Source organism: Podarcis filfolensis (assembly GCF_964270895.1).
Source record: "Podarcis filfolensis genome assembly, chromosome: 12".
Classification (NCBI taxonomy): Eukaryota; Metazoa; Chordata; class Lepidosauria; order Squamata; family Lacertidae; genus Podarcis; species Podarcis filfolensis.
The window spans coordinates 29,853,700-30,142,057 of NC_139614.1; the positions used below are offsets into that span (position 1 = coordinate 29,853,700).

The following is a 288,358-nucleotide window of genomic DNA, read 5'->3' on the forward strand; positions in this document are numbered from 1 at the left end:
GATGTTTTGAGAACAGCGCAACATTATCAAAACAATATTTCATTCTCTGCAGTGGAATCAGGTTGGCAAGAATGTGTTTTAAGTCCTGGCCAACCTGAGATCAGGGAGCCTGTGCATTGATGGTTGTTTCAGCTTCTACAGTGCCACAAAGAAATCTGGTATTCCACCAGTGTCAGGCGCCCTGCCTCAACAGCTGTTCTTCACAGTTCAAGATTTGTCCTGTTTCTTGATGTATGCTTTTAAAGATACATTGCTCCAGCAAAATAAAGCACATTGGAGCTGTTTTGGTGCCCAACTGGCGGCTTTGTTCTATAATCAGCTGATACCCATGTACACTTACAATTGTTAAGTAGGTGGTTTGGATGATGTTAGCCAGTGCCTGCATCTCCATCCCTTCTAGTGATGAAGACTGGAACTAGAGAAGCTCACTCCAGCCGATACCGCCATTTTGGTAGGCACCAGTTCATTACTGCCTGAGCTGTCTGGTGACACAAAAGAGCCAACATTCCTGGTTCACAATCTCCAGCTAGAAAGGGAGTATATCAGCCTTTGAAATAGTCTTATCTGAAACCTTGACCAATTCACTATTCCTTCATGTGAAACAAGCATGTCTAACAATAGAGCAAGTGTGATGATCTCCAACTGCAAGGCTTTTTAGATTCTCTTATTTGGTGATCATCCCCTTCCCTTATGCAGACAAGAATATCCCGAACTAAGCAGCATCTAGCTCAATTCTGAGCATAGGAACTGAGCTGAAAATAGGGAGCAATTTGCCATATTTGTTATGGAACCACATCTTGAGACCAATCAGTGCTGCCTGAATATTCTGCACTCCCTGTTCCACAGTGCATTAGTGAGTCAAGATGTCATCTAGGTAATGCTACAGAAACATTCACTGCAACCTCGCAAGTGCCACCATGGTTACTAAACCTTAGTGTACACCCTAGTCCTGATGCAAGTTCTATCAAGAACACTAATGATTACGAGAGCTGTACCCACATCTCAAGTCAACTGGGCACATGGAGATACGTAGAAATGCTTCTGCACAGAAAGTTGGATGCCAGGAAACCCTGCAGAGAGCCAGTCTCCTGGCCTGCACAAGAAGGTTAATGTGAAGAACTGAAAATGGCCTCTGAAGGATAACAGGCTATGTATCATTACTCTGCAAAATAAAATTCTGGAGGAGAGCTTAGGCAGTTGCTTTCTGTTGTTTGCAGTCTCTTCTGGAGGTGTAAACACATAGCCAAAGAAAATGCAACACAGAAGCATAATTGGAGTTTAATGTAGGTGGGGTGAGTATTCTTCCCCTTTCTCTTCAAACAAAAGCATTTCCTCTGGCATGGAAATATATTTCCTGAATTACTTTTTCTATTGATATTCTATTGATATTCTTCCTTCGTGAGTTGTTGATGCTTAAAAAATAAAAAGAATCAAATTTAGAATTCCAGTATTATGTTGGTCACTGGAAATGTGTTCAAAAGCATTATTATAGAGGTCATGTTTCCTCCTGTATACTAGAATTCAGGGTCATTCAGTAAAGCTGAATGTTGGAAGATTCAGGAAAGACAAGAGAACATACTTCTTCACAAAGGACCTAGTTAACTGGTTTGCTCCCACACGATGTACTGATGACTGCCAAGATGACCGCCATTCATGGCAGCTAAGGCTAAGTTGTAATTCCACTGTGAGTCAATTTCTGGGAACTACAGGCGAGGAGAGGGCACTTGCACTCAGGCTGGTTGGCACCATGAGAGCAAGATGGGTGAAACCCAACCAAGACATACTCCAAATCAGATACATGGAATCCATGTATACATTTAAGATAATCTTGGTTAACTCAAGTCCATATATTTCAATGGGACTGATCAGAGTATGACTTAGGTCACATCCACACCATTTAAAGCACCATTATACCACTTTAAACAGTCATAACTTCCTCCCAGGGAATAATGGGAACTGAAGGGTGCCAATCGGCTGGAGCTGATGGAAATGACACAGCTGGTTTACACAAAGACAAAAACAGATTGTAGCTTACCTTGTCTGAGGTTTGCTTGGCTCCATCCCTTGCCATCTTCTGTGGTTTGGTGAAGATTGTTTCTGGTGCCTTGCTAGGCAGATGTTTTCTGTGATAAAACTTTTACCACAGCTCATTTCTTTGACATTGGGACAAAGTCCGTTCTTTACTTAGAGTGTTACTTTAATTGCTGTAAGCTGCCATGAGGTATGCATAGGTGTTAAATTCTCAAATAAAGAGATTGCTCTCTTGGATGAGCCAAGCTTAACTGCTTAACTGAGCTGCTCAGTTTCCAGGCCAAATTTTTTTGGAGGGGGGGGGATTTTGATGGGACACTGGGACAGATGATGGGATAAGTGGCCATAGTGTGCTGCAAGCTTTTCATTCTGCCCTCTCACCATTGTCTCCCTGCAACGATTTTCCCTCTTCTATCACTTTCAAGAGCCAGTTCAGGGTGAAGTTTCAAATCACTCGATTTATTATTTATGCTCTGTTCAGAGCGGCTCAACATGGGCATACACTAAACAAAGGGGTATATTTTTTAAAAAGCACACAGGTTAAAACAACCATTTAAAAAATGAGAGCAGTCACCCAAAAGGCAACGAAAGGCAACACTAAAAATGAGGATTTTGGTTTTTTAAAAAAAATAATTTATGGTGAAAGGAGTTCTAAAGGCAAGGCTGACAGGGTGTTTATTTCAGTACAGTACAGTGGTGCTTCAGGTTACATACGCTTCAGGTTAAAGACTCCTCTAACCTAGAAATAGTGCTTCAGGTTAAGAACTTTGCTTCAGGATGAGAACAGAAATCGTGCTCCAGCGGCGCGGCAGCAGCAAGAGGCCCCATTAGCTAAAGTGGTGCTTCAGGTTAAGAACAGTTTCAGGTTAAGTACAGACCTCCAGAACAAATTAAAGTACTTAACCTGAGGTACCACTGTATTCCAAAGGCATGAGACCACCACTAAGAAATCTTACGATCTTATTTAACGGGTCTTATGATCACTATTTAATGGGTAGAGAGCATCTCCAAAGTTGATATTAAAACTTGGACTGGCCACTATGGAACAATTCTTAATGATGTCCGATGCCAGTGCTTCATAACCCTTTTTCTCTATGTTTCTCTACGGACCACTTGAAAATTGCCAAGAGTCTTGCCAAAACACCTAATGGTTTTTCTGCTGGTTGTGCTAGATGCTGTATGATTTTATTTTTACAGACACAGCACAGGCCACCTGAATAAAGCTTTGGAAACACCATCCTAGACTATTTAAAGCAGGGAAGGGGGAACCTCAGGCCTGGGTTAAATGTGGGCCCCCAGCAGCCCTGTTTATCTGGCCCTCTAGACTCTCCCCAAGCCAAACCCCTCAGTAGCCCTGCTCCACACCTGGAACGTTTCTTCCTGGATGGAATGTGTTCTTGAACTCCGATAATGCCTTTTGCTTGTCTGCATGGGGAACACACACACACACACACACACACACACACACACACACAGTAGCCTAATGCACAAAGGTAAAATTCCATAGAACCATAGTTGGAAGGGATCAGAGGATCAACTAGTCCAACCCCCTGCAATGCAGGAATCTCAACTAGACCAACACATGACAGATGGCCACCCAATCTGCTTAGAAACCTCCAATGATGGAGTCCACCACCTTCCGAGGGAGCTCATTCCACTGGCAAACAGCTCTTACCATCAAGGAACATGGGTTGCTCCACCCACTTTCGCCACTGGCTCCACCCACTACTGGCATGCAGCCCCCATGGGCGCATGCGACTCATGGGCTGAAAGAAGTTCCCCGTGCCCGATTTAGTTTCAAAAGGCGAAACCAGCACCTTAAACTACATAGAGACAGGCAGCCAACTAAGTTGAGAAAGACAGATGATACATGCTGATCAGAGCACACAACAAGTCAAGCCTGGCTGCTGTAATTTGGATTCCTTAGGAAGGAATTCTCCCCTATGGGTGCACAGAGTGCTCTTGGGCTGACTACCGCAAGGGAGGTCTCACATTGAAAGCTCACAACTGTCCTTTCCTGCCTTCTGTTCCTCCACGTTCAGTCCTACCCTATCTTAAGGCCCCCTTTGGGGAAGGGATAGTAGGTTTCTGCCCTCTTCACTTTCCAGATGTGAAGGTGATGGTCCTTCCCTAATAATTTATTTTTTTCTTCAGCTTCTCTAGGATCCTTAAGTTGGGGTGGGGAATTGTTTGTGGCCAGCCTTCTGTCAAACCAAAGTTCTGCCTGGCTAGGCAAGTCCTACTCTGCTACCAGAAGAGGACCTTTCCTATTAAAACAAGCCTGAAAGCTGAGAAGATTGGCTACATCTATAGCTTGAGAGAATGCAAACTTCACCTGCCTTATTTGGTACTGTTCCTCTGACATCATTGCTCTCAGGTGCATGCAGGGAAGATGGGAGGTCACACACCATTGTGTTAACTAGGTTGCAGGCCTTTCCCCACCCCTTCTTATTTATTGCAGTCGCATTCACAAGTTCAACCCCACAGCTGTTGAGATGGAACAGGTAATGCAAAGCAAGCAAACTATAATGAGATACAAGTTGCACCCAGAATTGCACCAAAGAGCAAAATACAATGCAGACACAGCCATGGATTAATCAAAAGGATTATATTGCCATTGCAGCATGTTACTGGAATATTTATAAATATAGTAGGCAAGTTAGAGAACTATCCACTTCAAACGCAAACTAAAATGCACTCATAGTAGGAACACAAGTACAAGAAAATGTTACTGATTTGTTTTCTCAAATTTATGGTGTTTGGGTCACTAAGTGAAGTGTTGTGTTCAAATGAGCCAATACTAAAAGCTTACTGGAAAACATGTCACAATGTTAAGCAGTTTTAAAGGGTGCTGAAGCGCATGATGACACTTTCCCACGTATATAAAAGCTGTTGCACTGGGGAAAATGTGCTTTGCTGAAAAATGATAACCAAACTAGGTTATGTTCTGTAGCTTCTCCTAAACAGTAGAGGTTTTTGGAATCTTTAATATGTTAGAAGACATTTGGAATAGTCCATTTTGATATGCTATTCCAGTCCTGAGACTGAAGAGAACAAGTTGCGAAAAAACAGTGAACCAGTTCCGTGCTATTTGTTAAAGTCATGAGAAATGAAATCTACATCATCATAACAAGATGAATGGCCTATGAAGAAGGGAATGTTTTCTAAATTATTTAGTCAGGTTGGCACTAACCTTATTCCACTATGTACAGTGGAATGCAGTTTTTGCGCCATGTTACAGTGGAAATAAATGATTAAGCGTGCAACATAGCAATAGTTCAGCTACAAAAAGCTACCGTTTCAATTCAATGATTGATTAATATTGGACTTTACATCCACCTTTTCTGCAGAGATATGCAAGCAGAGAATCCCACCTCTCAACTAGTTTCCCTTCTTCCTGCTGCAGTTTCCTTATGGAAAGGGCAGTTCTAATACAGGGCAGCAGTTTTTGTGATCCCTCAATCCTTCGGTTCTGGAAAAGCTCAAGACTACAGCTGGTGCTTTTTCTGAATGTTCAGCTTCTAGACAGCTTTCAAAAGACAGACAACACACTACATTTTACAGGTTGTAGGGTGTTTTTTTCTAATAATTTTATTTAAATAAGACACAGGGACGTCTATACTGAAAAAATACAAAACAAAAGCCACACATTTCCTTGTGTAAAGCAATATTGTGTGGTAATTCAAATACTGTTCAGCACAGTGGCTAGAAATAACAGTACAACTATGTACAAAACTCTTGAAACAATATTTGACAAATTTCTACAGCTGAATGTAGGATATATTGGAGATCAACAACTGCTGGGAAATTTACATAGCAAAGCATTAGGTTTTAAACACATTTGATTCAGAACCTTCCAATATGCCAAGGGCAAATGTGTGTGACAATTAATATTTAGTTTCTCGTGAGAAAACATAACAAGTAATATCACTGTAAATATTGTTCACCAGAGTTCATTCTTGATCTAAAAAGTCACCTGATAGTTTCTCATAAAACCCTATAACATCAAGAACCGTGACAATGTATTTATATTTGGAAAAAAGAGAGAGGGTGAGAAAGTAGATGTACTGTCATATTCAACTTTAATGTAAAACTTCAAAGAACACACATTTAAGTCACAAGAAACTGGATGCTTTTTCCCTTACCCTTTATTAACATACAAACTATATAGTGCTTCCACCAAGGCCTGAGATTAGCAAGATTAAAGATGCCTGTTGCTGTATTAAAAAAAAATACTGTGAAAACAAAAGACAAACAGATCTTTTAAGCTTTCCACTCTCCGCCTGCTCCTACAGTCACACAGCGACTGAAAAAGAGGCTGTCGGTCAAACTTCCTAACAGGTTATTACCAAACTCTTTGGTGATGATAGGAAGGAAACTGGGCTTCATCTTGCAACAACATACATGTGCTGTATATTTCATTGCTTTTCTTAGGTACTTTTCACTGAGGCCTTTTTTATTATTTCCCAAATTTCTTCCACAAAAGAAGTAGCGGAGAGAGTATAAATGCTGCAGCAGCAGCAGCAGCTGCAGTCTTAATCTTTTCAGTTCCTGAAGAGGGGCAAGTAGGCTTTCTTAGGAACAGGCTTGCATAAAGGTACTTCCACTGAACTGAAAGCACAGAGCTAAGAATATTGAGTGGGTCTCTTGCCTTTGGGGTCCCTCTTTGTATTGCAGGTTCATTCTCTCTGAAAGCAGCACTCGCACAGTTCCAGGGCTACTGTAATGTAACACTACTGGAGGCTTCTAAGCTATGCAGCATCTGGAAAGACAAGAGACTGCACTGCCTGCCCACCTTCAAACTGCAATAAATTTACCTGCTAATGGGCCTAAACCAGTGGGTACTAAGAAAGGCTTCGATTAGATACATGACTTAAAAACTATTGCTTCTTTCTTTCTTTTTCTTTCTCTTTTTTTCTTTTTGTTTTTTTTCTACAAAACCTCATAGCCGCTTTAAGAGATTTTTTTTTTTAAAGTTCAGATGCAAAATACCCACTGTACAAATAAAACAAAGTTCACCGATCATTGCTTGTCAAAAACCCGAGATAATTATTTTTTTTTTGCAACCAGCATGTGAATGGAACATTTCCTCCAAAAGAGAAACTAAACATTAATTAAGACTCCTAAAATGGTAACAGTAGCATTTCACGTCCTTATAACTTGCCAATGCAAACGCGTGAGGAAATTCCCACCCACCCCCTCTGAAACCTGGGGGGAGGGGGGAATGAATTTGCTGAAATTAAATGAAAACATTCTTGCCTTAGAGCCTCTCTCACACACACGTCATGGAATGTTTCTTATGTGCAGCCTAAAACTGAACACTTTATTCACAACAGCTTAACAGTCATTAACTGTGCAAACACCTGAAACTTTAAAATGCCACAATTTACACGCTGAAACGATGGCAAATGCAACAGTTTAGTTTTTTGTTTTACTTGTAACCACATGACAATGTGATGCAGCACACCATAGATTTGCTGGTTCTCCTCATGTTCACCCATGTCCAGGGTTCATATCCCCCTAGATCTGAATGCACTTTTTCCAAGAAAGTGGAATGTAATGAGGAAATATTAATGCATAAAATAAGGAAAGGCAGAAGAGTGATGATCCCTCTTTAGCTTTTTAGCTGTAAAATATTTTATATCCCAATATGATATACATTCCAAGTTACCTGAGTTTAGACTTCGAGAGAAGTACCTGAAGCTAGGCCATATAGGGTGGGGACACTGTGCAACTGTTGTGGCCATAATTTTTTTTTTTTTTTTGCATTGTATGTATTACAGAAGTTCAAAACATAAATACCTGGATAAATTGTAAACATAATCCTGAAGTACAGTATTTTCCATAGAATACAACACAGCAAGACATTTTCTATTTAGACAGGCAACCTTTGTTTGATATAGAGCTTATTTATACTGTAGAATTTGAAACAGAACACAGGACAAAGTACTAATCTGGTCAAACATTCTATGAAATGCATAGTCTCCACTTAAAATGCTTAATGATACACAGATTCTGCAAGCATTCTGCTCCCCCCCCCTGCAAACTCACACACAAACACAAAAATGCTGAATGCATTTTTGTCCCTGCCAAGAACAGTGCTGAAATGCAGAAAGATGCTGATAAGTAGCTTTGTTTTGTTCCAGAAAAGTGCCACTCATGCAGTTGAGTTTTAGACCGTCCCTCTGCCTTTGCTCATCTAGATTATCACGTAATTTTGAGGAGAGGAGTGTTCTTCGGACTGCAGTTCTTGCAAAAGCTGTGGTGGCTGCTGCTGGGATGGCTGTTGTACTAAAACCTCTGTAGGGTCCATTGTGCTGGTGTCGTCAGACAGAGAGGAGAAAGAGACCCGAGATGAAAGCTGCTCAACAGTCAGAGTACTCAAAGCTGTGCTTTGACCAGAGTTTGGAGAGCTTTTGAGCATCAGGTCAGAAGCAGGTAGTAAAGGGCCCAGAAGTTTTACAGGACAGAAAGCTGATCCGGTTGGGATGAAATTAACCTTGTTTTTGTCAGGACATGAAAAGAGAGGGGCTGAGACAGGCTGACGAGTCCTAAAACAAAGGGGTTGAAAAAGAAATTAAAGTTACATACTTGAACATTTGCAGATAACTTAGCATGGGTTGGCAGTTTTGTATGTTGCTAGAATGTGAGTGACAAGAAATGGGATTATTTGACAAATGGGCAAACATCTTCCATATTGGTAGTCAGCTGACTGATCCACAGCAATACACAATATACATGCAAAAAGCAACCAGAGAGGTAAGACTTTTCCACAATTCCCTTCCCTAAAGGATTCAGATGCACAAACCATATCAGAAATCCATCAATGTGCCGTTTATCAATAGAAAACTCACTGTAGCAAACACACATGAAATGATAGCACAATGTCCTTTTTTCTTTATCTCTATTTTGTCCAGCAAAACGTCTACATTCACTTTAGAATCCTCTATTAATGATCCGGAAGCATTTTTTACCAGCATCTGGCTTCAGCTATTTTCCCAAGCAATATGTCTATGCCGTCCTAGTCTAAATTAGTCTCATGCTATTTCCTTGTACAGCAAAACAGGAGGAAAAACTAGCCAAACTTTAAGATATTCCTGCATGTATGTACTTACATACTGTGTTCTCTCCCCCACTCCCCAAAATACATAGCTCAATTAAAAGAACCAAAACTCAAATGCTACCAAAATAATTCTGGTCACGGCTGTTATTCACAGCTTCAAAGGCTAAAAAAATAAAGCTGAACTGGTATCATTATAAAGACAGCTTTACTCATGCTGGAAAATACTTTTTAGAACGCTGAAGAAACCATAGCTCTGCTTGCATTTCCTCCTCAGTTGTGCTTTTATACATCTGGGTCATGTGGTCAAGAACAAATAGGTTGCATTCCCGCCCCCGCCCCCCCCCCCCGCAAGCTGACAGGAACACTTCAACTTCTTGCCTGTGCAAAATTGGCAAGAGTGGTTTGCTCCTGAAAGAAGAAGGGGAGAAAACCCTCATCAGCTGGAGTAGTTTATTCATCTGCAGTTGAAAAGGTCCAGTAAAAAGGTTTCCTGCATTTGCAGATCCAGCTGATATAAAAGGCATTACTTACGACATTTCCTCAAAGACCTTCACTCGCTCACATCCCTCTGGGGGCTCTCGTTTGAACATGTAGCTGTTGTTGGGTTTAGGAGAGGAGGCATACTTGGGCAACGGTGAGCTACTCCCACTGTCTGAAAATTTAAAGCAGTTGTATTACTAGGGATTGAGAGTGCTTTTTAATTAAATTTGATTTCCAAACACGATGGCTTTTGCACAACTTCACTGCTAATGCCAGTTTGTTTCAAGTCACAAAGCTTCTTTTATTGCAGGCTATATCCAACACTCTGGTAGAGCACATTTCTCCTGAATAAAAGCTTTAGAGGAGCAGTAATCTACCATACAGCAGCACATAATGGGAGGATATTTTTATCCAGAATGTTACAGACTGAATAAAGCAGAGCTGTAATCCTGGAAACAAATAAGTTCTTTATTATGCATTTCAAAAATGTAAATGATCAGGGCAACATGTACAGCATATGCAAAGAAGGGCAAGTGGTTAATGATAACGTAAAGTTCCGTTGTGTCTTGTCAAAGCATAAACACAATAATTGGAAAGTGCTCGTAAGCAGCTTTTGAAATATGAAGCCATTAGAAATATTGTCCACAGTAATGTCACCCACAGAAAAGACCAAAAAGGAAACAAAACCAAGGGCATATATAATGCAGATGCTGATCTTCAATCTGCTGTGTATGTGAGCTTTGGAACACAGGAAAGGGCTATTCATTCTCTGCATCCCTGCTTTTCATGGCTGACACATTGGTACAGCTGTTCCTGGTAACCCTTCTTTCACCTTGGAATACCATTTATCACAACAGCAGAAACCTACAAAGAGCTCGGGCGCCATTCTACCTCCTAAAATTCACCACTGGACTTACCGTATTTTTTGCTCTATAAGACTCACTTTTTCCCTCCTAAAAAGTAAGGGGAAATGTGTGTGCGTCTTATGGAGCGAATGCAGCTATCCCAGAAGCCAGAACAGCAAGAGGGATTGCTGCTTTCGCTGTGCAGCGATCCCTCTTGCTGTTCTGGCTTCTGAGATTCAGAATATTTTTTTCTTGTTTTCCTCCTCCAAAAACTAGGTGCGTCTTGTGGTCTGGTGCGTCTTATAGAGTGAAAAATACGGTACATGAGACACATGAGACAAGCTGGACAGCACCCCTACATTCCTAGCTGTCCTGCATATGTTTCTTCTTCAGACAATGGCCTAAAACATTTACACTTTTTAAGATCAAAAGGCTGAAACAGGCACCTCTCAGAGACTTTTTACTTTTTTCCGTATCTTGTGGTTTTAAGTCCTGAACTCACCAAAAGCTCAAATTTGTTCATACACTGTAGTAATGGAACAGGGCTTTTTTATTATTTAAAAAAAGGAGTTGCGAAGGAGTAGGCAACAGTTAGCCTACCATAATATATAAATCATTATAAAGCTGAGAACTCATGATTTAATATTTAAAACACATTGTCATCCCCTCTTTAAGCCAACAAAGCTCTCAGAGAGGCTTGCAAGAACCCACAGTTAAGACAATCCCTGCTTACAATCTAAAGAAACACACAAGGCAAGCGGGGGGGTTACAGTTCTTATGACTAGTTGTAAACCGCTTTGAGGGTGTTTCTTTTTTCCTACAGATAAGCGATATATAAATTTTCTTCAGTAAACAATAGTTGGGATGGGGACTTTCCAGGTATCCTGATGGAATGGCGGCTGCTAGGTGAGAAAGGGCCGTAGAGATTGATCTCTTTCTCATCCTAGGATACATGGCCACGTAAACAACATCAACACTATCTAGGGGAATACAGTACTGCATTCTCTCTATGGAACTATGAGTAAGTATTCCAAAACAAGTAGGAGTGTGAGGAACTGCCAACAACAACTTTCTAAAGTTCCCTGAAAGCTAGTAGTAAAAGCCATAAAAGGATAAATACAAGTTCTAACTGTTGCTGTTGTTTTTTGAAAAGTTGAGTGTCATTTCTCTTGCTGTTTTCCTTTCCCCCCTTAAATGTCTTCCTCTGTGGTTTCAAAATCAAAGTTTGCTCTGAGTAGACCCACAAAAATATCAGAACTGGATGGTTCACTGGAATTTGCTGGTAATAACTTTTTGCCTATACAGCTCAATTAAATCATTCTAACATAATCCAGTGACCAATTACACTGGGTAAAGACTATGAAATGTCTACGGGCTCATTTCTATATCCTTCAGTTCCCTAACCATATATAGCACACAAACGTCCCTCCTTTCTTCCCTGTGTGTATTCAACCCTGTATGTTCCCTGAGCCCTCCCCCCTAAGTATTCAAAATTTAATTTTTCACATAAAGCTAGTCCTAAAAAACTAACCCTGGAGGAACCACAGAGTAGTGAGCAATGTCTTCAGTAACTTGAGAGGAGCTGTGCTCAACAGATGGCTAACAAACAGTGTCAAAGGCTGGTTGTTTTTTAATTTTTACTTATCAGAAGTGAAATTTAATTTAAAAATTCAGAAAGTAAAAGCTGAAAACCAGTATCTTTCTTTGTGGAGAAAGGTCTCAAAACTGAACCCTCCAGCTGTAAATAGCACATGGGGTCACCAAACTGAATTCTAATCACTGGCACCCTGTGGAGCTGGCACTTCTAATGCAATAAAACTCCTTCTAATCACATGGCGGGCCGGGCCCTTCCTCACCTCCCCTTCTCCACACACACAACAGGTGCCATTAACATTTTCTCCACCCCCTGCTGTGCAAGATCACTCTCCCATCCCAAAGCAGACCATGGGTTCCCTTTGCAGACTTTATGTTCATTTTCTTTTGAAAATTTCAACCTATTTAAGCAGCTCTTTATAGAAATGTAAAGTAAACAGCTGATCTGATCCAAAGAGCGGCAGTGGAGCCTGTGGTCAAAGCGCAGACTTAGACAGAAAAGAAAAGATGCTTTAGAAATGTAAAGCAGGTCTGTGTCTGGCCAGCAGGTTAGCTCTCCCCATGCTTGATCAATTATTAACTTCCATTTTTTATTCAGAAACACAGTCAGGTCCAGCTTAAAGCTGATTTACGACTGAAAAGTATAATGGAAATTTAGCTGGAGAAGAAAACAAGCCCTATGACAGGGAACAACAGAGGACGGAACCTTTGGGCATTATTTTAAATGCCTTTTTAGCATAAGACATTCAAACTTGAAATGGTCTCCTTCCAAAACACTGATACAGTACATTAATCAACTGCTTAGGTTGAACCATCACAGAAGAGCCCTAAAATAAGAGGTGGCAGATGGCTTGAACAGAAATTAAACCGCCAAAGGTGGGATTCACATCAGAAGTTTGGGAACTTCAACTCTAGAATGCGAAGTGGGGAAAATATTCAACAATAAAAGGAATTGCCAGCTCTGTTATGCAAACAAGTTGTGAACTACCACTAAATGTGGTACCAAAGATGCTTTTCCAGTACAGTAGGACAGGATCAAATTATAATCACTAACAATGATTAGTCTGGCTTTCTTCCTAATAAAAAAGTATTTTAAAACATGCATTTCTGATAATCAATATTATGTGATTGTGTAGTCCAATACACATTTCTGTAGCTTCCTAACAGACAGTACAATACCAACCTAGATCAATCTACTTTAGTAATTTCCCCATGTTTCTATAAAGTTGCTAATTCTGCATATGTGGTACAAATACCTATGACTGAATAAACTAACTTGGCAACTGTTTTCCACAACTGAAAGATTGCCAGTGTTGGTAGCCTGATAGAATAGGTTAGGTAGGAAAGGTGTAGCAATTGACATCCTCCCACCACCTTAATTAAAACCGAGCCAGTGATTTTCAACAGTTAAAACAAAGCAGAAAGTACAGTTGGCCATACTTCTTTAACTATTGTTCAGAGATTTAAGAACACTTCATCCAGAAATCTTCCTGGAGCTAGTGCATACTGTCTGGGTTGATATCAACAAACTTTCTTTTCTGAAAAAATATATTATGTGTTTAAGTTAACTGGAAAATGTAGTGTTCTGCAGTACCTTGTCTACATTTAGCAATATCACAATGCATTGGGGGGAAATCACACATGGTCTAGCATACAAACCAAAGTGATTATTTTATTCAATGCTCCATTATTTTTCTGTACTTAATTAAGCACACAACACAGTTGATGGGGCAAATGTACTTTTTAAGGGACCACTGAACTAGTGAGCAATCTGCACAGCCTTTTATCAAACTGTGCCTTGTTCCAGAGGTGCCTGCTAACAGGTATCTGTGAAAATAAGTATCAGATTCATCCTAAAGTAGCATGCACAGCAATTAAAGTTGTAACCACATCAGAGACTGGCTAACCCAAAAATACAGATCCCCAGGGATCTAAACTGGGAGCAGTGCAAATCATCTGGAGTGAGAGGTGAGGAAGTAGGTAGCTCAGTCAGTGGGCAATAACCAATTATTCAAGGTGGGGGGAACAAAAGAAGGGTGCCGAAAGCTCAAAAATGAACTCTCCAAACTGGCTGATTGGGCATAAAAATGGTGAATGGAGTTGAATGTTAGTGTAAAATGAAGCACATCCGGACAAAACATCCTAATTTCACATACATCCTGATGCAGTTTGAGCTGATGGTGACTAGCCAGGAAAAAGATCTTGAGTTCATGGTGTATTTTAATTTTAATTTTTTATTATTATTACACGATTCTGGTCACCACACTTCAGAAAGGATATTGGAGAGAGAGGGAAAGGGTAACCAAAATTGTCAAGAGTCAGTTCTATACGAGGAAATGTTACGGCTTTTCCGTCATCAGGACAAAGAGAAGTACTTTTTCACCTAACACAATTGAACCATGGAATTTGCTACTGCATGTTGTGGAGATAGCCACCAATATGCAGCTTTAAAAGGGGATGAGACAAATGCATGGAGGGTAAGGTGATGGCCACTAGTTATGATGACTATATGCTACCTCCAAGAACAGAAACACCATGCCTCTGAATACCAGTTGCTATGGAACAAACAGGGGTGTGCTATTGTGTTAATGTGGTGTTTATGGGCTACCCATAGGTATCTGGTAGGCTGCTGTGGGAAATAGCAGACTGGACTAGACAGGCTTCTGTTCTGATCCAGCACTGCTCTTCATATGTTCTTAAAACTGTTCTTAAAACTGTTGATGCAATCAGCCATTATCAGATAACCCAAGATAATGATAATTGTGGCAGCTCTGCCTACCGAAAAGAGAGTTTTGTGAATCCTTCAAGACTTCTCTCTCTCTCTCTTTTAGGAAGAGGAGATGTGAATGCTACTTTTCAGGCATTCTGCTCTAGTGCATTCCCAAAGCTGGATCTGTGCAGGTGTAGATACCATGAAGAACCGTGACCTTCAATCGAATGCACTTATCACATCAACTCCAAAAGAACTCTTATCTGTGTTCACCATTTCAGACGTCATTAAGAGAAGCCCTCTCTGTAAAACCAAGTGCTGACATTGCTGAAAAATATCTTAATGGCTACAGGCAAAATGCACAGACATGGACTTAAAGTTCTGCAGAATATTATCCCCCCCCCCCAAACTAACAAATGTTAATCATTCAACAAGCATTTGAATGAGGTCTGTGAGCATGAAACTAAGGAAACCTGGAATTTTCTAGAGGTGATTTAGCCTAGTACCTCTGGGTTTGGTGAGCTGAATACTTGAGTTTTAGCTATATAAAAGGCAACATCGAATTTGGAAAAAGGGCTGGGGTATGTAAGATCTGTGGTGGCAAAGCGCTAATATAGTGGTAGCCAGCTTGGTGCCCTCCACATTTCTTTTTATTACAATTGCCATCATCCCTGATCATTGGCCATGCTGGCTGAGGCTGATGGGAGCTGTAGTCAAAACACAGAGAGGATATCTCGTTGGCTAACCCAATTTCTAGTATGTGAAAGTGACAACAACGGACTTTTGTTTGTTTCCTTTGAATACCAGTTGAAAGGATGGTTGACCATCCAAAAATTTACTGGTTGTTAGTGTCTAGACTGGGTGCTTAGATGTAGATAGCTTATACATTATAGACTGTTTATCTATTGCCTGGCGTGCTCTGGTCCATGGGGTCACGAAGAGTCGGACACGACTAAACGACTAAACAACAACAACAACAATCTATTGGTTTGTTTTTTATCTGTCCTTGTTTTATTGTATGAGTATTTGTGAATGTCTGGTAGTTTTACATTATTTTATTGCACCTAGCATTGATTGTTCATGATGAAGGGTGGGATAGAATATTTTTTTTTTAAATTAAAATTCAAAGTGAGATCATGATCTTTACTTAGTTTACCATGAAGCATATATACAAAAGGCAGGCCAGGTTATAAATCTCTCCTCCAGAAGTTTTTGGACTTCAATTCCCATCAGCTCCAACTAACAGTCAATGGTCATGGATAATGGGAATTGTAGTCCCAAGATCTGGAGGACACCTTGTGTAAGTCACAATCCCAAGGCCTTTTTTTGGTTTTTTGGCATTTCAAGAATGTCTTGCCTTTTTGTGGAAAAATATTCTGTGTCTGGCTTCAACTGAGTAAAGAAACTAGACCCAAGACAGCAAAATCACATGTTGGGGTTGAGGAAGTGTCCATGCATTGTAATCCTCATGAAAGAGAGAAAATGGCAAGGCTACAAATGGGAAAGAAAGTTAAAAGAAAGAAAAACATGAGGCATGTGAGGAAATGCTTTAATTGTAAATGATGTGCACGAATATGAAAAAATAAAGGCAGGATGTGGCCAGAAAACAGAAACTAGCATGGAAGATGGAAAAAAAAGAGGAAAGAGCTGGAGCACTCTAAAAATAATTGGGAAAAAGATGGAAAATACAAGGCGTTTTTTGTTTTTTTACAATACTTAAATGGAGAACTCCCCTTCTGCTGTTTTTAAAATCTGTATACCGGGAGACTTCATTATTTTATTCTTAATTTAAAACAGCTCACATTGACCAGGAGGCCTACAACTAGTGTTAAAAACATGCACATATTCAATCCTACAACCTACATTCATTCCACAAACCAAGCAAAATAATGATCCCAAGGCATGGTCTGAAAGCACATGGTACATCAACTTTGCTGAGACTAAGCAGCCAGAAGCCTGGTCAGTGTGCAGATGGAAAACCAGCTGGAAATGTCCCACGTGTCCTTCAGCTCCATGGAGGAAAAGGGGTATATAAGATAAACAGATACATGTATTTGCAAATTGTGCATAATCTGTTCTACTCCTGATAGTTATAAAGTGAACCAAGCAGCTTTGCAGAAAACTGAAACCACACCCCACTCCTTGTGGTTTCTGCACTGTCACCAAGCATTGGCCATACACTTCTAAGCTTCTGTTTGCAGCTATTAAGGGCTAAAACTGTAGATCTAAAGAAAAGGAGACCGAAAACCAAGAATCTAATCATGCTGAATTCTGGGTTCACCACCAACGCTTATGCTTGAGTAGAACTGCAAAATTCAAAAAACCATTGACTTTGCCAAAAACTGAGAACACTGCCAGACTTTTAAGACTGCAAAATCCTATATTCACTTTTCTAGGAATCAATTCCTATTGGACTCAGCGGGGCTTACTTTGAGTAGACATGCATAGGATTACTCTGTTAAATACATACAGTGAAACATGACCAGCATTGATTTCATTCCCACAAGTCATTCTGTTGCCATAGTATTTTGTACACTAGACTCAAATAATATTATTGTCTTCCTAACTTACCCCTTTAAATGACCAATAAAAGTGATAACGCAACCACAAACTCTGGGTTCACTTATTTCACCAATAATTCACACACTACTTTATAAAATATTCACTTCATGCTTTTCCTTAACTTTTCATACTATAGCTTTCATAAAGAGTTAAGCTCATTTGCTGTGTCCTTCTGACATTTATGGAAGATGTTTGTGAAACTGCACAAACAAAAGGGAAAACAAATGTAAACAAGCAAAAACAATTATGAGCAGTCTTCAGTCCACACCAACAGGACAAAATAAAATGAAATCAAAAATCTGATTTAAGCACAATGACAGTACAGCAGAACAAAAGCAAGCCATGAACCAATTATTCAAATAGACTCTCACCTTTGTCACGGTCATACAGCATGTCTTCTGTGGAGCAAGGACTCCCGTCCTGAGACTCAGGAGGACAAAAAGGAGAAATGCAGGGGGAATGGCTGCTGCAGCTGCTGCTGCGTTCTTGCACAGAAGGTGTTTGTGTATCGATGCTACGCGTGCTGCTGCTACGATAGTGAGCAGGTAAGGGAGCTCGTCGGCCATCAGGAATATCCAAGGGCTGCAGCGAAAACAACATTCTTAAAAGGCACAGTGAAAACTCCTGCCCCAGAGTGAAGTCTGGGACCTGGAGGGCACTTTGACCTGTGCTAATTTCTTTCAAGCCAGAAATGACCTTGGGAGAGGGAGGGAAGTCAGCTTCTTACAAAAGGAGGCAAGTGACACAATGGCATGCTGTTCATCAACTCATTTAGTGCAAGAGACTGCATGAAAATTCTAGTCACTTGAACGTGCAGCTATATCCTTAAATAAACATCAAGGCTAGATACACTTCAGCCATTAGGCTGATATTTATGCTTACTAAACAAATGGTTTGGCATTATTTAATAGTAACTATATTAAAGGGACGCGGGTGGCGCTGTGGTGTAAACCACAGAGCCTAGGGCTTGCCGATCAGAAGGTCAGCGGTTCGAATCCCTGTTGCTCAGTCCTTGCTCCTGCCAACCTAGCAGTTCGAAAGCACGTCAAAGTGCAGGTAGATAAATAGGAACGTGACTGGACTTAATGGCCAGGGGTCCCTTTACCGTTTTATATTAAAGGAAACAAGAACAAGACATTTTGCAATTACAAAAGAGACAGGAAATGTCACACAGCTTAGGACTATCCCTATTACAATTAAAGACAATTAAAATCCCACACCCCAAACAACATCAAAAGAGGAAAAAACCCCATAAACACTAATTTTAAAGCACAGTCCCCTGGGATCTTGTCATGAAGGGCAGGCAACAGTAATTTAAGGGGTCAACTCAGATTTCATTTTTTCCATGAACTAGTTTCTCTTTTCTTAAGGAGAGTTTATTATTGCTTTCAGGGTAGAAAGTGTTGAAAGAAAGCAGTGAAGCTCTTCCATGTTTTCTACAAAACAGTTATGCAGTCTTTTTTTCCTTATAACTTACATTTTCACTGGGAATCTTTCTAAAAAGAAATATCAAACTTTATGATGGTCTCACCATAGACATGTCATTCATTAGAAGTGAATTACTGACAGCCTATTCATACCACTGTTCATCTCATCAGCCTTGATTAACATAGCAAGTAATTCTTTCAAACACAGTAAATAAGTTGTTAAAAAAGAAGTACACAGATTAAATTGTGATTTGCAAAGTTAGAGGCATCACACTTCAAAGAAATTACTGACAAAAGAGAAGAGTGATGCAAAAATACTGACGCTGCCTTAAGATCACAGCAATTTTTGCTTTCCTGGAAAGCTGTAATGAAGAAAATTCTAATACACTGATATGCACTCCCTTTGAGAGAAACACAAAAGGCTTAAGTTCCAGAAAGTAAGATTTAGCTTAGGTAATGCCTTCTTGTTCAACATCCTGTAAGTGTTTGAGAAATTACTCTAGCGTTACAGAACACTATTTTCACTTCATTTTTTTATCTGGGCTTTCCAATTCTTCAAGGCATTTTATTTTCGGCTGATTTAGAAACAAAGACTGAAGTTTTTCCACTAAGTACTTTTCCCTCAAAAGCTTTTAAATGGCATCAACAAATGTATAAAAATAGCTCTGTCTTGCTGTCAAATAAGCAATGTTTCAAGAAGGCTTTCCATTTGTAACACTTAAAGCCTGATCCTCTGATTGCATATGAACTGCAGCAGCAGACATGCCAGAAGGGTGGTAGCAACATGCCACCCCAAACCATTTGCTTCAGGGGGCTTTCCGATCTAATGGTTATAAAAGGTGCTTTGAGAACCATGCGCCTCCCCTATGAGAGGTCTGGAGGGTAGAAACACAAGAACAGGCCTTTTCTGCAGTGGCTCCCTGCTTATGGAACGCTCTCCCCAGGGAGGTTTGCCTGGCACCTTCATTATACACCTGTAGGTGCCAGGCGAAAAAGTTCCTCTTCAACGAGGCCTTTGGCTTATTAACAGTCTATGTCCTTTTAAATGTGTTTGGGGCGGGGGGAGGTCAATGGTTTGGTTTGTTGTTGTTTTTGTTATGTATTTTGTATCTTATCTTACATTTTTATGCTGTGAAGCACCCTGTGATCTACTGATGAAGGGCGGTGTACAAATTTAATAAATAATAATAATTATTTTTTTAAAAAAACATAAAGGAGCTGCAGCAGCTCTCTCATTTTCATTTCCTCCATCAGCACCAGCTGGCACCAGTGTGCTGTACCAGGGAAAGTTTCATACATCCCAGAGGTAGTGTTGATGTCTTCTGCCAAGCTGGTAACTGACACAAAGCCAAGCCACCTATGAGGGCATGCTAGAAGAAAAGGTCTGAGTTAACTAATGTTATGATTTGCTGTGTTTGTGTCTCCATCAAACATTTATATATTTGTACATATATGCCTATCTTTGTCTCAATCATAATGGGTAACAAAAGCAACAGAACCAAAATTTTAAAAACTGTAAGCCTACGAAACCAACTACCTTGCAGTTCTGTGGCTTGCTGTCCTACTTAAAATATAAGTTACTTCATAACCTCCTTTCAATTTAGGGTAACAAAATCCCAGAAACTTATATAAAAGCACCTGTGCCGTTCAGCATTTTCTGCAAGACTTTTCTGCATTCTGCTGGATGCTTACTAATGGAATAACAATTATGCCTGTGAAGAGAGCATACTGTGATGTCAGCAATAGCTAATGATCTCTCAGTAACTCTCATGAGAGCATGGGACACGAAGCTTTGAGCTTATTAAAGCCTATGACCTAAAATGAGGCATGAATTGCTGTTATTGGGCAGATCAAATTATACTAAGTGCCAATTATTCAGCAGGCATATTTTCAAGTGTCTAAAAAGCACATTATGCAATGTAGTAGTTGATGAAGAAATATAATGCAATATAGTACATGTAAGCCCTGTCTTGGCAGTAGCCTTCATCCAACACAGAATTTTTTTGCATATATGGAGTACTGAATATATTGACGTATGAACTCTCGCCTACCCCCCCTCCACACACCTGTAAATGTGCATACTTTTCTAAAATATAGTTTCTCCAGTTGTGACTTCTCTGCTGTAATTCTGCAGATAACAAAAGAAATATTGGATCTAGTTGTAACTTTGGAAAGGGGATTCTTTTCAGCTCAGTATTGCGTCTCATCAGAAGCCCTGGCAAAAATTCAGCAAATCACTTAAAACTTTGAGGAGTCCTAATGAAATCAACATAGTTCCTCCTCATTGTACTGCTTGATCAGAGCAGAAGGGCTCATGAGCTCAGAGATCTAAACCTTGAACAGCCAGCAATAAATTGTTAAGAGGACAAGTATGTCCATTTTATTGTTCACTTTAATTTTGGGAGGTATTATTGCCACAGTGACAATGACACTGTAATATAAATTGTGGGGAAATGGTGTAAAAAGCAGTATTTAGGAGATTTCAGCCTAGTTAAATTGTAACCACTCTGAGTGTTTTAAGATCAGTTATTGCACTGTTTTATTCAAATCACTAACCTCTAAAAATACCGATCACACAAGATGCCTGGATTACTTTACCACCACCATCATCGTAGTTAAATGCAGTAGTATATATATTTAGTGTGTTTTTGCCACCTTACACTACCAGGTTCTTTGTAAAACTGAAACTAACTATATTAGTTGCTTATATGAATACATGCAAAGTATTTATGCTCTCAGAGATTAGTTCAGTCATTTTGCACAGATTCACACCTTTCTACATTCAATTTCTATATTATGCAGCTTAAAGTAACCATGCTTAGCATCAGCTTACCTTGGACATTTCTTCCTTTCCACTGTTCTCTTTGATGAACACCTTTTCTAGTTCTGGACTTATTCCTTCTACATTGCACGGCACACGCGAAACAGCTGATTTTGGCACTGAAATGTTTGAGAGCGGCATAGGGACTGATCTCGATACAGAAGCCTTTAAAGACAAAAGATATGTCAAATTTAGCTTTAAACTTATGGCAGGAGAATTTATGATGTGAAAGTTTGAGCTGTGCACTCATCTGAAGGTAGAGAAATATTAAACCGAAGAGCTATGCATCTTAGATTTCTGATGAAAAGGAAGAAAAGATTACGTCCCTACTCTTATAGAGCTCTACATGCTCAGTACTAGGCTTATCAAAGTGATCAGTGTACTGGATCAAGAAAAAGGACATAATACTTGCAAGGAACACTGTGACATCCATGACATCAGAAAGCCAAACACATTAAACAAATCCAGCGGTATATGCTAACAGCCAAATGTGCAGCCACCGCACCAAAGGTATGGGAGTGTATGGTAGTAATGGGTATTTTTCACCCCACATCCGAAAGGGCTGAATAAATACAGACCTCTAGCGAGTTACATGGTACTTATCAGGAGTCTTCGTTAGAGCAGAGGTTCTCAAACTGTGGTTCACTGATTACTGGTGGTCTGTGAGCTCCATTCAGGTGGTCTGCAGAATGGTTGTGCACCAGTCAAGACTATCTGTACTTGACCCTGCAGTTAATTACTACCCCCCGCCTCCAGACAATGGAAAATAAGGGCATTTTGACCAGCACCAGATTACTGAACTGGTTAACAAGGCCCTAGGGCCTGTGCTGAAGAGAAATACTGAAGTGGACTGTTGAGGACCACCCCCCCAGCAATTTTCAAGTGGTCCATGGGGAAGGGGGATGTTTGGGAACCACTGCACAGGGTTTATATCCTGTTCTAAAAATGATTGCAGATAAATGTGAATAATGAGTACTGAAAAAGGGTACAACTGGTTAAAAATATTGCTGAATCTTTGTTAATGCTGTATATAGTCATTTGGTGCGCAAACACTTTTTAAATCCTTAAAACGAGAGTTTCTAGCAAGGTGGCTGTGACTAATAAGATGGTTCAAGTATCCTGCTTCAGTGGGAATAAAATGACAAAGATAAACAGGACCTCCTTGGTCAGCAGGACTGAATAACCAGGTGATGATATATTAGCATTTTTGAAACATCACAAGTCCACAGGAGGACAGCAAGGTCAAATAACTGTGACTATAAATAATATAAATGGTTGTTGCTGCTGAGAAAATGGCACTCCTTGTCTGCCTTTAGTGAGTAATTTGGATGTCAGGAATCAAACCTAACCCTTGTTTCTGGTCAACTCAATGCTGCGAATTTATTATTTTTAAACAGGAGATTTCTCCCCAACTTTTCCAGGCTTGTTAAAGTACCTGTCACTAATTTTTCCTGCATGAATTAAAACTGGTATAAAATCGTCCTTATAATTCATAACTATGGAATCCATTTTAAACTGTAGACAGAAATTCAAAAGTGGAAAAGGGTGATCACTTTTAATTCTGAAGGCTGCCTGAACAAGCTCAGTTGTCTGCTTACCTGAGTCTGATTGATTGCTATATGGTTGCCATGGAGAGGCGACTGACGTTCTTTTTCTTTATTGTGACGACTACTCTGTTTACTGCGCTGGAGCTGCTGTCTCAATTTGGCAATCTAGCAGGAAGAGGAGACAAAATCAAATAAAAGAAGGCGTGTAACTGACAATGCGCACATCTTGAGTCTAGCTGAAAGGGGGAGGAAAGGCACCTGCCACACAAATAAGACTAACTACAAAACTACAATATCACACTTCAGAGATAAACATGGGTTACGATTACTGCTTCTTGCATAGAATTTAGTTGTCCTGATATGAATGCTCTCTTCCAAATATTAACCATTAGCTTAACATGAAGAGTTGCTTTCTATGATTGTTCTGAGAAGATAAAGAGGTATATTTGAGAATCACAACCATATCTAAATGTTCATAAAAACATAATGTTGTAATTCACACATCTGCCTTGGAAAGAAGATACACTAATTCTGACCTGTTTACAGAGCTCTGAACATGCCTTCTAAGACAGAATGGTGTACTGTACTTACAACAGTGGATTTTAATAGAGTCTATGATGAACTCCCAAATACAACTGAGGGATGTCCTCCAATGCAAAAGCCTAATAATGATGGGATTGATTAGAATGCAACCTTTCTCAGAAAAAAACTGCTGGCTGCTGCTCTTTTGCATATGTAAATTAAAATAGGTTTCTAAAGTTACTCTTAAAACAAACAGCCAGGTGGCAATGTTAGCTAACCAGAAAAAATCAGCTAGGCTTTGATGCCACAAAAAGGCATCGTATATTAAAAAAAAAAAATAAACTGCACATTTTATTTCGCCATGTAAAGAATGTGTGATATTATATTTAGGAAGATCTTGCTCCTATAAGCAATAATCACACTTTTAGCATCTTTTGAATATATTTTCAGTTTGAACCTTAAACCCATCAAGAATGTTAGCATTGTTCCCAGTGCATAGGTGTTTAACACCACCCTATTCTTGCTCTTCACTGTGTTAATTTTGTTCGTTTTACTCCTCTTAACATATTTTAGCAGAGACTTGCGGGGGAGGGGGGTCCAACTGAGCAAGCTGGAATACTTGCACTGAAGAGGCATTTACTTAGTGCTGCATTGGATACAAGCAACAATATCTACAATAATATGCAGTATGCCATTTCTATGGTGTCAACTGAGCATATAAGAATTACTGGTACAGACAGTATATGATTATTTCAATTTTAACATATAATACCCAAATGTATTAATTGGCTTTCATGTTAATTGTGGCCAAATAATGACAAGACTATGTGAGTCACGGATACTAAGTTATATTTCAAACATCACTGCAGGGACATTTTTGAATCTGGGACAGATTTGATCCTTATCACGCATCTATCTACCTTTGGAACAACGCACACAATAATGTAAAACAGTGCAGTACAGCTTTATGTCAATATTATCAGAGAGTACTCTACTGACTTCCCAATGCATTCTGTCCATTCACGCACATTAAAGAAACTCTTAAATCGGGAGTTTGTAAAAGGGAGAAGAACATGAATGTGCTACCATGGACAAACTACATCCAGTGAACCTGTGAGACTTAAGGGCCTCCTGTTTGTCAAACTGTTATAAACACTTACTTCTTTTAGTTGATCAGCGCTCCCCCATGAAGCTGAACGCTGATGCGATCTCTTTTCTAATACCTCTTCTGCCCAACAGCTAGGTGTCTAAACGAACGAAAACCAACAAGTATGATATGGCACCATTACTTGTTCTTGTTTTAATCTTATAATGTTAGAACACCATTTAACAGTTATATTGCATATATGTATATTTCACATATGTATCTTCTTAGAGCAGGGTCGCCAATGTGGCACCCATGAGCGCAATGGTGCCCTTGAGGTCTGCCCCTGGCACACCCAAAGCCTCTGAGCTCTGCCCCCCCCCCACTGCCCCCTTCAACATCAGGTGGTGAGGGTGATTAGCTTTTTCTACCCTGAACAGTAGACAGAGCTGAAGAAGGAAGCTAGAAGAGTAATGCTCTTTCCCACATCCTCTTTCTAGTCTATGTGCTTTTTAAGGCTCAGATTAATGCTACTGGATCCGGGTTTTGCTCAGATCCCTAGGAAAAGTGAAGTCCGTGTACATGCACTTGTACATGTTTTTCTCACTCTAGGAGGTGGGGGTGAGAAGTGACCAGAGTGGGTGGTGCCTCACAATCCTTGCTCAAAAATCCAAATGTGCTTATAGGGGTAAAGATTGGGGACCTCTGCCTTAGATCAGCCCTAAAATAGGATTAATATCCTTTATTACTGATGGATGCTGTTACTGGGGGAGAAGGGGTTTAGTTTGCCGAAGTGAGTTTGTGGCAGAGGTAACATTTGAACCAGAAGACTTCCTGGTTCACAGCTCAGACAACTGGTCATTTCTAGGCACAATACCTCTCTACAAAAAAACATGCAAGAGAATTTCCTTCATATGTTGCTAATAACATTTTCACCACAGAGCACTGTTTTAGATAAATGCACATTTCATTACTGCATACTGAAGTCACAAATGCATGCTTAGAACATGAACTAAATTAAAAACTTATAAACAGCAATAACACAGACCATGTAATTTTGGCAACTTGCAAGCTGTGCTCCTGCCACATCCCCCACTTTCTTTACACTGCATCTGCTATATTGAAAATGTGGCTTGCAAAGGCAAGTTGAACCACATGAACAGAAGCAGATGTGAAAAGCTTCAAAACAAAGGAAGCACTTGTTTAGAAGTGCACAAGTGAAGTGCTTTAGTGCAACTGCAAAATACAGATTCCCAGACAAATAAAGAAAATAAATATTTAGCTCAAGAAAAAGGACAAGGAGTAGATATTGAAGTAAAACTTGCCAAAATGTCAGCCTGTGGGAATGAGAAGTCAGGTTTGCAGTTTTGACTTAGAAAATGGAGAACTGGAAGTAAGATATCTTATTCAGAACTATCCCTAAAGCAAAACCTATTCACTCAGTACCACTCATCAGATTACATTGAGCTTTTTGATATCAAACTAACACCTGATTATCTATACTGTAATACTATGGGTTACACCACTTGTCATTTGTGTTAAATGGTAAATGGGTAATATATTTAAAATTTTAATCATGCAGAAGAATTGGAGACATTTCTAAAGACACATATAAGAGATTCTAACATTTCAGTGGCTTCACAGACCCAACAATGGACTAACATGTTCATCTGCAGGCACAATAATTCATTTCGCAGCAGAGTGGCTTCTCTCACCCTTACTTGTATTTAATATTCAGAAAGTGCTTGGAAATTTTTGACTATGCACAGAGCAAGCTTGTAATAAAATACTTGCCCTGATTGAAAATGGGGCATAAAAGTTGCCTCCGGGCAAGGTTCTTATCACCTTCTCTGAGCTTCCTCTTCTCTTCTGACAGATGCACATTCACAGACCTCAGCTGTGATTGTGGTGCATATGAGAGAGACTCCACCCAGACTGGCAGTAGTAGAAGGAAACACAGCAACAGCATGGCCACTGCAGTATCTGGCTTCCTTCAGACAGTGAAAGAAACACCAAGACAAAGGCAGCTCAGCCCAGAGGCAGCCATAACAATGCTATTGCCCCAGCTGGCAAAACACGCAATATGTTGCATGAGCTTGCTTACTCACTCTCCTGTTAAAGGGAGTTCACATTCCACAGCACTATCTGACCTTTTTAGCTGGTGATGATAGGGACTGAACATGCAAAGGACGTGCTTTTTCAATGAGCTATAGTGTCTTCCCATTTAAGTGTCAGAAGCTGAAAAGTACTGCCAATAAAGCCCCTTAAAATCAACCATGTCAAAAGGACCATGACCCAAAATTGCTTTAACAAGCAGGTGGAAAATTTGAATTTTCAGATTTAGGAATGCCATAGCTCAAGTTGCTGGCTGGCTTTTCAACGAACATAGCGATTAACTAGAAAAAAAATTGCATCAACTCATTTGATTTTAGCAAATTATGATTGTAAAATTGAAATTTGAGAGCTTTGAAGATCTCCGTCCCCACCTCAAGTACTACCTCAGTCTTCTACTCATTTGCCATATAAATAACTCCAAATTCTATTTTCTCAACACCTATTATGAGGAGGAAAAATGCTACCCACATACTTTACTTTTAAAGCTACATATGAAAGAAACATGCAACTATTAAAATGAGGACCAGCAGCTCTTTTGGTACAGTGTACAGCCCCCCCCCCCTATTTCATGACTGTTCACTGGGCTTCTCTGGTTTTCAAAGCACTAACTGTGCACCTTTAAAAGGCAGCACAACTGCCAGAAAGGCCTTCTATGCCATCCCTTTCATCAGTGTGGACTTTTGTTCAAGACGCAACCTGTACTATGGGCACAGATCTGTTCCATGACTCCAACCTTCTAGCCCCGTACTTTTTACACAGTCCAGAAAACAGTGGAATGTAGCTGATGATTGTGCATAAGCCCACACAAGAGAAAATGAAAAAGTTGTCAAGTGTTTCATGGATAGCAACTTGTGCACAGCAGATTGCAGGTACATGCACATAACCCTGCAACTGTATATTTAGGAGCAACTAGGACTTCAGCCCTTCTCCATGTGAAAGTCTACCCTGCACTAAGCCACGGTTTTGTTGCATGCGAAAAGCAAGTATTTTTTTTCAAAATATTAATAGCTAATTTATGCATGATGTCCTTTTATCTTCTACTACAATTTCTCGTGTTCTCCTTCACTATGCACGATAATTGAGTGCTAGTCATGAAATGTAGCTTTTTAAACATTCTCTCTTATAAAATAAGGTGCAAGTGAGCTGAAAACTATTTTTTTTATCCACTTTTTTTTGTTAAGAACCAAAATAACAATTATTATAATTTAAGATGCTGGTTCTGCAATATATTCATATTGACTGCTACCTGATACACGTGTCAAGGCTACAGAATTTTGAAGATTTCGATCTCCAAAGTAGTAAAAAATCTGCAACTGTAGATGAATTGCAACATTCTTTAAAATGCTGAAACTTGTACATACGGACAAACTTAAAAAGCCCATGTCTTTACTTGCACCACTTGGAGAGAAACTGTACACATGGAAGGTTTGAATGACATGTTATGAAGATGCATGATGAAACCACGCTGCTGAAGCTAAGCAGGCCTGGATCTGGAAAGTGCCTGGATGGAAGGCTGCCTGGGAATCCCAGATGCACCACCCCAAGTTTCATGATAGAGGAAACGGACAATATAAACAGTACTGAATAAATGTCCACATTCCATTTTCTTAGAAGCTACTTCAGTCACTCACCTGTGGAGTACTAAATGTTGCCTCTAGGTGAATAATGAAGATTGAAAAGTTTTGGCCACTCAAAAGGGAGATGGCTTTCCCAACACATTCATAATGCTATTTGTGTCATAAAGTATTAAAACACAGATAGGACATCAGATGGAACAGTATTTTTTTGAGGGCTAATTATCTCTTGCAAGGCTATTTGCCAGTCGGACTTCCAAAGGTGATACATGCATGTTGTCACGCCGTACAACCTGATCAGCAGTACAGCCAAAATCTGTACTCAATAAGCATTTGTGGATTTGCTCTTTTCTAATGTTTTTAATTTAATTGGCTGACTTTTTTTTTTACTTTATGAACTCTTATTTGATTTTATATTGTTTTATTGCTTATGATTATTATAAAGGTAAATGGACCCCTGACCATTAGGTCGAGTCGTGACAGACTCTGGGGTTGCGGTGCTCATCTCGCTTTATTGGCTGAGGGAGCTTCCGGGTCATGTGGCCAGCATGACTAAGCCGCTTCTGGCGAACCAGAGCAGCGCATGGAAACCGTTTACCTTCTCGCCGGAGTGGTACCTATCTATCTACTTGCACTTTGATGTGCTTTCAAACTGCTAGGTTGGCAGGAGATGATTATTATAGGGATTAGTTATCTATTGTGATTTTATTGTTATGCACTGTACATTTACGGTATGTAACAATAGGATATTAAGTATAATAAATAAACAGTCTCATTAAGAAATTGATGTCACTTAGCAGTATAGACTTCTAATATACTTGGGCAATATGCAGTCAATGAAAATGTACCTAAAAAGCACTTTTTAAAGTAGTAAAACACTCAAAAAGCAAAAAAAAAAAAAAAATACACCTAAAATGCATCTAAAATACCAACTTATTTATTTTGGCATATGTTTTATTATGACAGCAATAAAAAGTTTAAGTATTATATTTCCCCAATCCTTCTCCAAGCAGTTAGTGGTAAGATATAATTACATCCAAAACTCAACATGAAGCATGAAATCTCACTTGCATACAACTTTTGGAAACAAATGTTCTTTCCCCTGAAAGTGACTCTGTAGGCAATATTTTTAGTACACCTTAATTAAAATTTGTGACAACCTTCAGGCACTAGATAAGATCACGCTGCAAGTCATATCTGGGTTGCAGGTTACCATCTGGATATAAAGTCTGAAGAATGAAAAGCACTTTATTTGCTTTCAAAATAAGAAATCGCTAAGAGGTGCCAAATTCTACACTTTGGATTTGGTCATTTGAGAACAAAATGATTTAACTGCTTTGAAAACAGACAATTTTGAACTGCAGTTTAATTTTTCTAAGTCTTGTGAGCCTATTTTGTCCATTAAAACAGATTAAATACCACAGCAGTTAGTTTTAATTTGGTCTCCATCATGTTATTTTAGTGTTGTAGTACTAAAGTGATGTCCATAATCGTGGTAAAACATCAGATCAGTTTTATGTCCTTGTTCAAAGGTTTATCAAACAGTAACTTGCATAGTTCACTCAACTCAGGCCAAATATATGATATTCTGTCTATTTTTAACACAGGATTAGCTGGGACTGGCCATTAATTAGGTGGTTGGAAGGCACAAGAACAATCATGATCATTTTGAAGTGGATGGGTTTCTTACATACAGAATTATGATCTTGAGATAAACTGATTTTGGTCTAATATAGTTTATCCATCCCTAACAAAAGTGTTGAGAAGCGGCTGGGCCCAATACATTTTACCACCAGAAATGAAGGACAAGACAGGCAGGGGAAGAATATACAGAAATCAACTGAACTAGCCATTTAATCTCACTTAAACACTGATGAGAGGACAGTGTCCTCAACTGCCCTTAAGGGCAGCAGGCTAGTAAACTGTGTTACACACAGTTGTTTTCCAACAGAGGAATATACCTGGGGGGCTGCCACTCTGTGCCCCACACGGACTAGCATGTGGCCCCTGAGGCGGCAGCCAATACTCTTTTGCTTACTGCTAGGATAGTTCCTGGTTGAGAATCCAAAATTGAGAATCCAATTTTTAGAGAATCTAAAAATTGTGAATCACCAACAGAACACAAGAGCCCATGAAGATTTTTGTGTGTAATTTAAAAAGAAAGTGCTGAGACTAAGACCTTAAGGGGTACCATGCCCAGTATTTTTTAAAAATGAAAATTATTCAGCTACATAGGAAGCTGCCCATGGATGGGTGCTGTTCCTGATGCTGCCTTTTATTAATGGTTTGAGATCTGTGACTACTGGTTTTGTTTTAAAAGCCACCTTAAGAGGATTTTATTTTGTTTTTACCTTTCAAGCAATTTGCAAACTTTTTAAGAATAAAAATTAATAAAAACCAGGTCAGACCGTTTGCCCATCTATCCCAGAATTGTATACTCTGATTCACAGCAGCCCTCTGTAACAGATGTATGCAGCTAATGTGACACTTACCAGATGTTGCTGGACTACAATTCCCATCATCCCCAACCACTGGACATGCTTGCTGGGGGTGATTGCATTGTGAGTCCAACAATGTCTGGAGGGCACCATGCTCTAGCTCTAGGATACAGGTAGCCAATGTAGTGGTCTCATGATATGGACCAACTCCCATTAGCCTCAGCCAACACAGCCAATGTTCAATGATGAGAGCTACAGCCCAACATCATCTGGAAGGCGCCACATTGGTCATTCCTGCTCTAGGGACTCTGACAAAGGTTTTTCTATCCCTTTCTACTCAATCCTTTTAACTAGAGACGTCAATAGACTAAACCTAGAACTTTTTGCATTCAGAGCATGTGTCCCACTGCTTGGGTTATGGCCTTCCTCCATACTCTGAACTGACACTCAGAACTGAACCAGCTCACCATGTTTTTCAGTAGTAATGTAGTAATTATAACCCAGATATACTTTTAAACTAAGCTAACCAGTAGTTAAAGGAAAACATGATTTCACCCCAAGTAGGTAATAATTGATTGTATTCCTCTTACATAATAGTGCCTAAAACCATACATCCAGCAAGTCTAACCATTCCATTACTGCTGAATGGCTCTCAGTATTTCCAATACTCCCAGCTACTATTATGTCAATCAATAGCCAGATCTTGATGTAGAGTCAGACCAATGCATTAATAAGGACAGCGTGAAAGACTCCAACAAAATGAAAAATGGGTCAAAGTGACCATGTTCCCTAAAGCTCCAAGTTAAATCAATAGAATTTGAGGTAATCAACTGTACATGTTGAGGTCTTGCTAGGCCATTTAACAGACAGAGAACGACAGTACCTCCAGTTTGCAAAACAGATACAATGCAATTACAATATTAGAATTACTATGACAATTCACCAGTGACAGAACTGAAGTTGAAAATTTAAATCTCAACTCCAAAAGTCCTTTCACATCTTTCTTCAAATCTGTTCTATGCAATCCAAAGGAGGGCATCTGTTCCACTGATTAATTTGGAATAATCATAGAGATAAAAAAATTATTCACCTTCTACAAACTAACAGTACTGTTCACCTGGAGTATCACACTCAGCAAGGTATTTTTATTATTATCATTCATTCATTGTGTGGTACCCAATGCACTCTTTCTGTAAGCGCAAGATATAAGTTTACACAGTTCAGGTTCCCCACCCCATGTGCACCCTCCCCAAGTCAGCTTTGAAGAGTTGAGGCAACTACCAAAACTGATTTAGGGGGCGGGGCACCTGAGTGTGGGAGAGGAAGTTCCACTGCACAGCTAAATGTCCTTGCACTGATGGAGCAATTGAGTTGAATACCACTCACTATTTTTATACTCCACCTTTCCTCCAATCAGGAGCACATAGCAGCTAACACTAAAAATTAAACCATACAGTGATAAAATAATCAAAACCATAAAATATCAATATAAAACAGCAAAATCTGCAGCAAGGGGACCACACCTAATCATCTGAATGACTGGACAAATAAAAATATATTCAGTGACAATTTCTACTCTAATGGCAGATTGAACACCCCCTGGAAGGGAGTTTCAAAGCTTGGGTGTCTCATTATCCTAGTTAGCATGCTAAAGCTGCAGTTATTTAACCACCAGGTGCTGCCAAATATATGTGTTTAATATGGGGATTCAAGAACAACTCAACACCAGATTAGAAGATCAGGCTGCCTTTAACTTTCCTGTATTTAAGGGGAAATTCCAGCTTTCCAGCAAGGTATTAAGCAGGGTGGTAAAAAGGGCTTAGCAACTTCCCATCTTAGCTAAGATATCATAACCCTGTACTCTGTTTTTCCCATTCATAACACACAGGAAAAGTACAGAAGAATCATATACACTGCTACAGGGTATGGAAAGCTGACTACAGATCTGAGGGAAGAGAAAAAGGCATTATCTTAATTGCTTTATATTCAAAAGAACCTTAAAGCAAAGTACAAGACAGAATAAAATAGCATTATACTGTCAAAAATCAACAGGGACCAGGCCAAGAAAATCCTTCTGGGAAGGCATGTTGGAATAAAAACGCCATTAAAAGGCACTGAAATGCCAAGATAGCCAGTGCCTGTCTGATATCCACTGGAAGGGAATTCCTACAACAGTGGAACGACTCCATTATCAATAATAATAATAATAATAATAATAATAATAATAATAATAATAATAATAATAATAATTTATACCCCACCCTTCTGGTTGGGTTTCCCCCAGTTGTTTGTCACCATGCGGCAGACCTCAGAGGCATGAGGCACTGCAAGAAGTGCATACCCCATGGCTGTACTAGTATGTAGGAAGGTAAGACACTCTCTCAGGTACTCTGATCCCAAGTTCTTTTGAAGACCAATATGAAAACCTTAAATCTGACCCAGTAGCATGTTGGCAGTCAGTGCAGATCCCTGTGCAGAGTAGGTGTTACATGCTGCTGATCGTGTCAGGAGCTCGTCCTACACTCAAGTAGGACCCTGGCAGAGACACATGCCCGACTGGCATGTTCCCTCCTTCCTGGTCGATCATTCAGGAACTTCAAAGCTTTCTTCTGCCTGAACATCACAGCGACCGATGCCAACAGACACTGGCACATTTAGGGATCCGCAGAGTCTTCGCACCTTGCGTGACAGACCTCGGCAACTCAGCATTTTGGCTAATCTACATTATTTACATATAAACACACGTGGAGCACTGCAACATGGCTTCCTCTCTCTCTAGCATCAGACAGCAAAGAGAAAAAGAACAAAGGACAATAGTCCCACTTCACGGAACACAGTAACAGAAACATCCTGTCTCCATCACTTCTCACTCTGTGGAGTCAAAACATATACCGTCATGTGAAAGACAACAATCCCATGACTGTAATCACGGAGCAGGAACAGTTAGTAGTGTAGATGCACTACATAAATAAATAAATAAATAAATAATACAATAATCAAGTCTAAACATTATCGATTCATGAACAACTGTAGCCCTAGCTGGAAAAAGGCACTCTTGGCTACTGATAACATCTGGGCCTCTAGTGACAAGGATGGATCCAGGAGTACTCTCAGATTACAGAGCTCCTCCTTCTAAATGCGTGCAACTCTATCTAGATCAGGAAACTAACCTGAACATGGGAACTTCTCACCTATGGTGCCTCCATCTTGTCAAATTGATAACCAGCAGCTGTTCTTTTCCCTGGGACTTACTTGGTCCAGGGGTTTGTTTTCAATTAAACACTTCAGTTCAAAGTCACACTAAAAGAGCCAGCCTGTCCAGATATTAGACTCAACATCTGAAGCAAGGAAGAGTCAATGCTAGGGAACAAAGCTCATTTTCTGAAAGAGCAGGCTGAAACACCTATCTCATCCCAGTGCCGATTTCTAGAGGTACTGCAAGCCCATAAAAAGCAGAATAAGAAGAAAAAAGAAAAGAAAATTCAAACTGGAACAGGAGACAGGAAATGTACAGGTGGGCCTCTAGAATGGATGCACATTAGTGACAGCTGATTTTTGGACTTTCACATTTCCATAGTATTTGAAAAGAAGACTAAATATAAGGTTCTGAATCCCTCCTGTATACCTAACCTACTCGTGCTTCAAATTTAAAAAGCTTCATTAATAAAGCTGTCCTGCTCCAAGCAAGAAGACCCCATGGCCATAAGGCAAACCTGAAATTATTTCAGAAGCCACAACCCCTCGCAAATAACATGCAGATGGTATTCTGTATATCAGAGCTCACCAGTGATGTATAAGCTAAATAGGCCAAATGCCCTAGCTTTTCTGTAGTAGAAGGAAAATACCATCTTGCACATGGCTGCTCAGAACCTTATGACCTTTCCAAATGGACCCTAAAATAAAAGACAGATCCCTGCCTTGAGGAATTCCCAACCTAAGCCTGGACTGTTGGGTAATAAGGAAAAGAGAAGTTGAACATGGCAGGGGTGCGTGAAGTGGAGGCAAGAGTGAACTAGAGAGATGTTTCTATTAGGGAATATTACAATATGAAGGAGAGTATGTTCCCTCGGCTTCTGTTTTGCTTCTTCTCTTACCTATCCTCAACCAACTCATCCACGGTGTTTTTAGGTACTAGAACTGCTATGTATTTCACATATTATTTGGAATGAATGACACACAACAGTTAAGTAAATAGCAATGATTGGCTTCTCAAACATACCTGAGTGGATTTATCCTTCATGCATGAAGGATAGTGTATGTGGGGATCTCGTGGCCACTGTCCTGTGAGGTAAGGTCCCGTTATTGTGTCCAAAGAAGAGGTACGTCTTATGGTGCTAGAAGTTCTAATTTGCTGGGCTTTTGGCCTGTCCACTGAAACAGAAACATGTTATATGCAACAGTTAATATGGTGTTTTTAGCTATTCACATCTGTTTTTAGTGTGGCAACTTGCACAAAAGGCCTTTTAAAACTGAAAATATTTGCCTTAAGTACAAAAAAACCCTCTCAACAGTTGAGGTACATGTGATCAATGCCAAGTATTCTGTAACTAGAGGGAATATGCACAACTGTTACAACCAGACTACACTGAAGGTAAACTCAGGAAAGAGTATTTGTAAGATTTTCTCTCACTTATTCTTCCATCTTTCAATCCCACCATATATAAATTCAAGGCTTGATATTCTGCATTTTGAAAACTTATGGCAAAAAAAAAAAAAAACCTTATGGGGAATACACTGGAAGGCCACACCTTTAAGACTAATATTTTTTATGATACATTTGTAATAGGTAAGGCTGAAAACCTAATTTCACCTTCTTAGAAGTTAAGCCCCACTGAATAGGACATGGTTAGGGTTGCACTGTAAGAGTTTATTTCATTGTATGTGCAGACACAGAGTGCTAGACAAAGCGTTATTATATTAAGAAAATACAATTAGAGCTGTGGAAGCTACACTATTCCAGTTAGATCACTTCTCATTGTTTTACCTTGCATTTTCTTAACAGATTCTGAGCCTCATGTGACAATGACGACTTGAATGTAACATCCGATTATGGGGACAATGTATCCCATGAAGTCCCATCTCCATGTCCTGAACTATGTACTATCAAATAGCAGGAAGGGAGGGGGAAGCTAGATCATTTGGAGAACCTGCAACTTTCTACCTCCAAAGTTATGAATAATTCATTTCTATACTGCAAATTCATAAAAAGATACCCACGTGGTATACAGAATCTCAATTAAAACCAAAACATCAGTAAAAATCAACATATATAAAAGAATCTGAAATACAAAAATAGATGTTCTAATGAGATAACGAAAACAATAAATTATTTCTCTAACACTTGCTAAAATAACAAAGTCTTTAAGCTGGCACTTGGAGCTCATTACAGACAACGCCAACTTGATTTCATTAGGTACAGAATTCCTTAACTCACACATAATGCACAATTTCTTGCTGAGGACAGTCTAGCACTGCCAGGCACCGTCAGACATGCCTCTGTGGCAAATTACAAAGATCAGGCAGGGGAGTAAGGAATAAGGCCATATTTTAAACACAACGTCCAAGATTGCTTAGAGCTGTATATAATAATGGGATACTAAAAATAACTTGGTAGCATAGTGACTGCCAGTGCAGCTCCCACATAGATGCAAGGTAGCATGCCCAGTAACAACCCGGCTGCAGAATTCTGTCAGCTACTGCTTCCAAACCTGCTCCAAGGGCAGCCCCACATAGAGTGTATTATAGTAGTCTGTCCTCAGTTATCAGTGCTTGAACCACCATAACCAAGCTATCCTGATTCAGGAACAGTCACAGCTAATGCATATGCTGAAGCTGGTGGAAGGCATTCCTAGTTACTGAGGCAACCTGAGTCTCAAGGGACAAAGCTGGGTCCAGGAATACCTCCAGACTGCATGCCTGCTCAGATGGAGTGCAAGAACAGGCAAATGGTCTATATCTCAGACACAGAAACCACTCATCAGCCATGTTTCCACCTGGCCAGGATTTCAACTCAATTTACTGGCCCTCATCTAGCCCACCACAGCATTCAGGTACCAGTCCATGCTTTGCACAACCTCACCTGACTCAGACATTATAGAGAAACACAAGATGGTTGTTATTGGCATATAGGTGACACCCGGCTCCCAACCTCTTAACAACTATGCCCAACAGCTTCGTATGTTTAATAGCATCAGGGATAATATAGCGCCCTGTGGCACCCTATTAAACAAGTGCCAGAGAGCCGAAAGGCACTCCCCTAATTCTATCCTTCATAACCAACCTTGTAGGTAAGACTGGAACCACTGTAAAACAACGGCCCTCAATATCCTTTCCTTGGAGGCAGTCCAGAAGGACACCTAGTTGATGCCATCAGAAGCTGCTGAGAGATCAAGAAATAGTAATAGGGTTGCACTCCTCTGTCCCAAGAAAGGGAATCCACTAGGAAATCCAAAGTCAAACTCAGTTCTGTTCCAAAACTGGGCCTAGATAATCAGTCTCTTCCAAGAGACTGCACTTGCGCCAACACCTTCTCTCAACTCCTTTGCCCTAAAGAGGGTATTTGTGACTACATGATAATCATTAAAAGCCAATGGGTCCAGCGTGGGTTTCTTTAGAAGAGGACACTTTCAGCCAGGCAAATAAACTGCACCCAACCACTCATACCTCCTCTACTAGCTTTTATGAACCAAGGTAGAAAGAATCAATACGGTGATTTCAATGATTTTTTTTTCAAAATGAAAGAGCATGATAACCTTTCCTAAGTATTTTTTAAATGTCAAATACACTACAGGATTTCTAAACTCGAGCTTCAAAAGTATTAATGTTAGCAATGGTAGCATTGTTACTAGATTACTAAATAAGGTATTTAAGCTACACTATTATGATTCAATGTTGGTAAAAGTGCTTTCAGAAGTTACAGAATATACAGCCACTTTACTGTATTTGGTTCAAATCGTTAGTGTGAAACATATTGCTCCTGCAATGAAGTTGCAAGTCTTTTAGACAAGCAATCAAAATACCTCCTGCTTGTCTCTTGCCACAGATTCCTTCATTTTCTGCATCAAGTGAAAACTGATGAATGTTTAAAGACAATACAAACAAATATGAATGTTATTTGAATGGCCACTGGAAAGAAAGGCTTTTCAAAGGGGGCAACAAAACTGCAAAAGTCAAACTGTTTCCCCATTTCCCCTTAGGTGCCAGTTAATACCTATTCTGCTGTCATGCTTTCAAGTGTCTTCTGTAATGCTATTATGAAGCTAAAACAAAAGTTCAAAATAAGAAGCTATGGTTCTTTTGGACATAAATTCCAGTAACATTACTATTTTTGAATATATATTCTTTACTGATATGGAACAGGACATAAAATAAATACGGTTCAATATAAACAATTTCCTGTTTTTTTATAATTTTATGTTGTATGCTGCTTTAGATTTTTAATATAAAGTGGCACATAAATAAAAAGCAAAGTTTACTGCCCTAGACTGCACATCACAGAAAGGCAAACTATAGTTTGAGCCCCTCGATAAGACAGATATGCCATGATGAGTAAAATATGAGCTTTCAAGGGAGAAAAGAAGCAAAGCACACCTCCCTTTTCCACTAGTCTTTTCCCTCCCTCTACTCTGCACCCCTTATTAGTGTGCATGCACACACAATGTCCTTTAGTGCCATATAATACAGCCAGCAAAGGTTTCAGGAGGCTTGGAGGCTGCTCCTGAAATCTCCCTTGTGAACTCTGTTCTAGGATAGCTGAAACCTGAACAGCAGTGCTCTTTTTAAGAAGTCATGGATACGCTGCACCATTTTGTTGCAGATCTCCAGCTGTGATATATGTAACATCCAAATGTATTACTGCTCCTTCATTTACATTCTGGCAGGATTTATTTCCCAAGCTCAAAAAGACAAGTTTCTTCAAACGTCTACATATAATTTTAAGTCCAAAAAATAAAACCTTCCTTTGTATACTACAACGTTGGATTTTCTTTTTAAAATTCTTCCTTCTCCTCCACCCCCCCACAATATTTCCCCAAAGGGCAAGAACAAATACATGTTCGAGATCTTTAGATGCAGTAGCTTGCAGTTTTATCTCTAACACTATTTTCAACTGATTTCCATTTAATTTTTTTGTACTTTTTTGTATGTTTATGTACTAAGCTATAAGTGATATTTACAGAACATTGTCATGTTTGCTACTGACTCTTGAAACCAGAATTCCCATATACAGCTAAAGTACTGAACACATAAGTTTTCCAGACTTTACTGGGGTCATGTAGCTGGCACTCTTGCCTTTTTTTAAAAAAAGAGCAAACAAAACTAGGAAAGATTTCGACTACTGAGCAACTATTGGTGAAGATAAGATTACATGACCCCATGACTGCTAATGAATGCTTGGATTACAGCCCAAACCAGATCATATTCAAGAACATTACACTTTTTGTAGAATACACAATTAAGCTCAACTTTTATTTAATGTATTTTCTCTCTGGAGCTAAAATAGACTTCAGTACCTTAATAGCTTAAAACCACTCATTTGAACTTAAAAAAGAAAAGTAAGCTTCATCTCAGTTATAGGAAGAACTTAGTAAACTGTACTAGTCTGGGTTCCTGACAGTATTTTACAGTTGTACACAGATATGTAACAACTTGAAAGTTTTAAACTTCAAAAATCCAAGTTAAATTATTTGCAAAACTTCAAAAATCCAAGTTAAATTATTTGCAAAACTGTCATTTTAAGAAGATGGAAAGTATTTTGTACACTCTGCTAAGCAACTACATATCATTGTTACTTATGAAATAATTTTTTTATATAGATGTTTATCTAGATAAATTACAAATAAAGATTTAAGCTGCTGCACCCTAAGTAGCAATCCCACATTTTATTTTATTTTGCACACTGGCAAATCAGAATACCAGTTGAAGGCCTTCAATGAATTAAAGGGATGGAATAAGCAACTGGGAAATTCCACCACAACAGCAACAGCACAAGATTTCTAAACTCTGATACTTTATGGTAGCTTCTTGGTCACTGAAGCGGAACCTCAGCTGTTTAGCAATTGTCCTGAGGAGGGGGAAGTGAACAGAAAACTGCCTTGAGAACTCTGATACAAGGAAATAGTAATAACTGAACTTAAACTGCTAATCTATCCCTATCTATCTAGCTATATAGCATAGATAGAATGTTTGCATCTCCCTGCCTTAACATATAGAGTCTGGGTGTGGGAAGGTTTAGCCTCAAGGGTAGGAACCTCATGGCACACTGAATAATTGGAGAGAAATCCCTTAAGCTATGGGTAGGCAAACTAAGGCCTGAGGGCCAGATCTGGCCCAATCGCCTTCTAAATCTGGCCCACGGACAGTCAGGGAATCAGCGTTTTTTTACATGTGTAGAATGTGTCCTTTCATTTAAAATTGGCTCCCAGTACGTTTCCGAGCACAATTCAAAGTGTTGGTGCTGACCTTTAAAGCCCTAAACGGCCTCGGTCCAGTATACCTAAAGGAGCGTCTCCACCCCCATCATTCTGCCCGGACGCTGAGGTCCAGCGCCGAGGGCCTTCTGGCGGTTCCCTCATTGCGAGAAGCAAAGCTACAGGGAACCAGGCAGAGGGCCTTCTCGGTAGTGGCGCCCGCCCTGTGGAACGCCCTTCCAGCAGATGTCAAAGCGATAAACAACTACCTGACATTCAGAAGACATCTTAAGGCAGCCCGGTTCAGGGAAGTTTTTAACGTGTGATATTTTACTGTATTTTTGGTTTCTATGGAAGCCGCCCAGAGTGGCTGGGGAGGCCCAGCCAGATGGGCGGGGTATAAATAATAAATTATTATTATTTTATTATTATATTATTATTATTAAAATGCATCTCTGGGTTATTTTGGGGGCCTGCCTGGTGTTTTTACATGAGTAGAATGTGTGCTCTATTTAAAAATGCATCTCTGGGTTATTTGTGGGGCATAGGAATTCATTCACTTTTTCTCTCTTCAAAATATAGTCCCGCCCCCCACAAGGTCTGAGGGACAGTGGACCGGCCCCCTGCTGAAAAAGTTTGCTGACACTTGCAGTGCTCTGGGTGGAGTGAGGCAGGGTGGAGAGGAGAGAGAAGAGGACACAAATTATGAGAGCTTAAGCTTTTTGGTCTGAGTATGTCCCAATTTCTCATCTCCTTGATGCTTCTTGTATTCAACACCTCCTAGAGAACATTGAATATGCTCAGCATGCTTTGTGTCCTCTTTAGGGTTTTTAGTTTATTATTCTAATTCAGACATATGCTTTTAAAAGTTTTTATCCAAGATACTTTTAGCATAAAGGTAAAAAAGGTAAAGGACCTCTGGACAGTTACGTCCAGTCAAATTTGACTATGAGGTGTGGCGCTAATCTCTGCTTTCATACACACCCAATAACATGACCAAAATAATTCAGAAAGTTGCTCTACATAAAGAAGATGCAGCTTAAATGAACGATGACAACTCTAACAATTTACTAAGATGTTGAAAAGGACATCTTTTAGCCACAGATAAAATGCTTATTTGTATAAGCATTTATGCGACATGTGGAGTGCTCATTTGCATACATCAACATGTTGTCTATCTGATGTCAGAACAGGCACAAATTCTACATATAAAGGCGTTGACATGAAGCATGTAACATATGCTGGTGGACGCATGGAATTTTCACAAAGTACTTTACTCATAGCCACCATAATGTCTGTTTTGGTTCCACGCTTTCACAGAAGCCAGGATTCTGAGAGCTACAATCTGCTAAGCAACTACATACCATTGTTACTTACGAAATACAAACAATGTCATTCAGAAAGAAGATGATAAACGAGCACATTATCCACAACAACAGTAGTGAAAACACAATAATAAAATGTCTTCCTAAATAAGGTTTTTCAATATCTGTCTAAAACAGGAAGCTTGTTGAACTTTTGAGAAAGCGTCCTGTATTTGCAGTGCCACCAGCAAGAAGGTCCTGATTCTGGTATCTAATTTCCACCAAAGATGAGCCAGAGAGCAAATGTTTTGGGGGGACATGCGTACGGTTGGGCCAGAAGCAACCTGTTTCACAACAAACCATTCTGAACATGTGAGATCTTATTCTTGATATTAGTTTAATGCACCATCACAATGCAGTCATAAAAAGTTAGCTTTTCAGGTAAGTGTCCAGGGCATCACCAAGGGGAGTTCTTGAGAGTAGTGAGATCTCATATATGACATTTTTCTACACACTATGGAAGAAAAACACAACTTTGTATGTGATGGTGCAAGGCACAAGTTCACTGAGCATGCCAACAGGAGCACCTGATGCATTAGTACTCTTATTTGAAACAACTGTATGTGTATAACCAGTAAATAAATCAAATCAAACATGAAAGCCATGAACTTGAGCTATGTTTTCACAATGATTTATGACATAGGTCAACTGCCCTTCACCTTTAAGAAAACAGGTCTAGTTAACTTTATCTTGTATTTATGCCAATGTAGCCCAAGATAATTTATTCTCAGCAGTAGGGGGAGGAAGGAGCAAGCTCTAGGCCTCAGAATATATTCAAAGGCTACTTGAACTTGTTAACAAAAGCATTTAAAGATTAAATTCATTGTCCATAACCCTTTAGGGGCTTGTAAGGAAACATCTGCATCCATTTTAAATTACAGACAATAGCCACGTCTCATCCAAATAATTTGCCAGAGATTATACATTTTAAATTGTACTCTCTATGCTTAATTTATCGTATTTTTATCTTGATTTGGTAAACGGAAACCTTCAGGAGTAAATTTAGAAGTCATGCATTCACAGAAGGACAGCTTAAATTTTTTTTTAACAAGTGAATTCACATTTATATTAGTTTAAAAAGGGCCGGATTAGAATGTAAAATGTGGATTATGTAATTGAAATGCATTAGTTTTATTACAAAGCAGCAAGCATTTCTCCCAAATAAAACACTATGACTGTTTTATTTGGTTAGCTAATATTTTAACACAGTGGCATTCAAGTAACCAAATGCTGTTCAGTCACCACTATTTTCCAGTACAACTTTTTGCACTGGGTTAATTCACATATGTATTATTCATTTTTTGTATAACCATGGCACTCAGTAAAACAAATGCTTGCTTATTTACCGTATTTATAAACCACTCTTCATGCAAATATATCCCAGGATGGTTGTAAGACATCTGTTTTTATCTTCAAAAATGCAACAAGGAAACAGTTTTTTTAAATGTAATAGAAAGGGAAAAAACTGCAAAACGTCAGTTTTAGTAAAACATCAGATGCTGTAGTACTCCAAATAAATATGCACAAAACCCAAAGCATGCAATGACTATTACGTTTTAAAATGTACGTTGCTGAAGATTATAAATATGTAGAAAGAAAGAAAATGCATTTTTGTAGAAAAACAACAACCCTGTTCTACAAATTTCAGCTCTAAAGATTGGCCTGGCTTGATTCTATTTTAAACCAGAATTAATGTTTTGGTTTTTTAAAACCAACATTTTAGATCATCCTTAAGCTGCAAAAGGGGGAAGGATGATGGAAGGGGAAAAAACCCAGAGGAAGCTGTTTTCATTCATGCAGTAGTGATGTCAGCGTCTGCAGTGGCAGCTGCCTGACCTGTACAAGCTTCCAACCCAGAGCACATTTGCAGATTTCTTTTAAGAACCTCTGGCAGCTCCATTTTTACTTAAAGAACTTAAATCAGAGCAATGTCCTTTAAACATCTACACTGTAAGAAAGTGAAAGACATACCTATGTATACAAATATATATATATATATATATATATATATATATATATATATATATATATATATCCTAGAATGGCTCCAGTACAAACTGAATAATGCAACTCATTTGCAAAGCCAGAGCCATGCATTGCAGTATAAACACTAATGCAAAGAGAAAACAAGATACATTTATGTGTGACTTAAAACATTCTAAAGTATGGTATCTATGAAACATATTTATTATTCTTTCATGCTCTTTGAAAATTGTTAAAATAAATAACTGAATAATTAGAGTAATTAATGATTGAAGCTAAATTGATTTATTCTGCTACAAAGGAGTTTTCACAAAGCAACCGAGTTCTCTGAAGTTATTCCATAATGCAGGTTGCCATGCTAACTATACTACATGGGCCAGAGTCACAAGAACTGGTGAAACTAGTCCACGGGGCAGATTCTGCAGGCTAAGAATTTGAAAGTAAAACTAAATATTTTATTTATTAGCTTGCAGAATTAAATAAGGCTTGTTCTGCTATATAAGATGAGTGATGCCATAGACCCTAAAAGGCAACAAAATCTAGTGGAACTTTAACGGCTAAGAAACTGATTATGGCATAAATCTTTTGTGGACTACTGCCTGCTACATCAGATACAAATGTGGGTTATGGTCCATAAAAGCTTACGTCATAGTAAAGTTAGATGCCTCAATAGCTTGGTTGGTTTGTTTGTTTTTTGCCGCAACAGGCTAACATAGCTGTCCTTCTAGAAATTATAAAATGAATGAATTCAAATATTCAGTACGTGGGCACATATTTTCATTTGTTCGGGATTTACTGGAGGGTGCCTGCTTTGAAATGCCAGCTCAACTAATGAGGATTTCCTTATGGTACATGCAGGTTAACAGTTCACTGCGGTCAATGCATAGTTATATATTGTATTCTCACAACTCTATTAAACAGTGGATGCTGCTATGATGGCTTAAGGCAGGCTCAAACAAGTTTAATGAAGTCATTCAGTTATAATTTAAGAGGACTGAATCATTGAAAGTAAGGCAGCAACATAATTCATCTATTAAAAGAGACTGTATTATTTTAAAATACTTTGATAAAAGAATGATCAGCTTTTTAGTATTTGTTCACAAACACAACACATTTAAATGCAGATTCAAACATGCAGTATTTGTTAGCAGTTTTCCGTTTTGTTTTATTTTAGCAAGCAAACAGAAATGTTTGAGTTAGCTTAATTAGAATTGTATGCACTTGTCTTGTCCCCATAAAAGGAGAAAGCTTACATTTTCTAGACAAAATAACATGGATTAAATTCCATTTTTACAAAATACTTGGTTTAGAAACACTAATTCCATAAGGGTTTCCATAAGAATGAATCAAGATCATAGGCCTGTTGCATAACTTACATGTAATTTGAAATGCGAGGGGGGAAATTAAATTTCATCTAGATGTAAATGTTTTTAAGGCTGATATAATACAAGCAACATTTTGGAGGAGTGAATTTAGTACAATCCAAATAACCATAACTGCACAACTAAGTGCAAGGATTCATGGCAATAATGCATCCAACTTGCTGCATTCAATACTATATCAAGAGGGGTATCTAATTTGCTTCTGAAACAAAACACAGTCTTGGCATGATTAAAGATGTGCTTAAAGATACAGGTTACCCAATAGCTATAGAAGGATAAGCAGTATATTTCATATGATTCATTCAACTGCTTAAGGGGAGTGGACAGAGCCACCTTTTAAAGAAACTTTTTCAAATATGTTTGGAGGGAATTTTTCCTAGTACATTATATTCTTTAACAAGAATACCACAGAATGTGCATTCTACTTGCCTCCAGGGTTCAACAAGGTTTAATTTTAGCTCTACAAAGGGTTGCATTTAAGGGAGAGGGGTTTTCGAAAGCTTTGTAAGTAGATTTGTGCATCTTATATCTTGGAAATATTGCAGGAGCGGCATGGGTGTTGTATTCTATTTAGAACCTGCAGTTTTGCTAGCATGTGCTTGTTTAGGTCAGGTGTTTTTAATACCTTCCTGGTAAAAGGGTACAGGAATACTTTTACAAACACTGCCGTTTTGCAAATCTTATGGTCTTGGTAGAAAATGCTAATATCTTTGTGCTTCGGCTTCCCTGAAGGCAGACATCTCAGAACTTACGCTTCAATAACCTATTGAAGTATTTAAATGTAAGTTGGCCAATATGGAACCATCAGACATTAGCCCAGCCTTTAGGCACTAAACCAGATGAAAATTTCCATACAAGGCATGGATACAGCATGCTGCAACGCAAGCGTTGAAAAACACTCTTCTAACCCCTTTAAAAAAAGGTGGATAAAATATACTTCATTAAACTGAGAATTCTGCTTCAGCGCACAAGCCAGTCCAAGCATTCTATTCACACACATAAAACGCACCAGCTTACTTTCTAGTTTAGTAGCTCTGCATTAATAGAGCTTGGGAGTTCCACTCTCTCCTTTAAGGATATGCAACAAGGCTCACTTTACCAATAGATAAAGGATTGAAGCGAGAATTTTATAGCACTTCAGCAGCCTAAACCGCAAGGAGTATAGCAGAGTAGATGCAGGGTGTTAAAAGGGGTCACTAACCAAGACTGCTCCGTTTCAAGCTCGAGACCTTGAGTCTAAACATTTAGGGTGGTGTGGTGTTGGGTGTTTGTGTTTTTTTTAAGGGCTGAGTCACTTCGCCTTCTTTAGGGCTGGCGATCGTATTCACACTTACCTGGGCATGAGGCCCCCACCGAAAAGACGGGAAGATACTTCCGAGCAAACCCTTGACAGAAATGCGCTGCTAGATCGGGGAGGTGGTGCCATAATCCGAAACATGAACCGCGGGGTCGAGTTTGTTATTTTTTAGAGGGGTGGCTCAAGGAGGGTCTTCTCCACAGTGCTGCGTGGGGAGTTTTGAGGTGGAAAATGGGGTTTTTTGGGGGTGGCGGGGAGAGACGGATTCCAAGTGAGAGCCCCACAGGTGCCCTTACCTCTGTAGATGGGCGAACTGGGGCTCCTCCTCTCAGGTGAGATGCTTCTCCGCCTGCCGCTGCTGCTGTCGGGCGAGCGCCTCTGCCTCACCTTCACCCTCCCGGGCTCCGCCGCGCCGCCTGCTCCTGGCGGGGAGGCGGCAGCCGCGAGAGACAACGGAGGGGTCGAGCTGGGCGGGGGCGGGCTGCTGCCGCCGTTGTTGCCGCCGCCTCCTCCTCCTGCTGCTCCGCGAGGCCCCCCGGGGCCGGTGTTGCTCCCCACCGAGGCTGAGGCGGCGGGAGAGCGAGTGGGGCTGTGCTGGTTGCCCCTGAGGAGCTGGTAAGGGACGGTGGCGCGGATAGGCTGGAGCAGCCGGCTAGTCCCCGAGCTGCCACCGGGGGCGCCGCTACCGCCGCTTCCTCCTCCTGCTGCTGCTGCTGCTGCTCCGGCCCCGCTACTACCGACTGAGGAGGCTCCGGCGCCGCCGCTGGTGGGGGACCCGGCGGCCCCGCGGCGCATCCTCTGCGCGGGCGGGTGGTGAGGAGGGGTCTGCGAGGAGGAGCTGGACATGGCGGCGGCTCCGAGGGCCACAGGAACGAGGCGGGGTTTTCCTCCCCCCCTCGAGGCTCTTTCCCCTTGGAAGGAAAAAAAGGGGGGATGGGAAGGCGACCGGGGATCCCGAGTGAGGCAAGTTCTACCGCCCAGCTGTGGCCATGGCTGCCCTCGTCGGCAGCTCGGCTCCTCGCGGCTCACATTGTCCACACGGCGCCGGCCGCTGAGGAGGCACAGCTGGGGTGGTGTGGTGGGAGCGGGGGTTGCTTAAGGCTCGCGCTCCTACCTAGCCGCGAGTTTCGGGGGTCGGGGGGGGGGGGAGGCGGCGCTACCGCACCTGCAGCCAGCCAGCCCTGCCAACCTACCCTCCTGCTCCGCCGCCCTCCCTCCGAATGGCACTCCGCAGGCTCCGCCGCCCCGTCTGTGGCGGGCGAGGGGCGTCAGGCCTCGCGCCCATTGGGCGCCCTGCCTCCGTTAGCTCGAGCCGGATTGGACGCGGCCCGGGAACGGGCGGCGCGTCTGCCCAATCGCCGGCCTCTGCTTTACCTGGAGGAGGGGAAGGGCAAGAAAAAGGAAGGGGTTGGTAGTTTGGAGCCGCTTTGTGCGGAGGAGGGAGGTTTGTAGGTGGTGGGGGGCGGGGAGGGGGGAGTCCGAGGTGGGAAAGTGGAAGTTATCCTTTTGGGATGGGTGGCCCTCTGTTCAAAGACCAAGCCGATATTACAGGGAACACGTGACAATGGATTGCTCTGATACCTGTTTGGGCTTCGCTTTTTCTCTCTCTTTGATTTGCATCCGCTTTCATTCGGAACTGGCAGATTGCAAGCAGATACCAGTGCCAATCCCAGGCAGCGTGATCTTTAGGAAAATGTGTATATAACTTTTCAAAGAGGGGCACATACTCGACCTGAGTACAGGAGGTGCCTCAGTCATGAACACAATTTCTCTTAATTTATATCAACCCATCACTGATGCTTAAAATTGGAGCAGTCCAGATGTTTAGTACTCTATCCAACACTCTGAATTGACCCATTGAAATTAATGGACGTGACTCATTTAGCCTTGTTAATTTCAATCTGTCTCATCCCAAGTAGAAATTAGCTGGATTCAACGTTTAAACTAGAAAACTGTGCAGCATAATAGCCAGAGGATTAAAAGGACTGGTCTTTCTTGTAAATAGTATATCCCAGTTTGCCTAACTTAGAAGCCCACCACCCAACTCACCCAGACTCTCACTATAGGATATTTATTAAAGATTAGATCTTCATTCTAAACATAGTTGCAAAAACGTTTTTAAAAAGTTTAGTCTAAAAAGATACAGCCAGGTTTTAAAAAAACAAAAATTAATATATCTATATGCAGTGCTTTTTTCTAAAAAAATGTTTAGGGGTACTCTCATTTTCCTACTCATATTGAAATACTGCCCCTCAATGAGGCCAAACTTAGATTCACAAAATGTTTAGGGGTATACGTAGCCCTGCGTAGCCCCAGAATAAAGCACTGCCTATTTGTAAAAACTTTGTATGGCAGCATGTACGACGCTGCCATATTTTAAGTAAGGCCATTGGTCCATCTAGCTCAGCAGTGACAAACATGGACTGGCAGTGGTTCTCTGCAGTTTCAGAGAGGAGTCTTTCTGAGCCCTATCTGGAGAAGCTGGAGGTAGAACCTGGGACCTTTTGCATGCAAGGCATCTGCCCTGTCACTAGGCTGCCGTCCTTTCCCATCATCAGACAGCTGCCAAGAGCTCTGACATTACACAGATGCCTGTCCCAGGGTCCACTTAAATTCACTCCCCAACACACAAGCACTCTGATCAGCATCAGGTATGCCTTATAATTTCCCATGATGCCCTACAGCAGCACTATGCTGGGTACATTGTGAAAGATTTATATTGCTCTCCTAGTCCCCTAGCATGACCAGAGAGAGCACTGCTGCTGCTAGGTAAGCCCACAAGGCTTAGATGTAGGAGGGTCCCGCCTAAGGGCCCTTTGTTGAGAGTTTTTATACGGAGGCCCATTCAATCATGCAATTCCCTCATGTTGCAGGTACAGATTTATATTTATTTTTCTTCTTTTTACCCATTTAAGAAAGATCTTAACCACTTCATCTGCTCATCTGGCCAATAGGGAGCTAGCTGTCAGTCCACCCTTTTTGCTGTGCCTGAGCCCTACAAGTTAGGAAAAGGCACAGAAGAAAGAATTGACTGATTCTATCCCATGTAAAACGAGGCATGCTCAAGGGCTTATGAAACAAGAGCAGATGGATTCTCAGGAAGGGGAGCTTTCTGTCTAAATTTTAGATACTTAAGTGCCTTACCTTATAGCTGAGTTTCTGGACTTCTTCTGATCATACTTCCCCAGCCCAAGCCCCACCAAATCGCATTAGCTAAGAGAAGGACTAACTTCCCCCATCAACTTCTCACTGGTCAGCAGCTGGTTATATTGCCCCAGCTGTATTGCTTTTCACAACTACTGCTAATGGTGGGGATGTCTTGGCAGGACCCCTGGAGAACAAGTTCTGTATTAGTAGAAAACCTGAAGGTGACATAGGCACAGGGCACACTGTGACATAGGGACAAATTGCTTTATGGTTGCAAGAGCTTTCATAGCCTTCTTTATCAGATGCTAGGGTACCATGGCATTCTTTGTCTAAAGGTTGTCTATTATTCTAGAAAACCACAGTCTCATGAAATGAATGGATGTTCCCTTATCTTCACAATTCACACCTCCATAGAACATTGTGGTATTTCTTATTTCGGACACAACAAAACGTCTTTCATTTGTATTTTTTCTGGCAACCCTGTTTCTACCTGCTGCTTTACCTCTATGGAAATGGTTCTTCTCTTTATCCTAACTCTTAACTTTTAAATGCTTAGTTATAAGCCGGAAGACATTAGAATAAATCATGCTGAACTGCAAAATTTAGGAACTCTGAATCAACATTTAAGGGTAGCAGAATGAGATTTCATAACTGAGACATGAACGGTTTGGAAAGAAACCAAGATTTTATTGCAGACTTAACAGTGCAATCCACTGCATGTTTATTCAGAAGTAGGCCTACTGTGTTCAATGGGACTTACTCCTGGGTTAAGTGTGCATAGCAATCTTCCCTCTTGTGGAACCAACTGGTAAAATGCACGGTTTTAACCCCACCCACCCCACCCCCCACAACACTCAGTCTGGTTTCCATACTTCCATTTGGGTTGCTAATTTTGTTCAGAAGTCAGATTACCTCTGATAGAGAACTAATCAAACGTGAATAATGGAATTGATTTGATAGTGCAGGTAAAAGGGCTGTTGTCAAAAATATACAAAACATTATTAAAATTGAAGGATCTTGCAAAAATATCACGAAAATGCAGCAGATTAAACTGGTATGATATGTATCCTGCGTGTACACCAGAAATTTAGAAGCCTTATCCTACAAAGATGCCATTGGCATCAGTATGTTTAAGCACACCAAAAAGCACTGCATTCTTGGTGGTAATATCAATACTGTAGCATATAGCTCAATCTAAAAAGTCATAGCTTAGCTGAGATCCTTTGATGGGGGAGGAACCCATTGATCTGAAACACTGTTAAATACAGGCAGGAAGTTTACTTGTTGGCAACTGCAAGCAAGTGTGTGAGGAGAGGAAAATAGAAAGTTCATTTCATTTAACATTTAATTAGTATTTTTATTTCATTGGAGTGGGGTAAGAAAATCCTACATGATCCCCATTTCTGATCGTTCCACCTTTATATGGAGCCAAAAATCCAAGGCTTTCACAGCATAGCTCGCAAACCACTTTAGGAGTATTCAAAATTGCTAAAAATTCAAAATGACAGGTGGTATAGAAGCGGAAGTGATAATGACTGTTGACTGTGTGTTGCATACATTCCTCTTTACAGATTTAGTATAATCACTAATTAGCTATAATAGTTTATAATTGCATCAACAGAATGTAATGGATCTGTGTTATATAATTAATCCTACCCTTAAGGTAAGTTGTTTATATGATGCGTGCTGTTTTTCCACAAATGTTTCTCCTTCACTGACTTGTGTTCTTGTTCAGTATCTGGCCACCCAGTGCAACGGGCAAGGATATTAAGAGATTGAGTGATATATCTGATCTCTTGTTGCATAACGTGAGTTGTGTTTGCAAAGGTTATGTCCCCATATCATATCCAATAACAACAAGAAGACCAATATGTAAAAAATGAGTATTGTTTCATGGATAAAGTACTAAGCTTAGACATAGAAGACCAGTGTCTTTTAATTCAAGGCCCACTGAGCAGCCTTGTCTACAGAACTGCCATTCAGGTATATTTCCTCATCTGTAAAAAAGAAAAGAAAAAAGGAATAATTACTTATATTACAAAATTGTTGCAAAGCTGATGATTCCAAGGCATTTACTGCCTTTGAATTAGTGTTAAAACTTTTTTTTTGGTTTTGTTTAAATAGGCTTTTAAAAGCTTGACTTTACCAACTAGTCTTCATTGCTCTGCTTTTGATATTTTATTGCTGCTTAAAAAAACCAAAACCTGTCTCTGCCTCCTGATCTGCCATTGTTCTTTGCATGCAAAACATCCCAGGTTCAATCCCTAGCATTCTCAAGCAGGGCTAGAAGAAAACTCTGCCTGAAATGCTGGCGATCCACTGCCAGTCATTCCAGAATACAATGGTCTCACTCATTATAAGGCAGCTTCCTATGCTCCTATAGTTTTGTGATTTCTAGTTTTACTGTGTGTTATGTTGTTTGCAGGGAGTTGCCTGGAACTTGTATGAGGAAAGCCAGTGTATCACTATTATGAATAAAACAAAATAAAATACAGTGGTACCTTGGGTTACATACGCTTCAGGTTACAGACTCCGCTAATCCAGAAATATTACCTCGGGTTAAGAACTTTGCTTCAGGATGAGAACAGAAATTGTGCTCCAGTGGTGCGGCACAGCAGCAGCAGGAGGCCCCATTAGCTAAAGTGGTGCTTCAGGTTAAGAACAGTTTCAGGTTAAGAATGGACCTCCGGAACGAATTAAGTACTTAACCCGAGGTACCACTGTAATTAAATAATAACTAGTGAAGACCCATGACACACTGCAGAAGGAACGAAGATAAGGCAGGAAGAGGAACCTAACAGCGAAAGAAAACACACTAGCTGATGACACTGTTGTCCAAGCGGAAAGTCACTATGGGTACCAGCATGTATATGACAGATAAATCAAGAGGTGCCTAACTAACACTATAAGTGAGAATGATCCATGTTGCATCTTCATCTATCAATAACATTTTGCAGGTGGTGATGGGGTCGGCTTCAGTATGTTAAAATTTGGATTTCAGTATGTGACACAGGCTGCAATCCTTACACGGGAGCAAACTCCATTGAACACAGCGGGGTGTAGCTCAAAGTAAACACGTATAGGATCGAGCTTTAACACTAGCTCCCCACTATCCCCATAAAACCCTCCACATAAAGCTTTATAATATTTAATAAACTTAATTATTAGGAACACAGAGAGCTCAGAATGGAACAGAAACATTCTGTCTGGCTTTGAAAATTCAGAACTTGCCAAAGGTAAATCATAAGAGATCTGACAAAGGAAGCTGTGGTAGGACAAGGAATTTCCAAAATGAAAAACAAACAGACTGTCATTTTCTTTTATGCAAGGAAGGGAGACAGGTTTGCAAAAATGACTGGATGCACCTTCCTAAGGGTGGGATTTTCTGCTTGTGAGAAGATCTGGATGTCAGCAGTAAGATTAATTATTTGGCTCTAACTGCAAATATGATTATTTATATCATAGAATCACAGCAGAACAAAGCTTTTCAACTTGCCCCATCTTTTAAAATGATGGTGGAGTGATTAGTCATTAGGAAATCTTCTGAGCTATATGAGCAGTGGCATGATGCTGACTTAAGTGTTCCCCAGCATTTGTGTGGGAGCTGATTAATATGGAGGCAGCTATCAAAAAGTTGTGGGTTGGGGCGTTCTTTCATCTTACTTATACGTATGTTTAGAGGAAGGCTAGAAGACAATTTCTTATAAGAATAAATGTGAGAGTTAGTCCAGAGTTCAAAGCTTTTGCTGAAAGTATGCAAGTTTAATTCCGGTGAGATGTTCATTTGTCTTCAGCTGATGCATCAGCTCTCTGTTTCTACTCTATTTATTGTGAGAAACAAAATGTCACTATGACAAAACACCTGTCAATAGAAATTTTACAGGAAAGTCATTAACATGTTACCCAGTTTTAATTTATCTAGTTTACGTTGCTATTAACGAGTCCTACAGCCATCCTGTGCATTTTCCACTTGTATATCCTATTAACAAACAAGACAAGCTGCTTATGTTGCTATATAGCAATCTAGCCATTTTGCCTCTTTGCTAATAGCATGCAAAAGTCAAGAACATTGCACCCAACACCACTGGCGTACAGCCTCTGGAAGCTAACTAAATAAAGTTAGCTCCCTCTGCATCCCACATTGGTTTTTTTCTCACAGACATTCCCTGAATGATGGGAAAGCTTATAACCCTTGGCTGAAGTACTCTTTATAATAGACTTCTTCTTCATGACCAGACTGTGATCCTCAGCATTTGATCAAGGCAATTACCTGATATGGCCAGTGATGTGATTTGGAGGGTGTTATCCATGTTCCAATAATATTTCCCTTAAACTACTGTTACCTTTTTTTGACAGTCTCTCTTTTAGGAATGTCAGCAGCAGCAATAGTATAGCTTGCCAAGTCCAAGTGGGGACTAAGAGCTCTCTAGGTCATAAAAGTGGAATCTGAAGGTGACCCTCAAAGAGAAATAAATAGTTCTTTCAACACTATGGTGCCCCCACGTGTGTGCCTCATGCATGCATAGAAACATAAGAGAAGCCACGCTGGAGAAGACTTAGCAGTCTATTCTAAACCAATGACTTGTTCTTCATAATGGCCCACCAAATGCCTCTGGAAAGCTCATTAGGACATGAAGGGAATACCCCTGTTCTGTTTGCTGTTGCTGAAACTAGTGGTTGCATTGTGACTGGCAAGCACTGATAGAACAGTTTTCCTCTGTGAATCCACAGTTCAGAATCTCCAGAAGTGGTTGGACTACAGCTGCCATCATCCCTAGCCTTCTTAGTCAGTGGTCAAGGATGATGGGAAAATATCTGGGGGTCCAATAACACTGGCCTAATCCTGCTTTAAGATAATGGCCTTCACCACACCTTGTGGCAGTGGATTCCATAAATTAATTATGCACAATGTAAAGTTCTTTGCCTGTCTTATAAAGGTAAAGGACCCCTGACAGTTAAGTCCAGTCGTGACCGACTCTGGGGTTGCGGCGCTCATCTCGCTTTATTGGCCGAGGGAGCCGGCGTACAGCTTCCGGGTCATGTGGCCAGCATGACTAAGCCGCTTCTGGCGAACCAGAGCAGCGCACAGAAACGCCGTTTACTTTCCTGCTGGAGTGGTACCTATTTATCTACTTGCACTTTGACGTGCTTTCGAACTGCTAGGTTGGCAGGAGCTGGGACTGAGCAACGGAAGCTCACCCCGTCGTGGGGATTCAAACTGCCGACCTTCCAATCGGCAAGCCCTAGGCTCTGTGGTTTAGACCACAGCGCCACCCACGTCCCTTTTGCCTGTCTTATATCTCTTGCCAATTTATTTAATTGTATGATCCCAAGTTACTGGGAATTATATGGGGGACCTTCTATTGATCTCCACAACTTGCTTAGTATTGTCACCCTCTATCACTTCTCCCCTTTGTCATACAAAAAGAAAACCACCCTTCCAAACATTCTAGAACCATTTCCCATGGTGATTTTGGCTTGACAATAGATCTATGCCGGTTTCCAAGACCTCCAGCAGATGAGGCTTATATCTCACTACCTCCCGTTTGGCTGAAAGTACCTGTTTCCATGAGAAACATTATAAGGCTGACCTTCTCCAGCCTATTTACATCATAAGAGGTTCTTTTGTTGCTAACCCCACGGATGTCAAGAGCGTCACTCTTGTGCATAACAGCTTCTGTTACTTGGTAACATTTCCAAATATCATAGGGGAGAGTCAAAATGACATAAGACTGAAATTCAACAGCATTTAAACAAACAAAAAAAGCTACATAAGGGAATTCAAAATACGGAACAGGTTGTTGTATTGCACTTGTCATCAAACCACCCACTTCCTTTTCATAACCACTCTACACACCTGTGCGTATAGAAATAACTGTGAGAAAGGGCATCTTTCTTTTTCTTCAGGTGTTGTTGCACTCAACATTTCAATTTATTTGTCAAAGCTGTGCAGAAAACAGGTTCTTTATTCTTTTTTTAAAAAAGTGGCATGGGTATTGTACAAACACTCCCAGGAAGGAAGATGCTTATAATGTTCACATCATGGGGCTTTCGATGGCAGAAGCAACTGTGTGCATTTAATGCAGCAATTAGTAACTCACATAGAATTAGTAACTCAAATAGAAGGGGAAGAAATGGAGGCAGTGAGAGAATTTACTTTCTTGGGCTCCATGATCACTGCAGATGGTGACAGCAGTCACAAAATTAAAAGACGCCTGCTCCTTGGGAGAAAGGCGATGGCAAACCTGGACAGCACCTTAAAAAGCAGAGACATCACCTTGCCAACAAAGGTCCGTATAGTTAAAGCCATGGTTTTCCCAGTAGTGATGTATGGAAGTGAGAGCTGGACCATAAAGAAGGCTGATCGCCGAAGAATTGATGCTTTTGAATTATGGTGCTGGAGGAGACTCTTGAGAGTCCCATGGACTGCAAGAAGATGAAACGTATCCATTCTTAAGGAAATCAGCCCTGAGTGCTCACTGGAAGGACAGATTGTGAAGCTGAGGCTCCAATACTTTGGCCACCTCATGAGAAGAGAAGACTCCCTGGAAAAGACCCTGATGTTGGGAAAGATGGAGGGCACAAGAAGAAGGGGACGACAGAGGACGAGAAGGTTGGACAGTGTTCTCGAAGCTACAAACATGAGTCTGACCAAACTGCGGGAGGCAGTGGAGGACAGAAGTGCCTGGTGTGCTCTGGTCTATGGGGTCACGAAGAGTCAGACACGACTAAACGACTAAACAACAACAAAAGCAACTCACAAAGAAAATGAGAAAATAATATAATACAGTATACTCCTCTCGCGAACTGCTCTTCCAGTTTTCTTTTTTGCAAAGATTACAAAGTGAAACATGAATGGGTTTTTTCACCCACTACTACCACCTTGCTCTGCCGAGCTGTTTCACATACTTAATCGTGGCATTTAACTTCCAACAGCCCAAGCCAGCATAGCCACAGGTCAGGGAGGAGGGGAGCTGTGGTTCAGCATAATCGGGAGAGCACCACATTGGCTACCCCTGCAACCAGTGGCGGAGCTTCATGTGCCTGCAGGGGTGGGGCACCCAGCACAGGTGGGGGGGGGCAGCCGCGATGGCACCCTGGGGATCACGCTGCCGGGGGGGGGCGCCCTCCCCGCACTCCTCTTCCTCCGCCAGTGCCTGCAACATGTTGACACTCTCAGGCTCACAATTATTTGCATTCCTGTGTAGAGGAAGTACATGCAGGTCTATTGACATGCAATTGCTGCAAAGTGCCACAGTTATATATAATTGAAGCCACCTTGACTGATGTCTGCAAGTTCACACTTACTTGGAGTAAATAGGGTAGGAATCAGAAATATGATTCCTCCCTCTGTGTGTATAGTCAGAAAGCTTCACAACTTGTCCTAACAACCAGGCTCTGCAGTCATGGCATACGATCCCCACCATGTTTGCCATTATTATTGTGAAGTTGGCAATAGAGACGCAGGGCTCGTTGTCACAAGCTGAAACCGCACTCCCTGTCACTGAGTTGTGTTTGCATTTTCCTGTCTGCAGGCCTAGGGGAATGCAGGATATGTGGACATGCAAATTAAAATCACACTTAAGAGTGTTCTGACTATCACAGGGGACCCTGGGGAGACCCTGCCTCCCAAGTATGCATATAAATAAACAGCCCAACTCTCAATAAAAGCTCAAACAGGATTCATCTGAATTACAAGGCCACTTGAACAGAAAGGGCAAAAAAAATATTTATTTATTTTTAGAGTAGAAGCACAAGTACTCGCGGAGTAAGTGAACTGTTTCAGGTTCCGTTTTTGGACTACTTCTGTTGCTCTAATCAAACAGAATTATATAAAGAGCCTAGTAGACTGCAAAGTTCCCGGGATACATCAGAGAGCCTCCTAAAATAGAACAGTACTAACAGGATTAGATTGCCACTTCTCAGTAGTATTTGCTCTTCTAGACCCAGGGGAAACGAATCAGTTGATCTTAACAAGTAGATTTGTCTATCTCTACATCAAATTAATATATGTCATCCCCTCAGAGTTTGCTTCACCTTCTCTAGAGCCCTCAAAGTGAGGCTCTTGCAGCTAAATTTGGTGAGGAACTATTAGAACTACACTGAGGAGACTTGTTCTGAGGTAGTGAACCAGGTTAAGGAATCTTGGCACTTCTTTCAACTGCATCCTTTGTAAGAAAAGGCATTATGGAATCTTCCTTCCAAATCACTTCCTCGTTGTGATCTCAGTTAATAGATCCATGTCACTTCTCTCATGTGCAACACACTGAGGCACATCAGTTCCTTGCAACATCATTTGGACTAAGGCCTAGTGTAATCGGGAATCAGAATTTAAAGAGTTTGATTGATTACATTACATGGATTAACACTACAATGAATTGGCAAATACATAAGTAATATTTAAAGGTGAATTTATATTGCCAACATGAAATTTAGCTAATGGCTGTTAGCCACTGCCAAACCCATCTTCCTTCAATATGTTTAATTTAATAAATTCCTGCAGGCCAATGCACATACTTAACCTGCAACTGTTCTTTGAGCACCCTTTGTGCAATCACACATGGATAGTACACATCTGCCAACTGGAGTTTTCAAGTTATGCATGTTGGCAAGCTCTTTATTGTCTATTTATAGATTTTAAAAATTGCGGCCACATTTTAATTGTACGTACCCCACTATAATAAAGTGTCATTTGCTACTGAACAGTAGGTTATGTTAGAAGCATCTTCTTCAAGGAACTGAAGGGTTAAGACTGGTAGCCCTTCCCATTTTGTCAGTCCTAGAGACAACATGTTGCTCTCTAAGTGTTTGGGACTACAACTCCCATAAGCCCCAGGCAGCATGGCTAATATTCAAGAATGGAAGAGTTTTGGCTCCCAACATCTGAAGGACACCACAATGGCTATCTCTATTCTAAGAATAAATTTCTAGCTGCCCAAGCATAATAGTGCAGCTGCATAAAGTACATAAGGGGAACATGTGCATCAGATGTGATCATAACAAGAGCTGTGCCAGAGGTCTATCTAATACAGGATTCAGTCTTCACAGTGGCAAACCAGATGCCTAATGAAAAAGGCCACAAGCAGGACATTGAGCAAACAGTACTCTCCCACTCGTATCTCCAGGAACTGATGCACAGAAGCATACTGTAATTCAGCCATCATGATTTACAGCTGCTCATAGTCGAATCCTCCATGAATTTGCCTTTTAAAACCATCCAAGTTGGCCATCACTACATCTTGTGGCAGCAGACTGAAGTTCAACTATGCAAAGTCTGAAGAAGTTCTTTTGTCTGCCCTGAATTTTCCCACGCTCGGCTTCATTGGATGACCCCAAGTTCTAATATTATGAGAAAAGGAGGAAAACTTACCGTATTTTTCGCTCGATAACACGCACCTGACCATAACACGCACATCGTTTTTAGAGGAGGAAAACAAGGGAAAAAACATTCTGAATGAAACAGTGGATGTATCATTTTTGTGCTTCATGCTGTGGCCACAGACATGTGATCTGATGGTGAATTTGGGGTGACCCAATGCAAAAATCCTGAGAATCCCTGTGGATCCATGCTTTGTAACCACGTTTTTGCACCATTGCAGCCCCAGGCAACAGTGGGTGTGTGATTTTGGGGGGGGGCAGGCTGTAGCCATGGACATGCTATGTGCTCTGATGGTGAATTTGGGGTGACCCAATGCAAAGATCCTGAGGATCCATGTTTTGTAACCACGTTTTTGCACCATTGCAGCCCCAGGCAACAGTGGGTGCGTGATTTTGGGGGGGGGGGCAGGCTGTAGCCATGGACATGCTATGTGATCTGATGGTGAATTTGGGGTGACCCAATGCAAAGATCCTGAGGATCCATGTGGATCCATGCTTTTTAACCACATTTTTGCACCATTGCAGCCCCAGGCAACAGTGCGTGTGTGATTTTTGGGGGGCAGGCTGTAGCCATGGACATGCTATGTGATCTGATGGTGAATTTGGGGTGACCCAATGCAAAGATCCTGAGGATCCATGTGGATCCATGCTTTTTAACCACATTTTAAGTGGGGAAGGAAGGAAAAATACAGAATGGACAAGGAGCACGAGAGGGGTGTGCAGAGAAGCAGCTGGCTAAGAATGCAGGAGAGGGGTATAACGGGAGGGAGGAAAGGAAGGCAAAAGTTTTCCCTCACCTACCCACCCAAGCCAGCCAGCTCTCTCTCTCTCTCTCTCTCTCTCTCTCTCTCTCTCCCTCCTGCATGTTTTCAGCAGCACCGGAGCACAGAGACGACACTCTGCTTGCCTGGAGGGGAGGGGCTTTCCCTGCTCTTTCTTCCGTTTGAGCAAACACAGCAAGGAAACAGAGGAGGGTGGGCAGTAAGACCCTGAGGCAGAATGCAGGAAAGCAGCCACTTCCTCTTTTCAGGTTTCCCTTCTCCGAGACGCGCGATTTGATTTTTGCCTGATTTTTTTTGCCATTTGGCTCCAGGGACCACACATTCGCTCAATAACACGCACAGACATTTCCCCTTCCTTTTTAGGAGAAAAAATCTGCGTGTTATAGAGGGAAAAATACGGTACTTTCCTCCACAGTATGCATGATGTCATACACGTCTATCATGTTGCGTCCCCTTTGCTTGCCTACAGTCCTTAGATGATTTCCATCTTTTGACCCTCTGCTTCTTGTATGTTCTTCTACACAAATCTTAAAATAATGGAAGAGCAGATGCAAGCCAATATTATGTCATGATACAGATGCGGAAAATTTAAACGCCCTTCTTTGAGGGCTACTTTGTAAAAACAGAACAAAACACCCTTAAATCTTAAAAAATACTTGATGGTGGTCAAACAGGACAATTACTTGATCCAGTTTGCAGTGATGCTGTTATTTACATGACGTTCATTGGCCTTAGTCATGGTATTTAAGGAGCAGCAGACACTGGCCTTGAAATGAGTTATGTCTCTTGCTTGGAACAAGATCCTTGACCATTACATAAAACATCCTCCTTTTTTTTGATGCACTTCAATGAGCTCAGTGTTCTTTGTTGCAATAATGCATAATCAATACCGCCCACTTTAAAAGTCAGAAATTCCAGAGAACGGCAGTTAAAATAAATTATTTTTGACTGGAAATGTTAATTTAAACTCACGGGAAACAGTTCTACACATGTAGAATCCTGCCATCCAGTCTTCTGAATCTAGTGCTTCTTTTCTCTGGTGTTGAAACAATAGCTAAGGTGGCTATTAAGCACTTTGAACACAGATAGTGCTGTGGAACTGTAATTTAGGTTCTTAAAGTGTTTTTGAGAGATTTGAAATGAACGAACATTTGGATCCGGAAACTATAATTGCTGCACCTATGATTTATATTAAAAAAGGGGTAAAGGTAAAGGGACCCCTGACCATTAGGTCCAGTCGTGACCGACTCTGGGGTTGCGGCGCTCATCTTGCTTTATTGGCCGAGGGAGCCGGCGTACAGCTTCCGGGTCATGTGGCCAGCATGACTAAGCCGCTTCTGGCGAACCAGAGCAGCACACGGAAACGCCGTTTACCTTCCCGCCAGAGTGGTACCTATTTATCTACTTGCACTTTGACGTGCTTTCGAACTGCTAGGTTGGCAGGAGCAGGGACTGAGCAATGGGAGCTTACCCCATCGCGGGGATTCGAACCCCTGACCTTCTGATTGGCAAGTCCTAGGCTCTGTGGTTTAACCCACAGCGCCACCCACGTCCCCTAAAAAAGGGGTAGGATACCGTTTTTCAGCTGTATGGCCACATTGCCTTATGGGCAAAACTCTAGGGGCTACAAGCCAGTGGTGGGTGGGGACATATGCAAAACAGTGGGTGGGCCCAGAAGCAAAACTGGGTGGAGCAACGGATGTGACTCTTATCTGTGCACAGTAGGCTACATTCCAGCCATGCAAAGGACAATGGTATCTAGCTACCCACAACTCCATCCTCCTTTAGGGCAGGCAGTAAGTGCTATTTCAGTTCAAGGACACAAAGCAGCCAGGAAAATCACTCAAGGTGGATGGATGCATTAGCTGGCACACTAAAGCCTAGAAGGTTCTAAAGTTCTATTTCCTTTTATAGTATTTCTCTCCCTCGAACACTTCATTTTGCCTTCACAGTTTGGAATTAGGCATTAACTAGGTACAATAAAATAGATTACCTACTGACTTAACCACATGAGGCAATTTACACATTCCTTTAAATCAGATGTCAGAAAACTCTCTGCAGAGGGCTGGAACCTAAGCTCTGGTCCACCTGACGCAGAACAAGTGAGAACAGACACACTTTCATTAACAAAGGTGTGACACACTTAAAATTGCTGTACAAATAGCACTTGTGGTATCCAGGCAGCAGAGGACAAAGGAAAACGCAGAAACAGTTTGATCTGCCTATGAAACTCACATACGTCTGCAGTTTTAGACCAGGACTGGGGCTCGAATTCACTGGGTGGCCTTAAGCAAGTCTACCTAGGTAACGAAAAATAAAAAATAAATGGGGCATGGGGAGGGAATAAAGTATGGCTCTCTGAAGATCTTGGAGAAAGGGGTAAGGTAAAAATGCTATACATTTGTGGTTCTCAAATTTGTCCTTTTTTTTGTGGATCATTTGAACACTGCTTGGGGGTGGGACCATTTGATGGGCCACTCAAACTTCTTCCATTCTTCCATTCTTGGGCAAGGTGATTGAGCGAGCGGTTGCCGAACAACTCCAGGCACACCTGGAAGAAGCGGACCATTTGGATCCCTTTCAGTCAGGATTCAGGCCTCATCATGGGACTGAAACTGCCTTGGTCGCACTGGTTGATGATCTCCGGCGGGCTAGGGACAAAGGTGAGAGCTGTTTCCTAGTTCTGCTGGATCTCTCAGCGACGTTTGATACCATCGACCATAACATCCTTCTGGACCGTCTTGAGGGGCTGGGAGCACTGTCATACAGTAGTTCCGCTCCTTCCTCCTGGGCCGTGTTCAGAAAGTGGTGGTGGGGGATGAGTGTTCAGACCCCTGGGCTCTCACTTGTGGGGTGCCTCAGGGTTCTGTCCTCTCCCCCATGCTTTTCAACATTTACATGCAGCCGCTGGGAGAGATCATCAGGAGGTTTGGGCTGGGTGTTCATCAGTATGCGGATGATACCCAGCTCTACCTCTCTTTTAAATCAGAACCAGTGAAGGCGGTGAAAGTCCTGTGTGAGTGTCTGGAGGCGGTTGGAGGATGGATGGCGGCTAACAGATTGAGGTTGAATCCTGACAAGACAGAAGTACTGTTCTGGGGGGACAGGAGGCGGGCAGGTGTGGAGGATTCCCTGGTCCTGAATGGGGTAACTGTGCCCCTGAAGGACCAGGTGCGCAGCCTGGGAGTCATTTTGGACTCACAGCTGTCCATGGAGGCACAGGTCAAATCTGTGTCCAGGGCAGCTGTTTACCAGCTCCATCTGGTACATAGGCTGAGACCCTATCTGCCTGCGGACTGTCTCGCCAGAGTGGTGCATGCTCTGGTTATCTCCTGCTTGGACTACTGCAATGCACTCTACGTGGGGCTACCTTTGAAGGTGACTCGGAAACTACAACTAATCCAGAATGCGGCAGCTAGACTGGTGACTGGGGGCGGCGGCCGAGACCATATAACACTGGTCTTGAAAGAACTACATTGGCTCCCAGTACGTTTCCGAGCACAATTCAAAGTGTTGGTGCTGACCTTTAAAGCCCTAAACGGCCTCGGTCCAGTATACCTGAAGGAGCGTCTCCACCCCCATCATTCTGCCCGGACGCTGAGGTCCAGCGCCGAGGGCCTTCTGGCGGTTCCCTCATTGCGAGAAGCAAAGCTACAGGGAACCAGGCAGAGGGCCTTCTCGGTAGTGGCGCCCGCCCTGTGGAACGCCCTTCCAGCAGATGTCAAAGCGATAAACAACTACCTGACGTTCAGAAGACATCTTAAGGCAGCCCAGTTCAGGGAAGTTTTTAACGTGTGATATTTTACTGTATTTTTGGTTTCTATGGAAGCCGCCCAGAGTGGTTGGGGAGGCCCAGCCAGATGGGTGGGGTATAAATAAATTATTATTATTATTATTATTATTATTATTATTATTATTATTATTATTTTAAAAAAATCTATAGCAACTAATTCAAAATTTTAATAACCTTAGCATTTGCTTTCTCACGTGGTGGATGTGCTGATTTGGGGAGCCAAGTTCTGCAAAGCTGATCATTCTTGCCAGGATAAATAAATAAATAAATAAAACAGAGGGCCAAGTACAGATATGCTTAAGTATTCCACAGCCTTTCCGTGGATGACAGTTCAAGAACCTCTGTTGTAAATCAAAGTTCAGAAGGAGCACAGTGCTGTGACGAGCAGAAACATCTCTCCCTTGACCTTGACAACCTTAGGATTTATAAAGTGCATTTAAGTGTTCACAGAATTTCACGTACCTCGTTCTATTATCATTACAACAACCATGTGAGGTGGGCCAGTGTTATAATCCCAGTAAAGATACTGCAGGTCAGAAGCTGAGACTGAAAAACAGAGCCTGGAGGTCATAATATTTCCCTCGAAATACTGTCCAAAGTTCTTTGCATCCTACCTGCAGGTTTTGTAAGAAGCGACTTTCTTCCAAAGGCTGCCAGAATAAACCTTGCGAGCCAAGGCAGATCCACACCATCCAGTACACCCAAGAAACATTTCAAAAGAAAGAATTCTGCAATTTCCCCCTCACAGTGGTACAATTTCCAACACCTTTAACAAACCACAGTTCCTGGGATTCTTTGGGGGAAGTCATGCGCTTTCATTGTGCGCCAGATGAGCTGTAAATATATAGTGTGGATCTGTCCAGAGTGTGGTGTGGTGGTTACCTGTTGGACCAGAGAAACCCAGGTTCAAATTTTGCCACAAAGCTTCAATCAGACCCTGCCACGTAGCCCTTGGACTGGGAAGTTGGGGCACTCCAGGGACTACAATTCCCATCTTTTCTAACCACTGGCCATGGTAGCTAGGGCTGATGGGAGTTGGAGTCCAACAACATCTCAGGAAGCACAGAGATTTCCCATCCTTGATTTAGACTTCTCTCACAGGGTAGTAATAATGATAAAATACCCCCCTGTAAAAAAATGTGATAATCAAAGACAGTTCCACCACTTCCAATGTTTCAAGTTGGGCTGTTAACCATTAATTCATCAATCTTTGGCTGAATAAAATCCTCTCTGTTCTTTAGCAACCATTTAAATATACCAAGAAGCCCGCAGGGCATTCTACACCTAAAATACTCCCATTCTTTTATGATGTCTTTGAATGCCGGACACAAACGTTTTACTGAACCGCAGAGAACACACGTTCCCAAGGGCATTGTGAGAGCACTCACCTGCTTGAATGGCGCCTTTCTCCTCGCTGCTGGAGATCTGGGCAGGGCAGGCAAGCCTGTTCCGTCAGTGAAAGCCCAAGGGAACAGATCCCACACAACATTCCATCCCCTGGTTTCATACCTTGCCATTTTACTGGCATGTTTGGTCCAGCCGGAATAATTACTGGGTTAACAGGCACCATAATGAAACCCAGCCTAACAACCTGCATTAGATCAGTAGTCTTGGAAGTAGACTTTGAGTTGGTCCAAACCTCCATCTCTTATCTTTCTTCTGTTCCCACCCCCTCCGTTCCTCACTCTCCTGTTTCCCACCTTCTTTTTCTCCTTGCCTTTGAAAACAAACCAAGAGATAACTCAGAAATTATGTCACAGCAGAGCACCTCATATCAGTTTCTTGACCAAGATACAGTAAGGATCTTGACCTTGCTTGGAAAATAAACGACTAAAACATTGTACAGGATCTGAGTGAATTTGATGAATGAGAATGGGTTCAATCCTAACCATACCTGCTAGAGAGTAAGTCCCATTGTACTGCATGATGTGTAAGGACATGAGCTGCAAATCACAAATAGATGCCCCTTACATGTGAAATGCAAGTAAAAATATTGTGGAATCAAAAGGTGTTCTGTAGGAACACATATTTAATCAAAGGAAAATAGTGAGATGGAATATCCAAGGAAATAAAAAAAAGCAAAAACACCTCCTGCTATTCCATTAACTGCCTGCTTTTGCTCAGTTAATGGAATATTTTAATCAAATATGTGAAGGTAGAAAAAGATTTAAAATTCAGCCTCATCTTAATTTTGTAGAGATTTTTTTATGGAAAAATCTCAGCTCTAATAACGTTGTATTGATTGTGCTGTATAAAACATATTCAGCATCTGTACTTAAAACGGAAAAACAGGATTTCAAGAGAACAATATATTCATCTCACATTAAAATATAGATGATTGCAAGATATTTAAATATTCCCCTTTTAACCTCTGAGCAAGACTGTTGTTCTGCTTGCTTCATTTTCCTTTCAATCTTCTGGTGCTTGGGAGAATATTTTCTAATATCATTGTTGCAAAGCTTGTAATCATATGCATAAAAGCAAAGTCAGGCACTTCCCAGTTAAATATTATAATACTAAATTAACTTGGTGAGCAGCAGGACAGTCTTAACTTTCAGGAGGTTTAAATACAGTTGTCAAGATTTTAGGCCTAGTTATATGGCTGTATCTGACATCAGGTTTTGGCAAAAGATACACAAATTCTTCTGCAAATTCATGGTGCATTAAAAATCCAGCATTTTTCTTCTGATGGCATATTTTATATCTGCAATACAGCTCTGTTGGAAAGTACCAAGCTCCACAATTTAATCAAGATTAAAAACCAACAACAAAAAAAGAGCTTAATATTTTCTAAAAATGACTAAGGAGATAAAATAAAATAAGGTAACCAAACAAAGAACTGGAGCAGAGTTTAACAAAAGGCTTCCATACGAAGTTTTAGAAACAGACTATCCGTAACAAGTAGTATGATGGATGGAAGGAATGAACTGATAATGTCAAATCCATCTCACAGATCTTTGAGAAAGAGGAATTAACATTGCTGCACCAGACTATCATTAGAATAAACAACTTCCTGTATGAACCAGGTGGCCAAATTGCTATGATTTGGTGTGGGGCAATTGTAAGGGGGAAAACCCTGTCTTCTTTGAGCTGCACACTTCTTAAAAGTGGAATTCCCTCACACTCTTGCTCATCCTACTTTTGACTTCTCCGTCCTTCAGTTTATTTATTTCTTGAATCTGGGGGACAACTAGGCAGGAAAGGAGGGGGACACATAGCTTTCAGCAAAGACAGATTTGATGTTACACCATTCAGGCATCTTTTTAAAGTTCAATTTTGGCTTATGTATACAATCAAATACATGGAATAATTTACAGGAAAACTATTATGAAAGAAATCCACAAATGTTCTCTGGTGAGATTTTTTCCACATGTTTTTGCTGTTTGCATGTAAATAGCTTTTTAATGTCCTATGAGTTGTGTGTATGTGGTGAGTGACTTAGGAAGACAGGCTTCTAAATGGGATCTTTGATCTCAAGCATTTATTTTATCTCTGTAACAAATAAAACTAAACGGAGTTGGTGGCTAAACCAAGTCCTCTTTTTCATCTGTACTGCAGCTGCTGCCTACATCTAGGATGATATCTGAGCCTCTCTCTCTTAGCTACCGCCCACATCTCCAGATGCTGTAATAAGCTGTGAATACCAGGCCTTTTAGCTCTTCTTGAAATTAAATGTTCACATGACGGAAACCTTCACAGCCATTTTCTTTTGTGCTATGCATAATCTTTCTTTTCTGTAAAACTAAGCCCACCATGTAAGTGGCCATCATAAATACTGGGAATAGAAAACCTAGCCGTCCATCTGCTTCAGTATATTATTTAGAAGGGCAAACAGTATCTTACTATGAGAGAATTCCTTAAATTAACAGTGCAAATAGGGATTACACTATAGGACGCTTCATTATGTTCAGAAGTAATGGGAGACATTGAAACTGGATGGGAAACTGTGGTTTCCTGCTACATGAGCAAGCTGCATCGAGCCTCAGATTCTCTCACTCTCTACTCCTCTTTTGTGTTCAAGAGATTGGAGACAACCATATTTCATTATTATATTACATTTCTAACCCACCACTCCTCCTCCATGTTGTATCCTCATGCTGGGTAGTGATGGGCCCAAGTGAGCTTCATGGATGAGTGGGGATTTGAACCCTAGTCTCTGAGGTCCTGGTCCAACACCCTACACCCTATTGACAACACCATGCCCTCCCAATGTGGGATTCCCTATAAAGCCCCGGACATTGGTCAAGAATTATGGGAGTTGTAGTCCAACAACTGGAGGGTCACAATCCCAATTTTTGGTTTAAACAAACCACAGTTATTTGCACATTACAGGGAGCTATGGCTTCTTTGAAGTGGCAGTGCTTAATCTTCTCTGACACACAAAAGAGAAGGAAGCACAGAATCCCAAGGTTTGTTCTCAGAATGGGAACTAGTTTCTTGTTATGGCTGAACCATCCCAATAAGTCACAGCATTCATTTGCTAGATACATCTACAACAAAGTGTTATGGAATTTTATTTGTTTTTAGTAATAATGAGAAGGTTAACTTGTAAGGGGAATGTTGCAGCCTGAGGCTGCACATCTAAGCATAAATACTTGGAAGTGAGTTACAACTGAAATCTATTGTTCTTAATTCATTCAAGTCATAATAAGCCTGGAATGCAGGGCTGTCAAATACTGTTTTATCTCTAGAGCAGGGAAGCCGGAAAGTCTCCAAATCTACCCAAGGAGATGACCCAATGGCTTGGTCGAAAAGCCTGCAGTATGTTTTGAACAGCTTGCTTTTTGGTTTTCAGAGACTCATTAATTATTTATTTAGTTTTATGGAACAGCAGCACAATCCTATGAGAAGCATTGTTGGGAAATAAGCAGCTAAAATGGGTGGCACAACTCCTGGCCCAGCAGCAAGAAGTGAGTTGTCACCGTATGACTATGACAGTTTGGTGGCCAGAGACTTTTTAGTACCAAATGGACATGGCAAGACCACTAGAAGTAGTTTTAAATCCAAATGACCTCACCCCATAGGCTCACCAAGTTTCAAAGGCATGAGCAGCCAGAAAACAAACCAAGCCTTGGAGAAACAAGCCATGGTGTGTATTTTTGTGGGGACAACTTCTGATTCACTCATGGTTTGCTATGTATGAACTGGTCAGAAACTAGGATTTTCCCATTCATCTGGGAGTTTCCTGTAGTCATCTGGAAACATATAACAGCTCTCTTACAAGTCTGCTTCCAGACACTTCAGTCAGTACTGGCTCAACACAGAAATTGCTCTTATTCTCCTGGGCACCTTCAAGTGGTTTCCATTACAATTCCAAGATACCCAGTTAACACTGTTTACAGAATGGAGACAAAGCACTGCAGCACTTATTCAAACACAATTCTGTTGCTATATACTCTATCATGCTAACCTAGGATAGCGCATCTGCATCGGAATGTGTCTTGGCATGGCTCAATTACAGTTGTGGGTAATAATTGCCACCACCATAGCAGCCACATTTGCACTCAACTGCTCTAGAATGCAAAACTGAGTGGAATTAAAGAGCGTTAATGGTGGAACCTAGAGAGGCCAACTCACTCAAGTAACACTCTGTGACAGGGATGGGAATCCCTTTTCAGCCAGAGGGTGGCACTTCCTCAAGGACAACCTTCCAGAGACCAGTAGTGGCCAGTAGTGGCTGTGACAACAAGCAAAAGGAGGTGTAGCCAGAGGCAGGTGCAGCAACAGACGTGAGATACATTTTAGCTGTGCAAAGACCAGAGGTTTCTACGCACCCACAGCTCTCAGTCTAAGTAAGAAAGAGGTATTATCACTGTTCAGGTGCCAGGCAACAGCACTCAAGGAGGACACAGAGCAAGGCCAAAGAGGGCATGGCTTGGGGAGAGTCCCATGGACCAGACAGAGAAGTCTGGAAGTCTGGATTTGGCTTCCAGGCTTGAAGTTCCCCACCCTTGTTCTATGACATTAGGCCACCAGAGCGGCAGTGATATTGGTATAACTAATCTTTTATGCCTGTGCGTGTTTATGCATGTGGCCAAACCAATTCTACTCTCAGGGCAGCCAGTTTGTTTGCTGCCATAGCTATAGGCTCCGTTTCTGTAGGATGAAGTGTAATTCCACCCAGCCTCACTGGCTGCAAGAGCTGGGTATTGGGTTACAACCATATTGCGTTGGAAACAAACAGTAACAGAGGTGAGATAATCCAAAAGATCCCCCTCCACAAAAGAAAAGGTTATTATGTCATCACATACACTTTTTAAAAAACTTTTTATAGACTTTACTTTTATAGAATGTTTTAGATTTAAACAGAAAATGGGTCAAAACAACTGCATGCATATAAAATCATTCCAGAGAACAAACAATGGCTCTGCTTTGCACATGACCTTCGGGAGAGCCATAGTTCAGTGGAAGTTTAGTGACAGAAGCTCCCAGTTCCCAGAATCTCTTGATCCAGGATCTCAGGAAGTTGGGCTTCCAAGCCCTTGGAATACATGACCTTGCTACAATCTGTATTGTGTCTACCCACTTCTGAAGTTTAGTGATTATTTTGAAAAGTTCCACCTTGAACCGAAAAGTCAGATACACCTGATGAAAGAGTTGAACCATCTTTTAATTCACAATAAAAGCACTGCATGGAAGAGTACAAAGAATTTGAACACACATGTGTTTTACACAGGAATTTTCAGATCTCAGGTGAAACGAAACTCTCTCCAACTGTGTCAAGATCACGAGATATTCTCCACCTTGAGTATTGGGTCCTAAGAACAAAGACGTGTTGAGCATCCCCATAATTTTTAATCAAGTGCAGGCCTGTCAAGGAGTTTACCAGCTCTTCCAAGACGTAGAGCCTTTTGAAGACTCATTTATAGCCTGGCGAATATAATTATTTCCATTTTTGCCAACTTGTGATTGAACATTTCTCTCCCTTGCCATCCCATACTTCCTGCCCTAAACCCTTCTACTCACAGTGACAGATCCCTAGGGACAAATCTAGTTTTAGCCCTCAGATGCATGCAGATAGAAGAACACATAAAAGAATGATCAGACATGAGATATTGCCAAAGAATGTTTTCTGAGATACACATTTTACCTTCATGGATGTTTTCTGCTCTTTATTATGGTTCTTTGAAGCTTTCTTAGATGCTTTCTTTGCAGTTATTCATAGAGTATAGCTGAATTATATGGTCCCTTTACCTTTGCTGTAGTCACTAATTTACAAAAGGTGACAGGCAGACCACATAAACACACAATACACTAAGAAAGCTCCTAAGCTCAACCGAAATCAGTAGAAGCCACACAAGAGAATGATGTAGCTTGAAACTGCACGTTCCATGTTCCATTTCTCATGTAAACATTCAGACTGATTTCCATCTCCTTCACTTATAAGGTTCCATTGGCTTCTGTGTTGCCAACAGACTGACCATCAAACACTCTGTAGTCTATCAAATAGATGTATCCTTATTTGCACATAGTTAATATGTGGTAAACCATAGTTAATATGCCTATCATGCCTGCTTTGTTCCTCTCTGTTAACATGCAGAAAATGCAAAGTGAGATCCTTGGTTTAGTGCTGTGCCCAAATCAGGCACAATGGTTTGTTTTGGTGAAACAAACCATTATCACTAAGCTATGAACAATCCTTTCTGCAGATTGTGGTTTGTATGGAAAATCATAATCGACCATTTCATAGGTTTATCTTGAGCTATGAATAGCTTATTTCTTGTGTTAAGATTATGTTTTAAAATCCTTTCCAAAAATCTATAAGAAGATTCTTTTTCAAGGGAAATAAAGTGATTTGTAATGTTTATGTCAGAGCAAGGGCATCACCTATTGCCAAAATAAAATAAGAGACAGTCGTACCTTGGTTTTCGAACAGAATACGTTCCAGAAGTCTGTTCGACTTCCTAAATGTGAAACAATAGCGGAAGCCACATCGAATGCTCAGCTTCCAAAAAAAGTTCAAAAACCAGAACACTCACTTTCGGGTTTTGATCGTTTGGGAGCCGAAACGTATGCGTACCAAGGCGTTTGACAACCAAGGTATGACTGTACTCACCATAGTGTCATTTAGCTGAGATTTACCAATCTCACAGGCTCCTCTAAACAAATGTAAATGTAGAAATAATTTACATTGCAGAGGAATTGTCAGTTGCAGAATAGCTGCCCCAAAGCCCCTCCCACTTGTCACTCTGCTACAGAACACCTCCAATATGTCACAACACTCCAGTACCCAATTGTTAATAATTGGAACTCATTAGCCCAATAAAGATCTGCTGCAGGGACAGTTTAATAGTATAGGTTTATTTCATTTTATTAATACCTGCCCCAACAAAGAAATACACTCCAGTGTAGCTCACAACAAGCAACACAATAAAAAAAGACAATCAAAATATTAACACAAATACCTTCATTGTAACACTTTTGTGTGTTTTAAATGGAGCCCCAATAAAAATATATACTGTGAAACTTACTTCGATGTAAATTATTACAGGAATCATAAAATAATCATACAATAAAAAAGAAATGCTGAATATAAAAGTATGTCCTGCTGCCTGCCTTTTATTTAATGCAAAGCATTTTGAAATACTAGCTTATGTTTTGTACTGGACGTTACATCTATTTTTAAGTATATTTTAGATTATACTGCAAAGTGGTTTTTAACAGAGTAAAACGGGACAACAGTAGTGGCAATATTGCTTTTGGACTAGTCAAAATATAATGGCTAATGTAAAATAAAGAACAAAAACGAACAGTACAACATACAACCTAGATGATCAGGGATTGAGACCCCCTTGCCATCAAATTTGCAAGAGACATAAATTCTAACAGCCTCATTTAAACTGTTTATTCCTTCCTCTAGAAATAATTATTCATATCCTAGAATATGATCACAATCTAGTTCTTCTGCTGATATGCATGCAACATCATACAGAATTTAGTGCAAATTAGATTTTCTAAGCTATCACTCAAGTTAATTAATAGAAAGTCATCTCTCATTTACCATTAAATAAATCTCTAATTCATTAAAAACAATGTCTGGTCCCTTCTGTGACATCTGATTAAACACGGCCACAGAACTGAACATGCAAGGACACTATTTTCCAGTTTCAAAAGGAGTATCACATTTAATTAGCTTTTATTGCACACATACAAATATACGGCACACCTAGATCTGTCAAACTTTATAACATAGTTTTCTCAAGAAAAAAACACATAGACACTAAGGAAACATTTAACATTTGTTAGTGTAACACAGACGCAAAGCAGTGGATCCAGAATAAGTTCCCCTAACATAAATGGAACCTAAGGCATGACTAGCATCCCAGTGATTTTGATGGGAATTAAGTGTATCTAATGTAATCTAGAAGATGCATCCCACAGAGGAACTTTCCCCAGCCTGATAACCTCCAGACAGCATGGCTGAAAGTCAGGGCTGATAGGAATCATAGTCAAAACCACCTGGGTGGTACTAGGTTGGGGAAGGCAGTCACAGAATATTAATTTTAAAAATGTGTATCATGTTTTTAAATAACCATGTTGCACATTCCTTTTGAAATACTTGCTTTTGGCACAGAACAAATGTATCCTCTTCCACTCAATCCCTGGTAAAAAGAAAATAAATGAACCTTGCACACAATAATTATTCATATACACTACAATAGTGAGCACAGGGAAGTTCAGCTAAACTTTAGTAGGAATAAGACCTGTGAACTGAATATGTGGGTCAGAGGATACCTCATATAGTTAAACGTGTAACTATTTGATCTTTTCCAATACTCCAACCCATCAATTTTACATTTGACCCATATAAATTATAGGATCAGTGGTAAACTTTTGTGTGTGTGTGTGTGTGTATGCATAAACACATACCCAGATTTCACTCTCTAGTGGGTACAGAGGTTTGCAATGGAAAAGCTGATCAAGATATAAACCAGAAACATATGTGCTGATGAAAACAAGCAGCAAATGAAAAACTGCTGAGTCCCAAGGAAATATAGTATGAAAACCCCCAAAACTACACCAGCAGCCCATTCTGAGCTGTGGATGCAGACAATTCTGTATTTCATAAAAGGGGTAAAATAGAATCTGGCACTGTTCAACGTTTCTACAAAGTTGTGCCTAATGTTAGAGAACTTAAAGGCTGTTCTCCCAAAATGAGCCAGTTTATTCACTATCATGTACTTCTTACCCGTTTATTAAATCAAAGTGCTCTTGTAATATGCAATGTCTTCCTTTGAAAAGGCAAGCCCTGAACTAATGTCAACACCTAGATAGCTTATCTGGAATTAAAAGGAACTCTGCTCAAGGAGTTCAAGCTGAAGATTATAATGGAATTGCCAGGTTTGGCACAGGTACTTTCAAACTCTGTAAGGGACATCACAGTGGATGGAAAATGTCAATGCTTAACCAGACAATGACTCAGATTGTGTCACAAAGTAGTTGAGCTACGTAGCACACAACGCCTCGGTATTTTACATCAAGTGATCAAGGTACATTTGATTCAACAACTACGATTCGCACAGCACAGAATTTTCAAGCGTAAAATCGTACCAAAATCTTGTTAGGTTGTCATTGACATCATAGGAGAGCAACGGTCTGGCAAAGTCATTGCATGCGTCTTGCGCTGCCAGGACATGTGGTGCAAGCGTGAAAGGTACATCACTGAGAAGTTCCAGCATAGAAGGTTGGCTTTCCACGTTCTGATTTTTCTCTGTCCCCATCTCAGGCAACTTTGGTTGATTCTCTGAATTTGTCTAAGGAAACAGAAGAGAGAAAAAGAGAGAAAATGGATATTATGAATGCTGCACTTGTTCACAGTGGCCTTCTTGCGCGGCGTCGTTGTGAACTGGCTTGAATAAAATTGAAACAGTCAATTCATGCCATGATGTGGCCCCAAGCGAAGCCAAAGCCGTAATCGCAGGTGACAAACGAAGTGCCTCCTGTGAATTTTGTGCTCTGGGAAGACAGGGAACATTTGTGTGCGAGGATGGTAACACAGTGTCTACTTCGGCACTGCTGTTAAATGAACATCTCTCTTTAAAAACGCAGCTGCACAAAGCCATTACTTTAACCAGATAGTGATCTAAAGAGACAAGCGTTATTCTAGAGGTTCCAGTATTCATTTACATGACTCAATCCTGTATCAGCAACTCTTAAATCAGATTACAGGGGCCTTTCCACACAAGCAGCTTACTAGACTATAAATGTGTGTGTTTGTTTCTCTTTGGTGTACGTTGCCTACACGCAAGATTGTCCTGCGTTTCTCAAGAGCAAAAAACATTAACATTTTGCAGCTGGATAATCTGATGCTTTCCCCAGACAGTGCATTTATTGCTATTGTGATTAATAAGCAGGGGGAAAGTGGCCTGAAGGAGGAAAGGTCACAAGGCCTCTGTTGTTAGTAGTTTTCCCTGAACAATAAGAGCAACTGTGCATGCTGGATCAGAGCACCGGTCTACTTTCCCCTGTAAGAGAAAACATGCTGTCAGGCATGATGTCCTTGTTTAACGGCATAAGAGAGAAATAAAATCCCTAGAGTCTTGTTTTGTTTGCTAAAACTACACCCCAGGGAACACCTGCTTGCAGCTTAATTGTTGCACAAATGTAGGACTTCAAATAATGACCCATATTAATATAGCATGTGAGGGGAAATATGTTTAAAGTTAACTGCACTCATTTGAAAAAAAAGCTGGAGAAAGGAAGGTAACTTCATATGTTGTCCTGTCCCATTCATTCCTTTTCCTTACAAGTGGAATGAAATGGATTTGGAAGAAATGCCATGCTGACAACAATAGAAGTTATTCTTTTATACAGCAGCGCTGCAAGCAGTAATGAATGATTTACAAAAATGCTGTTCTGAATCTTTAGCAGACAAAAGAGAGGTTAAGCTCTTGTTTTCAAATGGCTAAACACCCTAATTATGACAATTTGCAATGTATTGTTTCATTCCATCTTGCTTTTACAGGCACCCTGCTTCTCCTCTTCTGGTGTTGGGTTCCACACCTAGTTCATTTGACTAAACAAGGATTAACATTTCAGTGTTGTGGGCAATGTATTCAAGAACCACAGCTAATATCTCTGAAAGCCATGGCGTTTGAGAAACCCAACTCTTTTATAAAAGCAGGAAATGAACTTACCAGAAAATTCTATGGTTACCAAGTTAAGGCACTGTGCTCTTACATCTCAGACAGAAGAAAATGCAAGCTAAACTTAAGTAGGGGAAAACATCTGCTTCTATGTGCATCTTCTCAATCCATTAGGTTTTCTGAGGGGCCTTGTTTGGTAGACCACCACTATCAGGCTGGCCATGTCTGTGAAAAGGGTAGCAGGGCCGAATCTTTTCCCCTTAATCACTCAGTAGCATCATGAAAGCATCAAAGACTGTGTTTCATAAACGCTATGGAGCAGTATTTAAATGTATCAATGTGCTGGGTTTTATGAATTTATAACCATTTTAATGTCATTTTACTGTGCTTAGTTGTATTTTGTAGTGAATGAGGCCCATCCTAGGACCATCCACTATGGAGAGACATAAATAAACACTCTACCCTACACATATGCAATCTAGCCTGAATGTGATGTAAAATGCATTAACTATAAGATTCAGAAGCCTGAAATTGCCATGACCTAGAATTGTATATACACCTCCACTACCAATTCTGCATTGTAAGGCACTCATTTTTTCCATATCTCAATTTCCTTCTGTTTTGCTTTCGAATTTGGTCCTTTTCTGACATCTTTTTAAATCATCCTATTAAAGGAAAAGTGCTTCTCTCCTTTTTAGTAACAAATCCCTCTTCATTCTCTCAACTGCATTGCTGCAATATGAGGAAATGGTAAGGCAACAGCAACAACCCAGTTGCGTGAACTTCTTTTCCTCCTTGCAAGAGTTTGCTTTATAAAACCATCAAGAAGCAAAGCTCATTGGAAAGTAGGAGAGGGGGGAGGGTCTCAAAACCCATTGACCTGCTTCCTTGGTTTTCAAACATCAGATGGCTCTAATTAACTGTTTCCGCTTCAGTCTGTGCAAACCTTGCACATTCTAGGAAGAAGCATATTGCTTTTCCCCATCTCTTAATAAGCACATGAGCTGTCATGTGCAATCAAAAGTACATCACCAAATATATCTTCTTCCCATATTATGCTATGTTTTCCCTATGAGAGTAACCTGCAGAAACCATGCCATGAAATAAAACAGTATAGCAGAAAAATGGCTCTTAAGAGATGGGCAATAAAAATTTCAGGAGTTCTGTAGTTGAAAATTTAACAGCTTCAAATGATAAATAAACAACAAACAAACAAATAATAAGAGAGATATGGAGACTTTGTGAAGTTAATGATACTTCTATTTGGTCTTTTAGTTTATCTCTCTTCAGATTACATCATTCTATTTAAATTTGAACAGTTATGAATGCTCAATCAAATATATTCTAAAAGAAATATTGTGTAGGAAGTTCCATATAAATAAAGGATTTTAGGTATACAATTCCATTAAAAAGTATATTTTTAATGCATATTGCATGGTAAACATGTGTGGATTCTTATGTAGGGCAAAGAAGCTGTGTTAACTGCCCCAACGAGATTTAAAACCATGGGTTGTATCCAATCACGCTCCTCCAAAGATAGAAGGCTCTTTGAGCTAGCAGATTTTTCTGTGAATAGAAAGGGGGGTGATTTCCACAAGTTCTCCTTCTTTCCTGAAGCCCACACCACCCCAGCTGTCAGGAGCAGACTGTGGGGTGGTGGAAGCAAGAGGGGACTACGGAAGGAAGAGGGGAACAAGCAAAAATCATTTCCCCTCTTTCCCCTCAGGGAAGTCTCTGCCAGATCAGGGAGCCTTCTGTGAATAAAGGGACACAACTGGATGCATGTATCATTTAGAAACTACTACCTAGCACACTGTTTCATGTATTTAACTCTCAAAGAAGTTAACAAGTCTGAAAAGGTTATGTGGATAACCTTAGGGGACTTCATGCTGGCATTGGGATGGGCCAAAGGCAAAAATGAGTGGAGCAATTAATGTCATTACACACACACACACACCTCCCTGTGCCATCCAGGTAAGCAAAAAGCATTTTGACAGCTCAAGCACACATGCCAGCCAGGCAAAACCATTCAAAGAGGGTTGCCGAGCAAGAAAAGTTTGGGAGTGGCCTAGGAAAAGTCCCAAGGGCCTGATATGAGTGTCCTGGAAGCCACATTTTGCTCCCAGCCTGAGGTTCCCCATCCTAGAGATATCTAGGAAGCTTGGATCTTTCTGGAGAGTTCTGCACCCATTGCAGCTGTCTGAAAGCCACTGCTATCTTTCTAGAAAAAGAGGTTCCAGAACTCACCATGGACGCCTCCCTTGTTCTCTTATAATGGCAATGGCACCCACCTGGGAGGTGCTGGAACTCAGTTCCGGTGAGTTCCAGTTGAAAAAAGAAGCCCTGCTGCAAACCCTACTCCTCCAAATACGTCATAAAGATCCAGGTAAACTGCAATCTACAATGAACTCTACCAATGTTTAAAGAAGAAACAAGAACAACAAAGCACTTAAGCAGGCTTCCAAATCCTGGCCAATTAAGTTTGCCACGGGGGTACTGAATTACACACATTAAAAAAAACAATGGACAAAATGTGTTATAACTGGATAGTTTAAAACCAGATTTCTTTTTAAACAAAGTGTGGCACCTACACATCAGTACTAGGCTGACTAAAAAGGTATTGTTTTGTATATAAGATCTTATCAAGTTAGGTTAACCTTTACTTCTCAACCATAGCAATTAACTAAGCTTTTCCATGCCTAGCTTCGGACAAACAACATTGGTGACAAGAGCAAGGGCGGTATCTGTCAATCCCAAGATGTTATGCCAACTCTAACAGTACTAAGTATGGAAGCATGGGACAGCACCTTATCAATCCTGTTAACTTGCCAAGCTGGTTTCAACACGCATATCACAACAAAACAGTGCTGCACAAAGTGAAGGTTATAAAAATGGCTTAAGCTTCCATGCTTGTCTCTTTCCAGCACATACAGTAATTTACAGCAGTGTGTTTGGAGGATTTGTTATTCTACCTTAGACATGCTGATTCTGCATAACATTCACCTTTACCCAGCTTGTCCCATTGCAAAGTGTGGGGCATTCAAAACATATTCTTCAACAGTTGGCTACACAAAATGCTGTCAGGTATACCATCATCACAATTTCCAAGTAAAGTGGACTGTCAATTCAAATAATTTTGAAGAGCGTCTTTAACATTTTACATTAGAAATTCAGGGACCATATATAGGCTGCAATGACAGCTGACGGTAAACATTTATTTACAAAAACAGGTGCTTTTCTTGTTCAGCAATGTTCACCCATTATCTAAATGCTGTATGTTCACAATTCAAAGAGATGTTCACAATTCAAAGAGATGAGTAATAGTACAATATCCTACAATGGAAAGCTTGAGCTTGCAGACAGAACTTCAGTGGCAAATGTTAATAACACAGGACACATCAGCCAAGACTCCATTATTTCTGAGTTTTAACAAATTATATTTGGAAAGGGCAGTCAGCAGAACAAAGCAGCTACAGCAGAGGGTTTAGATCATGGGTGGGCAAACTAAGGCCCAGGGGCCGGATCTGGCCCAATCGCCTTCTAAATCCGGCCCACGGATGGTCTGGGAATCAGCGTGTTTTTACATGAGGAGAATGTGTGCTTTTATTTAAAACACATCTCTGGGTTATTTGTGGGGCATAGGAATTCGTTCATTCCCCCCCCCCCCAAAAATATAGTCCAGCCCCCCACAAGGTCTGAGGAACAGTGGAGCAGCCCCCTGCTGAAAAAGTTTGCTGGCCCCTGGTTTAGATGGAAAACCCAGGTTCAAATCCTTTCCAGTCAATGAAGCCCACTGGAACAGGGCTGGTGCGGTGGGTGACTGTACTCTGAACTAGACTGCCGTGAATGTTCCCCAAACTCATGAATCCTGCAATCAGTTTCAAGAGCTGAAGGCAGACCTTGATCAGCAGCTAGGAAATATAACTTTGCTGACAAAGCCAGGGCAAAAGGAGTATCTCTCCCTAGCCAATCAGGAAGTCGCATAATGTCAGCCAATCACGGAGGGAAATAATGCACTGTGCCATAACACACACAATCCTGGCCCTAGCCTCAATAGTCCTTAGTATAAATCTCTGTTCATCTAACATACCCTGGTCTGGTTCACATGTCACAATAAGCTGCATGATGGCTTACAATGAGCAAGCATGTTGGTACCTTCCTTGTCTCCTGAGAGTAAATGAACCAGAGCACTGATTTAGTATCACATGCAAACCAACGCTTATGGTTTCTTTCTATCCAAGCAAACCAGGAGAGGAAGCCAAATCAGCACGCTTTGCTCAATCATGGTAAGCCATAGTTCAGCTTACCATTATGCACAAACCAAGTCACACACATGTCTTCAGCTGAAATCACAGAGAGATTTCAGAGCTTGCTAGAATGACCTTGCTCCCCCCCCCCCATGCAGTGAATGTATGAGGTTAATGTGAACAAGGTTAGCAGCATGCATGGATCTACTTGGGTTAAGTACAGCATCTTGTTTCCACGGCAGCCAACCAGATTGTCCTTGGAAGCCTACAATAGCCTCATCCTATTGTCGAACCCAGAAGTAGCCACTGACAGCCTGAACCACTTGCAGTCATTGATAGGCTTGTCCTACTTCTGGGTGGATAAAGATGACCACTTTACCATATATTCTACCACACACCTGCCTCTTACTGACTGACTAACAAGGAGGAGCAATTTTTATAGCTGTTCCTTTTTGAAAGAAGAGAAGGAACAGTTAAAAATAAAATGTGGATGTCCTTGAGAAGATTTAATTTGAATTGAGATGAATCATGAGAATGGCTGTTCTTTTGGGAATTATGAAGTACAGTCAGCATCCTGTGGGGATGTACAAGGTGTTCCTATAGAGTATAGAGGGACATCAGTGCCAGGCTGAGGGAGAAATTCTGCACTGGTCTGTAGTAGTTTTCCTTTATTTTCTCAAATCAGACACAAAGGCTGCAAATCCTAAATTGCCTGAGAAATTTCAGGCTAAATACATGAGTATTCTTCAGAACAACTCATTAAACAGCTGAGGTGAGAAGCCACTACTATGAAAAGGTACTGGTTTTTGGCTGTTCCTCATTTTCAGATTTTGCACAAATGTCTTAACAGGGTTTGTAAAATGAAGCTTATAGGAACATGACACTAAAGAACATACTTGAGGGTGGTCATGAAACCTCTCTCTAAGTTATCTCAAGACAAAAGCATATATAAGAACTCATCTACATCTATTGTACAACTCTGAATTGCCCTTCTAATCTCTTTTAAAGAGTTCTGGTAGAGACTTCCTGCATTTTTATATAAACAGGATCCTCTTCAGTAGCAATTTCTCTGAATTGTAGCAAAGAACAGCTCATTCAGCTTTGGCATGACTTCTGCTCCCAAACTATCACTGCTCAGTTCTATTTAGGAACTGGAAAAATCAAACTGAAGCTATCATCCTGTTACCAAATATTTGCAAGGTGTGTTGCAAAAATGGAAAGACATTGTGATGATAGAAATACAAAGTGCTGGAGGAAGAGTGCATGCTCAATAATTCCTTTGCATCAGCTTAATTATTACGAGAAAGGGCAAAAGAGCAAGCATCAGGGATTGATTATAAATGATAGCAACTTTTTCTGCACTCTCTGGATCTTTTAACATTGCTGTACTACAGCTGTTGCCAAGATTCCTTTCAGCTCTGCTCGACCTCATGAACCAATCATCCAGTTCAAAGATGCAGAAGGCTTTCCATTCTCCTCTGTCTGCCTTGACCAGCCTGGTGCATCTTTCTGAAGAGCTTAGTATGCAGGACATATACATGTGTGTATGTAATTCTTCTGTGCTGTGCCACAACACAGACACACCAAAGTCTGGTACTGATCACAGAATCCAACATCTTGAGAATCTCAGCTTTCAATATTTTAAAAGCAAATTTGCAGGACTTACAACTGTGAAGTTAGCCTTCAAAGTGCATGGGCAACCGTTGAAACCCCAGAGGGAGTTCAGCAGGATTTCTAATGGGCTGAGCTCTTTCTACAAGTAGAAGATAATGCAAAATTTGCACACAGGCAAATTTGCTAAAGTTGCATGATTTATGTAACTTTCTTTCTGCCTTAGCACACATTTTGTTGGTGGGAGTGTGTTAAAAAAATATCTGCATGTTTCCAGTCCCAACCCACTGCCTCTTCAGAAACAAGCTGACATCAAACCTTTGGCTCTTTGTGTCAAACCGAGTATGCAAGTGTACTCTGAGATGCACACACTACAAGTTGAGCCACACCTTCTGGTTTCCCCAAATAGCTTTGGACCAAAGCCAGCTCCCAAGCAGAGGAGATGTGAAGCTTGTGTCTTTCATATGAACTATAAAGCACAAACAAGGGTCAATAAAAGACAGCATTTGCCCACTTGCCTATAATGATCACTGGTTCCTTTTGAACAGTAAACCTGAAACTACAAGACTAAAGCCAAGTGTCTGTTTTGAAGATCAAATAGCAAGACAATAAACTGACCACTTGTTAATTTCTTTGCTGGTATAGTACTGGGTAACATATTTGATGACCCAGCCAATGCTAGAATTGTCTCTCACACTGGGGGAAAAGGAAGACAATACTCCCATTCAAAGAGATGCTTTACTGCACAAGTTATATATTTTGAAGATTACCAGCGTAAAGTGGTTGCTGTTAGATTGCAGTTTTCTAGCTGCTGAAGTTTATCCAGGCCCATCTAAATGAAAAAGAAAGCAAGTATGATGTTGACTTTTGGAAAGCAGGGATTAAGTAGACCCTGGAAGATTTATTTTGACCACTAGAAGTATAAGTCACCCAATAAAGCAGGAGAAGAATACAGTGAAGAATCAGGGCAATGAAAAATAAGGTTGGAGGGCAAATATGTGAATTCACAAAACAATATTTGGATGCTTTTTTATAAATAACTGACAGGAAGCACCAATACATTTGGCATCTGTTGAAGAAAAGCACATCTGGCCATCAGTGCAAAATGCAATGTCAAAGAAGCAAGCATAAGTTACTTTTACAAGGTGACAGTAGACAAATACAAACCACAGCAGTTATTTCTACAACTACCTTCTTTGTTTCTTGCACCAGTCTATTCCCCAGGGCACTCAAACACAGATGTTTGATAAGCTTTATAAATCCTAATTCATGATCATGCCATCTGTCAGAATCAGATGAGGTTTTATTTATTGTTACAGGTATTGCATACTATGCTGTTGGTTGCTGCGAAACAAAACAAAGCAACAACAATTCTCTTAATTTTCTTAATGAGTCAAAGAAAGAATTAAAGGGGGATAGGTGAAATGATAGCTGTGGACTCTGGCACTGCAACTCAGTATTCATTCTTAAGGGCAGAACTCTGTATTTTGAAAATAAGATTGGAGCAACCAAAAGACATTTAGACAAGGACTATGATAGCAAAGAACAAATGGAGGAAATGGCAAGACTATGAGGACTGCACATAGGTGAGCAGTAAATGAAGCAGGAGGGGGTGGGGAGTCAAGAGTATCAGCCAGAGATTCAAGGCCAAACAATTCAGTCAAGTAGCGTTTGGAAAATCATCAACATAAATTATTGTTAATGAAAATTCCTATGGTAGTTTTCCATGCACAAAGTCATTGACAATCTTTACAGCAATTATGTGAAACAAAGTTAAACTATAATCCAGCAAGTTGACCAAGGCAACCCAGCAAACCTGATGACTGACTGGGGCTTGGAACTTGAGTCTCCCAGTCCTAAAAACCACCTTGGCATACAATCACCCTAATGCAGTACATTTGTCAACCTACAATAACCATATTAGTGATCATAAAGAGTTGACAGTCTCATGATTTAAGAGCAAAGATCAGCATTAGGAGAACAGATGGATTTCTCATTCCTCTCCCATCATCTTCAAAGGTTAATTTCAAAAGAGGCTAATGTTAAAAGGAAATAAACTATGTATATTGCCTCTGCAGACAGGAATGTTTTCCTTTTTTAACCTGAGCCTTTTTTGCAATATAATTTAATTAAAATTATTTTTTTGTTAAGCAAGGAGAATGGATCCAAATGACAAAGGCCATCATCTCTAATAAGCCATACAACTCTGACAGTGAGCTAATTGTAGAATTGTATAGTTTCTTGTTTAACCTTCTTGCCACTCTCCTCTAGGAAGTCTTAGTTCTGGTTCAGCAAACTGCTTTCAGCAGCACATTACTGAAAAGTCAACTTTGCTCCATTACTGGAAATTACAACTCAGAAGACCTTGCCCACTGTCACCCCTTTTAGATGAGCAATACCAGCACCATGGATGCCCCCAAACCCAGGAAAATTACTGTGACCAAGGTTTCACTGCTCATAAATGTCAGCACTGCCTAAAAGCAGCAGAACAGAGTTGAAGTCCAAGGCGGAATTTGAAACACTTGTGTTCAAGGAAGGCATATACAAAAAGAGAACATTTCTTGGGGATACACAATATATTTAATACAATTGTGATTACATAAGATAGGTTCCTTCATATGAAGCAAACCTTCATATATTTATTATTGGGGGGAAAGTTGGAAGTGTTTGCTGCATATCCTTGTGCAATGTTTTCCAAAGAACTTTTTGACATGCAAATACATGAAATATGACTCACTAGTAGCTATGCCCTTCTTGTTTATTCATAACCACACAAGCATTTCTGTCTCCATTTCAATGCATAGCTTAGAACACAAACATCTATCAACTTTACAGTTTGTTCTTTGTAATGCACAGGCATGGAAATAAAGGTTCAAACATCAGTCAATGTCTGCAAACTTCCCAGGAAAAGTGATCTATTTGTTTCATTTTATTCAGCCTGTTTAGAAGCTTGCCTATACACAGCAACTAGAGATGTGAAGACTTAGAAAACATAAAAATGGGGGAGAGCTGTAAAAAAAAAATTGTTTCCCCCTCCATGACATTACATCTCTAACAGCAACCCATAAAATGATAGAAATAAACAATAAAAGTGGTATCAATAAATGTTTTAAGTTGACAAAAACAGATAGTTTGATCTTAAATATTTCTATGTGAACACCAATTACATCTTCCTAGGATTTCTGTGAGGCAATGCATGTTAAAATTACTGCTTCGTGGCACCATTTTGCATTTTTCTCCTTGCAAATTTTCCTCACATTTTTTTCTGTCCTTGTAAGGCAGGTGTGGGGAATCTTCGGTCCTCCAGTTATTGGTGAGCTACAACTCCCATCATCCCTGGCCATTGGTCATGTTTGCTGGGGCTCATGGAAGCTGTAGTTCAAAAACACGCTGCAGAGCCAAAGCATGAAAGCAGTCAATTACTTGCTCCTGGAATCCTACCATTCTGCCTCTACTATAAGGCTTGAAGCATCTTCAAAACAAGCCACACAGACAATCAGGATTCTTAGGATAAGAAAAATGCTACCCAAAGCAGTTTTGGTATATACATAGTGTGATTGCACAATAAAGACTACACACAGTCTTCAGACATAGCCTTATTCTTTTGGTCCCTTGAGAACAAATTCAGGGATCTACCATATTCAAACATGAAAAAGTGATGTGCATGACCAGTCGCAGTATTATATTTTTCACCGATTCACTTCCCTGCGAATAATCTCAAAAGCACTAGCAAAGAGGGCAAATGATATACCAAAAGCTGTTTTCAGAAAGGACTGCAGTGATCAACTAGACTTCCCTCATTCATTGCTGCATTTCATATTTCAATATTTTCCCCTAAGCTCCCCAAATCAAAAATAAATTGGTAGCAGGTAACAAGGTGGCGACAGCTGTCACTCCTTGTGCCATTTAAATAGGTACAGTGGGGGGAAAACAGCGGCAAGAGTATGGGTAGCAGCAGTCTTGTGATGGGGTTCACAGACAGATCAGCTTTTTTGCCTGTAGTTCCTGCTATCCCCAATCACCTATAATTCACTTGAGGCATTTGTCTTTCTCACTTTTACTATGCTTGAAAACATATTTTATACAAAGAATCATTCTTCCATGCTTCTAATGCCAATGAGGTTCCTGAATTCTTCTCATCAGCAATGAAATATTTGTTCCTTCTAATTTTCCTAGTTTGTTTAATTTGTCCGAGTACACAGTATTGTGTTAGCATTGGCATTTCCCAAAATAACTTTCAGAAATGAACAGCTTTTCTGACTCCATCTTAATTTGAAAACTATTTCACAGTTTTTTCTCTTGTTTTTTTTCTTACTACCTAATGGTACTTTACTGAAAATTAAGGCCATTATCTTTTGTCTACTATTTTCAGTACCATTCTTTTCTTAGAAACATGATGTCAAACATTTCTTTATCACTTTCTCCCTAGGTACCTATTCTGTCCATGTTCCCTAATTCCTCCCTACCGTGCAAACTAGGTCTAAAATAAGGACTCCTTATTACTCGGCGAACCTTATGTAAGCAATTAATCTTTTGTAAAAACTTTCTGAAGTGTGATGGACAACACAGTTTGCCATATTTTTGGAACACTTCCTTAGGGTACATCTTATGTAGGTAATTATTTATTTTGTTTTTTATTTATTTTTCAGAGGGAACTGCAACAAAATGTTGCAGTGTACATCACTCCCTGCTTGGAATTCCAGATTCCCTTTAAATCCCCTCCCCCAAGGTTTCCCTGGCAACAGTCATTAGGCATTTCATGCCCACTGGGCATGCTCAGTTCTTTCTAACTGATGAGTTTTTTTGCTCCATTTGGGTTTCCCCACTTCATTTTTGAGGGGGGCGGGTTGGATGGGGGGTTGTATAAACTCATGTCCAATTAAATTCTCCATGGGTGTCCATGGGCAGCTCTTTCTTTCTTCCATCTCTGGGGACATTTGCAAATAGTTTCTCAGGGTGAAACAGGAAGTGACCTAGCCAAACAATGAGATGGTCCTTTCTACAAAACACACACACATATGGTCTGAAAGCACAGGAGCCCATCACCTTGCTGATTTTAATTTAATTTTTATAATGAAATGTTTTTAGAATGTTGCACTATTTTATTGTTGTTAGCCACCCTGAGCCTGGCTTCGGCTGGGGAGGGTGGGATATAAATAATAATTATTATTAATATTATTATTGAAGCTATGCAGGTCTAGGTCTGACCAGTACTCTTCCATCTCTCTCACCGGCCTTTCAATTTTCCCTGTCCGCCCCCCGTGGTAAGATCCTGGCCCCTGGTAAATGCAGCAGCAGCCGGTGCCACCAAATTATTATGGGGCTGTTTCCACCTCTCCCAGCCATAGGTAATTTCTGCTATAAATTTCTGATATCTCTCATAAGTATCTATAATGAGGTTTTGGTTACAAAAGCATGGGAAGATTTGAATCAGTATTAGTATATAGATGACTTGTTTGTTTATTTAAACCATTCATCTCCCATCCATGAGTGTTTCTACTCTGGGGATAGCTTACATTATTAAATCAACAAAGTAAGAAATTTAAAGACACAGGGTTGTATCCAATGAAGTCATTCTATTATGCAAGTTGTTTTAGTTTTAAGTTGCTTTAACAATGGGTTGCCTCCAACCCAAAACAATTTAAATGGTAAATATAAACATAGAACACATTTCAGCATATATTAAACACAAATCATTTTTTAAAAAAACTTAAAAGACATCAGAGCAGGTGTCAGAAAAGCCTATCTGGAGAGAGTTTTGGAAGCATAGTAGGTTCTGTTGTTGTTTAGTCGTTTAGTCGTGTCCGACTCTTCGTGACCCCATGGACCAGAGCACGCCAGGCACTTCTGTCTTCCACTGCCTCCCGCAGTTTGGTCAAATTCATGCTGGTAGCTTCGAGAACGCTGTCCAACCTTCTCGTCCTCTGTCATCCCCTTCTCCTTGTGCCCTCCATCTTTCCCAACATCAGGGTCTTTTCCAGGGAGTCTTCTCTTCTCATGAGGTGGCCAAAGTATTGGCGCCTCAGCTTCACAATCTGTCCTTCCAGTGAGCACTCAGGGCTGATTTCCTTAAGAATGGATAGGTTTGTTCTTCTTGCAGTCCATGGGACTCTCAAGATTCTCCTCCAGCACCATAATTCAAAAGCATCAATTCTTCGGCGATCAGCCTTCTTTATGGTCCAGCTCTCACTTCCATACATCACCACTGGGAAAGCCACAGCTTTTACTATATGGACCTTTGTCAGCAAGGTGATGTCTCTACTTTTTAAGATGCTGTCTAGGTTTGTCATTGCTTTTCTCCCAAGAAGCAGGCGTCTTTTAATTTCGTGGCTGCTGTCACCATCTGCAGTGATCATGGAGACCAAGAAAGTAAAATCTCTCACTGCCTCCATTTCTTCCCCTTCTATTTTGTCTTCGTTTTTTTGATGTTGAGCTTCAGACCATATTTTGCGCTCTCCTCTTTCACCCTCAATAAAAGGTTCTTTAATTCCTCCTCACTTTCTGCCATCAAGGTTATGTGTGACCAAAACCTGCTACCTAGAGACAAATTTCACTATACCATAAGCCTTAGCTGCTACAGTAGCGTTTCATCTGTGCTATAAATGTATTTATAAATGTGTGTCACCTGAATCTTTATATTCTAATATTTTTCATTGACTATGTCATTATACTTAGCCAAAAGAGACAATATAGTAGCCACAATACAAATAAAGACATATATTATGTTTACAGATATGAACGGGAATTAAAGGATATACAGTCATACCTCTTGTTACGTTTGCTTCAGGTTAAATCTTTTCAGGTTGCATCCCGCGGCGACTTGAAAGTACCGGAAGGGGTTACTTCCGGGTTTCGCCGCTCGCGCATGTGCAGACGCTCAAAATGACGTCACGCGCATGCGCAGAAGCGGCGAATCGCGACCCGCAGGTTGCATTCTGCTCATGTTGCGAATGGGGCTCCAGAACGGATCCCGTTTGCCACCAGAGGTACAACTTAGTCATATTCAGAGCAGACCCACTGAGAAGAAAAAACAGCCACACCAATGATTTAAGGAACTTAAATCTATGGATTTCAATGAGTTTATTATGAATGGAACTAACACTGGATACCACCCAATATGTGCAACCACAATTTTCTTTCATATTTTTACTACAGCAATTAGTAATGAAGAAACAAGCCATTTTCAAAGTCACTAGCAGCTTGCCTCTTTGGCAGCGAGTGCTACTGCAATGAACTAAAAAGTAAAGTGTTTGCAACACACACAGTTCCTTTTTCTGAGCTCATTAGTTATATTAATTAGCACTACAAATCTGAATAACATAACTTTTTACTGAACCAGGTCTATTATAGGGATACATTGATTATAAGCAATGGACATCATATGTCCATAAAAGTAGATTAGCAACAGTTAGGAAGCAAAGAAAGAACCACCTCTAAATAATCCAATGGTATGCTCCACTATCCTGCAAAATGACTTACAGTTTTGGCCAGTGAAACTGTTTTGACACCAGAAAATCTAGTCATTACCAGTACTACTCATGCATATTTGTGTCCCTCCCACGAACACACACTCTCATATAAATGCTAGTTTAAAAGGGTTGTCTCCAACTAAGTATACCCAGAGTAGACCTACTAAAATGAATGAAGCTAAGCATGTCATGCCCATTGGATGACTAAGTAAGTTGTGCTCAGTTAATCTACTCTGAGTAGCACTAACATTGGCTACAACATTAAGTATTTAAATAAAGCAATTATCTAAAAATTAAACCAAGTATACTGGCTTGCATATAGCAGTTGTAGCATTTTTTCTTTTACACATTAATTTTCAATGCTTTGTGTACTTTAAATCTTCTAGAAGTCTTTTATGTTTGAGCCTGGTAAGGCTATGTTTCCAGTTTATTCTCATCAGCAGTAAATGTTTAACAGATCACTGTAAGTAAGGGAAGAAGGCCGGCAAGATGAAGTAGGGGGGCATATACCATGTAACTTCATCCACCTAACAGAAAGCGATGATGTCAAGTCATGACGTGGGCTGGACTACAGAAACATAGGAACCTCCTCCCTTTCATAATAAAGTCCTGCCTCACTCCACAATTTTGACAGAGCTATGGTTGGGCTGCATCCCGAGTGTGGCCAGATTTGCAACTTGTGCCAGATGCTTTTGCTGCTCATAGAAAAAGTCAGCCTCCTCTGCATGCCTTACAGTGCTTAAGAAAAAAGAATTACGTTTTTGAAATCTTATCTAAATACAGAAAACCACAGCTGATGTTTAGTAACTCCTGCTATCCCCAACCATATCCTTTTTTCAGACAGAGTTAAAAGAGGGATTTCTGACCTGTGTAGTCTGGTCACCCTCAAGTCCTGAAGACTCATTGCTTTCTTCATTCACTGTATTGCCTAGAAGACACAATGCAAGAGATTTGTGTTATTGGTCCCTTTCATGACTGCAACATCACTTACAATGTAAAAGTTTGCAAATTGCTTCCCCACCAAAACCCAGCCCAAATCAAGACATCTAACACTGAAATTAACAGGCAGTAAAATGTTCAAGAAACAGCTGAAAAAATGAGACGTGTTCCATGTGCTTCAGCAAACTTCTTATTCCGCAAAATGTTTCTCACAAATAGTTTCCTCATCACAAACTACTTCCCTCTCTTCTTATTGGAAACATTTTCAAAATTGGTTATAAAATACAAACTTGTTTATAAAAACATAGGTATTGTTCAACAAAAGGGCACATCATGTCACACTGCATTTCAGTAGAGAGCTGTCGTGTTTGCAAATTTTAACATCAAAGATGTTTTGCATTATAATGAAGATACTTCTGATGCACTGAGAAATTCACTGAAAAGGAGAGATCAAGCATTTTGAAATTTCCTGGTCTACTATGTTGAACCACGTTTACGTAATTATTAGTAGAGGTAGCAAAGTTGTGGCCGACTGAGACCTCTGAATGGGTTCCTATTTCCTTCCTACTGTGAAATCTCATTTGTACTGTTTCGTTTGTGATCTTGCTATGCTGCCAAACTAGATATCCTTCACAACAACTTCTAAAATTAGGGCTCACACAAAGCTAGAAGAAAGAGACACCACAACGATAACCAGCAACTGTTTTTGAATGCAGTTATCATTACTTTCAACCTTCTCATGCTGCCTGAAAAAAATGTAGGGTTGAATGCTTGTTAATACAGAATGCAGGTGTTAATACACACCTCTTGGGACACTGAAAACACGAAGCCCAAGCTCATTGTGATGATGGCCTTACCTGTTGTACATATACTTGAGGACACACAATGTGGTTAAGATGACACCATCCTTGTAGCTTCAAGTGGAACAGAGGGCTAGCACACAGTCTATCTTTGATTCTGACAAAAGCTGCTTTTGGTGTGATAAAAGCAAGCCAGATGAACATCTGCAGGAGACTGTACTAAACAGGGTGTTCTGAAAAACTGTGTCACCATGAGCCTCCTGAAGGGCAACAGAAACATTTGTTTTCCTGACAAGAGCAGCGAATGCAGGCTATTCTATTGGCCACTTCTTTGGAAGCAAGGCTAGCCAATTAAAGGAAAAGAGTAGGTGCAAAGACATAAAAGCCCACCAGAGGCGGCCACAGGGAAACCAAAAGCTCAAAAATGTTGCAACTATTTGTCTAATGACCACTCCCCGACCCAAAGTAACATCTCATGATTAGAGATAACCACCCACCCAGAGTCTTCTCCAGACTTGGAGCTGTATTGTTATATGTACATGGCAGATTTAGCAAAATATTAAAATTCAAGATATGCATGAAGCTTAACAGAGTCAGAATGCTTAGTACCAGCAGGTTCAGGCCTATTTTCTCTCCTTCCTCGCCTGCCCCTAAGTTATCATGTTGTTCTGCAACATATGCTTGGGAGAGCACTCCAGGCTTTATGTGGAAAACAGGCAAGTCTCATAAAATAACACAAAAGTACTACATTATCAAGCTGTTTCAAAATCTAGCCATTTGCTCTGTGCAATCCACACACAAGGTTATTTTGACATCAAAACTCCCAAGGAACTCTACATCTAGAGATCTACCCAACAGTCTCTCCCCAAACTGAAGACAAAAGTCTGGAGCCCAGTGGAATCAAACTAGGGCATGTTTCTCATTAGAATTCCATGTTTCAGTAGGTGAGAAGAGCACAGACACATTGGTCCAAAGCGTTCCATTAAAAAGTACAAATGACATTTTTGCTAATGGACCCATATCCTCAAATGGATCAAAGCAAAACAAAAATAAAATAACATTGATCTTCCAGTTCCATTCCAAAAGCCCTGAAAGTCCTATCTACTGATATAGTGCTATGAGTTAAGAACAGATGGAAGTGAAGGTAAAAGCATTTTAAATATTTCAGATTGTGGTGGCAACCAATCTAAGTATATTTTTAAAGCTGAGTTTGCACCTGGCACCACTGACAAAAAAAATTGAACATGTGGAACAGGCAGCATGATGGCAGCCCAAGGCAGTCCAACAGTTGTGCATATACAAAGAATGCGAAGTTAAGGCCCTGGGCAAGAAGAGGAGACACTCGAGTCAAAAACATTTGTGTTCCAAATCTGAGAGTCAAAAGATACTGCTCCTCATGCAAAAGTGTTCACTTGCAAAGAACAATTTTGGAGGGCAGCTTGTCATGTAAAACAAAAGTTTTTATTTTTAGCCTGATGAAAGCTAAGCTTAGAAAGATGCCAGACTCCTCCTGCACACACATAAAAGAGAGAGAGAACCTGAACTGTCAATTTACACATGCTTTCTGATATTTGCCAAGTTATTATTCTACAGTACTGGGCAACCTTAATTTCATTACTGAATCCTGTAAAACATAAGAGCCCCAAGTCCAAACAAATTGCAGATACAAAGACCCAGGGGCTTGAGGAAAAACTGTCAAGTGCAGGCTCCTTTCATGCCCTTCAAACCCATGTGCTGAGTGGCGACAGCCCAGTTACATAGTTGTTTCCTGCGGGGGAAGCACCTGCAGGGCTGTGCTTTCTTCTGGTATGAAAGCACCCGTTTTGCATCAGTTGTAAGACTCACTCCGGGCCGTTAGAGAGCAGGGGAGCTTGTGTAAGCTTCCATCCCTAATGGGAAGTGGGGAGGAACTGGGGTGCAAGCGTGCTTGTGTGTGTGTAAAGCGGGGCATCAAAAAGCGCTGCACCCAGCACTTCCCATTTCCTATCAGTCCCTTTCACCTCCTTCCTTCCTGTTATCTCTTTCCCCTTTCCTTCCTTGCCTGGCAACTTTCCATACTACAACCTTGCTCTCTTTAACCAACTCCTGCTCTTGCAGGTGCTTGTGGGCAGCTGCTGCTGATAGCTGAAAGGCAACAGTGTGGCCGGGAGACAGACTGAGGCCCACCTGAAAGCCATTCCCAGCCCACAGCTTGATAATTCATACCGGTTTCTGCAACTCCAGTTGTAAAGACTTCCGAGCACCTGGAAGAAGCAGGTTTTCTGAAGCAGTGGTTCCCAAACTTTTTCGAGCCACTGCCCCCTTAGTTCCATAATCTCATCTCCAGTGTCCCCTAGAATTGCAGTTTGCACAATCCACTAAAGAAGACAGTAACACAGTAAAATTCAAAACATAAATGATTGATTGCACATTTAGTTTAATTCAACAAAATTGATAAACTTGATCCAGTGATACCAGCTTTACAAAACTTGATAGTGATTTGCACCTGCCTACCTCTTAGCGCCTCCCCTAGGTAATCCCACTGCCCCCCCATGGTGCCCATTTTGGGAACCCACTGTCTAGCAATACATAAACAAATTGAGAAAAGCGTATCTTTCTCAGATCTTTTTATGCTATTGCATAGGCATCAATTATTTTGCCATAAGACTTCAAACCAATATATTCTGATCTACATATCCAGCCTTTCAAGTTCTGGTTGAGCTTAAAAAGAAGTGTTAAAACCTCCATTCTTCCGCAGAGAATACTTAGCAGCACCCTTTTTTTGAAAACAAACAAACAAGGTTTTCATTCTGCCATCTGAATTTGGTTTAGCAACATTAAGGTTGGGCAACATTAAGGGACTACTTCACTTCTCAGAAGTTCCATATTATTATTATTATTTTAATTTTGCTTTCATGTACATGTTGAATTATGCTGCAGCTGCCTCACTACTGACCACTTCTGTCCTGAAAAACTGTAGCAGAGGGCTGTGAAGGTCTTGATTAAAAAGCAAAATGTTAATGTGAGACAGGACAAACCGGGTGCAGCTGCTCCATTTCACTGAACAAGCACCTCTTCTCCATTCAGCTGTGAAGAATGGCACCGACTGTAAATTGTTCTCTACTGATAGGTTCCACAGGAAACGCAAAACTACACTACTTTCAACTTTTCAAAGCCATTGATATTTTAAAAGAGGGTCCTCAATATACAGGGGATCGGGGTGTGTGTGTGTGTGCTATGCTTTGTTGGTCTTCAGCCTTCAGTTTTGATCTTAAAATTTCCCCCTCTGCATGCAAAGCCACATCCACACAGAGAGCAACAGTTTGTGATAATTTTCCAGATGTGTTAGACAGGCAGAATCATTCTAATTTCAAGCAGAAAATACCCTTCACCGGTTTAAGTCAAGAGACAGACTAGATGCACACCACAAGATTTGTCTTTCCCGAAACGCAACAGGCGAAACCCCCAACTTTAAATAATTTAACCATATGTAATCCTGCTGACTGCTATAGTGCAACTCAATCATAAGTCATCACTGGATTATCCTTAAAAGAGACGATATCCACACCCACTGTAATCATCTGATAAGATTAGATCCACCTTTTCTGGACATTTGTGCAGGTGGAATTGTGGCATTTGTGATCATGTACACATTTGTGATCACATAAACAGAATTATTTCAAGGGCAGGAAGGGATAATAAGTTAAAAGAGGGCCCTGTTTTGCTTGGGCTGGCAAAAGGGAGGGGCTGTAGCTTGGTGGTGGAGTATCTGCTTTGCATGCATAAGATCCCATGTTCAATTCCCTGCATCTTCAGGTAGAGCTGGGCAATATCCTTTTCTACTGCTGCCAGTCAGCTAGATTGTCCAATGGCCTGCATATAAAGCAGCTTCCTATATTCCTATGCTGGTCCATCTTTGAACTGTGGACATACATTCTATGCTGGTAAATTTATCTGGTTTCTGACATTTCACTGACACTGAGCACACTGCATTTTTTATGCTTGCTGATATCACAAGACTCCAGCGATACTTGTAGTTTTTGTTCAGGGCACATTTGGGAAAGGCAGAGGAAGCCCAGGTCAGGACAACACAAGCTTTGCTGTGGATCTGTGAAGCCGTGAGGCTATCCAGAATATGTTTACATTACTGGTGAGGGTGGAGCGGAAAAAACAGAAGGAAATCTACTGCAGGGTTCAAGATTATTGTTACATAGTTGAGAGCAAGATAGTTCCTCACTGTATCATTGTTTTTTATTGTTGATGTTTAAGTGTGTTTTTAATATTTTGTTCCGAGCTGCCAAGAGTGGCTGGGGCAATCCGGTCAGATGGGCAGCTTATAAATAATAAAATTATTAATATTCTCATCAATAACCACTATACTGGGGGGAAAGTTTCCTTAAAACTCCCCCCATCCCCCAATAACAAATGAGATCAGCATTCTGTCTCCCTCTTCACTTATGAAATACTTATTCAGTGATCCATTTGAGTGTTCTTAATCTGCAGCAGCAGATTGGCCACCTCATGAGAAGAGAAGACTCCCTGGAAAAGACCCTGATGTTGGGAAAGATTGAGGGCACAAGGAGAAGGGGACGACAGAGGACGAGATGGTTGGACAGTGTTCTCGAAGCTACAAACATGAGTCTGACCAAACTGCGGGAGACAGTGGAAGACAGAAGTGCCTGGCGTGCTCTGGTCCATGGGGTCACAAAGAGTCGGACACGATTAAACGACTAAACAACAACAACAACAATCTGCAGCAGCAGATTGTTCAAGGTCACCTACCTTTTGCTTTATGGAGGAGAGAAAATCCTGCCCCTATACCAGATCACAATCTCAATTTTGTGCATTCCAGAAATACTTAGCAGAGAGAGAACGTGTCATGCACAGCATTACCAAGACCCATTGGGGTGGAGTGGTAGAAGGAGACAAACATTAACAAACCAATGTTAACGTATTGCTTTTTTTCCTACTATGGACCTTTTTTTGGTGTTGGTGGGGGGTTTCCCACATTGCTTATCTACTTCAGCCTCCCTTTATCATCACTTCTTTAGCTCTTAATCATGCTCAGCAACAATGCCAGTCCCCTTGCCAGACACATTGACTGTGATTCAAAGAGCTACATTAGGCATGCCCGAGGGCTCAGAGGAGACCGGTATAATTTTGCAGGACTTTTTATCTCTTTGAAGAGCTGACCGCCATGCTATATCAGAAATGGCTTTTTAGAATAGCACTTGAGTTTCAGAAGTGGTTTGCCCCATGGCGTGGGGTGATGCACTGTCTCAGAAAATGCCCAAAGACCCCCTGGAGATACAGAACTGGGGATGCCCTTCTTCGGATCCCAGGCATTATGTACGGAAAAGAACAGATTACTAGCCCATTCTTTCCAGGGTTCTGTAATTTCAAAGAGGTAAAAAATCAAGTAAAACCCCTAAGAATTTTAGGTTAACTTTGAGGTTTGCAAGTACTTAGTTTTGGGTTCTATCCTAGTTTTATCCCTGCACATTGATCCAGTAGAGGCTTACAGCACTGAAACTGGGAGAGAGGTGGGTTTTCGCAATTCACCTTCCAAATCTGCATTAGAGGGCTGGGGGGCATTCTAAATAGCTTGGGAATTCATGCAGGAGGACAAATGGCTGAAAATCATCCCTGTTCCAGTTGCACCAACAGAAGCCTCTACTGAACCAGAGAGCTTCCATCAACAGAAGGACCTTTTGTATACAGCTGGGATAGCCAACGTGGGGCCCTCCACATGTTGTTGGACCCCTTACCATTAGAAATGTTGGCTGGGGCTGGTAGGTGTTGTAGTCCAACAACATCTGGAAGGCAGAGCGTTGGCTAGAGACTAAGAATCATGCTTGATCTCATGGCACTATCTTGACAAATATCAGCAAAGAAAAATGAATCATCTGGCTGTCAGATGCATCAGCAAGAAAAAACACACACCAGAATTGGGAAGCAAATGTGGCTTGTTTGCTATGATCTTGAAAGCCAACCAGAATTTGGAATGGTGCGTTTTCCATTCAGGTGGAGTTCAGGCTTCTACACTCAAAGGGAGTGGGGTATGGAAAGAGATGGGAGATGTTTTTATGTTGTATTTTTATGTTGTGAACTGCCCTGAGATCTGCAGATAAAGGGTGGTAGAAAAATAAAATAAAATAAAATAAAAATAAATATTCAGCTCACACCCGGCAGATCCAGCTATTTGCATAGAGACCAAAGTGGTTTACAAGTGCTGGGAACCCTAACTGACCACAGTTCAATAATGTTGCTTATTTGAGATATACACCAAAACATTGAGAAATTCTTAACAAAGCCCTTTAGACTTTCAGTTGACACAGTCAGCAGAGATGCAAGGTCATGTCACATAAGGTCTTAGCATGTAGGTCATATGCATGATGAAGCAAGAACAGAGCTTTGGACTTGCATGCCCTTTCTCTACACATACAGAGCTTACAATGGGAACAAAAATCCATGAAGCTCAGTGCTTACAAACCTGGACATCACACATGCAATGCACCCTACCATTGTTGTGTGAGTTGGCCTACCCGTGCAGGAATTTCCAATTGTGGCTCCCACTTCACATGCAAGTTTTTCTATTTGGTGAGTGAAGACATGCAACCTTAGCATTTTTCCTGGATGTAACTGCACTTCTTACGCGCTAGAACCACATGTGAAACCAGCACTTAAAATAGTTAAGTATAAATATAAACCGACAAATGGCTGAAATCCATAAACAGCCCAAGGACTTGTGCTCACCCAGTGGCCTTTTAATTTTTACTTCTCGAGTGGCAGATCCCATTCAACAGTCATAAACTGCTTTTGCAGCACTGAGAACCCACTGTTCAAAAATAAATAAATTAAAAGTCCAAAGTGCCCTTGCATATGAGCATGGGTGGCCTTCCTTTGGATCCTGGCCTAAATAAACACAAGATGTCAATGATACATGTACACGGCTCATGGAAACAGTACACAGCAGTTCTGACGTCTTCACAAGGCCATTGCTCCATTTTCTTTTTCACCAAGCCTTGAACTCTTTCCTGAGTACTTAACAAAACTAAAAACAACAACAACAACTTACTGAAAGCCATTTTGGGTGGAGAAACGAGGTTTGTATGTGTGGTTATTTCAACTGATATTACCAGTCTCTTCATTTCAAGGACTGATACGAAGCTTTAAACAAAGCAAAAGCAAACCAACTTCAGAGGAACTAGTAAATGGCAGACATGCCAACATCTAATACAGAAGTCACCAACCTTTTTGAACCAGTGGGCATATTTCAAATCTTAAGAGTGCTGTGGGTTCTAGTCACAAAATGGCCACTATGGCATATCACAAAGTTAGACAGCCCAGTCATGGTGAAGCTTTTCACATAATTGTATTTCCATGCTAGAAAAGGATGGACCTGTTGAATGTCTGCCTACCATACAGCTGTTGAAGACACACAAAATGCCAACCCTAAACCAAAGCCTAAGCTGCTCCATTAAACACAAACAGCACTTTCTTTCTGGGATGGCTAGAGCCTTTTTAAAACAAGCTCAGAGTTGGGGGCTCCTGCCCTGGGGAACCAATGAAGTTTTTCATAGGCATCATGGAGCCTGCTGGGTTGCCTCCAATATACAGTGGTACCTCGGGTTAAGAACTTAATTCATTCTGGAGGTCCATTCTTAACCTGAAACTGTTCTTAACCTGAGACACCACTTTAGCTAATGGGGCCTCTCGCTGCCGCTGCGTGGTTTCTGTTCTCATCTTGAAGCAAAGTTCTTAAGCCGAGGTACTATTTCTGGGTTAGCGGAGTCTGTAACCTGAAGCATCTGTAACCCGAGGTACCACTGTAATATATATTGTCTCATGCATTGCTTCAGTATAAGATGCAAAAGTACCTCCTGCATTTTGTTGAACAATACTGTGCTGTTTCCCCATCGTCAAAAATTTACAGTTACTGTACAGAACAAATTGCACCTCTACTGTCCTTTTAATTATCTAATTATGCAGCGCTTCTGTTTTAACTTAACCTTTCACACAATGTTTCCCATTCTTTTGTATTTCATGGCAGCCCAATTGAATGAACAAGCATTTGTGTCTAATATTATTTTGCCCTATAGAACAGATCCAACTGCCCTGTTTCCAAGCGAATTATTTATATAACCAACACATGTACAAGATTAAATATAGAGGACTTCTGTTGAAAAGCATTTGGAAACACCAATTATTCCAATATGCAATAGTCAGGACTCTGCTGATATTCCTTCTGCACTGGCTCCCATTTTGCTTTTGAGCTCAGTTCAAAATGTTGGTTATTACTTCTAAAGTCATAAATGCCTTAGGACTAAGTCGCTTGATGTATCTTCTACGATCCTGCCTGCCCACTGATCTATGACGGTATCGTCTGAACTGTTGTTCCTTGTCTCATCACCATCAGAATTGGTGAAAGGGTCTTCTCAGTTGTGGCTTCGAGGCTTTGAAAGCCCGGCACTGAGAGATCAAATCGGCCTTTAAATACCAGATCAAAAGATTTCTGTTTCGGTAGAACCGGCTGCCTCTTAAATTCTGCTGCTACTTATTTGTTCTGATACTGGAATATCTGTGCTGTTCTTAAGTTTCTTGTAGAATGCCTTGCCATCTCGCTGTTGTTACCTACCCTGCGGGTCTCATTCTTGAGCTCGAAAAGGAGGGTTTAAATATTTTAATAATAAATTAAAGAAGGCTTCAGGGATCAACTGTAGGGTGGCATGTAAAACTGGTATTTTTGGAATATATATCTTAAAACTGGTATTTAAAGCATATCGCAATTCACTTGCAGGTTTTTGTTTTTCTGAAAAATATGTAAGATAGATCAAATTACACCAAGCTACTGAGGTGAAGTCCCTTGGGTTTTTTAATTTTAATTCTATCAATATTTAATTGTTTTTTAATTATTGTTTCTTCTGTGTTTTTAGCGATTCTTGTTTTTCTCTATAAGCCGCCGAGTCCCATCAGGGAAAAAGGTGGGGTATAAATAAATATATAACAATAATAATAATTTAAAAGAAATGAGCAACAAATCTGTAGGCCTGCAAATCAAATGGTTGCTTTCTTTCCTCACCTGCCCTTTGAATCAGCTTAACTTGACAACTGTTCATCAAGACTTCTGTCCACAAGTAAAACAGGAATCTAGGAAAGGTTTATATGCTTGCTTCCTCGGGAACTAGATAACCACCAACCAATTCCAAAGGCCAAATATTATAGAAGGGAGGGTCTCTCCCCCCCCCCCACAAAATCCACATCCAACACTCTTCTCTTGCTGAACCTGATGTCTTAAAAGAGTTGGCAGTAAAGTGCTGCAGTCAGATTAATGCTGTGATCACAAGCCAAATCCATAGAACATCATGTGATAAACCGAAAAACAATCTAGAATCCTAGATGAAAGTGCTCAGCCTTCAGTCAGATGCACTATATACTGATCTTTCCAACCTTATGATTGTATTCATGATTTGAGGGAACAGTAAATAAAATCCTCAATATGGAAAGTATTCCTGATACACTATTTATGTTTTGTTATCTATAAGAGTAATGAGGTAGGCCAGAAGTCATTTGCTAGCACATAGTCAATAAACAAAGGATTTTTCTTTTTTGAGTTTTCCCACAAAGTGGTTTTCAACATCAACTTCAGCAGTCTTGGATCCTTCCCAATATATACTTGCCCTTCACAAATCCTGAAGCAGTCTACGGCCAGTAGTCTTTCACTCTGCTAAAAAACTGAACTGTACAGGTCAAACACCAACACTGTGCAAGCCTGGACAAGAACAAACTAGTGACTTGGGACTGCAGATGGTTAGAATCCAATTCTGTACCTGACAATGCAGTATTTGGCCAAGGTCATAACTCTTGAAGTTACTGTACACTAGCAAAGCAATGCTTACAATGCTAATCCAGGAAGTCTTCAACATTGCTAGTTGCTGCTAGACAGGGATCCAAAACCAGGTGTCTGTGTAGATTGCAGTGACCCCAATGGCTTGAACTTATAGACCTCAGTGCTGTTATTATTAACCTGTGTGAAACCAAGGCTCAGTTGCTATTTAGCAGTGGGGGGAAAGACTGAACTGTCAGAATAGCTTTAAGTTTTGGTGACTTTCAAACAGAAGGTGAGTGCGACCCTCTTAAAATTCAAGGAAATTGGCCAACGTATAGAGACCTATTAACAGAGGCGGGAAAAGGGTTAAAGTTGAAAGAATATGAGGAAGACCTTTTTACAAAGTTGGCTGCATCATAGACAACTAAATGAACAGTTTAAGGAAGACAATAAGAAAGGTTTCAGTTACACAGTTTCAAACTTTCAAAAGAAGTAATTGAGAATGATACGAAATTACTTTTAAAAATGTACAATCTGCTGCTGTATGGGGAAACATTGAATGAAATGGTAAAGTCAGCACAAATAAAATGGGCACAGCATGTAGGTCACAATATACAATATTGTGAAGACTGGGAAAAGATGTGGAAGGTGAATTTAAAATTTACAGATTGTATTTTACTGAAAGAGAATTATATGAAAATGATGTATAGATGGTATATTACACCAAAGAAAGTGGCCAAAATGTATAAAAAGGGATCAAAAACTTGTTGGAAATGTAAAGAAAAAGATGGTACATTTTATCATATGTGGTGGGAATGCAAAAAGGTTAGAAATTATTGGGAAATGATATATAATGAATTGAAAAAAAAAGTTTAAAAAAACTTTCGTTAAAAAACCAGAAGCATTCCTCCTAGGAATTTTAGATCAAAATATAAAAAAGGAAAATTGGAAATTATTTATGTACGCAACAACAGCGGCAAGAATTACATTAGCATAAGCTTGGAAGACAGAAGAAATACCAACGAAAGAACAATGGCAAGGGAAACTTATGGAATATGCAGAACTGGCAAAACTAACAGATAACTACATGAAAAAGACAACAAAGACTTTAAAAGAGAATGGGAACCATTTACAATATATATGAAGAGACAATATAATGAACTGGAATCATTGGCAGGGTCTGAGTAAATAATCACAATTGTATATAATAAAAAAATAAGATTATATGTATTGGGGAAATTTTGGGAAAAAATATGCAGGGTGAACAATATGGAAATAAAACAAAATGGGAGTGTGAGGGAAGTCCAGGGGAGGGGGAAGGAAAATATGGAAAACTGTTAGAGAAATATTGTTAAGAGGATGTATATACAGAAAAACCAATAAATATTTAAAATAAATAAATAAAATATAATTCATCTCCTCCTGGTAGTGCTTGTTTCATGAGGGCATTTGGAGAGTCAGGCTGAATTTGAAAAATGGAAGGTTCTATTTCAATATTGGTGAATCCTACATGATTTTATTGCATTATCACAGTAGCACTTTCATAACAGAAAGTCGAGTAATCATTTTTCCAATTACAGTAGTAGGTGTGTCTTCATATTCTATGCCTCAAGACTCTGAAACAGAGAACAAAAAAACCCCTCATCTTATTTTGAAAAACATTAATACAAAGCTGTCTATTTCTTTAACCATGCCATGTTTCTTTAACCATACCATGCACAAGCTGCATACTGGTGCACACAGCTTAAGCTCTCCTCCTTTGATCATCCCTAACTTAAATAACAAAACAAACCACAGAGCAGTTGGCTGAGTGTTAGATCTAAACCAGCACCCATAGTTGGCTTCTCCCAAACAAACCATGATCAGTAAGCCAAGATCAGAGTTAAGCCAGAACTGAGGCATTTGCAGCACAGTTTAAACGCCAATTCTCCATCTAAATCAACTACAGCACGATTATCAACAGAGTTCAAATAGTCAACCTTTGACCAGGGCCCACAGATTTTGAGTGGCCTTGGTAGGCAACTCAAATGCATAGTCATCAGGACTATTATCTGGTGTCCTGCTGAACTCCAGAGCCTCTGAAGCTCCTGCCCAATTCCAATCTCAGAAGAACTCTTCAGAGGGCAAGACAGCCTGAGCCTCCTGAACTTGAAACTAAGAAGAGGCCACTTCTTTGTTTTTCTCTCCTGTCTCCATCAGTCCCTCTTTGTGGCTGTCGTGGCAGCTATCACTTCCTTCCTCTTCTCACCCCCCAACCAGAAGCAAGCTTCTTCCTCGCCTCTGAAACTTCTGAATTCTAGGAAGCACTCGGCGCTTGGCCTGCCTCTGCTGTCCATCCTGGACTAAACATGTACAGTGCAAGGTTGCACTGCTGCCAGGCAGCATCAGCTCTCCACCAAGAGCTCTCCTTAGCACAGATGTGCAGAGAAACAGGAAGAAGGAGGCGTGCATACTTAGCAATGGTTGGTGCCGAGAAGGGAAGGACTGCTCAGTGTACATCCAGCTAAGTAAGTGGATGGCGACTTGTCACATTTTCCAGAGTGGGTAAGGTGTTGTTGACAGGACTATGTGCAACAAGTAGATTAGTTGACTCCTGTCTTTTTGCATGCATGCATGCACGTGCATACACACACGCACACGTTTGCTTATCCCAAGCCACAATGTGTCAAAACAGGAAGGGGCACTTTGCTCAAAGGGCCCCAACCTCAAAGCCTCAGATAATTTGGAGTCCTATTACTAAGTTTTGCATTAGCCCATCAAAACACACTTTAAGCACCTGTAACTGTGTTGGACCAAAGAGTGGTGCAGGTTTACAAGCACAACTGGATTTATGTACCACCAGCAACTTAAAAACCTTTGTGTTCTCGACAACCAGAATAGGAACACTTTGCAAATGACTACAACAACATTATCAACCAAATGTGCCAGATGTTCTTTCATAAAGGCTACACCCACTGTTTTTACAGAATTGTAAACTATATGATAAGCTGGACCCATGGACGAAACAGCCAGGGGACAGGCAATTGTGCTTCTGAATGGCGATGCCAACATTCAGATATGGTAATATACAAAGTCCAGAGAAAGCTGTACTTAGCATATTCAACTCTTAAGAAACACACCTGCTTATACTACAAAGCATTATGAAGGTCCATTGTTTGGTAACCTAATTCTGTTAATCTGCATAGGAGATGTTGATTGAGCTCATTCAACCAAAACTCAACTGTACTCTTAAGTTAGCCAACTCTCTCTGTTTCTTTTATAGTATTAATAAAGCATGAAGCTGATAGTTACTCATGTTGTTGCCTTCAGTTATTTTCCTCTTGTAAAAATATGCAAATTCACTCCTTTGTGTTTTGGGGCTCTCGTGTGACCCTTCAGACTGTACTAATCAGCTCTAGGGGTTTTGGTCCCATTATTTCAAATTTGCTCTCTGGCTGAAAACATCATTCCATTTATGCTTTACATTAAACTTCAGACATACAGATTCTTTAAATAAAACAAAAAACCATAGTAGGAGAAAGAGCTAGCTTGGCAATTAATGCTGTATTCAATTTACTTGAGAAGTGCATGAAGCAAGATGCCACCTAATGATGCAAAAGCAATACTGCACTTTGTTTTTGTGTAAAACCAGAACCCAAGAGGATTAGCTTGACTCCACACTGAATGAAGGGGTAGCAATTATCTCCTTATGCGACTAGAAATCAGTGACACTGGAGAGGGTTGTTTTTCAGGTCTCCCTCATCTTCCTTGCCCAGTGAACTCAAACTACAGTAATCAGACGCATGGAGCTTTTAACCCTGTTATTCACAGAACAGGCAAGAGCAAGATAGCCAAAGAAACTCACACTTCAAAATATAGCTGTTATTATAAAGAAGTGACAATCGGTAGACAAAAAGTCCCAATCGACTTTTGCATAGAGCAGTTGATTAAGGTGGGATGCTTATTAAAAATCTCTCCCCCCCCCAGCAATTTTGCAACAAATGCATACTGAGCAGAAACCTGTTGAACAGCATTTGAAATGCTACAAGGAATGAATGCAAGGTTGCTAGAAAGACAAATCAATAAGAATTACCAATAAATAAAACAGTATACACCAGAGGCAACCAACATGATGCCCTCCAATTGTTGTGGACTACAATTCCCATCAACCTCAGTCAACTTGGCCAATGCTCAGGGATGGTGGGAGTCGTAGTTTTCAACACCTAGCAGGCGATACCCCCTTGGCTACCGCTTGTTTACATAATTCCTACCACTTAGAAAGCCACAACCATCTCTAAAAGCCATTCTAACCCCATATGTTCTATACTGCTTACCAATACTTTGAGGACAACATACTTGATCCCAGTTTATTACATCTTTACACAGCGATCCTTTAAGCCCAGCTAACAGTGCTTATAGTGGACTCAGGCCATGGTCTTAAGGCATATGATACTGTAACCTTGCGAAATCTAATCCAAGTCTTGATGTGATCAGAAGCAGGGAACCCTCTGTGTTGTTGCCTTGAGTGCCATAAGGAAATAAAGGCAGAATATCAATCAATCAATAACCAGAATTCTTCTCAACTAGAGTTTGCTAACTAACCTCAAATCCTGGTAAGCAGGAAACACTGATGGACACCAGTGCAATCATTAAGCCTGGGTATTTTATTATTATTTGTTATTATTATTTTTAAGATTTCCTAACGACTCTTCATCATAAAGTTCCAGGGCTGGTTACAACAACAAAACATACAACTATAAAAACAAATAAAACCATTACAATGATAACACACATAAAACCGTTCCAAATGGAAAAGGGCAGTCAGGGCAGAGCCATTGCAAGTATTTCATACACAAAACAGCAGCAGCAGCAGCAGTTACCTATGTGGGGCAGCTGTTATTATGTTGAGAGTACGAACAGGGAGACCCAGGTTCAAATTCCTTCTTAGTCCCAAAGCTCAATGGGTGACCTTGGTCCAGCCTCAGCCTTACCTTCCTCACCTGCACACAGGGTTGTTTTGCAAATAAAGTCTAAGTTGGGAGCAAATTTATGTATGCTGCTCTGAGTACTTTGCAGGAAGGACAAAATGATTATTATTACTAATTATTAATATTGTTGTTATTTCTTCATTTTTGAATCACCACCTACATGAGCATCAAGGTGATTTAGAAACATATAATAAAAGCAGCTAAAAGTAATAATAATGAAGCTTGTTGATGCCAGGAGGGCACATCTCTCCTGAATATACATATGATCTTGATATGGTGCCAATTATATAGCATAGGAAAAGTTTTATGGAACTATGGCAAGCAATTTTAGAAGAAGGAACACAATGATAATACACTTGTATAGAATAGTGGTTATTCCTTCTTGCACTAGTCATCCAAGGAAACAGCATTTTTACACGCAGTTGCTTCATATTAACATGACTCTAATGCCAAGAAACTTAATGGAGGCTCTCTACCACAGCCTTCAACTCTCACCTAAGAAAGGGCTGAAGAGGGTCCTTCTTCACTGCCATGCATTTTGGGTGAGATGGCCAGGAGAATGCACTTCCAACTTCCATAAAAGCATTTTTAAAATTCTTAGTTTAAAAAGCTGCCATGGCAAACCATGACAGGAATGCAGGCATTCTACTGGCCCCCTCACTCAAAATGCCTGGCTCTAAAAAAGGACCCTCTCAGCCATTTCTCTAAGCAAAGTAAGACAGTGAGGAGGAAGTAAAGGCAGTGGCAGAAGATCTTTGCCTCACCGAATGTACAATAATGAGGTTGGGGGGAAGGTCCCCAGGACAGGGGCAGTGCCTCTGTACCCACCACCTGAGGCAATGGTCTCAATCTGTTTCATTATTGGGCCAGCCCAAGCCACCAACATGGACAATTTCAGTTGTGACTCTCTCTCTTTTGGTATTTTGTGTTTTTAATTCTTACTTGTAAACCACCCAGAGGACTTTTGTCATTAGGTGGCATATAGATATTGGAAATAAATAAATAGTGTCACAAAGACGACCCCTGATTCTTCCAGTTTATATGAAATTAAATATTATATTTGGGACACCTCAGGAAAACAAAAGGAGAGAAAGATGGGCTCAAGTCAATCTTGTTTGAAGCTTCATTCAATCAGAAAACCCAGTACGTTCAAAATACTATTGCAAACGTTCAGCAAGCAAAGTTGAACGCAGGCAACCAATGAAGAACAGCAAGCGTTTCATGCACTTAATTTCATTTAACTATATGGGAAGCAATACTGTTTTCCTCCTTTCTCAGCAAGCTAATACAGTGGTACCTCGCAAGACGAATGCCTCGGAAGACGAAAAACTCGCAAGACAAAATAGTTTTTCATTTTTTGAGTTGCTTCGCAAGACGATTTTCCCTATGGGCTTGCTTCGCAAGACAAGAACGTCTTGCGAGTTTGTTTCCTTTTTTTAAAAAACCGCTTGAAGAGGTGCAGTTGCGACTGACTGTGCTCTGCAAGACGAAAAACATCGCAAGACGAAAAGACTCGTGGAACGAATTAATTTCGTCTTGCGAGGCACCACTGTAGATCTGAAAAGTTTCTTCTCCAAGACCATAAACTATTCTGCACACCACCCAGCAGGGTACACATGAGCATATACCCTTGAGCACACATGCTCTGGTACTAAGCAACTCCTACTGAAAAACAACATGCAGCAAGAAATATTACTACTTAATTCCCCCAGGCAAATGATTGGAATAAATTCCACTCGCGCACTCTCAAGAACAAAATATCCACAGAGAATTTGGGGCATGCATGATGCAGCGCACAAACCCTCATGGGAAAGAATTCTTAGAACTTCTTAAGTTACTAGCTGACAAGTCTCACATCTAGGATATTTATGAAGAAGGTTGTCATTCCCCCAGAGAGATAATGTAATGCACAAACTAAGAGGCAGAAACAACAGAGGAGCTGTTATCCACCCAGGAATGGAAAGACTCACTATCCTGTATCGGTCCCCAATTGCTCCTGATTCTCCTGTGTCCATGACTCAGTTGTCATTCAGGGCTATTGATTAATCATTTCTATGTCACAAAATCTTTATCGAACTCGGTGTACATTTCCCCATGCACACTATATTTAGGCCTCAAAATAGGATCAAGTAAGCTGAGGAACGCCACAGAAAGACAATAGTCTCATCACAGTAATCCCCCTATGCAAACAGAGGCTCTGCAAGAATATTATGTCACTCTATTTCTCTTAAGGAGTCAACATTACTGGGATTACACATCCTCCCCCTGACCAGCTGCCCTCCAGGTGTTTTGGACTCCAATTCCCATCACCACCAGCCAAAATGGCCAATGGTTGAAGATGATGAGAGCTGAAGACCAAAAGATATGGAAGGCACCAAGCTGAAGGAGGCTGCTAACATAACTAGGTCACTCACTGAATGCTGCCTCAGAATAAAGGTCACACCCACTCCATACATTTAAAGCACATGATTTTCCCTGAAGAATCTTTAAAACTCTAGTTTATCCCTCCCAGAGCTATGATACCCAATACAGTGGTGCCCCGCAAGACGAATGCCTCGCAAAACGAAAAACGCGCAAGACGAAAGGGTTTTTCGGTTTTTGCGTCACTTCGCTAGACGATTTTCCCTATGGGCTTGCTTTGCAAGATGAAACGTCTTGCGAGTTCTTGCGAGTTTGTTTCCTTTGTTCATTTCCTTGTTTTCTTAAAGCCGCTAAGCCGTTAATAGCCGCTAAGCCGTTAATAGCCATTAATAGCCGCTAAGCCGCTAATAGCCGTGCTTCGCAAGACGAAAAAACCGCAAGACGAAGAGACTCGCGGAACGGATTAATTTCGTCTTGCGAGGCACCACTGTACTCTTCGCATACTACATTTCCCAGAATTCTTTGGGGAAAGCCATGTGCTTTAAATGCCACAGCATTCTAAATGTGTTTTGATGAATATTAACTATTGTTTTTAAGCTAGTTTGTTCACATTTTATAATGGTATTTTTAAATGTTGTAAGCCACTTTGAATCCCAGCTTGGGAGAAAGGTGAAATAGAAAAAGAAAATAAATGCATTCCATGGTGTAGGTGCGATCAAAGACATCTTAAAAAGTGAATATTTTAAAACCAGCGATTGTACCTTACCCTTAAAAACATTTAAATTTTTAAACTGTTACAACCACAGGAAATAGACCTACGACTAAGCTCTTTGTTACTTGTGAGCAGGGAGGGTGGTGCCAAAAATGATGCAAAGGGCCTAAGAGAAATAATGGCAAGGCAGAAACAACATCTATGCTAAGTCTACAGTTTATATTTTCAGTTCATACATGGCCACTCGGGGGGGGGGGGCATGGTTCAAGATTAACTTCTTTGAAATTTCTTAGTGAACTGAATGCACTTTAAATATAAAATGGTAACAACCTGTGAAATACCCAGAAAATTTTGTTCAAAATATATGATTTTTTAATAAACTCTTAGAAACACTTACCGAGAAAAACAAATCCATCTGCTTCTTTTTCTGTCACCAATACCTTCTTGGTATCTTGGTTTTTTCGGAAGAAGTTGAACATCTTTTTGAAATACAAGTCTAGAAACAAAAAGGTGAGAAATGGGTCAAGTGATGCTAAAAAAAAACTTACACAATTCTGGCATCATTAAAATAAACATTATGAAATGCTCTTAACATCAAGTTCTAAGATTAGAGACTTGAACTGGGGGAGGATCCTGCAGGAACAAACAGAGAACACCAGAGAGATACAAGTCAGTTGTTCATTATTGCTCAGTTCAAGAAATATGAGTTTATGTACACCCAAGCAGCGTTGGCTGTGTCTCAACCTCTGACACCTGGAAAAATAACTCAAGCACTGGAAAAGTTAGTCAAGATAATATTATATTTTCCACCATAAAAGTATTTTAATCAGCACACCACCTGATTATGTGAAGAGCATTTTTACTGTCAAGCAAAATAATTATGTGTGTTACAGAGAAATCAATACTGTGTGATTCCCCAGAGTCAGGACCAGCAGGGCATAACTGACTTTCCATGCTAAACCTAAGGTTGTCTGTGGGGTGGGGTATGGAAGCAAGCAGCAGCAGCAGCAATGACTGCGCTCTTCTCTTTTTGTGTTATGCCACCCACCCCATGGCAGGCATTTTGTGGCTGGGGCCTACAGCACCCTCTCGAAAAAGGTTGGCAACCCCTGATTTAACAGGATGACATATTCTAAACTAAGTTAAGTCATGAAATGACCTGTTTTAATTATTTGTTTATTTAAAATCTATCCCACATTATTATAATTATTAAAATTTCAGTACTGCCCTTCATCCAAGGACCTGAGGATGTTTTACAATATAAAGACACAAAAATAGCATAGTAAGAAACAAAACAATACAGTGGTACCTCGGGTTAAGTACTTAATTCGTTCTGGAGGTCCGTTCTTAATCTGAAACTGTTCTTAACCTGAAGCACCACTTTAGCTAATGGGGCCTCCCGCTGCTGCCGCACCACCGGAGCACGATTTCTGTTCTCATCCTGAAGCAAAGTTCTTAACCCGAGGTATTATTTCTGGGTTAGTGGAGTCTGTAACCTGAAGCGTATGTAACCCAAAGTACCACTGTAGTTCTTTTATAAGTAAGGTGATCCTTAACCTTAACCTTAGCTTTCATTCCATGTAACAGTAAGTACGCCTCCTATCACTGCAAGGATTTCTACTTGCACAATGGAGCTTCCCCACCCCCTTCATCCCCGTGTGCCACCAAAATCTGTTCAGTGGGTTCTCACAACCCTCCAGAGCAGATTTTGAGGGGGTGCACGGGCAGAGCGCATGGGGAAAGTCTTGTTGCACAAACACAAATCCTTGAGCTGATGGAATGAGGGAGTTGGAAACTGCCCCATGACCTTTCACTTCCTATCAGTTCCCAATCTGTTGTGAAGATATGTCTTTCTCTCTTCCTAAATCCTGCAGTACTTGCCTTTTCACTTTCAGCAGCTCCAAACATTGACTTCCTTCCAAATGCTTGACTATGAAGTACTCTTCTTCCTTCCTTTATACACTAGGCTAAAAGGGAGGAAAACACAGAGTTACTAAAGCTCACATGTTAGTATCAGGATTTCAAAACTTCATCTGCAATCACAAAATTTAGATTATATTTAAGAATGAAAGAAAGAGTTCACACTTTCATTTTGATAAACCAGGCCACTAGACTTCTACAAAGCTGCATTAAAGCACACTAAAAGTCCTACCAAAACTCATAAACTGCAATATTTAGATCACAAAGCTTTTTGTTATAGGTCTAGGTGTGTTCCAATGCCCAATTGAAATACTCTGGCTTCTGCCCTTTTAAAATAACGCTGAAAATTATTAACAGTCTACATGTCTGTCCTGGGCCCGTTGTTGTTCAACATCTTGAATGAAAGTATGGGGGGGGGATGCTCAGTCTTGATTGTTTTTTCCAATGGGTCTACCCTGAGTAGGGGTAATATTGGATACAACTCATACACACATATATAAGAACAGTAATACTGAACCTAACTTGTAGGGCTCTTTTAAGGAATAGTGGACTTATGCACATGAAGGTCTTTGAATCCTGAAGGCTGCTTACTGAAACCAATAATTCCTCTAACTTTTGTAGAAGCGTCTTCCTTATCTAGTTAGCAAAGTTTCCTTCAACACTGCACAAAGGGGTACAGGTATCTTTGCCTTTGGCAAATAAAAATTGCTTGTAGCCAATCAGCACTGAAGGTTTACAAAAATTGGTTCTTTCTATGGCAAATACAAATGTCTTAGGTAATGGGCATTTTGAGGGCAAATAATTTTTCAAGAAGTAGTTTCTTCAGGTGAACAGTTCATTTACAGGGGCTAACCAGATGCAATAATGTATGACCACCTCCGACACATGATTAAACATGGCCAATCCCATAACTCACAGTGATCTACTCACATAAACAATGTAATGTTTCAAGACAGAGCACACAGTTGTCTCCAAAACCTACTTCTGCTGCATCCCCCCGCCAAGATACATGTTTCTTGGGATGCAACGTTTTAGTTGATTTGCAGATTACAGTATATTAACTAATTAAAATTAACAAGCAGCAGCTTTGGAAAACAACCAAACTTTTTTTATATACAAGAACTTACAAAAACCACAGATAGCACGTGCCATCTTACGATGAGCATATCCACCCTTGCCTGCCGTGATAAATGAATAAATAATCTAGAAACAGAGAGACTCCATTTCCTGCTTGTTTTGACATATTTGAATTTAACGAATTAATCAATCACCTAAGCCGCAAACTACTAATCAACTAAGTTTCTCTGAATGGGATGCCAACCCTTGTTTTCTTCTTGACACCCCTCTATTCTATGGGTCACCAGTTCAGACGTTAATTTATACACAGAAGACCAGACAGGTAGGCTGTCAAAATCCAACGTCATCCCGTGGCTCTACGCCACTATCTATGGGTAGGACGACCCACCAGCCCCATCTCAAGGAGGACCCAGAAGAGCTCTGCCCCATAAGGTGGGAAAAGCAGTAAAGCGAATTTGTTGACGCGAGTAGCTCCGCCCACCAGACGTGAGCAGCTGACGTAGCAGCTCCACAACACCCCCTCCAACTGGCGACGCGCATGCGCGTGTTCCAAATCCGCACGTACATTCTGAATGTTAACGGATATAACCGTCGAAGCGCAAAAAACAACAACACCGCCGGCGTTATTCGACGACTGCCCCCGCGCGCCACAAGCGAAGGACGAAATAACCCTCGGCCTCGACTTTCCTGTTTTCGCCACGAGCGAGGCCTCTCTGACAGCCGACCCTACCTGCCTGTCTTGAATACGCACCTCCGGCAGCCTTTTCTCCACAACAACCTCCGGTTCCGGGTTCACGAGGGACACCTCCCGGCGAATGAACTGAAGTAACCTCGTCGGCTGAGGAAAATCAGTCTAAGTTAGCTGGCGCGCGCATGCGCAAAAGTCCCTAACGCGCCCTCCACTACACGGAAATGACGTAGAGGCCGCCTGCGTGTAGAACGTTCTGCGAGCGCATTGGAAGGTTTTCACTGGGACTGTCGAACTCTGCGCGCTTCGCCCGTTGCCGTGGTGACCCGCGCGGCGAGCGGAAGTCGAAGTTTCCCGCCAATGTAGCCTGGATAAAAGGCAAAGGGCGGGGGGGAGGCGGCCTTGGTTCAGACGCCCAGTTCCGAAATGGCCGACGTGCTGCAAGGACCCCGGGTACGCGTAGCCACAAGTCAGTTGGCGCAGTACATTGGGAAGCCCGTTTGTTTCGTGGGGCGCCTGGAAAAGGTAAGAGTGGCTCCTTTACTCCTCTTCGTCCGCCGGGGGATTTGCCTTGCAGAGCATTGCAGGCCCCTTGGGGTGGTGCATCCGCAATGCCCATGGTATCCCTCGCTTAGCTCCAGACAAACTTTCGCCAAAGGCTCCTGCTCTTTAATGTTGCCGTTTGTGAGACAGCTGAAGTCGAGGCTCATTTGTCATCCTTTATTTAAAAACAAAACATTTATCTCTTGTTTGGTTTGCAGTATGAACACATTAAATATTGTATATATATTGTTAGTTTTACATAGTGATTGTTGATTATACACAACAAACATAACAATTCCACACAATTCAACAAAAAAGAGGTTGTCTCGAAGCTTCTGAGCTCCCTCACTCCATGAGTTCCATTTCTAAAATTTTGTTCCTGCTTCTTTTACTGTAATGTAATCTATTATAAATCCATAGTATCCAAAGTTTGTGTTACTTTACAAGTGTTAATGTATTCCTGCTAGTGATTTCAACTGTTTACAGTGGGAACACATTAAATATACACAGGAGGGGTGGTATAGAAAATTATTCATAGGATATTTAGCAAATGAAGTGCTTTGGATAACTGCAAAAACTCAAGGCAATTACAACCCCAATACCCCCAAAAAATTATAAGTGAGAGGAAGCAACAGGAGGAGAGTGGAGGTATATATCCTTATTTTGTATATATTACCTTGAATCTGTTTGGTTTTTAGGCTTGCTTGATGTTGCCATTTATTTTCTCCCTCTTAATATTGTTATTGCAGATGTAGCTCCCATGGGGCTCTGTTATGGATATGCAATTCATTTTAGTAGAGCAATTAAATCTCTCCATCACCTTTATTAAATGAGATGTTGCATTTTATTTTACTTTTGCTTTTCCCTCCTGGAATATGACTTGCATTTTTACAGGCTGCCATGTACAGTTTTAAAGCAAGCAGTTATGCCCACATGTAGATGGAGTATTACCTGAGTGCTTCAGTATTTCCGACAAAAGACTGACATAGTGGTGTTGATAGGCAGGTGCAGCAGGCTAAAAGTGCCTTTAAAATGAGTGTTTTGAAATTTTATTTAGATTCATACATCTGGGAAATTTTTCTTCTTATCTGATGGAGAAGGAAAAAATGCAACCGTGGAACTGGACACACCTGTAAGTATGTCTTGTCTTTTGGAAGATTTCATAATTCTTACACTTAACAGTTTTTGCTGGTGTTGAGCATAAAAAGGTAAAGGTACCCCTGCCCGTACGGGCCAGTCGTGACCGACTCTAGGGTTGCGCGCTCATCTCGCTCAAGAGGCCGGGAGCCGGCGCCGTCCAAAGACACTTCCGGGTCACGTGGCCAGCGTGACGAAGCTGCAGCTGGCAAGCCAGCACCGGTGCCACACACGGAAACGCCGTTTACCTTCCCGCTATAAAGCAGTACCTATTTATCTACTTGCACTTAAGGGTGCTTTCGAACTGCTAGGTGGGCAGGAGCTGGAACCGAATGATGGGAGCTCACCCCACCGCGGGGATTCGAACCGCCGGCCTTACGATCAGCAAGTCCTATACAGTGGCTTTAATTGTAGAAGCGGAATTGACCTGAACAGTCTTTGTGTTGCTGGTATAGCAGTTCCATATATGAGGGCTTCAAGTTCTAAACCAGGTGAATTTACTGGGGTGGGGCAGGCAAGACAAAAAGGCTTGAATGGGCTGTGTTTGTCACAGATTCCCAAAATATGTGATGTAGTTAAGCTAGGTGGATGTTTGAGAGAATAGATAACCTCACCTTTACTTGGAATGAACTTCACTTTCTTGAACATTCTTAAGTAATTCTTAAAAGTGTTTTATGGTAAGGTGTTAATGTAAAATAGAGAGCCAAGTTTAGTGAGTTGTAATTTCAATTCATAAGTGCTATGTTGGAACATAAAGTGAACTCCCAGAAACGTGGTGGGTGGGGGAGGTGTAAAACTGATTGTTGGTAAAATTCTTAATAAAGACATTTACTTGTTCATCCGCTATTGCAGCTTGAAGAAGAGATCTCAGGGGTCATTGAGGTAGCAGGAAGAGTTACAAATCAAGTAAACATAATGTGTGCATCATATACCCAGTTCAGAGAAGATAAAAACGCATTTGGTAAGTGAATTATTTCCTTCCTCATTGCAAATTGCAGTTTTTCAATACTTTTGAATAAGATTCTGGCACTCTTGATTAACAAGTTTCTTTCAATAATGGTCAGTTCTTATCTACTATTTACCCCCATGGAAGTTATGTTTGGCATGATACCCAAAGAAGTAGATGCACAAAATACATTTTCAGAAATTAAAATCCCATGTGGATACAGTGGTACCTCGGGTTAAGAACTTAATTCATTTTGGAGGTCCACTCTTAACCTGAAACTTTTCTTAACTTGAAGCACCACTTTAGTTAATGGGGCCTCCTGCTGCCGCTGTGCCGCCACTTGCGATGACAGCTTCATGGTCATAGATCAAGTTGTCATTCCTGTCTGTTCAAAACACTGAACTTGGTATATATCTAGCCGGATAGGATAATTCTGTTATTGATGTATTAAATCTGTTATATAGCCTCTTCTATCCAATATAGTTATTGCTCTTACAGAGGGAGAGCTGTTGTGGATACATTTACAAATCTGAGTTTTCGTCAATTGGATTTTTATCAAATTAATCCCTGTTCACATTCAGGCAAGATACTAGTTAAAGCAACCCCTTGAAATATTTTTAACCTTCCTGACTTTGGAATTGAGTATATGTTTCTTTAAGAATGAGATGCACATTATAGTTAGCGTTGTCTCTTAGGTAGTATTGTATAAATAGGATAGTTCACCTGCACTAATGTTTTTTAATGTTATATTCTTGTTTCTTTCAGATTTAGCACTATATAATGAAGCTCTGAAAATTATCCATGAATTTCCTGACTACTACCCTTTTAGTACTAATGCATGATTGGTACTTTTTGTTACAACTTAAGAGTCGACAATTTGGTGATGCTTACTGAACAGAACTGTTCAAGAATCTCTGTATGAAATAATCTTGCTTATAGTGTACTTGGGACTGTCTGCTATGCCAGCAATATAGTACATAATCTAGAAGTTCATGCATTTGTATCCTAAATGACGATGCTGTCCTGAGGACAAAAAACCTGTGTCTAGTGAGAGACAGTATTTTGCAATAGATAAGCATTTTAATGTTAAGCTGTCACTCAGGTAACCATCTTAGGTAAATACATAACACAGTGCTTATTTTTATTTTATTTTTAGGTGATCTTTTGTACATGAAAAGTATCAGAGAAATCAGTGTATTAAATAAAATGCAAACTATCATAATATTGATTACATCTAAACTAAAACGTGTTTGGTTTTATTCTAAGACTTAATTGGCGCTTTAGTCGCCTTACCTAACCAGCATGTTATAGCAGTTCAACAATAAACACCATTTATGCAGTAGTTCTTGTTTGAAGAATGATTCATACCAAATATCTGTTCTTTACAAGGTAGTTGGAATATTATTGTAAAGCAGGACTTTTTTTGGAGGGGGGCACCATAAATCAAAGCCTAATTTTTCAATGTAGATTTACTATAAAAGTAAACACTTTGAATGTTGGAGCTTCCCTGTTTACTTTTAACACCCAATACTGCCCGGTGCTGAAATCAGAACACAATACTACAAAATCTGGTACTAGTATCTACCGGGACTATTGCAGCATCACCTGTATGAAGGTCATGAAACATTCAGCTTAATCAAAATGGGAAGTTAAATCAAGCTTTTATTTTACAATGTCAAAAGGAGAAGCAACTGTATTAACAGAAGTGGTTAAAAACCCTCGGTCTGCAGAAACGCATACACAAGCCGAAATGCCTGAGAACGGTCTTCGAGTCAGAACTAATCTATGCAGTACAGCCCCTGCATCATTGAGCACTGAGTGTTAAGATATTCATACAGAACTTTCATGTACACAAAAGACTTTGTGCCCTCTCAAAGTCAGCAAATACAGCTGCTTTCATTTTAAAAAATACTGTTAAGACAACTGGATGACACATTATTAGCAGTTCCTATTTACATACTCAGTATAATTTTTTACAGAAGGGAAGGAGACACCATATTAATATCAGAGCTCTTTTAATACTTTGAATATAAGGGCACAAAAATAAAGTCTATAAGTTGCTCTTAATGGCTTAAAATTAATTCTAGATATTCTGGAAATGTATTGAAGCAACTACAAAAATACAGGAACTTAGATATTGTGATATGCATCTCAAATATTGATCAATAGTAAAAATGCAATTCTGACAGGAAGTAGACTTTGACTAAGGCAATACAACAATTTAAAAAATGGTGTACGTAGAAATAAATATTTCTGCTTCCATTAAGCATTTGTTTCCCCCCTCCCCTTTTAACATATCTTTGTACAAAGACGGAAGCTTGGATCCAAAATAGCCTGCACGCAAGTAGAACTCTCTCCCACTTGCATCTGTGGCCAATTGTTGACCTACCCACTGCACCACATTGCCCTTCATAATGCAGTGAGAAAGTAGGTAAGAAAGCCCAGGGGCATGCACAGAATATTGTGCATGGTTCTTGCATCCAAGCCAACAGAAGATTGTCAATTAGGCAGCTATAATACAGGCCAAACAATTACATTGCATTGAAAATGTGCACAAAGGAAGTTCAAGTTTCTAGTTGACTAGTGAAAGTTTGAATGCAACTCATTTGCCGTGTTGCTAATTAACAGTAGAAAAAATGTAAACTAAAATGTAACATGCACTACAGTAGGTGTGAGGAATCTTTGGCTCTCCTATCAACCCCAGTATACGTGGCCACTGGTAGTGCGAGTTGTAGGTGAGCAAAATCTAAAGTTCCCTACACCTGCACTAGTGTTCTATACCAGTCAGTGTATTGCCATCTTCTGTATTCATTTCATGGCAATGTTACCTTTCTATACTTTACACTATTGAAGTATATTACATACTATCCACTATCGAAATCGATAAGCTCCTTTATTTTGACATAGGCAGTTTTTTTGGAGGGGTAAAATTTATTTGCTCGTCAACATCTGATACGAGCAGCCATTGCCACAACACATATTCTATGTCGTCCACATTTTGTAAGTGAACTTTTAAGTGTAATGTCTCAGGCTGTTCTTGATTGTGTATTATATGCTTGTGGTTTTCTGATGCAAATGAATGTCCTCTTGACCCAAAGCAAAATTTGGATGTATGCAATTCACACTATACTATGTTTCGGGAATACAGGTAAGCTGTCATTTTTTTCAAAGGTTAGGTCTTTCACATCATTGAACTTAAAAAGCTTCAGATTAATTAATACCGGCTGTAGCTGTGTAACACTAATGACATTATTTTGGGATGCCCCGCAAAGCATGTTACACTGGCACTGAGCTACTACTATTTACTCATCCAAACCAAAGCAGCTCAACTCATGCAAAGATTTGTCTTAGGAGTGTCACAGAAAAGCAATGCAGTGGTAGCTAAGTTATAGATGGGAGCATAAACACTTTGAAATCTAAGCTAGAAAAAATGCTGGTGGAAACATCTGTATATCCAGCACGACTGTCTTTCCAAGAAGAGTTTTCAATAGTGTTTTATAGGTTCATGGAGTTACCAAAGCACAGCAAATGATGCCACTTCATCTCAGATGGAAGCCTCAAGGTCTGGACAGTGTAGTGCTGAAAGTCTTCCTGAAGGCTGCTTTGAATTTCAATGAAACCTATAAATGCCTCTTAAATGAACTGCTTCACAACCCGCTGAACAAAGTCCACATGCCAAATTTGAAGAATCAAAATCAACCACACATCAAATTGCTGATGTGATAGGATGATTTATTTTTCTATTACAGGCAAGTCAACAGTAACACGTTCAGAGGTATGTGTTCGGGCTGTGAGGGAAACCTATTGGAGAAAGCCTCTCATGCGAAGGACCTTATTTAAGCTCTATAATGTTTCATGGCTGGATCATCTCTGCCGGGACAAGATTCCCCGTTGTATCCAGCTGCATACATTTGCAGGAACAGGCAGAAACAGGGCATTCAGTATGGTCCCTAGATAAGAAAGAAGTAGCATTATAACACTGCAAGGCAGCCTTTTTATTTTTTAAAAAACAAAATTAATGTGTATTTTTCTCATTAAAAAAGAATAAAGCACTTTGGTATTGGTTAGAAAGAGATTACAGAATACACAAATGGTTAAAATTGTTATAAAAAAATAATAATCCAGAGCTGCTCATGTCTATAATCCACTCTACAAGATACGTTTTAAAAGTGTCCCTGAAATATCTCCCTCCAATTCTTATTTTAAACAATAAATTGAAAGTGTGTTCATGCTCCAAAAGTAAAATTGATTAGATGCTTGAACAGAAGATTGAACAGTTGGAAGTGGAGGAATGCAGCTTGGAATGTAATACAAGATGATTAGCTACCACAGAATAATGTATGTAACATCCCACCACCCATTTGAGCCTAAATGCACTGCCTGGAAACATCAATTGACTGCAGTTGGAACATTATGTTCATTCCCCATAGAATCTTTCATGAGTGCATCTGTATAGAACTCTGGGCTACAGCTAATGTGTTGAAAGAGCTTCTAGAACAAAGGGCGATAGCTTTAAAAGGTAATATAACTGCTTTGAGGTCAATACTGAGAAAACCATATGCCTCAAATATCCTACCATGTGTCAGCTAGCATTTACTGTGATAATAATGAACAGCTTTATTATAACATCTGAGGGCATGTAGGCTACAGCAAGACAACAGAGAGAAAATACTTGTAAGACCCTGAGAAATAAAAAATGCCCCAAAGTTGTAGAAGTGCAAAAAAAGCAATTTAGCCTTCACATGTGTAATGAATTCACTCATGCCAACTGCATGAGTTACTAGGAAGGCATGTTTTGCAAGGCACCATATGCAACTAGTTCCAATGGAGGCCTGCTGTTCAGAAGGGGGCGGGAAGGGGGGAAATCCCACCAAGGGGGCACATAAATCCTTGAGCATGCCTGTTGTAGGTATTTAGACTTAAGAGCAGTAGTCAACAGTGCTAGTCCAAAAGCAGAACTACAATAAGTTCCCCCTGCACAATGGAACTTAACAGACTTTCATCAAAGGTATCAAATTCATGAGTATGCTTTCATTTGCTGGGTAATCTTATAATTTCTAGGGCTTTGTCTTAAATTCTCGGTGCTATTGTAGCAGAATTAGTAGTGTGGTAGTATGTGCCGGCCTACAAATCCATATAAGCAGAAGCTCTAAATAGGTGGGATGCAGTCAGGAAGAACCCATGGCTTAAGCAACACATTATTCTTTGTTAACTTACCTGAACCAGCTAAGCATGTGTCCAGCATGACCACCGTGCCTACAGTTGTGGCACCAGGAAAACCAGTTGTTGAACTGGGCCAATTTCTTGTCCTTGCTAAGATCCACCTTTTCATCTGACTTTGATCCTCCTATAAATAACAAAATGTAGTCTGAATTGATTTCTATGGTAATGAGAACAGGTTGTTTAGGGTTGTATCCAATTAAGTTCAACTCAGAGGAGACTCACTGCAATTAATGTCCAATAATTTCTATGTGTCTATCCTGAGTATGACTAGGATTGGAAACAACTTTGAAATGGCACAGAAAACAAAATTACCCAGTATAAACAAAACAACATAGTAATCAGTGTCTCAAGCAGTTAACATCCCCAGGCTGAAAAGTATTAAGCTAATTTCCATAATACAGGTGAGAACACCTCTAGGTTTTTTTTAAAAGTTTACAAATATTTGTAAATGGGAATTTCATGCAGCACAGAGCATCTTTCAAATATCGCACAAATAATCTGTACCCATTTTGATGAAAAGATCTTACACTTGGCTCCCAGCTGTGAGGGTAATCATTATCAGGGAAATAAGTGTCTCTTCAAACATTATGTTTCCTGTAAATATGAAGCACTTCTTCACAGATAAAATGTCAAAAATGTAGTTATGTGTCATCACCATACTCATCTATTTCAAAGCACACAAAGTTGAGGCCAGTTGCCCTTCCCAGCATGTGTATCTGCAGGGCAACAGATGCGTGAAATTGCTATAGAGGTGTCAGGATCCAATGAAACACGTGACGAGTCCTGCATACCCAAGCCAGCTCCGGGCTTGTGTTTTGCAAAGAGCAGATCCCCATGACACATGGCAAACTGCTGATGAGACAGACTCAAAAGCAGTTTGTGATTCTGTATGCATGTTTTCTTATTTATGGCAAACTATTTAAAGATTTTCCGAGTTGACCTAAAGTAGCTCTTTGAATTCCAGACATGATTTAAGTTTTCTCATTATCTACAAAATTTTAAAAGGCCTTAAAAACTCCAAGAACCATTTAGTCTGAACTTAACCCACAAGGGCCTGTTTTTTCAATGCCTGACTGGCATTTAAAGAAGTGGTATTCAAACAGCACCGTGAACAAGCCAACAGGTGCAAGAGAGCATGTGAGTTAGGCAAAGGCTGCACTTAAAAGATGAATTAAACGGAAGCTACACTCCAATATGGAACTGATTGGTTCAAAATTGGGAAAGGAGTACGACAAGGCTGTATATTGTCTCCCTGTTTATTTAACATATGCAGAATTCCCATGCGAAAGGCTGGGCTGGATGAATCCCAAGCTGGAATTAAGATTGCCGGAAGAAATATCAACAACCTCAGATATGCAGATGACACAACCTTGATGGCAGAAGGTGAGGAGGAATTAAAGAACCTTTTAATGAGGGTGAAAGAGGAGAGCGCAAAATATGGTCTGAAGCTCAACATCAAAAAAACGAAGATCATGGCCACTGGTCCCATCAACTCCTGGCAAACAGAAGGGGAAGAAATGGAGGCAGTGAGAGATTTTACTTTCTTGGGCTCCATGATCACTGCAGATGGTGACAGCAGCCACAAAATTAAAAGACACCTGCTTCTTGGGATAAAAGCAATGACAAACCTAGACAGAATCTTAAAAAGCAGAGACATCACCTTGCCGACAAAGGTCTGAATAGTTAAAGCTATGGTTTTCCCAGTACAGTGGTACCTCGGGTTACTTATGCTTCAGGTTACACTCTTTGCTAACCCAGAAATAGTACCTCGGGTTAAGAACTTTGCTTCAGGATGAGAACAGAAATCGCACGGTGGCGATTCAGTGGCAGTGGGAGGCCCCATTAGCTAAAGTGGTACCTCAGGTTAAGAACAGTTTAAGAACAACAACACCCCAATAAGGATGGGGCAGTTAATACAAGCAGGCTAAAGCCAGTAACAAACAGCTCATTTTCAGAGAAAGTCATTCAGATGTAAAGCAGCTCATCAAAATAAGCATTCACAGGACTGTGTTCAGTTTTCTGTACCACAAAGCTAGAAGCCTATGAATAATAAAATGGAGAAGTTCAACAAATGGGAGGAAGCCATACCTGGACAGCTGGAAACTGGAGTGCCCATATTTATGAGACAAAGTGCACAGCGAGGAAGGGGCTTGCGGCAACCAGGACAACTTGTGACTTTGGACTTGGTCGGGGAGCCACTTACGCCATACTGACTGAATCCTCGGCCCTGATGAGGGATGGTCGAGCAGCTGTACGAAATTGACTTTCCGCAAAAATTGCAACTTACAAACACCTTGCAAATATAAAAAAGGGATACGAGGGTGATTAGATTTGCTTTTATTTATTATTAAGCAACTAGTAGATATATTGCTACCCTATAGGTTTTTCAAGCTGCACCACTTCATACTCACCCATTGGGATGATAGGATTATCAATGGGCCATAATAGATAAACAGAGCTTACAAGTTCAGAAGCAAAACATTTTTTAAAAAAATTAAAAGCTTGTATGTTCAGGAAAGAAAAAAAGGACAGACAGGTGATATGGGGAGAGAGACTGATTTTGAAAAATATATATGCCAATATTGGGTGGACTTTCTGTTTAGAAATAAAGGTTTGGCATTTATTTATTAAATTTCTATACCACCCTTCATCCAAGGATCACAGTTTACAATATAAAAACACGAAACAGTACCAAACAAAAATAATAATGTTCACCAGTAGTGCCTCAGACAAGCACCGTGCAAACAACTGGATCTTCCTGTTCTTTGTCAAATGAAGTCTGCTGCTTTATGTCCATTGGCTAAATTGACTCATTACGTGGCCAGGAAAATTAGAAGCACATTTACCTGGGCTAAAGGTTTTGAACTGGGATCCAGCTTGCTCCGATGAATGTCAAATTCTGCTCGCTTATGCCAAAACCGCCATGCATCCAATAGATTCCGGTAGTTCTCAATCCAATACTGAACCCTCTCATCTTTAAGCACATCGGATGGAGAACCCTAAAAAGGTAGGCATAGAGGAGACTGTTTCAAAGGTCTCCCCAAAGATGGTCTGAAACCATCATTACATTATTTTGAACACTAGCTTAAGAAATGTTGTTTTACCCATTTTAAATAATTTTAAAGCTTGTTTATGAAAACCACTTAATTAATGATGATGATGATGTATTTGCCTAGCTTGCAAATAACCCCAATCCAAACTGTGGCTTTCTGTAAACCAACAAGGATGAAAGTGCATGTACCAAAAGTTGCAGTCACTTTGCTTCTCCCACCCCTGCTGCGGCCACGCTACCAAGAACTAAGTCATGAATTGCCCCACAATATCCTATCAGAAATGCTTCACAGTAGCTAACATTTGGGTAGCACAATAATGAATTGCTTTTATTATTATTAATTAAATTTCTATACCGTTCTTCATCCGAAGATCACAGGGTGGTTGATAATATACAAACACAAAAATACATACAATAATAATGAACAAAAACAATAACTCCATGCACAGTATTATTTAATTAATTTTTGATTTATTAAATATTTATTAAATTATGCATGTTACACAAAAAATAATGATAGTTGTATAGTATTAACATGAATTTTATAAATCAGATTTTTTATGTAAAAAAATACAAACCTGCAGCATACAATAACTCGCTGTTTGAACATCTCCTGTTCTATCAACATAGCTTTCCATCAAATCCACGCCATCTTTTGTGAGTCCTGTCAGAAGAATTCCTTCAAGGTTCCCAGATTCCTTCATTTCATTTGTCAGTTTGTCAATGAACCTATTCAGCTATTTAAAATAAGAAGATTGGTCAGTGTTTTGCTCATTCCCTGAATTACATCCACACACCTGCACACACACACACACACACACACACACACACACACACACACTCTCGTACACAAATGGGGTGTGGTTGGGCTGGGCTCACTGCAGCATTAAGGTCTTAATTATTATATCTAATCATCAGGGTTTAGCAATAAAAGCAATAAATAATATCCACCTTCAATGTGTACTCAATTTCAAAATATTTCCGAAGGGATACAGAACAAATGCAGTGGCCTAAAAGAATCATGAATTCCAAGCTGACTCTTCTCTGTTAAATATTTACTGCTCAGATGCAGTTCATACTTACTATGGGCAAATGCTTTACAAGACTGTACAGAGATCATTAGACGAGTTCTCAAAAGCTTATGTCATAATAAATCTTTGGTTTTTAAGGTACAACAAGACTATTAGATTTTACACTTATTTCAAATGGCTATTATACTTCAGGATGGCTATCAAAATTCTTTTGGATGACAAAACTCTTTTCCCAACACCCAGAGAATAGCATGCAAGATTGTGTGCAATTACTCATTCAACCCTTTATGTTATCTAGAAAGAACAAAGGAAGAAAATGATGGCGGATCTGATCATCTCACCTGAGCATCAGTTAGGAATTTACAAGCAAATGCCACTCTGTCTCGTACAGCTACATTACTTTCATACTGAAAGAATACAAAACACATTAGCATTAGCCTGGAAAAAAACAGACAGTCTCCTGAAAAAAAAAGGCTGATGTTAAGTTTTATGACAATTCTATATTTACAGTTGTATAAGATGACAAATGAATAAAAACAGCCTTAGTGATTTTGAGAAAACTATTCTTTTTTTCTAGTTGCTTGCCAAGTGCAAGATATGTTGCAACTTCTCAGTTTGGTTTCCAAGCACCACTTCCCAAATCTGGGAGTTTTAGAAGCAGTGTACAGTGGTACCTTGGGTTAAGTACTTAATTCGTTCTGGAGTTCTGTTCTTAACCTGACACTGTTCTTAACCTGAAGCACCGCTTTAGCTAATGGGGCCTCTTGCTGCTGCCGTGCCGCTGGAGCACGATTTCTGTTCTCATCCTGAAGCAAGTTCTTAACCCGAGGTACTATTTCTGGGTTAGCGGAGTCTGTAACCTGAAGGGTATGTAACCTGAAGCGTATGTAACGCGAGGTACCACTGTACAATCAATGGCAGGAGTGCAGGCTCTACCTCTGCTGAACAAATCCTATCTCTTTGCAATATCTAAGGAAAATGTTTACATGGGACTGGGGAACCTGTGACCTCCTAGATGTTCTGGATTCCCATCCCATTCCTGTCTCTGCTCACCACTGGCCCCACTAGCTGGGACGGATGGAAGCCAGGAGTGCAGCAACATCTGGAGGACCACAGATTCTACATCCCTGCCCTTAATCTTCAGAATGGGACCTTTAATGTATTTTTGTCAAGCAAGTGAAGCTGGGATCCCACCTCAAAGTTGAGAAGTGGAATCCATCTGGGGAAATTAATTATTTAGGGTTATGTTCCACCTCTTAGATGATGGCCAATGCTCGTAAACCTGAGTTCATTATTTCCTTTTCAATAACATTTTCACAGTGGATTGTTTCACGAAAGCTGCTGAAGACCGAAGTCCTAAGCAGCCCAGGGCCAAATTTTCTAACACACAAAGAACCAGATCAAGTTCTCAGTTTTGCATCTGAATATTTGTGCCTTTGTGTATTTAGTCAATGGAGATTAGCTAACAAAAATAGCTTACCAAAACCCCATCAAAAGAACCCGATTCACTTGTTAGGAAAGCAAACATGGCACAGAGATAAGGGTTGTTGAGCTGTAACCTCAGGGTGCTGCACATTTCCCTCCACAAGGAGTTCTTTTCATCAGTATAGCCTGATAATGCCATGGCCACTACGTTGAGGTTTAGATCACCTGCACAGCAAAAATAAAGGCCGCACAATAGCAAACATTTCAAGCCATTTGGTTTCCACTTCTGAAGGACATTTTGAAAATACAGTTAAAATCTTTTGTTTGGGATGACAGAGGGATCTGTACCCCCAAACTCAGCAATCAAGGTGTTCAACAAAAACAACTGCCACTGACCCTGGAACAGAACTCGCTCTGAAAGGCAGAACAAAAGATGCTGGTACAATTTATTGATTATGAGAAGAACTTGACTTCCCGATACTGGGAAAAGTAACACTACAGTGGTACCTTGCTTCTCGAACTTAATCCGTTCTGGGAGTCTGTTTGACTCCCAAAACTGTTGCAAACCTGTGTATTCCTTGCTGAGTTTGTGTACAAACTTTGTATTCCTTTCTATTTTATGTTGACTGTATTTGGAAGTAATCCTGTACATTTAAAAGCCAAAATGTTTTAGTCATGCATGTATAACTGCTGGGCGGGGCGGGATAGGGCACTTGAATAATAAAGAAGTTTTCAGTCAATTCTGAAAAAAACAAAATACCAATGCATGGCTTCTGATTGGCTGCAGGAGCTTCCTGCAGTCAAGCAGAAGCTGCATCGGATGTTTGGCTTCCAAAAAACGTTCACAAACTGGAACACTTACTTCCTGGTTTGTGGCGTTTGGGAGCTGATTTGTTCGGGAACCAAGCCATTCGAGAACCAAGGTACCACTGTATTGACATGAACTACTTCATACACCACATTCTATTCATGCATAACTGTTTAGTTTGATCTACCATTCAGAATGGCTGATTCCAGGACATAGTGCAACATCAGATGAAGAAATGGGGGCGGGGGGCGGGTTGGTACCACTGCTCCTTCAGCCTCTTCATCCATGGCAATGCTTCATCCATGGTACAGTAGAATTGTGATGTCTATCCTTTCCTGTTACTAATGCAATTGGGTGTGGGATCCAACCAGGTTCCCCCCCCCCAATATACTGTGTTGGATGCAAAGATCCATGAACATATAGAAAACAGCCACTGGCTACAAACACTTGCACAGTGCTATAATCAGTGGGTTCCATTCATGCCTCCTGTTTCTGCCAATGGAAAACATTCAGATTTGGTTTGTTTTTCTCATGTTCTTTTTAACATAGGGTGTAAAACAGCCCTCCACAAACAGAAGACACCAGCTGCATCTGGCAGAGCACTTACCTGATTCAATCCTTTGTGAAGCGGAAGAGAATATGAAATCTCTATTTTCACTGATAAGCAGGACATTATTAAAGAAAATGCAACAAGGAGCAGCTCACTCTGCCAAAGTGATACCAAATCACAGCAGGTACCTTTTCCAGAAGATGCTCCTTTGTTCAATATCTGTATTGCTCTTCGAATGTCCAAGTTGAATAGAGCTACAGCAGCAGCTCGCTCCCAGTCTCCTTCCTGTTCCAAAGAGTATAAAAAGGGCTCCACATCCAGATCTGTGCCCTTCTTTATCCATCCACAAAGCTGCAAAGCCAGTGACCTCTCCTCACTCAGATATTGAATAATGTCAGCCTGTCTGTCTGATCCACTCCTGCTGTGCCTGAGGTTCTCTGTTGTTCCTAAAGAGCAATTGTTTTTTGAGTTATTTGCATACAAAGATAAATAGAAACTTAGATTCAGGAACATGTAAAGCTAAAGCCAATACAGTCGTACCTCCGCTTACGTATCCCTCAGGATATGTAAACTTCGGGATGCGTAAGCACAAACCTGGAAGTATATTTCCGGGTTTTTGCTGTGTGTGCGCAGAAGTGGTCCCTCCAGTTGCAGAAACCTTGGGATTCAACCAGAACTCTGGAACAGATCCCGTCCGCAACAGGAGGTACCACTGTATTAACGATAAAAGCACCACAGTTACTGTTAATTAAGTCAGCTCTTCAGCTATTTCTTGCACCTTCGTCAAAACCTGACAAAAATTACTCATTTGGGGAGAAAGGATTTATCTATTTTTAGAAATCTGTTTACAAACAGATTAAGTTGGCTTGGGGTACTAGGAAGTCATGCAGAATGTCATGTGAACCAGAAAAGTGGTTGAGAAAACACACTCAGAAACGGCATGAGTTCAAAAGACACCAGGAAGGTTTCATTTTTGTTATCAGACGTGTTTACATTCCACCCTTCTCTGAAGAACCTCAAAGTGGTGTACATCGGGCCATTAAATTTCCCACTCACATAAACCCTGTGAAGTAGGTGCAGCTGGGACAGAATAGCTGGCCAAAATCACTCATTAAAATAAAATTTAAAAATTAAGTAAGAAATCAGTCAAAATGCACTTACCCATAGAGGATTTCACGATAGATTTGATGCCTGCATAAACTAAAGATCCTTTGTTTCCTGTGCATTTCTGATCCATATCCTCAGTATACTGCTTCATAAGTATTTTCAAGTATAGGAAACTTGGCAAATTAACATTAAAATAAGATGCGGCAAAGATGATGATGATGATGATGATGATGCATTTGGTGGCTAGGAAATTCCTATACCCCACTGGGTTTGGCCCTCCTCAGTTCTTGAAGAAACGAACTACAGCTTGGATCCCAAAAGCTACTTAAGGTCCGCAAAGAAAGAGCTTGTGCTATCCCAGTGGAATTTATTACCATTTCCACCCTTCAACAGCTGGTATTTGTGCCATATCATGTGGCCTGAGCACTGCCAGTAATGAGTTTTGGGTTGAAGGTCAGTGGTGACTTTGCTTTTCTGGCATAAGGTAAATTAATTAAAGTTTTTATCTAAAGTTTTTATCTAATGGCTCATTATCTAATGGGTTGGCTGAATGGGGGAGGGGGACGGCAGAACCTTTTTCTTCTAATGGTTTAAAAAATAATGCTAGATATGGTTTGGGGCAGTTTATATGAGTTTGTTCTGGTGTTTGGATTTTTTGTAACTATTGATGTTTGTTCTGTTGAACATATAAATTTTCTGCTGGTTGTCATAGCCTAAGGCAATAAATAAACTTCAACAGAGTAACACACATTTGGATGAAGAAGAGCAGCCTTTTAACGAAAAATCAGCCACATGTCCTATGTAATACACAGACCGTAGGTAAAGGTAAAGGTACCCCTGACCATTAGTTCCAGTCATGGCAGACTCTGGGGTTGCAGCGCTCATCTCGCTTTATTGGCTAAGGGAGCCGGCGTACAGCTTCCGGGTCATGCGGCCAGCATGACTAAGCCGCTTCTGGTGAACCAGAGCAGCGCACATAAACACCGTTTACCTTCCTGCCGGAACGGTACCTATTTATCTACTTGCACTTTGACATGCTTTTGAACTGCTAGGTTGGCAGGAGCAGGGACTGAGCAATGGAAGCTCACCCCATCGTGGGGATTCGAAACGCCGACCTTCTGATCAGCAAGTCCTAGGCTCTGTGGTTTAACCCACAGCGCCACCCGCATCCCTACACAGACTATACTATATTACTGGTTAAATCTGCATCATGTCAGCAGAACTGTTCTGGTTCCTTAAAGGAATTGGAAAGTGGTGCATCACCCTGACCCCACCCTGCTCCATGTGCTCCCTCCTCTACCTTTCCTTCCTACTACCACTGTCTTCTTGAACACCAGTGGATCATCAATACATATTTTGCTCCTGCCAATATGCCCTAAGTCTCAAGTTTCTGTTGCTGCTTATTTCTTTCACCTCCTGTCCTACAACCAATGGACATCTTTGCAGTTGTCTGGCTCTTTTTTGCCTAGATGAAGCTTTGGCCCATCCCACCTACAGTCTTCCCAAGCAGCAGAAATAAATACATCAAAACAATGCTAAGAAGAGAGTATCTCATTCATCTGTCACCAGGACAAAAGCATTGCCTAACAATGCAGCCAGCCCTCTATATTAAGACTCCTTCCCGCATACAAGAGTTTTTAAAAGGATATAGTGCAGAGTGTACCAAAGTGACTTCAGTTGTGGGTCTTCATTTCCCGCTAGCACATGGTTTCTCCAGACCTGTTCCGTGTCAAGGCCATACCTGGATAAAGCTCTAAGACGCATTTTAGTGGCTATGTCTTTTTCCAAAGAACTAGCCTTTCCATCTTCTGTGCACTCATACAAGTGCCTCCCACATGCCCACATTAAAGAGGTAATGGGGCTCCATGCCAGAGAGATCCTTTCAAACACAGTGAAGTCAGACATAGTTCTGTTTGGAGTCACAACCACCATTCGATTTTGATTAGTGGGATGCCATGCAAAGGAAGCAATATAGTGTTCACAGGGCTGCACACTTCTTTCAATGATTGTAGGCTCAGTTTCATCCCCAATAGGTGTAGGAGTGTGCTGCATATCGTAGAGCTTGATTATGTTACTATCCCTAGTCAAAGTAGCTAGCAATCCAGTTCTCGTCGGACACCATGCTACTTTAGTTAGAGGTTTTGGTTGTTCAGTCAGGGTCAATACAGGCTTTTCAAATTTTCTAAGGTCCCATATAGCAACCTGACCTTCATAGAAGGAAGCCACACGATCATGGAAGTAGGGGTCAACCGTTACGCCCTGAACAGCCTTCGTATTCACAAACATCTTTTGGCTTGTATTCCTAAGGTCAAAGATAGCCAGGTTTCGGTGCATTCCAGCTAAAAGAAGTTTCTGATCCCGTGGAAGCCAACAGAGAGAAAGGCAAGCATCGTTCTGGCCTAATTCATAAAGTGGTTTTGTCACAACAAGTCCTGCTTCAGTGTCTCCAGATGAAAGCCTTACTTTCTCAGCAGCAACTGGAGTTTCTGGAGTGTATTTACTACTTATGTCCCAGATCAGTACTGAAAAATCAGCCCGATGTTTATCTAGGCCTGCAGCAAGCCAATTGCTGTCCAGTGGATTCCATGCCAGAGTGTTACACTGCCGAGCATGCTTTGGAACAAATTCCTTTCCTATCAGATCCTTGGATTTTGAGTTATGATCTTGGCCAAGGCTGGTAAGGACAACTCGGCCATTGGCCTGCCCAACTGCCAGGAGACATTCAGGATCATATTTAGGATACCAAGCCACACATTTCAGATACGGAGTGTCTGAATTAATGGACAAAAGGGTAGCTGTAGTTTCTTCAGATAAACGCAGTGATCCTGCTTTGAGTTCAGAACTGACAGCAGATTCAATGTGGTAGAGGCTGAGCTCTGAGTCACAGACAACAAATCTATCAACGTGGTGTGGGGCCCACAGAATATCAGGTTTGGAGCCACTCATGTCTGCTGCTGCAAATTGATGTAAGTAGTTTAAAGTGTTGTTGGAAGACTAGAACTGTGTTCGTTCATATGGACACTGTTTTTTTCAAAAAAAGAAAAAAGAATATTATAGCATGACAAGGCCATGAATGTCCTCCAGATCTAAATGAGAATCTCTTAATAACATTCAAATTTCTCGTTCCCAAATGCTTTCGGAGGGAATCGTGCAACGGGAGGCTAAGACTCCAATCCCAACCCCACTTACCTGCCACAAAGCCCCAATGAATTCAGTGGGACCAGTTTCTGAGGAGAAATGGTTAAGATTGCACTATATAACCCACTTAAATTTTTCTGCAGTTTTACCTAGGTTTTAAGTAAAACAATAAAAAAAAGTTTTACTTGGGATCGTTCGCACGCGCGGTCGATACATCCTGCAAAACCCGTGATTCTCAATACGCAGTTTGCACACCCGCCCCGCGTCCCCACCCGTCGTCTGAAGCGCGAATGGGTGTGTCGTACCCGCCTTGAACTCAAAAGGGCGCAGCACCGCGAAGGCGCGCAGAGGCCGCCCCGTCCCCAAAGACCCCACCCCAATTCTGCAGGATGCTGAGCACTGCCGCCCCTGCGGCTCAAGAGGAAAGAGAGGCCGAGTCCGCCACCGCCCAAACCGGAGCTGTCTCGCGGGAGGGACTCACCCTGCAGCCCCTCCACTCCTGGGGTCCCGGAGTTGCGCAGTCAAAATGAAGCGAACCAGTAAAGGTATAAGATATTGGGGGGGAGGGAGTCGCAGTTTCCACTTCCGTCTTCAGGGAGACTTCCGCTTCCGGTGAGAGCGGGAATACATCCGGTGAGGTGGGGGCGAGTCGGAGGAGGAGACCTTATGTAGAATGGATGGGCGTGGCTTTCCTGGGCTTCGGTTCTTTGAACGCGGAGGGGTTGATAAGCGGCTGCCCTTACGTGGCAAGGAGGTTGCGCAGACTTCGGCTGCCCGGGATTCCAGGAGGCTAAGCTGCCCGCCAGCCCGACTGAACATCACTTTCAAACAGTGCCGGATTTACATATAAGCTGAACCAGCTATAGCTTAGGGCCCCACTCTCTTGGGGGCCCCCAAAAAAATTTAAGGGGAAAAAACCTGGATGTGCATTTCCAAAATATAAGATTAAATAAAATAAAATAAAACCAGCATACACCAACAGTGTTTTGTGTTATTTTGTTATGTACCTATTAGGTCGATAAATTACCATATAGCATATATTCAGCACAAAAAAACAGCGACAATTTGTTGTTGACAAAGGACAGCTGGCCATATAAAGGGCCCCATTACCTTCAGGAGCTTAAAGGTAAAGGTAAAGGGACTCCTGACCATTCGGTCCAGTCGCAGACGACTCTGGGGTTGCGGCGCTCATCTCACTACTGGCCAAGGGAGCTGGCGTACAGCTTCCGGGTCATGTGGCCAGCATGACTAAGCCGCTTCTGGCGAACTAGAGCAGCGCACAGAAACGCCGTTTACCTTTCCGCCGGAGTGGTACCTATTTATCTACTTGCACTTTGACGTTCTTTCAAACTGCTAGGTGGACAGGAGCTGGGACTGAGCAATGGGAGCTCACCCTGTCACAGGGATTCGAACCGCCAACCTTCTGATCGGCAAGTCCTAGGCTCTGTGGTTTAACCCACAGCGCCACCCGCATCCCCTAGGGCCTCATCAAGCCTAAATCTGGCCCTGCTTTCAAAGCTCCCCCTTTGCAAGTGGAAGGCTCGAGCCCACCACCCTGAGATTGAGGGGGTCAGGCTCTGCCAGTTTGTTTATTTTTATTAAAGAGTTTCTTGGTTTACAAAAGAACATGCCTTCTCTCTCTTTTTTCAGGTTGTACAGTATTCCTTACAAATTAGTTACATTTGTTGTGAGACATTAGTGTTGAGTACAGTATAGGGTTGGGGAAGAAGAGGGGGAGAGGAAGGGTCGGGCTGGTGAGCCTTATACAGTATTCTTTAGTATAGTGTACAGGTGGGGTTTTGTATCAGCGTTGACTGGGTAGGTTCCCTTTCTATTCGTTTACTACATTGCCTTGGCAGTGAGACGTATTGGAGGGTAGGGTGTGGTTGGTTGGTTGCAGTGGGGTTTGTTTGCATTTGTGGGGGGAGAGGGCTTGTTGGGTCAGATAAGCCAGATTGATTTGTATGCTGTCGGTGGATTCTTGTTGTTGTCCTGTTGGGCTGTGTATGTGATAAAGGGGAGCCATGCTGGGGTGAAGGCATCCTCTTCTATTTGTCCCCGTCTCAGTTTCAGTTTATTGGTTAGCTTTTCTAGTAAGGCCGTTTCCCATACAATTGGATACCATTGGTCCATGTCTACTCCTGACAGGTCTCTCCAGTGTCTAGCTATGAAGCTTCTGGCTGCTGAGAGTAGGTGGGTTATAAACTCTGAATAATGTGAGTGGTCATTATGAACTTGGAAGATGTTCAGTAGGGCCAGTTCTGGGATGAGTTCTAATACCTGTTTAGTTATTTTGCATATCTCTTGTAGGACTGCTGTCCAGAAGGGTTGGATTTTAGGGCATTCCCACCACATGTGGAGGAATGTCTCAGGCTCTACCAGTTGTGCTATATATGTGAGATCACTGTGCTGCTCTGGTAGACAGTAGCAGACAGTATTTTTGGAAGAACCATTTGCTATGTCAACACCAACATAGCACTGCTATGAGGAAGGGGAAAATATGAAAGATCCTCTTCCTTCATGCCACTTTTAAGGGTACAATCCTCTTCCCTCTTACCTAATGAGAAACTGGATTGAACTCTCCCCCCCAAGTAGACACACATAGGATTGCTCTATAAATCAGGCAGAATTTGTTGAAGCCACAAATCCCATTCCTGATACCTTGCAATAATAAACCATTTGAATAGGGTTGCCAGATGAAAAAGAGGGTAGGTCACCTGCACTTTGATAGGTGTGTTGAAAACTCAGTTTCAGCAGGCCATGCAAGTTATGCTTACTGAAATTCCCTCTTCTAAACAACTATTAAAAATGCACCTGACGGTGCCTCTTTACCAATCTGGTCATCCTAACTTTGAGCAGTTTACAGACAAAAAAGTAATAGCATGTAGCGGAGCATATGAGAGGAAGATTACAACATTCATTAGTCTTGTAAAGGTTGCAGAACCAGCTGTTTAACGGGACCTGAATTAAATGATGTGCTCTTGAAACCCACAAGGTGGAGCTCAAATCATCTTTCTTTCTTTCTTTCTTTTTGCAAAACTAAGGACTGAGAAGAGTGAGCCCCACATTCAGTGCTGTCAAACAGGCAATGGATATTAACAAAAGTACAAAACTGTCGACACACTTCATGTCAGTTTATTTAGTGTGAAATACCAACTGCTTAATGATTAAAGATACAATAAAATACTGGGACTCAAGCCTGCCTGAAAGCTACATATAGAGTAACTCTCTGTTGCTTCATCGCAGATCTTTGAGGGGCTAGCAGTTGTGTGCGAAATACTTTGCGAAGAGTTGACTCTGACAATGGAAACGATCTTGGATGGGGGGCACCAACATGGTGTCCTCCAGATGTTGTTAGACTCCCAACACCCATCTTCCGCAGCCAGCATGGTCAGTGGTCATGGATTATAGGAGTTGTCATCCAGCAACATCTGGAGGGCACCCTTTGGGTTCTCCTGGGAACCTTGTTTGGTTTTGTGAACAGGCAACAAATTGGTCCCAGATTGAAACTAAATACCACACAGGCATCTTGTATCTGTTCAGCTTGTCAAAAGCAAAAATTTTGCTGGACTACAGCTGAAGCTTTTTCCTGTTTGCTGAAAAGCTATAGTTTTTATTCATTCATTTCTGAATTTCTGAATTGCTTACTAAGGTACATCTCAAATTAATGTTGTCAAAGTGATTCACAACATAATTACTGTACTTATGTAAAGGTAAAAAAAGGTAAAGGACCCCTGGACGGTTAAGTCCAGTCAAAGGCAACTATGGTGTGTGGCGCTCATCTTGCTTCAGGCTGAGGGAGCTGGCGTTTGTCCACAGACAGCTTTCCGGGTCATGTGGCCAGCATGACTAAACCGCTTCTGGCACACGGAGGCGCATGGAAACACCGCTTACCTTCCCACCGAAGTGGTACCTATTTATTCCTATTTACATATGTAAAACAGTTATATAAATTGTTATATATGTGTGTGTGTATAACAATTTACATTTTTCAGTTTACATTTTATTATGGAAACAGTTGAAAACAATTGCATTTTTTAAAAGAACAACTATATAAAATATGAAAATATAAATCTAGAATAGCTGCTTCCCTCTAATTGCAATCCAACAATCACAGAGTACAATGCCATCTATTTTTAATCCATTATTTACTCTTTAGATATACAGTTATCTCACAATCAAAGTAGTTAATAAGGAGTAGATAATCCTTGATTTCTGTGTATGTGATACAGGTAGTAGATCCCTAATTTGATCCTAAATGATTCCCAGTTTAGAAAATAACAGACCAAGATATGTGCATGTTGGTGGATTTGTTTAACCTCTCTCTTTAGGTTTTCAGGGAAAGTGAACTATAAGAGGAAAAGGTTTGGAAGCTGTGAGGCAGCATCCAGCCAGCCTGCACATCAACCTTTTCCCAATATTCCCACACATTCAGGGTTTGCCAGGTTTCCAAGAACATATCCATGAAAAGAGGCTAATGGAAGCAACATTTCCCAGACAGTCTGGAGACCAGCCTGAAGTTGTTACATAACAACTACCAAATGAGAAAAGAACTACTAACTTTCCTATAGACCAGGGGTGGCTAACCTATAGTTTTCCAAACGTTGTTGGATTCCAGCTCCCAAGAGCCCAAGGCAAGGCTGGCAAAGGTTCAATGGACCTGTCATGTGACTTTCATGAATGCTATGAAAGATAAGAATGCTAATAATAAACTGCTAATGACACAAAGAAAGAACTATATGATAAACTTGACAATAAATTTATTTCAGATAATTCTGAATTAATAAACATAGTGACACAATGTTTGCTCCAATCATATAGGTCCCCAAAGGTGGCAAACTGGTTCATTTCTGATTAGATTTTCTGTATAGCTTGAAATAATTCATACCCTTACAGCAGCATATGTTAGCCTGCTCAAATTACTTGGTTTGGGAAATGCTGGAGCTTGTAAGTGCACTTCCTGGACTTTACACGACTGAGTCTTTATTTTCTTTGTAAGGTATTCAGAGGCAACAGTTGCCATGCTGATCTCAAAGAAACGAAGTTGCTGGCATCCATCTGTCTCAGGAGACAATGGAAGAGTGCAACTTTTGGGGTGAACTCAAATTGCTGGAAGGTTGCATCGCCTGCTGTGGCTTTAGAGAAACGTAGAGACATGTTGATCTCAAAGAAATGAAGTTACAATTACGTACATTAACATTTACAATAGTGAGTGGAGAATAGTGAGTGGAGCCTTCATCCCCTGCTCCTGAGGAAATAGGTCTGTATAAGTGGACTTTGAAGACTCATCCCCAGAACCACCAACAGCCCAGGAGAACCATCTACTACAAAGGGAGGCCCACTGTGTGCATTCCAGTCCACTGAAGCACATGGCTGTGTAACAGAATGCCAGCTTTCTCCAGGGAAGCTAGGATGATGATCAGAATGATAATGATCATTTTATGAATTACTTTCTACAAGTGTATGAAGACAATTTACAAACACAACTAAAAAAACAACTAAAAAAAGTTTCAAAAACAGTACCAAAAATAATAGAAGATCAGTTTACAACCAAAACAAGATAACATGCAAGCCAGAGTCATTTTCATCAAGTTGGAAAGGCCTGTTGAAACAAAAGTGTGTTTAGTTGTTTGGGGAAAGTACGAATAGTGGATGTCTGTCATATCTCAACAGGAATCCTGTTCCACACAACAGGGGTATACACACTGAGAGCTTTGCTCCATGTTGCTGTGGAGTGGACTTCTGATATTTTAGGAATTGGGAGGAGAAACTCTCTTGCAGAATGCAGAGGCCTACTGGGCATGTCAGAGATAAGGTGTTTTCTCAAGCTGCCCCTGAGCTGTTTATGGTCATAAATGTTAGTACCAAATCCTTGAACTTGACCTGGTAGAGTATTGGCCACCTAAGACAGCTTGCCATCAGTTGGCTCCAAACAGCACAAATAAGCAACACTCCAAGCTCCGAGTGAACTTGGTATCCGGCTGCTCTCCTGAATCCAGCTTCACAATGAGCTGTCCCTGGTCCTGATCATTTGCTGCCGGGCCTGCACCTTTCCACACACCTAGCCAGAGCATCTCTGTGGGACCCAGCCTGGAATGGGAGACAGACAAAGACTGCAATCCTAATTATGTCTACTCAAAATTCAGTGGGACTTCCTCCCGAGTAAGTAGGATTATGACTGCAGTCTTAGGCTGCAATCCTGAGCCTATTGAAGAGGAAGTGAATCCTATTGGGCACTGAAGCTTCTGACTAAATGTACTCAGGCTGTGCCACCTCTGTAGTACTTATTGTGCTTGCCACACAGAGGCATAACAAATCTGATAAAGTGGACTGTAATCCATGAGAACTTCTACCATTATCAATGTGTTAGTCTTTAAGGTGCCAGAAGATTACAGTGGTATCTCAGGTTACAGATGCTTCAGGTTATAGACTCTGCTAGCCCAGAAATAGTACCTCGAGTTAAGAACTTTGCTTCAGGATGAGAACAGAAATCGTGCAGCGGCAGCAGGAGGCCCCATTAGGTAAAGTGGTACCTCAGGTTAAGAACAGTTTCAGGTTAAGAACAGACCTCCAGAACGAATTAAGTTGTATTTGCTTATTTTTTTCTGCAGCAGGCCAACCTTTGGAAAGAAATCTGTAGTAATAATTGGAGTGGTAACAGAATGTGTTGATAACTGCAAATGGTTGTTTGGTAGGTGTTGTCCCCTACCCTTTGCAGGACACTGTGCAGCCTGTTTCACGCCTTAGACTGAATGCATGGAGGGCAATTGTAGGGTGCTGCCCCTGTTTACAACCTCCATGTGTGCAGTTGATTGATAGTGTACAGCTCTATGTGTGTAGAGCTCTCTCCCCACTGCTTCGGGACCCTGATTTCTCCTGATTGTGAGTACAGATCTTTACATACATGTAGTCCATAGCAGGGATGGGCAGATCTGGGTCCTGCCGTAGATCCCAGGATGATTTGCAGTAGATGGCCAAGGACTTAGGACACTCCAAAGTAGCAGCTACAAAATGACTCCCTAATTTATACTGTTGAAGTGAAAAATGTTGAAGTAGATATGTTTTTGGAAGCACTGTGAACTCTGTTTCTTTTTGGTATTTGAAATAATTCCTGGGAGCAGAATTCTTCAGTTCTAATTGTTGAACCAACTGTTGAAGAATACACCAAACCCAAGGGAGAGCCTAGAGAAAAAGTACCTTCGTGGGTTGTGAAATTCATTGCTGCACAGGTAAGATAATGTGTATCGTAAGGGAAGGTGAGAGATTGGCTACACTATCATCAAATAAATGAAGCGTTTAAATTGGACAGTAAAATTGGCTTCCAGGTGGAAAAATCAAAATTGGAGACAGAATTGTTAGAACCCAGTACTAAGAATTTGTCAAAAATGTACAACTTGCTGCTGAAATGGAATACACAAGACGAAACGGTTAAATCAGCTATGATTAAATGGGCGCAGGACATTGGTCATAATATTTTGTTTGCTGATTGGGAAAAGTTGTGGACCACCGGGATGAAATTTACGGCATGTAATGCTCTAAGAGAAAACATTATGAAAATGATATATAGGTGGTACATAACCCCAGTCAGGCTTGCAAAGATTTACCACTTGCCTGATAATAAATGTTGGAAATGTAAAGAAAAGGAGGGTACATTTTTTCACCTTTGGTGGACGTGCCCGAAGATTAAGGCATTCTGGGAAATGATCTATAATGAACTTAAAAAGGTATTTAAATATACTTTCCCTAAGAAACCAGAGGCCTTTCTCTTGGGTATTGTCGGACAGGGGGTGTTAAAGATGGATATAACTTTCTTTTTGTACGCTACAACAGCAGCTAGAATGCTTATTGCGAAGTACTGGAAGACACAAGAACTACCCACACTGGAAGAATGGCAGATGAAGGTGATAGACTATATGGGCCTGGCAGAAATGATGAGCAGAATCCGAAACCAGGGAAGAGAAGCAGCGCAAGAAGAATGGAAAAAGTTCAAGGACTATTTAAAGAAATATTACAAAATTAATGAAAGTTAGAATGATGTTGGACTGGAAAGTTAACGGTTACTATTAGCAAGGGTTAAGACAAGGAGAATAAGGAAGATTAGATTAAATTTAAATTAAAATAAGGGAAGATTTGCTGAGTAATTGATAAGAATTTGGAATACAGAAAAGGGAGGCATGAGGAAGTCGGGGAAGAAAGGTATAAGAAATTAAGATATGAAATGGTGCATGTTTTTTGTTTTGTTTTTGTTTTTGTCTGTTTATGTATTTGTTATATGTTTGTTATTGTTATAAAAACCTTTAATAAAAATTATTAAAAAAATAAAAGATAATGTGTATCGTGAGTAGAGTGGCTGGGAAGTCCACCAAAGCACCTTATGAGCAGTCTGAATCTGCACAAGTGTGCAGGTGGACATGCTCCAATTCTAAGCACAAAAAATAGCTCCACCTACTTACACCCATCTGCCAGGGGTTCTAGTTTGGCCTATAGGTCAGTTAGCTGATATCACACCCATAGGCAGGTGATGGACAGGGGTGTGGCTTTCAGTTCTGTATTGGCACACACAACCTAGACATCAGGATTTAACACCAGCAGCTGATGAGTGGTGGTTAAATCCTGTTCCGTTTTTGGCAGTGCACGCCAGTTCCCAGCCATTGTGACATCAGGTGATTGACAGATAGCAGCCCAATCCTGATAATGACCTGGCCCTTGGCACTGAAAAGCTTCCCCGCCTGTGGCATAAAGGTAACTGCTAGCATTCACTGGTGTGTGTGTGTAGTGAATAAACAGGTGTACCTGTTTCCAGATGTTTTCAAAGCTCATCTATAACCTTCCCCAAATTTTGGCCATTCACTGTAATGCACACATAGTATCATGGTTGCTTTCTTATCTCATACAGGAAGCATTATTGAATAATAAGCATGGGTATGCTTTGGAGGCATGGCAGGGACAGCCACAAATGCCAATAGAAGTTGTTTGTAAGAAGTACCGCTTTCATTTACTGAATAGCAAGCAGCAACCAACTCTATAGCAAACTCTCTGAATGGCTGTTCCTTTAAAGTTGTTTATGCTCCCACCCAGATTGCTAGACCTGGCTGCATGCCTAACCACTCTGCATTCAACTTGGACTAATAAAACATGAATAAAGGATCATGAAAAATCCAGATGCAGGGTTCCCTGATTTGCATCAGGACTAATTATTTATTTAAGGACAGCTGTGCTTAAAAGTATTTAAAAACAAACCAAAAAACCCAGCGACCCTAGGAATGCATTTTCTAGTTCATATTTGTTTACAGAATATTTATTCCCAAGCTTGCTGATTTGGTGTTCTATAAGGTAAGATACCAATATTTTAGAAGTTGTTTTTCTTAGCAAAAAATTCAAATGGGACTTGAAACAAAATGACATAATAATTATTGTCATATTGTTAAAATGACATTGTATTGTATTTTTTTGGGGGGGGAGAATGAATTAATTAGATCAAAGTACTGGGTGATGTTAAACAATATTCTGTAAGGAGAGTTTGGAACTGGAAAGTGAAGCATATTGTTTAAATGTTTCATATTAGTGATGTATTGTAAATGCATTTCTCTAAGATATTCTTGTAAGTTGCATCTAAGGCTAGAGGTGCTTTTTTACTAGGATAAACTCAGTGGAATTAACTTCTGCGTTGATATGTATAGGATTGCATTGTAAGGCTGCAGTCTAATGCACAATTACCTGAGATTAAGTTCTACTGAGCTCAGCTGGATTTACTTCTGAGTAGACATACATGAGCAGCATTTGGCTGTAAGTCACAGTATAAGTGTGTTCAATCAAGCTGCTCATCTATCTTGTAAATCTAACCAAATATGCATATGCCAAACAACATCCCGTGGACTATGTTAAAGATAATGCTATAATAATGAAAAACTTAGTAGTGGCTTTTTGTTGCTGAATAGTTTTCTTTCTAAAATATGGGGTTACATAAATTAAAATCAATGCCTATGAATTATTATGGACACGCCTGTGTGTTAAAATGAAATTTTGAGGCATGCTCACTTCAGGCACCCAAATGAGCAGCATTGTAATAAAGGGGTGAGGGGGGCTCAAAAGGTTTTCTACACAGAATGGAAAGTTTGAATTTTGCACATATCTCAGAATATAACCTGCGGCATGATCTCATGCATGCCTACTCAGAAGTAGGCCCCATTCATTTCAATGAGACTTGCTTCCAGGCAAGTGTGTGCATAGGATGACAGTGCTAATTCCTGCTATTTAAAGTGATTTCTCTGCATCAATTATTTCCAGTGTTTATAATAGCTGGTATTAGACCACGGGGCAGCTTGTAGGAGAATGCCAAGTACAGTATACCTGAGAATATTTCAAAAAAGTGAAAAGGTTGATACGGCTTTGGACAACAGGAACATAGGAAGCTGATGTAAACCAAATCAGACCAATGGCCTATCTAGTTCAGTATTGGTTACTCTGACTGGCAGCCGCTCTCTGGGGCTTCACTCAGGGATATCTCTCAGCCCTACCAGGGGATGCCATGGGATTGAACCTGGGACTTCTGCATGCAAAGCAGATACTCTGTCCCTGAGCTATGGCCCTTTCCCCAAGGGAAACGTTTATCATGCTTTCTGGAAAATATGTGTATCTAATTCATGAACTAGAAGGGCAAAGCTGTCTGAGTCTGTCTGTCTGTCTGGAACAGGGGTAGTCAACCTTTTTATACCTAGCGCCCACTAATGCATCTTTCTTGATGGTAAAATTTCCTTACCGCCCACCAGCGCTCGATGGAAGGAGGATTCAGCTTGTGCCGTAGAACCCCCTACCGCCCACCTAGAATCTTGAAATGCCCACTGGTGGGCAGCAGGGACCAGGTTGACAACCCCTGGCTTAGAACATTTCCCCACAATTTCCTACCATATACAGTCGTACCTTGGCTCCCGAGTGTTCCAGTTTTCAGATGTTCTTTCGGAAGCCGAACGTCCGATGGGGCTTCTGCAGTGGCAGAGGAAGCCTCTGGGGCACCTGGGGCAGGGCGCCCAGGGGTGGGGCGAACCGACCATAGGGGCCCATAGGGGCCAGGGATGGGGCGCGCCAATTGTTGCCCCGATGGCACCCGGGGTGCGCCGCACCCATCTCACCCACCTAGCTATGCCTCTGGGCTTCTGCGGCTTCCAATTGACCACAGGAGCTTCCTGCAGCTAATCGGAAGCCGCATTTTGGAAGTCGAACGTTTCGGAAGTTGAATGGACTTCGGAACAGACTCTGTTCAACTTCCGAGGTATGACTGTATACACAAGGCAGCTTGCAGTATAATAGCTTAAAGCAAATCATTTCAAAGCCAATAGTAAAATAAAATTAAGCAAACAAAAACAAAAAGCAAAAAAGGCAGAACAATGGAAGGAACATTGCTTTAAAAGATAATGATCATAACTTAAGCATCATTTTAATTTAAAAAAATGGGAAGTAATTTTATTTTATTTTTTAAGCCTGGGAAATTGGCGGCACGGGGGGGGGGCAAATGCCCCCAAACAAGGACCTTGCTCCCCTTGCCCCCCATTTCTGAACTCATAGAATAATAATATTGTAAAGTTGGAAGCGATCCCAAGGGTCATCTAGTCCAACCCTCTGCAATGCAGGAATCACAGCTTAAGAATCCCATTCCATCTCTGCCACTAGCATATGCTGCTGTTTTCTTTCTTTCTCGCCCACCCAGAAATATAGTACGCCCCTTCTGTTCTTACCCCAATATTTTTTATCGGGTGCTGGCTCTGGTCTGTGGTAAGGCTGCATTATATCATTGAGCAAATGTGTGTTAAGTAGTTACAGATTTATTATTAATATGCACGAGACATTAACTCTTTTTGTTTTTATTAGCAGGAGCAGTAAGTGACCCTTTGATTTTTGAATCCCCGTCACTATGTGGAAAAAACATTCTGTCTTTTGCCTTTTGGTTTTGGCTGTTGCTACAAACTGTGTAGTGTATGGACAAAACAGAAGAAGGGGACAGAAGCCAAGTTCTCTAACAGGAAAAGCGAACCTTCAGGGTAAAGTCATTTTCTTAGAATTTACTATAGGCTGCATGAAATGTTTCTAAGCGCAATGGAATAATCTCCAAGGGAAAGTGGCAAATTATTAATATATGGGGATTTTGAATCATTTTGGTAACAAGTCCTGAGTTCTATGGGAACAGCATGTTTTCCATTAAGACCAGACTACAAGGGCCATAATTATTCTATTCTAAAAGGCACGTTCCCTTTCACATAAAGAAACTCTACAGACTTTTTTTCAGGTGGAATGTGCTACTGGAAAATGCATATCGCACACCCACAATTTCAGAATAGATTGGAATATTTATTTCCTTATTGAATAAACAAAATATCTTGTTGCAAGGAAACCTCTAAGCAGTTTACAATAATGGAAAATGAAACATTAGCACTGTAAAAAAAATTATTTAAAAAATCCCAGTTGAAACCAGGTTTTTAAAAACTTTCAAGAGACGATTCTAGCCAACAGTAGCTAAAAAGAGATAAAGCACATGTGACTTCTACATGTTTGGATTGGCTTGCTGAAACAAAAATGTTTTAAGCAGATGCTGAAAAGAGTATGATGAAACCATCTGTCTGGTGTCAATTGGCAGGGAGTTCCAAAGTATAACTGCTGCTACACTAAAAGCTTGATTTCTTACAACTACACAGCTAGTATTATGCGGCACCTACAATAGTGTCAGTTCTGCAGATCAAAGTGATCTAGAAGGCATATATGGGATCAGGTGATCCCAAGCTGTTGTGACACCTTGAACTTGGCCCAATAGCAAATGGGCAAACAATACAGATCTCTGAGCAGGGGTGTTTTATGCTGAAAGGCTCTCACTCCTGTCAGCAATTATGCTGTAGCATTCTGTACTAAATGCAGCTTGTAGATCAAGCACAAGAGAAGCTCCATATAGAATGCATTGCAGGTATCCAATTTTGCAGTCACCAATGCACAAACTCCTGGCTTCCTGGGACAGCCCTAGATTCAAACTGCATGCCTGCTCCTTCAGAGCAGTGCAGCCCCATCCAGCTCAGGCAATTGACTCATTTCTAGTTGTTGTTTTCATTTTCCCTATAATACACAGGCAAACTTCTTAGGGTTTTCTTTAATACAGAGCAGAAGAAGCCATTGTCATGTAAATAGATACAGTGCACAAAAGGTTGCCTTCAGCAATATGCAGGCTGTCCTGATTCTATGAAATGTATGTCATATTAAAGCAGATGTGAGAAAGCAATGGCCCTGCAGATGTTGTTGGACTCCAGCTCCCAGCAGCTCCAGCCAGCATGACCAATGGTCGGGGTGATGGAGGTCGTAGTACGACAACATTCAGATGTCTTGCAACAAAAAATCCCTTGTGTTGCAAAACAGAACAGTCTGATAAACATAAAGCAACACACAGGCTAATAGTATACTAACGATATTTATATGAAAGAGTTGAACTGTTTCTTAATTTACAATCAGAAAACATGCAATATTTACATGGAGTCATGAACTAATAAGAGAACATTCAGACATCAGCAGGTTTCCCATGCCTATATTAAAGGACTGCAGCCCTATGTTAAATCAACACTTCCAATCCCTAGTGAATGAATATACTTCAGCAATACTATTATGGCGGAAGACCTTAACGTCTGCAAATGACAACATTTTGGAGGTCCCAAGTCTCAAGGTGGTTAGATTGGTCTCAACTAGGGCCAGGGCCTTTTCAGTACTGGCCCTGACTTGGTGGAATGCTCTGTCACAAGAAACTAGGGCCCTGCGGGACTTGACATCTTTCCGTAGGGCCTGCAAGACAGAGCTGTTCCGCCTGGCCTTTGGTTTGGACTCAGTCTGACCCTTATGTTTCCCTCCCCTTATGGTTTTGATCTATGGGCTACTTTTAAAATGAGGCTGCATTTTAAATTGCATTTTAACCTGTATTTTTAATTGTTTTTTTTCCCTATTATGTTTTTACTGTAATTTTACTGGTGTTAGCCGCCCTGAGCCCGGCTTTGGCCGGGGAGGGCGGGGTATAAATAACATTTATTATTAATATTATATTATTGTTATCATGTGAATTGAGAACATAAGAACTGCCCATCTAGTCTACCATCCTTTTCTCACAGTGGCCAACCAGATGCCTTTGGAAACCCACAAGCAGTACCATCACTGACTCCTGCTTGTTCCACCATCTAATGAGAAGAACCTAGAATTAGATTGGAATCCCCCTCACCTCTTCCCTTTCTATTTGAAACCACCCCATGTTGTTGTCTTCTCCCACTGCGGCTTTGTTCCCCGTTTTTGAATGATCTCTGTCCCATCTTGCCCTTCACAGCTTCCGTCTGCTTCATCGATATCATCTTCGTCCTGGACAGTTCCGAAAGCGCAAAAGATGTCCTGTTTGATAAGCAGAAGGAGTTTGTCACCACCTTAAGCGACAAGGTTTTCCTCATGAAGCCCACCAGAGTCCGCAGGTACGACTTCAGACTGGCAATCATGCAGTTCAGCAGTTCGGTCAAAATCGACCATCCTTTTACCGAATGGAAAAACTTGCAAACCTTTAAGCAGGAAGTCGCTGGGATGACCTTTATCGGGCACGGCACGTATTCCTATTATGCTATTTCCAACGCTACCCAGTTGTTCAAAACAGAAGGCCGTAAAATAGGTGTCAAAGTGGCTTTGTTGATGACGGATGGGATCGACCACCCAAAGTCTCCTGATGTGCAGGGCATATCTGAAGCAGCCCGGGCCCTTGGAATATCGTTCATCACCATTGGCCTTTCTAAAGTCGCCAATCAAGCCAAACTGCGTTCGATATCTGGCGATTCGCCCGGGAAGCCTGTGCTCATCCTCAACGATCCCAACCTGTCAGACAAAATACGGGACCAATTGGTAAGTAACATTTTTTAAAGGGTTCTTCTTCTAGTAATAGTTTCGTAGACTTGTAGAGTTGGAAGGGACCACAAGGCTCACCTAGTCCAACCCCCTGCAACACAGGAATCTTTTTGCCTAACAGAGGGATTGAACCCATAGCCCTGAAATTAAGAGTCTCACACTCTACCAACTGAGCTATCCCACAGCAATAGTAGCCACCAATGACAGGGCCCTTTCAGTAGTGGCATCCCAGTTATGGAACAGCCTTTTAAAAAAACTGATGTGGCCTCTCAGTTTTTAAATCTGAGGGGTTTTCTTTAACTTTGAGGGTGCAATGATTTCATTATTTGCTTATTTTGATTGTATGGTTTCATGCCTAATAATAATAATAATAATATTTATTTTGTACTCCACCCATCTGACTGGTTTGCCCCAGCCACTCTGGGTGGCTTCTTCATATCAAAATTGTTTTTCTTACTCATTGATTGTAAGAGAAGTTAATGTTATGAAGTGGCATACAAAGGCTGCAAATAAATGAATAATTAAGAAATAAGGACTTGTAAAGAACCAATTTTTTTAGCATGGCAGCATCAACACTTTGGAACTCCCTGCGTGTTGACATGTGGCTAGCGCTTTCATTGTACTCTTTTCAGCACCTGCTTAAAACATTGTTGTTTAGGCAAGCCTATCCAAACATGCTGAAGTTTCATGCAGCTACCGTTGATTTAAAATAATCTTTTGGATATTTTAAAATGCTTGTTTTAACTGTTTTTTAATTGCTAATTTCAATATTTTTTTCTAAATAGCTTAGAGGGTTTAAACACCTACCCCCACCCCCACCCCCACCCTCACCCCATCAAGTGGTATATAAATTTTGTTACATAAAAATCAAATGGTCAATCCATCAATATGGTGACCGCCTAAGAGGCCACAAAGAATGACTTTAGCCATGTAAGTTCTCCATTCCTGCTCAGCTCCTGTGACATGCAATGACTTGAAACAGTAGCATACAGCCTTTTGCCCATTCAGATCATACACCACTCTTAAAGAGCTAACTTTAACGTATGAATGGGGCAGCAAATGTTATTGGGAACATTCACGTGGGAAAAGAGGGCTTATGTTGGTCAGGTCTTATTTATTCATTTATTTAGAACATTTGTACCCCATTCTTCAGCCAATAATGCTACCAGAGCAGCTTACATGCAATCAAAACATGGCAGACCCTACCCACAGGCTTACAATCTTAAAAATGGAAATGACACACAAGGGAAAGGGAACAGGGAGGGAATAGGAAAACCCAAATCCCAGCTCTGGCACCAATTTCTAAACAGCCGTTTCCATAATGACCAGCTGGCACAGATCAGGGGCAGGAGGTGCCTGATGGCGATGAGACGAGCCCTGCTCCATAACTCTTCCCCTGACTGATGGGAAGTCTGCCCCTGGGTTGACCGTTAGGGGAGAGGAGGCCTGATGGAGCTGGCCTGTCACAACAGAGCGGATGTACTTGAGTTCTACTTCCCAGCTCTGCCACTGCTGGAATGGCTGCCTGCAGGTGATGGTTGTAGGCAGAGGAGGCCTGATGGAGCTGGTCTGTCATAGCAGAACCTATGGAGATCTTTCCCCATGGCCAGCAGTGGCCTGTGGCTCAGGTGACTGAAGCCTTGTGGCTGGAAACAGAAGGAGGGAAGAATGCTCTTGTGGTCAGGTCATGTTTGTGGGCTTCCCATAGGCAACTGGTTGGCCAGTGTGAGGAGGTTGGGTTAGATAGGCCATTGGTATGTGATCCAGTAGACTCTCATTATGTTCTTATCTGGAGATGCTGGGGATTGAACCCAGAACTCTTTACAAGCAAGGCAAATGCACTACTACTGAGCTATGCCCCTTAATTATACCATGACATAATGAGAAAGATTAGCAGTTTGCTGGCAAATAGAAACACAGAAGAAGAACAGGATGTGGTAAGGTCAGACGGCAAGAAATATTAGACATTGTAGAAGACCGAAGCTCTCAAGGGAGAACTGGATGCGGAAGTTGTGAATACATACATGACAAATAAGGAAATGAGCCTCTAGTGGCTCATTAGAAGAAAACATATTATGGAAAGGAATAAATAAGGCAGATGGGATTTGTTCTGATCTTCTAATAGTCAGCTGGGTTTGAGCCATGCTGTTCCATTGTACATATTCATACTCACCACAAAGTTTGGGTAAACAGAGCTAATGACTCTATCATATCAGGTTTACTTCAGTATTTCCAGAAGTGTTTTTCCTGCTGCACCTTGACTTTTTATGATATTATTTTAGTAATGCTTATTCTTCCAATATGTAAGCAACTTTGTGAGATTCACCTGAAAAGCGATTCATAAATGCCTGAAATAAACATTGTTGTTAACCAGACAAATCTAAGTTGAAATGGCATGTCATGCTAATATATATATATTTAATTGTTTTATCTTCCAGGCAACTCTATTTGATGAGCGGGTAAGTTGATCAGCTTTTGCGTATTCAGTGGCATGTCCACCATCCCTTTCCATTTGTTCAAGCTGTGAGTGCCGTTGCCTTTGTAGTCAAACCAGCACCATTCGCACATGCACAACAGTGAGGTATCAACAAACATGAGGGGGAAGGTTTGCTGAAGTACAAAAAAATGATCTTTAAGAGGGAAGCTTTAGAATGGAGGGATGAGGGGACACACAAAAAACAGACCAATGACTTGAACATGTTCTGTGACAATGACATGTTAGAATATTGTGGGGGGTGAAGAAAACTGGGTGGGAAGAGGAATGAAATGGAGAGTCTGGACTCCTGATCAGCAGCACTGCACACTGCAATGTTTTGTTGCAGGCCCCACTTTTCATGTGGAAATAAATGCTGATTCTCAGATAACATTTCCCTGCAAAAAGATAATGTCCTCATAAGAAAAAGGGATGCACATGTGAACAATCATGTGATTCCTCCATGATCCAGCTGGCCCCACCCCCCAAATACACGCCATCGCTACCATCATCATCAACTTGCGCTCTTTCCAACCAACACAACCCAATAGTGCCATTCCACTGAATGGCACATGCGTTGTTAGAAATTTGCCAGGTGCCAGGCGCGTTTTGCTGCTGGTGTGGTTCCAATTGCAACTACGTGGAGATTTCTGGGCGCAAGGTTGGCAGCCACAGTTTAAAAACCTCTGCCTTTGTCCATCATTTATACCATTTCCATTTCCACTTTGTGTGTTTCTCCTCCTTGCATACTGGGACAAGTGAATTGTTGTAAGAGCAGTCAAGCAATGTAGTTGAGATCATAGAATCATGGAACTGTAGTATTGGAAAGGACCCCGAGGATCATCCACAGATCAGCATAAACATAGAATTCCTCTCCTCCCCCCATGTTATCTTTTGCTGTGTATACACCATATATTTAAAGCACATTCCACACACACCACACAGAATCCCAGGACCTGTAGTTTTTACCTCTCACAGAGCAACAGTTCCCAGCACCCTTAACAAAATAAGCTTTACGTAGAATTTACTGAAAGGAAGGGACCTAACTTAGGCATGTTAATTAACTTTGATGGGTCTGCTGTGAGTAAAATATAGTCCGCATCCACACCATACATTTAAAGTGCTATGATGCCACTTGAAACAGTCATGGCTTCCCCCAAAGAATTCTGGGAGTTGTAGTTTGTTCAGGGTGCTGAGAGTGGTTAGGGAGTATCTATTCCCCTCCCAGAGCTACAGTTCCGAGAGTTCGCTGTGAAGAGGGATTGATTGACCCACATTTCCCAGGATTCCTTGCGGGTGGAGGGAGAGGAAAATGTTCTTTAAATGTATGGTGTGTATGCAGCTTTTATCTCTTTAAGAGGAATAGATCAAACAAAAACAGCATGGAAGTGTTTTTTTTTCTCTGAGAGGCCCAAGCAGCTGTGCAAGGACTAAAGGTCAGGAGCATTCCTCCTTTTCAAGGTGGCTGCCTGGGCCTGTGGGACCAGAGAGCGGATGCAGGGGTGGGAATCGGAGTGACTTGTTCTCAGAAGCAAGAAGCCAACAGAGGCATGAAAGGGAAGTTGCAAGGGAAGGGAATAGAAAAGATTTCATTCCATTGGGGAATCAAGGCCACTTTGGATGCGACAAAACTTCCCACAGGGGAAGCACTTCTTTGTAACCAGGCAAGATGCAGGATGATAAAAGCACATGTGCGTTTTGCCTGCGCATGAGTTTTGCATGTTGAGAGCTGAGCTAGATGTCATGGATCCAGGTGATCTACCAATTTCCTATCAAGTGGGAGAAGGGGTGTGGATTGCTCTGTAAGGTGGGCAGTAGTGTGGTATGTGTGTTAAATTCTTCTCAGCCAGTTTTCTCCCAGTGGGGTTTTGATAGTCATCTGAAAAAAAAAATTGGGGGGGGGGAAGTATTTTGAGAGAAGATCACATCAAATAAATGTCTCCTGTCTAGCCCTGCTGGGCTTTAACTTGCCCCAGACTTCAATGGAAATCTGCACTACCTACAATGTGGCACATGGGTTGTGTTGCCATGACATCTAGTCAGTCTCTGAGAAATTGTAATTGCATTTAACTGCCTGGTGCATGGACACTGTGATACCCATAGCTATACCCATACCCAACACACTTTTGTGGGCCTCATGTAGCCAGTCTTTGTGGGTGATTGCCACTTAACTTGTGTGCGTTCCCATAAGGACCAGGGTTCAACTTCGATGCTACCCTTAGCTTCAGAGGCACTCAGAAGAAGCAAGACCTTTCACTGTTTCCAAGTGGCTCTGAAGCCAAGAGTGAGGACAAGCTGGAGATCACACTCTTCTTCTTAAGTTCCAGGCTAAGGAGAAGGGCAGGCACTTTCTGTATGGCCTTGCACTGAGCCTGACTTTGTGCAGGCACCAGAGCTCTACATAATATAATAGACAAGACACTTCCCTTCTCCTGGGGTCCAGTAAGAACTTCTTTCTGATTATGGGAGCCGCCAAAGTCCAGCATTACGTTGGAGATGAGACTTAACTCCAGTTCTCCATTTCTGGTGGATAGTATCAGGTTTTCGCCAGACTAATGAACCACTAGTATCCTGGGACAGTTTGGGACAATTACGTTCATAGTTGGAAAGGTGACATTCTAATGTTGCTGTTTCTGTTGAACCTGTAGTGTGAGCAAAAGAGCTGTGAATGCGAGAAGGGAGACCGAGGACTTCCAGGACCACCTGTGAGTATATATGATGGGCAGTAGGAACCTTCAGATTTCCTGCTTATAGTTTATAGAAGCAAACTACCACACATAAAAGCATAAAGGAGAATATAATATGTTTACGTGTGCCTGAAGGAAAAGAAGGAGGAATTGTTCACTCAAGAAGAAAGTATAAAAAGCACCAGGTTAAGTTAGGCTGACCATGTGTTCTGCTTTACAGGGTATAGTCCTCTATTTTGAGGAGTTCTCTGTTTGACAGACTGTCCAGTCCAAATGTGGTTTAAAGATAAAGAACTGTAGGAAGGGAGAGAAAGCAGGGACCTTGTAGTTATCCATCAACATTTAGGACCTGGACAGCTGTCTGAGCATGGACACAGGTCACCTGGTCACACTTTTCCCCGCTTTGGAGCCATGCATAGCATTTCAGTACCAGTAATGATTTCTAAAATTGCATCTATTCACAGAAATTGGGATGTGCAACCTTTATGCAATTCTATGTCCTGGCAAACAAAGAGGGTACGGTATATACTCTATTAATGATATTTCTCTCTCCTTGTCCCCTCAAGGGTGGTCATGGTGGCAGAGGGGATAAAGGTGATCGAGGAACTAAAGGAGAAAAGGTAAATCGCCACGAACACCTCCCTTGTTCTCTTACAATGGCAATGGGGCCTGCCTGAGAGGTGCAAGAACTGAGTTCCAGCAAGTTCCAGTTGAAAAAAAATGCCCTGGTCTTGACTGTTGTATTTTTAACAAGACTGTGGTCAAAGTTGGGTGTAAGTGTAGTATAAAAGGAAATAATATTTCCAAATATTTTCACTGGCTTCTACCTTTTTTTCCAGGGTGAGGCTGAGAAAGGAGAGCCTGGAGAAAAAGGTGCAGAGGTACGTGAATTATTGCTATTTCCAATAATTCAGTGTGAAGTGTGTTTCTGCTTTCTCACAAGCCCTGTTCTTTAATCTGTCTCCTCTCTAACTGTTCTCTGTTTTGATACGCTGTTTCGTCATAGTGGGACTTTGCAAGCAGAGCCATCATCGTAGCTCCTTTTGCGGCCTTTAACTTATCATCTCAGACGTCACAGCAGCCTATGCAAGACTTAGCTGCTCTGCCCAAGGCTAAGAAAGATCAAGGTGGAGTTGTGTCTAACCACAGCTGGTAGGACAAAGGCAGGGAGCCCAACAGTAGGTTAGAGACAGAGCTAATGGTGGGAAGAGCCAACTAATGAGAGTTTTGTCTTCTTCATTGCTGAGTTCTATAAGGGCAATGATGAGACTAAGGAGGAGGAGGAGGAAGCTGATAGGCAGTTCTTCCCCCTGGGCTGGTACTACCTAAGAAGACAGGCAGATGGGGCTGGCCAAAGGCAGACTGAGATTGGTGGGGCAGTGTTTCATTTGCCCAGATGAACCAGCCTCACTGGTTAGAGTGCTGGACCATGACTGGAGAGACTCAGATTCAAACCCCCGCTCAACCATGAAATCCACTGGCTAATCTTTGGCCAGTCTCTCTATCTACCTTACCTACTTCACGGCATTGGGAGAACCGTGTCAACTGCCTTGACCTGCTTGGAAGAACGGTAGGTGGTAAATGTAATGGTGAGGATATTAATCATAGTATATAGCGAGGTCTACAATCACAGTGTAAATCAAGTTGCCAGTGGTACTGAAACAATGGGTCTTCAAATGACGCCTCCAAGAGTTGATGGATTTTGAAATCTTTGGAAGAATGCTTATGTATGTGGTGTATAACCATTGTCTCAATATCCTATAGAAATAGCAGCCTGTCTCGCATGTGGAAACACTAATGCTAACACTTCCTTTCTCTCTGCATTTTAATGAAGGGAGCCAATTTGTTAATTCATTTCTTTGCACATGAATACTGCCTTCCTCCAATTAAACGAATGGAGAAAGCTCTGTGTGAAGATCAGAAGCATGCTATTCTCTCTCTCTCTCTCTCTCTCTCTCTCTCTCACACACACACACACACACACACACACACACACACACATTCTTCTAAGGATGGCATTTCATTCTTTCTCCAACCAGGTTATTACTCTGCCCTCCATGCTGATTAAATAGCATATCTATTTATCATATTCTTGATATTGTATTAGCCATGTTAAAATAACTTTATTTTGTTCTTTTAATAGGGAGGTGCTGGTTATAAGGGAGACAAGGTGAGATGATGCACAAATGCTTGCTTATATTGTCAGAATAACCGGAGAATGTGACACTTCAACTTCCTATACAAAAAAAATAATAATTTGTATGAAGCATCACCATGAAATCGTGCCAATAATATATACTTTTTGCAGGGTGAGAGAGGGGAATGCGGAACACCAGGACTAAAGGGAGACAGAGTAAGTACCGTAAACAACTTGCCATATGCATACATACAAGCTGTGTCAAAATTCTGCTCAGAACATTCTGTGAAAATGCAAAGAATGTTTTTCTTAAAATGGCAAAAGGCAATTATAACTGTTCTCGTTGAACCTACCGGTGTTGGTGGAAGGTTAGTTAATTGTTAGCTTGAAAGCGTTTCATCAAGAGAAATGGATCCAATCAGTCAAAGTGTACCAGTTTGATTCTCTGGGAACACCGTGGCAATAGTCACACTGTTTCAGACCTCTGTGGGTTGCTTTGAGATTCTGCTGCCTGAACAGGCTTTCCTTGGCCTGATTGAGAATTTCCATACCGCTCTAGATTTGAAGTGGCTTATAAAAATAAAGGTGTTTAGCAAACATACATAAATAGAAGAGTGTCATGTTCTGGCCCCATGGAGGAGCCCAGAGGGTGCAAGGAAGCAAAGCAGGTTGGTTGTTGCAGCACCACAGAGAGCTCCTGGAGAGCAACTTGCTCCAACTCAGACAGAAAGTGAACTGGGGCCTTTTTAGTCACTGTTTCCAGTCCACCTTTCTTAAACTCCTATACCTTAAGGACCACTTTGCTCTATATGCTCCAAGTGGATCACTAAACCACTTGAGGGAAGCACCATTAGTGGTTTCCCATGGACTCAAGTCAACAAGTAGTTTAACAACCAGTCCCAGGGAATGGTAGCTTTGGGAAGGGAATAGGGGCCTCCTAACTCTCAGCATCCTTAACAAACTACATGATGCTTTGGAGGAAGCCATGACTGTTGAAGTGGCATCACAGTGCTATAAATATATAGTGCAGTCAGGTCTGTTATTTTCAGTGAGTGTCCTCTGAGCAAAAAAATAATTAAATACCACCCTATGTTTTAAATTTTGTAGGCTTTTTTGATGCTGTAAGAAACATGAGGTATATAAATTTCTTAAATAGATACTCTGCCCCCTTTTGGAGAACTAGGGCTAACTTGCTGAAGACAAGACCTCCTCCTTGGAGTGCTCCCACCTACACCATTGAAGTTGTGAGGAAGGCGCTCAGTTTCTCAGGTCCAGGAGAAGGAACCTGTGATGGTCCTGGTGTCATGGGGTTTGTTTGATCAGGCCTGTAGCCTCTGGTTCAGTGCTTCACCAGTCACTAGCATCAGGCCTGGAGCTAGGAACCTGGTCCAGCTCCTAGGCCGGTGACACTGTAACCTCCAACCTAATGTCCAAGTCACTACTTCACTTATGGGTCACAGCAAGGAGCTGGAATTGGGCAACCAAAAAAATCAGTACATCTAATATAAATATAAAATTATCCAAATTCAGCCTGAAATGAGAATGAACTGTGGCTTTCCAGATATTGCTGCTCTTCTGTCAGCCCTCAAACAGCATAGCCAATCTGCAGGGATGATGGGAGTTCTAGCCCAAAAACATCTGGAGGGCCACAGGTTCCTCATCCCTGATTCAGACTCAAATTTGATTGGCCTGTTTTGTTTGCTCAGTCTGGTTTTTGTGGTTGACGAGAGAGAAAACTAGTGCTTAAATATTTTAATTTGCTAAGAAGGAATCCATGTGAACTGTCAGATTCTTAGTTCTTATAGCTCCATACAGCAGTGTCAGTTTACACGGGTAGCAGGTGAAGAAGTTGTAAGGGAGGATGTGAAATGTACACATGTGCAAAGTTAAAAGAAAATTAGTTAGCAGCTGGCAGTTAAAATGGAAAGGGGGGAAAATGGACATAAAGACCATATGTCAAGATTGTAGAAATCTAAGGAAATAGCATTTTAGTTGTTGTTTTTACTGAGGGCAAGGCAGGAGAAGGCATTGAACATCTGTAAAGGATTAAAAGGCCATAATGGATTAAGCACTTGCAGAAACTTCTGAACAGGCCAAAGTTCTCATCACCCACAGGATTCCCACTTACAACAGGAGATGAAGCGGCATTGCCAAAAATGAATGAAGAGCTTTTTTAAAAAAGAAAGAAAGAAGAATTAGAGGCAGCAATCATGCCAGTGGAAAATGAGCAGACACGGAGAACACACAGCAGAAGCACAGAGCAAAAGATTGGGACACACAGCACTAATATTCTGGAGCACATTTATGATCTGGAAAGATCAGCACAGCAGTATAATTGACTGTACTGTTGGGTGTCCCAACAAAATGTAAAAAAAGAGAAAGAAATGAGGGAGATTTATTGCATAGTATTCATCAGTGTTTACTGGTGTTTCCCACTGCCCAGAATTCTGGGTTTCCCTAAAGGGCAGTCAGCGGAGGGTACAGCTTTTATATTAGCTGAAAATGCAAATAACTGCTGGCTATTTGAATTCAGGTTGGATGTGGATTGTGTGCACAAGTCTGCAGAGGCCAAGCTTAGCTGTAATTGTTTCCATTGCTGGTTTTGCTTCCTTAATGCCGGAGCCCACTCCTCCCGCCCAACGGCTCACAAGTTCAAAGGGGGCCACTTGAGATAGCAAGCAGCTGGGGCTAAAGCTAAGGGCGAGAGGGATGCTCCCAAGGGAGAAGGGCACATATTTTGACCACAGAGTTCCATCCCGGCCCCCATCCCGCCCCTCCTTTAGCCTAGAAAATGATTGACTTTAGGATGGAAGAAAACATGTGCTTGTCTGGGAGCATTTTTATCCTCCTTTTCAGTCAAAGAAGGCTCCCTGAGCAGATGAGCGATAAGATGGTCCCTGTAATCAGACCTTCCATTTAAAACATGTGACATGAAAGAAAAGGGGATTGAGAGGAAGAAGAAAAAATAGCAAACTCCAGCATTAGTTCTTAGATATGAATGATTGACTTTATAACTTGTTAGTCATTAGCCATACAGAGAGTAGACCCATGCAGGTTAATGGGCATGACAAACTCGAGTTCATTCATTTCAATGAGTCTGATCTGGGTGAGATTTAATTGGCTACCATTCAGAGTTTTTCCCCCCTCTAATGACCAGATCAAATGGAAACAGCTGGAGAAAAACAGGAGCCAAAAGCTGCTGGTCTCTCAGCAGGGTGGGTGGCGGGTCCTGCTCCCCTTCCTTCCCCCTGGGGCAGGCTGATGGAATGACGGCTGCCAGGTGACACTTCGTGGATGGAGGTGGCTTCTTTGAAAAGCCCGCTTCCTTTCCTCTTCTCTGCTGCAGACTGATATTCCAGCCATTCAGATACACGTCCTCATTTTTCAGAGACTCCATTCCCAAACCAAGGCATTATTGCTAGGAGAAAGAAAATGATCTTGCACGGTCTGCATAGCAACCTAGAGAGAGAGAACCTTATATTGACTTCCGTTCAAAATATATTTTGCGATTGATCTGTTTTAAACCATCATGGCTTCCTCTCAGAAACTGAGATTTTTAACTTCCTAAGGGTGCTGAGCAGTCTTTGTTTTCCCCTTCCTTTCCTTTTTAGAGGGTAACAATCCCCAGGAACACTTGCCCTGCTCTGATGACAACAAACAGGGGTACAATGGAGATGGGGAGGAGCAGAATTGCTCTTGTAGGTCCTTTCACAGCCTATGCCATGTACAATGTTGTGCAGGCTTTGTACATGAGACGAGGAACCCTGCAAAAAACAAAAACCAGCAGCCTCACCAGCTACATTTTGAGAACCTGAGCACGTGCAACTGTACAGGGAATGGGTTTGGGATTTGCTACCATGGTCCTGTTTTCTCCTTTGTACATTCAGCTAAAGCTGCTTATATTTTGAGTGCAGTGTGCTACATGATGCTGAATATTTCCTAACATAGATCTACTGGACCAGCCTTTGCCAACTTAGTGCCCACCAGATGGTTTGGACTGTAACTCCTATCCATCCCTGGGGCAGAGAGGAGTTGTAGTGCAAACCATCTGGAGATGACTAGGTTGGCCAAGGCTGTGGCAGCCCATTGACAAACCCTAGTTTCAGGTCAGAGATCTGAAAGGGGAAATTTAGGCAAATCTGCCTAAATATATATGTGCAGATAACACACACATATATAATATATGTGCAGATAACAGCAACCACAGCTGCAGGGAGAGAGCTGAGAAGTGTTTTAGTGAGCCTTGGCTGAATCAGAACATGCAATTAATCTTTCTATTTTTGTTTTATTTAAACAGGGGCTAGAAGGCCCTTTTGGCCCAAAGGGACCCAGAGGACCTCAGGTACGTTTCTTTAAAACCTAATTCTATGTGAATATTATTATTTGTTTGCATTATTCAACTCCAGGGGACATTTGGCTTGTGATGTGTGGATTTATTTGGCTAGAGGTGGTCAATCTGTGCCCGGGCTATACTTCAGCAGAACTAGGTGGCACCTTTTCCTGTTCCATGTGCAAAATATGACTGGACTGATAGCAATTGAACACTTGTGATAGAACAGCATCTTCCACCACACCACACCCAACTCTGTCTTCCAACATCACACACACACATCACTGTACACACAGGTCTGCCCTACAACAGTTCACCACCACTGTCTGCCCAGCATCATCTGCCACTACATTCTGCTGAATGGTAGAGCTGGCCCTACATTTCAAGATACATGACTGAATGGCCCTTTATGTGAGTTCCTCCCTCTCCAAAGCCTGAAGAGATCCAGCCTCTGTACATTTATCACCTCATTGTCTTGTCTATGTATGCATCAGTTGTTGCTTGCCAGCATTCCATGCTCTGTTTCAGAACTAACTCGAATAGAAGTGTCAAGGGGATGAAGTTATTGGACAATTAAAAATTAGTAAGTCAACAGGGCCAGATGGCTTATGCCCAAGAGCTCTTTGAAAACTCGAAACCAAAATTATTGATCAGCTAACAAAAATATGCAACTTAGCGCCACAGTGGGCCTCCTTACCAGAAGACTGTAAGATAGGTAGATAAACACCAGTTTATAAAAGGTAGGTGAAGCAGAGCCAGGAGATTACAGACCTGTCAGCCTAACCCAGGCATAGGCAAACTTGGCCTCCAGATGTTTTGGGACTACAACTCCTATCATCCCTGACCACTGGTTTGGGAGTTGTAGTTCCAAAATATCTGGTTAGGCCATGCCTATGCCTGGCCTAACCACATTTCTTGGAAGCAATTATTAAAGTTAACCCCCTCTCCCGCAATAATAAGTAAATATGAGAAGAACAAGTCATGCTGAAAAAAAGTCAGCATGGCTTCTACAGCTGGAAAAGTAGAGTTTGGGGGGAAGGAGAGTAATAATAAAAAACCCCAGTGTCGTCATGTTCTTATATGAATCTATAGCTGTAACAAAAAAGGCATATTGTGCCATTCAGTGAGGAACATTGTGTGATGATCCAAGATATGATCATTTCCATGACAGCACTGTGGGGCTCCTTCCCTTCTGGAATATGGTTGATGCCATCTATGTCCACCTTTCAATGACAATTAAAAGCGTTTTTATTCTCCCAGGCTTTTAGTGAAAACTGATGGGAGAAATTCTGTTGGCTATATCTGCTGCTGTAATGCTGCTGTAATGATTTTGGTTATTGTTGCTGTACTTTTGTGGGGGAAGGTCTTGTTAATGGCTGTTGACTGCTGTTCTACATTATGTTCGAGTATAAATTCTCTTTGTGTGTTTCTGTCCGACAAACACTGTTAGTAGCTTTTTAAATTGGTTTAAATTTGACTCAGATAGAACAGACTCACTGAAATTAATGGATGGCTACCTTAAGTCTATTGATTACAGTGGGTTTACTCTGAGTAACACTTGGTGAGATATAACCCATTGGCACCTACCATGGAATCAACAAAGTGATGGATGGGATATAAATGCAAGCAATAAAAATAGATAAAACGGAAGATATCTATCTGAATACCAGATACGGGAAACAGCAGGAGAGGGCTATTGCCTTCACACCCTGCTTGTGGGCTTCCTGGAGGCCCTTGATTGGCTGTTGCTAAGAAACCAGATGCTGGGCCTTTATTCCGACCCAGTAGGCCTCTTGTGTTCTTATATGGCTCAGTAGCAGCATATCTTTTGTATCCAAGGAACTCAAGCAATGGAGAACTTTGTGCTGTTCTGTTCTTGAAATGTACAGCTTTCCTTCTGTGTGATTATTTTTAAAAGCTGTCATTCTCAAGGGGAACCTGCTATCAATCTCTTCCTTGTCACAGTGTCCTGTTCTGCAGCTACAGTGCTGAGCTTAAAGTAGAACTGTGAGAACATTTTTGACTTCTTAGTGGAACTGCTGAACCCCCTCCCTTGCCAATTCTTCAGCTTTTATTCCAGTAGAAAAATGTCTAGTATTTCTCCATAAATGCTTTGTTGTGATCAAGAGGAGTTCCCATGGTAGAAAATCATACTGCTACTGAACAGCACCAGTGATAATGTCAGGCAAGACTTAAGCAGGGATTTCCCGGAAAGTTTGATGAGTTCTTCTTATAGCACTGTTGTATAGCTATACCCCTGAAATACCGCTGAAATTGAAATTACAGTATCTTAGCAAGACTTGTGTACTTTAGCTGATCTGTACAGCTCAACTACTGTATATCCACATTGTACACTTGTTGAATGTAATGTCTGAACACCCTATATTCTTCCTGGAAATGTCTTCCCGGACATTTGCACGGCAGCAGCTCATTCTGAGACTGCACTTGTTGATGTTAAGCCATGAGAAGTCTCCTCCCACAAACCAATATTGCACCCCAGAATCCGATTCTCTCCCTCCCCACAGGATAGTTCTGACTGACAAGAACATTTCTGACAATGTACATACACAGTTTTCTTCTGTAAACACTGAAATCTTTGAGTGGGCAAGCTCATGTGCTTAGAGATAGAGGACAGAGTTCATATATATTCTGTACATGTCTGCATGTACACATCTTAGTATTGCCTTGACTGTAATATTGTTTTGCTCTGACTTCTTAACTGATCGCAAGTTATTGGCTCCTACTCACTTGAAATCCTCCAGAATGTCAATAAGACAAGAAGATAGTAATAAGATATACCAAGAAGCTGAATGGTTTTTAGCCAGATTCCAGCAATTCCTTCAAATTCACATTGAACTCCTGGGGTTAAGAATAGTGGATACTATTCTTATTCTTGTTATAACCCCCCCATTTTATATTATATTTATTTCATCTCAAATGTAATAGGAAGTTTGGGGGTCTGTATTGAAAGGTACTGTCAGTGTGTAGACCACTGGCCTGTGAGCACTCCAACTGGAGAATAGCCTCTACCAAAGGCGTCATGGACTTTGAAGAAGCGCGTACTCTGGGCGAAAGGAAGAAATGAGCTAAAAAGAAGGCACGTTTGGCAAACCCTCACCGTGATCAACTCCCACCCTGAAACCTATGTCCCCACTGTGGAAGGATGTGTGGATCTAGAATTGGCCTCCACAGTCACTTATGGACTCACTGTTAAGACTGTATTCATGAAAGACAATCTTACGTGGCTATAAGTGATCACGAAAGAAGAAGGTCAGTTGGAAAGTCCCCCTGAGCAAGGGAATAAAAAAGTTTTACAATGAAAATGAATATACACAGTTATGAATTCTCTCTTATTGCAAGGATCCACACACATATTTACAGGTTTGTGTTTATTACTGAGACTGTGCCTGTGGTTATGCATAACATGCTTATTGGTAAAAGTCAAAATTCTCCTTTCTTTATCCTTCTAAAGGGAATCAGTGGCCCTCCAGGTGAGCCTGGTCCAAAAGGCATTCAAGGAAATAAGGTAAGATGTACTATTTTGCAAGTGGGATTGACAACAGAATGTTGCAGAGTGGGAGTACAGGCTGTAACAGTTTTAGGTGCGTCCGATATGTGCGTGACTTGAAACAGAGGCATTTTTTGAAATTTGTACTTCTCTGAAGTGTGCCATGCAGTTCTCTCACCAAGCAATGTGCACAAAAAATGTATCATATAAGGGAAAACTGCTCTGGAAAAAATATGTATATTAGACAAACTTGAGTGCGAAGATGCATATATTAGGAGAAATTCACACCAAAATGCTGAAGGATTTTCATGAGGACTTGGGTTTGTTAAAAGTGACACATTCTGCCATCCCTAGTTACAACTCTGTGTATTTCCCCCATGCCCCGTAATTGCCAATCATTGGCACGCCAGTATGTATCAATATATTTATTGTGCTACTTGGGTCTCTTTGAACATTGAATAGCTAAATATTTATAAATGCCAGGACTAGTGTTAACAATACTATTTTGCACTTGACTGTCAAGACGCGTGAGTTTTCATGAATGCGGCCTCTATTACATTGTATGTGGGCGTTCATTATGTGAAACATCCTGGCCTTGTTTCTGAGGCAACCAGAACATTTGAAGATACAGAGGAACTGCTATATGTGGAAAGTATTTGTGACAGTAAAAGATGCTGGAATCTTGGCCTCACACAGGCTTTTTCCTTGCCTTGAATTTTCTCGTTCTTTGTTTGCTGTCTTTCGTACAGATCGCTACTGTGCCATCTCAGCAGACAAAAAAAAAAGGGGGGGGGAGAATAAATCCCACACGTTATCAGAATCTTAAGCTTTTCCAAAACAGAATGTATTTTGATTATAATATTGATTTGATGTGAGTTTTGGGGAGCAGAGACCACGTGCAGACAGGAGGGGAGGGAAAAAAACACATGTCCACAACTTTTATTGGTTGCAGTCATAATAGCATAGGGCAAAGAGCCTGCTATAAGGCTGCCCAACTGATGGCCCTTGCCTCCAGCTCTCCTGGATGGGGGACCAGAAGGGATTTGCTTGGGGATTAGGGGGCCATCCTGGCACAAGCCATTCTGGAGAGCCATACCCACAACCTGGGTGTGCGGTGACCAGCCTTAGCCCTTGGGCTCTAGCTGATCCCTTGGAATAGCCCCATCCAAGGTAGATTAAGCATCACCAATTGCCCATGCGTCTCATTGGCCAATCGTCTGTGATGCTGTGACACACCAACAACCTGTCTCCCACTCATTGCGCCAGCAGCGGGTATCATTTTAGGGGGTGAAACTTAATTTTTGCAAACGTCTTCATTGAGGGGGTCTTAAAAATATGCTTTTCAATGTGATGAATTCAAACCTGTTATTATTTTTGTGACTGGACAACATTTAGCTTGGCAAATCTGCATTTGATTCAAAAGCACATAAACTTGGTCTCGGAAAAACCAAAAAATTTAAATTTTCTGAAAATGTCAGGTAATGCAATAAATTTTTAGGTTTCTCTGCATAAAACATATCCTACTAAGCATGCAACATCACCTTGTTTCATTTTTTTCACCTTTTTAATAAATAGGACAAGTTTAAAATTAATGGAAGTTGCATTAAAAAATATAAAAAGCATTTATCTTTATAGAGCTATACACCAAGCAAAACTAAATTTAACCACAATATCTTTTGAATCCCCAAGTCATGATACAGCTTTTCAGCATCACTCGTTTTTGGAATCTGAAAGTTTAAAAATTCAACATGCTCTATTGTGCATACCTTAATTAGCTACCTTAATGAGAAGAGGGAGAAGTGGAGATTAACTGTTTTTTTTGTGTGTTTTTTTAAACTTATTTCTTGGCTCTGACACATTTATTTGCCTTTTGTACATACAGGGCAAGTTAGACATGATGTTAATTGTGTGAATGCAGTGACCATGCATATTTTGCAAAGAGCCTCCAAGGACAAGTTTGAGCTGCCTTAGAACCAAGCATTAGGGCCAGGGAGTAATTTTCTCTCCCTGCCACAGCCCCAACAAAATTCTCCCCTCTGAAACTGCCAATTGTATTTCAAATATAGCCGTTATTGGGACTGGTGGATAAACCCCTCCCTGTGCTGTGATCATGATCCAGGTTGGGGGATGCCACAGCTGCAGTTAGTTGAAAGAGAATCCCAAGAATCCCAACCATGTGATTTAAAGGTGTGTTTAGCATTTTTGAATCTCTCCCTAATAACTTATTTAGAAGCCACCCTTGGAGAACAAAGTGGTGATCAAAAAGGCATTTCTGGGATATTGTATCACAGAGAAGGGAAATCAATTGACTGCATGTACCAAATGTGAATGACTGTAACTCAGGGACAGTTTCTATGTGTAGGTTTTATATACATTTTTAAGCAGTTGGGGTTTTTTTTGCAGGGGGGGTAGGTTTATCTAAAATTTTGGGAATTATCAAAGTTGTTCTGAATTACATTCAGGCCCGGATTTAGGTTTGATGAGGCCCTAAGCTACTGAAGGTAATGGAGCCCTTTACATGTCCAGCTGTCCTTTGTCAACAACAAATTGTCGCTGTTTTTTGTGTTGCATATATGCTATATAGTACCCTATATATAGAAATGAGCAAACCAGTGATATTTTAGGGAGCAGGCTAGCAGGCGGAGCCCATTACTTTCTTACACTGTTGCTGTATGTAGGTTTTATTTTATTTGTTTTTTATCTTATATTTTGGAAATGTGCATCCAGTTTTTTTCCTTTATTTTTTTTTGGGGTGCCCCAAGAAAGTGGGGCCCTAAGCTATAGCTTCTTTAGCTTATACATAAATCTGGCACTGATTACATTCACTACATTTTTAAAGCACATGGTTTGTCGTGATCTTTACACACGCTGGAGCATTCAGAATAATCTCCAATCACTGGAAAAGTTAACTTGTATTGACTTCACCATGTAAAAAGCTGTAACGTCACTTGCTTCCTGCTTAATTCCATTTAAGAATTGGTCAGTGTTCTCCATCAACAACAATAATATAGAGATGACTCCCTTGTTGTGGAAGCACTACCTTGAAACAGTATATTTTTTATCTTTAAAGCACTTGATTAAAAAGAGTAGTATTGCCAATAATCTGCTCTTAAGTTACATTGTTGTTTTATGGGCTGAAGGGAGATATAGAAAAAAGCTTTTATGAATAAATGCATTTTCAGCAGACAAATCCCGAGAGATCTCTTGCTTTCTGTGTTTGCAAAGTAAATTTGGATCTGAAACATTTCCATCCTTAGCAAAGCCTTGGCAAGTCATTATTTACAACTCCTTTATTAAACAACTCCGTTATTTATCTTCTGGACTGAAAACTGTATACAAAGATACAGAAGCCATCCATTTTTTAATTAGCGGGTTTTAAAGTGGAGTTTGCATCTTGGCACCCTTTGGTTCTCAGACAAATGAGCTTCAGCTAGTAAATGAACTTGCCCAAGAAAGAGTTTTGCCCAGTAAAATGAATGGCTGTTTACAGCTCAATAAATACCCATTCAGCCTGTAAAGGTCAGTGCCTTTTTCATGTGAGTACTATGGCAGACAGATACTTAGCAACCTCTCCAAAGTCTGTTATCTTTACAGAAAGATCATTCAGTGCCCCCCTTTTAGAAAAAAAAAAGTTTCCATACACTTATGAATGAATTCAAAGTCTTGCAGTTATTTATATGGTGGACAGCTACTTTTCCCAAGTGTATAAATAATAAGTCTGTTCTCAGGACAATACCCGTGGAGCAATTCAACTGCTGTGGAAGAGGTTTCCGACAAAATTAATGGAGAAGCTACCGATGGCTTTCCAACTGGGACACAAATGTGGCATGCATTTAGGATTGCCACTGCCAAAATTTTCTGTGGGTCTCCTTAAGCACTTGATGAAGGCATTTGTTTAGTTTTGTAGGTTGTCAAGGGGGAAAGAGAATTCCATTCTTGTGAAACAAGCCAATATTGATAGCCGTGGATGTTCCCTCTGAGTCATATTCTAGGAAATTTCGATTCTGTGCTAAAAATACATCCTGCGAAGCAATGAAATTAATTCAGATTTTTGGGCAGGGCTAGCCTAACTCCCCAAACCTAGACAGCATCTTAAAAAGTAGAGACATCACCTTGCCAACAATTGTCCGTATAGTAAAAGCTATGGTTTTCCCAGTAGTGATGTATGGAAGTGAAAGCTGGACCATAAAGAAGGCTGATCGCCGAAGAATTGATGCTTTTGAATTATGGTGCTGGAGGAGACACTTGAGAATCCCATGGACTGCAAGAAGAACAAACCTATCCATTCTTAAGGAAATCAGCCCTGAGTGCTCACTGGAAGGACAGATCGTGAAGCTGAGGCTCCAATACTTTGGCCACCTCATGAGAAGAGAAGACTCCCTGGAAAAGACCCTGATGTTGGGAAAGATTGAGGGCACAAGGAGAAGGGGACGACAGAGGACGAGATAGTTGGATAGTGTTCTCGAAGCTACCAACATGAGTTTGACCAAACTGCGGGAGGCAGTGGAAGACAGGAGTGCCTGGCGTGCTCTGGTCCATGGGGTCACGAAGAGTCGGACACGACTAAACGACTAAACAACAACAACAACAAGCCTAACTCCCAACCCATTGCAGCAGTGGGGGGTAAAGATATAGCAGAAGTGTCCCTCTGTTTGGCTCTACAAGTTTGGCCTTGAGGTGGGGAGGGGGAAGCACAGGTGAGCAGATGCAGAAGCTACCACTGGTGACATCTTTACCTGCAGCAGCCAGAGTAAACCCCCTGAAATATGGTGTTAGGTGGGAGAGGGATGGGACAGGTAAGAATTAGCTGGGCCACCTGCCAGTGATGGACCCAATCTGGAGCTCTCTGCTGTGCCAACCTGGGGCTGGTGCACCTGAAACATAGATGCAATAGGCATCTTCTATACCAACTTTTAAACGTTTGCTAAAAACTTTTCTATGCCACCAGGCTTTCTCAGACAATTAAAACAAATATTTTCTGGAATAGTTAGCTGGACAAGGGTGGCACTGTGGTCTAAACTACTGAACCTCTTGGGCTTGCTGATCAGAAGGTCGGCGGTTCAAATCCCCGTGATGGGGTGAGCTCCCCTTGCTCTGTCCCAGTTCCTGCCAACCTAGCAGTTCAGAAGCACATCAAGTGCAAGTAGATAAATAGGTACCGCTCTGGCGGGAAGGTAAACACCGTTTCTGTGCGATGCTCTGGTTCGTCAGAAGCGGCTTAGTCATGCTAAGTATTGCCAAAAGTGGCCACTCTGAACTCATCCCTGACTATGCCGTGGCCTCTGGATTCCCAGAGTCTGATTTGCTTGCACTGGCTTTGACCTTGCCTGTTTGGTTCACGTCCTTGTCTCGACACCTGACCATCCTGAGGCACAATGGAAACCTTGTGATTCTCAGCATTCTTGCTTTGTACGGGAGGAAAGAAGCACAGAAGTTGCCAGATGTAGCCCCTTCCCTCACACAGATAAAATGGGAGATATTTCTTTTTAAATGGCTTACATAAGAAAAACCCCAGTCTTCACCCTACCCCACCCACAAAAGGCATTGCAGCCTTAGGGCTTCAGCTTAATGCCAGAAAATGTCATGGGTGCATATATGTTAATTGTATTAGCAGCTGCTGAGAATCTGGAAACAATCCAGGAGTTACTTGAAAGGAACTAATAAAGTGCATCTTACATAGCCAAGAAGAAGAAAATCCAAACAATTATATGATCTTCATGGGTAGCCTTTTTCATTCCACTTAGTCAGACACACATGGATGTACATACACCTCTGGATAATGCTGGGACAAACAAGTGTTTTAAATTAGGAAATGTTCCATTGTGCTAAATATTCTGGATGATTTCTTGTTGTACAAGCTCTTGGAAGCAGGGATATTTGGAAAGCAGAAAGCCAGCCTTGTAAGAAAACTGCCAGTTCCAGCACAAAGTGAAAACACTGGGTCAGGTTAAGAGATTTCAGATGTTGGCTTTCAGAATCTTTCCACTGAAAGAGGCCTACAGTCAATATTATAGATCTTGGAGTAAGGTGGATTCTGGAGGACGTCCTCATAAACCAAAACGAGCGTGTAAGCCATGCTTTAAAGTTATGCTGCTAAAAAAAAAGTTATGGTTCTGCCTGTGCAAGAAAAGTAAATGAGGATGTTAAAAATTAAACCCCATCTTACTCTATGTACTAATAATGAACCAAATTCTCTTGAGTGTGGGTCTTTCTGTAGTCAACAGATCCAGACAAAGTAATCGGTAGGCTTCAATGAACCCCAATATTTGAAATGTACAAAATGTCTTTAGGGAAAAGCCTAGCCGGGAGCACACCAAAAGCAACCCACCTGAGGACTGAGCATGTCTGGTGGCCGCAGAATGCATGCTGACTGTTTGCTGGTAGAGGGCGGGGAAGAAATCAGTGGAGAGATGAAATGGTGTTTCCTAGAAAAGAGCATGTCTGATTGATTGGAACTCTAAACAGGAGTGTACACTTTGTTGCAGGTTCCATTTGGGGGGTGAAACCTATTGTTCTTAAGGGGTGGAGAGGAGAAAGACCTTCTTAAGCCTTCCTCTCTTGACGTGCATTTGGCTGGCTGATACTTGCTATCAGAGATGCCTGACCTAGATACCTGGAAAGGGAGGTTGGGGTTTCTTTTTTTAATATCTTGATATCATTATGGATGCATCTGGACATTAAAGATCCTTGTGCAATTAAGAGTTAATTTGCCTGGGGGGACAAAATCAGATGCTTTTGGAATGGAATATATTTGACCAAATGACAAAAATCGAGATACAATGTCTTCTTTTTTAGAAAGGCTGGTTCTGATGTCCTCATAGGGCTTTCTTGCATGAATCCTGTCATTGTATAGTATTTGCGGTAGAAACTCTGCCAAGATCATTAGAAAGCAGACATGTATTAGCTCTCATGTTGTTCTTGGCTTTTCCTCCTTTTCCTGCTGTTGGGAAAAAAGAGATTTCTTGTTGATAATTAACATTGAAAAAGTATTAACTTTTTCACCACCAAAGCATCTGTGTGTAGCAGACTTCTGAAAACCTCACATTTCTTCCTAAGATGTTTTAGTCTAAGAAAGAACAAATAAATGGAAACTTAAGGATGTGCCTTCTAATTTGAAAGTCAATAGTTTAAGGGTGCAATCCTATACTTGATTTCCACTGGCTGAGGGCCTCAGAATTTGGGGGATGCCTTATTCTGCCAACAGGCCACCACCTATGCTGCTGTTACTACAGAAGCCCTGGTAAGGAAAGAGCTAAATGGGGCTTACTCCCAAGTAGGGATGCAAGAGACTTCCTAAGAAATGGGAGTGGAAATGGCTGCAATTCATAGAGCTCAGGGACAGAAAATATGAATATGAGCAGTATTCACTTTTATTGTTTATTATTGTTTTAGTTTGCAGACGTTGCATAAGCAATTGCTTTGTTTTCTGCATTGGTTTTGACAGTAAAATGCTTTGAAATTAATGATGTCATTAATGATGTCATTAATTCCATAGCTAAGTGTTAGTTTTGGCCAGGGCACGTAGAGAGATGCGTAACGTAGGTTTTAGTAGAAGGCGAGCTGTAGCGGAATGGAAACGGTACTGATTGCAGCAAACACAGAATAGGACAGAAATTGCTGCCTCATTACATTCCAGCTTCCAAGTAAAACAGGTGTGGCATTGTAGCCTTGGAGTAGTGTGTTAATTCTGCTGAACACAGTGGGACTAATTTAATCCATTCCGAGGTACATGTTACTTTAGAAGTAAAATCCATGAGGTTCAATGGGACTTACTCTCAGGGGACTGTGTAAAGGATTGCGCCTTAAATTCCATTGATTTCACTTAGACAATTCAGCACATGCTTAAATCTTCCGCAAAAATAAATGGGGCTGGATCTGTAAGTTTTGAGTCCTCACTTTCTTGTAGATAAGCTGGCATTTTCATGAATTTGACATACACCCGTTTATAAATTCAATTATGTTGTCTGAAGATGGAAAGCCCATATTGCTTCAGATTATCTCATCTGTGCAGTGCTGCTGAACTGTACCCAAACCACAGGAAATCCAGTTTCTTTGCTTTGTTATTTTAACTTCTAGCTAAAGTAAAAGCACTGAAAAAGATTCTCTGTGCTAGTTCACTGCCACATGAAGAGCAAAAGATACAAGAGAAACATATGTTTAAAAACAACCCAGTCATAAAGGGACTATTTCCTGGTATGGGAATATGTTAGTGTGTCCGAACACCTGCTATTTACTGTGTTCAGTGGAGTCACACAAGGATAACTTAGGATCCAGAGCTGAAATGCAGGGCAGCAATAGAGCTTGGGGAAACGCAGCAATTCCTAGAAGCCATTTTGCTCGATCCTTGTACTCAAAGTCCAATGGGATTGTAAAGGATCAAATCAACACGGTTCTCAGCCTGGGTACTGTGGATCACGAATTCATTAAATTGAATTTCTTATTCACATTGTTTGCCACTCTACAGACTACTCATTTGTTTATTTCTGCTTCTTTTAAGGGGGAGCCAGGCCCAGCTGGACCTTATGGCCCTGCTGGAGCCCAGGGAATTGGATATCCAGGACCTAAGGTAATGTATAAGATCAGCATTGGTAATATGCTCATGGAAACATCAATGGTTATTGGACTGTGTTGCATTCAGAACAGCAACACCTTCCTTTAAATTCTTATCCTTTAATTTTACAAGGGTGACAGAGGTCAGGAAGGAAGAATCGGGCTTCCAGGACCTATTGGGATTGGTGAGCCAGGCTTAACAGTAAGTAAAACGGTCAAGTATTTCAGAATTTTTTTCTACGCTGTTGGAATTTTTGGGTGCATCTGATTGAAATGCAGTGGCAATGTGTATTGATTCATTACGAAGAGTAATGAACAAAAACAAAAGTAAACCATAGGTTTTCTGCTTCCTGCAAAAGAAAGTTGTGCAAGGGATCAAAATGAGACTGAGAATTAAAAATAACTTACTGTTAAAGAATTTCTGCATTTTAGCTGGAAACAAGTGGCACAATGCATTGGGCACCTCTCCTGTATAAGTCCCATTCAATTGAATGGAGTCATTTCAAGGGGATTTGTGCAGAACTTTCTAGTTTGGTATATTAAATCCACCCATTTGACATGGCCACTGGAGCTCTGATGCAGAATTCTACCATCTGCAAGACTGTCCCATGCATTTCAATAGAGGCAATGTGTTTTCCTTAGGATCATATAATTTGCCCAAAGCATCCCTGATTATAGAACATTTATTCATTTTTTCACCCCTTGTATTCTTGCTGTATTCAGTGCTGTTTTGTTGCCAGCAGAAAATAGCAAGGGGTTGGCTCAAGGCTTCATCATGCTTAGAGCAGACCTATTGAAAACCAAGGGGTCTTAGGTTGTTTCTTTTGTTAAGGGGCCTTATTTCCCCTACCTCATCTTCTGATGGCTGCATACTTGAAATATTAACTATAGCTTTAGCAGCTTTAATGGAGTGTACATTCTTGATCCCAACCCAAGTCTCTGGCATGCATGCAGGGGATTTAGTGCATACATGAAGTTTTGCAGAGTAGCTTCCTCTAGTGTCTTAAGCATGGAGACCTAACTTCACATGGTGTTAGGCTGGGGAAGAAAGTCAATTCTGTTCACACTGAAAGATGAACCTACCTAATTTGGGGCAACCCAGTCAGATGGGCAGGGTATTATTATTATTATTATTATTATTATTACTTTTCGAAACAATACACAAACTGAAACGCAGCCCTTCTTCACAATTTGCACCTCTCCAAATTTTACAGTGCAGCTCCCCAGCCAAGGAATGTATACAAAAATGCCTAGGGTGAAGTGAGCATATAAATGCATATATTGGTCAAAAGGTAAAGGTAAAGGACCCCTGACAGATAAGTCCAGTTGTGAACGACTCTGGGGTTGCGGCACTCATCTCGCTTTACTGGCTGAGGGAGCCGGCGTTTGTCCACTGACAGTTTTTCCAGGTCATGTGGCCAGCGTGACTAAGCCGCTTCTGGCGAAACCAGAGCAGCGCCCGGAAACGCTGTTTACCTTCCCGCCGGAGCGGTATCTATTTATCCACTTGCACTTTGATGTGCTTTCGAACTGCTAGGTTGGCAGTTGGTCAAAGCCACATGCAAAAATGCATTATATTTGAGGAAACTGGGTTGCAGAAAAGTGTATGTTAGGCAAAAATGACATAGAAAAACATGTATGTTAGGAATATGCTAAAATGTTGGGGTCTACATGAAGACTACTTAAAGTAAAATCCATGAACTGATGTGGAAATGTGAACCAAACAATGGTTGGATAAACAAGAAACTGAAAGAAACTGAAACTGACAGATGAGCCCATCCCTGCTTAGTTGTTAAAAAGCCAAATGTGATTTGCTAATAGCATCCAGTTAAGCCCCAATGTGGAAATACAGTTCATACTTCATATCCCTGTGATGCATTTTGTAACTTTGAAGAAACTGGAGGGAAACTCTTTCATGTACTGTGGGATCCAGGTGTAGTTCAGAGACCCAGAGGGCTTTGGATCACAGCCTCTAAACACCATTTGTCCATTCAACTCCAGGGTCCACGTGGTCCTGAGGGCGTGCAAGGCGAAAGGGGTCCACCAGGAGAAGGAGTTCCAGGACAGAAGGTAAATGTTTCAGTCAAAAAATTTGAAGATTTCCAGTTCACTCAATTTATTACCTCCCCCTCCACTTCTTTGAGTGAATTATTAGGCATGAATTTGGTTCTTCAATATCTTCTTGTCACAACTTTCCTTTCCTTGGTCTAAAATATGTTAGTATTTCCTCACTTTGTCCCGGGTTACCATTTAAGGAGGTTAGGAGTGAAGTTTATCTTTTCTATTCAGGAATACGTGTGAGAATGCCTCAGTAGCCATCAATATCTCTGGTCAACTCTGTGTTGTTAACAAACAACCTTCATAGTGAAAATTGACAACAGTTAAAACACCCTAAAATAACTAAATTCTTTAAAAATCACTACTGTTTTCTCTTAATCCTTCCTTAAACAGGGCTTTCCTTGGGTCTTGTAGACCTCATCAGCCAGATGTTATTGACAGTTCCTGCCTCTCAAAACACTCAGTGGTGGTAGCTATTGGAGGTGATGGGGGTAAACAGTGGTGACAAATGTTCCCCACCCCAATCCTTCAGTTTCTTCTGTTGCTGCCTTGTTGGGTCTGTGGTGATTCCTATTCCATAGATTTATGTTACCAAACACCAGGCCTACGTGACTCCTTCGCAGGCAGTTAGCATTCTCCTCCCTCAGGCCAATTAGTATTAACAGCCTAGTGATTGTTATGAACCATTAATTAAATGGATCTCTGTACTAGGCCTGCATCCCAAAGCACCAGTGCCTGCTCCAAGTTTATTCAGAAAGGGAATTGTTTGACCTAGCCCAATAATATTCCTGCAGTCGAGGAAATGCCTACAACAAAGGCTTGGTTCTATTTTTTCTGTAGCAAAGTGGGATAAAAATGTCAGAAGCAAACCAATAAATCAAATGCTCTTTGATTTATTACACAAAAGGATTTGTGTGTCTGTGGTATATGCAGAGCTTTTGTTCAGTTGGAGCTCGCCGGAACTCGGTTGCAGTGCCTTTCAGGTGTGTGCCATTGCCATTCTAAGAGAACAGGGAGGTGTTCATGGTGAGTTCTGGCACCTCTTTTTCTAGAAAAATGGCACTGGGTATATGGATCAAATTTCGTGGGTTGGTAACATGGCCAACAGCCCAAATCCCTAGGAGGGCCCACAGCTGAGTCTCTAGCCAATCCAGAATCCATCTGCAGTCATCTGAGGTCAGTGGTCCTCTCAGCACCTCTTTGGAGCCTGGGTGGCTGTAGCTGGCATCCATTGTTTTAATGCCCCCACAATGTCTCTGGGACCTTGATATGGCATCATGAGCTCTCTGTGTGTTGCATTTAGGTTGTGATTTCCTGTCTGAAATGACTTCCTTTTGTAACTTCAATGAGACCAGCAGGAACCCAGCTGTCCTTAGCAGCCCCAGCTGTCCTCCTACTCTAAAGTGGACCTGGTTTCTCAGCATCTTCATGCCACTCATTCTTCACCCTAAAAGATAATACCATTTGCAGTTGTATGTTGGGAAAGCAGGATCTTTACCTGGGGGTACAAGGGGTGTGGGGCACCTGGGCGCCAAATTCCGGGGGGCACCAGGCGCCCACTGCTGAAGCCACCTAAGCTTCTACCTGTTATGAAATAATAAATAATTTTGATCAAGCTAGAAAGACAAAATACATATATACCTAGTTATTACCGAAATGTATACCTACTGTTTCACTAAAGGACTTTCGACTTTGTGCGCTCATTTACCAAAGACATGGCGCGCTTGCCATTCACAACGGCGGTGCTTGTCATTCACAACAAGAGATAAGGCATAAGCGCGGTGTCTGAGATAAGCATAATAAAAATTAATTTGGGGGCTAAACTAAATTTGGGGGCACTGGGCGGATCTTTGCACCCCAGCAGCGCATATGCCAAAGTCAGGGCTGTGGGGAAAGTCTAACATCAAAGAATGCTAGACTAAATCTCTGTGGAGACTTGCATCTTCATGGACCATTAGCAGTTTCTGGAAAATTAAACAACCTACTCATTAACATACAAGTTTAAAAATACAAAAGTGATTAACTGTGGAAAAAAAAGCAGTTTTTATTGACCTGTTCCCACATATATCTTGTCCTAGCAGATATGTACCGGAAGAGCCACAACCTCCTGTGGCTTGAGAGAACTCATTTGTTTTTCTACAATATTTTTCCCTCCAGTATGCAAATATTGCATTCCACGTACTCTAACTGAAAACTTGCCTGCAACTTTTACAGAGTCTAGACTGAAACTAAATGCTCATCCCACTTTAATATTGCTGTATGTGTCCTACTACTTCAATATTGCTATGCCTGTTTTATTTCGCTACTAGCAGACATTTAGCTACTAGAGGAGATATGCATAAATTGGTTGTTGCCTGTATATAAATAATCTAGGGGTTAAAGAAGTGAACCTTGCTGTGAAGTAGTTGATGCCTGGCCATATCTGATTCTAATCCGATTTACATGTGTGCATTTGCGGCAGTCCTGAAGGAATGTAAAAAAAGAAGAAGCTTAATTCAATGCTAACGTCATGTATTTTCAGGGTGACAAAGGTTCTGAAGGGCCAGCAGGACCTGTTGGAGCACCAGGGCCCTCCATCAAAGGAGATAAGGTACAATGTGTGGAACAGAGGGTATAAATTGTCTGCTGCAGTGCTGAACCAGTAGAATTAAAGCTTATATGAAGATGGTGCCCTAGGAGTCTGAAGGACAAAGAAGAAATTCATTGTAATGAATGCAGGAAAAGTGTAATGAATAGTTGCCTTGATTGTGAGAGAGCCTACATAACGTCTGTGTTCAGGTATAATGGTAGACTGTGGTTTGTTGTGATGGAAATGAGCCTAGCTTCCCCGTAGCCTCCAGACTTGCACAGTCCCCCTCTCAACTTCTTTTCTGGCATGGCTGTGGGGAGGAAGCTGAAAGCTTTCACTGGTGATTTTGATTAGCCACAGTATAGCATTGCATGTGAACTGCATGTGTTTAATCACTATGGTTTGTTTAAAATCAGGTGGCTTCCTAAATCACAATTTGGAGTTGGCTTGATTCAATCAAACCATAGTTGATATTTACCATGGTTTGTCAGATTTGGTTGACACGACAAGCTACGCGGAAGCAAATGTTCCTGAACTTGTAGGCACACTAGAGGAATAAGCGAGGAGGTGGAAGTGCTTGAGACTGGTGGGAGGTTAGCTTTGTTCCCAACATGATTTATTGTGACATCCAAATGCGCCCCATGATGTCATGACCACATTTTTTCATATCATTTCATCCTGACTAGGTCTCATTATTTTCCCAAATGTTCTCTGTCCCATGATCTTTCCCCGCGGGAGATGTTCCTCTTGAATAGCTTGTGAGCCAATGTACAAGAATGTGGGAAATGCATTATAAACTTAAAAATAGTATGGTGATGAAGATGATGAAGAATGCCTTGACTAAAGCAATAACTTATAGGAGAGACCATATTTTCATGCAGGGTGAACGAGGGATGGATGGACCACAGGGCATAATGGGACCACCTGGAACTGGCATCCAAGGAAAGCAGGTAAATTTACATCAGGGGACTACCTACTTTTGACCAGGTATTTTGTTAACTTATGAACAAATCTGAGAAGGAATTGTGGATATGTGATTCCTGTTGAGGACGAGGGCATTATGCAATCATAGCCAGGACAGATTTATTGAGCCCCTTGGAAGTCATTGCCCTGTCCTGATTTACTTCCATGTTTGGATTATGCTTTTAGCATACAAGTCATGTGTGAACAGCTCATGTAGAACACATAGCCTTAACAACAACAGCAGCAGCAGCAGCAGCAGCAACAACTGTCACCCTGTTCTTCCAGGTTTATAATACAAAATATGAGATAAAAGAAAGGCTAGAATTTAATAGAATTTTTAATGGGGGTGGGGAAATAAGGAAAGTCTTAGGTTGTGTTGAATTTACAATTTACCCTGCATGCCTGTTGGTGTGCATACAAAATCACAATATGCTTTTGTGACCTACCTTTCCCTGTGACTAAAGCTTGTAAGGTCACTCCCCTTGGCTTTATTTTTAGGATCTCTAGTGTCTAAGGAAGGGCAGTTCTGATTAACTTCATACTTTTATCTCTTTAGGGCATTCAAGGTCCCAAAGGTGTGCCTGGGGTGAAAGGGTCACGAGGCATCGGTCTGCCTGGACCAAAGGTATGCATTGAACTTGGAATAAATGTATTGTACAATGGGGAAAAAATCAGATTCAGTTTCAGATTTGTCCATTGCTACACAAAGATACCATACATTGTGTTTATTTGGCCCTTACAAGGGCTTGACATAAATCTTAGTAAAGTATAGGTTTTAAACCATATCTGTTTTGATAAGCCCATTCTTATCCACCTAAACTATCATAATGGATTAGCTTCTGGGTTGCCATATTTTGAAGAGCAAAAAAGAGGACACATTTGCCGACATCTACTTTTAACTATGGATGACAACTCTACCCATGAAAAAGAGGATGTGTCCTATAAAAAGAGGACATATGGCAACCCTACTAGTAGAAAATTACAATTTCTGTGATCTGCTACTACATCTGCATTTCCATGACTGACTGAAAATCAAGAGCTGGGAAGTGTGTGCACAGATACTCATCAGACCAGCTTCCTGGTCAAAGATAAAACATTTCTTGAAGGATGTTATTTGATGGGAGCAATGGAAAGAAAACACAGTTCTCTCTCTTTTGAGCCACATTCCATCCTTGATATTTGTGGGAAACATCCACAATATCAGTGGGTGATCTCAAAGACATGTACATCACCACATTCTGACCAGCACTTAAAGCTTCCCCTCTGTTGTATTGGAGGAGTGTTCTTGCCTCAAAACGCACAATGCCGTGTTTTAGAAATGGAACAATCGCTACAGCTAGGGATGCATTAAGGCAGCGGTTTCTGTTCTGACCTGTCTCTGCCATAATTAGTTCAGTTTCTGGGAACCACTGCCTTCAGGTATTAGGATTCCAAAGGGTGCAGGCTAAAACCAGCACTTTGATTGGGATGTGGAAATGTATGGGAAGTCAGTGAAGGTGAAAAAGGACCAGTGTTGTGTGCTCATGCTATTTGAACTCAGTTGTGTGCCTGCACTCTTAAGATCTTCAAAAGAGGCTGTTCTTCAGGTGACCCCCTTCAGTGGATGGGTATAGCTGAAAGGGCCTACTCAGTGGTAGCACCAAGACTGTGGAATGCTCTCCCCAGAGAAGCTTGGCACCATTTTACCTTCAGTCTCTCTCTTGGGGTTTTTAATTCTGTTGACTGCTTTCATCATGCTTTCGTTTGTTTAATTGTAAGTTTAACTTTTTGTTAGGTGCTTTGAGAACCTGTTGAAGGAAGGGCTGTTGAATGAGTACACACACATACACACACCCTACATTAATAGGAAATTAGGAGAAAACTTTACTTAGTATGCTCAATATAAATATTTTTGTTGTTCTAAGGGACAAGAGGGTGCATCTGGACCAAAAGGAGAAGTTGGATCAACAGGAATTGGACAGCCTGGACCTAAAGTGAGCTTGTTTTGAACACTTGTATCTAAATGTTTTGAAACTGCCTTTTTAAAGGAAATTGAGTTCCAGAGCTTCCTTTCAGAGGTGTGCCTTGCTCCCTGATAGTTTAGCTTTGTAACACTGATGGCTGCTTCTTGTGATACTTTTGGAACTCTGGTATAGGTACCAGATTACAACATATATTCCGGTTGCACCAATTGCTAATAGCTCAACTATTAAAAGCAGTGGTATTTTTGACAAAATGTGCAGAAGTAGTGGTCCATAAAGCATCAGTGCCTCACTGATTGTTGACATCAAGGGAAGTTAAAATAAGGAACAGATATTCAAACAACCTATGCTGAGCCCACTAGATGACATTGTAGGATAAAAAGGATAAAGCATCCCTCCCCAACTGATCCATTGGTGTGTTCCAACTTGTTTGTTTTTTTAACCTTCTTCCAAAGGGAGAACCAGGAAGACCAGGATTTCCAGGAGAAAGTGGGAAGCCAGGTCTATCAGGAGCATCTGGGAAAAAGGTAACACCATTTTGTTTGTTAGCCGTTTGTCTAAAACAAAAGGTCCAAGTTTGGTTTGCAGTGTACTCACCCTTGACAAACCATTCCTCAGCATAAAGACCCGCCTTTTCAGCTTTCGACCTGTGAAATCCTATTTGTGCCCCCTGCAGTGGTATAATGGAAGGGGAATGTGAGGGAGCACAGCTCATGGCCTTTTCTCAGAGCAAGAATGGCAATATCCTCAGTAGGACTGCCAGGTAATTGGAGGATAATTTAAGAAATTAGCGTACAGGAAGGTAGAGATTGAGGAAAATAATAAAAAAGAGAGGCTGTATACTATGTATTTATTACTGCATCTATATCCCACCTTTTCCTCCAAGGAACTCAAGGTGGTATACACGATTCTCCTCCTCATTTACGTAATCCTCACAAGAACCCTGTGAGGTACATTAGACTGAAAGAAGATGGTGACTGGCCCAAGGTCACCCAGTGAGCTTCATAGCCTAGTGGGGATTTGAACCCTGGTCTTTCAGGTCCTAGTTCGACACTCTATCCACTACACCTCACTGGCTCTCAGCTGTTCCCAACCCTACCTGGGGATGCCTGGGATTGAGCCTGGAACCATTTACATGCAAAACAGATGCTCTACCCCTGAGTTATGGCTGTCCTCCAGATGACTTGTGATACTGAGATTTTCCTGTTTCAGGTTGTTGTGTTTGCCCTTTGTATTTTATTGTATCCATAGGAAGTATTTAAGCTGCACTGGAAATGCAGTTTACTGAAGGGTGGAGTATAAATCAATAAGGCAAATAAATGCTGTGTGAAAATTAATACCCTCTTTTTATTTTTTTTAGGGGGAACAAGGATTACCTGGCCCAAGAGGCCCAGAGGGAATTCCTGGAAAGGGCGAGGTGGGGCCAAAGGTAAGATTGAATAAATGTGTTTTAGAAGTGTGAGAGTAAAATCTCTCTCAGTGAAGGAAGTTGTAGGACTTCCACCTTTTAATCACTAATATCCCATAGTTCAATTGTTTTCAATATTGCTTATGAAAACAAAACTGGATAGAGTTCTTGTGGGCTGCAAGTCTCCCCAACTGTGTAGAGATACACTTATGCACCCGTACAGATGGGGAACTGAACTTGCGAAGTTCACAGGCAGATGCTTCCACCGCTATGATGTCCCTCTGCATTCCTACCTGCATTTGTTCTACACACAATGCATGTCAGGAAGGGGCTCTAGCTAAAACTACAAGAACTTCCAAGTGTGTACATCCTTCTGAAAGTTTTTTCTTTTTAATAGCAGATTTTATTAATTGAGAAAAGAAGGGGATTCCAAGATTTGAAGAAGTAACACAGAACAGCCAGTTATTAACAAGGCAGGACATTAATAATGAAAGTAATATAGGTACACGTATGTATATATACCCCTATACCTATACAATATATACAAATAAAAGATCACATGCAGATTGCTTCAATAAAAACATTGCAGCACTTGCCTTTTCCTTAAAAGTAAGCGGCCCTAATTGAGAAGGAAGTTCCAAAGGGCTGATTGTGACAAGCTGCTGATCTGTAGGTTCACCCTATCTGTACTAAAAACAGGAAGAGTAAAAATACAAGATAATGAAATATTAATAGTATATTATGAAAGTTAACGCTAGAATTTTCGTTGAAATTAATGTTCATCCAACTGAAAAATTAGGCTGCTTTTTCCTCCTGGAGACTCTTTAATGAAATACAGTGGTACCTCAGGTTACATACGCTTCAGGTTACATACTCCGCTAACCCAGAAATAGTGCTTCAGGTTAAGAACTTTGCTTCAGGTTGAGAACAGAAATCGTGCTCCGGTGGCGTGGCAGCAGCAGGAGGCCCCATTAACTGAAGTGGTGCTTCAGGTTAAGAACAGTTTCAGGTTAAGTACGGACCTCCAGAACGACTTAAGTACTTAACCCGAGGTACCACTGTACTGGGCAAATGCACTAATCTTGAAGTTTGACCTCGTGGTCTCTTGTTTCAGGAGCGCCTTTCATCCTTTTACTCTTCTCTGGGACCATCAACACGCATCAGTATGTGACCATTGTGTGGTGACAGCTCAGAAACACTTGCAGTTGTCCAGCAACTGAATGGCAGATTTCATATGAAAACCCAAAGGAAACTGTGTTGACCTATAAGAACCCCACCCCCCATTTTGCAGACCTGCCCTAAAAAAAAGAATTCATGGATAGAATTGATAGTTAACCACTTCAGAGCCCATCAATTATCAATTTTCATTTTAGATATTCTAAAAAAAAACCCATAAATATATGTTGGATGGAAATAACTTTGTGCCACAGTTTATTTTATTTTATTTTATTAATTAGGGTGAAGAGGGACAAAGAGGAGCAAAAGGAAATGATGGTCAAAGAGGTTTGCCAGGTGATCCGGGACCAAAGGTGTGTTACTTTCATTTCTGTGTTTCTTCTCTGTGTGTGGGTTCTGTCTGCTAAGAGCCTGTCTGTGTGCAGGGCATCAAATGCAATTCATATAACACACCTGACTTCCATAGTCCATGTTGCAGAAGCTAGTGCTCAACTATCTTGGCCACAGGTGGGAAAGACTTTTCAGCTCAAGGGCTGCATCCCTTTCTAAGAGAACTTCCTAGGGCCACAGGTCATGTACACATTATAACCAGGCAGAAATACTCAGGGAGGATGCAAGTCAGAGCCAGTGAAGGGGGTGGCCTTGGGAGAAGGGGGGTGGCCTTGGGCAGAGTCCTGAGGATTAGACGGAGAGGCCTGAGGGCCTGCATTCAATACTCAGGCCTGAGACTTCCCATTCCTGGACCTGGCAGCTGATTGGTATGAAGGAGGGACAAACAGCATGGGCAGAGAGGTCCTTGGTCTTAGCTGATTTCCAAATGAAGACAAGGAACCTGAATTCTCCACAATCACAAACACCAGAGGGGAGAGCACAGGCTACGTCACCGAAGACGCATCCCGCTGAAATTAAAATTAGCAGAAAGGAAACAAAATGATAGAATAGTTGCTAGATTGTAGCTATCCTGAAAAACGCTATGATCGAGATGAAGAGCAATTGTTGTGGGTCCAAAACCTTAGTTCAGAAAACTGAGATGATCCTTGAAGTCCTTTCTAATGAATTCAGAGGAACCAATTATGGATATCCAATCATCATTTTGCAGCTAGGCAAAATGTTTTAGGATCCTCTTGAAAGCCAGTACTTTAGGACTCCTTGTCATTGTGTGAATATGTTGCTGATAATATAGACATGCATTGATTATATATTTCTTCTGCAGGGTGAATCTGGTATCAAAGGTTCAGTTGGTAGCCCTGGACCTTCCATTCGTGGGCTTCCTGGCCCCAAGGTAAATGATGCCAAAAAGCAATGTGAAACACCCGATCCTGGTACTTTCCTCCAAAATTGTGCGATCCTTTAATAAAGATGTGTTCTTTTGTGTGTATGTTTAGGGGGAGCAAGGATATGCAGGACCTCCTGGGAGCGATGGAAACCCTGGAAATTCAATCATGGGACCTCAGGTGTGCAGTTTTAATAAAACAAAATATTGACAATATGATTCAATATGACCACATACAAAGAAGCAGAAAGAAATACTAAACTGGGTGTTTTTAGGCTTGTTGGGCAGGATCAGGGCTGGTTAAAGACATGCTAAGGCCCTAAGCCTCAAATTACTGACTGGGATTCCATTTAAATCACATATCACACAGTGGCGTAGCGTGGGTTGTCAGCACCTGGGGCAAGGCGAGTAATTTGCGCCCCCTAACCCGTGGATTTGCGCCCCCTAACCCGTGGATTTGCCCTAACCCCCAGATGTTGCGCCTGGTGCAGCCGGCCCCCCCTGCACCCCCCACGCTACGCCACTGATATCACCTCTGTTTTGAAACATTAGCTGCCAGCTTGTTTGGGGCCCAATTCAAGGTGCTCACATTAGTGTTTAAAGCCCTACATGACTCAGGCCCCAAATGTCCCCCCTCCTCTGCTTACAGACCTTCTCAAGTGTTAAGATTGGCAGAGGGGGCCTTTTTGGTAGTTCCGTCAACCTCAGGAATTTGGGGTGGTGGTGACCCAGAAGAGGGCATTCTTTGTAGCAGCCTCTAAGTTATGGAGCTCCCTCCTACAGAGGTGCATCCGGCCACTTCATTATACAGTTTTTGGCAAAAAGATGCATCTCTTTATCCTGGCTTTTGACACCTGGAATGTGTATTTTCAGGACCCACCTTATTTGTTGCAATACCATTTTTTGTACTTGTACATTTTTGAATCGTTTTTAATTTTGTGTTTTAAATTGTTGTAACCCGTCCTGGGACCTTAGGGTTAAGGGTAAGTAATAAAATAATAGTGATATCAAGCTTAAGTGGCCCTCTTTATTCAGTAATCAAATGTTATGATGTCAGCAGTAATCTGAAGTCGTATCTAACCAGGTGCAATGGATTTATAATAGCAAGCTGCCATCTGAGTCTTTGTTGCAATTCATTGTAAAATATTTTGATTACCCAATACAGTCGTACATCGGAAGTCGAACAGAATCTGTTCCGGAAGTCCGTTTGACTTCCAAAACGTTCAGAAACCAAGGCGTGGCTTCCGATTGGCTGCAGGAAGCTTCTGCAGCCAATCAGAAGCTGCAGAAGCTGCACCGGATGTTCAGCTTCCAAAGAACATTCGCAAACCAGAACACTCACTTCTGGGTTTGCAGCGTTCAGGAGCCAAAACGTACAAGCGCCAAGGCGTTCGGCTTCCAAGGTACAACTGTAAAGTTGTATGTATGCAACAACAGCAGCAAGAATTCTCATCGCAAAGTATTGGAAGACACAAGATCTACCCACCTTGGAAGAATGGAAGATGAAAGTGATAGACTATATGGAATTGGCGGAAATGACTGGCAGAATCCGAGACCAGGGAGAAGAGTTGGTGGAAGAAGATTGGAAGAAGTTTAAAGATTATCTGCAGAAACATTGTAAAATTAATGAATGCTAAAATGATGTTGGATTGAAATGAAGTGGCTTTAGCAATAAGGTTAAAAAGAATATGTAAAAATGGATTGATAATTAGATGAAAATATAAAGTTATAATATGTTAAGATATAGAATTAAGATAAATACAAAGAGGGAAAGGATTTGCTAAATTAACTATGTGAATTGGAATACAAAAAAGGGAGGTGTGAGGAGGTCAGGAAACAAGTAATTGAAATATAAGATACGAAAAGATTGATTTGTTTTTTAATTGTTTTTTATTTCTTCATGTATTTTGTATTTTTCTTTGCATTTTTGTATCTTTTTTCTTTTTCTTTTTCTTTTTCTTTTCTTATTCTGTAATTCTTTTTTGTCTGTAAAATTTCAATAAATATTTTTTTAAAAAAAATATATGAAATGCCACAGTCCATCAATTGATGTAAGCCTTTCAATGGCGTGGATGTCAGATTTAGGATATTGTGTAATGAAGATGCAGCAATACTTATGCCTTCTAAAATCAGGAGGAATATGTAGGACAAAATCCTCAGTTCATAAGAGAAGGGTATTGTTATCCTATTTTGGTTGTTCACAAAGTGAGAACATCTGTTTGGCAACTCTTCCCAGTGCAGGAATTTGGAAGTCAAAATAGAGACAAGACCCCTTGCCCCCGATTTCCTTCGTTATTGAAATAATTAATGGGGAAACTACTTGATATTTTAAAACACTGGCAACAAACCAGAGGAATCCTTTAGGCACACCCTGAGGACTTAGACAATGTCCAGCATGACTTCTGCTCCTCCCATCTTCTTAGAAGAGGAGCTTGCCTTGCACTATATCGTATACCACTTCTGAATTTCCCCAAGCGCAGCATGCGGTTCATTGTGGCTTGTGGTGCAAGCCAGTTCTCAAGTATTGCCAGTTCTCAAACTTGCAAATTAGCTGTCAATGTCCAGACCATGAACACTTTGCCTGGTAGTATTCTGCCTGATGAGCAACAGCTCCCACCTTCCTCCCCGAGTCCTTTTCAATCAGAAGTACAACAGGAAGGTGAAGCTTCTCTGTCCCGGGCATAATCTATGCATGCTGTGACATGGCAGGCTGCCAGTTTTGCCTTCTCGCATGCCGACATTGAAGTCTGGCAACATTAAGAGTTAATAATATGATGTTTAGATAATTTATATTGACGTTGATTATTTGTCTTCAGGGTTCTCCAGGCTTACCGGGGCCACCTGGACTTCCTGGAGCAAAGGGGGATGGTTTTCCGGGTGCACCAGTAAGTGTAATTTCACCACTAATTTGTGATAGGTAAGAGGTAAAAGGTAAATGGTTAAAATAACTTTTCCTTTATTATACATAAACAATGTGATACAATTCAATACATACAATACATACCACACATACCAAACCATACCATACAAAACATGCATACCTGGAAAACATACATTACCTACATACCTACTCAACATAAATACACCATCAGTGTTTGACTTCCGACTGTTCTCATTGTGCTATTTTGCAATTTATTAATCCATACGCATTTCATTTTTGTTCGTTCTATTTTTCTAAACGAATTTTACTATGTGTTTTCTCTGCTTTTTAGATTCATTCTATGTCTGTCAGGAGATCCACCTTATCTGTATAGTTTTTGAGATATTCTTTAAATATCATCCATTCCTTGTTAACTTTTTGTATAGTGTTTCCTCTTAGTCTCCCTGTTAACTTTGCAATATGCAAATATCCAATCATTTTTGCTAAGCAGTCTGTTTTTGTGAGGACATTGTTACTTTTCCAGTCTCTCCCCCCTTCCAGGTTAGCGCTCTTCTCTGCCCTTGACACAATATTAGGCTGGTTTATTTATGTTTCTGCCACTTAGCCCACCACTGGGGATATTCTGCCCCCAGCTTTAGGTATCTCCTTCCTCTCTTATCTTATGTATTGAAATTGGGTTTATGTTTTGATTAGATCTTATTGGTGTTTTACTTGCCTTGTTTTTATGCTGTTCAATTTCTGTTATTGCTGTTTTGTTTTATTAAATGCATTTGTTTTAATATGGTTTTGCCACCCTGATGGAAAGGTAGGATACAATTTTAACAACAGATTAAAATAAATACATAAATACATAAATAAATAAATAAATGCCGTTGTTGTTTTTTAAATGAAGAAATAAAAGCTTGTAGATGGAGGCCAAAATCCCGTTATTTGTACATCCTTCGGTTCTGTGAGACTAACCAGCCTGTATTTTTCTGACGTCGTTCTAGGGCCCTCAGGGAATGCCTGGCCTTCAGGGACCAAGAGGTCTTAAAGGAGCAGGGGATCCTGGCCAAAAGGTACTCATGCTAAAGTAACACCTATAATTTTAATAGATAACTCTGTCATTAAAAGAGAGCCAGTGTGGTGTAGTGGTTAAGAGCGATAGACTCGTAATCTGGTGAACCGGGTTCGCGTCTCCGCTCCTCCACATGCAGCTGCTGGGTGACCTTGGCCCAGTCACACTTCCCTGAAGTCTCTCAGCCCCACTCACCTCACAGAGTGTTTGTTGTGGGGGAAGAAGGGAAAGGAGAATGTTAGCCGCTTTGAGACTCCTTCAGGTAGTGATAAAGCGGGATATCAAATCCAAACTCCTCCTCCTCCTCCTCTTCTTCTTCTTCTTCAAACAAATTCTATGCACTGTATCCCTCCATACTGAGGAGAATGTTCTTGTGCTTGGATGCTTGTAGGTTTCCCACAGGCATCTGGCTGGCCTCTGTGAGAACAGGACGCTGGACTAGATAGGCCATTGGCTGATCCAGCAGGTTCTTTTTGTATTCTATTTCCTCGGAAATGAACATAAATCACAGTTTCTTCTTGATCGATAGCATAACTTTTATAAAGTTGACAGAATCTATCTTGACATAGCCCTTTAAGTGTTAACAGAAGTTAGACCTCTGGCATGACGTTTGCTTATTTGCTTATGTCAAGCTGCCATTTGAGGTAATGGCCCACCCAATGTGACTAGCTTGCATTTCCAAAATAAATAAATAAAAAAAATCTATACCAACTCTCAGAAATCAGCAATTTAAGACTAGCAGCAGTACAGCAAGTGTTTTCAAAGCATAGGCCATGTTTTCTTTTTAAAATAGAGAAAACAGAAAAACAAAAATGCTGTCCTCTCACCTGTGGGTGTTTAAAGAAAAGCTGAAATTAAGGAAAGGTGGCCCCAAATAAATGGCTTTTTGAATGCTACTTTAAAGTTGAAGAGTCTATAGAAACTCTGTGTGAAATATTTATGTGTGCTTGTCTAAATCTGCCCGCTTTCAATCAGTCCTCTGCTTTAACAATGTAAAAATCTGCTGTTGCCTTCTGCTGCCCAATTTACATAGGGAAATCAAAACCTGTCACAGCTGAGCCATTGAATAAAATGCACATTTCAGTATGTCTTGAGCTCTTTGGTGGCTGCCCTCAAGGCTGCTAAACACTTCTGTCCCCATGTGAACAAAACAGCACAGGAATTTGTCAAAACAAACAGATAAATCACTTATAGTACTCTGGAGCATATTCTGGCAATGGCAAACCAGTTTGGTATTATCCTAGTAAACAGGAGAGAGAGAGAGAGAGAGAGAGAGAGAGAGAGAGAGAGAGAGAGAGAGAGAGAGCTTCCTACATTCCATGGTTGTCATATGAGCATTCTTATAAAATCATTCCATTTGCAGAATTAGAGCTATTAAAAATTAGATGCAGCAAAAGTTCTGCTGCTTTTTCTTCTGAGGAATGCAGTGTGCTAGGGACTCTGCCTCTCTGTTTGTTCTGCTCACCGTTCCTCCTTCCTGCTCCTCCTCACTCCACTTCCCTGTGGTAACCCTCTAGACCAGTGATGGCCAAACTTGGCCCTCCAGCTGTTTTGGGACTACAACTTCCATCATCCCTAGCTAACAGGACTAGTGGTCAGGGATTATGGGAATTGTAGTCCCAAAACAGCTGGAGGGCCAAATTTGGCCACCACTGCTCTAGACCATGTGGGGGGGACTTCTTGACTGCATGGGGCAGTTCCTTATCGGGACCCCTGAATATTTGTATCCAAGAAACTGAAAAAACAATAATCCACATGTTCATTAAATGAGAGACACAACCTTTGCTTCAGTGGCCTTATTCTTTCAGACAAATCCTTGAAGCCGCAGCTATTATGGATCCCTGCACCTGTAAGAAGGAACAGTTTGTGTGGTGGAAAACAATCTCATATACAGTGGTACCTCTGGTTACATACTTAATTTGTTCCAGAGGTCCGTTCTTAACCTGAAACTGTTCTTAACCTGAAGCACCACTTTAGCTAATGGGGCCTCCTGCTGCTGCCGCACCGCCGGAGCATGATTTCTGTTCTCATCCTGAAGCAAAGTTCTTAACCCGAGGTACTATTTCTGGGTTAGCAGAGTCTGTAACCTGAAGCGTATGTAACCCGAGGTACCACTGTATTGACTTTAGTGCAGTTATGCAAATAATACCTTTTACCCTTGTCCAGGGGCTGACACAGGTATAGCCATTGATGCACAAGGCCCACAAGCAGAACCTGAGCATTCTCCCCAACTATGATTTCTCGCAGTTTGTATTCAGAGCCATTGTCAGGCGTCAGGGACTCCGACCCCCCCCCCCCCAGTAGGTTGCCAGGAACAGATAAACAAGGAGAATTCTTACCAATGTCTTTTATTCAATATTCACTGAGAGAGGCTTAGAAAAGCTGTCTCTTGGAGCAACAGCATTGCTCCAAGTAATCTCCACCCCATTTCTCTCCTCAATTGTCAACAGTACCACCCAGCTTATGGTGGCCGCTTAGGGCCATTTGCCTCCGAGCCCTTTGCTCTTCTACTTTCAATGCTTGCCTGGTTCTGGGAGAACAGGGAGGGGGGTCTGGCATGCTTTCTAGTGATAACATGTCAGCCAGCTGCTCCCGCTCTGCTTTCCCCTCTCCCATTACTTCCCAACTTTTCCCCTCATCTGCCTCTGAGCTGTGACCTCCCACAAACCCCTGTTGTAAATCTATTCTGTCTTCCTCTTCTCTGGAAGGCCCGGGCTGGGAAGGCGGTCTCCACCATTCCTCCTCTGTCCAGTCCCTGACAGCCATCTTGCCTCTGCCTGTGGAGGTGGAACACAGCCATTGTGGTTAGAAGCCATTGATGACCTTGTCCTCCATGGCTCTGCCTAATGTTCTTTTAAAGTCCTCCAAGTTGGTGGCCATTACTGTCTCCTGTGGGAAGGAGTTCTATGAGGAAGCACTTTCTTTTATCTGTCCCGAATCATCCCAGATCCAGCTTCATTACTGGTTACTGAGATAATATTTGGAAATGTGGTATAGAAATTGTTCCAGCTATTGTTTTCCTTCTCACAGAGGTTTGGCAGCCACTTTCATTGTCATTTATTTTCCGTATTATTGAGGTATCGAAAACACACACACACACACACAGAGAGCAACCAGTAGGACTTGGTTTCCTGCTCCGATCCTTCTTCTGTACTGTTCTAATTTCCTCTAATTTTTTTTAAAAAAACAAACAGCTTTGTTTAACCGAAGAGCCCCCTATAAACACATTTACATACAAGTTGGAATTCCACTAAGTATCACTCCGTAAGAATGTTCCCTCAATCTCAATTGGAGCTCTGTTCTTTGGGCTTGAGAGATGGCTCACATATGCAGGCAGCAGAAAGGAGGAATTTGGTGAAACAGAGGCCCGATTCACTCAAAACCGCCTGTGGGATGCGGGAACACTATAGGCGTGACTTTCTTGTTGTGTATAGGATAGACATGAAGGGCAAAGGAGCAGGCTGTAATCACAACAACTGAGTATATATATATAAAAGGCATTCAAATTGTAAAGCCGCAGCCTTGATACCACAACAGTGGGAATAGCTTACCCTAGCATTTTTACTGAAGAACAGAGCCAAAGCTTTTTGGGGGGAAGGGGAACCCACCAACAGTGGTCTCTGGGGGCAAGGTAGAGCCAGCTGCAGGAAGCGTATCATGTTAAGATCCTGGCCTATCAAACATAGGCTCAACTCCAGTAAAGAGCTGAGTGTCTGTTCCTCGCCCCAGGCGTCTTAATTGATCTCACACGCGGTAACTGCCCGTTAGCTCAATTTCAGCTGACTGCATTTTCTTCCTCCCTCGCCCTTTTTAATTAAGAAAAAATAAGTATGCAGAAAAATTCCTGCGGTTCAAAAAAAACAAAAACAAAGCGAAAAGCCCAGCATGGTAACTCTTTGTATGTCTTTGGATCCATTTCAATAGATATACATAATACTTCCCTTATATAGAGTTGTTTCTAACCCATAACATTCCATAAATTTACGATGCATGTGCAGTTGCTCAGACAACCTTACCCTTGTGTTTCACAGTAGTGGAACAATTTAAAAATAAATGCACCAGAGGTCACAGAGTTAATCGAGAGGAGCAGAAAAATAAGACATACACCCCTGTCTATATAATATATATGCAAACTGTTTAATGTTTGATTTCACACCAATTTAGACTACGTATCACATACAGTGGTACCTCGCAAGACGAATGCCTCGCAAGACGAAAAACGCCCAAGACGAAAGAGTTTTCCGTTTTTTGAGTCGTTCCGCAAGATGAATTTCCCTATGGGCTTGCTTCACAAGACGAAACGTCTTGCGAGTTCTTGCGAGTTTGTTTCCTTTTTCTTAAAGCCGCTAAGCCGTTAATAGCCGCTAAGCCGCTCATATCCGCTAAGCCGCTAAGCCGCTAATAGCCGTGCTTCGCAAGACGAAAAAACTGCAAGACGAAGAGACTCGCAGAACGGATTAATTTCATCTTGCGAGGCACCACTGTAATAACTATGATTAGCTCCAAAACAAGTCAACTTCAAATCACAGGCTATGAAGCTGTCTTGCTGAAACTAACCATAGTGCTAAACCACAGCCACTGGTTCAGACAACTCCAGAAGGCATTGTTAATTTAAAAAATTGAAAGAAAAGCTTCTGATTCCTCGTCCCCCCTGCCCTTGGACACACAGGGGAGAAAAGAGGGTTGTGTGAGCTTGGGAGGAGAATAGGCCCATTCATGTAGCTCTAAGTCTGTGGTTCTTCAGATGATATAGGTCTCCAGCTCCCATTATCCTCATCCATCATGGTCAATGGTCAGGAATGATGGGAGCTGCAGTTAAGCAATAGTCCTCCTGTGGCGCAATGTGTCAGTGCTCCTGGCTCTTAACCAAAAGGTTGGTGGTTTGAGCCCATCCAGGGCCGGCTGTGGACAGGATTCTTGCATTACAGGGGACTGGACTAGATTTCCCTTCCAACTCTGATTCTGGGATCTGGAAGGTCATGGAATCCCCACCTTTGACCATGCAGATGTTGTCGAACTACAAATCCCGTCATCCCTGACCCTTGGTCATGTTGGCTGGGGCTTCTGGGTGTTGGAGCCAAACAACATTTGGAGGACCATAGAGTCCCCATCTCCGCTCTAAACCGTGGTTTAGCTCCAAACTCCCAGAAGCCCAGCCAGCACTCAGGTCCTGCTTACAGGTTTCCCATCTGCTTGGCCAGCATGAGAACATAATACTGGATTAGATACATCTTTGGCCTGATCCAGAAGGGAGTGCTGGTTTAGCAACATGTCTAAACTGTATCTAAGTATTTACAGTAAATGTTTTGAACAGCCTGTCTTTGAATTAAAGTTAAATCAGTCTGGTCGTATTCAGGTTTACCTGAAATTAAGTGAGTGAGTTCAGAGGGGCATAATAATAATAATAATAATAATAATAATAATAATAATAATAAATAACAACAAACAACAACAATTTTATTATTTATACCCCACCCATCTGGCTGGGTTTCCCAAGTAGCCTGCAATCCAGTTAAATTACAATGTTTTCGGTGAATAAATCAGAAAAGCCGGTGGGTGGGTGGGTGGGTGGAGATACAAATTCAACTCATCCACAAATACCAAAAGGCCCATACAGAAATTGACCCATCCTCTGGCACCACCTGCTGGTAGCACATGGAATCAATGTGCCTCTCGATGTGCAAATAATAACTGCTTGGGGGATGGGGTTGGAGCAATGCCACCATGAAAAAAAAAGGATTTGACGCTTCATGTCCCTACACTTCAGCTCCCCCTCCCCAGTCCAAATGGGAACATGCCACAGCTGCTTTCAGATGTTTTCCAGTTACAGATCTATAACATGTAGTTTGGGCCCCATCTTTAGCATTCAAGATCAACCATGTAAGCCTACACGTGTGTGATCCATGGTAAATTCCTCTGAGTTTAATAGGACTTATTCCCATGTAAGATTGTTGAGTTTTTTTAAGGACTGCTGCAGCTCTAATCTTCATGATCTTTTCACAGTCTGATCCACAAACCAGTCAAACAGGCTTCTCGGATTTAAGCGTTGAAGTCGCAGCATTCCAGCCCTGAAAGCTTCTCCATTAACTAGTTTTTGAAGGTTGGGCTGCCCCCTCTCTAATATCACAGACGTCTCCTCCCCCTAAACAAACCACAGTTGTACGCAAATTGTCAAACAGACCTTTGTCCTTTAGGGATTTCACCAAGATCAAGTTGCTCTCAGCCATCTGTCAACAGCTGTCCTATTATTTAAATCTCTGGCAGCTTTGCTGAACATTTCTCCATGATGTGTTTGAATTGTTAAACCTTTAAGTGCTGGGCTGCTTAGAAACTCTGTGGGAGAAGAAGGTTGCTCCAAATAACAGTTCCTGCAGCTTTCCCCGTCATTTAGAGAGTGAGAGAGAACTTCGTGAAGAACGAGTTAGGTGACCTCTCTCCACACTCCTCAATATTTAACTGCTCTGAATTGCCTCCCTCTCTGCCATAGCAATTGAAAACAGGTTGAGAGATCAAGTGCAATACTCAAAAGCCAGCCCAATGTCTATACAGACATTGTGTTTTGCAACACCGGTGGCACCAGTAAAAAAAAGTCTGTCCAGGCAACTCCTTGGACTTGGGCAAGGATAACCTACTCCAACCCTGATATCTTTATCCCAATGCTTTCTCTGGGTGCCCAAGCCAAATTAGGTGTCTGTTTGTGAAAGGGGCATCTCAGTGGCTGTGTGTCCCAACTGCAGAATGCTCTTCCCAAACAGGGCCACGTGTACCTACTTTAATGCCTTTTTGCCACCACATTTTAAATGTCTTTTATTTTCCAAGACCTTTTTGAATTTTGTTGTAGCTCCTAATATTCCCCTGGCTCTGTGGCTTTGATTCTCTGCTCTTTGGTTTGGGTGTGCATTTAAATATTCTTTTAAAATAATAAAAAAAACACCTTAATTGGAAATTGCTTTAATGGTGCTTTGCATTTTACTGTATTGTGCATTCTTTTATTCTATGGGCTGCCCTGAGAATGCACATAAATAAATTAATAGCACATGTAATGTGGCCTTTAGCTATTGATATCTATGGGAAGCTTGCCGGCTTTTAAGTTGGAACATCCTCTGCTATGATTTGTTTTGAAAACAAGCAGGCTCGTTCATAAAATTCTGTGGATGTAATACCTGTGTTGAACCTCTTTTTGTCTTTCTTTACTTTAGGGAGAACCAGGAGCAAGAGGATCCCCGGGGCCTCCTGGCCAAAGAGGAATAGGAATACCTGGGCCCAAGGTTAGCAAGAATCTCTGCAGAGTCTAGCAGAAGGATTGGGAATATGCAGTGTGGCCCTCCAGATATTGTTTGACTACAATTCCCATCTTCCCTGACCACTGTCTGTGCTACCTGAGGCTGATGGGAGTTGGAGTCCAACAACATCTGTAGGTACCACAGGTTCTCTTTCCCTGATCTAGAAGTTCCTGCCCCTTATGTATTTAAATCAAACCTGATAGCTACCTTTCTTGGAATGCTCTGGAGCTAACTTACATTCAATATCTTAGCAGCTGCTGCTTCTTTTTTGCCTGATTTAATCTTAACGAGTTTGTGAACGCCTTGCAAAAGAAGCACGTCTTTCTATAATGTTGCATTTTGTGGCTGAATTGTTAGATGCAGGGCACCCAGCAAAGGAATGCAGAGTTGCCTTTGTTTGGGGGGTTAGTTGCAGAAGAATGCTACTGGTCCTAGGCTCTTAATAATGGGGACTGAGTGATTCACTCCAGCCATCAGGCTCTTTTTAGCCCGAGACTTCAGGTGACTGCTGTGGATGTACATTTGCTTACCTTACAGAGCAAAGGATAAGTGCTTGCACACAGAGAATCAGCATGTCAGGGGGAAGGGTTCAGCCTGTCTTCTTTCTGTGTGCGGGGAGTTGCTTTGTTTTTCAAATGTGTATCCCAAGCCTGAAATGGTATAGTTTAGACAGCTTTGCCATTTAATTCGGCTGGCTGTTGAACATGACCAAGGGCAGAGAGCAGGGGAAATAGGTGGGGTTGTGCTATCAGTTTCCTTACTCCCTAAACACTTCCATGGCTGCCCTTACTCTGCTGGCCTCTTACTCCAGCTTTTGAATTACCTGGAGTGACTTCAATAGGACTTATTTCCGAGTTGTGGCAGGGGTGCAAAATTGAATTTGTTTGCATTTTAATGAGAAACCATTTAATCCACACTTTTTGAACCAATACGTGAACCGAAACATGGCTATCCTTTGAAATTTGTACTTCTCTGACTTTTTCAATGCAGTTTTCCAACCAACCAATGCATGCAAGAATACAGACATGACTGGATGGCATGCATAAAGAGACATCTATTCACGAAAATGACTTACAAATGAATTATGTTAGTGGGAATTGCTTTGCAAAAGTGTATACATTAGTCCAAACTGCATGTGAAATTTCATTGATTAGGAGAAATTGCACTAAGATGCCGATGGGTTTCCACAAGGATTTCTTTTTTTAAAAAAGAAAAAAGCCAATTGCCAAAGAACTGAAATTAAGATGGGAAAGAAGGAGAAGCTGTAAGAAACTGAAATAGATCAATCTGTCCATCCCTGTTTCTGAGTAGACATATATAGGAATGCACTTAAGTGCCCCCAAGCAGTTACAAAGGCTTATATATGTAATTCTTTTCACAGTTTCCAGCATTTGGAAAAGGCAGAGATGGGCACAAAATTTTACATGACACTATGCAATTCTGACTTCTTCCTGGAGTTGTCTTAAACTACTCCCGCCTCCCTTTAATCTGAGACAATTTTATTTCCTTTCCCCCCCTTTTTTTTAATTTAGGGTGTTATTGGACAAAAAGGTCTGCCTGGGCCACAGGGTCCTCCTGGAGATAGTATACAAGGAGTTAAGGTAAGAATGTAGGTGCTGACATAAGTTTGTTTTGCAAATGACTCCCACTGCCCTGTCTTCATTGCACAGTTGTTTCATGGAACTATTTATGTTGCTGCTTAAGAGGGGAAAGAAACCCCAAAAACCTAAATTTTAAATGTCCACTTGGTTGACAGACAGTGGTTTCTTAACTGAGTGCCAGCCCTGTTGGAGTGAAAAGATCAGGCCTTTAAAACTCTATCTTGATCAAGGACAGAAATTTGTTCTGGAAGAACTGATGAACTGTGGATGTACCATACCCTGGACTTTCCCCTTCCATGGAAGTGAAATAACTGAGTAACTGTTTGCTCTAACAAATTAAAAGGCCGTCATGTTGTGTCAGGGTGTCCTAGCAGTGACATATCCTTTAAACTAGAATTTAAGTTTTGGCCTTTAGAACCTGATGACTTCACACACAGAGAGAGACACACACCTGCTGTCATCCAGACTAGGCATTTACTTATACCAAAGCTATAAATATCTGGAAAAATGTTGAGCTAGGAGATAACAGAAATCACTGAGTTAAAGTTGACTGAAAGTGCAGAGGTGCCATTATTATCAATTTACGATGGGGGGGAAAGTTCACAGGCTATGAAGGACTTGCTCACAGATTTATTGACAGCTGCATGAATTATGATAGCTAGGGAAGTGGAAGGGGCAAGCAGAATATAAAATGGAGGAATGGTATAAAGAGGTGTAGCTATTAATGATAAATTGAGATGTGCCATTAAGGTAAGATGGGGAATATGTAGGAGAAATGATTTTGATACGGAAGGTGTTTGTAGAATTTGTAAAGCGGAAAGGGGTCAAACCATCACAAGAGGTGTTGAAATTTTGGGAGGTTGGATAGTTACAATGGAATGGTCTCGGTGGTGGGGTGCACATTTTTATTCTTATTTATTTATGATTATTACTTTGTCAAAATTAAACAGAAGCAAAACAAATGTTGAGCTGGATCCTTCCCACAAGAATCTGACTTAGAGCAATGCATTTTAAAAACACTTTCCCATTTATGTGAACCTCAGTGAGGGCGCAGAACACGGCTTGTGAGGGGCGTGGTCTGGGGAGGGGGTGTGGCCTGGAGGAGAGTCCCAAATGTTGAATGAATGGAGATTCCAGGAGGGTCTCCTCTGGGGCAATTCAAAATTTAGAAAGCAAGTGTGTTGTCACCTACAAAAATGTCATCGCTCCTTATATGGCCCCAGAGATGTCAGGAATGTGACATTTCTTGCGTATGTAAAGCTCCAGGTCTTATGGTTTGGACGGCTAAGAGCAGTGGTTCCAAATATTTTTGGGGACCACTGTTCCCTTGGCTCCATAAACTCATCCCCGGCGCCCCTTGCCCTATAAAGAGCATTATTCAGAATAGTGGTTGAATCATGATGCACTAAGAAAGGTGATTAGTAAAGGTAAAGGGACCCCTGACCATTAGGTCCAGTCGTGACCAACTCTGGGGTTGTGGCGCTCATCTCGCTTTATTGGCCGAGGGAGCCGGCGTACAGCTTCCGGGTCATGTGGCCAGCATGACTAAGCCGCTTCTGGTGAACCAGAGCAGCGCATGGAAACACTGTTTACCTTCCCGCCGGAGCGGTACCTATTTATCTACTTGCATTTTGACATGCTTTCGAACTGCTAGGTTGGCAGGAGCAGGGACCGAGCAACGGGAGCTCACCCCGTTGCGGGGATTCAAACCGCTGAACTTCTGATCAGCAAGTCCTAGGCTCTGTGGTTTAACCCACAGTGCCACCCGCATCAAGAAAGGTGATTACACAGCAGCATTAAAAGCTGTAACCATTAGTTGCACATTTATTCAAAATCCAATGTAGCTTGAGTCAACAAAATTGATAAACTTGATACAGCAATGCCAGCTTTTCAAAGCCTGATAGTCATTAACACCTCCAGTGGCCGCTCAGGTTTGGGAACCACTGGCTTAGAGCCATAGAATCGAAAACTGTTTCCCATCATGTGAAGCTGTCTCACAAGAGGAGCATCTGTGTATTAGGTCTCTGGGTCATGTAAGTAAACCCTGTGGCTGAGAAATATTGGTGGCTGCTTAAGCTGAGCAGCTGAGCCCTGGGGATGCTTTTGGGCCACATTTAACATAACTGTTCCATATGGAAGTGACAGGAAAGCTGCTCTGCTCAAAGGGATAAGACGGCTGGCTAAACATCTGTCAGTGGATTTCCTGCATGCTTGTTTCCTGTATGTTTAATAAATGTCCATATGGGTATAGCCAAATGCAATCCTTGCAGACAGTTCTGCATTCAAACAGAAAACGACCTAAATAACCGAGGGAACAGTACTTTGCCTGCAGCTGCTAAATGTTACGGTCTTTTTACAAAGGCTATTTCTAAGCAAATCTCTATGTTGTTTTTAGGGAGATCGGGGTGTTCAAGGCTTACCAGGACAAAAAGGCTCTGTGGGGGTTGGACTACCCGGGTCTAAGGTAAGAGGGTTGCCCATCTATCTCTTTTTTTAAAAATCAGTTTTTATTAAAAGTTTTCAACATAAAATACAATAAAAAGCAAACTAATTTAGAAAGGAAAAAGAGGGGAAACAACCAAGATTAAAGAAATAAAGGAATAAAGAAAAGGAGAAAGAAGGGGGGAAAGAGGAAATGGAAATTAAAAAGTCTTCTATCCATAGGAGCCGAGACTCCTTTGGACCCCCCAATAAAATATTTGAGGGGGCTGCCCCTCGAAGTTGATGGGCATTACCATTCAAATGGTGTCTGTGTGCTGTATCATGTGACCAATTATGTAGGGCCAGGCTTATAGCCATGTTGTATCTTATTATTAGGGAGATTCTGGAGAGAAAGGAGACCAGGGAAAGAGAGGTAACAAAGGAGAGATTGGAGAACCTGGACCTGCAGGACCAAGGGTAACACTTAAAAAAAACACAACTACTTTATTTATTCTTTCACAACAGAAGATAGTGCACTTAATAATTTATATCATTATACAACCTTTCAGGGATTTTCAGGACTCAAAGGCGAACCTGGTCTTACTGTAAGTACATCCTGATGTGTTTTATCATAAAAATGTGACCGTTGGTAAAAGCTGCATCTTGGCACTCTTTATGATCAGAGATGGGGAATCAGTGGCTCACCAGATGTTGTTGGATTACAGCTAGGAATGAATCAGTCTTTTCCAGGTCCTGCTTGTGGACTTACTATAAGCTTCTGGTTGGCCGATATGAGAACAATATGCTGGACCAGATGGGCCACCAGCCAGATTCAGCATGGCTTTTTTTATATTTTATGTTGTGTGAAATAAAAATGACATTTCTGTCACAGATTAAGTATCATTTAACTATGTATTTTGTTGGAAAATGTGTTCCAGCCTGTTCTGAGCCATGTACACAGCGCTGTTTCTAATCTGCTACAGTTCAGCTTTTGGGGGAAACCATGTTGTTTGTCTTGCCGTGGCAGACAGAATTTTATGCAATCAATTACATATTGTAGCATTATGCCATACCATTAATTTCAATGCAAAGGCCATTCATTTCAACGCAAAGAACCCAAAATACAAATGGCAGGGGGAGGAGGACAACAACAATACACATTCTCAATTAAGTATTGTTTGCAAAATGTTGTGAAAACAGCAGAAAACACAGATTGCATTTGCTGACTAATTTCCATTCTGGACATGAGAGAATTGAGTGAACTTTGACAATTTCCACTCCCATGCAAGTAGACATGATTCTTTCCCCTTTTAGACATGTTCAGAGAACCATCTGAATATCACTGTAACAATATTTTTTAGTGTTTCAAAACATCCAGTCACTTGCTTTATGCAAAGCAAGCGTCCAATTTTCCATTAGAAAACAAAACAAAACAAAAACAATTAGGCAATGATGCATAACTGATTTCCAAATCTGAAATCACAACTGAACTGGCTCCTCTCTTTCAGAAAGAAGATGTAATCAAACTCATAATGGAGATATGTGGTAAGATCTACCTGAAGGAATGAAACCATTTCATCGTATTAGTTGTTTTCCCTAAAAGAATTCAGAATTGACCTTAGAAGTGTGTATGTTTATTGGGTAAGGTTGAAAGAACCATGAATGGAAGGAAAATAGCTGAGAGTGGTGTTTCACAAGTGCTGGCCCATGTCTCTGCAGTCTTAAACAGTTGCACTCTGGAAGTCGAATGGAATCTGTTCCGGCAGTCTGTTCTACTTCCAAAGCATTCGAAAACCAAAGTGCAGCTTCTGATTGGCTGCAGGAAGGTCCTTAACCATCCAGGGGTCCTTTACCTGTTTTTTTTACCTTTACTGTCTTGCTGCATCTCTACTTCTGTGTGAGGTGAGGAGCACTATACCAATGAAAAGAAGAAAAAAAATCACATGTATGAAGCCACCCTTAGTGGAACAGTTATTCGAAATAGCATGAATGTGCAGTGTTCACCAGTGCTGGGAACAAAAGACTCACATCCACAGAAAACAGGTGGCGTTGTCCACTGTCTTTCCCAATTTTCAACAGCATGTACACACTTATTCCAAGATGTATCTGAAGTTGCTGTCAGAAGGGAATGTAGCCTTTCTCATGCACACGGACAGAGGAAGCACCTTGTGTGCACATCAGAACATTTATTTATTTTTTGGACCCCAGTCTGCAACTCTTGGGGAATTATTTAAAATCTACATAGCAGATAAGGTAAAGGTAAAGGGACCCCTGACCATTAGGTCCAGTCGTGGCCGACCCTGGGGTTGCGGCGCTCATCTCACTTTACTGGCCAAGGGAGCCGGCGTACAGCTTCTGGCAAACCAGAGCAGCACACGGAAACACCATTTACCTTCCCGCTGGAGTGGTACCTATTTATCTACTTGCACTTTGACGTGCTTTCGAACTGCTAGGTTGGCAGGAGCAGGGACCGAGCAACAGGAGCTCACCCCGTCACGGGGATTCAAACTGCCAACCTTCTGACCGGCAAGTCCTAGGCTCTGTGGTTTAACCCACAGCACCACCTGTGTCCCTACATAGCAGATAGCTGACTTAATTCTAACCCCATCTCATCCGCTTTTTAACAGGCTGCGGTGTTAAGTGCAAAGAAAACCCTCTGGAGCTCGTGTTTGTGATTGACAGTTCGGAAAGCGTCGGGCCCGAGAACTTTGACCGGATCAAACGGTTTGTGAAAACGGTGATTGATGCCGTCACCGTCAACCAAGCTACGGCTCGCGTCGGCATCATCAACTTCAGCCACAAAGTCGAGCTGGTGTCCACTTTGCAGCAGTTCCCCAACAAGGACAGCTTGAAAAGTGCCGTTGATGCCATGCAGTACCTGGGAGAAGGCACATTCACTGCCACAGCTCTCAGCAACGCCATTGATGTGTTCCAGGCTGCCCGGCCAGGGGTGAGAAAGGTGGCTATCGTGATAACGGACGGGCAAGCAGATCGCCGCGATCAGAATTCGCTGGAGGTTGTTGTGAAGAACGCCCACGCTCTCAACATTGAAATCTTTGTCATTGGGGTGGTTCAGAAGAGCGATCCCAATTTTGAAAGTTTCCGGAAAGATCTGGACCTCATCGCTTCAGACCCGGACCCAGAGCACGTCTACCAGATAGATGATTTCATGACCCTGCAAGGTAAGAAGGAGCAACCTCTCTGGAATGTTATTTGCTGGAATATTAGGAATGCATATTGGTATTATAAATTTTATAAATTTTAGTTGCTATAGATAGCAGGAGCTTTTGCATGATGATAAAGTATAATAAGGAACAGCAGCAATGCTTGTTTTTAGTGTGTGTATATATTCAGAATACCTATATAGCTATGGAAGCGGTATGTTTATCCCGGTTATGTTGCTAACTGTTGCATTTGCTGACTTCCTTGTTTTGATGTTTGCATGCAAATCATTTTAATCAAGATGATAAGGATAAGGCTTCAGTCCTTAAAACTTCCCTAAACAGGGCTGCCTTCAGATGTCTTCTAAAAGCCAGATAGTTGTTTATTTCCCTGACATCTGAAGGGAGGGGGTTCCACAGGGAGGGCGCCACTACCGAGAAGGCCCTCTGCCTGTAGTATGTGAAGGGTGAAGGGAATTGTAGTTCTGGGAGAGAGCAACTTCCGTTCCCTTGATTCTTTGGGGGATGGCATGTGTTTTAAAAGTTTTTAAAGTATGGGGTGTACAAAGCTCTAGCCCAGGCATAGGCAAACTCAGCCCTCCAGATGTTTTGGGACTACAACTCCCATCATCCCTGACCACTGGTCCTGTTAGCTAGGGATGATGGGAGTTGTAGTCCCAAAAATCTGGAGGGCCGAGTTTGCCTATGCCTGCTCTAGTCTGTCTGCTCTTCCCCCACATCCCAGGTTTTCTCCTCAGCTGAGCTCTACTTCTCAGTTAGCTCAGCTATTTAAAAAGTAGTAGTGTGATATTGCAGAGAGGTACCGTATGTGGCAAGCACTCTTCACTTCTTTATAAAGATTAGATTCTTATCCTGCCTGCTAGGGTGCTCTTCCTTCCATGGTGGCTTACAAGTAGTATTAAATCACATTACAGTGGAACCCTGGTTGTTGAACTTAATCCATTCTGGGAGTCGGTTCAACTCCTGGAACCGTTCGAAAACCAATGTGCAGCTTCCGATTGGCTGCAGGAGCTTCCTGCACACAAGTGGAAGCGGTGTTGGAAGTTTGGCTTCCAAAAAACGTTCGGAAACCAGAACACTTACTTTCGGGTTTTTGGCTTTCGGAAGCCGATTTGTTTGTCAACCAAGCCATTCAAGATCCAAGGTTCCACTGTAGAAAGAACCCAACAATGGACAATGTCGACATTGAAAATGTCCTCAGTAGTCTTCCCAAAGGACGGTAGTAGAATGGCCCAGGAGGGATGGAGGTGAAGAGTCCATCTGGCAATGGTCTTCTCCGGAGGGGGCCTTCTCCTGCCTCCTCCTTACTCCTGCAGTCCTTCCCACAAGACAGTTTAATGCCCATAAGTTCACTCTCTTTGCATAAAAAATATACAATCTTAACCCTCCCACAACACGTATACATCATACAGTGGAGCGGACCTCAATTTAAACAGGGGTGAGGAGCCTGTGGCCGTCCAAGATGGTGCTGGGACTATAATTCCCATGGGCCAAATTTTGTGGGATTGCTACATTTTAACGTAGGGAACAAGCTGTTATATCATAATGATTAAGGTTTTAAATGACAACTTCAGGTTATATTTTAGTGAGTAAGATCTAATTTGTATATTTTAACTGCTGCTATATCTGTACTGTCCCTGTTATACCGAACTGCCAATTTAAATGTATCCCTATTGTGTTCTGATTTTGTATGTGAGCTGGAACTGGTCTGTGACCAAAATAATAAATTCATTCATATAATTCCCATGGTCCCTGACCACTAGCCATGCCAGCTGGGGCTGCTGGGAGTCCAACAACATCTGGAGGGCCCCTGGTTGAAGCAAACGGGCCTGTCACCATCAGCTCGGTCTCATTCCTGGTCGATGTGTATTTCCATCTAACAGCATTGACTTTTTCAAACCCTTTCAGCTCTTGAGAATAAGATCTTCAAACAAATTTGTGAGAATGATTACAGTTCCTACATCACCAAAGTGCTCAGCTCAGCCCTTTCTCCAGGACTTGAGACAAGAACGCAGCACACTGGTCAATTTTCTGTAGTTGAGACACATGAGCCTTACGTCCCTCCACGTAAGCCAGAAGATACTGATTTTGTAAGTATTTCTAAAGATTTGTGCTTATATAGGAAGGGCTATAGCTGAGTAGTAAAGCATGTCTTCTTCTTTTTTTTTTGCACTTAGGAGTTCCCAGGTTTCAATTCTTGGCCTTGGTATTTAAGTTCACCTAGTTTTACCATGAAGGCTGGAAAGTTTTGTCATTTTTCCAATCTTCAGTTCGCCAAATTTCTGCAGCAATTTGTATTCAAAAAATCCTCCTGAAAATTCTTCAGCATTCAGGAGCAAATTTTCCCTAACAAATACATTTTTGCATACAATAGATGAATGTACACATTTTTGCAAGCAATTTCTCCTAATACAATGCATCTTTATATGTTATTTTCACTAATACATTAATTTTTGCCATACACATTCATTTTCATACACTTTGGTTGGTTGGAGAACTGCACTGAAAAAACGGATGAATGATGGCTGTGTTTTAAATTTTCATATTGTTTCAGAAAGTGCGAGTTTGATAGATCTGAGATGTGAACTGAATAGAATTTCCCCCTATTCCCATTTGCCACTGACATTTAATTCTTTATTTCCTTTTCTATAGCTATCGCCAGGGGTTCCTAGTGAGAAAGGAGTGTCGTATTCTGAATGGGACCGCTATGTTACTACAGCTCCTCCTAAGCAACTTCCTGATAGTCACAGGCGACCAGCTGTCCCTTCTGTTCATGAGACACAAGAGTTTTTTGAATTCAGAACTCCCAAGCCAGATATAACTCGCATATCTAATGTAACTAGAGATGTGCAACCTCTGCCAGCTGTTCTGCAGCCTCATACAAAAGGTGTGAAAAGATTCTTCTAATGCAAAGTGTTAAGGGATAGAATCCTAGAAGTTGGAAGGCACCATGCGCCTCATCTGGTACAGCCTCTTGCAATGCAGAAATCTTTCACCCAATATAGGGCTTGAACCCACAGCCCTGAGATTGAGTCTCATGATCTACCAACTGAGCTATGTACAGACTTTGTGGGCCTTTATGGGTCTTGAGTTTGCTTATACTGTCATACCTTGGTTTTCAAACAGCTTAGTTCTCAGACGTTTTGGCTCCCGAACGCTGCAAAAGTGAGTGTTCCGGTTTGCGAACTATTTTTGGAACCCGAACGTCCGAGGGGGCTTCCGTGGCTTCCAATTGGCTGCAGGAGCTTCCTGCAGCCAGTCAGAAGCCGTGCTTTGGTTTCTGAATGTTTTGGAAGTCGAACAGACTTCCAGAATGGATTCCGTTCCATTTCCAAGGTACGACTGTATGGGCCACCTCCCCAGAAAGTTGAAGTTATAGAGGTAGCAAAACTGAAGGCTATCACATGGCAACAGAACAAGGCCACCAGTTAAGGGGAAAGCTTTCTTCCTCTTTTCATAGATCACTTCATGGCCTGAAGCAGGTAAAGACAGAATAAAGCACAGGTCTTTAGCATGTCATCAGTGGATTTGTGGGACATAACAGCCACAAGAGGGGCACATTAACTAGACAGAGTTTTGTATGTCCAATCCCAGCCTGGGAGTAAATGCCATCGACATGTTGTCCCAGGTTATGTGTGTGCAAGAGTGCCTAGTCAGTAAATGATAGAACAAAATAAGCCTCTGTAGTTGAATGGAACGCGGACAAACTTGAAGGGCTTCAACACAGAACGTAAAAAGAAAACTATGGTACAACGGCATTACGTCTTCTAGGGTTGGGGAAGAGGGACTATAGCTGTCAGTTAGTGCTGTGTACAGCCCAGCTCTGTAGCAAAACTGGCAGAACCGGCAAACACAGGAGTAAGCTAGGTTTGCCTTGGTTGTAGAAAAGAGGGGAGTGGCTGTTGTTTACAGATACACCCTCCCATTACCAAATACCTCAGGTGCACCTATTCACAGCACCATAGCAGGGGAAGACAAGGCCCAAGATTTTGTGCTTCTGTAGAATTTGAGCAGGTCTCCGTAGATGTAAAAAAAAAAAAAAACCACAACCAAAAACAAAATCCAACCCATTTTGTTTCCAGATGACAGATGTTTCGAACCAATGAAAACCGGAGACTGCCGAGACTATACAATGATGTGGTATTATGCCAAGGATGTAAATTCTTGTGCTCGCTTTTGGTATGGAGGCTGCGACGGTAACCAAAATAGGTTTGAGACAGAACAGGAATGCCGGGAAACCTGCGTTCGTGACTGAGCAGGTACGTCATGTTAATAGCCTCTGTAGTTGAATGGAACACGGACAAACTTGAAGGGCTTCAACACAGAACGTAAAAAGAAAACTATGGTACAACGGCATTACGTCTTCTAGGGTTGGGGAAGAGGGATGATAGCTGTCAGTTAGTGCTGTGTACAGCCCAGACCTCTGCCAAAGAGTGTTTTCCTTATAAGAGTCAGGCGCAAATCTTATATGCACAAGAGATCATGCTGACTCTTCTCTGACTTTGCAATTATAGTACCTTAAACAAGTGTTAGTGCCTCTAAAATATATTTATCTCTTGCCTGCCTTTTCTTTAAAAAGTTCAAGGCTGCTTGTTGGAAGTTTGAGCAGGAGGGAGTTAATATTTAGAGCTGCACTAGTTAAGAGCAGAATACTCTTATTACAGAAGTGAAAAGGTTCCATTGACGTATTTCAGGTATGAATGTTGTTTTTGTGTTCTTTTACAGAGAGAACTCGAGCTTTGAGAAGAAAACAAAGTGAACTATTCCTGGAGTTTGTATAAGAATACTAGAGTGTTCCAAATGCTGTGTTAATGCAAGTACTAGTTTTGTACCACGCCTGCTGCTTTTTACAATGCATTCAATGGATTTTATAGAACGTATTATCTTCGTAATTGATAGCTTCACTCGCCAAAAAGCCTCTTAATACTTCCGTGTTTGTGTTTTAGCTCTAGTACTGCCCATGGCAGCGTTTCAGGAACTTTTAACAAGAAAGATACCAAGGATTTTAATGTTTAGCTTTAGTAGAGCATGACCTTTTGTTATTTGGAAATGAAGAGCAGAACAATGGAGGATACCTGAAACTGGTAAAATCTGTCAAAGCAACAAGTGGAAAAAAGTGCCTTTGAATGGGAACGTCTACATTTAGCAGCCAAGGATCATCAAAAGACGTGGCATTTGCTTTCTTTCCCTTTAGATGTCTACAGTAGCCAAGATCCCGTTGTAGTGGTGGGCAGCTCAACACACAGGACTGGTGGCCCTCCATATGTATCCTCATCACAACAAGAGCCACCAAGTTACTCCAGTTAAGCTCAGACGAATAACAAAAATGGCTTATGGCCAGATCAGGGCTGGTAATTTTGGGATTTTTGTTAAAGCTAAGTCCACACATTTTTATTTCTCAGGGCTCTTGTACAAATGAGTGCAGTAAAGAGTAGAATCAATTTATAGGGGAATTTTAACAGAAAAAAGCACTGAAAGATGTACATAAGTGTATTTTTTTTGGACCTTACCACTACGCAAAAGTACTGTACAAGCTAAATGGGTAATGATTAAACTGATTATATGAACAAGAGGGGGTGTGTCCACTCTTTTTACATGGAAATGCTGCAGTTATGCATTTGTGTAATTTTCTACATATTGAACACTAAAACATGGATAATTCAATCACCTCCTTTAGGGATGTCCACAGCATGTTTCATTTATGCCATGGTTCCTCATTCAGAAAGTGGTTTGATACACAGCAGTAGTAGTTAACTTGTGGTCCTCTAGCTACTGAGCTACAGTGCTGACCTGTAGTCCAGGATGATGAGACACTGTAGTCCAACATCATCTAGAGGACCAGGTTAGCCACTTCCACCCCCACAGTAGAAGCTTGCTCATGGACTAGTGGATTAGAATTAATGTACATGCCTGTCATTTGCAGTGCCTCCCATTTATACTAATTCTTTACATAGACCTAAGCCAGGTGTATCTGGTAAATGTCATGAATGTGCTTATCATCATTCAGCACACAAGGTCTTGCCTTGTTTTCTCTATTATACTCCAATAAGGTTTTGCCCTTGCACTTTATAAACAGCAGAGCCATCAGGTATCATCACATAGGGGCCTTCCAGTGAAGAAATAAATAGCTACCACACCCCACCTGAATCTTGGCCATAGGTTTATTAGTTCACTCGGACACCACACCGAGTCAGGCTCTTTGTGGTGATTTCTAGTTTAAATTTTAAAAAGTAATAAATCTACAGTAGTACAACATAAGTAAACTTTAATTCAGGCACACGGTTAACCTATTGGCGCACAGAGAGATTGTTCTGAAGCTCCAATGAAGAGAGTAGCTGAAAACACAGGATAAAGGGGCTCTCTTGATTTGAGGTAGCAGAGCTGGCAGAATAAGTGGGACCCTATAAAGCTTAGTTTAATTTCTTATCCACCCTTCACCACAACATCCAGGGTGGGCTACAGCAATTTTAAAATACAATGTTAAAAAGAGTTTAAAACAAATATATCAGGTGACAATAGTAAAGTAAACATGTCAGCTGCTGCATCAGAATAAAGTTGAGCTAGATGAGCCAAAGATCTGACAGCTCTTTGATTCTCTTTATATGATCCATCTTTCCAGGAAGAAGCATCATAAACACAGTATCCATCCATATAAGGGGATTTTAACTAGCGTTAGTTACAGTCATGACTAGTATGGGTCCATTTAAATAGGTGTCTACTTAAGTAAAACTCAGATACAACTCAAACACTTTTTATCTCTTGATCCATTGCTGAGAACACTATAATGGAATTCACAACATATACCATTGAAAGCCACAAGGGAGTTCTTTTTTAATTGAGATAAGTTATTTTTATTTGTGCACTTCATTTAAATTAATTGCTAAAAAATGGAGAAAGGCACTTCAAAGATGATATTTAAAAACAGTGATTTATATTTATCACATGAACAAACCAGTCAGCCACCGTTTGCTGTGAAAAAAACCCTCAGCCTGTCACTTAAAAACTCAATACACTGCTCAGCAGTTAAGTTTATCTTTTCAGATGTGTTTCTAGTAAGATTTGTACAGTTTGTTGTACACAATATACATTGTTAATACACGAAACACAACAAAAAAAGCTTTACAATCCGAGTATGGTATCATTTTACAATATACATCGAGATCAAGGATGGGACCAGCTTATACTTTCTCCACAGATAGAAGTCTCACAATCTTAACCTTTATTATTATAGTTAAATGGAAACACAAAGAAGTTAGAAGTGTAATATGTACAGAAGCCATCTCATCACTCTGGCAATAAAGTAATTTAAACACTGCTTTAAAAGATGCTTTAAAAATGGTTAAGTGAATTCAACGAAAAGTGATTAAAATAATCTGATTAGGAAACAATTCGCAGAATGTTTTTTCACAAGCTGAACAAGACAAGCACATTTTGTAGAATACAAAAGCAATGCAGATCAAAACTGACGTTCAGTTCAGCAATGTTCATATCCACACTATACGCTGGAACTACATTTGTAGCACTTTAATAGTTACGGCTTCCCCCAAAGAATTCTGGGATCTGTTGTTTGCCCCACCCCCTTAGCTACAATTCCCAGCACCTGTAACAAAATACAGTCCCCCAGTTCTTTGGAGAAAGTCATGCTTTAAGCCTATGATGTGGACGTAGCCAACTCAGCTAGTCATTATTTTATGCCAATCCACAAGAGTGTACACCAATACCTAAAGGGATCTCTTGTGCCTTTAGATGCAAACATGCTTTTGTAATTAAGAATACTGGATATTTAATAGAATACTACAATTTCCATCTTTTAGAACCAAGATCAGGGATGCGATGAACGAGGAGTCGAGCTTCAGAATTTGGCAGCTGGGTGCTATTCTGCTTCTCTACACTGAACATACAACACTGAGAGAGAGAAAACAGTTTAAAGAAAAGGGTGGAAGAAAACTTGAACCCCACAGTAATAAGCTGCTTCCCAGCAGATAACCTGTGCCTCCTCCTGCTAAAGGCACTCCTGGTCAAAAAAGTAAATAAATGTTTAGCTGGCTCAGTGGTAGCCTTTGCACTCCCAATACTGAACAACGGTGGCTCACTCAGACTAAATAATGGTGCACACTCAGACTTCCAGCTACAGCCGCTGCTCTTGAGGGTTGGGGGGTGGGTGGGGATCTTCTAGAATGATGTGTTATGTAACATGTGGAGGTACCTGGTGGAAATAGATCCAAGCCTTTACTTTGAAAATCAGCAAATAAAACAAGCGCCAATGTATGAAGCAAAACACTGCTCCCTACGTGGTACTATTGTTGCTGTGCCAATACAAATGATGGACAGACCCCAACTGAAATAACTTTAGATGTACAAGTGGGACCTGCGGTAAAATGCTGTAGTGCATCCCCAAGCCCCAAAAAGGGCCATTCCTATTGGGACCTCTAAACAGCATGAAGCAGGAGCCTTGTAGTGATTTTTGGATGTCATGGGGGAAAGGAAAGTTTCAGGGGAAAGGAAAGGAATGAGGAATACCCCCAACCACCCTACTAAGGACTTCTGTAACTGTGCTTCAGCAAATAATGTGAAACTGCCTAAGATCCACTGTGGAACAGAAAAATCAGTAGAATAATGACTGACAGCAAGGGTGTATGATGGAAAACTGGAATCAGAACAAGAACAGTTGAGGGGAGAGAGAATAAAGGCATAGGTAAGAGTTATGACAGCTGTAAAGAGAGAAGTCAGGTATGCCAGGTGAGTATAGGAAAACAATTTGTTCTTCTTTATCATTTGACATACTATTTTCTATAAATACAGCTAATGTTCTTAAATTCATCTAAGTGTTCTGGCTTTGATGATTCTAGGATCAAAGTGTCATGCCACATCTTTGGCTGATCCACGCAGGTAGCAGGTTGTTCTGAGAATAGGAAAGTCTAGACTGAGTGAACCAGCTGACAAAACAAGCCTAATGATGCCCAGAGGCCTTCTATAGGACCCCAAGATGTCCCAACTTGGCAGCAAAGTGGTAGCATCCAAATTCATAGAATTTAGAAATCATGGGATAAAACTGGTGAAGTCCTGAATACCCCAGAATTTTGATGACCCGGAACTTTAAGAGAAGACCCAGAGCCGTGCAGTCAAGTGTTATTTTGGTCTGGAGAGGTAGTAGAGGCTAGATAATGCCTTATAAGAAAGCACCAAATTCAAATGGAGGTAACAAAGATGCTGGGATGAATCCCGATTCCATAGAGGTTTAAAAAATGGCGCTTGAGCTTGAGGTGTCCTGTCTGGAAATGAAACAGAGAGCCAAGAATTGGAGTAGAGGGAGAAGAAGGCCCAGAAGAAACATGGATTGAAGCTTAGGGACGTAGAAAGAAGAATGAATTGAAGATTATTACAAGAGAAGTCAGAGAATGTGCATTAAGAGTGCATACACAGAACCACCCAGGTAGCCTTGGCCGAGAGGGTTCAGGAGCCACAGCAGTTCAGCTTAGAGACAGCACTCTCCAAGAGCCAACTCATGGTGTTAAGTGGCCCAGGTACAAGTTGTAACTAGGAGGCAGAAAAGTTCAGTTGAGACCTGCACTCTGTTCGCGCTCCTTATGGTGTACCAGGGCACGTGGCTTGCAGTACTGGTGATTTGGAACCAAAAGAGCATGAACAGTTGCAGAAGTTGATCTTGAGAGGGTTCCAAGTGAGAATTCATCTGCCAAGGAGTAGTGAAATAAAGTACCCTGAATTTGCTGAAGCTTGTGCTAATGTAGTATGGAATTCCCTTTCCACCACTGCTGAGTTAACAGCAAGACTAGACATAGGGAGGAAGTAAAACTTAAGGTGCGATTCTGTAGCGGACCATATTAAGATTGGTTCTGTTGAGGCAGTAGCTGCATATTCATTCCTGCAAGAGCTTGCAGAAATTGTACTGGGGCCCTTAGAACATCACGAGTCATCATGCCAATACAAATGACTGTCCAACACACTCCACTTGAGAGAACTATGATCTGGACTTGAGTCTGTGGAAAAGTGACTTGGCTGTTGGGAACCAGAAAAAGGCTACTGAATACTCTAAATCTAACATAACAGAGGGGCTTAAGCCCTGGAGAAACAGCTGTGAAGACAACATAAAACTTTGGGGATTTCACCTCAACCAAAAGGAAAAAAATGTGAAACCTTGGTAAGTTGGGAACAAGAACGTTGCTTTAACGTTTAGAACCTGCCAAGATGCAGGGATCAGAAAATAAATTCAACTGACTGGATGCAAACGGGCAATTGTATTCAAACATTAAACTTGGGGGTACAGGTGAATATGCAATTGTCACTGCAGGAGGGCAAGGAACTGCTAACCTTGTGGGAATTTTGAATAATTATTCTGTGACTCCTACAAGAAACATCCTTGGAAATGTATGCCTAGATTAAATGTGGGCCTCATTCTTGTTTCTGAAGAAACAGATATACTGAAGGAGGCTGAGACTCTGAATTACCAGTTGTGGTTCTTCAAATCAGATTCCTTAAAAGGAACTATCAACATGAAACCTGTGACAGTTCAATGGGCATTGTACATATTGGCTCTATTAACTGTGAAGTTTCCATTTGATCCAGGGAAGGGGTTGTTACAAATGAGTTCTGCAAGTGGAATACAGACCTGTGGAATTCAGTAGTACAGTTTAAACTATGATTTATATTCTTTTCTGTTGTCATGGAACATCAAATTCAGACAATTGTTCGGAAGGGGGGTGTAACAGAAGAGGGAGAATGATTAACAGCAGGGGCATGTGACGAAACATTTGGGTGGATTCTGACAGATTTTTAAAATGACATGTTGAGGGGAGAGTTAGAAGCGCTGAAAGAGTGTATGGGGGGAGGGAATGAGATGAGAGAGAATAGAGGCATTGATAAGTGTTCAGATAGGTATAAACAAGGGGAGAGCAAAATGCCAGGTTTGAGTAGAACACTGATCTTCTTCATGAACTGACTATTTGTTCTGCTGTTATTTCCATAAACAAAAAAGTTTCAATATTTTAAAATTAAGGTGTTTTAGTTTGGGTGTATTCTAGGATTTAAAAGTCTCATCCCATGCATCTTGTAACAATATACACAACTAAGCATATAGAGGGAGAGTCTTATACTATTCACAATAACTCAGTAGTTGTGGCAACAAATTAGGGAAGTCTGGACTCAATGGACCAGCTGAGTTACTGATCTATTGAATTCCCAGGAGCCAGCATTTTGTCTCCTTGGAATGCCAGGAGCGGCCATGTCAATACAAATGACTGTCAAGCACACCCCAGATGAAAGAATATATTAAGCATGCAAGTGCCACCTGCAAGAAAATGCTGCTGTGTTTCCCAGCACACGAAAAATAACTGCTCCTGTTCAGGGCTCCCACCAGCCCGGAACGGTAGCCTTCTATTGTTTTTCAGATCTCACAGGGGAAAGCAGGGGCAAAGTCCTCTCCTCCAAGGCCTTTGGATGCTTAAAAGTATCCAGTAGAAAGTGATGGGAAAGTCCTCTGCCTGAGATCCTGGAGAGTTTCTGCTGGTTCGAGGAGACAATAAAGGGCTAGGTGGACAAGCAGTCTGGCTATAAGGCTGATTTCTGTGTTTTCTATGTTCCTATAGTTAGTGCTAGAAGGCTCAGGTTCCAAACCAGAATGCATATACATATATATTTTCCTTTATTTCTAAAACATCTCTGTATAATGCAGAGAGAAGAGGTTTTTTAATCAGATGCAATATATCCCATCATACTTCCTGTAAGCTGTTAGGTGCCCGAGAAGGTCAATTCCTTCTAACCCCACCCCTATATCTGGTTTGCTTTATCTTCACTCAACTGACATCAATATTCCATGCACCTTGAGGAGAGTTTAATTTTAATTTTAGTTTCTGTAAACCTAGAGAGTCCCTCAAGTATGCAGATATGAGTACCCTTTTGCAGCCAAACTGACAGCAATTCAACTACCTAAACTCATGAATAGAAAGGGTCTAATAATTAACAGACATTCTGATGCTTTAATGCAAAATGATTTAGAATAGTTCACTCTCCCCATCCGAAGATTAGCCACACACTTCACTAAAGCAGTGGCAATTTATACCAGGTGCTTGGAAAATACTTTGAGGTAGATTGCCATGTGACAAGGGTTGGACAGATGAATGCCACTAAAGTTGAAACGAGCAAAAGAAGAGACGGGTATAAACAAGCTGGAGACTAAAAAGATGTTACATATCACATAAGCAAAAATTTATTCTACTACTGAGCAATAGCTTAACATTTGTCTCAGCAATGCATCTGTCACCAGAGATGCTCTGAGAATTTGGTATGCCTATTATTTTTTGCACTTTCCCCTTGTGATGGATGTAACAGAGAAACAGCAGGTCTAAAAGCCAAGATCTGCACCATTCTGGAAATTTCAGTTTTCAAAACTTCACAGACAGTTCTATAGTATAAATTTTAAAAATCTAGTCTGTTATTTTCATGTGCGGTAAAGCCTACCTAGTTAAGAAGAAACGTTAAGATTGTACTGAGCATTCATTAAGAGCAACAGTGGCAACAGAACAATACTATTATCCCATGCCTAAACAATGGAGAGAGGCAGAGGTGTACTGCATATGGAAACCTCGAAGTAAACAATCTTATAAGACAGTGGTAATTCTCCAGTGCTCCATTTCAATTAAAAAGCACATAGTAATGAGTTCAGGAAACTTGGTGATGATTTCTAACCAGCAAACACCATCAAATACAAAATCTCACTGTTATCATCAATATGATGAATTTAAGGCAAACATAAAACAAGCCTTGGTAGATCACTTTAGCAGGACTACAGAGCGAGAAAGTCTAAATTTGAAGGTGGGGGTGGGGGAACTAGTATATTTCAGTACACAGTATCTAGAGTGTGAGTGCATGATGGCTACAGGAAAACCGCACTACTGTTAAGTTTAGCACAAAGTACACAGCTCCTTCATGTGTGGATAAAGATCTATGTTTTAAAACAGCCTAACACAACAACACAACCATCTGAAACACACAAGGGAAATCATGTTTTAGACTGACCAAAAGGATGTCACACAAGAAATAGGAATATACTATTAAAGTTGAACTAAATAACAACAGCCATCTAGCCCTAAATGGAAACTAACAAACACTTAACATTCTAGACAGGCAACAAAATATCACATTATGTTGCAAGTCCAGCTCTATAAACAAAGAAAGATTTTTCTTTTTTTAAAAAAAGGAATCAATAGCATTAAACCAGAATGGAGCTATGGACAGTTTGCTGCTTCCTGTAGTACTATCATAGTAGTTCTTATAGTAATCAACTTTCTGGATGAAGCATGATAAATATATGTGGATATGTTTTTAATTTATCTAGTGAAACTGTGCCCATTATAATACTACAGAACTCAAGATTCTCATTCAAGTTTCTACCTAACCTTCTGCCACATCTCAAACACTCTCAGACTTCCTTCCAATGTATGAAACTAAAACCCAACATATTCACCAACATTTCGAAAATTAGATCTAAATGTTAAACTTTGGCATCTAAGCAGGAGGCTTATTTCTTGACTGCTAACTTTGACAGGATGAGCTTCTGTTTAAATACTCCACATTTGAATCCTTTAGCAAAGAATGCAACAGTATCTAATGTAATTAATTGAAGGTGTCCAAGAATTGACACAAAGCATTGTTTCATGATAAAAACGATTAAAATACTGCATATTGTGGGTCAATGTGGAAAACAGATATTTGTTTCAATATAAGATTTGTGTGCATACATTACTGAATCAAGATTAAAGACATTTAATTCCTCACTACGAAGTTTTATAGATGTGACCTTGCAGTCCTCATGGCATGTGAAACGACCTTGCTACCGGCATGATTAGAAAATAATCTGCTGGCTGCAGCCACATGAAGGAACACTTATAATTATTTAAGAAATCCATCTAGCTCCACTGTAAGCTAAATGTTTTAGTTCAGCATTCCATAAGGCGCCTTCAGTGCAGTACCAAATATGTTATTTAGAGGATTTCAAAGGCTTTTCCATTTCAGCTTTGGCTTTTATATCACCCTTTGCTGCATCACTTAAATTTTGCTTTTCTTGATCCTTAGGAGCATCAGGATTGTACCTGAACTGGTACCCATAAGGACGGAGATGATAAAACAAATACTCCAGCTGATACATAGTGGTGGCGTCAACATAATGAAAAGAAACTGCCAGGTCAGAGCAGCAGCCAGGACCCTGCCGTGAAAGAGAAAAAACATGATGAACAGGCAAGATAAAGAAATAAATGTTTTAAATATATTTTAAGTGTTAATATGGACTATGGTTTGTCACTTAATCAGTGCTCAGGATGTGTTTTTTTGTTACGTAAAAGCAAAAAAAGAGTTTTCTTTTGAAATGTACTTTGTTTCAGAGTTGGTCATAAGAGTACCAAACTATAGCAGAATCACTTTGGGGACATAAGAAAAAGACTATTTCAAACTCTTTCTTCCCCCACCTGCCCAGTTTTATTTGGCAAGATAGTCATAAAGCTTAAGTGTTAGAAAAAATAGATTCAATATAGAAAGGCTCAGATACATCCAAGTGTGTGTGTGTGTGTGTGTGTGTGTGGTAATCAATCAGAATACATTTCTCAATTGGATGGGCCAACAACATGACAGTATATGGCAGCTATATATAGACAAAGTTAAAAGGTATTTTCTAGTGGCCTATTTAGACTGTGAAAAGATATTATAATAGCTCCAATCACTGCAAAAATCTTACCTCTATGGGAGGGTAGTAGTTATAATTCCAGTACCAAAAAGTTTTGGGTAGGTATCCCTTAATTAAGTGGTGCTCTGGAACAAATGGATGAAAAGTTTCTTTGCCAGTTGTATCCCTGGAATCTCCAGCTTCTACATTAATACTCTCCATGCATTTGCCTAATGCCAAGTCTTCAATAGAAGAGCTATGAGTACATTTGTTGGTTTTAAAAGCATCCACAAATCTCTTCAGAGCTTCTTTGCTGAGCACATAACCTGCGCCTCCGCTCATGTAGCCCTGTTTCACAAAAGGCTTAAATTTCCTTCCAAAATAAATTGGTTTTTCAGGACTGTGTTTTGAAAGAAGCCACCTCAAGTTGTCCAGTGCAACATACGTGTCATCATCTGCCTTCATGAACCAGTCCGCTTCATCAAGATGGTGATCGTGTACATACTGGAAAGCTTTGATGGTTTTCCAGTACAACTGATCCCTGCCTTCTTTGGTTTTTAATCCCACTGTTGGGAAGTCTTTGTTCTCCTCAGAGCTCATAAATAGCACTCTGTTGCAATGCTGGGCCCAAGTAGCTTTGACATGTTTGGCTTTCGTTTCCAGATTTTGAGGTCCAGTCATCACCCAACAAAGTATTCTTACTTTCTGGTACAATTCTTCAGCAATATTTTTATTTTCATCTGGGATGTGGGGAAGCAAAATTGCAAAATACCATTAGTATGTTAGAATTCTCACACAAGTAGAACACCACGTATTTAAGCACTTCCAAATACTTATATGCCACTTTTTAGAGCTACACCCTCAAAAAACAAAGTATGTTGAACTAAATGACAGATACAATACCTAAGTTGGCACATCAGAAAGGTGTACTTCTAAAGAAAGCTCAAAACAAACACGGTTTTGCCATAGCTCTGGCAGCCACAATAAGGGGACAGCTGCTCCAGCAGTCTTTATGGTGCAAGATTCTACAAACTTGGAATGTTGAGGGAGGGGTGATACTGAGCAAGGCTAATGGAATAAAGATTTGTAAAAGCATGCTGAAAGCTTTGAACTAACCTTGTCTACTCTGCAAATGAACATCACCTCAGTTAAAGTTTATCATGACATCCACTTTCTTTTAAATGATAAATTATGTTAAGATATTCTCCATCCCCTTTAAACAGGATAAGAAAACTATTTCAAGTTCCCAGGCACTTTTACAATATCTGAGTGCCAGAGTTGGGAAGATGGAGAAATTATCAGATTCCCAGATATCAGCACTATGGGGGTTTTTTTGGGGGGGTGGGGTGGTAGAGCCACCAGCAACAAGTTTTCAGCTTTACAAGCTTAAACACAATCATATACGCACTTCCATGAGAATAAGCCACATTTAATGCAATGTAACTCACTTCAAAGTAGATGTGATAATGAGCTGCTGGCTTCTTTAGGCATTTGGTTTCTCTTGGCATTTAATTGTGGACTCAGAACATTTTAATGTTACAAAACAATTGAGGGAAAAACTTAAGCCTGTATCCTAGAAAGATACATGGATTATTTATTTAGTTTGAATACTTATAACATGGGATATGTGTACAATCCATTTTCGAGGGGAGTACAAGGTTATATATTGTAAAGAAAATTAAACTGTAATGCTCTGTACAGCTGCATAAATATACCTTTATGTTGCCCAGCATCTGCATTGAAATTCATTTGTCCTTTCAGCTGATGGCTTTCATCATCATCATCTGAGTGATGGCCATGAGGATTGTTGTAAAGGAGATGAGGCTCAACTTTAACTTGTTCTTCCAACACTAAACTAAATAGCAAATAACATAAGAAAAATCCAATTGCTGATCCAAATGTAAAGGTCAAAAAATGCATTAAGGATTTAGGAGATGCCATTTCCTGAAGAGATTTCTGCCGAGAGAGAGAAAGAACACTAATTATGTTATGCTTGAAATCATAAGACAAAAATGCAGAAAAACACTGACCATATGAACATACTGTTTCTTTCCATGCAATTAGTTTGTGATTATACCTCATTTTGAAGATGCCTCATACTTAAGATAATATTTTACTATGTTTTGAACTAGTATAAAAACATTTTGTTTTTCTAAACATAGTAAAATATAAATCTTGGCCATTTCATAAGAAAGTATAACAATAAAGTAATAACCAACAACGGCCACATCCATAATTTCATGTTTAAAATTTTCCATTTGTAAACTTGCTTTAAAATTGGGGAAGTGTGTAATAAAAGGCATCCAAGAAATCTGAAGACTGACAAGTAATATTGGTCAACAACTTACACTGAAAAATATATATTGTGTGTTTCATCTTCTAACAGCACAAATTCAAAGTGTGCATGCTGGGAGAATAGTGTGAGCACCAGTATGGTATAGTGGTTAGAGTGTCACTCATTACTTTCAGCCTAACCTTAATCTCCTAGCCTGCCACCATGTAATTTGCTTTACGTACACCTTTCCAGTTCTGCAGTGAAACTTGACAAAGCTAGGTGGTTTTGTCAGTTTCACCAATACTATGTCACTTTTCTTTTTTATATATACACCAGTGTTTATACACTTTTTATCCCACTCCTATCCTGGGAGCAGCAACAGCAAAGAACTGGAACACGTTTTCTAAGAGTTGGTGCAAGTTACACGGCTCCCTCCTTCCCACATATTCCCATACTGGGAGAAGTGGTTAACGTATGGTGGGGGGAAAGCATTCCCTAATATTTAAAACTCCACAAGAAAAAGATATGTGCTGGAGGACTAGAACTGCTATAGAAAAGAATACATTTCATAGATGGTGTGATACAAAAAAACTACGGGAAAGTTTAAACATTTTAAAACCACCTTCCTGCAGGACCACAGGTGGTTTTTTAAAAAATCATCCCTTTTTGTCTTTCAGGCTTCTGCACCAACAGCAGCAGAGAGGTGCGAAACCATCTAACGAGAGAATCCAATGCATGTTTAAGCGAAAGTACGGTGAGTCTCACTGCATTCAATGGGGCTTTCTCTCAGGTAAACGTACCTCGGACTGCAGCCAAACAGATCTATCCTTTGCAAGCAGAAGTACCATGTCCTCTGCTTTAAATGGGATGCAAGATCTGCTTTTCAAAATGTTCACAGAAATACTCCTTCGGGTCGGCACCTCCACACAGCAGAGACGTCAGAAACTTCCTGTTTCTGACAATTGGTTTCCTCAGATAGTGTTATCTAGTGTTATCAAGGCCCAGCACCTGCCACTCGTGAGGTGGCCTTTAAAACCCTGCCAAGCTGCTTCCCTACTTCCTCTTGTGAAATACTCAGCTTTCAGTCCTTCCAGCAAGCTCAAGCAGTAGGCTGGTATAGAGGTAGTTAACCTATAAGATCCCCTTACACCCCGCCCCCGTGTCCACTGAACTTTGATCTGCGGAATTGGCACTGTTGCAGGTGCCACATGATCCCCGTTCCACACTTGTAAGAACTCGCATGTTTTAAGGTGACAGCACCTACACTTTGGAACTCCCTGCCTAGTGATGATAACCAGGCAGGCGCCTTCACCGTCCTCCTTTCGGCACCTTCTAAAAACATGTTTGTTTAGACAGGCTTACCCCGAAATTCAGAAAGTCTAAGTGTGTTTTATCTGTGGCTTCCCACTGTTTTTGAAGGTTGCCAATTCTCCTATTTTTTTTTATTACTTTATTATTTCCACAGGCCACAATCAAGCAGTGTGTATATAAATTCTATGAAATAAAATGATTTCTCCCTCCCAGCACTTATATGGAATCCTCCGCTTCCAAGTATGGGGCTGGGAGCCCGCGGATCCTGGGATGCAACCCAGAAAAGCCGCCCCAGCCCCGCTTTCCTCCAATGGCGACGGTGTGGATCCATCACTACTATAAGATGTAGTAAGCGAGCCCAGCTGCGTTTTTTTTGGGGGGGGGGAGCCGATCTGCGTTTAGTGGGGACTCTGAGTTTCTGCCCGTGGGCACAGCTAAGGGGGCCTCCCCTCAAAAAAACAGTAAAAATCAATACAAATCTGAGGTCCACCCCAACAAAAACCCCTCTGGCTACGCCCATGTTTCTGGCCCTAGGGCGCCCCGGCTACAAGGGCGGTTGACACCTCTCCCTAAAGGCTCCTTGGGAGGCTTCGTCGGGGTCGAACCAGGCCGAAATCTCCCACCCGCGACATGGTTTCCACACGACACTTGTGACCCCGACCTCGGGGTTCGCCACGCCGCCCTCCCCGCCTCCTCCGGGGCGAGCCCACCTCCCTCTCTTCCCCTCACCTTGCCCCGGGCCTCGGCCAGGACAGCCGAGGTGGGCGGCGCGGGGCGGTGGAAGAAGGCGCCTCCTCCTCGTCGTCGTCCTCTCAGGCGCCCCGGAGCCACGAGAGGCTTCCAGGCGGCGGCGGCGGCGGCGGAAGCGGCGCTCGGGAGCGAGGCCCTGTCACGGCCATCGCGCGAGGGCTCCTCTGAGCAGGCCGGCGCCTACTCGACGCCCATCCTGCTACCCTCGGGCCGCCCGACCTGAGGGAGGAGGAGGAGGAGGAGGGCCTAGGCCAGCCCGCCCCGGAGCCAGCTGCCTCATGAGGCCCGAGGACGGAGCCAACCAGCCCGGCCCGCGGCCCTGCGATGGGGCGGCGCCTGGCCGGCCTCGCTTCCCGCCCACCTGGTGACAGAGCTGAGGGAGGAGGAGCAGCCCGGCGCCGGCAGTTGCTTTCTCTCTCCAGGGCCGTTTTCCGGGGATGGATAACTGACAGCTTCTGGGGTGGAAATACCCTTTAATCCCCGAGGGCTTCATTTCCTCGTGACTCAGCTGCAGCCCGAGGAGTTGTCGCTTAAGGGAGTCGCGCCCTTTGACTAAACAAGCAAACAAATAATAAAAGTTCTTACTAGGCAACCATAGCCTCGGCCCGGCATTTCATCCCCAAAGCCAGCTTGCTTTGGGGAACAATAAACGTGCCCATTTGCTTTTTGCTCTTTGCCCTGGGTGCAGGGCACTCCCTGTGTGTTTTATAGGGCTGTTGCAAAAGATAGAATATAAATTATAAGATTAATTTGGCAGAGCAGGGGTGAGGAAATTCAAGCCTGGGGTTCAATGTGGCCCTGTCAAGGGCATAGCCAAGGGGAGGCAGGGGGGCAGCTCCCTCCCCATCAACATCAGTACATATCTGAGGTTCTGTGCTCCCCCAACAAAAATCCTGACTATGCCCCTGTTAAAACTCGGGGCATGAAGTTTACCCCATAATACAGGTCAGCACAGTGTGTGCTGCCATGCAACAGAAGTTGCATTACCTCTTCAGGCTCAGATATAAGTAGCATTTCCTGTAGCAGCCAGAAACAGCTATGCTTAGAATCATAGAGTTGGAAGAGACCACAAGGGCCATCGAGTCCAACCCCCTGCCAAGCAGGAAACTTGTAGAATGCATGAACAGCCCCAGGGACATGGGCACTCAAGTCAGTTTTTCAAACAGTTTTCCATGCAGGCGCACCACATCGTACTACATACATGTACCAAGGGGATGCTTAGGATGATTAAAAGAAGGGAGAGAGAGAGAGAGACAGAGAGAGGTCTACTGTTAGGGAGGAAGACATGGGTGTAGTCAAGGCGGGGGCAGATCAAGTAAAACAACTAAGTGACCAATCAAACAAAAATCCCCCCTCCCCAAGTCCTGCCCCCACTAACAAAAATCCTGGCTACGCCCATGGAGGTAGACAACAGTTTGTCTGTCATGCGTAATGTTTTCACCTTCTGTGCATTTTAAAATGGCCCTTAACAGTCTGACGTTTGGATAGAGTGAACTCAACTACAACCACCAACACACTCCTTTGAGATTGGCCACTATGCATTTGTTTTATCTCTCGTTGTGTCAGTGAAATAAGTGGCAGGATACCCAGATATTATTAAACACACACAGTTTTTTTCCTCATACAGTATAGGCTTTATGGAGCCCACACCAGAAATGTCTAGGTTCATCTAAACCTGATAGCCATCAAGTCATATGCAAAACCAACCAACCAATTTTTGCATAAATACTCAGTTAGCACACACAAAATGTTTCAAAAGGAAATGTTCCAAGAATGTCACAGCTGATTTAAGATAAGTGATGTCAATGGTATTACAATCAGATAAAAGCTGTGTATACACTAACCTGTTTGTAGCACACAAATGTAGTTTTTATTCATCTGGAATAATTTATCCTCATCAACATGTTGCTTTCAGTCTAAATTGGTTCCTGATCCTGCTGTCCACAAGGATGTTTGAAAACTCCTTGATTGGGGGTCCATGCCTTTTCCACATTGCACGTGCCCGGCCCCCTTGAATGTAGTGGTGATTGCAATCTTGTTATACACTCACCCACAATGTTAGGTGTGAGGGTACATCACACACACCCCTCCACAGCTACATCTGTTTTTAAATGGACACACTGCAGGCAGTGCAGGGTCATGCAAAACTTACCTCAATGTGATGAGGATAAAAGTATTTGGAAAACGAATAGTCCAGTGAACCTTGAAGTTCTGTTTATGCGCATAGCAGGAAGTAACTGCAAGCTTATGGTAAAACAGAAGTGTATTTAGCAGTGTGTTTGGCTTCATCTGTTTAATTAACCTCTGGTGCCACTTTAAAACAGCTTTTTTATTACTTTATCTAGATCCTGTTTGTTTTTCTGGTAAATGAGGAAGAACCATTGTTAGGATCCAGCCTGCTCTGTAGAGCAAGGTCTAATATCCTGGTAGCCCTTCCTGGAGTCCAACTCAGCATGAGTCCAACTCACAAAAATATATTTGTGAAAGATAAAGGCTTTAATGAAAGGCTTGACTGAAATTATAGTTCATGAAATGCTTATTCATCTTTGCAAGTGTGCATGTTAGGACCTGTGTGTGTGCCTAAAGGTTTCCTGCAGAGTTGCTTCTTTCAAATATGCTCAGTGTCTTACATAGGATTGCTTATGCTTATCCAGCTAACATACTCCATGCGCCTGCCATCTGTCCTTTCAATATATTCATCGTCAGCATTTACAACATGCTCCATCCCCAGCATTTTCAGGATGGGCTGTAAAAAACAAGTGTAAGCAATACTGAGCTAAGTGGACTAGTGTTCTGACTTTAAAAGATGCTTTTTGAATTGGACATAGTATAATTGCTTTGTGGTGACTATAGTATATCAAAAGGCTGTGTGATAAATGGGCATTTGCCTCTTCAGCATTGTGGAATGATCAATCGTTTTAAAATATTATTTATTTAGAAGAGTTTTAGATTGCTTTTCACCAAAGGACCCGTAAGCTGTTTCCAGCAATAAAAATACAGATTATACAGATTAAAACCATATACAATTTAAAATCAAAATGAAGATGTACGAACAATGCAGGCCTACAACCCCAGGGCAAACTAAACAACCCATCTGAAAGCCTGGGACAACCTATAGGTTTATGTGCAGGTGTCAAAAGGCCAGCAATGATGTTAACATCCATGCCTCTAGAGGAGAATATTGCCAAAGTTAGGTTGCTGTCACAGAGAAAAACCCATCCGGCATTCCAGCACAATGAGTGACAGTTGCCAACAGCACTGCAAACCCCACCCCACCCCCTGGCCTGCCTCTGGTTGTTTTCAGGGTCCAGGCTGGCTGATGTTGAGAGAAACACTCCATCAGATATCTAAGTCCCAAGTCGTTCAGGGCTTTATACGCTAACATCTTGAATTGGACTCCAGTAACATATAGGCTGTTCCTGAGTATCTTGGTATACTATTTCAGATCTTTTATCTTTTCCAGTATCGTTTAGCAATGCTCTTTTGATACTATTCCTCTGCACCATTCTAGAGCATGCCTTCTCCCAGGGAGAGTTATGCAGTGTAGCTGGAGTGTACGCCCTGTGTACTGAAAAATAAATCCCATTGAATTCAACAGGACTGAATTTCCAGTAACACCCATTTCCTTTTCTTTCCCCTTTGAAAATGGGGATGTGAAAGCTGAGTTGGGCTCTGACTTGGAATGAAGAATTGTGTTGAATGTGCACAGCAAAGGTTTTAATACTATCTCAATGTTTGAAGCAGATACTCCATTACAAACACATTTTCAGAGAATGCGAACCTGTTGAATTAATCCGTAGGTATCACTTTGCTTAGCTGAAACCTATGCCTCATCTATTTCAGTACACACCTATAAGGCACTAAGAAGAAATATTCCCATTTATTGTGTTTTAATATTTGGTACTTGATTATTATGCCAAATATACTGTAATGTGGTGTCTGAGTATATGCTAGTAAATGTAACACGTAGTTTGGTCCTCAGATTCAAAACTGCTTGGAAAAACTGACCTAATTCTGGCAACCTTCTTATTGAAGGATATTGCCAAATACAGGTCCTTTTTATAAGTGTTTTGTAAATGCTGCACACAATAGCTTTTTTTCATTCAGCTGAAGCTGAGTTGATTTGGATGTCAAAGCAACAGCTCTACCTTGTGACAAAAAAGGGTACTGATTCTTTTGTCCTTGGCCTAAAGTTTTCAAATTCAGATTGAACAATTAAAGTGGATTTGTTGAAAGGATTTTTGAGGTAAGAAAAGTGAAGGGGAAATGCACTGGAAAGTGTAGGATAACAATTTTTGGCAGAATGGTGTACAGTATAACCTGCCTGCAAACAAACTGGGATGAATGCTCAATAAACAAGATGCCTAGAAGAGTTCAAAGAGTAGCTGTGTAAATCTTACGGCTACATTCAGCACCCCCCCAAAAAAAGGTTCTTCTCATTCTCTCCCCTCTCCCCCTGCTTCCTGTCTATAAAATCTAGTTTGATGAAGAGTTCTGCTGAACTTTAAATTTTGCTCTGTGTTTTGTGATGACTCCCCGTGGTTTGTATGGGCAGCGTATGTAAACTGAATTCTCTCAAAATACTAGAATGTAGGGTCATCCAGTAAAATTGATTGGCAGTAAGTAGCCGCACAATACAAAATTAACTCACTGCAAGATAGTAATAGCTTAGGATAGATGAGATAATGACTATCGGCTATGTGTAGCTAAAATGGAACTGTTATTGGAGACAATCAGCGGAGGTTGGTGCTTGGTAGGAACTGAGATGGGAGGGACTGAATTTGCGGGGGGGGGGGGGTTGTGTGAATGTTGTCTCAGGGTGTACAGTGCTATAAACAAAACATTTCAATAATAATCACAGCCATGAAGTTACGTACATAGCAAGCAGGTGTGTTGGCCTAAATTAAAATCTGGGTTCAAACCCACTACTTAGCCAGTGAAGCCAGCTGGGTGCCTTATGCCAGTGGGAGGCAGATTAAGAAGAATACGTGAGCTGGTTGCTGCTGGGGGGGGGGCATAGGGTCACCTACCACCAGCTGCTCTTTGAGAAGGATTCGGAGAAAGAGAATCACAGGCAAAGCCAGTCCCACCCTGCTCCAGCTGCCTACTCATTCAACCACCAGGTGCCCTTGGGGAAGGAGCCTGGTAACGTCTTAATATGTCAATATTGCTTTTTCCCATTTTAAAAACAGTGGAAGGATTTGGATCCCCAAAGGTGGGAGCTCAGTAACTGTAAACATTAAATAATCACCAGTTATTATTCTCTCTCTCCTACTCCCTGCCTCGCTGGGTTGACGTGGGATGGAAATAGCTGCAAGAAATCAGTATCCATGACTTTCTCTCCCTGACCAACCTCCAGGGCTGGATCTAGGTTTGATGAGGCCCTAAGCTCCTGAAGAGGCCCTTTATATGTCCAGCTGTCCTTTGTCAACAACAAATTGTCGCTGTTTTTTGTGTTGAATATATGCTATATGGTAATTGATGGACCTAATAGGTATCTAAAGCCATTTGCACATAACAAAATATGTACTGGTATTTTATCAAAGTAATTGTTGAACTGAAACACAATTAAGAAGAATGTAGGCACCCTATATATAGAAATGAGCAAACCAGTGATATTTTAGGGAGCAGGCTAGCAGGTAGGGCCCATTGCGTACATCTCATAGGATAAGTTTTATTTTATTTGTTTTTTATCTTATATTTTGGAAATGTACATCCCATTTGTTTTCTTTACAATTTTTTGGGGGCGCCCAAGAGAGTGGGGCCCTAAGCTATAGCTTGTTTAGCTTATACGCAAATCCGGCACTGCCAACCTCTCAGGGTTGTTGTGCGGGGTGACAAAACTGGGTGGTGGTGGTGGTAGGCCGGATATATACACAGCCTCGTGAGAAGAGCGGGACTAAAAAGCTACAGGTGATAAGAATAGCGGGCGGCCACCCCCTTGACACGCCGCTAGCCAACCCGCCCAGACTGATCTGCATCGCCTCCGCCCAGCGGGACCGGGAAGCCCAAGCAGAAGGCGGGGCGTAGCGCGGGGCTGATGAAATCCGCCTGTGTGTTACACGAGGCCGGCGCAGGCAGTGGGCGGCTTCCGCTTGCCTCCTTCCCGTTTAAGTCCTAAGCGGGCAGCACGAGGTTGAGCGGCGGAGCTGGCCGGTGGGTGCAATCTCTTCTGGCTTGCTGCGGAGCTGTCATTTCATTTCCCGGTGCAGGATCACCGACAGGTAACGGGCGAAGCGAGGAGGGGAGACTTTCTTGGAGTCCGGCTTGTACCTGGTCCTTCGTTGCTATTCTCGCCCCACCCCGGCACACTTTCTGCAAAAAGAGCTCAGGTGCGTGGCAGGGCGAGATCCAGCATTCAGACGGAGTGTGTGGTAGCTATTCTGGAGATGGAGGGTGGGGTGAGAGGCAGGTTCTATGCTTAGGCGTCGTCAGGAAACGAGTTTGTGGGGCGTGTCATAATGCCGTTATACCGATCTGTGATGTGAGCACGTTAGCGATTATGTGAAAGGTCTGTGGTCTCCTCTGCTCCCTTGTGGAGTTGGCAAAGGTTCAGAAAAGGTCAACCAAGCCACTTGACAGGAAAGGTTGCAACATTTGGGACTATTTCGCACCTGTTGAATGTCTGGTTGTCATGCGGTTCTTACAGGTGCTTGGGTATGTTGCCAGGCAAAAAGAAAAAGGAGTGGTCCCCGCCCCCCTTGATTATGTTAGACATTCTCTTCTGATAGCTATCCTTGAGTTATAACTAACTTGTGGTCCTCCATATGTTGCTGGAGGACAGCTGCAATCATCCCTGGGTGGTCGAGGCTGATGGGAGTTGTAGTCAAACAACATCAGGAAGAGCCCCCTTCTCAACTTCTATGAGTAATATGTGCTGAACTGCAAAATGACTAGAATCTTTTCTCTGTAGTTTGGGGAAAGAGTATAAAGTGTAAGAGTGTAGAAGTCTGCCCTAGGGATACTCTTGTCTTCTCCCCTCCCCATGTGTTAACCTTTCTTGTCTTCAGAAATTAAGACTTATTCCAAATCTTGTCATTCGCTGCCGACCAAGTCCTTAGCATAAAATGCTCCTTAGCATAATTATTATTATTTATTTAAGATGAGTGCCAGTGTGATAGTTCTTTTAACAGTGCAATCCTATAAACATAGAGTGGGTGGTATTCAACTAAGTTTTATTCAGAGTTGAAAGTAATGGACCTACAGTTGGTCACGTTCATTAATTTCAGTGGGCCTGCTCTGAGTAAAACTTACAAACTGCTCCAGAAGTAAATCCCATTGACTTCAGTGGAATATACTCCCAGACTGGAGTTACAAAGTGATATACCTAGTGTTAGTCATACTTTGTCAAAGCGATAAACATCTACCTGACATTCAGAAGACATCTGAAGGCAGCCCTGTTCAGGGAAGTTTTTAATATGTGACATTTTAGTGTATCTTTCATCTTTGTTGGAAGCCGCCTAGAGTGGCTGGGGAAACCCAGCCAGATGGGCGGGGTACAAATAATAAATTATTATTATTATTATTTGCGTGGGTCTGTTCTGAGTATGAGTAAATGCTGGCTATCACCCTTCATTGTCTGAAGAGTAAAACTTTGGACAGTGTGAATAGTTGTGTAATACTTTCAGACCCTCCAAGTGTTTCCTGTTGGCTTAGCTGGCAAGTGTCCATGAATCTTGCTTTCCTGGATGAAGGACAAAGAAGGGTGGCTGGGTGTAGAAATTTTACAAAGGTTAAATGTTCTGCCCCCTTGCCTCTGGTGCTTCCCATCACTGGCACAAAGGACCTGGAAGCTTGTCCAGAAGGCAGTGCAGAAGAGTTTTGGATTTGATATCCCGCTTTATCACTACCCTAAGGAGTCTCAAAGCGGCTCACATTCTCCTTTCCCTTCCTTCCCCACAACAAACACACTGTGAGGTGAGTGGGGCTGAGAGACTTCAAAGAAGTGTGACTGGCCCAAGGTCACCCAGCAGCTGCATGTGGAGGAGTGGAGACGCGAACCCGGTTCCCCAGATTATGAGTCTATCGCTCTTAACCACTACACCACACTGGCTCTCCACAATGGCAGCCATTGGGCAGAACATTGTGCTACCCACCTTGCTCTGGAGATCGTTGGCTTGTAACTGAACTCAGGAACTTTTCTACTTTTCCCCAACAGCCTTGAGCAGATACCACCATGTGTGGCATTTGGGCCCTTTTCGGAAGTGACGAATGCCTCTCCGCTCAATGTCTTTGTGCTATGAAAATAGCCCACAGAGGTCCAGATGCGTTTCGGTTTGAGAACGTCAATGGATTCACTAACTGCTGTTTTGGCTTCCACCGTCTTGCGATTGTTGACCAGCTCTATGGAATGCAACCCATACGGGTGAAGAAATTCCCTTACTTGTGGCTGTGTTACAATGGAGAAATCTATAACTTCAAAAAGGTAAACGACAACAACCACCTCAACACTTGCTTCAACGATCTCTTTAGAGCTAGCTTTGCATGTTCAAAATATTTCTTTGTTGTTTTAACGAGTTTTTGTAAGCTGCTTTGGAAGGACTTGACCCTAAATGCAGCATATAAATAAAAATTGTTTATAAGCAACCCCCCCCTCTGTTTGGGAATTTGGGGTGGCCATTTTAAGTAACTGTAAAGCGTTAGTACAGAAGCATCACTCATGTGACGCAGCAGTTAGGGTGTTGGACTTGGATGTGGGAGACCAGAGTTTAAATCCCCACTTAGTCATGAAGCTCTGTAGTTGACCTTGGGCCAGTTATTGTCTCTCAGTAACTGGGCTATTATGAGGCCAAAATGGAATGGCAGGGGGCAGAAGAACCATATTTGCTGTCTTGAGCTTCTTGGAAGCAAGGTGGCATACAAATATAATAATAAATAAAAATATAAGTTTGTGCTACAAAATATTTTTTTGCTTTGGCTTTGTGTTTAAAAATGCTCAGTAAAAATATTTTATAGGATTCCCCCCTTTTTAACCTTCAAGACTGCACTTCTCTGAACGCATTTTGTCGTGAAAGGTGTAGCATGAGGGAAAAGAACTTTAACCCAAGCTTAATTCATGAGATTGGATATTCTGAGAGAGCAGCCCCTTAGTTTACTTTTTGAATCATTCAGATGGTTTAGTTGCATTCTGAAGAGACAACTGCACATCTTTCCAGCACTTATTGACAAAACTAATCTACGGCATTTGAACGTTAATGTATAATTATTTCCCTTTTAGGGTGTAAAAATGCCTTCCTTTCATGTGTGCCTGACAATATGCATTGGTTTCATTCTTTAAAAAACTCATTTCTTTCTCTTTTGTAGCTGCAAAAGAAGTTTGAATTTGATTACCAGACCTTGGTTGATGGAGAAGTAATCCTTCATCTTTACAACAAGGGAGGAATAGAGCAAACAGCCTCCCTGCTAGATGGTGTGTTTGCATTCATTTTGCTTGACACAGCAAATAGAAAAGTGTTTCTGGGAAGAGATACATACGGAGTCAGACCGTTGTTCAAGGTCCTGACAGATGATGGATTCCTGGGTGTCTGCTCCGAGGCCAAAGGTAACCTCAAACTCTGAATCTCTTTTGAAATTGCCTTCATGTGGTACAGATATTGCTGCAACTTGATCCTGCCACAATAAACCTAATTGTTTAATCTCTTCTCTTTATGAAAGATGTTGCTTCATCTCACTTTTATGAAAGTATGTTTGCCCTGAATGAAGTAGTGTCTACTTGACACCTTGCTTTGACCAAATTTGTGACAGCTTTCAGCAGTACTTGCAGTAATTATTTGGTGCCTTGTTTTGGTGCGCACCTTAGCTTTCTGTTTGTTTTATCCCATGATAGAAATATGTAGGATGTGATCAAGTTTAAGATGGGTGTGATGGCTTCCAGACCAGTTTTCGCTCTGTCTCCCTCTGCCCCCATTCCTCAAATTCTTTATGGTGTGTATGCATTTTCACACTAAGCAGTATAAATAATGGAAGACCCATGTCTCTGTCCAGCGGCACCCCTACACGGTTGCACTTATTCACTCAGCATAGTGGGATACGTCTAGACAGAGATAAGGAGTTACTCAGAAGCCTCCTCTTGCCTGTACTAGCCTAGCACACACAGTATCCATGCACACACACACTGCAGAAGATGGAGATAAGTTTGTCTATACTCTACGGCAGGTGTGGGGAACCTTCGGCCCTCCATATGTTGCTGAACTACAACTTTCATCATCCCTGGCCTTTGGCCACACTTGCTGAGGCAGATGGGAGTTGTAGTTCAGCAACATCTTGAAGGCTAAAACTTTCCCTACCCTGGTACTATAGAGATCTCTCTGTGCTTGAGCGTTACACCTGTAGCAAACTGAATCGAGCTTCTAGTACTAATAAGAGGAAAATATGCCTCTCCTGGTATGTCCCTTATGGTCTTCAAACAAAACATCTTGGAGATCCCGGGCCACAGGGAGGTTAGGCTGGCCTCAACCAGAGCCAGGGCTTTTTCGGCCGTGGCCCCGATCTGGTGGAATGCTCTGTCACAAGAGACTAGGGCCCTGCGAGACTTGACATCTTTCCGCAGGGCCTGCAAGACAGAGCTGTTCCACTTGGCCTTTGGCCAGGGCACAGCCTGACCCTCCCCCCTTTGGTAATTCTTCACAGAGCTCTAGCCCAATGGTTGCCATCAATTTGATTTGAACTGATTTTATAATGAATTGATTTTAGAATGCTGTATTATTTTACTGTTGTTAGCCGCTCTGAGCCCAGCTTTGGCTGGGGAGAGCGGGATATAAATAATAATAATAATAATAATAATAATCATCATCATCATCATCATCATCATCAAAGAGTGTACAGTTTATTGTGAACAAGCAAGATTTGTTAGTATGCAGGTTGTTAAAAAAATAAGAGATAAGTTTGCATGGTTAATTGTCAAGCTGGCCCAGCCATTGTCTGCTTAAACCGAAGGGGCAGTAGAGGCAGGAGGAATTCATTGAGGAGGGAGGCTGCACGGCAGGGCCGGTTTAGAGAGGGAAGCTAGAATGTGTTACATTTCCTTGCTGAGAAGCAGCAGGGGTATCTGCATCAGAGCTGAAGGGAGAAAGAGAAACTCCGTAGCACAAGTGTGAGCTATTCTAATGCAGGAAAAGCAGAGAGCAGCTCTTCTTCAGCAAGCTGTGCCTGTTGAGGAGGCTGTCCTCTAAACCAGGGCAATAGAAGGAGAGGGGGCTGTTACTGGGGACTCTTGGGGATCAGCCCCCTGGCTCATGGATAACAAGGTGCCTCTTGTTTGCAAGCAAGCAACCAGAGGAAACACAATGAGTGGAGGCTGGGCCATTGTAAATACCCTTGAGCCCTGCATTGCATGGAGCTATTGTTGTGACAAAGGGAGCTGTGTGCCTCTCGTGGAGCTCCGGTTGATCAGAGTATGAAAACAACAAAGACGAAAGGGAAGCCATGCCGACTTGAATTGGCACCATCTAGGCAAGGGCTGAACCACAAATATTTGGGGAAATAACTCCTTCAGGTTCGGGTCATGTGAAGAAAGTGGAGGTTTTTGTTTTTATTAATAGAACACGAGACAGAGGTATCTAGTATACTGAGGGACCAATGCATCTCAGCTTGTGCATCACTGGGTTCTGTTTCTCTGCAAAGATGGCGAGTTCAGAGGGTACCGTCTACAAAAGTGTAGTGAGGTGCTCTAACTCCTGGGGATGGGGAAGATGCTGTCGGACCCCATCAGCCCCCAGTCAACATGGCCAGTGGTCAGGAACGATGGGAGTTGGAACGTAGCAACACTGAGAGGGCCACAAGCCTTGACTAATGAGTGCTGATTCACTTACTGGCAGTGATCATGCCTCCGGCATGGACTTTCTCCAGCAGGGCTCTCAGCAGGTCGGATGTGTGCAGGGTTTGATTAGATTTGATGTCGGGCGAGAGAGAAAGACGTTTGCATTTACTAGAGTCATCGCACTGATATGTGTACTTGTCTCCTTTATCGATAGACCAAAAAAATTGTGTGCCCTCCTTTTGCTTTGCACGTTTCCCCCTTCGTAAACTGTTCAAAATACAGTGGTACCTCTGGATGCGAACAGGATCCGTTCCAGAGCCCTGTTCGCATCCTGAAGCGAACGCGACTCGCATCTGTGCGGGTCGCGATTCGCCGCTTCTGCGCATGCACTGACGTCATTTTGAGCGTCTGCGCATGCGCGAGCGGCAAAACCCGGAAGTAGCGCATTCTGTTACTTCTGGGTTGTCACAGAGCACAACCCGAAAACGCTCAACCCAAAGCCACTTCAGCCCGAGGTATGACTGTAGATATAAGTCATCTGCATCTGGCCATGCTAAAAGAAGAGAAAGGGGTATATGTGTAATAGTAGCTTTCAGCACCCTGGTGCCTTCCAGATGTTATGGATTACAATTCCCATAGTCACACACTCTTTCATGTTATAAGACAGACAGACAGACAGACAGACAGACAGATAGACAGATAGATATAGATGATATAGATATAGATATATATAGGGTGTGTGTGTTGCAGTTTGGTCTTGTAGGTGGCTCCTCTATTTGCAAAGGTTGAAAGCTACTGTCTCCCTATTTATCTTTTTCCTAACCTTGTGCTGGCCCAGGGTTAGATTTGCTACATTTCTTATAATGCTGTAGTTAGCTGTTACAGTTCTGAAAATTTCTGATGCTTTGACAGTGCATATTTTATGTTACATGGGCAAAAGCTAACACCATTTCTGCCTTCTCTCCCCCTGTACTCCACAATGTCTTGTTACATATTTAGGTCTTATCAACTTGAAGCACAGCATGTCCCTTGATCCCAGAGTGGACCCTTTCCCTCCAGGACACTATGAAGTGTTGGATTTAAAGCCAAATGGCAAAGTTGCATCAGTGGAAGTGGTGAAATTTCACAGCCCTAAAGATGAACCTCTGCATGCTGCCTACAGTGCTGTACAAAATCTCCCCTCGGGTAACAGCAAATCTAAAATAGTCTTCTTCCTGCCTTAGTCAAGGTGCAAATTTACTGTTCTAGGGATATGATGCCTTGAGGCTTCGTACATTGCTGTTGGGGAATAGACTACGAATTATCAAACCATGATTAAATTATGTGTTTCTGATGGAGAACTTTATGTTCTGTCTAAACAGTCTGATTTCGAAAAGCCAATGTGTGGGTAGAGTGCTGGGTTCAAATACTTGGAAGGTTCTGCTTTAAACAAGCCATAGTTCCCTGTGACGTGCAAACCCAGGGAACTGCGGCTTGGAAACACCTCACCCTCCAAATGTTGTTGGATTACAAGTCTCGTAATCCTTGACCATTGGCCACGTCTGAGGCTGATTGGAGTTGGAGCCCAACAACTTCTTGAGAGCCACATCACTGGTATGGAGAGCCAGGATGGTGTCATGGATAAGGTCTTGGTCCACGATCAGGGAGACCATGGCTCAGCCATGAAAGCTCACCTTGGGCCAGTGGCTATCTTTCACCGGCTTCTTGGTTAAAAGGTGGAGTATTAATAAATGAATCTTTTTTTCTCTTGATAGGTTTTGATGTTGAAACAGTTAAAAGCAACATTCGGCTTTTGTTTGAAAATGCTGTCAGAAAACGTTTGATGGCTCACAGAAGAATTGGCTGTCTCTTGTCAGGTAAAAAATAATGTGTTTTATGATTACCATTGCCTTTCACTAATACAGCCACAACCTTACTGTAGGTGCATGGGTCCCCATCCCCCCAATATAGAAACAATTTAATGGAAACCATTAAACCAGACCATAAAATGCAGGCAACACTTTTTCTTGGCAAGTAATTCTGACTGGCAGGTGGCTGGATACAGCACAGAAAGCTACATGTTCCTGGTTAGGCATAACTGCTAATGATGTTTTGACAGGCGGCCTGGATTCTAGCTTGGTTGCTTCAATGCTAATCAAATTGATGAAAGAAGGAAACACTCGCTACCCATTACAAACCTTTGCAATTGGCATGGAAGATGCTCCTGACCTGCTGGCTGCCAGAAAGGTATAGTACTATTTTAGTTCAGAAGGCACAGGCTCCACATTCACCTGTATCACACTCTATAGAGAACCAGCAACCTCATACCTGACACTGATCAAAGAAACCAATAAATTAGTGCAGTTTTGAAATCCATGGTTAAAACCAGCACAGCTTTGAAAGGTTTGGTCTGCCATTGTGATTCAAAATGGTGTGCGGTCGTACTCAAACATAGGTGAAAACTTGCTCTTTTATCTCAGGATCCATATTGAAATTTTGGTTACAATATGTTTGGAAGTGTGTCTAAACACACAGCAAACAAACATCTTTCCAAAATGTGTAGTAGATGATACTGACACAGGATACGTCATGTTGAGAATCTAGACTTTTTTAAATGAGCAAGTTTGTAGCCCACTACACTGAAGGCATGATTCCTTGTTGACGTGAGCTGGGCTTCTGATCTATGGGTGATTCACTCATAGTGCTGCCCCAGATGATTTCAAGGATAGACCTGGGACACAGGAGAGTAAGGTGGTTGTTAAGGTATCCTGAGCCTAAGTTGTTCATGCCTTCGTACAGTTAGATTCAGGACAGGCAAAACCGAGAGCTTCTTCACACAATGCATAATTTAATTGATGGAACTCACTGCTACAAGATGCAGTGGTGGTCTTTTTTAAAATGAGGATTAGACATGTTTGTGGAGGCTACCGAATTAAACATGAAACCTCCATCTTCAGAAGATACCACTGAATGACATTCGCAGGAAGGTGGCTTTAATGCCCTGCCTGTGAGCGTCTCAGAAATATACAGTTGGCCACCCTGGGATGCTGGACTACAAAGGCCTTTTGGTTGGATCCTGCAGGGCTTTTCTTTTTGCACCAGCGCTTTGCATAACTCATTGCTCTACCCCATAACTAGCAGGAGCAAATTATATTGTACATAATTAAATAGGTTGGTTTGCAAAAGGAAAATAGTAGAATTCAGCTTTTCTTGACCTGGACTTGAGATTATTTGGGGGTGTAGATTTTTTTAAAAAGAAATAAATATATTGGTGTATATACAGTTGTATCTCAGAAGTCAAACACATTGCGCCTCAAACGTTTTGGCTCCAAAATGCTGCAAACCGGTTTGCGAATGTTCTTTGGAATCCGAACATCCGGCGCAGCTTCTGTGGCTTCTGATTGGCTGCAGGAGTTTCCTGCAGCCAATCAGAAGCCGTGTCTTGGTTTCCAAACATTTTGGAAGCCTAACGGACTTCCGGAACGGATTCCATTCAACTTCCGAGGTACGACTGTGCTGCCTTGCCTAACCATAAGCTGCTTCTTCATTCTAGATGCAGCTTAACTTTGGCCTTGAATCCCAGGTGAGCCACTTCGCAGGTCACTTAATATAAATTCTTATTAACAGGTAGCAGCTTACATTGGGAGTGAACATCACGAGGTCATTTTTAATTCTGAAGAAGGTATTCAGGTACTAGAAGACGTTATACTTTCCTTGGAAACCTACGACATTACAACTGTACGAGCTTCAGTGGGTAAGATACATATTTTTCCCCCTTCTTCCCCTGAGAGGAAGGTGCTATTGAAGCAGATCCATCCTTACAGGCCCATTTTGACACATGGGCGGGGTTTCCCACCTGTCAGTCACCTGATGTCACCCCTCCAGAATGGGCCTTCCATTCCTGCTATAAAGTGAAGCTTACAAAGATACGAGCGCCTGTCTTTATCTCTGAAACGCCTTTCTTCAGACGATACTGCTTAAGTGGCATGTTAGGGGAAGCCTTGGCCTGAGGATGTAGTTTGGGAAAACAAAGTTGTTTTTTGAAATGGTCTCTCCATGACTAGGCATGTATCTGGTCTCCAAATACATACGGGAGAAAACGGACAGCGCCGTCATTTTCTCAGGAGAAGGCTCAGATGAGTTGACGCAAGGATACATCTATTTTCATAAGGTAAAATGCTTGTTGTGTTTCTCAAATAATGCTTCTTCTTGCCTGCGGATGAACACACCACAATAAGAGAGCAAAAGGCGAAAGATCTATACGATCTGAGGTGAAACCAGAGTACACCTGAAGGTGTATAATGAAGGCGCCAGGTGAACTTCCCTGGGGAGAGCATTCCACAGACGGGGAGCCACTGCAGAGAAGGCCTTGCTAGGGATGATGGGAGTTGTAGTCCAAAAACAGCTGGAGACCCAAGTTTGGGAAAACACAGGTGTACACAGACTGGCAGCAGCTCTCTGCCTAGTGCTCTTCTAGCTCTGCCTGAAAATGCCAGGGATTGGAACTGGAGCTTTCTGCATACAAGGCAACTTCTGTGCTACCGACGTCACATCCATAGCATCCATTTGAAGCACGTAACTTTCCCCCAAAGAATTCTGGGGACTGTAGTCAGTTAAGGGTGTGGGGAATTGTAGCTCTGTGCAGGGTAAGTTACAGTTTCCAGGATTCTTTGGTGGATGCCATGAGTTTTAAATGGATGCTGCAGCCCTGTGTCCTCTGCTGATTTACGTTTGCACGTGTTAGCCCAAGTTCCTTGCCCAGGAAGGTCATCTTTCTCCTATGTCCTTGATGCAGGCACCCACCCCAGAAGAAGCTGCAGAGGAAAGCGAGAGGCTCCTCCGAGAACTCTACCTCTTCGATGTCCTCCGTGCGGACAGGACAACAGCTGCCCATGGGTAGGTGTGCTTTGTAACGCTATATTGCAGTATCAATGGGACAAAAGTAAAAATGCATTGCCATTGCTTCTAAGGTAGATTTCAAACTTGGGGTACCTTTTAGTTTTTCAGTAATCCGCAATGAGTCTCCAGGAAGAACTAAAAACAAACTACGGTCCCTATTTAAAGTTAAATTGAAATCAATTCTTTAACACTGATTCTCTATGGTGGTTTGGGGTTTTTTCAAGAAAGAGACGAGAGAGCCTGTTGTCCGGTAGGTGGCGCTGTTTATAGCCTAGCACAGTGAGAAGCTTTTGAAATGTATAGACGTCGCACAAGGAAAAATACTGCATTTAGAGCTCTGTGCAAGTGTCTGACTACAAATGGCTTTAGGATTTCTTAGTTGTTACTGTAAGTCTCTTAGATATATTCTCGTACAAAAACAACATCTACTTATAAGTTTAATAAGTAGCTATTGATGTTTTCTCTTTTTCAGTCTGGAAATGAGAGTTCCATTTTTGGACCACCAGTTTACTGCTTATTACCTGTCTTTGCCAGCAGAACTCAGAACACCAAAGGTAAACTATGCACATATAACCCAGCTAGGAAATTTATACTGTAATCCCAGACAGGTTTACTGAGAGGTTAGCCCTATTAAATTCAGCGAGGCGCCTTCCTTATTAAGCATGTTTAGAAGTTCAGGCTTAGGCTATGATCACCAGTGGGCACATTGATGAAAGGTTGAGTCTCACCTGGGAGATCTATTTAGAATTCCAGCTTAATACACCAAACCGTATGATTGACTTTGGCATTTACCTCTCTAACTTCACTTTTAAAATGCTGTGTTGTGTCTGGCACTGTCTAACGGAGCTGCTTCTGAAACAACGGATTGTGTTTCTAGTCTAAATCTTTTTTATATTTTAATGTCAGTCTTTTGGTGGCTGAAATTTGTGGTATCTCTTAACAGAATGGAATTGAGAAACACCTTTTAAGAGAGGCCTTTGAAGATACCAACTTATTGCCTAAAGAGATACTCTGGAGACCCAAAGAAGCCTTCAGCGATGGCTTAACTTCTGTCAAGAAATCATGGTTCTCAATCCTCCAAGACTATATTGATACTCAGGTACACTGTTACATCTTTTATAGTCTTCTACAAGTCTGAAACTTATAGAAGTTGCTTTTTTTGTATGTCTTTCAGGTGAGTTCACATATTTATACAGGTGACTCTCCATTTACGTGGGGGTTATGTTATGCCCCCATGCATGCATAAATGAAATCCACATAAATGGGGAACACCTCGCTGTGCCTACAGCTCGCGAGGAGACCCTCTGTGGAGCCTGAAGGAGACACCCTCTTTTGGCTCCGGAGAGGGTCTTCTCACAAGCTGGAGGGGCAGTGTGGTGTAGTGGTTAAGAGCGGTAGACTCATAATCTGGTGAACCAGGTTCGATTCCCTGCTCCTCCACATGCAGCTGCTGGGTGACTTTGGGCCAGTCACACTTCTCTGAAGTCTCTCAGCCTCGCTCACCTCACAGAGTGTTTGTTGTGGGGGAGGAAGGGAAAGGAGAATGTTAGCCGCTTTGAGACTCCTTCGAGTAGTGATAAAGCGGGATATCAAATCCAAACTCTTCTTCTTCTCTTCTTTGCTGAGATGCTTCAGGTCTCTCCCCCCACTTCGAGGGGTTAGTGGTTCTGGAGCCAAAAAATAGACCAGAGGCAATTGTACTTCATCCAGCAGAGCTTTACTGCTACTGAAGGCAATTGAGCATAATGTTCACAAATCCAATACATTCAGGATTGGCAGAGTCCATAAGAAATCTAGTTGCAGCAGACTGAATTTAAACTTACAGTAAGGAAGTGGTGCCCGCCCTGTAGAACGCCCTCCCGTCAGATGTCAAAGAGATAAACAACTATCTGATGTTTAGAAGACATCTGAAGGCAGCCCTATTTAGGGGAGTTTTTAATGACTGATGTTTTAATGTATTTTTTTATCTTTGTTGGAAGCCGCCCAGAGTGGCTGGGGAAACCCAGCCAGATGGGCGGGGTACAAATAAATAATAATAATAAAAATTATTATTATTATAACTTATAATAAGACTAAACCTTAACACCATATCATACAGAACACCACACCAGAACAAAGAGATAGAAAGAAAGTGAGAAACCCAGGCTCCTCCTGGCCTGACTATTATAGTCAGCATGACCTTGACAGAAAGGATAACAGAACCAGTTTAAACCAGCTGTACTCAGCTTCCCAGAAGGAATAACCCAAACATCAGAAACCTTCTGCCTGTTTCTTACACATAGAAAGAAACCTTCCAGAACACTCTTGAACTCAGTAGAATAGGAAAGATCTCCACACATCAGACCAATACTTTTTGTACTAAGCAACACATGTGAATTGAATGTGTGTAAATTGGGGTGGTGGTGCCAGTATATCACTTTGTACATTGCACACCACCCTGACTACCTAACAAAGAAAAACCAAGTTCTCTTCCCTCTCCCATTTTATCCTTGCAACAACTGTGTGAGGTAGTTAGTCTGGAAGATAGCAACTGGCCCAAGTCACTTGCTGAGAGCTCTACAACTGAGAAGGGATTTGAACCCAGCTCCAAACCCCCATCTTTGCTTGAAGACTGCTAAACTAGCACTCTTACGCTTGTGAATGATAATGCAGATGTGCCAATCACTTGTGAAGTGGTAGCTGTGAGATTACACCCAAGGATGCTTCCCTCAGCTGCAGTGCTGGCTTGCGAAACAAACTCCATGGCCTGTTGTGTTAAAGAATTTCAATCAGGGGTGGGGAACCTGTGGACCTCGAGTAGTTGTTGGCCTCCAAAACCGATCACTGTCAATGTTCAGAGATGATGGGAGTTGGGCTTCAGCAGTCTCTGGAGGGCCACAGGTTTCCCATCCTTTTCACAAGTGAAGATCGCTTGGGTCTTGCTTTGCTGGCAGGTAACTTTTGTACCGGCAGCCTCTCATACCCAGTGTTACTTGGGAGTTCTAAGAAACCAAAAGTTCAGTGCAGTTTTGAAAGTTCCAAGCCACCATCTTGATTGAAGATGGTGTCCTGTTGTATCCAGACATAGGCGAAAGTTTCCTCCTTGATCTCAGGAATCCCTCATGCAAAATTGAGTTACAATATCTTCAGAGGTGTCCAAATGCATTTCAAACAAGCAGATTTTCCAAAATATGTAACAGATCTGTCAGGAAAACATGGACTGATTTGGGCAGGGGGAGTCATAAACTTGGATAGCTAGTCAAAAACTGGGATTTATGTTTGCAGTTCTCACGGTTTCCATTTTCTTTCCCTTTTGTGCCCATAGGTTGATGATCTTCTGCTGGAGAAGGCGGCAGAGAAATTCCCCTTCAACCCCCCTAAAACAAAAGAAGGCTATTACTACCGCCAGATCTTTGAGAAGCATTTTCCAGGCCGCTCCGACTGGCTCCCTCACTACTGGATGCCGAAGTGGATCAAGGCCACAGATCCATCTGCTCGCACTTTGAAACATTACAAATCGGCTACGAAAGAATAGACGTTTCTAACCTGTTTTGAAGTTGCTCTGTGGGTGGTGGCTTGTGAGCCTATAATTGTCCTTAGCCTAAAAGAGAAAGCAAAAAACCCAAAGCATTTTTTTAAAAAATAAAGCAATGTGCAAATTGGGATAAAATGGGACTGTACTACTGATTTAAATGACAGCACAGTTTAAATGACAGTTTCTGTTTATGCTTAAGCTGCATTTTACAGCTAATACACTCCAAAGTAATTATTAAAACCTGTGGGATCACTCACTGACTGCTTTTCTTACTCCTGGGAAGAGGCCCTTGTGGATTGATTCTGCCTCTGTGGTAGAAATAGCTTGATTGTCATTGGGTATTAACGTACCTTGATTTGGAATTGGATGGGGGGGCCACTCTGGGCGACTTCCAACAGAATATTAAAAACATGATAAAACATCAAACATTAAAACTTCCCTAAACAGGGCTGCTTTCAGATGTCTTCTAAAAGTTAGATACAGTGGTACCTCGGGTTACCTATGCTTCAGGTTACAGACGCTTCAGGTTACAGACTCCACTAACCCAGAAATAGTACCTCGGGTTAAGAACTTTGCTTCAGGATGAGAACAGAAATCGTGCTCTGGCGGCGCGGCAGCAGCGGGAGGCCCCATTAGCTAAAGTGGTGCTTCAGGTTAAGAACAGTTTCAGGTTAAGAATGGACCTCCAGTACAAATTAAGTACAAATTAAGTACTTAACCCGAGGTACCACTGTAGTTGTTTATTTCGTTGACATTTGATGGGAGGGTGTTTTACAAGGCGGGCACCACCACCACTGAGAACACCCTCTGCCTTGTTCCCTGTGGCTTCACTCCTTGCAGGCAGGGAACTCCCAGAAGGCCCTCGCAGCTGAACTTCAGTGTCTGGGCTGAACGTTGGGGGTGGAGACAATCCTTCAGGTATACTGGGCCAAGGCCGTTTAGGGTTGGGCTCAACCTGATGGTGATTTTGTTGCTGGTTTTGCTTTCCTTGATCAAGTATTTGCAAAGAGAGATAAATAAGGGCAGGCAAGGAAGAGGTGTTGCTTTGTATTCAGGTCTAGTTCATGTGTGTCCCAAGCCATAGACATCTCTGTATGCTTGTTAAACCCCTGGAAAGATGTAACATGATCCTCTACATACAAGAGCGGCTTCCAGCCGCGACTTGTATGACTGCGATAGCATCCTCACCCCCACCTGCTGAGATTGAAGGAATCATTGTGGCTGTTCTGGTCAACCTTGTGGGTATTGCATTGTCTTCCATACCATTTCAACAACTGGCAAGAGTAGCACTCTGATGGTGACCCCATCACCAAGATGGGGATGGAGCTGGGTGGGGTGATGTGGTGAGAGAACTGGGCATCAGGTTGATTGTTGCCCTGCATTGGTAGGAACCAAGGGCTGCCACCATAGAGATGATGGGAGTTGGAGTCATAGGTGCTGGGTCCCTTGGTGCCCGAGCATCCACAAAATTCCCCATGAAGGGACCAGGCACCCACAAATTTCAGTGCTGAGGCCATGCACGTTGCAAAGGTAAAAAAAGGTAAAGGACCCCTGGATGGTTAAGTCCAGTCAAAGGCGACTGTGGTTGCGGCGCTCATCTCGCTTTCAGGCCGAGGGAGCTGGCGTTTGTCCACAGACAGCTTTCCGGGTCATGTGGTCAGTATGACTAAACCACTTCCGGCACAATGGAACACCATGACAGAAACCAGAGCTCACGGAAACACTGTTTACCTTCCTGCCACAGTGGTACCTATTTATCTACTTGCACTGGTGTGCTTTTGAACTGCTGGGTTGGTAGAAGCTGGGAACGCGAGCTCACCCCGCCGCGCGGATTTGCACTGCCGACCTTCTGATCAGCAAGCCCAAGAGGCTCAGTGGTTTAGACCACAGCGCCACCCGCATCCCTATGCACGCTGCATGGCACCCACGGCCCCAGGCACCCACGGTCACGGGGCCAAGCCTACAGACCTGGTTGCTCAACAACATCCAGAAGGCCCAAAGACTCTTGTTTCAGGAACGCCTGAAGAATCAGGCTGCAAGCCTATACCTACTTAACTGGGAGTAAGCTGCAATGAGCTCTGGGGGGTTTGTTACTTAATAGAAATGGAAAGAGTTGTACTCCTTATCAGTTTGAATCAGATGGTTATGTTTTCCCTTAGCAATAACCATTGTAACTTCAGTACAAAAAATACCATGGTTTTTTTTTTCTTTTTGCAGATTTCCAAATTCTGATGGCAATAATAATAGGTAATTATTGTACAAAAGCATTCACAGTCTAATATAAGCACCCTAAACATTAAGAGTTTGAGGACAGTTTTACACAAGCTGGCAAACAAGCCATAGCATATTTTTATTAAAATGTTTAGAAACAATTGAATTCAATTCTCGTTAATAAAATAAGAGTTTCCCCCCCACCCTCTTTTTTTTAAAGGGATTATTTTTTCTGGATAGTGCAGTATTCTGTCTTTCCCTGATTTAAAAGCAATTTTGAAACCACAAGGTGGCACCCTAGAACTTTCGGATAATATTTATAGAGTGGCATTTGTACAACCTTGGTTACAAGAAGATTTGCACAGCTGTATAATTTGCAGTATAAGTCTGCAGTCAAAGTAGTGGCTAGTTTCATTTATTTAATACATTCATACTCTAACTTCATTTAGGCCTAGTGTCTTTGCAAGGCTGCCATCAGTAGATAAGACTGATATGAACAGAAAATATGAATTAAAATAAAGTATTTTGTGTAAGTAATAATAAAAATAAAATTCATTATTTATATGCCACCCATCTGACTGGTTTGCCCCACCCACTCTGGGCAGCTTCCAGCAAATTGAAACATGTACAATAGGGTTTGGCAAATCTATCAGTTTTGGTTTCTGTCATTTTTCCAGTCTTCAGGTCAGTTCTCCACATTTCTGCTTCGGTTGGTGAATTTAAAGATAAAATAAGAAGTCCTAATGAAAATTCATCCGTGTCTTTCTACAAATTTCTCCTAATAAATACATTTTTTCAAAACAATTTCTCTTAATACAGCACATTTTAATATATATTATTTTTTCCCTAATATATGAATTTATATCTGCACTTTACCCTAGTATATGCATTTTTGCACACACGACTTGACTGGAGAACTGCTCTGTATAATTCAGAGACGTGCAAATTTTGAAGGATGGCTGTGTTTCGATTTGGGTATTCTTTTGGAATGAATTAGTTTTGCCTCGAAATGCAAACTCAAGTCGGATTTCTCCTGCTATCCCTAGCCGTGTAATGATAAAGAGAATGCTCTTCCTTAATTGCCATTTGTTTGCCTTGCTAACAAATGTTGCATCATTTCAGGGGAAGGAGTTTCAGACCTAGGAACATGTGCAAAAAAAAAAGAGGGTTCTATTAACAACAGCATATCTTGGAGAAACTTCGTGGGCCCTCAAACCTTTGGAGTTGCATACATGCTTATTTTTAAAATATTTGCCTGAGCAACCCCCCCCCCCCGCACCTCACTGCATGGTGTGCTCTTTTACCATTAACTGGAAGTGTGAGAAAAAAGTCTACAGTAGTCTGTTCTGAACCTGCTAGTATTTGGTCTAGTCTACTGCTTGGGCCAGTGAGGGAGGATTTTTTTGGCAGTGTCTCTGGGTACTGTGAAGATGCCAAGTGCGTTGTTCTAGCACACTTTAGCTTGAGAAATCCTCCTTTGCAAATCATACAGAACATTTCATTTCCTCTCTTCTCGCCCCCCCCCCCGTTGCACACAATTTTTTCTTTTCACCTGCAGGTGGCAGTATCTGTTCCATCATACCTTGCTTTTCTTGTTTTAAAATGAAACATTGGGTTTAGAGAACCAATTTTGTTCATATTTTTAACCACACCAAACCAAATCTTGCTAGCCTCTGAGTTAGATGATAGCCCTGGCTTTAACAAAGGGGGAAGATATCTTAGATATTGTACAAATGCTATGTGCAATATGGGATATTTTTTAAAAACCAAGCCGATAAAGTAAAGCTTATTCAATTAACTGTGGGGGCGCAATTATTATGCAAGACTATATGCCTTGTGCCAGAGATATTTTGCAAAGGGTGATGAGTCGGTGTTATTATTCTACATCATTATTCAGTGCTGAAAATAATTTAAATAAGTAATCCCTGATAATGGAAACTAGGGAGATCTTACAGTCTTATTACTTTACTATATTGAGTTGTTGCGGTCCCGTTCCCCCCTCCTCCCCCCGCTCTGCATTGCCTTGAATTCTTGAAAAAAGCAAAACCAGAAAGGTAGATGAAGAAGCATGGGAAGAAAGGAAGAGGAAGATAGTTTGTTTGATATCCTGCTCTCAGAAAGCAAGATGTTGGGCAGGGGGAAATAGGGCACAGGTTACAATGAACCAGGGTTGGTGCTTGTTTTGGGGAAGAGGCTTGGAGTGTGGAATGTTAAGTGGGAGGGAGGTTCTGAAAGGACCATTGAACAACATTTGGGGTAATGGGGAGAAATTAGTCTATTGAAAGAGGAGAAGGAAGGACAACATGAGCATCCAGGGTCTGGAGTGTGGTTCATTTGATGAACCACAACCCCCGGTTCCCCTTTGTTAATGAAGATCACGTTTCTAGAATTTGTGGAACCTGAGATGCGAGGCAAAATGTAAGTACATAGGAAGAACCTCCTGGACCAGGTTAATGGCCCCACCTGTTCTCACAGTGGACAACAAGATGCTCATGAGAAGTCTTCAAGCAGGATATGAGCTCAACAGCAGTCTGCCCAGCTGTGATTCCAAACAGCTGGTATTCTGAGGCAAAAGGTAAAGGTAAAGGATCCCTGGACAGTTAAGTCAAAGGTAACTATGGGGTGTGGCGCTCATCTCACTTTCAGGCTGAGGGAGCCGGTGTTTGTCCACAGACAGCTGTCGGGGTCATGTGGCCAGCATGACTAAACCGCTTCTGGCGCAACACAACACCATGATGGAAACCAGAGCACACGGAAACACCGTTTACCTTCCCGCCACAGGGGTACCTATTTATCTACTGGCACTGGTGTGATTTTGAACTGCTAGATTGCCAGGAGGTGGGACAGAGCAACGGGAGCTCACTCTGTCACAGGGATTCAAACTGCCGACCTTCCAATTGGCAAGCCCAAGAGGCTCAGCGATTTAGACCACAGCACCACCCACATCTCTTTTTATTCAGAGGCATACTGTTTCCAACAGTGGAGGTAGGCCATAACATTCATCGCCAGTAGCTGTTGATAGCCTTGTCCTCTGTGAATTTGTCTAATCCTCTTCAAGTTGGCATCATTATCCTCCTTTGTTTTGAGAGAAACTTGCCTGGTCTTACCTTTATAACAACAATAATAATTTTATTATTTATACCCCATCCATCTGGCTGGATTTCCCCAGTCACTCTGGGTGGCTTACAGCACATATAAAAACATAGTAAAATGTCTAACATTAAAAGCTTTCCAATACCTTTCAGTTATGTATTCTCGTTTATTTGAAGCCCCTTTACTTACCTCTGGAAAAATTACCGTAGACTCCCATGGCAGAGGGTGTGCAGCAAATAAGATGGAAAGAAGTAGATTTAGGAGATTACTAGTTCCGGGTTTTGTTTCCCTCCAGCCTCAACTAAAGACTTTGGGGTTCATCCTGGGCGATTGTCAGCAAAGCTCATCCCTTTGTACCTCACCCTAATGAAATACCTGCGCCTACACTCACACGTTGTTGTTTGCCTAGCTCATCCTGTGAAAAGTTCCTGTTAGCTTAAATGTTAGGGTTTTTTTTTTTAGCTTATGCAACAAATTAACCTTGGAGCTTTTTGAGAGAAAACGGCAGTTCTGTCCTTACAGTTATAATAATGTGGAAGGACAGGACATTTTCAAGAACCGGCAGTTAACACCTTTCTCTGTTCAAATGGCCTTGGCTGTTCGAAAGAAGCAAAAAGCTTTCCACATACAATGACAGCATTAGTACGAGAGAGACCAAAAAAAAAAAAAAAAGAGGCTTTCTGCATCTTTCAAGAGTGCACTTTTGCCGTTCTGCTTTACCTCCTTAAGCAACTTCAGTTTTTATGGTTCTGGTGGTTTTCCTTCTCTTGGAGAGGCGGGGGCAGGGAGAAGCTGGGTAAGAAGCTACACACACTATGCATTTAAGGCACATTTAAAGAACTTTCCCCAGAAGAAACTCATTTGTTAAGAGTGCTAGAGTAAGCTACAGTTCCCAGGATTCTTTGGGAGAAGTGGCAGCAATGTTATTTCTGAAATGGAAGTACTAGTCCTTTGAGTACCAGTGAGGTTTTTCTCCTTTCCATCAAAAGGCTTAAAGAATCCGTGTTTGTATGCATTTGGCAATGTAAAGATGTATTGAAGTGGTAGTATTTGCATTTTTTATTTTTATGTGTGTGCATATTTTGCATGTCTGCATGCCCTCCAACAATTCTCCAGTGAAAATAGGGACGTCCCCTACCTTAATTATAATTTTACTATTTATACCCCACACATCTTACTGGGTTGCTCCAGCCACTGTGGGCAGCTTCCAACATATATAAAAAGATAATAAAACATTAAACGTTTTAAAAAAACAACCCTTCCTTATACAGGATTGTCTTCAGTCGGCTCAGGGGTCAGATAACTCCATACCCTCCAACATTTCTCCAATGAAAACAGGGACATCCTAAGGAAAAGGGGGACATTCTGGGATCAAATCAGAAACCAGGATGGCTTCTCTAAATCAGGGATGTCCCTGGAAAATAGGGACACTTGGAGAGTCTCTGTGTGTTGTTGTTGTTTTAAAATGTGAAATCACATGTACAGACAAACAAAAAAAGGAAACGTAATCAAAGCTACAAAATGCAAGAGCAGTGCAGGGGTTGCATTTTCTGAAGAAACAGAGTTGATAAAGTAGAAAAATAAAAGCTGCAAAGCACACCATGAAAGCCAAATTTTGCAATTTCGTGGGGGAAAGAGAGCTTTGTATATCTGCATTCGACATGTCAGAAATGAAACCCCACCAAATGGCATATAAATGTTCTGTGTCTTCCTTACCCTTAGAAGAGCGTAACTGATATTTATTTATTTAAACAATTTATGTATGCTTAGCTAAACTCGAAGCGGTTTAAAAGATACAATACAAAAACGTCAATCAAAATGCCTGTGGGGTTTTGTTTTGTTTTTGTTTTTTGGGTAAAGTTCCTCAGTAGATGCCAGAAGTTCAGTAGGGAGAGGACCTATCTGGCCTCAACTGAAAGGTGCTGGGTTGGCAGAGCAAGGTGTGACAAGACTCAAAGCTTTTGAGCATGATTTGTGTATTTAATTCCTGACAATTCGGCTCCTGACTCCTTCAGCCCTCTCCTCTCCTGGACACAGCCCCTTGGATGTCTTGTCACTTAGCTCCCCGCTGCCTTCTCCATTTTGCAGGTGCCCAGGGATGTGAATTGACACAGCTGGAGGTGAGGTTACCTGTCAGTAGTTAACAGATGGTGCTGTCTCTGTAGATGATAGTGGAAGAAGGAATGTCAGCAGGGTGTGAAACTTTTTCAATTCGCCCCCCTCCCGCAGGTCTTCGCAAAACATCAAACACACATGCACAATGAAATCATGATGTTACCCATGTTAACAGAAGGGCGAGAGAGAATGGTGAGTGAGGAATGTGTTTGGTGAGCATTCAAGCGCATGTCAACATCTCAGAGGAAAGCTGACTGAGTCATTCATTGCCTGGAGTCTAAAAATCAATGTGGAATGGAAAGATCTTCAAAAGATACTGGGGAAAGTACTGTTGAGGGAGGGTGGGAGTGGGTGGGGGGTGGATGGCTTAAATGATGTCATGTTCCAATTTCTAAGTAATATAAAATCATAGAAATGTAGAGTTGGAAGGGACCACAAGTGTCTTTTTGCTCAATGTGGGGCTCAAACCCACATCCATGAGATTAAGAGTCTCATGCTCTACCAACTGAGCCAACTCCAAGACGCAAGCTTGTTTTGCATGAATAAATGAAACATAGGAAGCTGCTTTTTACTGAGTCAGACCATTGATCTAGTTTGATAATGTTGACACTGACCAACAGTGGGCTCCTCTATCCTTTCACTTGACACATTCGTGGGTTAGTATTCCTCTGGGTTGGAGAGCTTTTCTCATTGCTCTGTGCCTTGCAAAAATCCAATTTTAACTGCTGTATTGGATCTTATCAGACGCGTGGAAAACCTGAAGAGAGATTTTGCTTAACTGAGTTTCAGTTCCGCAGGTAAGTCTGAATTTATGCAAGGAGTAGCCATGTAGCAAGAGAAAACCTCTCAGACCTGGGGAAATTAATCAGTATGCAATACAATCAAAATACAAGTCAAACAAATGTGTGGATGAGCCCAGTGTCCCTCCACTGTTTTAGGCACAAGTCTCTCCCCGCCCGACCTGGAGATGCTAGGGATTGAACCTAGGGCTGTCTGCATGCAAGGCCGATGCTGTTATGTATAATTGTTTCATTGCACACTGAAATGGAGAATGCCTGTATGTATATTGCTGAAGTGTTTAACACTGGAAAATTCCATTGATGCATACTGAAGCTCTCTGAGCTCTTAACAGGTTGATTATAGAATCACAGAATTGTAGAGTTGGAAGGGGCCGCAAGGATCATCTAATACAACCCCCATAATATGCATGAATCTTTAGCCCAACATGGGGCTCGAACCCACAACCCTGAGATTAAAAGTCTCACTGAGCTGTCTCCATGTTATTAATTAAGAGTTTGATAATTAGCTGTTGATGTTCTCAGCTAGCTCTCACATGGTGTTTATCGTTAGATCATGTGAAGGTCATTCAGTTACAAATCTTCATCTTGAATGTAGTTGCCTGTTAGTCTATCTCTGGAAGTCACAGAGAACAAAGAATGTGATAATTATACCTCTTCAGGAGCACATAGCCTTAAGCTGGAATGCAAACTATTGGGAGAGACAGAGCTTTGATTTTTGCTCTGGTCATACTTATGTTAGGTATTTCAAAAGAAGAACCTATGGTTGGACAAGCATATGCTTTATATAACTTTCTTAGATAACTTATATAACTTATAAACAATCATTGATTGTTTTGTACCTGTTTTGAATAAGTTCTGGTTAGTAAAGCTTTGAATAATATTCACGGGTCTGGACAATGTTTTATTCCAAGAGGAGTCAGTTTTTTTGTGCAATATTAATATCTACAATAGATGCTCTACTATTGAGCTGTGGTCCTTCCCTTTGAGCCGTAGCAACTACTGAGATGCAGAGAAATAATGGTGTAGTATGGTTTCGGATTCTTTGCAAACTAATTCCCAGATCTCCATATTCAAAATGTATAAGAGAACAGTAGCAACCTGTGTCAATCACATCATATCCTATCAGCAAAGAATGTGGCTGTCCTTGTGACACATGGAGAAACAGCTGGGTAGCAATAGTTGAGTTTTGCATGCACATAAGTGTGTGTGTGTTTGTGTGTGTGTGTGTGTGTGTGAGAGAGAGAGAGAGAGAGAGAAATGGGGAACAGACAAAAAGCAATAAATGGCTCAAATTGAATCCTGTCTCATGCAACTGACACAGATAGGTAGCCGTGTTGGTCTGCCATAGTCAAAACAAAAATTTTTTTTTCCTTCCAGTAGCACCTTAAAGACCAACTAAGTTAGTTCTTGGTATGAGCTTTCGTGTGCATGCACACTTCTTCAGATGCCTGAAGAAGTATCTGAAGAAGTGTGCATGCACACGAAAGCTCATACCAAGAACTAACTTAGTTGGTCTTTAAGGTGCTCATGCAACTGAGTTATTGGAGAGGCAAGAATGAAACTCTTAACCACTTAGAAAGGCCTGCTGAGAAATGACCTTTAATTAAAAGTCCTCCATTAAACTGGGGCCTTATGAAATCCTTTACTCCTTAGAACAGAACAATCATGGAGAAGCAGCAAACATAAAGCAATCTAAGCTGGCAATGCAATGTGGAAGAAATGCCAGGGCAAGTCACACGGGTGAGAAACAAAGAGCATAATTGATCAGGAACGTCTACAGTACAATTGGTGAGCTCCTTCCATGTGCATGTTACATGACAGCCTAAGGGCCCATCCAGGTGTGTATTCTGCAACATGTCTCTGCTGAAATAATTATGCATGTAGCAGTGGGTTTATTACACTAACCATTCACACACAAACCATTCTGCTTTATTAGCTGTTCTGCGATGGCTCCCCAGTGTCACTGCATAATTGCCAACTGGAGGGATGCTCTTGTGTTAACAAAACTGGGATGGAAAACCAAAACAACCCTGAACACTGGTGATAGAAAAAGTTGCTTTTTACAGGTTGGCTCTGAGCAGCCAGTCACAGGAGTTACACTTAGCCTGGGGGTTAGAGGTGATCTAGGTGTTAATGGCAGGAAGATGAGGCCTGTCAAAGTAATAAAATACTACAGGAATTGTTCTGCTTCCTTGCTAGACAACGATCTTCCCTCAGGTTGAAATAAAAAAATTAAAATAAAAAATTGCCCAGTAGCACCTTATAGACCAACTAAGTTTGTTCTGGTACAGTGGTACCTCAGGTTAAGTACTTAATTCGTTCCGGAGGTCCGTACTTAACCTGAAACTGTTCTTAACCTGAAGCACCACTTTAGCTAATGGGGCCTCCTGCTGCCGCCGCGCCGCCGGAGCCCGATTTCTGTTCTCATCCTGAAGCAAAGTTCTTAACCTGAAGCACAATTTTTGGGTTAGTGGAGTCTGTAACCTGAAGCGTATGTAACCTGAAGCGTATGTAACCTGAGGTACCACTGTATAAGCTTTCGTGTGTGTGCACACTTCTTCAGATACACTTCCCTCAGGTTGTGTATTGAAGGGGAGACTTGATCTCGCCACTTAAATATGATGAAGGATTTAGGAAACTAGGGGATCTTGAAGGGACAGGCTAGGCAGGGTAGGAACCAAGGTTTTTTTCAGCCCTAACTCACAGGAACCCAGTTCCGGTGTCTCTCAAGTGGGCGCCATTGCCATTCTAAGAGAACAAAGGAGGCATTCATGATGAGTTCCAATACCCCTTTTTCTAGAAAAAAATAGCACTGGCAGAAACACGCCACAGGATGCATATAGGTGAATATTTATGGGGGGAAATATAATCAGTAGGACAAAAGACTGCAAGATGTACAATTTGTGATAGCTGTTTGTAAAGCTGGAATGCACTCTTATCTCTACATTCTTACCCAAACTACAGTCAACCTTTGCTCCTGAATGTTCCATTAAAAATCCATCATGGCAAGAAGTTTTGCTTGTAAATTTGTAGCATCCTTGAATCTATATTGAGGTACACAAAACAAACAAGTATTCATAATAGTCCAAAGCTATGCGTGCACTTAGGGAATAAATCTCTGTACCCATGAAGGACACGCGCTAAAACGTCTTTTAAACATCCACTCGTTTTTTCCCCGTAGTCGTTGAAATGTTTCCACTTCACTGGTTTGAGAGGATAGGTAATTGCTTCAGCTCTCTGGAAGTTCCAACCCCCACCCCCCGCTTTGTGCAAAAATAACCTATATTATTAAAAGCAAAACTTTTCACAGCTGAATGTTGGAGGTAATCCAGGTTAGGGAATGTGGATCTATGTTCCACCAGTGCTTATGTGCTCTCCACAGAGAGCAACAAGTTTGTTTGTTAAACTCTTGTCAAAATACCTCCCTCCCACCCTCTTTTATAACACTTAGGACTTGGCAGCAATTGGTCACGTTCCTCCCCAGGCATCTATGCAGTAACCCACCCCCTTCTCAACCTGTTCAGTGATTTCACCAGTTCTACAGGTATGCTGATCAACTAGCAAGTAACAGGGCTGATGAACAGGAGAAGCTACAGCTGCCCTCATCTCTCATTGTTTTAAAGGAAAATCAATGCGAAGGGCCCCTCCAGGACAGGTGTTGGGTTAAGAGTTTTTTGCTGGTGTTTTGTGCAACATATCATTGCTGCCATTCTAGTTCATGAGTTGTGGATTTATACTGGACCATCCACACATTGCTCTGCTATAGTAATTTTGCAATGCTTCCCCAGTTTTACTGCATTATTGCAATCTGGAAGGGCTTTCTTGGGCTATACAGTGGTACCTCGGGTTAAGAACTTAATTCGTTCCGGAGGTCTGTTCTTAACCTGAAACTGTTCTTAACCTGAAGCACCACTTTAGCTAATGGGGCCTCCTGCTGCTGCTGCGCCTCCGGAGCACGAATTCTGTTCTCATCCTGAAGCAAAGTTCTTAACCTGAAGCACTATTTCTGGGTTAGCGGAGTCTGTAACCTGAAGCGTAAGTAACCTGAAGCGTATGTAACCCGAGGTACCACTGTAGTGGAATGAAAGCAGAATAATGACCAGGAGTGCCAAACGGAATAAAATACTTTTTTGTGGGGGAAGCAGGTAAACTCTGTGTCACAGAATCAATCACATCACATGACACATGCAAACCATTTGAATGGCAATGCCTGTCAACTCGGGGGAGGGGCTCAAATATTTTATGGGGGGGCTGAAGGGACCTGTGCCCCTAGGAGTTGCTTCGTATGGTGATGATACTCTTCCTCAGGAATATTTGCGGTATGAAAGGTTACAGGATTCCAGCAAGGAACTATGGGACACACATACTTCTATGGCAAACGAACGGTATAACTGCCCCAAAATGCTTACAGGTGTGAGTGGTATTGAAAATACGATTGCGTAGAACCACCCCAATAACATCACAATGAATGTTTAATAAAAAGGACATCTAGCAACTCTTATTCACTGGAGGGAAGAGCTCATGGCTCTGCCTTCTTGAGCTATCTGGTTCCAGCCCTATTATTAACATATTAACAGCAATCTCTGCCCATTGACTTGCTGGGGGCAACCTCTACCAGTGTCCTAATGTCAGGCTTCAGGGTATCGGCTTCCTCCCCCCGTGGCAGTAAATAAGCCAGGCTTCCTCAACCTCGGCCCTCCAGATGTTTTTGGCCTACAACTCCCATGATCCCTAGCTAGCAAGACCAGCGGTCAGGGATGATGGGAACTGTGGTCTCAAAACATCTGGAGGGCTGAGGTTGAGGAAGCCTGAAATAAGCAGATCAAATGAAAGGAAAGTCGAGAGACAAAAGAAAGTGTCTCCCTAGAATGGCGGTGCTCCCAATTAAGGCTTACCCGCCTCCATCCCTATTAATCTATGTCACTCCTACATTTTGTAATCTGAGTTTGTACCCTCTGTGCTTTCTGTTCTAACACTCTCTGGGCTCTCCGTGTCCTTGGGGATGGGGCGGGAATGCTGTCCAGAGACTGTAAAACTGTTAACCCTCTCTCTTCCAGTGTTTCTTCTCCTAGCTGCTCCCACCATTCCTTCTCAGTTCAGCCCTCCTCAGCACGGCCCCCAACACCTAACACACACTTCTCCCATATTTGATAAGCACCAGCTGTGTATTCTCAGGCCCCCTTTTGGACCCATTGAGTGTGCTATGGAGATTATGAGCTATGCACACTGACTCAGGAGTAACTCTCATTGAAAACAATGGGATTGACTTCTGAGTATATCTGTGTAGGATAGTGCTATTAGCTACTTACATCAGGGACGTGGAACCTGTGGCCCTCCAGATATTGTTGGACTCCAACTGCTATGCCAGCAAGCAAAGTCAATGGTCAGGGATCATGGGAAATGGAGTCCAACAACCTCTGTAGGGAAATAGGTTCCCCCACCCCAGACTTGGATTAGAGTCAAGAGAAGGTAGAAAACACAACTAATACCTAATTTGTCCATCTCCATCCTGCCTGCACGCCTACTCTGCTTTGTGTGTGTGTGTTTTTACATCCAGTGCCTTTCTGTTTGAAATAATTACATCATTCCCTGCAAGTTGCAAAATCTCCAGAGTAGATTTTCCTTTTATTTAAAGTGTTAACTGCTGTAAAATGCCAGATAATGAAACAAAGACTTCTAGATTCACATTTAAAGCTCTCTCTTTTTAAAATATATGTGTGTGCATGAAACAAACAAACAAAAAAAAACATGCTGCAATGATACAAATATATTTTAGCTACAGAAAGTACAGTACATTTCCCCCCCTTTTGGCTATGAACACAAATTGAGGCACTAAACACCAGAGCAAGTTGGCGTTGGTAGTGAAGCTGATACAATTGCTATAAATTAACAAAGGTTTATTATTATTATTATTATTTCTTTACCACTTTTTTAAAACATTTGGTGAACATCGCTTTCACAGAACATATCAAATAATGTGCTTTGTTGTGAAACACCACGGATTTCTTTATTCCGTACGGAGTTGCCATAGTAGAATCCATCTTTTGCATACCACTTTACTGTATGTATCAATGCCACAATAGGAAGGGGTGGGGGGAAATAATTGTGTTTAGTTTTTTTAATTAAATTTACAACGTTAAAAAAAGAAAGACCAGTCTTAAATAAATAATTCCTTGCAATGGCTCTTCTATATTACACTAACTTGGCCATTTAAACAAACAAATCTCAACATATAACGGACAGGGAAGTCTCATTTACGTCTCCTTTCGTACATCTGCGCTGCATTCCATTCAGAAGATCCTGGGAGGGAAACAAAACAACAACAAAGCATGGCATGTTAATTTGACTGTCGTTCAGCTATTGGACATTGTATGAATCATGGTAAATCTGTCTAGAAGCATAAGCTTATTCCACTATAGCCTGCATTTGGACTTCCAGGCCCAGTTCGGGTACCACATGTTAAGGAAGGCATTGACATTGAAGAAGGATGGAGAAGGACTGTGGGTCCATAGCAGAACATCTGATTTGCATGCAGAAGGTCCCCGGTTCAGTCCCTAGCATCTTCTAGGTAGGACTGGCAAAACCACTGCTGCTCAGTGTGAACATTACTGACTGTGACTCTGTATGAGGCTGCTTCCTATGTCAAACTGGAGTATATTCAGAGGAGGGTGACCAGGACAGTCTTATGAGAGATGGTTGAAAGAGCTGCATATGTTTACCCTGGAGAAGAGAACAAAGGAACATAAGAAGAACCTGTTTGACAAGAGAAAGGGTGGGCTCTCCTTTGATGGAGGTATTGAAGCAGAGGCTAGGCAGTCATTGGTCAGGAGCGCTATAGTTGCAAGATCCTGCCTTGTCAATTCCGAGTATGGAGTTAAGTCTATAGGACCTTCTACCACTGTGGTTCTTTGAGTGTATGGAACTTTGGGGAGGCCATCTCCTGTTGAAATCAGGGTTGTCTTGGTAGCTTAGCACCCAGAGAGGCAAGTGCTGGGTGGGACCCATCCTTTTAGACAGTGCCCAAAGGTACCAAAAAGTAAATCAGAGAAAATGGTGGCATCCTAAGGTTTCACATTACCTTTCTGCCGCTCCTTTCGTCCCTTCCCTCCACAGTAGTGGTGACAGCATTCGCTACAATAACTTTTGGACTGGCACAGATCTTTAAGGATGAGGGCTGCTCATGCTAAGCTGCTAAATAAGAAGCCCATTTGGTAGCCTCGTCTCATGTACCTGTTGCTGGGCTAAGCCACTTCAGATTACAGGTGTGGGAGCATCAAATGAACGTTCCCACAAGTTAAATATTCCTGCGCATTCCCTAGCTTGTCAGGACAGAAAGCAGGAGTCTCTCACATGTTTATTTTCTGTGCAGATTCTTGTTAACTTTTAATATGGTAGAGCATCCAAATTTATGACATCCTCCCTGTCCCCAAATCTCACTGGCAGCTGATTGAGACCAGGAAAAAGCTGTTGCAATCAGGTGTTTTGCAGCCAAGAGTGTTCTTCCTTCCAGTATAGTTTTAGTTTCAATGTGTGAAATGTACTGTGCTTTGCATTCCCCACCTGTCTGATCTTTCCTCTGTAGGTCTCAAGTTGCGTTTGTGCATCCCAACTGAAGTGTGTGCCTTTGCCAGTGCATTAATTTCCCTATAAATCAGTCATGGTTACTATACCAACTGTGGCCCCCAGATGCTGTCGGCCTCCAACTCCCATGATCCCTGACTATTGGCCATGCTGACTGAGGCTGATGGGAGTTGGGATCCAACAGCATCTCAAGGGTCCTACAGGGTCCTCACCCCTGGTCTTCTCCTCCTAGTGGTTTTAGAACACAAGCTGGCAAAGAAGAGGGGCTCAGAATGGTGAGGAAAGAAAGTGGAAGTCCTTCGAAGAACTGTTGGTGCAGGATGTTGAGGAGGAAAGATAAGAGAGATTAAGGAAAGCAGCAGAAAGAAAGCAGTTAACTAGGGATGGGCAAATCTCTCAATTTCAATTTCTCATTTCCCTCCCAATCTTAACTTCAGTTCTCCAGATTTCCATATCTGTTTGTGATTTTTTAAATAGTCCTCATAAAAATGTGAATTTCTCCTAATATAGGCCCTTCTGTGAATTAGGTAAGTTTGTCTTTAAATGCAAATAGAATCAAATTTATTCCCCATCCTTAGACACATCATAACTAACATCACTGACTCATTTATTCAAGAAATGCCCTGTGGCACAGTAGCCAGCATTGGTTTGGGGCTGGGATGAAGTGAGGTGTTTAATTGTTGATCTGTGGCTATAGTTGCTCATTTACTGGTTAACTTAGATGTCAAATGAGATGCCACTCATTTCTGATAGCGAAAAATTCTGAAGCATTGCAATACCCTACGATCAAGGCCAGCTCAAGGTATTTTGGCACCTGAGGTGAACCACAAAATGGCACCTCTGCTGCCAGTTGAGATGAGAGGGAGGAGTGAAAACCAGCACTGGAATGAAAGGAGTGGAGAGAAACATTGGGATGAGAGGAGGAGGCGGTGATGGTGGTGGAGAAGGAGAGGGCAGCAGAGGGTGGCAGCAGGTGGATCTGCCGCCCCACCCAGGTCTGCTGCCCGAGGCGGCTGCCTCACCCTGCTTCATAGGCGAGGTGGCCCTGCCTATGGTGTTGGAAGAGCAGCTAAGACCCCTTCACACCGGCTTTTTATATCATCAGCTGCTGTGAAAATTCACATCATCCAATAAGGAGAATGAGAAAAAAACACAGCATGCAACAGGCTAAATGTGGAAGGTAACTGCTCTGCTCTCTCTGCCCCTTCTATTTGCATTTCACTATTATGGGATGGATTTTTAGAATGTCAGTCAAACCAAGGAAGCAGCGAAAGGCCCACACTGGCACACTTTTCCTTAAACATGAATTTTCCTGCCTTCAACATTTGCTGCAAGATAAGAACCAGGGCTCCATCAGGGCCTGTACAGTCAAGATTTAGTTTAATCACCCATTTGCTCTTACAGTTGGAGATAAAGTGGTGTTTCAAGTGGGGTTTTTCTAATCCACACTTGTGACGGATTAGAAATACAGAACTGGAAGTAGTTGTAGCAAAAGATGCCTCTAGTTTAAACTTGCTCTTCATTATGTTAAGAGGTTGGAATTAGAGGGGGTGTAGCAAACGAAATGCTTTGTATACTTTATATGACCGCTCTGATGTGCGGAACTGGCACTGCTACATGCACTGCATAATACTCATTCCGCGTTTGTAAGAAATTGATCTTTCAGCAGTTGGGTCCATGCAGTTGGGTCAGCTGGCAACATTCAGGGCAGGCCTGAAGCCTGGAGTGTGCCTCTGACTCACAAAGCCTAGGCGGTCTGGTTGGCTGAAAGACTTCGGAGAACTGGTGGCATATGAGGCAGTGTGACAGAGGCTGGCTACATTTCCCTGGTGCCTCAGAGGGGCTAGACTGAGGAGATGAGAGAGGCTGAAAAATTATCCTAGCTACCTGTGAAAAGGGAAGGGCACCACATATTAGTAGCAAAAATCACTTCCAGAACTTTGACCGTCCCAAAGACTTGTGAACAACCCCTTCCTGTACAAGAAATGTTCCTAACTTGGTATCAGCCTGGCTGCTTGATGGATTCTACCAGTCATCTACTCTAAAAAGAAGGCCCAAAATCCTGAAGGCATAAGGAAGCAGCAGAATGTCACCAGGTTCACTGAACAATAGGCCAAGACCTCAGTCCAGATTAATACCTGCTCAGAGGTTCATGGGATCATAGCTCACTGACAGAGTAGTTGACTTGCATACCTTCAAAAGTTGCCAGATTCAATCCTGTGTATCTCCATTTATAAAGGATTACATAGTAGGCAATAGGAATGACCTCTGTCTGAGAACCTGGATACTTACAGTCAAGGAAGACATTGCTGCATGAAATGGACCCACACAGTAACTCAGTTTAAAGTAGCTCCACACAAGCATTCAGAGTTTCTATCTGCCCTTCCCCTTAGTTAGAACAGCATACCCTCCACTTTTTCTCCGATGAAAACAGGACAACCCATTCCATAATAGTAATTTTACTATATACACCCTGTCATCTGATTTGGTTGCCCTAACTACTCTGGGCAGCTTCCAGCATATATATAAAACATAATAAAACATTAAACATTTGAAAAACTTCCCTATACAAGGCTGCCTTCAGGTGGCTCAGGGGTCAGATAATTCCCCTCCAACATTTCTTCCATGAAAATAGGGATGCTAAGGAAAAGCGGGACATTCCGGGATCAAATTAGAAACTGGGACGGCTTCTCTAAATCAGAGACTGTCCCTGGAAAATAGGGACACTTGGACGATCTGGAACAGGCCTAGTCCCCATAGGCTTGGTTCAGTTCTCCTAGAGGCAGAGTCTTTCAATGAGAACTTATTTAACAAAGGAAGAGGCACCTAAAGAAAATGATATTATGCGATTGCACAGTCCTATATCAGCAGACTCAGGTGGCTGAGTGTCGACAGGACTGGACGCTGGAGAAGCGAAAGCGAGGTATCAACATACTTATGTGAACCCCAAGGAAGGCAGATGTACAAAACCTTTTTTTAAGAAAGAGCAAAACAAAATGAGGCTACCCTTTCCTCACAAAAAAACCTAATAAGGATTGAGCATGCTCAGTAGTTTATACAAACCATATATTCCCAGTTGGGAAACTGGGAGGCAATGACTTGCTTGACTCCCTTACAGCTCAAAATATCTCAAAAGCTGTCCGTCTGCCTGGAACCCTGGTGCCATCTCTAATATCTATACAATATCTTTCAGAAAGGAGCCTTTGAAAGCCTCTCTTAATTTCAGGTTACTGTTGCATAATTTCCAGTAGGTGACTAATCCCAGAGCTCTGGTGTTGCACAGTGAATTTGGAGCTAGGTCACAATCTTGCTCGGACACCTTGAAGCAGCCCCACTGAATTTAAAAGGACCGCTCTAAAGTGAATAAATTACAGGGTATGTCAATACTACTTTAGTGTCAACATTTGATTGAACTAAAGTGTGGAAAATGTCTCTTTAAAAAGAAACCACTTCCCATTTTTTGGTTTGTTTTTCTGCAGCACACCAAAATGCAATCAGAGGTGGGTTTTTGTACATAAAACTCTGGTATAGATCTCCAGCAAAGAAAGACACTGTACTTTCATTTCTGCAATCAGATCTATATATTTCATTGTCTTCAGCTACTCAGGCTCTGTGGGTGACACCAGAGTAGAAGAGAAGAACAATGAATACTGAGATGATTGAAATCGGAACTTAATCTTCCAGGCTAGAATATTTCAGTTTCCAAGTGTGGTGATGAATATCTATTGTTCATGCTCACTTTAGGCAACTAGCTGTAAATTATTCTATACATTACAGCAATTCTGAAGTAATAAGATATTTTTTAAAAACATGGTTATTCGCACTTCTTGTATTTTCAGATCGCAATAGGAACAGAATCTCAACTCGAGCTTGAATCTGTCAATTGGTATTTGCAAGTGCCTTAGTATCTAATGGCTACTCTACCCAGAGATAAACCCTACACTCAGTTGCTCATGATTCATAGCAATTTGTAAAACTAAACAGAGTACCAACATAATATTGCAGTGATGAACGCTACTGGGTTGGAAATAAAGCAACCGGCAATTGGAATTTCAGAAAAATAGTTTGCAACGCAAGCTTAAATAATTGCTAAACATGTTAGGCAGTTTGGTTTCCTACGCCACTTAAGAAAATAGCAGAGGGTGTTCCTTTAAAACCTTTCAATAGTCTATAGAGCACATTTAAACTAACCACGGTCTCTTTTTTTCCTGTTATTCAGTAATTACATGTCTTGTGGACCCACTAGGAGACATCACATTTTCAGTGGGTAAATGAAGCCTTGATAAACCATCAGCAACAGAATGACAGCTTAATGTGAAGATAGGTTTGGCTGGAGAGATATGGCATGGTGCCTTTCCCCTCCACGAAGCAGTTTTGCCACCCAAAAATATGCAACTGGTTGTTACTTCAGCCAAGAGCTGTTTGACTGAGGGAGGCACTGAAACTCAATGGCAGAGCTCAGGTTTGGCATGCACGAAGTCTCAGGTTCCAGGTGCAAGATGAGCCAATGGCGGGAGGCAACTTCCTATGTGAAGGTGGATATGTTATGAACATACTTATTATTATTACTATTTAAAATAGTAGGTAAGAGAGGTTGTGCTTGCAGGCTTCGCTGTAGTTTATACATACCAGAATCTAAAGATCTTTTGCCCATGAGTCCAACAAATGAATCTGTTTTATGTCCTGAAAAATATATTTGGGGGTGTTTAAGTACATTTGAAATACAGCTTTCTCTCTCTCTCTCTTGTGGCAATGCGTGTTCATGGTGAATACACAGTAGAAACAAACTGCAAATGATTAAATGTGGCACCTCACTAGGTCTTAGTTTAAGAAAAGACAAGAGTACCCCTCATCTATTACTTCTATGTCCTACTCAAATAATTGCCAATGTTTATTCATTCAATATGGGTTGGGATTAGCAGTTAAATAGTGGTCACTGAGCTACCAGCCTCGTTTGAAAGCTACAGTTGTTCTTGAGCTGTCTTTAATGATGGAACATGTGCTGGGAAGAATCATGGCTTAATTCTTTCTTTTAAAATACCTTGAGGTTTCTTGGGGCTTAGCTTCAGTTACAGTTCCTTGGTTTTTGTAGCCAAGAGTCCCAGTCCAATGAGCTCAAATAGGGGGTGATGACACATTTCAGAGTGCATTTACTAAGTTCTGTAATAAAATGTTGCCTTGCAAAAATACTTTTTTTAGGACGAGGCTAACATTCTTTGGTGTGTGTGGGGAAAGTGAATTTTAGAGAGTCACACTAACTGGTCGGAGCACTGAGTTTGACTTTGCACCAGGGCTTACTGCAAAACTTACTGCAAGGCCTTGGACAAATTGTGACCCTCAGTGTAGCTGTTTTTAATGAATTGTTGCAAGGATAAATAATAGAAACTGTCAAGTTGGAAGGGACCACAAGGGCCATCTAGTTCAACCTCCAGCAATGCAGTAATCTTTTTGCCCAAAGTTGGGCTCCAACCCATGACCCAAAGACCCTAGGTTTAGTCTTATGTTCTACTGAATAAACTATCTTGAACTGCAAGACACTTTTGCAAGAATATTGAGAGTCGTAGTTAAGTAACTTCTGGAGGGTGGCAGGTACATTACAGCGGCTGTGCACCGAGAAGTGCTATAGAAAGGACCGGTTACTAGAAATGTGCAATCAAGGTGCATCACAGACAACTTTCCCAGCCCAAAGTAGAAGATGCTGGCAGAATCTTTCACTCCCCCCTCCACACACTCTTCCTGATGTTACCTGTATCCTCTCCTGTGCCTTCTGTTTGCCAGCTATTGCTCTACCTGTTTCTTTCAACTTATCTGTTTTTCCTTTGTGTTTCTTTCATGCCACTGCCCCCTTCTTCCTTTCTAAGCTTCAGAAGAATGATGCTGGATTAGATCAAAGCTCTGACATCTATTCACCAAAAGTCTCTATTTCTTTTTCCTCCCAAAGGAAACATACATTGTAAAGGCTCACCTGGGCTCCCCTGCTTACAGAAAGAAGAGAGCTGCAATAGGCTAACTTGACCAAAGACTTCCCCCTTCTTTAATTCCCCAAAACCGAGTGGCAGCTATAAATTCCCCCTTTGGAAAGAGTTTTGTCTAGTTAAAACTATTGATCAAGACAAAACAAATGGCAAAGCTTTCAGAAGCCAGACATCTGCGTATATAAAAGATTTGTCTCCCAAGCTGAGACAGCCTTGCTCAGCACACTATAATTTTGAAAGCAGCCACTAAGTACAGCTAGATGAGTTTTGGCTGGAAGAGTTTTAATTGTCATTCAAATGGGTAATCCTGGTGATTTAATATAGCCACCAGCCCGGATGGCTAGGAGTCTTATTAATTTGTGGCAAAATACAACTCCCCTCCCCCCCAAAAAAAATACCTCTTAGCATTGGTCTTATTGAAATCAAAGCATTTGGATTTGTATGGCTTTGGACAGTTTTGGGGGAAATCTCTCTCTCTGTTGATATGCTTTTTCTCTAACAAAATGCAACCTGCAGTTTTTGTTGCCTAGGCTTATATATAATGTATCACATGGAACAACCTAAATCAAATGACACGTTCAAGCTAGTGCTGGAATTAGATTTAGGCTGTAATACTATAAACCCTTACTTGGGAGTAAGTCCCATTGACCACAGTGGGGCTTACTTCTGAGCAGACACGTGCAAGGTTGTACTGTTTGACCCAAAATCACTATTGGTGCAGTTTGCATTAATGTGTTAACAATTGCAACAATCATTTATGGTTGCAAGATGTTCAGAGAACAAGACATCCCCACTCCAGAAGTAATAATGTACTATTTTGTGTACGTGTCTGCAAACTCTCAAAAAAACCTGAGACCTTGGAAGTTCGCATCACAATGCAATCCCATGCAAGCCTACTCAGGAGCAGGGGCGTAGGAAGGGGGGGCGGATCGCCCCAGGTGCCATCATGGAGGGGGGTGACAAATTAGCAAGGAACAATTACTGCCCTACTAGGGTGGTTCATAAAAAACTTTTTTTTTTTTAAAAAAAATGCCTGCTCCAAAAGTCTTATCTTACTACACTAGGGATTATATAGCTAAATATGAAATTTCATGCATATCAGTTAATATCTTGACCCTCCTCCACGAAAATAGCTGTTTACTTGGCCGTTTTCCTATGTTGTGAAGGCTGAAATTTCAATTCAGTGGAGCACTTACTGTTCCCAACCCTAACCCTGCGGAAAGCCATCTAATTAGACTTTAATTTGATTTTGACATGTTTTTAGGAGGTAATTTAATTATTGTTTGATTTTATACCAGTGCTATGTGTTTGATGTTAGCCGCCCTGAGCCCAACTTCGGGATATAAATAAAAGTTTATTATTATTATTATTATTCCTTTGTAAGAAAATATGAAATAATGTAAAAACATTTTTGCAGGCAAAAATAATAATAAAAATCAATGTGTGTCTGTGTGTGTGTGGGGGGGGTGACAAGAAATTTTCCGCACCGGGTAACACCTGACCTTCCTACGCCTCTGCTCAGGAGTTAGTCTCACTGAGTTCAATTGGACTTTTACTAGGTAAGTCTGTTTATGATTGCACCTTAAACCAAACTGATTTAAGAAGAAGAAAAAAGCAACCGTAGGAGCCTAGGTCAGGAGACCTGGTTTTACTCTCACCTCTGGGCAGATTTGCACAATTAAAGTTTTGCTACTGTTCCCAGAGTTCCCAGAGTTAAAGCCACAACTTTCTGAGTGCTGGTGAAATAATGTCAGTAATGCTGTATCAGGTACATAAGTGAGCAAGGCTCCTGAACCTTAAATAGTTGTGTGTGGAAGCCTGAACTTCAACAGATGTACCTTGTCATGCAAACCACATCTGGGAAAATTCCCTCTTCTACATACCTATTAAAGGTGCTAGAGTCCTGTCCCTTTTCTTTGCATCTGGTCACCCTAGCTCAGGCATAGGCAAACTCCAGATGTTTTGGGACTACAACTCCCATCACCCCTGACCACTGGTCCTGTTAGCTAGGGATGATGGGAGTTGTAGTCCCAAAACATCTGGAGGGCCGAGTTTGCCTATGCCTGCCCTAGCTGCACAGCTAAGCTGGGTGTGTGTCTAGCCCTCTAGATGTTGATGGACTCCAAGTCCCATCAGCCCTGGCCAGCATGGCCAGTGGCCAAGGATGCTGGGAACTGTAGTCCAACAGCCTCTGAAGGGCCTATTCATGACCTTCGTGCATAACTATAAGCTAGGGTTGCCAGATTTCAAAAAGTGAAAATCCGAACACTGGGGGGGGGGGGGGGGCAAAGATGCTGAGGGGTTTTTTTTTTGCTTTTGTTTTGCAAAATCTCCGAATGAAGTTTTTACCTTTTTTTAAAAAAAACAGAAATCACCAAAAATCCAACATTTTCAATATGTGCTGCCTTCTCCCCAGGTTTTCCTGGATATTTTAGCCACTTTTTGAAAATTCCTCACGGAAGCCATTTTTGACAGATGAATCCTGGCTATGTCAGGGAAATTCTGGATGTATGGCAGCCCTACTATAATCAGCCCTGACTATAAGTGATACTGTTATTACTTTCACAAAGTGGCCGTGATCCAATGACACACTGGGGCACATTTGTGCCCCTATCAACAGTAGATAGTCATAGCTAAGTCCCATTGAAATCAAAACTTAGTATAAATTCATGTTGCCTTCAGGGGAACCAAAGCTGGACTCTCACCCCTCTTACTTGGGAGTAAACTCCACTTCATTTAGACTTACTTCTGAGTAAGCAAGCTGTTGCCACAATGGAAATTCAGAGCAACCCTATGCGTGTTTACTTAGAAGGAAGTGCCACTGTGTTCAGAAGTGCTGACTCCCACTTAAGATTCAGATTGGAGCCACACAGTGATCACCTGATTCCTTCCAGTCTTGCAAAAATTATCCGTGAATTATATTGTTTGCAATTACACGAAGTCCCCAGTACAATCACAGAGCAGCTTTTGTTCACATGAAGCCCCAGAACATACACCAGAATTTCCCTGTTTCTGGTTTGGAAGCAATGAGAAACAGGTGTAAACTTGCAGTCCTGGATATCAGTTGCATTGAAATCAGCCGGAAATGGCATACTGGGGAATGATTGTAGGTGAGGGAATCAGCATTATTTCCAGCAAAACCAGCATTAACTTACTTTTATGGGAGAGAGGGCTGTATCCTGGAAAACAATACAAAAAGAAACAATTAGCTGAAGTAGTAGAGATGGCATTTCAATGTGTTGTTTTCATGAAAAGAACAAAAGCGTTTAGCACCAGCTCAGTAGCGTTACATTGCAGTTAATGCACTGATTATTTTCCGAACAATTCATGGCCACGAAACACTTTTCAATACAGGCACAATACGCCAGGATTGCTTCCTGCACGAGCTTCCTTTAAAAAAAGAACATGCCTTTATACATTCCCCATCTTCCCCACTAAATCCCTCTGCAAGGGATGTTCCGGATGCAAAATATAGCAATAAAATGAAATGGATTTTGTTAACTACTGGTTTTATATGCAGTGTAATTTCGCAGATTCACTGGTATTGTTGCAACTACTGTGTGTGTGTGTGTGTGTGTGTGTGTGTGTGTGTGCATTGGTGGGTGGGGAGAGATCTTTTTACCTGAGGACCAACTTTCCTTCTGGGTAACTCCCCAGAGGCCATATGTAAGTGGTAGAGGGGGACAGAGACATGAGTGGGTGGAAGAAGAAATGTATATTGGTTAGCGATAGCTCAACAATGGAGGAACCAGACTGAAATACCCCTGAACATATGAGAAAGTAATATCTGGGATACAGCAGTGTCTGAGCGTCTCACCAGACACAGGAGGACAATTAAAGTCATAATGAACAGAGACACCTTCCAAGAAACATGTGCCCCTTTCTTTAACCATATTAATGATCAAAATCAAGACCTTGTTATACCAACAGCTCAATATTCTCAGTGGAGAGGTCACGTTAAGTTATATGTTTGAACATTGAATGTGTAAGTTTCTGTCTAGAGTCAATGGATAGAACATACACCATTAGATGTACTGCTGGGAAAGTGTTTAACGGTTCTTGTATTTGTTTAAAAACCAATAACAATTCATTTCTTTAAAAATGAAGAAGAAGAAGAAATGCATATTTAACCTTTATACAGTTAGATACTTTGTATGTACTCCTCTCTGTCCATTCAGGCAAGCAAAGGGCATTCTCAGAGCTCAAAGACATATTTTAGTCATGCAAAAACTCTCAAGAAGGACGGGAAGCAGGGCTGGTGAGGGGTGTGGCCTGGGGAGAGGGGTGTGGCTGGTGAGGGGTGTGTGGCCTGGGGGAGGGGTGTGGCCTGAGTTGGAGGGCTGCATTCAGCATCTGAGTTTGAGGCTCCTCACAATGGCCTGCCCTGATATTACGCACAGTGAGGCTGCAACCCTAACCCTCAACTTGTGTAGCAACAGTTAGGTTTTGGTGGTTGGGTTAGGTTTAGAGGCAGTTAGGTTTCATTGGGCATCCCTGTCTGCCAGTAGAGGAGGTGAGGTGGTCCTGCTACTGCAGAGACCCCAATGCTATTTGGAGTTTCCTCCCTCCTCCAAGATTAACCCCATATTTCCAAATGATGAAGAATCCCTGGGTGAAATTCTTCAGCCCAGCACTAGAAAATACTTTGATTGCATGCAGCAGGGGGGTTTATTTCCATGGGACTTTTCAGGATGGGAATGTAAATGTTTTGGTGTTTTGCTAAACGCATCGTGTCCAACTGCTAAATGTTAGTTGCGGTGGCTTTTAATTTTAAACTGATTCCAAAGAAAGGGAAGTTTAAACAATTTCGGTAAAAGAGCCAACAGTTTTAGCTAAAATCATCTTGCATATAAATCAGAGAGCTGCATGAAAGAGTGAGATCGGAAAAGGGTTCTCACCAGAATCTCGTTTGCCCATTAAGCCGTAGAATTGCTGAGGTCTTGGTCGCCTGGCAATTCTCTGGAGGAAATGCTCAAAGGGTAAAGGCAACTCCTCCTGAAACAGAGATATTGTATCATTAGCGGAGCACTCGGTGTGCGATACTGACAGCGCAATGTTGGGTGAACAAAAAAAGAAGCCCTTCAGTCTGGACGTATTAAGTATCACTCAGCATATGGTGCCTTAGTTTCCTCACTTTTCTTGTCTGCCTTTTCCCAAAGTCTCCAGGGAGAAATGATCCTGTTGCAAAGGAAAATGTCTTTTCCTCTAAGGCCAGATTATGAACTAATCAGAATCCAAACAGAACTCCAATCAAAATCCAATCTAGAATTGAGTTACCCTATGTTCTATCACAAGGAGGCCACAAGGGGGCAGTGGAAATACAAAGTCAGAAAATCCCAAAACTAGGGGCAAACTACACCTGATGCTGAAGATCTGTGATGAGCATTTTGAAACAGGCGTGAAGAGGCAAACATAAGAACAAGGATGGACAATTTAGATCAGAGGAATGTATATGTTTGGAAGTGTAAGATGCAATTTCCTCCAGTGCTCCAGTGAAATTTAGAATCTCATGAAAATATCCAACTATTAGCATCATTAGCCTTATCATCACACAGTGTTGAATTGTTTTAAATTTGCAGCACATTTTAAATTTGCTTTAGAACATCAAGTGAGTCACATGTGGTTTGGCCCTATGGGGATGCATTCATTAAGGGATGTGCTAATAGTTCTCTTAAGGAGCTTTTACATGAGAAGCTTATGTGTGCTTTTGAACCTTTCTGGCACTGTTTGTGGCAGGTGCAAATGTGCTTATGTATGTGAGAGTTGACATGGAAGGGACATTAAATGGGTGTGGTAAGCAATGGAGCTTTCATATTCCCATGTCATGTGGATTTAAACTCGATCCATTGTCACACGGGACACATAAAAGCCACCACTGTTTTATATTTAGGAAGTTTGGTTATGCTGGGCCAAAAGCTGAGCCCAACATACAATGGACGATACAGAAAACATGTTTCCTGGACGGAAGCTGTTGGCAGTCAAGACTTGTGCACATTAAAGCATATTAAAAGTACATTCTTTCCTTTGAAGAATTCTGGTCCCTGTTGTTTAAGGGTTGCAGGAACTCAAACTCTAGAAAGCTGCTGTCAACCATTGTAGACATTATTATGATGATGATGATTACTATTCATTACCAGCCCTTCACCTCAGGGTCCCAGGGCAGTTAAAACACAATATTAAAACAGTTTAAATTAACTTTAAAATACAGAAATAAAGTGGTCCCCAAAATATACATCTCAAGTGTCAAAAGCCAGAGGTAAAGAGGTGCATCTTCAGTGTTTACCCAAATCTGTATAATAAAGGTGCCAGATGCAGTGCTGTGGGGTGGCACTCTCACGATTTAGGGGCAGCCACAGAGAATGCCCTCTCTAGGGCCACCACCCCACCACCAAGAGGGCTCCCTCTGCTGATTTTAGCACCTGAGAGGGTCTGCAGGGAAGGAGGCCATTTTTCAGGCATTTGAGACCTGAGTCGTCTCAGTTAATGTGGACCCCTTGAACTGGGCCTGAAAACGAACTGGCAACCAGAGCAACTGTTTTTAAAATAGGGTTATATGAAATCTGAAGGATATGCCAGCCAGTAATCCAGCTGCAGAATTTTGGACCCATTGAAGTTTCCAAGTCATCTTTCAAGAGCAGCCCCACGTAGAGCACATTACAATGATCCAGTTTGGAAGTTACCAAACCATGGAGTCCAGCGGTCTAGTCATTTCTATCCAAAGGGGGCTGTAGCTGGCAAACAAACCAGAGCTGGGAAAAGGCACTGAGGCCACCTGAGGCTTCAGTGACACTGTTGAATCCAGAAAAAAAACCCAAACTGCAAACTTGCCCCTTCCAGGGCAGGCCACCTCCCAGATGTAAGGACTCAGAACTCATAACATGTAACACCTCTGTCTTTTCAGGATTCAGCTTCAGTTTATTGGCCCATATCTGACCCTTCACTGCCTGCAAGCATTGGTCTAACACCTCAACTGTCTCTCTTCGTTCAGTTGGAGCAGATAGATAATGCTGGGTGTCACCTGTATATTGATGGCAATGCACTCCAGATCTCCTGATGGCAGCTCCCAAAGGCTTCATATTGGTGTTGAACAGCATGGGGGAGACTACATAACAACTCCCATGGCACTGATTCAAAGTCTCCCATGACTACTTTCTGGAAATGACTCTGGAGATAGGAGTGGAAACACTGAAGCACAGTCCCGCCCCCCTTGAAGTGCTCTAGTCTAGGCAGCTTCCTATGTTCTTCTGTGTGAGCTCACATGCAACAATGCTCACCACTGCACACCAAATAGACACAAAACCACCCCTGCTGGGTCTTTGGTTTTTAAAAAGTAGGAGCGTGCTGGACGTAGCGTGTTTTCTAGCCTGAAACCAAAATATATTGCTGCTCAGGGTTTTGGGAGAGGCACTCTAGACATGCACAGAGGAGCTTTTTTCATAACTAATCCAGATGTTCCCCAAATCAATCAATTCAAAGCAAGTGCTGGAACGAAGATGTGACTCACATGCGGCACTCAACCCACAATTTAGATTTGCGTTACGTCTCATATGCAGTGGTTAGGCATGTATTAAACACTTTAAAAAAGAAATAAATAAAATCAACACCAGCACAGCACTCTGTGCCACCATGATCCCAATGTCACTATTTTTAAATTTATTAAAAACAATTTGCTTATTTTAGCACGACTCCCTCTATTCCCAAAGTTCAGAGGAGAGTGCCACTGTTCATGTGGCCAAAATAGTACCACCCGTGCACAAGAGGGAGGTAACAGCAGGCTCTGGGGAACCCCAAGATGATGAGAAACTCCAAAAGTAGTCCAGTGTGGATTGAGTATTAGCATCTTGGTATGCTGACTGATCTGGGAGAAAAACAAACAAATCTTGGAGAGGGGAGGGAATGGAATGGAATAGCAGGGGGAAATGGTATGGCTGGCTGACCAGAACTGTGAGCACAGGGCTCATCCACATGGTGTTTTGCTACCCGAGGCAAATGAGACAATAGCATCCCTTCCCTTTCCATGTACCAAAGGCAAACGTATTGGCGACTGAAGCTTATTCAGCACTGACAATGGAACAGCACCTTCTAACAGCACCTGAGCAGGACAGGTGAGGGGCAACTCGGCAAGCTGTGCAGGATGCGCAGCTCTGTTTTCCAACATCTTGCCACTGCTTCCCGCTTTTCAGGCAGCCAGCTCACTCTGCCTGGTGATGGGGGCCAGCCCTGACACACAGCACACTGCAGCACTTCGTGGCAAGTCACACTTGCTAATTCTTTTACGGAGAGGGGCACAGCAACAAAGACTTTCTTCCTCCAGCCACTGGTAATGTGTCAAACTCCTAGGCACCCACTAACTGCTGAGGTTATATTGAAAACCTGTCTGTCTGTCAGTGTAGACTGTGGTCCTTTGGGAGAAATGGTGGGATATAAACAAACAAACAAACAAACAAACAAACAAACAAACAAACAAACCAGACAGAGAATTTCTTAAAATTCAAGATTCTCAGAAAGTTGAATGCTGCAGCTAGTATCAAATTCCATGTGTGACTCAGTTTTGATCATCCACCAAATTTTAAAAGTGGATGTTGAGACAGGAATAGGTAGAATGTCCCTTGCTTACTGAATTACTTCAAATTAACTTAAAACATCTTCTTTAAGCCTTCAGACATCACAAGGTGTTGTTAGTGGTTCAGAGCAAGACCTAACAACAATCTATTTCTGCTCAGTTGTGCTGCCCAACCATTTCTAATCAACCCAGGTGGCTTTTGGTCAGGATGAAGCCGGATCCATACATGCACATTACTTGATTTCTCATCCCTCAGTCAACTGTCACTTGATGTCTATCAGCTGATTCTATTGAGCCCCATACTTAAGGTTTTGTGGGGTATGATATGAAAGCTGTTGTGTCTGGTCTGTGGCGGTTCTTTCAGCAATCACTTGGTGTGTAAGCTCACTTTAAATATGATAACATTTGAATGTGTGTTGGCTAGTTTAGGAAAAAGATAACTGAGGATTAAGGATCCTGTGAAAATGGACAATGGATGCTATGTTTCTCTAGGAGCTCCATCTCTCCAAATCTTTGGGAGACGACCTTTTACTTCTCCCCTGCCAGGAACTTTTTATCTTTATCTATAGTCCTCTTTATTTTTGATGACTATGTAATAATGATGTACTTTTGCTGCCCTGAAATTAGCAGGCATTTACTCAAGGTATAGCAGAATCCCTAGCATTTCCTCATCAGCACTAAAAAAACCCCCATCACTAAGAGGTCGGAGTCTAACAAAAATTAATGACCAGCATGTATGACACTAAACTGAAGTATGATTCTGAGTCTTAAATTCTGTGTTGGTGCCATCTTCCCTGTCAAGCCCAAGCAACCCAACCAACTGGCAGAAGATGGTCTTATTCCATGGGTGAGGAAGCTGTGGCTCTCCAGATGTTGCTGGACTCCAACTCCAGCCAGCATGGCCAATGGTCAGAGATGATGGGCGTTGTAGTACAACAATGCCTGGAAAGTCACATAGAATCATAGAATTGTAGAGTTGGAAGGGACCACGAGAGTCATCTAGTCCAGCCTCCTGCAACACAGGAATCTTTTGCCCAATGTGGGGTTCGAACCCACAACCCATGCTCTACCAACTGAGCTAGGTTTCTAGCCCTTCCCTCCACCATTGTAGAGAGGTAAAAGAGATTCAATTTCCCTGTTCTAAACCACTGGAGAACAAATAGCAAGCAAACCCTGGTGTTCAGTCCAGATTCCACCTCACTGCGTTTTGCAGGGTGAGGAACCCTGGAGTGATATGTGCTACAGATGCACTCAATTTCACATTCCAAAACTGTATTATTTGAGCAAACTGCAGAGGAGGTCTTGAAACTGACAAAATCTCACACGATCTCACATTATTTGCTTAAGAAACATGCCTTTGGAGAGCAGCGCTGCAGAGCAAACTTAGGACCCCATTGCAACTCCCCTATTGCCTATATCCATTGTTACTGTGGGCAGAGACAAATAGAATCAGTTATGCATGTTCTTTTGCACTGCCCCTGCTATCAGACAATTCGATCTAAGTTTATTAATCAGTTGGTTGTTAGTAGGGAATGGCATGCAGACGAATGTAAGGTAGCCTTCCTTGTGTTTACTCAGAATGGGGATAAGACAGAGTTAGTAGCCAGGTTTCTGCAACACACAGTGAGGATTTGTGGATGTTATTCAACATTAACTTAAGTATTAGATGCAGGTTTTTGATGAGTGATTTTATGGTATTGAACCCTACTGCAATCCTGTATATACCGGTACATGCCAATAAAGATAAGAAAATTCCAGTGCTATGGAAGTTTCCCCAGAACCCCAGTATGACAAGGTAAAACAACATAGTTCAGAGAAACTGACAGCTGCAGCTCAGCCTACATATTGTATTTACAGTGGTACCTCGGGTTAAGTACTTAATTCGTTCCGGAGGTCTGTTCTTAACCTGAAACTGTTCTTAACCTGAAGCACCACTTTAGCTAATGGGGCCTCCCGCTGCTGCTGTGCCGCCGGAGCACGATTTCTGTTCTCATCCTGAAGCAAAGTTCTTAACCTGAAGCATTATTTTTGGGTTAGCGGAGTCTATAACCTGAAGCGTATGTAACCTGAAGCGTATGTAACCCGAGGTACCACTGTATTAAGAAATATATAGCTTGCCCTTGAGATTTTCCTCTTTTATCCTGTGCCCACTGGTAATCACTCCCTATTTCTCATCCCATTATAATTTGCATTACAGTTCAGGAGCACTTTGCTGTTGTTTGTGTTTGTGTGTTAGTGATAGAGAAGAATCCTTGTCATTGTCTCCCATCACCCTTAAAGATGCCCCAAAGACTGTATCCAGTACTGGAAAAAAGAAGGGGGAAATGACAGCAAGAGAAAACCACCACTGCCACCACTCCAATCTGAAACAGAGCAGGGCATGGATGGAATTGACCTGAAAGGATGGAAAGGACATTGGAGTCTTTAAATAATTTGGATGCATGTCTGCCCAGAAGCCTCCTGCTTCAAATTTTCTGGTGCAAAGTTGGAAGCAAGACCAGGAACTGTTGCAGGAGGACACATGTTTCATGGGCTCCGAAGCATCTTTCCATTTTATGGGCACCGTGCTACCGGCATAGTCTAGATCAGGAATAGTCAATGTGGTGCCCTACAGATCCTGTTGGGACTACAACTCCCATCAGCCCCAGCCAGAAAACCAATGATTGAGGATGGTGGGATTTGGAGTCCAGCAACCTCTGTCTACCCTGGTCTAGATACTGTGTTTTCCCACATCCTGCTGTTGCAGGCAACCCTGAATGTGGGGGATGCACTCTAACCTTGGCATGCAGGTGGCTTGCAGATAAGCAAACTGAATAGCACCTGGGAGACCCACAGATTCTTATCCCTATATTCAAGCACTACCCGGCAGAGCTGTTGTTATTATTCTCAATAATAAATTATTATTTGCCTTGCAAGCAATCGCTCCAAGGTGATGCGCAATAAAAGCAGCGAAAAGCAGCAAAACACAAACGCACAACCAACTAATACATTTAGTACAAAAGTAATGCAATACAAAATAGACACTAAGGGCAAAGACCCACCTATCTGCCTGGGAAAGGCTGTTGGAGCAAATGCATCTTTCTAGAAGGTAAAGATAGTGGGCACCTGTGGAGCTTGACAGAAATGTTATTCCACAGGACAGGAGCGCCTTTCTCTACAGTGGTACCTCTGGTTAAGAGCTTAATTCGTTCTGGAGGTCTGTTCTTAACCTGAAACTGTTCTTAACCTGAGGTACCACTTTAGCTAATGGGGCCTCCCGCTGCTGCCGCACCGCCACCACACGATTTCTGTTCTCATCCTGAGGTAAAGTTCTTAACCCGGGGTACTATTTCTGGGTTAGCGGAGTCTGTAACCTGAAGTGCCTGAAACCTGAAGCATGTGTAACTTGAGGTACTACTGTATTTCTATCCCTCTACCCTATACCTGGAACCCGTGTGACACTTTTGCCCCATGAGCTAATGTAACCAAGTCTTGGGAGGGTGGGGAAGGAAGTTCAAATCTCGAGGAAGTAGCTTCTCAACTTTGTTATCTATTATCTCTGGTGGGGTCTGGCAGGGGAAGAAATGGGAATTTTTAAAGATCAAACTCCAAACAACCCCTGCGCCCCGCTTCCCAGTGCAATCCGCTCAGAAGTTAAGTTCCACTAGGATGGTATAGGAGTTCTTATAAGACATACTGCACCTTCGGTGTCCAAAACTAATAAAAAATTCCCAGTTTCTCAGCTCTGGCTGCGTAGCCAGCCGGATCTAAAGCACGCTTAACTCCGAAGTAAACACCCTCTTGGCTCGGATTTACTCTCAGATTAAGCGTGCATCGGCTTGCAGTTTTGCGGCTCTGTCCGATACATAAACCCCACCTGCGTTCATCGGGGCTTGGCCGTTTGCAAGGAAAGGACGGCAGCCTTAATATGAAAGAAGAAATAAAAAGCAAGTGCATTGGGTGGCGTCCAATTAAGCCCTACTCAGAGTAGATCCGTTGAAATTAATGTACATACGGGAGCCATGCCCGTTACTTTTAAGGGATCTGCTCTGAGTACAGCTAGCGATGAAAAAAATAGATCTTTCTCTTTCGGTCTCCTTTGCTTCTAATCTTTAACGGGGCATCCACAGAACCGTCCGCAGTTTCTCCGACGACGCTGTGAATTCCTTTACTGGGGAGAAACAGGTTGACAAGTTGCATGGACAGACGAGGGTTTTGGAAAAAACAAAAAAACAACCCTCTGGATTTTCTTTCCTCTCACTGTCTAATAAACACACATACACACACACCGGAGAAAATCGCTATACACCCGTGAAGTCCAGGACTTTCCCCAGACGTGACCTCTGGTTTTAGAACCAGTTCAAACTCAACAGCAAAAACCAGCACGATCCCAGTAACGCCCCACCGCCCGTGCGCCACCGTCGAAAAAAAGCCATTACCGGACTTAGCCGTCGGGGCTTGAAAAGCATCTTTCGCTCACCTTGTTTTGGTCGCCATCGGACCAGTCCGACCAGTAATTCAGCTCCTCGTTGTCTCCCAGCTCTTCCGCAAAGGCTTGAGCCGAGACTAGGAACAGCACGGTCAAAACCGCCAGGAATTTCATCATCGCCGCCGCCCGCTTTCCTCCACGTCGAGGAGCAGCCCGAGGAACCCTTGGTGGGGACGGCAGGAGGTGGAGAGGATGCCGTCGAGGAAAAGCCCGGACCGTCGTCCCCTCCTCTCGCCCTACGGCTGCTGAAAAGTTCTGAGAAGCTGTAGCAAAGAGACAGAGACAGAGAGAGAGAAAAGTGAGGGGTGGGCGTGTGTTGAATACAGGCTTTCCCCTCCTTGCCAGCGCATCTCAGCCTAGACGAGATGAAAAGAAAGCAAAGGCGGCTGGTCCTCCCGCTGGATGCTGCGGAGAGATGCAGGAACCTGGATGCAAGTGATGCCTAAGGCAAGGAGCCAACGCTGAAGCAGGGAGAGGGCACTTACTGAGAGAGGACGCTGCTGCTTTCCTGGGTGTGGGGCTCAATGAATGCACACCAAGCCAAGCCTCTCCACTTTATAGTCCTGGCGGTGGGGAGGGCCAGAGAGCTTCGTCTGCCTCAGCCTAATTGCTCCCTGGTATTTATCATGTGAGTCACATGAGAAGACCCCACCCGCACAGGCCGCCCCAAGGCGTGATGGAGACGGATCAGCATCCAGTCACCTCAGGGCTCGCTCGCTTCCTTCCTTCCTTCTTTTGGGGGGTGGCCCCCTACTTGAGAGTCCGCACGCAGAGAGCCGTCTTCCGTGTGGTTTTTCCAGATGATGCAATATGGGGTTTGTATCTACGTAGGAAGGAGCCCTCTTCTTCCAGGCCTCCCCAAGATGCCTCTTGTGCCATTGTCCCAGGAGGAACCCGATGAATCATCAAAGCAGATCTTAGTGACTCATCCGGGGTGACTTTGTGAAGATGTTTTTGGATGCCAGGCCCAGCTTGGTTTGAAGAAGAGGGGCCTCAAGGCCTCGCTTCAAGGAGTGGAAGGATGACTTCTTCTTTACAAAGCCCTAAATAAACCGCTAGATCAGGAGATGATAGATGATAGATAGATAGTTAGATAGAGACATCAAATTTGCAAATGATTGCACAAGCTGTGTGACTTGGCTGCACGAAATGCTTATGCCATTGATAATGCAGATGCAGAGAATCAATCTTGGGTTGCTGGTCTGCAAACTTTTTCCTTGCTTTCTCCATCATGTACTGTTTCCAGGCTCAGTTGCTAAATGCCACAGAGACGGACAAGGACATTCATTTGCTAGGCAGTAGGATTGCTAACGTCCCTGTTTCAACACCTCCCCACCTCTGCTTCAGAACTTGAACTGCAGTGAGAAGGAAGTCTGCTCTGTCTCCTGCCCAGTTGTACATCAAGGCACAACCCAATTGCATTGTAGTACTTCGATTTCATATATTTTGGCACTTTGAAGGATATGAATGGCTCTCACTCATGTTATATGGGTAATGAGGAATGTAGAAAACTTTGACTTACTTGGTTAGAAGCCAGGGGAGTGGAGCTGCAGAATGAATCCATCTAGTGTTATTTCAAGATCTCATGTTAGGATCTTGGTGCTAGGGCAGGATCCAAATTTAGGTTCCTCTACTGTAATCAGTAACAGCTACCTCAGGAACAAAGAGACAATCTTGTCTGAAGGAGAAAGGCTTTCCTCTGTTTCTGCTGACCCAGAAAGGTGAATTCAGTGGGCAATATCTTTTAAATTCTGCTTGTGCAACAGTGCAATCCAAGACCTAAGATTGCAGCTCTATGTTTGAGGGTGGCTCACACAAAACAGCCATTGCAATTCCCAGTTACTGCTAATGAAATGCTGTGGGGGTTATTGTTTCTGTTTGTGACTATGTTATGTACTTTCCCCTCTTTTTATATTGTAACCCCCCCCCCGGGGGGGGGATCCTCAGATGAAGGAATTTAATACAGTGGTACCTCGGGTTAAGAACTTAATTTGTTCTGGATGTCCATTCTTAACCTGAAACTGTTCTTAACCCGAAGCACCACTTTAGCTAATGGGGCCTCCCGCTGCCACCGCACCGCCACTGCACAATTTCTGTTCTCATCCTGAAGCAAAGTTCTTAACCTGAGGTACTATTTCTGGGTTAGTGGAGTCTGTAACCTGAAGTGTCTGTAACCCGAGGTACCACTGTAAATGAAATGAAATAAATGAACATGAAGTACAGCTGCTTAGATTAACTCCCATCAGCCCCAGTCAGACCAATAGTCAGGGATAATGAGAATCCAACAATATCTGGAAGATCACAGGTGAGCCACCCCTGCTATACACATGTCTCTAAAAGCAACCTTATTTTCAAGGGGAACCATATGATTCCAGACTGATAGGCACTCAGCCACTGGAGTTGGCTGTTAGAGGGAATGATCAATCCATCTTAGTTTGATGAACTTTCTTGGCCAGTTTACAAAACTCATCATAAGATTTTAGCTCTGTGTACTTTGTTGTTGTGGTTGTTTTAAAAAAATAACCCATGTATTTTATTCTTTTGTGTTTTTACCCTGCTGATTGATGATGGACAGAAAATAACCCTCATTTGATTCAACCTATGAGTCAGATATGATATCAGGTACTCATCCAAAAGGTTTTCTGGCAGGTGGTAGCAGCGTGATGGAAACTGAACTGGTCTACTTGCCTTTACCTGTAGATTCCCCCATTCCTTTTTATTCTCTTTGCGGCTAGAAAGAAAGTTGTCTTGACAGTAATTTCCACTTAATGGCTCAGGGTGTGATTAGTGGCAAGAGAGGATTATTTGAACAAAACAGTCCAATTAGGAGAAATCTTTACTCTCATGTGGGAAGAAAAAAAATATTCTGGACAGAAAGTTCCTGCTCACTTTGTATTCAGGAGCACCTATTCTGATCCTTGAATGCTTTAGAGACGTTTGCAGATTCACTGCCTGGGAGAAATATATATTAGCGTCCTTTTCTAATTTTTATGCTCAGGGAGCTTTAAAATATAGTTTGGGGTCTTAACCTGGGTGCCAGCCCACTCTAATCACTGGATCCAGCAGGTGTTAGAATTTATTCAAAATTCCTAACTCTTGGAATAGCCAGGCTAGCCTCCTGGTGAGCTCATAGAATCATAGAGTTGGAAGGAACCCCAAGGGTCATCTAGTCCAACCCCCTGCAATGCAGAAATCTCAGCTAAAGCATAGATGACAGATGACCATCCTACCCCTGCTTAAAACCTTAAAGGAAGGAGAGTCCCCAACTTCTGCTGTCAAACAGTTCTCACTGGCAGGTGATAGCCTGGGTGGGCGATGAGACATTAAGGGTGTTTAAGGGGCTCGGTGTGAGACAGCAAATATGTGGGGGCCCCTCCCTCAACAGATAAAACCAGAGTTTAGAGTTAACAGGAGCAGTGATGTGACCTAGCAAGGAAAGAAGCAATATGGAGAAAGAGAGGGAGAGCAATATTCGAGAGCAATGTTTGATTTCTGTTTGAATCCAAGGTTGCAGCTATGGGAGAAACAAGGCCCTTTTGGGGTGTTTACGCTGTGAGCCCATCCATTGTAGGCTCAGGTTGTATATAGGTGGAAATAAACCATATATTATAAAGACACCACAGTCTCCACTATGCCTCATTTCCCAGAGGAATCATAAACCCTCGGCAGGCACCCGGAACCCCACTCAGAGATTGGAGTGGCATGCAACAATAGATATGCGTTCAGGCATGCAACCCCCAACCCCAGCTAAAGTGGTTCAGTCTGGAACAGTTTTGCCCTGTTTGTCTATAAAACCTCTCATATTATATTCCTGTGGTTTGCATCTCAAAAGACACTCCTGTGACTGGATTTATCATAGAAAATTACATTCAGTCTGCTAATGAACATTTATTTGTGCATAACAATATGCCTGAATCATCTCCAGCCTCCTTCCATGATGGTCCTTTTTTCCCACCAGGGTCTTCTCTAAGGGACAGAAGAACATAAAAAGAGCCGTGTTGGATCGGATGGGAGGCTCATCAAAGTCCAGCCAACCAGGTAACCAAGGGAAGCTCCTAAGACATGAATGCAGTGGCACTCTCCCCATTTTGGATTCCCAGCAGCTGATAGTCAGAAGCATCATACCTTTGAAAGCTCAGTCAGAACATAATCTGACACTCTAACCTAGCGGTTCTCAACCTGTGGGACCCCAGATGTTGCTGGACTACAACTCCCATCAGCTCTGAGCTCTGGCCTTGCTAGCTAGGGGTGATGGGAGTTGTAGTTCAATAACATCTGGGGATTAAGGCTGCTCTAACCCCTATATCTCACTGACCTTTTTCAAGCAAATGTCTGGTGTATCCTGTGTTGGAAGCCGCCCAGAGTGGCTAGGGCAACCCAGTCAGTTGGGTGGGGTAGAAAAAGTGCTTTTTTTAAAAGAAAAAAAGGTGCTGGTGCTCACCATGAAGTCATTCTAATAAATGCCACACTTTTAACATTTGTGGGGGAAAGGTGCTGGTACCCCCAGAAAAAAAGCACTGTGTACAATTAATAAATTATTATTATTATTATTATTATTATTATTATTATTATTACGAGGAGAGAGAGCACTCACACACTGTTGATGTTAAATAAATGTAAAATAAGAAGAGCATATAAAGTAAAATGTAGCTCAAGGCTGATGTACACATTCACAAACCTTACTCAGTGATTTGCAGCTGAATACATGAATTGCCTCCAATGGAAAGTACAGTCCAATGTGGTGTCAGGGCACCTGAACTTTCCCTCTGCCTTGTTTAATCAGTGGTGGCCATCTCACACAGTGATGAATGTGTCCACGTGTGAATTCACTCTCAGCGTCAACAGTTTTTTCGGCATGGTGGATCTCATTTTGTGTGTGAATGTAAAGCGAACATTCGTTGTGACAGAGAAGGTTGCTTGTGATCTACATTCCCTCCCCAGGATGACAGCCCCGCGTGAATTATGGCATTCCATTTGAATAACAACTTAAGTTCCCTTAACAGATCTTGGAGCTGTTTTGTTTTATTAGATTCAAGGTTACTTAGGCATGATTGTGCTCATTTAACCTTGGCTGTTTCCCAGTAGGCACATTGTCAGGATGTTGAATATTCTCTAGACAAGCCATTTCATTCAAAGTTTGGCACTAGCTGCTAACCATTTTTAAAAAGAAAAGGCATGTAAGAGAAAATAGTATTCATGTAAGACAGAGTTGTTCTGCCTGGCCTTTGGCTTGGAATCAACTTGATCCCCTTCCCCTCTTTCCTTTTTCCTTTCTCCTTCTGTGATGGAACTCCTATTTGGGGACTTCCCTGGCTTTTTTCTGGCCCACGTAGGACCAGTCTGGATAGTTGGCCTTGGTGAAGATTTGAAGTTTTCATCCCCAAAAAGTTTTTGATTTGAGTTTCTACTGAAATGAGGCTGCATTTTAACGTTGTATTTTAATCTTGTTTTTAAGTTGTATTTTAATCAATTGTTTTTATACCTGGTGTTAGCCTCCCTGAGCCTGGTCTTGGCTGGGAAGGGTGGGGTATAAATAAAACTTATTATTATTATTATTATCCAAGTCTTTGCCAACCTGGTGCCTAAGGGAAGCCCACAAGCAAGACCCAAGCAGAAAACCACTCTCCTCTTCTGTGGATTCCAGCCACAGAATTATTCCAGCCACAGTATTCAGAAGAATATATAATGGAATGTGTGGGGTGTTAGGGGAAGGGTAGTACCACGGGTGGGGACACATCATGCTCCTTCTGGGGTAGTTTGTCCACCTTTGGCCCCCTACCTGAACTCAGCGCTCACCTGTGGTTCATAGAAGTTGTCAGCATGCGACAGCGGCCACACCCCAGGAATGGCTTTGACGGACCAGTTAAAGCATTCAGACATGCATTCAAAACAATCGAAGGATTCTCAGATTTGATCACTGCCACCCCACCCAAAGAAGTAAAAGCCCCAGTTTAGAGCTCTAATCCTATGTACCTGGAAGTGATCCTCACTGAACCTCAATGAACTCACTTCTGAGCAAAAATGCATTGGATTCATACGCAGCGCTCGGTTAACTTAAGCAACGCTATGATCCTTGGAAGGAAGCCCCACTAAACAAAGTGGATCTTCCTTCTTATTAAGCATGAGTAGTGATATGGACGTGCTTGATGCAGAATATCTGATACCTGCAAGAAACAATAGCAATCACATCAAAAAGAATTGCATTGATATGCTTATTAAAATGATTGGTTCTTTCCTGCTGATGACAACAGAGCAGCTTTTGAAAAACGACAGATGCCAGCTGCTTGCTCTGCACTAGTTTCAAGCAAACTGGGAAATGTACATCAGAGAAGGGCAATGCATTGGGAACTGACTTGGTATTCTTTGGACCACTGAAATGAATGATGAAATATTTGGCACCAATTCTCCCCTTCCCACATGCCTATGTATGATATGCATCAGAGAATATTGGGAAATTTACATTTGATTTTTTTTTTTTCATTTGCATCTTCTAGAATTCATTTTGATGTTACGGATGAAAGGCTTGATGGTGCTTTTGAAGGATTCAGGCGGAAGCAATTAGGTCTCGCTGTTGCAAAAAAGGCTTGCTCTGATCCCATGGTTGTGTTCTGGCTGCAGTGATGAAACTGTGACTTGCAGTGATATAGCTAAAATCTCATCCTAGAAGTGTGTTTTTTTTAAAAAAGGTGACTTGCTCTGTGCTATAAACAATAAAACAACGAACAGGGTGGTGATACAATGACTTCTGCAATCGACACAAGATAATATCACAAAGGCAACTATCTGCAAACAAACAATAAATGCCCAGAAAAATGGCAAAAGTAGTGAGAGAGGTTTCTGGAGATATGTAACTCCATGAGCTAATAACTTCAAGCTAGTAGCAAACAATGTGCTTACCTGTTCTCCTGGCAGGTGAGTCCCTCCTGCTTACTGAGATGGGGAGGGACGAGGTGGTAGAGTGGCTGGTGCAGTGCAAATACACCAGTGGAGCTAATCTGCTGCCTCTGCTGGTGTGTTTGCACCGCACTTCCCTCCTCACCATCTCAACCCTGCCCTTCTCTCTCCAGGTAAGTAGCAATGACTCACCTGCTGGAAGGTCAGACAATGACATTACCATGTTGCCTTCTACTGCTTTAGATACAAGTGTGGTTTTTGAAATATACTCTCCACCGGGGGAGTATTTATGGAGTATATTGTCAATGCTAATACAAATGAACTATATATATAGATCAGAGATGAGGAGTCTGTGTCCTTCTCCCCCCCCCCCAGTTGTTGCTGCGCTACATCTCCTATCACCCCCAGACCAATGGCCATGCTACCAGGGGCTGATGGGAGTTGGAGTTTAACAACATCTAGAAAGCTGCAGCTTTCCCAGCCCTGCTATGGATGAACCTTCTTTCATTGCCAGTCAAAGGCCTTGACTGTTTAATGAAGGAATTAGATGTTCCTTTATCAATGTCCTCATATATAATTTACATGCTAAAGGGAAGGGGATATTCCTTTCATGAGCGGAGGAATTTATGCAACAAGCATACTAAATGATCTATACACTTCATGTCGAACCACATCAAAGGAGAAAAAGGGTATTCCTAGAATTTAGGTCTACAAACCAAGGATATATAATGCAGCCTGTTTTTCTCTTGTTCTACTTCATTAAAACTAGAACATTTTTCTCATTCACCATCCAAACCTTTTTCTTAGAAGAGAATAATCCTTCCTGCATCTCAGATAATAAATAATTGTGCGTGCTTATAGGTTTTTATAGTGGCAGATGGTCTTCTTTCATCATCTGTGCCGCAAAAAATGAGCAATTTTAGAATGTATGATTATGGTGTGATTACTTTCAATATAGCCATTTGGTCACAATAACCCAACAATTGTATTGGTAGGTCAGATCAAAGTCCATGCAATTCAGCAGGTAGCAAGAAGATTGCAATTCTGTGTTCCCAGGATCTCTTCTTCAGAGCTATACTGTACCTGAACATGGATGATTCATTTACAGAAACACACACACGTGCGCACGCACGCGCGCGCGCACACACACACACACACACACTTACCTTGCTTACGAATCCTAAATGCTTATCATTAGATATATTAGAATGACACAGACTGTAAGGATAAAATAGCACAGCCCAATTAAAAAGCCATATCTATATATCTTAGACTATATATAATCAGGAAAAGCTGAGCAAAAACACCCTATGTTGGCTGGCTTATGAGTGCTTAGTGAAAAAAATAAATCTTAGAATTTTATGAGAAGCAGGTTCCATATTAAGGGAGCAACTACTGAAGTGGTGCCCCAAATGTTCTCTTATTTTGATGTAGTGTTTTCCCCTAGAAATACTAGAGTACTTGCAAAAACATTCTCTGTTCCCCTATCCTGTTTGCTCCCATTCTTCCCACTGCCACAATTTTTTGGGGGAGCCTCATATTCCATCTTCTCATCACTGCATTTTTGTCTTCCTTGATTAGCCACATGAGTAATCCTGGCCAACTAGGGTTCACGCAGTGAAGGGAATAACATCCGATGCTGCATTGCCAGTTTACTATACTATCACATTATCGAGGGCAAAAGGCCAGTGGAGAGATAGGGCCAAGCTTCCGGGGTCCACTAGATAGATGATGCTAGCCAATCAGGGATCATGGAATGCTGTGACAAAGCTATCGTGCATCCAATCATATTTCAGTATGGGCTGGTGTCACTGAAGGCAAACAAAGCCTTCACTCTTGATAGGTGAACATCTTCACATTCTTTTCAAATAATAATAATAATAATAATAATAATAATAATAATAATAAATGCTTAAAAAGAGGCCCCTTTTGATGCTCTTGGAAATGTTTGAAAAGCATCTCCCTTTGGCTCATCCCCTATTCCCTGCAGCTGCCTAACTTAACTTCAGAAGGCAGGGGCACTCTGAGCAGTGCAATGGACTTCTTTTAGATTGAATCTATGAGTGTGGCACCTTTAACAAATAACACACAACCACAAATGACAACTGCTAATTCTTTTACAGAACTGATGTCCATTTTCCTCCTTGTTTAAACATTGCAGTGGTTTCTATATATCAACAGCAACACTAAATTTATTATAGCACCCCTATAGTTCCCCTGGTCCCAATAACTCCTACAGATTGTACTTTTACCATGAGGAACCAATATAAGAAAGCTGTTTCATCTACCAGACTTTGCTGAGGGAAGCACCACCTGTGGTGGCATGCATATGGGAGACAGTATCCCTTAAATAGACCACTAATAGATGTAGCTTCCTTCTTTATAGCCTGAGGAAGAATGGACTCTGGAGGATACAGCTATTACTACAACTTTAACTTTGCTGTTCTCTCAAGGTGCCTCGGTTAAATGCTAAGCTGCTGTGCTGTCATCCAGGATACAAGGAAATCATCACCTGCAAATTCAAGACTGGTTCAGGAACCATCTTTTTGCCCCCAGGGTGTCAACACCTGCCCAGTATAGATGCTAATTTGCCTTAAATGAATATGCTGCCTAGAGGTAGGTTTGAGGCTGCCGAGGAGGAGGATACAGCCCACAACAAGCAATGTTGTACACAATGTGTAAAGAGAAGCTTGCAACCAAATGCAGGAGAACCAGGGGCAAAAGTTTCATTGACTGTAATGAATAAGAATGGTGTTCATAAGATGCAATTTCCTTTTGAGCTTCCTGTCTATCATTCTGTACACTGGATGCAGGCTGGAATTTTAAAAGGCTCTTCTCCACAGCATCTATGACAACCTTTTTTCAAATTTGACCTGCCAGGCTTCTACCAGGGCATTATCTTTTCTTTCTTTTTTCAAAAAAGAAAAGAGTAATGTCAACATGAATAACTTCACAGCTTGACACTGTTGACTATGGGGAAAAAATAGTTCACCTCTTTGCCAACTAGCCATAAGAGCATGTGGGTGAATCAATTAATTTTTCAAACTTGAGAAATGCAAAAGGTTAGTAATGACCACAAACTCTTCCCAGGCTTTCAAAGAGAGGAATGATTGTGAATTTTAGCCTGTATTCCTTTGGCTATGGCTTTTGTGCAAATATTCTATCTGATCTTTTTGTGGTTCAACGTTAAATGACAATGTATGCCCTTGTGCCTCTGAGCTACTCTGTTAATATATATATATACATTATATATATATATGGGGGCATTGATGGGAATATTTCTGGCAAGTTTGTTTTGCATCGCCTAGAATCATTCCATACACAGTCAACAAGGATCTGAATCAAGTATCACTTGTTTTAACAATGCAGTGTTGGGCAAATCATGGTTTCAAAAGATGTTTTCCATTGCATATACAGTGGTACCTCAGGTTACATACGCTTCAGGTTACATACGCTTCAGGTTGCAGACTCTGCTAACCCAGACATATTACCTCGGGTTAAGAACTTTGCTTCAGGATGAGAACAGAAATCGTGTTCCGGCCGCACAGCGGCAGCAGGAGGCCCCATTAGCTAAAGTGGTGCTTCAGGTTAAGAACAGTTTCAGGTTAAGAACAAACCTCCAGAACAAATTAAGTACTTAACCCGAGGTACCACTGTAGCTTGAACCATTAGGCAGAAAATCACACACCGCCTAGAAGTCTTATGCCTTTAGTGGTAAATCATCATATTCAGTATCAGACATTCAGTTTATAATGAAAACAACCTCCTCCTTTGCATAGCTCCAGTGTGATTTTAAGGAGTTTCACAGTAGAAGTTTCAAGCAGATTGTGCAAAGTTTAAGTGCAAAGTGGATGAAACTGTTTTGTTCATTTTCAATCACGCCATGTATTGCATTTATTGTAGAAAATGCTCATATTCACATAAAATGGCTTGGATTTTTTTGTTATTCTTTTGCAATGTGTACTGTTTCCACTTCAAAGTGCTCATCTTTGCCACATACAGAATGACTCCAGTCCAACTAATGCTAGTTGCACTTAAACCCAAACGAGGTTCCTGAGAACTATATGGCTTCTAGGAGAGGCAGAGTCGGGCTAGAACCTGGAACACCAGGAAGCTCTGCCACTGGGCAACCCTAACCTTAGGAAACCATTGAACACTCAATTTATTAAAAATATGAAGTGGGTGTATTAAATACTAAGTTCTTTCTGAAATATTAATCTTTTGACATTTGAAAATATCTTGAATGTGTGTTTGAAACAAGGCGATGGTTAGCTAAAAAGATGAAGTCTCCCCCCCCCCCACCTCCAGCGGCTCTTGGATCATTTCGAATCAAACTACACTGAGTTCTGATTTCTGAATCATCCTGCATTCTTTTATGCTGTTAAGATACCATCATTCATTCATTCATTCATTCATACATACATACATACATACAGGAACTGCTCCAGGCAGTGAATATTCTCATTGAAGAATGAGCAACAGATCTAAAAATAAGAAGGGTTCTTTACGATTTTGACATATAGTTACTCTAATGGTGAGCTGTCTTATGTAACACAGAGCAGGGAAGTGTAACATTTCCTTCCTGGATCAGTAGCTTTGAAAAGTTTACTTTTCGGCCACTGCTGAAGAGACAAATCAAAATCCTCACCAGAGGTTGTTTCAAAGCTGGAAGAGAGACAGAGCTTTGATTTTTTAACTCTGGGTGTAAGATATCAATAATCTAAGAAATTTTACCTGTGCTGGGATCAGCGTAAGATATTATGCATCTATCTGAAAGTAATTTTATTTGTTTCAAGTTGTTTTGGAGTAAAGTTCTGTACTAACGCTTTTGAACCATATTTTTGTGCTAAACAATTTTTAAAAGTCAGCTTTTATTCATCCAATTTGCTTCCATATGTGCAGTATTAATAACCTCAATAGAGTTGTCAAAGCAAAGCACTGAAAATTGCTTAGTGCTGAACAGCAACAGCAAAATAACTTTCCCTCTGCACCATCAGTGCAATCTTACACTATAAAGTTAAAACCAATAAAACATATTTAGTAAAGTAAAAGGGAAGGAGGGCAAGATGGGTTGGAAGAAAGGAAATAATTGTAAAGTACAAAATTTCCAAAGGATTAATATTAATGACTTTAGCTGGGTAACGCCTCTTTAAATATAACAGTTGAATAATGATTTCACTGGATCAGATAGGCAGCAAAATGTTTAAGGAAGAAAGTTGGAAATGTCAAAAAATGGGGAAATGAAGTAATCATGATACAGATCTATCTGTTTTTATTATTTTCTTTTTCTGTTTTCATTGATAGCTGTATGTTATTTGAGTGGTTTTTTTGTACACTATCCCCAATAAATACATGTTTAAAATAAATATTACCTCTGAAGAAGGGGAAATAATTCAATGGATGTGTGCAGAAGAAGAGAAATATTACTAATTTCATTTTTATCTCCTTCTTGCTCAAGCACTCTGGGAAGTGTACTTGGTTTGAGCATATGAAATTACCCCACACTGTCAAACCTTTTGTCCACCTGGCTCAACATCGTCTACTCCAGAGATGGGGAACCTGTGACCCCCCCCCCCGACGCTGAAGGACCACAGCTCCCATCTTCCCCAGCTGTTGGCTGATAGGAGGTGGGGCTGATGGGAGATCAAACCAAGGGATGCTCATTTATTTAGTCCTACTCCAAGCAAACCTATTGAAATCAGTGGAGTTAAGTTCATTGATTTTGATGGGTCTGCTGTTAGCATAACTTGCATTGAGACAACCCCTTATTTATTACTCTGGTTTCTCTTCAGATCATATAAATCTTTCTTATTTATTTTCGAAAACCCACATCCTGCTTTTCTTCCATCATGAAAACCAAAGGCAGCAACCCTGTGGTCTCCAAGCACTGACCATACCCAGACCTGCTTAGAATTAGCAAGGCTGTGGCTTCGTCTGTGCCATCAGACCATATCCTGAGACCTCATGTATCCCTACCTGAACCTATCTTAAATTTTGTTAGGCTATATAAAAATTTAATTTCACTGCTATCTACAGTATATTAGTCAGCCAACTATATGGTAATTTTCCCTGTAAATGACCAGCTGTTTCTTTTACTTAGGCTATAATCTTATTTTCACTCCATTGGGAATAAATACCATTGAATTCAGTTAGATTTCCATCTGAGTAGATATGCATGGGTTTGTTTTGTTAAGTGTAGCATTATTTCTTCCTTATTTAAGGAAGAATTTACTGATTTCATGACTGACTTCTGCATGGTGCTGTCCATTTTCTTATATCATTATAAACTATCCAAAGGACTGACCTACATGAAAACAAATTTGAATACTGTTAAAATCTGATTTTCTGATGAAGATCAGAACCACAGCCAACTCGTTATATTGTACTCCATAAGTGCCCCATTTTAAGTGTGGCATACCAGAACAAAGAAGCCAAGCCCAGCTTCTGCTTGGATCCTGGAATGTCCTTTTTCGGGTCACCCAGTGTGGTGTAGTAGTTAAGAGCAGTGGACTCATAATCTGGTGAACCGGGTTCGCTCCCCCGCTCCTCCTCCACATGCAGCTGCTGGGTGACCTTGGGCTAGTCACACCTCTCTGAAGTCTCTCAGCCTCACTCACCTCACAGAGTGTTTGTTGTAGGGGAGGAAGGGAAAGGAGACTGTTAGGCGCTTTGAGACTCCTTAGGGTAGTGATAAAGCAGGACATCAAGTCCAAACTCCTCTTCCTCCTCCTCCTCCTCTTCTTCTTCTTCTTCTTCGTGGGGGAAATAAATGCAATAATTAAATAATTTATGGAGGGTTTGGTCAGGGCTCAGCCTGACTCCCCTTCCCTTTTTGTATAAGAACTAGTATGAAAGAGGCCTCCCAGCATTTTCACAGGCACATATAAGATCAGCGTACACAGTTGGGCCTGATGAGTCTTTACTGTTCCCAACCCAAATCCTGAGGAAAGCCATCTAATTCAGATTTTAATTTTATCCTGACTTGTTTTTAAGATGTGATTTAATTATTGTTTGATTTTTATATCAATGTTTATAATAATAATAATAATAATAATAATAATAATAATAATAATAATTTATTTGTACCCCGCCCATCTGGCTGGGTTTCCCCAGCCACTCTGGGCGGCTTCCATAGAAACCAAAAATACACTAAAATATCACACATTAAAAACTTCCCTGAACAGGGCTGCCTTAAGATGTCTTCTGAATGTCAGGTAGTTGTTTATCGCTTTGACATCTGATGGGAGGGTGTTCCACAGGGCGGGCGCCACTACTGAGAAGGCCCTCTGCCTGGTTCCCTGTAGCTTTGCTTCTCGCAATGAGGGAACCGTCAGAAGGCCCTTGGCGCTGGACCTCAGCGTCCGGGCAGAACGATGGGGGTGGAGACGGGCCTTCAGGTATACTGGGCCGAGGCCGTTTAGAGCTTTAAAGGTCAACACCAGCACTTTGAATTGTGCTCGGAAACGTACTGTGAGCCAATGTAGGTCTTTCAGGACCTTTCAGTTTATATTTGATGTTAGCCGCCCTGAGCCCGGTCTCGGCCACAGAGGCTGGGATACAAATAAAAGTTGTTTATTATTATTATTATTATTATTATTATTATTACTACTACTACTACCGTATTTTTCGTCCTATAGGACGCACCGGCCCATAGGACGCACCTAGTTTTTTGGGGCGGGAATAAAGAAAAAAGTTTTATTCCCCCCCCCAGCCGCGGCTTCAGCGCGCCCCGCGCTCCGGGCAGCAGGCTGCTATCCGCAGCCTAGGGAGCCCTGCGGGAACTTCCACAGGGCTCCCTAGGCTGCGGGTGCCTGCCTGAAGTGCGGGGCGCTCTGCTGCAGCCCGCCCCGCGCTTCGGGAAGCAGGCTGCTATCCGCAGGCTCCCCAGGCTTGCTGATAGCTTCCTGAAGCCTGGAGAGCAAGAGGGGTCGGTGCGCACTGACCCCTCTCGCTCTCCAAGCTTCAGCGAAAGCCTGCATTCGCCCCATAGGACGCACACAGATTTCCCCTTCATTTTTGGAGGGGAAAAAGTGCGTCCTATAGGGTGAAAAATACGGTACTTAGTCACAAATACTTATGAGAATGTAATGAAACT

General features: G+C 41.7%; 8 protein-coding genes across 23 annotated transcripts; 3 read left to right on the forward strand and 5 right to left on the reverse strand.

Annotated features, from left to right (window-relative positions):
• Positions 1–6,094: 6,094 nt before the first annotated feature.
• On the reverse strand, positions 6,095–47,529 carry GLCCI1 (glucocorticoid induced 1). Of its 3 annotated transcripts, XM_083578657.1 has the most exons (9): positions 47,439–47,529; positions 46,542–47,156; positions 35,032–35,183; positions 24,762–24,848; positions 23,131–23,244; positions 21,545–21,697; positions 17,656–17,866; positions 9,626–9,746; positions 6,095–8,582 (listed from the first exon to the last, which is right to left on the reverse strand). In XM_083578657.1, the coding sequence occupies exons 2-9, from the start codon at positions 47,089–47,091 to the stop codon at positions 8,231–8,233; spliced, it is 1,740 nt and encodes a 579-aa protein (XP_083434783.1). In that variant the 5' UTR covers positions 47,092–47,156; positions 47,439–47,529; the 3' UTR covers positions 6,095–8,230. The 3 variants fall into 3 exon arrangements, with proteins under 3 accessions (XP_083434783.1, XP_083434784.1, XP_083434785.1); XM_083578658.1 differs by lacking the exon at positions 24,762–24,848 and having other exon boundaries at positions 47,439–47,494; XM_083578659.1 differs by lacking the exon at positions 9,626–9,746 and having other exon boundaries at positions 8,347–8,582; positions 46,542–47,480.
• Positions 47,530–71,625: 24,096 nt separating this feature from the next.
• On the reverse strand, positions 71,626–112,224 carry UMAD1 (UBAP1-MVB12-associated (UMA) domain containing 1). 8 transcript variants are annotated; one of them, XR_014540347.1, is made up of 6 exons: positions 112,094–112,224; positions 110,227–110,312; positions 108,743–108,841; positions 89,625–89,686; positions 72,998–74,099; positions 71,626–72,525 (listed from the first exon to the last, which is right to left on the reverse strand). XR_014540347.1 is itself a non-coding variant. In XM_083578961.1 (5 exons), exons 3-5 carry the CDS (start codon positions 108,822–108,824, stop codon positions 73,854–73,856), a joined length of 390 nt encoding a protein of 129 aa, XP_083435087.1. In that variant the 5' UTR covers positions 108,825–108,841; positions 110,227–110,312; positions 112,094–112,224; the 3' UTR covers positions 71,626–73,853. The 8 variants fall into 8 exon arrangements, 4 of the variants coding, with proteins under 4 accessions (XP_083435087.1, XP_083435085.1, XP_083435086.1 ...); XR_014540348.1 differs by having other exon boundaries at positions 112,073–112,210; XR_014540349.1 differs by lacking the exon at positions 112,094–112,224 and adding an exon at positions 111,908–112,032.
• A 213-nt stretch (positions 112,225–112,437) lies between these two features.
• Positions 112,438–115,998, forward strand: RPA3 (replication protein A3). The gene is made up of 4 exons (XM_083578965.1): positions 112,438–112,555; positions 113,631–113,705; positions 114,563–114,671; positions 115,422–115,998. Exons 1-4 carry the CDS (start codon positions 112,457–112,459, stop codon positions 115,496–115,498), a joined length of 360 nt encoding a protein of 119 aa, XP_083435091.1. The 5' UTR covers positions 112,438–112,456; the 3' UTR covers positions 115,499–115,998.
• A 302-nt stretch (positions 115,999–116,300) lies between these two features.
• On the reverse strand, positions 116,301–131,625 carry MIOS (meiosis regulator for oocyte development). 2 transcript variants are annotated; one of them, XR_014540313.1, is made up of 12 exons: positions 131,472–131,614; positions 129,502–130,873; positions 127,907–128,005; positions 126,934–127,191; positions 125,443–125,612; positions 124,304–124,369; positions 123,510–123,668; positions 122,726–122,878; positions 121,968–122,172; positions 119,874–120,003; positions 117,453–118,606; positions 116,301–117,412 (listed from the first exon to the last, which is right to left on the reverse strand). XR_014540313.1 is itself a non-coding variant. In XM_083578593.1 (11 exons), exons 2-11 carry the CDS (start codon positions 130,796–130,798, stop codon positions 118,510–118,512), a joined length of 2,634 nt encoding a protein of 877 aa, XP_083434719.1. In that variant the 5' UTR covers positions 130,799–130,873; positions 131,472–131,625; the 3' UTR covers positions 116,301–118,509. The 2 variants fall into 2 exon arrangements, 1 of the variants encoding a protein (XP_083434719.1); XM_083578593.1 differs by having other exon boundaries at positions 116,301–118,606; positions 131,472–131,625.
• Positions 131,626–139,983: 8,358 nt separating this feature from the next.
• On the forward strand, positions 139,984–204,976 carry COL28A1 (collagen type XXVIII alpha 1 chain). Of its 4 annotated transcripts, none has more exons than XM_083578495.1 (36): positions 139,984–140,323; positions 142,856–143,025; positions 145,329–145,885; positions 148,327–148,347; positions 151,010–151,066; positions 151,615–151,668; positions 151,888–151,929; positions 153,192–153,218; positions 153,357–153,401; positions 157,483–157,527; positions 160,988–161,041; positions 169,521–169,589; positions 169,707–169,775; positions 171,575–171,643; positions 174,153–174,221; positions 175,082–175,150; positions 175,720–175,788; positions 177,068–177,136; positions 177,580–177,651; positions 178,485–178,553; positions 179,990–180,061; positions 180,922–180,990; positions 181,094–181,162; positions 183,798–183,866; positions 184,852–184,920; positions 192,119–192,187; positions 193,735–193,803; positions 196,199–196,267; positions 196,621–196,701; positions 196,794–196,829; positions 197,733–197,769; positions 198,852–199,406; positions 201,315–201,496; positions 202,059–202,293; positions 203,489–203,665; positions 204,132–204,976. In XM_083578495.1, exons 2-35 carry the CDS (start codon positions 142,899–142,901, stop codon positions 203,659–203,661), a joined length of 3,507 nt encoding a protein of 1,168 aa, XP_083434621.1. In that variant the 5' UTR covers positions 139,984–140,323; positions 142,856–142,898; the 3' UTR covers positions 203,662–203,665; positions 204,132–204,976. The 4 variants fall into 4 exon arrangements, with proteins under 4 accessions (XP_083434621.1, XP_083434624.1, XP_083434622.1 ...); XM_083578498.1 differs by having other exon boundaries at positions 140,100–140,323; positions 203,489–203,681; positions 203,821–204,976; XM_083578496.1 differs by having other exon boundaries at positions 140,103–140,323; positions 142,859–143,025.
• Positions 204,977–206,233: 1,257 nt separating this feature from the next.
• C1GALT1 (core 1 synthase, glycoprotein-N-acetylgalactosamine 3-beta-galactosyltransferase 1) lies at positions 206,234–218,777 on the reverse strand. Its single transcript, XM_083578818.1, has 4 exons — positions 218,393–218,777; positions 215,793–216,033; positions 214,150–214,817; positions 206,234–213,624 (listed from the first exon to the last, which is right to left on the reverse strand). Exons 2-4 carry the CDS (start codon positions 216,016–216,018, stop codon positions 213,400–213,402), a joined length of 1,119 nt encoding a protein of 372 aa, XP_083434944.1. The 5' UTR covers positions 216,019–216,033; positions 218,393–218,777; the 3' UTR covers positions 206,234–213,399.
• A 5,631-nt stretch (positions 218,778–224,408) lies between these two features.
• Positions 224,409–238,815, forward strand: ASNS (asparagine synthetase (glutamine-hydrolyzing)). 2 transcript variants are annotated; one of them, XM_083580116.1, is made up of 12 exons: positions 224,409–224,637; positions 226,572–226,838; positions 227,717–227,954; positions 231,171–231,356; positions 231,926–232,027; positions 232,270–232,397; positions 233,778–233,904; positions 234,215–234,321; positions 234,946–235,046; positions 235,522–235,603; positions 235,993–236,148; positions 238,354–238,815. In XM_083580116.1, the coding sequence occupies exons 2-12, from the start codon at positions 226,590–226,592 to the stop codon at positions 238,561–238,563; spliced, it is 1,686 nt and encodes a 561-aa protein (XP_083436242.1). In that variant the 5' UTR covers positions 224,409–224,637; positions 226,572–226,589; the 3' UTR covers positions 238,564–238,815. The 2 variants fall into 2 exon arrangements, with proteins under 2 accessions (XP_083436242.1, XP_083436243.1); XM_083580117.1 differs by having other exon boundaries at positions 224,435–224,745.
• A 13,573-nt stretch (positions 238,816–252,388) lies between these two features.
• Positions 252,389–273,995, reverse strand: TAC1 (tachykinin precursor 1). 2 transcript variants are annotated; one of them, XM_083577491.1, is made up of 6 exons: positions 273,855–273,995; positions 273,361–273,632; positions 265,237–265,333; positions 263,494–263,517; positions 258,993–259,046; positions 252,389–253,082 (listed from the first exon to the last, which is right to left on the reverse strand). In XM_083577491.1, exons 2-6 carry the CDS (start codon positions 273,484–273,486, stop codon positions 253,033–253,035), a joined length of 351 nt encoding a protein of 116 aa, XP_083433617.1. In that variant the 5' UTR covers positions 273,487–273,632; positions 273,855–273,995; the 3' UTR covers positions 252,389–253,032. The 2 variants fall into 2 exon arrangements, with proteins under 2 accessions (XP_083433617.1, XP_083433618.1); XM_083577492.1 differs by lacking the exon at positions 258,993–259,046 and having other exon boundaries at positions 273,855–273,983.
• Between the last annotated feature and the right edge of the window lie 14,363 nt (positions 273,996–288,358).

What these genes read in the sequence shown, in the direction of transcription:
- GLCCI1 (XM_083578657.1), bottom strand. Translation starts at nt 47,091, where the DNA reads ATGTCCAGCTCCTCCTCGCAGACCCCTCCTCACCACCCGCCCGCGCAG. An exon ending in TAGCAATCAATCAGACTCAG is followed by an intron (nt 21,698 to 23,130) that starts GTAAGCAGACAA and finishes TTGTCTTTAAAG; the next exon opens with GCTTCTGTATCGAGATCAGT. An exon ending in AAGGTCTTTGAGGAAATGTC is followed by an intron (nt 8,583 to 9,625) that starts GTAAGTAATGCC and finishes CCTTTGTTTTAG; the next exon opens with GACTCGTCAGCCTGTCTCAG.
- UMAD1 (XM_083578961.1), bottom strand. Translation starts at nt 108,824, where the DNA reads ATGTTCAACTTCTTCCGAAAAAACCAAGATACCAAGAAGGTATTGGTG. An exon ending in AGATGGATTTGTTTTTCTCG is followed by an intron (nt 89,687 to 108,742) that starts GTAAGTGTTTCT and finishes TGTGTCTTCTAG; the next exon opens with GCAATACAGTGAATGAAGAA. An exon ending in AGGGTGACCAGACTACACAG is followed by an intron (nt 74,100 to 89,624) that starts GTCAGAAATCCC and finishes CTGTTTCCTTAG; the next exon opens with ACAAATTCAGAGAATCAACC.
- RPA3 (XM_083578965.1), top strand. Translation starts at nt 112,457, where the DNA reads ATGGCCGACGTGCTGCAAGGACCCCGGGTACGCGTAGCCACAAGTCAG. An exon ending in TCGTGGGGCGCCTGGAAAAG is followed by an intron (nt 112,556 to 113,630) that starts GTAAGAGTGGCT and finishes AATTTTATTTAG; the next exon opens with ATTCATACATCTGGGAAATT. An exon ending in AGAAGATAAAAACGCATTTG is followed by an intron (nt 114,672 to 115,421) that starts GTAAGTGAATTA and finishes TGTTTCTTTCAG; the next exon opens with ATTTAGCACTATATAATGAA.
- MIOS (XM_083578593.1), bottom strand. Translation starts at nt 130,798, where the DNA reads ATGAGTGGCTCCAAACCTGATATTCTGTGGGCCCCACACCACGTTGAT. An exon ending in TATCGTGAAATCCTCTATGG is followed by an intron (nt 127,192 to 127,906) that starts GTAAGTGCATTT and finishes ATTGCTCTTTAG; the next exon opens with GAACAACAGAGAACCTCAGG. An exon ending in GTTCAAAACCTTTAGCCCAG is followed by an intron (nt 122,173 to 122,725) that starts GTAAATGTGCTT and finishes TATATTTGCAAG; the next exon opens with GTGTTTGTAAGTTGCAATTT.
- COL28A1 (XM_083578495.1), top strand. Translation starts at nt 142,899, where the DNA reads ATGTGGAAAAAACATTCTGTCTTTTGCCTTTTGGTTTTGGCTGTTGCT. An exon ending in ACAAAATACGGGACCAATTG is followed by an intron (nt 145,886 to 148,326) that starts GTAAGTAACATT and finishes TTTATCTTCCAG; the next exon opens with GCAACTCTATTTGATGAGCG. An exon ending in TTGGACAGCCTGGACCTAAA is followed by an intron (nt 177,137 to 177,579) that starts GTGAGCTTGTTT and finishes CTTCTTCCAAAG; the next exon opens with GGAGAACCAGGAAGACCAGG.
- C1GALT1 (XM_083578818.1), bottom strand. Translation starts at nt 216,018, where the DNA reads ATGGCATCTCCTAAATCCTTAATGCATTTTTTGACCTTTACATTTGGA. An exon ending in AGATGCTGGGCAACATAAAG is followed by an intron (nt 214,818 to 215,792) that starts GTATATTTATGC and finishes CCCACATCCCAG; the next exon opens with ATGAAAATAAAAATATTGCT. An exon ending in ACTACTACCCTCCCATAGAG is followed by an intron (nt 213,625 to 214,149) that starts GTAAGATTTTTG and finishes CTTTCACGGCAG; the next exon opens with GGTCCTGGCTGCTGCTCTGA.
- ASNS (XM_083580116.1), top strand. Translation starts at nt 226,590, where the DNA reads ATGTGTGGCATTTGGGCCCTTTTCGGAAGTGACGAATGCCTCTCCGCT. An exon ending in AATTGGCTGTCTCTTGTCAG is followed by an intron (nt 232,028 to 232,269) that starts GTAAAAAATAAT and finishes ATGTTTTGACAG; the next exon opens with GCGGCCTGGATTCTAGCTTG. An exon ending in CAGAACTCAGAACACCAAAG is followed by an intron (nt 235,604 to 235,992) that starts GTAAACTATGCA and finishes ATCTCTTAACAG; the next exon opens with AATGGAATTGAGAAACACCT.
- TAC1 (XM_083577491.1), bottom strand. Translation starts at nt 273,486, where the DNA reads ATGATGAAATTCCTGGCGGTTTTGACCGTGCTGTTCCTAGTCTCGGCT. An exon ending in CCGATGGCGACCAAAACAAG is followed by an intron (nt 265,334 to 273,360) that starts GTGAGCGAAAGA and finishes TCTCTGTTTCAG; the next exon opens with GAGGAGTTGCCTTTACCCTT. An exon ending in CAAAAGATCTTTAGATTCTG is followed by an intron (nt 253,083 to 258,992) that starts GTATGTATAAAC and finishes TTTCCCTCCCAG; the next exon opens with GATCTTCTGAATGGAATGCA.